General features: G+C 39.1%; 1 protein-coding gene across 1 annotated transcript; it reads left to right on the plus strand.

Moving 5' to 3' along the window:
- Positions 1 to 27,111: 27,111 nt before the first annotated feature.
- Positions 27,112 to 136,557, plus strand: pcdh7b (protocadherin 7b). Its single transcript, XM_079470134.1, is given in 5 exon segments — positions 27,112 to 30,983; positions 80,321 to 80,473; positions 80,475 to 80,537; positions 131,702 to 131,720; positions 132,774 to 136,557. Coding segments are annotated over 5 exon segments (3,738 nt in total). The 5' UTR covers positions 27,112 to 27,905; the 3' UTR covers positions 133,199 to 136,557.
- The last annotated feature ends 151,801 nt before the right edge of the window (positions 136,558 to 288,358 follow it).

Genomic DNA, 288,358 nt, shown 5'->3' on the forward strand with positions numbered 1-288,358 from the left:
CACCCACACCAGAGAAAAAAAAGAATGGTCATCCTCTGAGTAAAGACGTCCTCCCTCCATCAAAGCGATAGGGCCATAATCCTGCCTAAAGCGCTAAATCCTCTGTATACTGACATAATGCCCTTTAAGCTCACTAATTCCTATCTCTCTCTCCCTCTCTTTCCTCTTCCTCTCCCTCTCTTTAGTCCTACATTAACACAAAAACATTGCACTAAAGTCATCAATCTAAGCGGTTGCTAGGTAACCTCTGGGGCAGCCTGATCAGTTTTCATTAAAGCTATAGTCAGTAATGACTTCACTGTGCAGTTTATTGCACAATATGAAAACAAAAACAAGTGCTTAAAGATCAGCAATTCTGTAAACATGATACTCAAGCTGCATGGGAATTGCATATGAATCAGAACGATTGACATAAAAATCTGAGACTAATCAAAGAGCATCACTACATTCTGAAATATCTTGTCCAATAGCCAGTCAGCGGTGGTCTCTAACCAATCACACGCTGCTCAAAATTAGCGATAGTTCACTCAAAAAATGAAAATTCTGTCATCATTCATTTACCCTCTTGTTCCTCGAAATACAGTCATACAGGTTTGAAATGATAGGAAGGTGAGTAAATGATGGGATAATTTTCGGTTTTGGGTGATGAGCAGGCATGAACAGTCCTCCGGTGTTCTGAATAGGCAAAGAAAGCCTATTTTTTTATGCTCTGCATAATTCAGAACTAGTAAGTTAGAGGAATAGGCTTCAGGTGCATTTGTGTGTGTATCTGTGTGTGTATTACAGCTTCATCCCTCCCCTGCTGTAGGGCAGATGGTTTCTACGGCAATCCAAGGCTTGAGTTATGACTCCCATATGGTCATTGTGCAGGCTGCCATAACTCTGTAGCCACTATGAGAAAGTGTGTGTGTGTCCACAGACAGCACAGAGATATTGAGAAAAAGAGATATAGCAAGAAAGAGAGTCTTTATGTTTGTCAGAAAATGAAAGGAAAAGATAGAGAGAGAGAGTAATGACACATGTGTGTGGATTGTGTGTTTGGTCAAGATGGCTTGTCTGTATTAGTGTGTGCAATGGCTCAAACAAAGACCAAAATTAAACCATGATGTGTTTACATGGACAAGACATAGAAAAAGAACAAAATATATTTGGAAGAATGTTTGTAACCGAACAACAGCGGTACTCATTTACTTATATTGTATGGACATAAAACCAACTCTGTTGATCGGTTATGAATATTCTTAAAACTATCGTCTTGTGTTCTGCAGAAGAAAGTTGTACAGGTTTGAAATGACAAGAGCGTGAGTAAATGCAAAACATTTTTTATTTTTGGGTAGAACTAACCCTTTAATGAGAATGATGTGTTCTGCTGACTTTCAAAGTGGCACTGGCAAACAATATCTACAAAAAAGAAAACTTCATAGTAACAAGAGTGTTTTTGGTTTTGGGTCAGTATGCCTCACCAAACAACCACCCAAAGCACCCAACCAGCTCCAATGCATAAGGGTAAACCCACACAGAACACCTTAGCAACCACATAGCAACACCGTGGCAACCATTTATAACAGGCATTTTTTCATGGGTACATGACACCCACATCTCACATATAAATTGTAAAAATCCATTTATTTGTTGTTTGACACATTCCATCTGCGATCTTTTGCAATGTCATGATCATAATGAAAATATTCACCAATCACAAGCACGATTGGTGTTTATTTTTTATCTACACTTGATACATGTTTGGCATCCTGGCTAAATGATTAAGAGAGAAAATACACTCATGTTGTTGTTATGAGGATGAGTGCTTCAAACTGAACTGAAGTTAAGTTGAGCGTCACAGCCTTATTAAAAATGTCAATCACGTACGGCCTCTAAAACTAATGCCTGCATAAGTGCACTACACACAGAACTCTGTCCCTCATTTTAACATACATTAGCTTTATTTCAAGGTCTCTTCTCTCAGATGCTCACCTCTCACACACAGTATGTTCTGGGATAAAATGTTCATAAAACATTGATTGTAGATGTTTTTCCAACAATTATTAATCGGAATAATTCCTCTTTTTATAACCTCTCTCTCACTGAGTGTCTCTCTTTCTCTCTCTCTCTCTCTCTCTCTCTCTCTCTCACACACCATCGGTATCCATCCATCCATCTATCATCTATCATCTATCATCTATCCATCTATCCATCTATCCATCTATCCATCTATCCATCCATCCATCCATCCATCCATCCATCCATCTATCATCTATCATCTATCATCTATCATCTATCATCTATCCATCTATCCATCTATCCATCTATCTATAGGAAGTAAAACTTTTAAGACCTAAAAATATGTTTGAGAGATAAGAGGACTGTGTGCTTAATCCAACCCACACTGACACTTACACACACTTCTTTCCCTTTGCAGCATAAGATAAGTCCATGTCTGTGGAAATAGCAAATGAGGGTCAGAAATGAAAGCATTATAAACTAGGGATGCTCCGATCCACCTTTTTTGCTTCCGATACCGATTCCGATACCTGAGATTCAGTATTGGCCGATACCGAGTACCGATCCGATACTAAGGTAAAAAATGTAAAGTGCACAATTACTTAATAAACTATGTGCATTGCAGTACAAGACATCAGGCTCGACTTAACATAAATTTCCTGACCCCGTAAAACAAAATAACAAACTAATGATTCAAAAATTTTGTAAATAGTTTATTAAACCAGCACCGGTGCAAAACAAATGAAAAATAAAACAAAACTGTTCACTATCTTTGGACCAAAGACATTCAAAATTAAGGTGCAAATTAAGCAGCTGAATATAACAACAGCTTCACTAGCTTTATAAACGGGTATAAATAAATAGAAACAAAATCTCTTAATAATTTTTAAGAAAGTGCAAAAATAAATAGAAACAAAATCTCTTAATAATTTTTAAGAAAGTGCAAAAATAATTTAAAAATCAATTCGCAATAAAGCAGCTGAAATTGAGCAAAAAAAGTAATAGCTTTACTGCTTTAGATATTCAAAATAACATGAATCAGATCTTTTGAATGCTTTAGTCACTAAAGCAAAGTCCACTTAACTAAACTAAAGTTTAGAGAAAATAAAATTTAACATCCAACACAGAAACAGATGAATAAAACGCTAGCTTCCCTAGCTGAGTAAAACTGCACATGTTTGTTGCATTTAACGTGGCATTTTGTGGCACAAAATTCTCATCCAACCAGTGTGCGGTTAAACTTAAAAGCGACACGGGGGACACGTCGCAGCTCCAGATATCTGTTGTAAAACTCACCGCATTGACATCTTTAATTTTTTCGGATATGTGTTTGCAGACTTTTCGGTACAGTTCAGGTAGAGATAAATATCAGATAAATATTTACGCTTCGGCGTGTCGTACTGCGGCTCCAGGTGGTTTATAAGGAGTCTGAAGCCATTATACGCAACGACGGACAGCGGTTGCCCATCCATAACAATGAAAGCGGTGGAACTTATTGGCGTAGCTGTTGTAAAATAACTCCAAATGACAGATATTTTGGCTCGCTCCATGCTGTTCGCTGCTATATGTTCACTTGTTCACGTGCACTACGTACAGAGCACGTTGCTAGCGTATGATGTCGCACGTTGCTAGCGTATGCTGGCACGTTGCTAGCGTATGATGTCGCACGTTGCGCAATGCACAGCCGCCCACGAGAGAGTTTAAGCGCCGGTGTCTCCATGAACTTTTACATCGTCTAGCAAAAATTTTATGTCAGATCGGGTATCGGTGACAAATTGCACCGATACCCGATCTAGAATTTTATTACGTATCGACGCCGATACCCGATACGAATATCGGATCGGAGCATCCCTATTATAAACACATCACAGGGTGATGAACGGAGACCATAGAGGTTTAGGCCATGGTTTTAATTTACCCCAACATTTAAATTCTCAAACTCAAATGTGGTGATTTAAGCAGTGTATAATGACCACATCTGTCAACGCCCTACAAAGACCAAAAACAGTGAGCATTATCTTAAAGGTTAACCATACAGTTAATTCACTATATGTTTTCAGATTTTTATTAGTAAGTCGTCCTTCGTCATGTGACAGTCTTGTGGAATGCTTCATTAAGTCAAGTCAAGTCAGCTTTATTTATATAGCGCTTTTTACAATTTCCATAGTTACAAAGCGTCTGTACAAGAAAACATAGACTATAAGCAAAACATATAAGGTTATGCAAGTCAAAACACAGGTCAACTATCAGACAGACTATAAATTCCTATATGCAGTGTTAATTAAATAAACCTATAAAATGACTTTAAAGCAACCATGTCGGTGTAAACATTTCTCTTTGTGTTTATATGTCACCAGTCTCTATGGCCGGGTTTCACAGACAAGGCTTAAGGCTAGTCCCAGACCAAAATGAACGTTTGACCTGTCTTAACTGAATATAACTTGCCCTGAAATATCTTCAAATATATCAGTGACATTGTTTTGTCTCAAGATGCACACCGGTAATGAACACTGCCAAAAATGATTCTGGAGAGTGTTAAAAACAACCCATTAAAAGAATGAATAAATTGGAATCATTACTTAACTATAGCAGATTTAATAAACAAGAATGGTTACAATTTACCCGCAATACCTTTTTGTTTAGAGTAACAATGGCAACTGAATATTTTTTAAGTTGAACTTAAAGATATTATCTATAGTACAATTTATAAAAATGAATACAATCTACCTATTTGTAAAGATTCATAGTTGACAACATTAAAATACTGAGTAACATGTAGTCTATGAAATATTAGCCCTGGAACAGTGCGAATGCATCAATTTCGAGGCGGGAATCAAGGGATTCAAATCATCATCTTCCGTTATACTGGTGGAACACGAAAGTGTCGAGCTACAGGTACGTTTTGTTCAACGTGTTGATATCATTATGAATGCAAATGTTTACTCTTTTAACTGTAATATAGCGAAAGATCTGTAATTGGTGCACTTCTGTGTTGTATTGTCAGCACCTGCCTGACAGGACGGCACGAGTGAGAGTGACGTGCTAGAAATAGACAGACGGTCTGAAGAGAGACACAGCTGGAATTTTAATAATATTTTATTCTGTTGATGTAGGTTCTGTTTTACATGGTGTCCAGTCGCGACAGGACCCCGCAACACACTATAAAAGGTATGTTTCCGTGTTTTCGTTTTGTCCCTCATAAGCTGCTTCAAAGAAGCCACTTTTTAAAAAGTATTTTCATTTTATCTTTACATCATGAAAGTGTTTCACTTTACAATTGTATATATGAATCTTTAACCAGTTTATCAGCTACCTATCATACAACTAACACAAATCATCCATCAAGTGCCCTTAACTCGTATCTATATATCTGCAAGTCTGTCTGTCACTCTCGTCATCCATCTATACACTTAAACCTGCTGAAGAATGAAATAAAAGCAAAGCATGTTCTTTGAGGGATGAGTCCATCATCTGAGGCAAGGTCTCATGCTGTGTTAATACAAGCATCTCTTGTGGGTCACTGTTTGAGGATGAACCTTTAAAAGCCTCATTCTTCTGGACAAACTGTAGAACAGCATTCAGATGTGCGTACTGCATGTGCAGTGTTCATTATTGTAAAATGCAACATTTTGATTATTCAATTATTTCTCCAACTAAAAAGAATTAAACAGGGTTCTAAGGATTTGCTTCGGAAGAATTTCATGTAATCTGCCACAGACGCATGCGTTCAATTAAAGCCATTTGCTGAGATCGGCAAAGCTTAAGCTAATGACTTGTTAGTTAGTTTCTGTTAAATGATGAGGAAAATGTGCATATGACTACTTGTTTCACAGAGGGTTTCGAGTGTTCTAGTGTCTTTGTGCAACGTTTCTTAGCTACATTACCACCTCAATAGTTTGGGTTTTTTGAAAGCCCCTCAGTACAATTCTCAGTCAGAGGTCAAATTTGAATATCTCTTTAAAGCGACCAAACAGAAGTATAAAATTGCTGTTCAAAGGTGCACTGACCTGGACAATGTCAAATCGTGAGTGGCAAGACTTTGGAGAAAAAAACTTCAAATGAATAGCATGTGATTGAAATTCCATGCATGCCGTTTATTACTTGAAAGGTGACTTGTCCCCTGAATCGTGGCTAGCGGCTTGTTCTGACTGTGTCATTTCAAACTCAAGGAGCTACTCAATAGCCCCTCGTAATCTGGTCGATTTTAATGAAAGCGGGGAACTAAGTGAAGGGATTAAAATATTGTTAGTGCCAGCACAATGGCAGCTCTTTACAGTATATATTGAACTCTAAAAGTCAGAACTCTTATTGCCTGCAGGGTTGCAGAGGGCAGAAATGTCATGCTGGTTGGCTTTCTACTTCATACTGGGACAAGGAGAAAAAAACACTGATTGGATCGCCATTTCCCATTTCTATATCTAGATTATACTTTTGTTTAGCAGGAGCGTGCCTATTCCCTGGCTCATTTAAGGAATGTAATACAGGATGAAGTTAATTTGGGTAGAAAAGGCACGTTCTTCGCAAGATTATCGCCTTTTCTAGCTCATCCTTTCTGTCTATCATTTACCTCTCGCTGTCCAGCAGTCGTGTTACATCCGCATGTGAAACAAGCAATGGTCCTTATTTTGTCTTTGACCTCTGCCGTTTAGGCCTTGTGGAATTACTGAATGCCAAAAGCCGCTCTGACATAAACAGACTCTTAAACCTCGTTCACAATCATTTGAATCATTTTTCACTAAGTGCTGTATTGACTACTTTCACTCTACAGGGTAAGCGCTACACAGCTCCCAGCATGCATTGCAAGCCCAACTCGGATAATTTGGCCTGGCTGTGCCGATCAATAATGTCAGCTGGAAATAGGGTGGACAACAGATCACACCCCAGGCTGAGAGTGGTAGCACCAGAGGGAAGGATAGGGAGAGCAAAGAGGAAAAGAAGTGAGATCAGCAGGTGAGGCGCTTTGGAAGTGCTGAGTGATTTGTTCAGATATACTGCGAGGTACCGAGGACATGAGGAGAGGACTGGGAGAGACAGAGGACCTGCAGGGAGACTGTGGAGAGACATACACTTGCATCTTTCAAACACACACCCATAAGAAAGCAGGTTAGGGAGAAAGAGAGCAATACTGGCTATGGGCCTTATTTAATAGATACCATGTTTGCTGTTACACAAATGGAAAGGAGGCATGCATGAGGCACATTAGGGATTGCAATATGGTCACATTTGAATATACTAAACTTGTTTAATTCATTCCTATAATCATTTTGTAGCTTTTAAAGTGGCCGTAACATAATACATAACTCATGTTAATCTTGAGTACTTTCAGAATAGTATCGCTCCCTTCACATATCCGCAGAGTCTTTAGTTTGATCACATTTATAAACGACAGATGCATCGGTACGATAATTTCTGAAAACATGTGACACGTGTGGGGGGGATGAAAACAAAGCATGTGCTATCACGTTGCCAAGAAAACACAGACATCAGTTTCACTTACCACGTGCGGTTCAAGTCCAGAATCTTTTAGCACTTGGACCGCCTCTCCATCTATCATTTTCAAACTATCTCCAAATCCAGCGTTATATCCAACGTTTATATAACATTCATCACCCAAATGCAGCGAACAAACAACACAGCTGAACTTCACGAACATAGTGCTCTCTCTCTCTCCTGCACATAAGTGTAAGTGACTGCTCTCCATGGCTGATGCATGAGCGTGCCACACACTTTTCTGGAAGAATTGTCCAATAAGGGACAATTCTTCATGTCCGAAACCTGTACGAACTTTGACAAGTGGACCATGTTAAGCATGAGAATACAACACGTTTAACATTATAAAGAAGTCAGAATGCATGAAAAACACTGTTGCACCACCCCTTTACGGCTAATATGTGCACTTGAGCTGACATACAAAATGTATCGTTTTTCTCTTTTGGGAACAAATATTAAAGCTGGAATTCATAATCTTGTTTTGGTTCAAAATAAACCCAGGTTAAAAAAGTGAACTAACACACTTACATGTACTGAAAGTGCTCACACTAATTTATTACTTTTTAACATAAACTTGAGATCTAAGTGTACTTAACTGTGCTATTTTGAGACACCATGAATTGATGTAGAAAACAATATATTTTTAGCATATTAAGTAAAAAAATAAAGTGTTACATTTTTAAGTACATTAGTGGAAGTGGATCTTTTACCTGAAAAAAAAAAAAAAATTAGTGAGCAAGTACAGTTGAAGTCAAAAGTTTACATACCCCTTTGCAAAATCTGGAAAATGCTGAAATTTTTTGGGGGAAAGAGGAATTTTGAAAATGAACATTCATTTTTAATTCAGTCCTGCCCTGAGTTATTTTACCCATGTCAAAAGTTTACATCCCCTGATTATTAATACTATATGATGTCACCTGCACAATTAATGGCAGTTTTTATGTTTTGTCATATTTGTTTAAGGGTTTCTGGTTTGTCCTGAGATATTAAACTTTCCACTGATCTTCAGAACAATTATCCAGGTCCTCCAGAATCTTTGCGTTTTTAGAATGTCTGTATATTTTACTCATGTCCAGCAGTAACTGTTTGATGTTGAGATTCATTCGTTTACATTGATGATAGTCAAGAGACTCATACACAACTATTACAATAGATAGTTCTACAATACTCATGAAGGCAACACGATTCATTTAAAGTCCGGTGGGACTCTGAAAATATTTTTTGGTGTAAATTGTTTATATTTAATTTCCCGAGAAATATGTATTTGTATAGCTCCTGAAAGACATTACTAAATGAAAAAGGAATTAAACAATTTACACCAAACACATCTCAACATCATACAGAAATGCTGAAAAAGCAAGATTCTGGAGGACCTAGATAATTGTTCTGAAGATCATTGGACAGTTTAATGACTCAGGACAAACAAGAAACCCTTAAACAACTATGAGAAAACATAAAAACTGTCATTGATTCATCATACAGTATTAATAATCAGGGGATGTAAACTTTTTACAAATTCTTCTATTACTCTTTGGTGGGAACTTCATGTAAACATTTATTTCGTAAAACTGCAGGACTAATTTAAAAATGTTCATTTTCAAAAATCCTCCTTTTTTTCCAATTTTCCATCATTTTCCAGATTCTGCAAAGGTGTATGTAAACTTTTGTATATTAAAATTTAACCTGATTTACAACTGTAAATTATTATGATGTACAAATAGCCACATAGGGTCCAATTAGAGTTTCAAACAGAGCGGGCGACACAGAGGAAAAGTTATGTTTAGAAGCATTAACGAATCAAAAAGTATCAAATATATTTATACATTTCTAAGTGTATCATTTTTACACCAATACATTTGAATGCTTTGAACTGCTTGTTGGTGAAGTGTATTTTTACAATATATTGACAATGATCATACCCAACGTACACAAACAATACAACCAATGGAAACTTCTCATCGTGTTCAATTAAATACGGCATTATGTCAATACAAAATTCCCACACTGTCTCACCAACATATAGTAGCACTTAAGACATGAGAAGTGGAGAGAGACGTGCACACACACAGTCACTTAGCAACTACTCAATATTTTCGGCTGGCAGATAAGCAGACTCCTGATGTTCCTTCATGAGGGACTGTGTGTTCCCTGATCAGTTAGTGATTAGAGGGAAGCTCAGCAAATGAGTGCTGTGAATCAAGCAAGTTAGTGGGTGAAGTCTGAACCGTAAGTCACATCACATGTTGAAATCACAGGCGAGATTACTTTAATTAGAATTATCTCTGGAGACAGGTAGGCGGCTATAAACTTAGGCCATGATTGACAGCACAGATTGATCAGGCTCTTTCCTAGCGTTCCTTTAGAACCTAGTGCCTTTCACCAATGTTTTTTATATTAGTTCTGCCAACTACTATGTTGCAGTCCAGAGTGATGCAAGCCGTCTGTTCTTTTTCTTGTATGACATATCGCTTTTTGCTCCCTGAATTCTTAGCAAGTCGCTTTGGATAAAAGCGTCTGCTAAATGACAACATGTCCAAATGTTTTCTTACAATGTTTTTCATTTTAATCTTAATCCTCTGTTTCTAATGTCAGAATGGGGTTGATTTTTAAACTTGGTAAATACAAGGGGAGGGTTTCATCTCAAACATCACACTGTTGGTCTCGAACAAAATAAAACAGATTATTAGAGTACCATTGGCAAACTCTAAATTTTAGTCATATAAAGTAAATTACTAACAGTACACCAATGTATGCTATTTAACTACACATTCTATTGTTTTAAAGCAGCGAATGAAAAGAGATTGATAAAAACCTCAGGAAAAAACATCCTTAAAACCAAAATTTCTCAAATCTTAATCCCAGGATCACACCCCAAATTTGATTTAATCCAGACGAATTGAAGAAATGCCTCGTGAAGGATTTTGTCTGCAACGCACACAACTCTAACAAAAATATATTTTCATGTGTTTCTGTCATTCTGCTATTAGATGCATAGCTCAGCTTCTGGGTGGTATTTGTCTAAAAAAACAGCCAAGGATAAAATGAGTTATTATTTGCATACTTGAACAAATACAACCAAACACATTGGACAAGTGAGGCACTCAAACATTGACAGAGATATTATGCTTTGAATGTGAAATGACATCTCTGGCAAATGAATTCTTCAAATTCTACAACAGACTGACTCCAAATTAAATTACCTGAAAAGTGTAAACGCGAGTTGAGTTTAATGAAGAGGACTCTATGCTTAATCCACCAGCATATCAATAATGCTTGCAAGGCTTGCAAACGTCAACACAATATACTTTTTTCCTTCAGCCAATATCATTGTGAATGATCCTGATCAACGTCTTTTTCTCACCATGCAGAAGTATGAACTTCTCAGTTTGTAATAATGCAAGGTTGCGTTTTTTCAATAGAGACACCTATGAGTATGAATACTATTTTAAGCTGGAACTCTTGTTATCCTCCTACCTTTTTTTACACAAAGGATGTAACTGTTAACGGTAATCACAACGGAAGTGTCACATACAACGCTGCTCTTTTAGATATTCTTTTATTCTTTATTTTGTAAGAAAACTAAAATCTTAAAGAGAAGAACTGTTTATTAATGTATTTATTCAGTCAATATCTTACATTTCGACCGTGTTTGGAAAGGGAAATACAAATTTTAAAACATGAAAAATTACCAGAGTTCACAAAACAACAAACAAATACAGTAGGTTTTGACCCCTTTCTTTTTTGATCTCTGCATTTGCGTTCTATTTCATGTTCTGCCAGCTTAAGAGCTACCCATAACACAGGGCATGGTTCACATTAAACATCTGTACATTGCTCTCGACACCAGAGTACACTGAACAATATTCTTCAACCCACAGCATGCAAATAAATGGCGAGAATGTAGCTTTATCTTTCACGCATGTTTTAAGATGTTTGAGGAATCATCCACTGCTACCTCAACAGATGGTGTTAAAATCAGATTTGCAAAGCCAAATAAAGCCTAACACCAGCAAAGATTTGTGAATTACATGCAGTGAAATGACTGTCAATGACAAATCATGATAAAACATGTTTAATACAAATAAAAGCACGTTCTAATCGTATTAATCACACTGCATCAAACTGATCACTAGTACGGAGCGCTGACTGACACGGTGTGTGAAATAACGTGTATGTTTATGTCATTTTATGGACATTCATTAAAAGAGGCGTTTAGTCAAATATGCGATTGCAGCATTTGTTACAAACGTAACCGGAAAAAACGATACACTGCATTGAAAAGCACTTCCCATGTTCAATTTCTCGGTGATAAAGGTCCCCTGCCATTTCACTGTTTTGATTTCTGCATATTCTGTACGTTATATTTTCTTAGTTTGTTATAAAGCTTCATGGAGCAGAGTTTTTTCTCTGTGCTTGATTGAAATGCGAATAGATGGTCCTTTGCTTTGCTTCGCCGTCCTGGAGAACATAAGGATAAATTAGCTTTTACAGGACAATATGTGTTTTGACTATCTTTGTAATTCTTTGAGTGATGCAATAAAAAAAACATTTGGAACCTGTTTTCACCTTCGTTTAGCTATCATTACAGCGTTATTTATTTAACCCTAACTACTGAAATAATCGGATTTATTTGCTGCCAACATTGTAAAAAATCTGTTGTTATGTGACCTTTCTTTGTACAAGAAAAACATTGTTCATATTTGCTCCAAATTCACATTTGCTCATTTGCACTGGGTGCAGTAAGATTATTTAGCTGTCAGTTCTTTCCTTTCAAATCTTTGGAAAATGTTCAATATAGACCACTTCAGAATACATGAAAAAAGCTGGTCCAACTCTGGTCCAGAAGAACTTCCTGTTTCAGTTTTAAACACCATACAAAGGTTTAAACAAAAAACAACCAACCTGCAAAATGTTTATAATCAAATCCAACTGTTAAACAAATATTTTTAAGATTTACCTTTATATGTAAGATGGAAAATATGAAACCTGGAAGTGCTCCTGGACCGGTGTTTACATCTTGCAAAGTGTTTTGTAAAATAGTTGATTGAATTTAAAATTAGTTTATCCCGCTGTCGGTGGATATATGCTTAAGGCTTTATGTTCACATTTGACGTTTTATTTAAGCTGCCCACGTCTGTTTTACATCATAACCCTATGGAGTAAATCATGTTTTCAAGCCTTTTTAAGCGCCACCACCGATATTTCTTTCTGCAGCTCAGATCGCGCATCACAGGCAGTTTCTGCCAATCTCATATTAATCTTGAGTGCCTATACAGTAGTATTGCATCGTATCTTCGAAGAGTTTTTAGTTTATAAAAGAGAGATACATCTGTACGATTATTTCCGAAAAAACACGAACTGCTAGAGGTGGGACTAGTGGGGAGAGTGGGATGGAACTACAGCAATAGCAAGCAACACATGACCACATTAATCCCTTCATGGTTTCTGATATGCGCAAGTACACATGACAAACCAGTCCTGTATTTACAAACCATACACACTGCTTTCTTTAAGTAAAAGTACCCACAAAAGAAGTGTCACATAAAGCGAATGAGAAACGCTGCGTCACATTTTTGAACACCAAACACATTGTTTTCTATAAGCATACCTGTTTCCCCCGGGGCCGTTCACGAAGGCGCTCTGGTCCCCGCGGGTCGCTCACAACTGCTTTCAGGGGTGAGACCCGCAATCGCGTCCCTAGGTTTCACAGGTGAAATAACAAAACGGGAGATGGGTTTGAGAAAAGTAAGGGTTGACTGGTATGTCCATAAGCAAACGGACTCCTAACAAATGCATCACTTTATATACAGTATATGCTAAAGTACACAGTATAATTCCGTCGCATGTTTTCAAACAATACACATTGCTTTCTATTAGTGAACGGACAAACGTTTCACAGTGACATTTTACCTACTTTAAGTTGCCACAGGTCTCTGAGGTCTTGCTTAAAAAAAACAGTACATACAATGTCTATATCTGGGGCTTTGCCTCATTCAGTGTGGAGGATTTCCATTGAAAACAAAATAAATCCATTGCTCTCTTTTATTCCGTGTGGCTGGGAACAGGGTTCTGTGCAGCCAACAACAGAACAGTTAGTTTGCTTGCTACGGTTTGCTTACTTTTGCCATGGTGTCGGAACTAATTCACGTATGTCACTTGCGGAAAACAAAAATGGCGGCAGCGCAATGTGTGCACACGTTCAGAAGAAAAGGAGGGGGGGTAGGATTATAATAAGAACGGCTACCTACATCAGAAGGGGACCGAAATCTGAACGGCACGTTTTCTCAGAAGCTTGCAGAGATAGGCTCTCATAAAGTTACTGCTTTGTAATTTTTTGTGTTTTCTGAGTTGGTAGATGCACCAGAGACTCGATTACAGCACTTAAACATGGAAAAATTCAGATTTTCAGGAAATGGCCCCTTTAAATGTGTGATTGGCTATTGCAAAGACGCTCTCTGTTGTAAATCAAGTAGAATTCCGTTATGCTGCTTATGAAGCCTGTCTGAATCTGTTTGTCAAAGATGCGTTTGTGTACAAATGCTGCCTCTGGAGTCATTGGCTGCTGCTATTTGTAACTTCAGCTCGGTAAGCGTTTTAGTTTTTTTACTAAAAAAGCACCATTGTCAACTTTTTCTTGTTAAATTTGAACATAGCCTAAGTCGCCCTTGTGCTTGGTTTTGTTGTATCAGTGTGTTAACCCTGTTGGTGTTTTGTGTGAAAATGACCATGAATTGCAACATTTTAGATACAACTGCCAACTTTATAATGTTCGAAATGTTTGTTGGCATGTGTTGGGGCGGTGTGAATCAGCCTTTAGAGGGAGCTGTCAATTTGCAGATGGTTTTATGTGTGTGTGACTGACAGCGACATGAGTTTGTCAGTAAAAGGTCAGGAATTTTATACAGTGATAGGAAGGTGAGAAAAATAGAGAAAGCTTGTGTGTGTATGTTTGCACTCTTGTGTGCTAAAGAGCTTAGAGTGTCACTCCCCAATGCCATGTTAGAAAGTGTGTGGACGAGGGGAATGGAAAGATTTGAGCTAGTATTTTACACCTTACGACATTTTGACAGGGCGAGTGCTCACTCTGTGGAGTGGGTTGTGAGGAGTGGGGCCTTTTTTGAAGTTTCACACCTGTGATAGGAGAGAAAGAGGGAGAGGTGGGGGGAATAGAATCATCTCCAGGCCCTTCTCAACATCTTTGCACATTCTCTGTGCTCTCTCTCTCTCTCTCTCTCTCTCTCTTTCTCTCCTCGATTTCTGACAGTTGTCTTGGACTGAGAGAGAAATCTCCCCCCTGTGGTTCTCCACAAAAATACAAAGACGTGTACTGTCACAAACCACACATTTCTTTTTCACGCTTAGTCTTTTCCACGCACAGATACTTTCTTTTCGATGCATTATGCTCTCCGTTCCATCTCTTTCTTACTCATCTTCACAGCAGTGTTTACTTTCTAACACACAACAGTTTTCCACTTTTGAAGAAGTTGCAAGTTACAGTTTAAAATCCTCACCACTGCATTAGGAGAAAGTGAAAAAGTTACCACACTGTTGCCTTCAAATATGCTTTTATATTGTATTGACACACCATATGTTGTTTAATTCTCATTGTTATATTTTCAGAAAGGCAGCTCAAACATACATTTTAGTCTGGGACAAAGCCTTGTCTGTGAAACCAGGCTTATGTATCATAGTCTCTTCTCATTGATGGGGCAGATTAAGCAACATTTGGGGCTTTGTAAAAAATGTCATTGCCAACCTCAGCATCTGCGTATCAAGGGAGAATTAGAACATCGTGTTGGTTCTTTTGCATAGGTTTACAGTGGGAGGGAAAAATGTTTGATAGGGGAGGAGAGTACTGAGTCACAAAGAAGAAGAGGTAGAAGACCCCGAAGAGGTAATAGGAACGAGAATAAGAGAGAGAGAGGATTAGACTAAAATGACAGAAAATACGGAGGGAGATGAAAACGAAAGGAGACAGAATGGTAGGAGAAGACAGAAGAAGTAGAAGGAGCAATGGGAGCTGTTTTCCAGTTCTTGTCCGTCTTCTCTTTGATGCATCATTAATGTGGGGGTTGGTGAGAACTGTGAGTCAGGGACAGAGCTTGCTCTGCGTTGAGTGACATGGGATAGGACGAGGATGCTTTGCTGATTTCACAGTTGGAATAATATACTACATAGATTACTGACCACAAACAATAAATGTGGCTCAAAGTGTAGGATTACCAAGCCTGCCTGGTATACTGTATCTAATAGTATTAACAGAGTAGCACGTTGAACATGTTTGTTGGTTTCTGTTTTAACTGATCAGAAAGTGAAAACTGACATTGTTGTTTGTGCCTTCTGGGTACATGGTAGTTTTCTGACAGGGCTGATGAAAACACCCCCCTTGAAGATAGGACAGTTATGACAGACCTAGAGAGAATTTAATATTTTGATGAGTCAAAGACAGCGCCCTTTTTTGTGGCATCAGGGTTGGGATGTTGTAATGGAAAAAAACTTCTAAAAAATGTTCTGTTGTCCAGTCCAGTCCAAAATCTTGTTAAGGTGCTTATAGCAGCTTTTCTTCTCAATAAGACTTGTCCGAATTGCTTAAAGAGTAAATATTTTGTGTTTGTTAAGGTCCTACTTTGATTTATGGAGTGTCCAACAACAAGTTTACATACAGAGGTGTAACAACACTTTCAATTTCTAATAATAGGCAGTTATTATAACGTTACTTCTTGACTGACTCTTAAATGATTTGTTTTCGGCAATTCACCTCTGTCTAATCACCTCCTTTCTGTCAGCCTACTCTGATCTGATTGGTCAGATGGTCCAGTCCGCTGTGATTGGTCTAGAGCGTACAGACTGTGGCAAATTAAACCTAGGTTGGCATTACACAGAGTGACGCAAATCCGACCCAGAGCTAAAAATAGAACGACAGACGACTCGTTTCGATTCTGAGTCGTCTCCTTTTTTCTCAAGCCAATTACTTTGTTATTGTTCATTTTGGGCTTTACAACTTGGCAGACTGCTTACATTCAAACACAGCAACATTACACACTGCCTAAAGTGTAATTTTAAGGACATTGTAATAGTAACTCTTTAATTGATTTAAGTCAAGCCAATGAAGAAATCCAAATAATCTTTTTTCACATTACTACAGCTATGAAGTTTAGTGATGGAAGTGATTGTCTCTTTGCATTCTTTTAACCCTCATATGGTCCTCGTTTCCTCTTTACACTACTGGTATTAGGGTCAGTATGACCCCAACAATTGAAGAAGTAATTGTAAAAATATATGCAAATGTATTAATACAAATGATGTATAATTTATTTTCTTTACTTCTCATCTACATTAATGGTGTGTTTTGGGAGATATTAAGTACTTTTGAACCTATTTACCACAAAATTCCTCAACTACACCATTAGCTTGAATGTGAAATATTAAATTTTTTAAACGATTATCCAAATTTAATAAAAATAAATCTGGATATTGATCTAGGTCTTAGGTGAAGAATTCTGCCATCTGCTGATTTGAGATAAACCTAAAAGGATTACAGTAATAAAATAAATAGTTTCAGGTCCGTAGCCAGCCAGTTGAAAGGGGAGGTTCTTTTTTTCAAAAAGTGGACCTTTTTGCAGTTTTTCTCCTCATTTTGTATTTAATTATGAGGTTCAAATACTTCATTTTGGTGACCTTTATGCACTAATTTGTGCTGGATTTGCTTGTCTGCTGGTATTTTAACGAACACGCTTTTTGATGCACCTAAAATCTTTATTGCATTGTTGTCAAATTGCTTCCTCATGTAACACTTTTGTCAGTCCATAAGTTTAAAGACCACACTAACAACAGAATAGATTTAATTAACTTTACTGAAATATTAATAATAATTCTTCTCATCATAATTTCTTGACTCTCTGTCAATGCCTCTTTGCTATGTTTTATTATTATAATTACGCTACGTTTATATGGCTATTATATTGTAGACCAGGGGTCCCCAAATGTTTTTCTGTAAGGGCCACATAATTCTCCCTGTCTTTAATGGGGGGCCGGGTCGGTTTGTAACAGAAAATTACATGGGCCGGAGGTACTACTTGAATTATTGTGGAGATTTAATTTTGATTTGAAATGTATTTATTATGCCTCCTAATGGTATAATAGTTTATTGCTACTCAAATTCAAACCATTTTCTTATGCATATTAATTAACCTTTCTCTTTCCAAACCAACCGCTTGGCCATTTTTGTCTAAATTTTCTGATGGTTCGCACGTCAGTTCCATCGCAATGGTACTTTATGAATTTAACAAATAATTAGGCTATGTGAGTAACTTAGAGAAATTTGGGTCTGAAAGCCAATATTTTGATACTCACTCACGGCTCTACTAGAGCAAGCTCCTGATTGGTTAACGCGGCGCGAATTTTTGCCAAAGTTCAGATTTTTCAACAGTAGGTCATCGCGTCTTTGCGTTGACTTAACATGTAAATAACTCGCGCTTAATGCTTCATTCGCGTTTGGTGTGAACACACTATAAGGCATTGTTCAGAGGGCCGGTCCAAATCTGTGGGCGGGCCACATTCATATATATATATAACCCCTCCCCCCGCATCATTCAGAGGCGATGCTTCTTCACGTTGCTTTGAAAAGTGTATTGCGAGAATTCTCTCTGTCTGCGCACGCACACACATGCGTCCTGCAACAATAATCATATTAATTTGAAACAGCAACCCAGAAATTTGTCACAAGCATTGATTAAAACAATGATGACAATAATCACATGAAAAAAACGACTTAAATTCTGGACCTTTGGCATTGAGGGGGGGTTCGTTCGAACCACCCGAACCTCCCTGCCTACGGGCTTGAGTTTTGACCGGTGGAGGGCCATAGAAAGACATTTATTTCACTGGATGCGGCCAACTGCTGGTATCACGACTTTTGTGATACATTTTGTGAATTTATGTATATATAAATGTTAGAAAAGAGATAATAAATATTATCTAAAAATAAATATTCTTTCAAATAGTAATTTTTTTTTAATTTTGAAATGTAACCTTTGTAACTTGTGCTGCTGAATATCTCCCTTGCCCCTGGAGGTGTGGTTGCCTGTGCATGTGTGTGAGCTTGTATAAATGGTTTACGAAACCTTTATGTATATAAAAACCTAAACACACTTCCTGTGTCCTCGTAAACTAAATTGGGAAAAAAACATACTTACTGATGATATTTTTAAAATAATAAATGGCAAAAGTTTTCTGTAATGGTAAGGTTTAGGGTTAGGGTTGGGGAATAGAATATACAGTTTGAACAGTATAAAAATCATTACGTCTACGGAGAGTCCTCATAAACCATATATACAAGTATGTGTGTGTGTGTGTGTGTATGCGCGTGAACATGTCTTTTCTACATTGCATATGTGCTCTAGTACCAGGCCTGTGTGTACATTTTCAGATTTATGCTGGATTCATTGAATATTTTACAAATAACAAAAAAAATCGCATTTGCCATTCATTTTCAACTGGGGTCATATTGACCACAAATACCCGATTAGTAAAAAAATACACACCTTTAAAACAACCATTTTAAGCCCATTTTTTCATTTGAATATAGATAGGAAATGTAGAAAAGTCACAAAAGCTTATTCCACTGAGATGAAGGGAACAAATTTTCTGAATAAGGAAAACTTGATTGGGGTCATATTGACTCCCAGGAGAGATTGGGGGTTAAAAATGGTTACGGAGGACAATGATAAACAGGAGCATGTTTTAAGACGTTGATAATGAAAGATGACATCCTCTCAAGGAATTGGTGAATATCCAGGGAGAGCATGACTTCACATTTGAAATTGGCAGATGTTTTTGTATTGTCCTCATGGCCATGAACACTCCCATGAAGAGAAAAACCACTCATAAAAAAACCTATAGTTTAGTCAAGTCCTATATATACTGTAAATTGAATGAAAAAAAGAATTCACACTAAACTAAAAATGTACTTACCTTCATACCATGCCAGATGTATTTTAGTTAATTTCTTCTGCTGAGCACAAAGTTTTTGCGATTGTTTTTTAGCGATTGTTTTGGTTGTGGTTGTAAATCCACTGATGTTGTATTACTAGTATTCATCCTCTACAACATTAGGAAAATTAGACCTTTCCTATCAGAGCACTCTACGCAAGTCCTAGTCCAGGCTCTTGTCCTGTCCAAACTGGATTATTGAAATGCGCTTCTGGCTGGACTTCCTGCTTGCACAATCAAACCTCTCCAGATGATCCAGAATGCGGCGGCAAGAGTGGTCTTCAATGAACCGAAGAGAGCGCATGTAACTCCGCTCTTCATCAGGTTACACTGGCTCCCTGTTGCCGCCCGCATAAAGTTCAAAGCTATGCTCCTGGCCTACAAGACCAACACCGGCTCTGCACCATCGTATCTCCACTCGCTAATGCAGATCTATGTTCCTGCCAGCTCACTGCGGTCTGCAAAGGAACAACGACTAGTGGTACCATCCCAAAAAGGAAAAAAGTCACTCTCCCGTACCTTCTCTGGATCTGTTCCACATTGGTGGAATGATCTACCAGCTGCTATAAGATCAGCAGACTCGGTTGCCATCTTTAAAAAACGCCTAAAAACGCATCTCTTCCGTCAACACGTCGCTGATTGATTTTTCCTAATTCTCTTCCCTTTCCTTCTTTATAAAAAAAACCTTACTAACCTTACTATTCTTAGCTTTTTATGCTGTGCTAGGCTTTAATGGACTAGTTTGATGCACATATATTTTGTTGCCTATGTTGTTATAATTGCTTTCAATGTTTCCTCATCTGTAAGTCGCTTTGAAAAAAAAGCGTCTGCTAAATGACTAAATGTAAATGTAAATGTAGTATGATAGAAGTTAATTGGATAATATTTTATCTCTTGGGTCTAACTTGATATTGTAATGCATGTGACATCTTAGAAATGGTTGATGATGGCTTTATATGACCACGGGTTAGTTTGAATTGTTTGTATTGTATACAGTAGTAGCATGCATGTATATCTTCAGTTAGTGTAGAAGACCAGAATATGAAATCAGCTCCCAGTACAGACCCTTTTAGATGACACTGATGTGCAGTTCAAACTAGACACATGCTTCTGTTAATGAGATGCATGTGTCTAGTCTGAACTGCACATCAGGCATGGCTAGATCACCAGCACTGATTGATGGGAACTAGAAAAAAGATACACCAGGGAAGCAGTTGTCAAGAATAGTGATAAGTACTAAGAAGTATGACTACATCAGGATAATCTGACAGTTGAGGTCACAAAGGCAGCCAAAACACCTGCAAACAGAGGCTGAGGGATAGAAAACTGATTACCACCATACTGAGATAGTTTAGGAAATTATGTTTGTTCGTTTTGTGCGTTGAAGAACAATTTAACCCTCAGAGACCCATCCATTTGTAGTGATGATATTTTTCCTTAGTTTGTTTAATGCTGTAATACAATAAAAAAACTCTAATGTGTTGGGTTGAATAGTCCTCTTACACTCCCTTAAGATTTCTGATCCTTGGATATTTCTGCGCATTACTCTCTTTCAAGTTTACTGAAATGCATATATAAATGGAGGCTTAAAGTATTTGTTTTGACCTTTATAAAGGCCTTTCCAGTAAGCTGGAAGGCTGAAACTTTTGTATGTTTATCTCACCAGCCTTCTGACACTCTCTAAAGGGATAGGCCTAGTTTTTGCACCTCACTGACCCTCTGGTATAATACCTGAAAATGTATGTATAGACCCCTACAGCACAGTTTTTCCTGACCTTTATAAAGTGCTTTGCTAGCTAAACGCTGAAACTTCTGTTCATCTTGGAGCATAACTCTTCTTAAGTTTCAATAGGCTAAATTGAAGGTTGCTTGAAATATTTATCAAAGATTATTGACTTGGCTCTGTTTTCAGAACCTTTCGAACATTTAGGTATATTTTCAATTCTTATTCAATGAAGTTAACAGTTGGGGAATGTACCGGTAGTAATTTTTTTATATTATTCTCAGTCAATTTAAAGCAGCTAGTCATTTTATCTCACGCAGTGGCGATGTTTAACTTTGACATGCTGGAAAATTCATATCATAATTATGACACATTTAAAAAGCTGTTATTATTGAATTTCTTTAAACAACTTTAAGCGATTTTACAACAGTGATTTCCTGATGGTTAACTGATAACTTGCTGGCAACTGAACAATGCGCATGTCAAATCTTTCTTTCTTAGTTTTCTGCTCAGAGCATCAGAAATACACTTGCTGCTGTGAACTTCCCACAAGTCTTATAGTTTTACCCGTGCCGTGCTGGTGATTGTGTGACTTTGACACATTGATGTTCTTTAAGCCACCCTCTCGTTCGTACGCACTCTCATTCTCTCTCACACATTCTTTCTATCGCTCACCCCCTCCCTCATATTCATTCTCACCCACCCGCTCTACATCACACTTCATGTGACTAGTCATGCCTCTCATTATGAATAAGATTCTTGTATGAAATCCATATCTGTGCCATATTTACTTAATAGTAAAACTTTGAATCAGTCAAACTGGAGCTGAATGTAATTCAGTTTTACTTGCATAACTTAAACACACACACATACAAATATTTTCTTTTCTTTTATTTTAAATTCGTGATGAGATTTCATAAGCATTTGCACATTTAGAAGGCCCTGTTTATGCAATGCAACCTAGACAGAAACACAAGTAAAACAAATTAGTTAAACAGCAGGGATAGTTTCGTTTCATACATTGCTTTGTGTGACTAAACCATGACATACAGTATCAGCTGACATGACACAAATTACTCCAATGACTGAGTCATTCAGATGAGCAATGTGTTTTACAAATCAGTGAACAAAGCACTCACATGAGTCAGTGCCAAAGAACAAATCATACACATCATTTGTGTTCGGCCATGTTGAGATCTTCTGCACAAAAGACATCAGTTAGATTAATGAACATTTCCATAAAGCTATATTTTCTGTAATTTCAATTGTACCGTGGAAGAACAGCGTGTACTGTATGTATGGCTGGCGTTTAAATCTCTCTATTCCTTTACTGGGACTAACCTGATTATCAGACAAACTTTGTGTTTCCCTTTTGGATTTTTGTCAGTTGTTTGTCACAATAATGAGCAATAATGCTTATTTATATGTATTTCTCTAATGGTTTTTATAATCTGTTTTTAAGACTTTAGATGTTTATTAGATGTTAACACAATGTTATATTAATCCAGCACATCATGCTTAAGTCAAATTGGTATAGTACTATGCCCTGTAGAGTCCAGATATTGTTCAGCTGTAGCGCACCTTACTAAGCACTAACAGAATAAAGGCTAAAATTATGTCATTCTCAGGGTTAAAAACAGTTCCTTGTCTTTCACACAGATAAAGGGTCATACAGCTGTTTTATATAGACCGATAACTAGTCCAGCTACTTCACACCCACTCAGCTGTCCCACAGAGCTGGTCAGAAGTATCACCTCTTTGGCAAACAAAAGCACAGTGGTAGTTTTAGTAGTTTCCTTTTGATGGCCTGCAGAGAATAAGACGGTATTGCCATTAATACCAAGTCCAAGTTAGCAGCAGGTGTAAGTTACTGCCCACACATTCTCCTCCCAAAACTGCAGTCAACAAAAGGAGAACTATCCAAAAGAGTATGGGTGTGTTTGTTGCTGGGAGGATTGTTTTGGTTGCTCGGCACAGCACATGACAGATCCAAGATAAGAATGATGCTTTCATGTGTAACGATGCTTAACTAATTAATTTCCAATTTAGTTGTTTAAAGATGAGACCATTTTGAAGTGACCACAAGATGGTATCTGCCTCACCAAAGCGATGATGTGAAGCAAATGCTTTTCCTTTTTGGCTGCCTTTTTCTTTTGTTGAACTTTGAATAGTCTAGAAGAAACGCTTGAATAGTTGTTACAAAGATGCTGATGACAAGTTGTCGAGCGATTATGGAAATTATGTCTGCTCTCATTGCGGTTTTGTTCCCCTCTGCGTGCATTGTGAAAACATTAATCAACCAGAATACATGGCTGGAATCACATGCTTCCACCTGTGTCACTCTAGATCAGCTCTTTAGTCTTCAGGAGGAGAAGATAAACTTTCCCGGAACAGTTTCCATCACATTTGTAAAAGTCGCAGTGACACCTTTCAGCAGCACCTCTGCAATGTAATGTGTGGAAACAGAGTTATTCTTGTGATATGTTCTCACTCTCGCTCTCACTTTCAGATTTGGCACTTTATTATCCATCATACACAGATACGATTCTGTTTCTGATATGATTCTGTTTCTAGGTTCGGTATTTATGCTTTACTGTAATTACCTGAGACATAATTAGATATGATTTATTTGTTATTTAAAAGAGTTGAATTCTTCCTTTTCTCACAGCTTCCACATAGATATCCCATGATTCCAACTGAAGAGAGTATTTTTCTAGAACGTACAGGTAAATTCACCAGCCGAAATTAGCCTTTCTTTTAGTTTTCTTACATTTTTAATGTTGTATTCTTAGTTGTATTGTACTTTTGGTTCTGGCTCATAGGTTTTTTTTCTGGGCCGATTTTCGACATATTGACCGTTTAAACCTCAACAGTGTTTTTATTATTTAATGAAAGAAGTCTTAACATTTTTCATCATTAATTCTATTGTGTATACATGGCCTGATATTGATTTACTATTATATGACTGAGCAGAAAAATCAAGCCTTAAGCCTTGGTCAGACTTGACTTTGAGTATTTGAAGATCGTTCGGAGGGTGATACGAAAATGGGCGGAGCGATTCCTCCATTTTTCACATTTCTGTACAGAGAGGTAACGCTTTGACATTTTGATCTTCTATTGGTCTCACATACTGATGTGACGCGAATTAGCAGGTCAGAGTTCACCAAACTTGAACTTGGCTGCGAAATGCAAAATATCGTTAGTCGGGCTTGCGTATCTGGTCTGTCGCATTCAAGCGTATGAATGGAAGTCAATGGAGAGAATAGTCAAGTGTGACTGCGGATTTAGGAAGAGGTTTGTTTGCAGAGGCGCTGATTCAATTCTCCTGCAATTTTTAAGGCTGAATTAATTATCCATCACTACCCCGTAAAATGTCTGTGCTTGTCAGATTGACTTGCAGCCCCCGTACATAAAAAACTTAAATTTGCTTGTGTTTAGCAAATTCGATTTTAGACAGATTGCTTCAACCTATTCTAAAAGTTTGCGAAAGTTTAGCAGCTGATGCACCTATCTATTTGGCCTAATTGGAAATATTTGAGTCACTTGAATACAAGGAAAAGTTGCTTTAAAAAGTAACGTATTGAAAACTATATTTAAATGTATGGTTCAGCCAAAAATGAAAACTCTGTCAATCTGTTTATTTTACTTTCATAACAATTAAAGCATGGACATACAGAAGAAAAGAAACATAATTCCCCCACACTACCCCAATCCCCCCCAAAAAATAATTTAAAACAATAAGTAATTGCGTCTTGAAAACATTAACGCATGAAAGTCATCACCTTTGTACATATTTAAATAAAAAATCAAGACACTACAAGTATAAATTATGTACAAAAAGTGCGCATGTCTGTACTCTATAATTGAATAAAAATCAAGTCACGATCACATAATGATCATAATGACATCTTAATGATCAGATTGACCGGCAACAGAAGAAGAGTTTGCATAATCAAAAATATAACTAATAAAAGGGTCCAAGGTTTCAGCATTGCAGCCCATTCACTTTTATTGCATATGGACACAAAACTAATGCAAGTGAATGGGTGCCAGTTAACAACATTCTTCAAAATATCTTCTTTTGTGTTTTGCGGTCAGAGGTCAGGTTTGAGACGACAAGAGGGAGAGTAAATGATGACATATTCATTTTCTGTAAACTTTGACTAACTCCAAGTATTACATCTTATTATATCTTAACTTATTGCATGCTGAATACTTCTGTCATTTTAGTTTGGCTGTAGGCGTATTGCTATCATAATATAACTTATACTGATTTGAAATGGTTTCTCAATGTATTTGTTGTTGCTTTGCATGTTTTCAGTTTTTAATAAGCTAAAACATATACTAATATTGTGAATGATTTCATATCAGTTGTAACCCAAGCCTATTTTAACCTGAAACACCCACCAGAGAGGATCCCAAATAAATGACTTTATATTAAAAAGTTGACCTCTTCACTCCCGTGCACTGGCTCCACACTAAAAAGGGTAACACCCTCTAGTGGCTTTTGAAAGCACTCATTTCAAATGTCATTAACGCCCTAATGAGTGACGGTACTTTTAAATGAGAAACGGACTGCAGGGAATAGGAGTGAAAATGGTGCCCGAATTTCCCTCGCACATTGAAAGGGAGAAGATAAAAACTATAATCCACGCATATATATGCGGTGAATCCCGCTCTGTACATGCTACACACATCCAATCCAACATATACAGACTGCAATAGCCAACTTGTCTGTAATTAGAGACGACGACAGAGGGCGCTGTGTAGCGACAATTGGCTCGCATTACGACTAGCGGGGGGCTTCCTTCATGCAGGCGAGATAGCTCAAACTCGCATACCCTCATTGCACACAAGGGGTAGAGTCAGCTCAGCCCTCTCAGTCACAATTTAGCTGGGCAAAAACCGCACACTTACACCCGTGCTATAAAAAACAGCCCCTCCACGTTTGAAAGTAAAGTGAGCACATAAGGATACATGCCTCGAATAAGTTACTGTTCAAATTCATTGCGTCTTAAATGTGTTGCGAGACTAAACGAAGGTGTGAGGATACTACCTAAAACCGCTGAATATCTGGGGAATGTACAATGTGCATCTAGTGGTCTCCATCAGACTTCTGGTCACGGAGGAGAGTCACCGCACTCACTTCTTTACACCAGTGAGTCAACCGAGCGTCGCTGTCCGTGGTGCCTTTTCTGCGCAAAAAGCCCATAACAGATGGAGCACCGTGAGTGTGAAGTAGTAGAGGAGTACCTACACCGCATACTTACTCGTGCGAGGAAAACATCTCACCACACGCATTTATATTCTTACCGACCGGGAAAGCCACAAGGGGCACCGAAACCGAGACGATTTTTGGATTGAATAATGAATGGACTACTGTTGGGAAGCGCGAACCAAGGAGGAGTGTAAACAGGGGAAAAAAAGATTGTACATGTTTTATTCGACCGCATAATGACACCTCGATCCTAGCAAATGTATTGTAGATTTTGACATCGATGCTTTATTTCGGATGGTGGTGCTCATATGCAGACACGTTACCGTTATTAAGCAAATAAATGACCCATTTGAACGCTACCACGAATAAATAAAAGCCACTAAGAAATGAATATGCTATCATGATTTTAGCTTTAAAAACTGTATCTGGGCTACTGAAATAATAACCCCCTCGAGCTATACGGTATACTCCGCGTCTCCAAACGGATCGGTCGCCAAATGGTTATTTAAGGACATTAAACAATTTAAATCATATTTAGCAATCAACGTGGAAAAAACAAGAGTAGACCCTCAAGCACTAAAACTAAGCGATCAAGTTGAGCTTTGTTTGTCGCACAGGGAGCGCAGCACGAAAGGGGTGGAGAGAGAGAGAGATAGCGAGAGAGACTCGCGCGCAGAGTGCCGCAGATAGACACGCGCTTCTGCTGCAGGTGAGAGGCGCGCGCTGGGCAGAGGGACTGGAATTTTAATGACCATTCCCAGCATCTGTGCCGGGATTATAACTCCTTTTCGTTTAGTCCGGTGTTTTACTTTAACATTTAACGGCACCGTGGCACTGCGGAGATTTTTTCCCACTCTCCAATGCAAGTGAGAGAACTATTAGACGTTGAGTGGACTGGAGAAATCCGTGCGCTTCTGTGTACCGACAAGGCACGCGGAGAGGACACATCATTTATGGTTTATACCCGCGGAACAACGAGCGAAGAAGTTCGGCATTTTTAGTTTTTGTTTCGTGCGGTGCGATATCATCTGTGGGAGAGAGAGTTGGGATCTGGGAAAGCTGGATTAAAACGCGTTTCGTTGATTTCGCAATGGATTGAATATCTGGCTTTGCTGCTTTTAATGAAAAGACTTTCGGCGATGTCAAGTCGTGCCAAAGACGGAGTAGTCCCAGCAAGTCATTTCTGGCATGTTGATTTCAAGCTAAACATTTAATGAATCCCGTGAGAGAAAAGGACATTTTTTAATGTCGTGTACGTTTTTGAAGGACGGCCAGATGGAAAAAGCGGAACCTTAGACGGAAAACGACGAGATATATGCGCTGTTCCTGACTTTGGTTTGCCCACCACAAAGAGCTTTCCGGTCGTGAAAATACATGCACCGAGAAACAGGCGATTTAACCCAAGCAAGAAGGGTTTATTTGTTAGCAAACTAAAAACTGTTCAACGAAATTAATTTAGCTTAAAAAGACCCGAGAGGAAGAATGAGGACTACAGGACTTGTGGACTGTTTAAGCTACTGCTTTCTTATTTTGCAGCTGCTGAGTCAGCCCGCAGCCAAGCAAGTGCTCCGGTACCGCCTGGCTGAAGAGGGTCCTGCCGACATCCGTGTCGGCAATGTAGCCGCGGACCTCGGCATAACTGCCGGTATGGATGTGACTTTTACCCTCGAGTCCGGCTCCGAATTCTTTAAAATCGACAACATGACCGGTGACCTGAGCACGAACGAGCGGCGGATAGACCGCGAGAAGCTGCCGCAGTGTCAGATGATTTTTGATGAGAACGAGTGTTTTATAGATTTTGAAGTGTCCGTGATCGGACCCGCGCAAAGCTGGGTTGATCTCTTTGAAGGGAAAGTGATTATTTTAGATATAAACGACAACACGCCGTCCTTTCCCTCTCCTGTTCTCCCTCTGTCAGTGGAGGAGAACAGACCGATTGGCACACTTTATCTCCTGCCCACGGCCACCGACAGAGATTTCGGTAGGAACGGAATAGAGCGATACGAGTTAATTCAGGACAACGGCGATGTCAGACGAATCGGTACTTCAGGCACAGGTGTTGACACTCACGCCGGCAAGCGGAGATTTGACGAGGGCGCGAGCCGAAGCAGCGTGTTTGAACTTCAAGTTGCTGACACCACAGACGGCGAGAAGCAGCCGCAGCTTATTATCAAAGGCGCTCTGGATAGAGAGCAGCGCGACTCTTATGAGCTGACTTTGCGCGTAAGAGACGGGGGCGACCCCCCACGCTCCTCACAAGCCATTCTTAGAGTAATGATCACAGATGTTAATGATAACACCCCTCGTTTTGAGAAAAGCGTCTATGAGGCAGACCTGCCAGAAAACAGCTCCCCAGGTGCACCCATTCTCCAGCTCAAAGCGGGCGATACTGATGTTGGGGTCAATGGACAGATTGAATACGTTTTCGGGGCAGCCACAGAGTCGGTGAGACGGTTGCTGCGGCTGGACGAGAGCACTGGCTGGCTCAGCGTTTTGCATCGAATCGACCGTGAAGATGTGAGCCAGCTCCGCTTTACGGTCATGGCACGTGACCGTGGTCAGCCCCCTAAGACTGACAAGGCGACGGTGGTCATTAACATAAAAGATGAAAATGACAACGTTCCTAACATAGACATAAGAAAAATAGGACGCATTTATGTTAAAGACGGTGTGGCGAATGTGGCAGAGGACGTGATTGTTGACACCCCCATTGCTCTGGTCCAGGTCTCTGACCGAGATAAAGGACAGAATGGTATAGTGACGTGCACCGTAGTGGGTGATGTTCCCTTTCAGCTCAAACCAGCTAGTGAAGTCGAGGGTGAAATGAATAAAAAGAAGTACTTTCTCCATACGTCAGCACCTCTTGATTATGAAGCAGTGCAGGAGTATAATGTGGTCATTGTTGCCGTTGACTCCGGGAGCCCTAGTCTCTCTAGCAACAATTCACTAATAGTGAAAGTGGGGGACATGAACGACAATCCACCAGTTTTTAGCAAAAGCACAGTGGAAGTTTCCTTTCCCGAGAACAATGCGCCTGGTGAGCGTGTGGTCACAGTCGTGGCCTTAGATGCAGACAGCGGCAAGAACGCAGAGATCTCATACTCCCTAGACTCCTCTGTGAGTGGAATATTTTCCATTGATGCCGACACTGGTGACATCCGTGTCAACACCATACTTGACAGGGAACAGACGGAGAGGTACGAGTTCAAAGTTATCGGCAAAGACAAGGGCATGCCTGTTCTGCAGGGCTCAGCCACCGTGGTCGTCCTTGTGGCGGATAAAAATGACAATGAACCAAAGTTCATGCAGGACGTCTTCACTTTCTATGTAAAGGAAAACCTGCAACCCAACAGTCCCGTTGGCATGGTAACGGTCATGGATTCTGATAAAGGGCAAAATGCAGACATGAGTCTTCACATTGAGGAAGAAGAGGATATTTTCTCCATTGACAACAATACAGGCACCATTTACTCCACCATGGCGTTTGACCGGGAGCAGAAAACCACATATTCGTTCCGTGTCAAAGCTGTTGATGGAGGTGATCCGCCCCAGTCTGCTACGGCCACTGTGTCTCTTTTTGTGATGGATGAAAACGATAATCCTCCCACTGTTACTTTTCCTATGAATAACTCCTATACGCTTCTCCCCCCTTCTAGCAATGTGAGAACGGTGGTCAGGACTGTCTCGGCAACCGATACTGACACAGGAGTCAATGCTGACCTTAGCTACAGCATAGTAGGCGGCAATCCATTTAAGTTGTTCGAAATTGATGCGGCAACTGGCGTGATCTCATTAGTTGGCAAACTAGAACAGAAACATTTTGGCCTGCACCGTCTGGTCGTGCAAGTAAATGACAGCGGAGTTCCATCACAAAGCACCACCACACTGGTGCACATCTATGTCAATGAAACGCTCTCCAACTCGACCATCGTGGAGGGGCAGATCGCCAGAAGCCTTGGCACGCCACTCAATGCCGACATCGCCGGTGACCCCAACTATGATTTAGGAAAGCAACGCCTGAGCATCGCCATCGGTGTGGTGTCGGGCATCATGACAGTCATACTTATTATCCTTGTGGTAGTTCTGGCCCGCTACTGCAGACCCAAGAACAAGAACGGCTATGAGGCAGGAAAGAAAGACCATGAGGACTTTTTCACACCTCAGCAACATGACAAAGGAAAGAAACCCAAGAAAGACAAGAATAAGAAAAAGTCAAAACAACCTCTATACAGCAGCATTGTCACAGTTGAAGCATCTAAGCCGAATGGCCAGCGCTACGACGGCGTTAATGAGAAACTCTCAGACAGTCCAGGAATGGGGCTCTACAGGTCGGTCAACGGCGGCCCCGGGAGCCCTGATCTGGCCCGGCATTACAAATCCAGCTCACCTCTGCCCACTGTTCAGCTGCACCCACAGTCACCCACGGCGGGGAAAAAGCATCAAGCCGTTCAGGACTTGCCACCGGCTAACACATTTGTGGGCACTGGAGATAACATATCCATCGGATCAGACCACTGTTCTGAGTACAGTAGCCAAACCATCAACAAGTACAACAAACAAGTAAGTGACATATCTTACTATTAAATCATATTTGAATATTCAAGCTTTATCAACAACATTTATTCACCAACATTGTTCAGCCTACTAGAAGTATTATCATGCTGGAATGTTGTATTTTAATGTATTGTACATTTTTACCTGATGCCACTGCATCCCTGTATCGACCTGTTTTATTTTAGAGTGTCATTTAGATGTAACCCTAAAAGCGAAACAAAGGCATTTTCGGTCAGGCATATCTCATTCGCCAGACCACCTGAGGTGCAGAAGCCACGCTGCGGACACGTTGGCACGTCTTTTAGAGCGTAGTTGCTGGACAGATGTGGGTGTTAATGTGAATGACCTTTGACTGTATGTGTGTCTAAAGATCCAATGGGATCACACGTGGCTCGGGTTCACAGCTATTCCATCTCAGCAGTAGGCTTGCAGCTGGAGATTGACCCAAGCTCTTTATCAAAACATGGGAGGACGGGGTGAGATGGAGTGAGACGAAGCAGAAAGGGGGAAAGATTGAAAAAGGTGGAATGTTAGTTGCGGTGTCATGTTTAAATTTGCTTTGCCGGACAGACTGGGAACATCTGGGCAGGAGGTCGTATTTAACATTCCTGTGTCTGGACCTATCTAGCAGTGAAAACTGGCCAGATCACTCATTCTCTCTTATCTCACACTGTCTTATCTTTATTTTTTACCCCATACAGCTTTAACTCTCCTGTTTGCGTAGGCCATTATTTAAAGCTTAAAATGCCCTTTGTTACGGTAGGCATGGAACGGCTTTTAAATTTTCAGGGCACATGCGTGAAATAATCAATCCGTATCATTATTGTCTCCTGGCCTAAAGAGCGCTTGGTTACTAGCTGAGGTTAATACAAAATGAAGTCAGTCCTTTCATTGTCCAGATTTGCCAGGAAAAGAACACTTGCCCTGTCGTTTCATGTGTTTTCTAAGGTGGTTAATGCATTATTGATTCCTATCTAACATGGTGTAAGTAGTGCCGTCCCTTGCATTCCAGAACAATGCCCTTTAAACACATGCCGCAAGATAGCCCCCTCCTCTCTCTCTCTCTCTCTCTCTCTCTCTCTCTCTCTCTCAGACACACACCTTCATTACTTTGAGATTACATCTCTCTGATTAAACCATTTATATACTCTTTCTCTTTTTTGCTTAACAAAAACTGTATTTTTTATTTGGCTTTGCATTTATAAATCCAGTACCACAAGTGCAGCAACACAAAAAGTGCAAAATAATGTTCATATGGAAAATGATACAAAATAATTATACAAAAATAATTGCTAACATTTAAGGAAAATGAAATAAGATGCCAATACCAATAAAACACTAGGAGACCTCAAACTGTATCACTCTCTTCCCCTATCAGTGTTTCTTCAAATTCAGGCTCCTCGCATAGCTTATTTTCTACCTTTCATCTCTCCTCCTCTCTCTCTCTTCTGCCCCCTTGAACAGCCTTCTGATGTGCTGTATTTAGGCGTCTGCACTTCTTTGTGAAAGGAATACTATTGCCTATGTTTCTTTTGGACATCTCATGCATATTTAAACAGCTTCCATTTGCTGCCCCTGCACATGTATTGTGTGTCCGAGTACTCTGCTTAGATAATTATTTATTTGCTTTTTATTTGAGAGCTCTAGTGCTTTCTCCATCCATTTGGTTGTCTATTCAGATGCAGGCTGTTTCTTTAGGGCGCTGAGCTAAAGAGTTCTTCAATATTACCAGTCTGCAATTACAGCGTCTTTGGCAAGAGGCGAGATCAAGCCCAGTGTCATTACGTATATCCCTGCTGACAATTTACTAGCAGCCCTATAGATTTTTTTTTCGAGCATTATCAGGAGTAACCAAGATCGCATTAACCCAAGGTTTGCATAGTTTAATGGTCTATATCAAATATGCTATAAGTAATAGTCATTGGAATTTTGTTTTTGAGCCATGATTTCTACTTTCTGCTGGCAACAGAACAAGAGTCTTTTTGTTGAAATCTGTGATTTAATGTAACCTTCTGATTTTAAGTAACATTTTGTAGCTTCTTTCGCTCAGTGGCTGTCATTCATCGTGGAGGGAAAATGTGACACTTTTAGTGGACGCCAGCCACTTAATTGAGTCACAGATGAGTGTTCCGCTTCTGTGAGGTGGGGTGGACGTTTAAGCAGAGAAGTGTCATTTATTCAATGTAACTGTTTAATATAAGGGTTTGGTAAAAATAATTATATGAAGTGGATTTCTGCTTTGAAATGGTAAACAACACTTATGGACATAAGCATCTGTTTTTAGTCTGTTGAAATGTAAATTAGTCAAATAGATTAGAACTAAACGAGATATTTACAACTTTTGTGTGACTTTGTATAGGATGGATTTGCTATTATTAAATAAGTAATTGTGTCAATATTAGGATTGAGTATTGAGTATAGGCCTCTTCCCATATACTCGTACATATACGTATACACACACACACACATGTAGCTTTTAAATTAATGATGGAGAACATGAAGTAGTGTTAATAAGAATGTCATGTTGCTGAATTGAAAAAGCTTGTTTCTCCCGTTTCTGGACACGTTAAAATATTTCTTCACAGCACAATTCCCTCCGGGGAAGTCAGCCATGAAAACTACCTGTGTTTTTCTCCTCGTGAAAAGGCCCGACTCTTTTTGATCGTGTTTGATTTCACTCCTTGCCGTCTGACATCTGAGATGGTCTCTCTCTTTCCTCTTCCTCTCTTTTTTTCTGTCTAGTGGAGGAAAGGCTAAAAGAGACAGAGACTAGAAAGAGGGCCCTGTTAACAGGCTAGAGAAAGGTCTCTACTGTTCTCTGTTAGTGTGTGTGTGAGTGTTGAGAGGGATCGAGTGCAGTGGCCTCGTAAATGTGTGGTCTGGTTTCATGTTACTTACATCCCCCTAATCTCCTTACGCACAGAAACACACACACACAGCAGGAAAGTACACCACGCCGTCCGTCCCAGACAGGTAACCGGACGACAACGGTGTTTCTATGTCCCGTTGCACATGAGACATTCAAGCTGTCGTTAATTTGACTTAATGCAGGTGGGTAATGCCGTCCTTCCTGCTTGCCAGAAAGGTAATATATCAAGGCCCTTTAGCACTCTCAACACCTTGTGTCCTTCATCCACATTCCCTCCAAACTTGTTTGCTTATTTGCATTGATGGGACTGTTTTCTGCTGTTAGTTGACTGTACATTCACTCGGTGTAAACACAAATAATGAGTCTGATGGGAGAATGTCTTCCTTTACCGTCTGCAACTTTTGGAGATCTGCACTCGAAGGTGAAATTTACTGGAAAGGCTATATCTGGAATTGTTAATGGGCTCAAGCAATGCATACAGCAATACAGTCTGGATTCATTCTTTAATCATTTCCATAATCTCTCTCTTTCGCTAGATGAGAGGCGACGAAACGCATTGAAAAACATGAGTGTCATTTACCGATGAAATGGATTCTGGCCAATTTTGTACAAATAGGCCTGGAGTTATAACAGCCTTTTTACATTGAGCCAAGATCAACATTTGAATCAAATATCTGCCTGTGGCTGGTGTTTGTGTTTTGATTTGCATGTACTTACCTAGCTTTGTCCGGGAGTGTTTCGTAGATGACCATGTGTGTGTAAGTGGTTTGGAGGTCGGGTTTTGGTCAGTGCAGCATCGCCTGTCGTGGTTCGTTCCGTCTTGCATGTGCTTTACATACATCATGACCAAAACATCACCCACTTCGGACACGTGCAGCACAACAACTTGCCATGCAAATGGTGGTCACATCTACTGTGTTTATGTGTTTGTGCTTTTGCACTCAGCTCGTGGTTTTGCTAGAAAGCTTATTTTCATTGAACACAAAACATGACCTATAACCTATTTCTTTCATTATTTAGTCACCCTCATGTCCTTTGAAACCAATTTCTTTCTTCTGCAGAACACAAAAGAAGATATTTTGAAGAGCGTTGGAAAAAAAACAACATCGGACCACATTGACTATGGCCCCCAGTCTATGGACGCAAAATCACTTAGACATTTCTCAAAATAACTTCTATTATGTTCCACTGAAGAAAGAGTCATATCACTGCCGTTCTTCTGAAACCTCATATCTCCATACAGTACTGTATTTTGTGTTTTTTTGCCACAACCATTATTATAAGTCACACCTTACTTTTGTCAGGTTTTGCAAATATTTAATCAATATAAAGTAATATTTCCTTGCATACTTTGACAATGTTAAGTAAATTTGAGGTTGAGTTTTTGGAAGGACAGGGATTATATACAGGTTTTTAATGACACAAGGGTTAATAAATGATGACTGATTGTTTTTGAGTGAACTAGTTTTAGTGAGTTTTAAATTATTGTTTAAAATGACATTACAAACATTCTCAACAATTTAAGTGGCCGGATGGTTGAGAATCGCTTTAAAACAAATGAAGCAATCAGGCTATATTTACATGCAGTGATATATTCTGGTCATCACAATACAGGAGCGTTAAATTAACTACAAGCCATCGTGGTCACGTCACATTAAATTACACGCCATGCGGTGGCACAGAATTGGTTGCGTGTGGGTAATGGAGACCCGCACAGAATTAGATCAGCTGTAGACTTGATTGCTGTGTTATTAGGCAGAGCTTGTCAGTTAAATGCCAGCATTGAATCGCCAGCACTGACCAAATCTGTTACAGGTACAGATCTGATTGAAGACGACACATGTGACCGTAATGTAGAAGCTCTCGCCGAGAGAGAGAGATACAATGAGAAAGACTTTTGATATCAATTTAAGGATGAAATGCAGATCTCATTTCACATATTACCATATGCATATAATTAACCTGTTTTTACTAGATCATCATTAAATAAAGTCTGCTTTGAAATATAGAGGCCAACTCTTCATTTGCATATGCAGGCCAGTGTTTAATTTGTGCCTAGTGTCTTGTATTGACATGGCCGTATGTAAAACAGTAATGTAAATGACCTTTGAAACTTTAGCCAGAATATAAAAGGTGTTTCTGATACTCTGCCGGGCCAGACTAACAGAGAAAACAGTTCAAAATACAGTTGCATTTTTTTCTTTTTTTGGAGTGCATTTGTAGCGATTGCACTTGACCTTTTGCAAGTAGTGCAATGTCCCTTTGATTTTTTTCCCTCCATCTGTTACTGTAAGTAATCTATCCTTTCAGTTGCCCGTTGACAGCTTGATGTAGCTCAAGTGCGCCAGGAGTCTCTCTCCCTCCCCTTCTCTTCCATTGCCTCTCTTCTTCTTTCCTCTTCTCTTTATTCTCGATTCTCTCTTGTAGTGGTTTGGTCTATTTAACAGTGGTCCCTGAATAGTGAAGATTGAAGCTAAGGAGACACACTCGTAACGTTCATCATGCTAAAATGATGAAAGCGACGATTGCAGGTCGAAAAAAATGCGTCAGGGGCCAGACCGAAGGAAAAAGCGAGATCATCTCTTGATTGGTTGCCGCTGTGCTGATTGTAAGTGCCAGTGTCATCGCCGTGTGTGCTTAACACCCGTCTGTACTTCAATTTCGTTGGTGTCCAAACTCGCAGAGTGCACTAGATTATAACCCCTAAAGCAGACGCACACACGTGCTTCTCAGCTGTATCATTTCCTGCAGTTCACCTAAGTGTAATATTGCAGATTTTTGTCCTAAACCCTGCATTTTCTATCTGTCATTTGCGTGTTGGTGTGTCTGTCAGTGTGAGTGTGTGTTTACTAAAGCAATAGTTCACTTGAGGCTTACAGTGATTTTTACCCCATTTTCTTATGCTGTGGAGAAATAAGTGTGACGCGTAGCCTGGAGTGGCTTATTGCTTTTATAAAATGGTGTCAACAGCAATATGATAGACATGGAACATTGATCGTTGTCATAAGGATAGTGAAACCTCTTATTTTCTTGGTTAATAATTGTGGAGACCCTTTATGTTTGTCAAACGTGATAGGCACATTGTCAGAACATAGCCTGTTTACTTTCGAAGACTGAATTTAATTTAATAATAATTCATCATTTCATCATTTTTATCATTTACATTTTTAATTTTAATGATTTTATTTTTGCTTTCAGTAAAATAGCTTTAAGGTCTCTGCTGTGCTATGTTTTATACCATTTATATTTTAGCATTTAAATGTGTTTTTTCAAAATCACAAAAGTATATAGGCCTAATTAAAACAAAAAATATAATAAATATTAAGAATAATACAGATTTAACACTAAAATATTTCCATCTAATCTGAATTTAGAGCTGGATCTATTTATGTTCCGTGGCGTGCTTGTGAAGGTAATATCACCTCCACACCGTCCGGATGTGAGCATGTGTTTGTGTGACACCACGTGTGCACATCTGTCTGTTTGTCTGCTCTCGTGTTATTGTTTCCGCAGCTCCGGCCCTGTCTGTGTTTGCGTAAGAGATGCTTGTAACAAGCACAGCCACTTAGCATTGTTACAGGCTAACTCAGGGGAATAGTTGACTGTCAACACAAAGAAGGCAAACAGAGATCAGACTAAGTTCAGAACGGCTCTTTTGGTTTGAAAGTGACATTGTTGTGTTTTCATTGTGCCGTGTTAATGTTTGTGGCCTGGGGCCTCTCTCACAAAGCTACATGGTTGAGTTTAGTTTAAGCAAACTGTGTTTTTTCGCTCATGATAAGGAAGATTGTTTTTTAGCACTGTTCATCACCATGGTGACTTGGGCTACACGGCCAACCTGATTCAGATGAAAGTCACTCACTTTTTTGAGGAACTGTAAATACATTGAGCTTTTAACATTATTGTTTTAAAATGTGTTTTAAATGGATATCAAGTTCCTAGTTTTAAAGTCTAAAATAAACTAGGCTATACATTTTCACTGTGGCCACTTTGACAATACATTTGCTGTTTAATATGATTTTAAAATGTAATCTCGGAAAATGCTAAGTTTACAGCTAAGTTTGTGAAAGCACAATGTTGAAAGGGATAATGTTTATTCGCGTGGGGGTCCCAATCAGTTATACTTCGCAGCTTTCTTAACAGACCAGTAAAAACCAAAATGGGCGTCAACCTTGAAAAAACTGCAACAGAAGCAAACTCAACTAAATGTTTATTTCCTCAATATGTCCTGAGTAAAGGAAAGAGTTTTGACTTATTTTTTGTGTGTTCCGAGTGTGTTTTTATACTTTTCTAGTATCATTCATTTAAATGGGAAGCTTTTTATATCTTGTAGTCTATGTTATACATTTTGTACCCCTCTGTCATTGTATCCATCGTTTTTATTGTTAATAAACAAATCACATCCATCCCCCTTACTTTTGAAAAGCTTGCTACGCCCCTGATGTGAAGTATTCCCAAGTGAAACAGGATATTAAATATGACAGGAGGTTAAAGGAGAGAATTGAAAAGAAATTTGTGATGTCTGCTGAAAAGGAACAATGTTTCAGAAGATGAGTGAGTTAGTACATTTGATGAAAGATTATGAAGATGTACTTTGTTTCTTTGCAGTAATGTCCCCAGATAAATCACTCAAAATAAGACCACGGATGTGTATTAATGATGTAAATGGCGTCTGTCTTGATTTCATGTTGGCTTTCATCATTTACAGGAACTCTATTATGTTCATTATAGTTTTTTATACCATGCTGTTCTGCGGAGTGATAGTGTTTGCCTTTCTTAGAAAGTGATAAACCACTAAACATGAAAGTCTAATTTGTTTATTGGTGTTTGTCTGTGTTAGTTGTTGTTGAAATGTACTAAAATAATACACACCAAAATGACTGACAACTTGATACTCCAAAGAAATATATGTCTGTGTATACAGCTTTGACTACAGTAGTAAAACCTATCAAACTATTTAAAGTTATAAAAAAGATTCAGAATTCGTCCAAATCATGTTTTATAATGAATGTATCAAGATGGTGTGAGCAATAGGTTTAGGGATGGGATATGAAGTCTTTGTGATTTCTCCAGTAATATAGTAAAAGAAACCTGTGTTGTGTTCGAGGACATCTAAAAGCGAGTAATATCATTTTCCAAATCCAGGTAGTTTTATCAAGTGAGACCCAGATCTTTCACGCAGGCACAAAACCGGACTTGTATACCTGCGAGCAGTCTGTAGCCAAGCGTTTGTTTGCCTTCTTAACATTTGCTCTGCCCCAACGTAAAGCACACGGGTGAGGCCTGAAATATTAAGTGAGTTTTGATCTCTTGACTGCATAAATGGAGATTAAACACCAGGGCCGGTATAAATAATGCACAAAGTCTTACATATTTGTGTAAAGGAAACTGCTTCTCATCACCAAGACCTCATTGGTATGGAAAAGAGATGCGACTGAAGCCGAACTGATTCGAACGGAATGGAATACGCGCTGGAAAGGACTAGGCTCTGCCAATAGGGATCCATTTCTTTTGTCACAGTGTCATTCCTCGAGCCACAAAAAGAGATTACAGCCATATGTGTGCGTGCGTGTCCAGTCTGTTCCCAAATGAGATTATGTGTATGTGTGGGGCAGGAGAGGGAAGGTTCAGCGGCCATCCATCAAGTTGCAGGGGGGCTGTGTGTCACTGCATCTCTTGAGCCAGAGCAAGGCCAAGGTGTGGGTGTGTAAGTGTGTGTTTGTGTGCCCCAGAGAGAAAATCTGCTGCAACAAGGCCTCTACGGTTCAGCCATTCCATCACAAGAACACCGTCACTTAGCTACATTGTGAGTTAAAGGTTTTTGTGCGCATGTGTGTGCATGCATTCGATTCTCGGCAAATCTAAAAAAAACTCCGACCCAGAAAGTGTACAAAATTAAAGAAAACAATAGATATTTTGGTGACTGAGGATTTTAAAGGATGTTTTCCATATTTTTGTCTGAGTTCACATTTTCATTACGAAACATTATCCAGGATGTTCACAGGTAGCGAAAGTATTCATTATCACATGCCACCTCACCCGGCTAGCCAGGAAGCATTATATCGATGAAAGGCCACCAAAAAGAGACCAGGCTATTAGTGCTGGCCAATAAATCTTGTCAGTGCACGGATTGCAGGGCGGCCCTTGAAAAATGAAGGTCACGCTCAGGAGTTTATGAGAGGCTGTTATGAAATCAGCTGAATTATGGAGTCCCTTGGGCCTTTTCAGTCATGTTAATTTCAGCCACCGCGATCCCGTGTCCTCCCTCTCTTGCCGTAGCGTGAAATAAAATGGGTGATTAGGTGAATTATATTGTGATTTACGGTAGGCTATGCCATGGAAGTGTGCTTGTTCAGTCTGTGAATGATGATCGGGTGCCAAAGTGTGTTCATGTGTTAGAATCTTATCAGACTTCAGGATGGGAAAATCCAATGAAATGGTGCAATATATTAAACTTATTAAAGTTGGAACACCATGGTTATTTACACATTTGTGTGACAAAGAGAAGAGTGGTCGATTCAAGGAACCGAGAAAGCAGAACAAGTTTTAACCACTGGCTTTAGTCATGAGGTGTTGATGACTTGGCTCATCAATATTAATCAGGTTTTGCTGATGTTGTGTAACCTTAATGTACCGTTTACTTACTTTTTTTGGAACGCCTTCACATAAGTACAGAGTTATTATAAAATTCAGGTTCCTACTAAAGTTGAACGTTCTTCTATGTTCAGGATGGCTTAAAGGGATAGTTCACCCTAAAATCCACCATTTACTCAACTTCTTCCACAGAACACAAAAGAAGATACAGTATTTTAAAGAATGGTGAATACCAAACCACGGTGGTGCCCATTGACGTCTACTGTATGGAGACAAAACCAATGCAAGTCATTGTGTACCGCTGTTGTTTGTTTACCAACATTCTTCAAAACATCTTCTTTTGTGTAATTTAAATGACAAGAAGGTAAGTAAATCACATTTGTTTTATTTCAAGGTGAACTATTACTTTAAAGTTTATTGTCAGACCACCATTGTGTTTAATATTTTTACATTATATTTTATTATTTTATATAAATATTGTAAGTTTATATCAGATTGAAGTATTTATATATATTTCAGTCCCCGCTGACTGATAAAATTGAGTTTATACTGACAAAATGTCTATATGTCGGGGGAGTGAGGGATGTGACAGAGAAACATATGAGAGGCAAGCAAACTCCTCTCTAATAAAGTATTTTATTGGCTGAAAACAATTCCTCCGCAAGTATTGGGTCTATGGTCATTTAATTTTTACCAGCTAGCAGATTTATAGAGTCTACCTGAGCTCTCTACAGAGACACTACCCTGAATTAAAACCTTAGGGGACCGAAATATATATAGAGACATCGTCCCATTGCTCCCTACAATCCCATCTTTTCTTCCCACACTGCCTATATTTTCTCAAGCCAGTTTCTGTAATCACTAGGTTGTGTTCGTCCGGTCATTCAACCTCTGTGATCTCAAATTTTCACACAGACACAACACCAGCAGCCCCGCCAATATAATAACTGGTCCAGAGAGCCAACTGTCTTCAGTTGCCCTTGTTTTTTACAAGGGATGGTGGGGTGATAATCAAAGCTTCCTCTGTGACTCTTCTACAACCAATTTACTTCAGAGGTGGGGGGTCACTGCAACACTTGGACATTATAGTCCGTCATGAATTACAGGCCAGGCCTTGAATTGTGGGAATGCCCGGAGAGGAAGAAAATACATCAGGCTTTTCACATGTGCCAGAAAATAGCTCATGTTTGTTATCGGCCTATTAGCCAGCTGCTAAATGAAATCCGTCATGGACGACAAAAAAAATAATCCATTAGAGTAACAAATACATAACAAAAAATATTCTGTTATATTGCGCAGGGAGGGAAGATATTAAGCAGAAAAGAAGTCCCACAGAAACTGTGGCTTTTCTTTAATCAATTCATTTTTAATCAGCCATTATTCAATTCCATTTAGATGTATTACAAAGCTATAAAAGATGAAAGTTAACTATTAAAGCAAGGTATATGATTTCTTTTTTCTACACTGTGTGGCTCACCGTACATCTCAGGAATGCACATGTAGTGTGTAATATATGACATTGTAATGGGCTACTCCCAAAAACCTCAAGCTAGTTGTTAAACCTCTAGCCCTCTTGCTCAAGTATGGTGAAAGAATTGGAGCAGTCTTTAAGAGGACCCTCATTTTCATATGTCACGTGATCCGTGTGTGAGGGGAGATTATGAGCCTGTGCTGCTACACAAGAGCCAACACCCCCGTACTTATAGTGTGCCTGAAAGATTTACAGTGTGCTTGCTTATTCTCCAAAGCCTTGTGAAAAGACTTTTCGCTCCTTTTCAGTTGAATGGAGGAGACAACATCACCATCAGCAACCTTTTTAACAGCACCGCACGTTATCTGCACTTGCATGATCTGGCTCGGTGGGATCTTCGCTTTAGGCTGATGTTTATGTGCCAACCTTGAATTAATGGCTTATATTCAGTCTGCCAGCTTACCTAAAAGACCACCTAGAGATAGTATGTATGTATTTAGATGTATGTACATACGTGTCTGTTAGTATATACATACATACATTTAGATTGATATCTATATCTATCAATATATCTATAATTATATATATATATATGTATTACTTTAATCATTTATCCCCCAAACAAAGAGGATGCTTACCCGACGAACCCATTAAAACCTCAGACCTCCTTTCCTCTATTCATATTCTTGACTGCTCCCTCTCTCTTGCATAAGGTGTGGGAAATGTCCTATTGGGCAATTCAACTGTGCTGAAATAGTGGGATTATAACACCTAGTCCTATTAAGCGAATATGTATGTATGTACCGTATATGTATATATATATACAGTACACGCATGCACACACATACATATATACATACATATAGTACATACATACTTTATATAGAGGCTAGGTGAAAAGGACAATAAAAAATTATGCTTTCACATAATGATCTTTTGTTGTCAAACACTACATATTGTGAGAATGTTGCTATTATCATCAACCTTGGTGGCCATGTGAGCACAACGGTAGCAAATGGCTGGCTGACATTTGTGGCAAAAGTTTTCTGTTTTTTCACATAGTATGTTGACCTTTAAGGGGGCCCTTCTCAGGAGTGCTTTGTAGGACCACTGGTAATTTGTGTCTTCAGTTTTTGGAGATCAGTCAATTCAGAGGATTCAATTAGCCGTGAGAGAGGGTCACTAGCTTTTACAGCGCGGACACATAACTCAACAAAGCACTTGCAGACCTGGCTAGGTTTGGAGTTCTTGGCACACAAGGCCATCTCTGCTAGCCAGCATTGTTTTTCTTTCTTTTATACTGCTATTATCACAAAGAGACAGAAGAAGAGAGCAACAGAAGAAAGTTTCAAGGACCATACATCTCTACGGTGTCCTGGAAACGCTTCAAACGCAGCGTTAAACAAGCCCATGTAACACGTTGTGCCGGAGACTCAACAATCATAAATCTGAGGCTGCAGAGCCATGCCTAACTTTAGCTATGGACTATATTCTCACAGCCTGACCACCATACTTGATAATAACAAATGATATCTGCGGCTTCAAAGAGATCCTTGTGCAAAAGCATGAAATGATGCTAAAATGTAAATGGTTAAAGCTTTGATGTTTCAAATGGTAGATAACCATTCCAATGAATGAACCCAGGTAAAGCATGTATGGACCAGGTTATTATAGGGAGATATAATATTGCTTAGTTCTCAGTTACAGCCGTAGGTAAATAAAGTCAGTTCAGGCAGATGAAGAATTGGTTTGTGTACATATGTGGTAAATATTTATGAGAGCGTAAAACATACCCGTCTATCTGTATGTTTCTAAATAGATTCAACCGAATCTTATCAACCCCCCTATACACACACATTGTGTCTGTAAACACAGACAAACAAACTAATGAAAGGCCAATAATTTACATTTGAAAAAAATCTGATGCAACAGTTGGGCACAAACCCACTCAATATGCTTTCATCAAGTCTGTGCTGTTAAAACTCCTTCTCGATTTGTTCCGTTTTTCATCTTTCCTAAGAGCCAGGACATTCCCTTGTTTCTCTCTTTCCAGTCTGTCAAAAAGTTTGGCTAGTGGAGAGAGGCTGAGCCGTAGGGACATGAAAGGATGGGCTGAGTGTGGATTTGAATACGAGCACTCTGGGTTTGGATGGATGTGGAGCAAACAGTGTCTAGATGTGAACTGCTCCTGCAAATGGAGAGAGAGAATAGATGCTAAATGCCCACTTGATTTTACATAATGTTCTTTAAAGTCCAGATTCAAGAACGGAGTTGCATTGATATGCAGGCCGGGGCACTCTCTAATGTAAAAAAAATGGTTCGCTCCTGCTGGCTCCCATTAAGGGGATGAAGTTACATTGTAATGTGAAAATTGTAGTATGAATGTCACATTAAATGCTGAGATTTTAGAAGTCTGAATGTACTGTATTTGTATGTTAATATACCGCAAATCAATATTTGCTGGACAATGTAGTTTATTGTTGTGAAGGTATGTTGTTGACCTTTCAGTTTGAACCTTTCTGAGATGAGATCTAGAAAAAAACATTGTTTATTATTAAAATCTTAATGTGAACATTTCTGAGCATGTGTGACTCAAGAGTTTATGAATTAAAAAAAATCAGTTTACGATTGATACCGAGATGAATGCTTGGCCAGTCTGTGTAGAATTATTACCTGACATCTCAAGTCAATAAATATAAATGCACTTGGTGCCCTACATCAAGGAGCTCAATAATACTGTCTCCATATAGTGACATCACAGCAGCCCCCATTCTCCCCCCCGCAGCTAAAACTAGCTCTGCCTCCACTGTGTGTGTTAGTGTATGTTTGTGTGTTCGTGTTTTCGGGCAGCCGGTACGCCGAAATCACATCTCGACACAGGCCGCGTTATTCAATGCATGTCAACAAGGATAGCGGCTTCCACCAAAATATCTTTGGCAGCCGCATGCAACTGCCACGAATGTGTATGTGTGAGCTTGAGTGTGTCTCTGTGTCTGTCTTAAGCAGATGTACTAAAGAACTGACAGATTTGAAAAACAGGCAAACAGGAGGTGCTGCAAGCGTCCTTGGGGCCTCTGTGTTTTCAATCCGGGTGTGAATACAAGAGGAAGAAGTGTAAATAATACAAATAAAACTGTAGGAGAAACGTTCAAACTTTTATATCTTATTCTCCTGTATTCCCAGTTTGGCTCTGTCTTTCTGTCTCTCTCTCTTGGGGTGTTGGGAATTTTAGACCAGCTTTAGTCTAATGACACTTTAATCAAGGAAGTCTTTATGTCTCTCTTTTTAGTTATGTTTGACAAAATTTGTATAATGATGCATGAAGGCTCTCTCCAAATTTCAGTTGCAGGGAACTTTTCGCTCTCATTTTTCAAAAATATTTTCGTGCGCTCAATCTGTCTGTTTGCGTCTGTGTCCCATCATTAGTCTTATCCTGTTATGTTCCATCCTTTATTAACTAGTCAAATTAAATAATTTGTCCCATTAAACAGACAGAAGGTCTTTGGAGAGAGCTCATCTCATGCGCAGTGCACAGTTCAAACTGTTCAGCTTTTAGGATGTACGTCCCAAAGGAATGAAATATCACAAATTAGATCTGTTTAATATATATCTCAATTGTTCCACGTAGACCGCAATAAGATGAAATAGGAACCAAATGAAAGCTTTTGTTCGAGTCTCCTGCTCCTCGTATTGCTCTCCTGAGATCCTACAATGGTAATCTCCGATAGAGTTTCAGAGGATATGTCAACAATTTTACAAAGTGTACAAAGATTTTCAGAAGTCAGAGATTCTCCCAAGACCTAAAATCAGTATCGGATCTATGTTATCCACATACATTTAATCTCTGTGTTTTTATTAAGTCTCTATGACTTCACCGGTTTACAGACGTAAACAGTCTTAGCTGAGCTACTTTTTAACATCTTTGTAGTAAACAGTAAATATCTGCAAAGGCTAAGGGGTGAAATATAAAGAAAGCGAGTGAGAGAGACCAGCCGCATATTTTCAGTCATGCATTTTTAATGTCGACTCGGCTCTTTCTTAATTAAAACCGATGCATCAGAATATACTTTAGAATCGTATTAGTGGGACTGTTCATAATGCATAATCTCCCGTGAAGTGTCTCCGAGATGTTTTGAGAGCAGCGGGGTTCTAAGCAGAGCTCTCTTTGAAAGCAAAGCAGATAACTAGCTGAGGAAGGCCTGCTGGGGTTGCATAATCATCGCCTGGACCTTAGAGAGATTAAGATATTGAGGATGTGTGTTTGGACGGGGTTTGATCATGATAAATGCAACTTCAGAAACTGGGTGAATGAGAATCGTCCCTTTGAGAATGTGGCGAAATCAACTTAATGTTCTTCGTAAGGATACATGCTTGCTACAAACCCACACACAGACATACGGGCAGATTGTGCTTGCGCATTGGCATGCATTCTTACACACACACAAATGCCAGCTGTCAGATTTAACTTAAGCGGAACGCACACACACATACGCATATTTGTCCTCAAATTAATTAGTGGCAGGTGAGAAATGAGTGAGCTGTTTCTATCCTGAGCTCAGGCGTCTCTGCGGATTTGCTATCTGGTCTATATCTGGCTCATAGGTCGCTGGTTCAGGCCAGCTAGAATGAACGAAGCCCCCCTGAGCCCTTTGCAACTGGCCTCCAGATGGATATATGTACATTTCCATTTAGGTCCGGCCCAATTCCCCTCTCCTCCACTCTCAATCTCTCACATAAAAGTCTGACGATGGTGAGGTAAATGACAGTGACATTTGCTTGGATTCCCTGGTGTTTCTGCTCTGTTGTCTTTCCACCCTGCATTCTTTATAGCCCATTTTTCATTTTTACTTGCTGCTCGTGCCGGTCCTTCCTCTCTCCGTTTTTGCCTTCAGTCAGCCTTTCTATGTGTACAGTATTTTGTCCATTCCAGTCCAGTATTTGTTGAATTTTAACAGGAACAAACCTCGGGAATTATGGAAAGTCCCCAAAAAGCAATGTGAGGCAGAGAGACTGCAAAGACGGATACAAAATCTGGCTTCTTCCATCAATTTTGAACTGACCCCGTAAGGTAAACTTAAATCTAAACTTGTTTTATACAGTATTCAAGATCTGCAAACATTGCATCTACACATAAGTGATTATTTTAGGTAAACACATACGTATACTGTAAATAGTACATTCAGAACTGAAAATAATTTTGGGGTGGTCTCTTTATTTTTATATATTTCCCTTCTTCCAACATCTTTTCAATCTCCCGCTCTCTTTCTGTGGTCCTTAAATCTCATAAGAGATCTAGTGAGGCTAGATGTGTTGTAAGCTTACACATACAGTAGCTGAGATCACTTTTCTGAAAAGATTCTTCTTTTCGCTTTCAGCCTTACATATACAATAGCGTACAGTAGAATGCCCTTTTAAAGACACTATGCATGTAGTGTATACAGTATACATGTACTTGGAATTAAATAAGACCGGCATTTGATCGCTGTAGCAGCTGCAAGGGAAATGTTCTCACTTTAATATATTCATATATTATCAGTTTAGAAAAGAGGGGTCAGGGTGTGTGTTGGCTGTTTAAGTGTATGTGTAATTGTGGAGTTTAATTGAATGTATATGTATGACTAATCGAGATCAACCTACATGAAGTCTGGTGATGTAAAACGTGTAGTGAGAGAACGTACATACTGTATGTGTGCCAACACGCAACAATTTGTGGATATAGGATGTAGGTGGTTAAATATATTACAGTGGTGGTAAATTCTGTGTCCCCTAATGTAAATACTGTATTATTATTTGTTTTAATAATTGTCATTACAAATTATGTTGATCACAAATATTATTTTATATTCATAGTATTTGTTATGTCCTGCTTTAAGGACAGCATGCACTCGATCTGGCATGGACTCCATTGGTTCGTGCAAAATCTGATGATCTTTGTTACCCCAGTATGATTTGAGAATGTTCCAAAGAGCATCTGGTGTGCATCAGTGTATTCAAGGAAATCTGACCTTTCGTTCAAAGGCGTCAACATGGTCACAAATGTGCTTTTACTTAACTGATAGAATTGAGGCTGTGCAGAATAAAGTACTATTTCTTCATCATTTATGTCACCTCAAGTTTTCTGTATCCTAAATGTTTTTATATATTAGTTTTAATGCAAAGAAAAATCTTTTCAGTGTGGTTTTAAACCTTTGGATGGCACAGTCATTTGTTGTTTATGTAGATCCCACAGCTCTCATTCATGGTCCCCTTTTATCCATCAAGCTCCCGAGAGTGCCTGTCTGCTTTTATGGGTCCTCGTAATCGCCTGTTAATTTCAGGCACCTGCCTGTACGCCACGCTTTATCAGGATGCTCCTAATGACCACAGAGATCAATTTTATTAACACTTGTCATCATATTTTATGCATATATAAACAAACTAGATTTGTGGATCTCAGAGGGACGTTTACATTAAACACTCGGCAGTCTTAACCTTCCATTCTCACCGACCGACAGATTTGTGCTTGTTTTTGTAGGCATTTGGACCGATGTTTCCAAACCTTAGGAGATGGTTTATACAATTATTTGATAGTAGAAGCTTTCAAAAATTAGTAAAGTAGATGTTTCATAATACGAAGGGTGACATTTCAACATCATTGGATGTGTAATGCTTTATTGTGTGAAGCAGGCGGATAGAAAATGCGACAGCAGTTCGGCCCAACACGCTCCAAGCAATTGTTATTTTTGGTTTCTGCGAGTGCTGCGAGATAACGGCAGATGCGTCAGTCTGTTTGATGCAGATGTGTGAACCGAACGTAAGCACTTCCTTCTGCCACCACCCTCCCAGCTTTGTCCGTCTTAGCATTGTGTTAATTCATTTCTCTTTTCTTCCCCCGCCCTATTATTTTCTTTCCCATAAGCTGCTTGTCAGATTCATCCGAAGAAAATCATGCATCTGTTCCTTCTCGCTCTTCCAGATATAGAACAAATCCCAATTGTCAAACCCAGGTCCAGTTTAAACCAGACATGTGAACCCGGGCTAGATCTGACCTGAGCAAATCACTGTAAAAGTAGCTCAGGAGGAGTCGGATGAGGTATGCAGGGCTCTCAGGCAGAAACTGTGAGATTGGAGAAATGATAAAAGACCACAGGCCCGGGGAGCAGTTGTGTACTTTGGATAACCGAACATCTGCAGGGTGCAGACTTTTTTTTCAAAAGGTTTCTTTCACATCGGTTCCTCCCCACAACCGCCTTCTGCTGGTGGGCATAATCCAAGCGGGCCCGTTGATATTTTTTAGATATCAAATTAGGAATACAAAACAGCCTTCTAACTGGACGATTACAGTGTTTGTTCTGGGAAATTTATTAGGGGATAGTATTATTTTTGTACCCTATAAGAATGTAAATTGTGGGTTGTTTTTCGTGCGGAACATCAACTAGAACGAAAAAGTTGAGTTAGAGAGGACTTTTTTGTTTAAAGGGTAGAAAATTTAAGGTATTGTCTTGTGTTTAATATCTTGACTTATTATGTTCCAGAGTGTTGTTTTCTATTCGCATATATGTGATATAACTACCAAGTGACAATACATGCATTCTTGAAAATAAAGGTGCTTAAAAGGTTCTTCACAGTAATGTCATAAAAGGACCATTTTTGGTTACACAAAGAACCATTCAGTCTAAGGTTCTTTAAAGAACCATCTCTATCTCATAACTATTTATCATACTTTAATCCGAAATACCTTTTTTGCCACAAAGAACCTTTTTTGAAACAGAAAAGTTATTCAGATGTTAAAGGTTCTTTGTGGAACCAAAAAGATTTCTATGGCATCAAAGTACCTTTTGAAGAACCTTTCTTTAAGAGTGTGGTGTATTGTGTAGCCTTATATTTTGTACTTCTGTGCTTTTTGTGGTGCTGTAGTTAAAAAGTTCAGTAGACAACAAACTACAGTAGATTAATAATGTGAGCAAAACGGAGAATAAGGGAAAAATATCTAAAGCTGCTTGTCTAAATCCATAAATCCCCCTGCAGGAGAAAGATCAGCACCCATTTGCATCAAGGCATCACAGACTTTATAGAAACTGAAGAATACAGGCTCGCAAAAGAATGAAAAAAGATCTTCCTGTAAGTGCGTTCTCAGCATTTGCTAATTTCAAACAAAGTCTTGTAGAAAACAGACGAACACACAATGTACATTCATTAAACAGCATTTCTTATGAATGTATTGCTAAACAAAAATAAAACAATCATTTGCATTAATCCTCTTGAGGATTTTACTGTAGCAATGGAATTAGTACTTGGGCTTTTTTTGATTTACTAGATGAAAGAAGACTAGATGTTTTCTTTTTGCAAACAGAATTTGGAATTAGAAAAAAACAAACATTTGTACATTGTATAGGAGTAGAGATAAAGGTCAAATAAATGGGTTAAAGGTTGTTTAAGTATCAGTGGGTCTGAGAAAAGCATACTATGCAAGTATAAATAAAATCTGAAAGTATTGGGCAACCTCACTTTATAGTGTAGTCAACACGCTGGGTGTAAGTGAATGCAGTGTGTCTTTGGTATTATGACAGTTCATTGCGAAGAGCCATTTTGATATAAAATATACAGTTTTCTGTTGAAACCTATTGTATCCATTTGTTGTCCCAAATTTTGGTATTGGCATGCCAAAACTGTCTTTTAATGTTGCTGACGTCACTGTCAGTCCCACTTAGTGTGGGAAAGCCATTTTTAATCTGTTTATTTGACTCCCTCAGCAGTCTGTTTTTCCGCTGAAGATTTCATTAGAATAATGTAGTGCTGGACTTGAACTCCAACGCAGTCCAACACTTCAGTATGTGGTATTATGCGTCCAAATCACAGAGTTCACTTTTTGTGTTGGTGAGAAAATCTGCAGAAATATCTAAATCGTTTTTAAGATGTTCATTTTTTCATAATAAGCAGTCAAGTATTGCATACGTAAGCATAATGTTCACAGCTATAATTCAGATACGTTTTGTTTGTCTATGTGTGTGTAAATGAATACTAAGCTTAAAGGGATAAACATGCAAATTATATCATTATTTAATCATCCTCTATCATTTCAAACCTGTATGACTTCCATTCGTCTGCAGAACACAAATGAAGATATTTTGAAGAATGTTGGTAACCGAACAACTTTGCTTATGTGTCCGTACAGTCAAAATGAATGGGTGATTTGATACATTTTTGGGTGAACTTTCCCTTTACTACTGTGTCCCCAGTCCACTGGCAACCTAAAGAGAGCAAATGAGAGGAAATCCCAGATGCCCGCTGGAGATAAATGATATGGAGGTGTCAAGGGACTGCCGTACAGTACCTGTCATAGCCTACAGCTCGTACTCAGAGCCTGGCCAGATCTGTAATCTAGCCTAGGGATCGAAAGCGGGCCTCTGTGGGTGTTGATAGAGGGAAAACCTGTGAACAACAGCCGCTCCCTAAGCCTCGGGCTTTCCCTTTTCCTCTTTCTTCCCTCCTTTCTTTGATCATTGTTCAGTCTGTATGATGGCACTGTACTTCTTGTAGACAGGTAACATGCAGGAACACAGGAGCATATGGTGCCGCTGAATGAACAACAGAGAAATGTACCGCCACACACACTATTGACACAGAAGGTTTTCAGAATCAAGTGTTGCTCTCTCATAAGGAATAAACAGGATATTTACCCCACAGATTTAGGTTAGGTAGACTCCTCCACACACACACACCCAGAGCAACCAGCTACACCCACGTTTTTCAGACCAAACGGACTTAATAAAATAACTAAAACCAAATAGGGCACAAATCGGCTCTCAAAATTTCATCTCACGCTCTGTTTTTTAGCACAGCGAATGAACAACTTAAGTTGCTTTTACATGCAGAAATGTGGACGGCTCAGCACTCTTCTCAACGATTTCTTGTTTAACGAGAACATTTTATAACGAAACATTATTCAGTTAGACAGGAGGGAGGCGGATGGTGATAGTCTTCTGAGGGAAAATCTCACCATGTGGTCTGGAGCTTGCCTGGGTTTTCTGCTGGTGAAACTTCAAAGGAACAGCGGAACTTTCATTCCGGGTTCTTTGGTTGAGAGGGTTTATGTGAGATAGGAAGTATAAGAAAGAAGGGGATATTTGTGTCCTGTGGCCTTAAATATACATTAGGTCTTGTTTCACTTAAAGATTGGTTTGTTTGGCAGGTAGCCGTCATTTACCTGCAGGGTGCAGCTGTAAAGTTCAGGTTTAGCTATAATTGTTGAGATTGAAGATTGACAGTGACATTAAACTCTTGGAACAGTCTTTGTGAAATGTAATTAAAGTCTGAAAAGCTTCGGTAGTGACGCGATTGAAAATGTTGCTTAAAATGTCACACGAGAACATTTTGTAAATAGCAGGCAACAACCTAGAGAGGTTTTTAAGGGATTATGAAGTGTTTGAAGGAATGCTGTATGTAGACCCAGGAGAGTTTAATGCGATTCTCGTAACTTTGTAACGTTACTCTATTTACTTATGACATATTATCCTCTTGTGCAGTGTTTTGCAAAAACAGAAATAATGCATTCTGCCTCGTTTTTATATCTGTTCATATCTTTCCATTATTTATTTTCAGTTTTTCTTTCTTTCTCTCGCTCTGTTTCTCTATTTGTACTGCCGGGCGCCTAGCAGTTTCATAACGTCCCCAGAATAAATTACAGTTAATTACATCCATTCCCTCAATCTCCCTCAGTTTGACATAGACGACTGGACCGAACCAGAACACACTTACATACACAACCTACTAGTTGTCAAATATAGATGCACATTAGCTGAAATTGTTGAGCGTATAAACACAAAAGGATCTATAGGAAGGAATGCAAAGCTGTGCATGCTTGAAAAATCCATAGAAAGCAATAGAATGTACATGTCTGGAACAGTGAAAGCTTATCTCGAAGAAACATACTTTTTGTCTTTTGGGAACAGAGTGTTAAAACAAAGAATTCCATCAGAGTCAGACTTGTGTTTCACACCTTGATTTCTGAGGGATGTTAGGAGAGATGAAAGCTTATCGTGAGAGGTAGCAGCTCTTACTGGTATGTCTGGAAAAGAACAAAACAGCGTATCGTGTATATACAGAGCGTGCTTCAAATTCTCACTGTTGAGATGGCAATTTATCTGCAGGTGAAATATGTTTTTTTCATGACAGTATTTTTATTTGAATGTACAAATAAAACCCAGTTTGAATTACATCTAAACACACATCTCTTTTTTACCTAATGATACCAAATACACAAGAATTGTTTTCATAGAAATTACGTGCGGCGTGTTGGTTTCTGCATAAATCATATGCAATCTTTAGCACTGTATTAGTGTTATTTTCTGTCCCTAATCAAAGTCATTCCTTATCATTCAAACTATCTTATATCAAAGGCTAGTTTTGAGCTATGAGGTTTGAAATGAAATATTAAACAGATGTTTTACATAGTATAAAACATAGTAATTTTAAGTTTATCTTTTATCTCTCTCAGATATGCGCTGAAACATTAATGGCTTACGATGTACTTAGTTTGGCAGCGCTGCTTAGAGATTGTTGGCGGGACAAAAGAAACTTCTTAAACGTGAACATGTTGCTAATGTAAGTTTAATTGTTAATGAGGTACTGAATCATCCAGAAGGAATTCCATTGTTTGGACATCATGAGCTGTTTTTAAAGGGGTCTTGGAAGTGAGAAAGACTTATGAGGGAAGTGCTGCCAAAGATCCAGCTCCAGCTGAAAGCCGACATCCTTCAGAGACTACGTTTCTGGGTTACAGATCGCTTATTTCGATAAAGTTTCCATGATGTGTAATGAATGATGAAAACATTGTAGCCAACATCTACAGGTGTTTTAATGAAGAACATATGGAAAAGACTCTTCCCTAAACAATAAAATCATTTTCAAGGCACCTTCTTATGTTTGGAAACTTGGCAACCTCAGTAGAAAATATATTCACAGGACATCGACCTGAAGTGCGCCATATTGTGAAAAGGTCACAATGCATTGGTGCATGATAAATGATTAACCTTTAAACTATCAATTTCTAGACAAATGTCTCATAAGTATTTAGTAAATAGTTAGTGATTGTTTGATATTCTCATGATCATTTTTCATATAACGTTATGATTCTAGGAAATACCCCTCAGAGCAGAACTGTGTGCAACAGCATAATTTCATAAAGTGTGACCGCTCTAGCTCCTTGCATCTTGCTTCTTCTATTCCTCATCTCTCTGGGGCAAATCGACCCCCGCAGTCCTTCTGCACCCCCGTTTGCGGTAAAGGTAAATCGAGGTCTGGCTTCATTCATACAGATGCACTGTGCCAACTTTGATGTGGAAGCTCCGTTCGGGCTTTGATCCACCTCGACTTGGCTTAAATTAAACTACCTGAGCGCCTCTGGCAGGACGCAGAACTAGCTTGGGGCTAAAGCAGAGGCTAGAGGAAAGACCTTGACCCGGAGACAAACACCAGCCAGCACATGCTGAATAACTCATTCTTGGACCAGAATTCATTTTATAGACATCTACAGTAAAATCCTTATGGAGTGTGTTAGGATTGGTTGTTTGCTTTCTAAAATGTGAACGCAGAATGTTGCTTTCAGTCTGCTTTAGTTTCTCCGACCTTCATTTTCTCTTTTTTATCATCGGTCAGCTGAACTGTCAGCTCAGCAAAAGGCCATCATGACTGAAAGTATTGACTTTCACAATATTGTAAGTAAATGTGTGGTCACACAAGGCTTACAAAATGCAAAATTACTTTAGACATCATTGAGTATAGACAACAGGATTTAATGTCATTTAGTGCTGTGGTGCCCAGATTTTTTATTAGGGCTGTCACAATATCATATTGTTTTCCATGCGGTTACTGAATTCAAAGAATTCACAATAATAATAATAGCTCTTGGATTTGTTTAAAAGTTTGTTTAAAAATAAGGTGTTCACTTTTCATTAAATGTTAAGCCGCCACGGTATCCGGTTTTCCCAACACAGTTATCATGGCAAAGGAATTCACAATGACAGCATGATAATTTGTTTAGAAAAGATATAAACAATACTATAGGTCAATCAGATGTTCACTACACGGTCATCACGGCTAAATAATTCCAATATTATCACGGTATCTTTATTTTTCTTGGTTTATTCTTATTATGGCCAATGAATTACACTCAAAATACGAGTTTGTAACCATTGTGACTTTTAAGGAAACAAAGTGTTGAATTATTGAATTGAATCATTTATAATACTATTCTGTGTGTGTAAAATAAAAACAGTATCAATAATTGTGGTTATTAATATCCCAGTAATTGACAATACTGGTAATTGTGTAGTATATTTAACAACATTTTATTGACTATTATTTCTAATAATTCACTGAAATAACTATAAAGAGTAATACAAAATCAAAATGTAAACAAACTAAATGACGGCATGGTAAACAGCTTTCTCACAACAGTTTTATTGTGACCTTCGTTTAACAAAAAAGAAAAATCTGTTGGCTTGAAAAAACCAACCCCTGGGACATACAAATGCCCAAATCTGAGGAAACGCCCATAAGTGGAAATAATTGAAACCCAGTCATCCAGCTTTAGTGTGACCGCACCTTTACCCTGTCTTGTCAGCAAGCCACACCTGTGCTAATTTAAGACCAGCTGAACCAAATCCAAATCTGATGTGCAAACACAAACAATTCATACTGATGTTTGGGTTCCCTTTCGTCCCCAACAGACAGGAAACTCCCAAACATAAAGCCTGGCATGTTGCATCACACAATGGCTGTAACGTGCATCAAACGCAGCGACATTATGTTATGACAGCATGGTTTTCTAAGGAATGTGTTGTTATTGTTGTCTTTATCTCTTTTCTTCCCCTTGTTTCTTTAATCTACACTGAGAGTCAGGTGAGATCTGGTGAGGTCAGAAGGAGTGTGAGAAATAGAAGGTTTTCAGGAGCAGTCCCCCGAGACGTTTCCCCTCCAGCTCGGGTCGATGTTGTTCCAGTGAACTGATAAAACAGTGTGTGAAGTATATGCCTTTGGGTCAGTTTGTGTGTGCGTATGCGTGCGTCCTTGGCTGGATGTTCGGATGACTAATCCGTCTGAAGAAGATGACGAGGGGAGAATGAAAGATAAAGACGCTAAACTCGGTCTTCATTTCAAACTTTTTCTACTTTGGGGAGAAAACAAACACCTCAGAAGTTTCTGTGGATTTAACCTGTCTGGCACGGCTTGCGCTGCATGGACATGCCCTTGGTTTAGACCCATGAATGTTTAGTCTTAAGTGAGGCGTAGGGGATTTTGCAGGATAATACTGTATGGAATCCTTGACTTTGATTCTAGACTTGTCAAATGTGAGGATAGCGTAAGACCCGTTGAGATCTCATTGTTGAAAGATCACAGGTTTCTGTTTTGCAAGGTGAAAATCCTTATTGTCTCATTCAGGCAAACAAGTGGCATTCGCTCTCTATCTAATCTCATAGTGGCAAAAAGATATTCATCGTATTTGTGATTCTTTTCACAAATATGATCAAATTCACATTCCTGGTTTGCCAAGTTTCTTTATTCCGAATGTTTTGAATGAGATATCTAGTGAGGGAAGGCGGGTTCAGGCAAGGGGTGTTGTGTATTTGAGTCACTAGTTTGGGTGTGTTTCACTGTGGGATGTTACAATGAACAAAAGAGGAGGAAGAAACTGTGTGAGAGAAATGCTTCCTATTCAGAGCTCCTGATGGAGTAACATTTTGAAGTAACCAAGTCGGATGAGTTAAGGAGAGACATAGAGAGAGAGAGAGAGAGAGAGAGCAACTCCATGGCACAAAGCTCCAGTGTCTAGAGACCTCTAGCAAGCGTTTATGTGTGTTTCCATGCATGTGTGTGTGTGTGTGTATGTGTGTGCACGCTTGTCTGCAGCATACTGATGTGCCGAGCGGAGCGCAGGATGAAGAAGGAGGAGAGAGAAAATGTGTTGCCCCAGGGCAGTATCTCTCCGTCAATTCTTTGCGTGCACGAAGGCAGGACACAGTGGTGTTTTTTTATTGTTCTTTGTAAAATTATGAGCGTGATTAACCTCTTTTTGTACACTGAATGGAGGGGCGTCGTTTCTCGTGTGCATGTGTGTACGTACACACACATGCTGTGGCACGTGTGCCAGTTGTAACTGGGTGTAAAATGATTTGCAGAAAACACATTTACACAAGAGTATTTCGGTTTTGCAGAAAACTTATTTGGCACTGTAGGACCGAATGCTGAATGAACAGGGTAGAGAAAAACAAGGGGTGGGGGATACGAATCGATTTGGAGCTGTGTGTCGGTGTGTGTAGCAGAGGTTTTGTTGCTATGGAGTGATATGAAACACTGCAGGACCACACAAACCACAGCTTGAACCCCCCCACACACACTTTTAACTCAATTTTTTTCCTCCTATTGTCTTGAGACCCCAAACACAAACAAAAAGAGCAAGATAAAGGAACATTTGGATTGCAGTGAAGATTCAAAAAGCCTGATATATAGTGTTTTTATTTCATATTTCAGGCATTTTATTGTTCTGCGGATGTCTGGGAGGTATAATAGCGCGTCATTGATTTATACCGTCTCTCTGTTCTCTGTTTCAGCATCTTGCTCTATATTAGACCGTCTATAGATAATCTTTACCCGATCTGCAGTCTTCACTTGCATTTTACACTAGGGTTCATCACTCAAATGGCAGTGCTATTGAGATCAGGGTGCAGGATAAAATGGGGTTGTTGTTTTTTTTGCAAATCTTTTTGGATGAGAATGTTGTGTGCATGGTTTCACCAATCATTTGTATCTGATACACAATTCAACACGAATCTAATAAGTAGAATTGACTGGTGAGTGTACTTGAAGTATAGCAGAAAATTTGACTTAAACATTTTCAGTGTTTCTTGGTATGGAAAAAACAAGCTTATCCTCCCTAATCTGCATAGCATGCTTCTGTTTTAAAGCCCAGTGATTGTTTTCAGAAAACTCCGTTTTTTTGTGTGTGTTTGGTTTAATCCATCTGACCCATATTGCATATACATGTTTGATATGGCAAAAATTTGATTTCTTGCTAAATCAGCAAAAGGAAACAGGTGAGTTTCCACCAGATTGGCTTGATGAATACAACGAATTACGTTCCTTGGAAATTCCTAAGCGGATTTGTCTTGGGTAACGCGTGCGTGTGCAGGAAATGACTCGGTTGCAATAGCAAAATGATAACAGATATAAATCAGAGTGGTTTAATGATTGATTTAACCTTCCTTTCTATCCTTTTCAATGTTTATTCTTCTTTATACGATGGTTAGTTCTGCTCCTCTTATTTCATTGGACGAACAGTGTTTCCATAGCGCTAATATTGCATCTGGAACGGTCCGCTGTTTGCATCACTCTTGTCTGTGATTCCCGTGTGATTTTTTGGACATGTTGTCAGAGTCTGTGTGTTGCTTGACGATACTCTGTGTGTTTTGGAAATCTTTGCATTTGCATATTTGTAAAAAAAACATTTATGTTGTAAAGCAGCTAATATTAAGTATGACAGCACTCTTGCTCATCTTTCAATCTTTTCAGTTCTCCCTCCATTTAGGTGTGTCTTGTTTTGCCGACATCAACATCCCAAATTGTTCCACCTGTTTCACACCGCACACTTACGTAACGGTGCTGAGTGTGCGCATGTGATTTTGTCAACGTGCGCGAGTTTGTAAATGTATTCTCTCTCTCTCTCACACAGCTCCCTCTCCACTCTTTATTAATTCATTGTCCGAATCTGGATCCTCATGACAGTAATGGTGCTATTAACCAGCCCTTCTGCTGAGCTAGCACCTCTCTCTCTCTCTCTCTCTCTCTCTCTCTCTCTCTCTCTCTCTGTCTGCATTCTCATTCTGTCTGCAGGTATTACAGGAAGAAATCAGATTTTGGGTTTGCAAATAAGAATATGATGGACTGACGCGCTTGGATGAAGATTGTATAGGCGTGCAGGTATAGGGGATGATATGTTGTCTGTGGTAGGGGTGGAGCTCTGTTCCCTGCTGAGACTGGTTTGAAACATTAACACTGCCAGAACATTCTCCGGGGCTTATGCATTATGCCTTTAGGAACTGATACATTATACATACACAAACACATATGTTCACCTATACCTAAAACACCCCTAGAGCTATGTGTGTGGAAAAAGAGATGGAGAGAGAACAGGGCTGATGGTTAGAAAAAGACAGATTTGTGAATGTGTAAATACATATAGGTCTTTTAGCCCCTTCACACGCTACACATATCTACTTCACACGTCCTACAGACTCCTTTTGACAGGAAGTTTTTTTTAATATATATTTTTATATTATTATATGACTCACAATCAGCTCTGCAATATCAGGTACTGGCAGCAGCAGTCATAGGTTATAGTTTCATAGCTCTTTTTCCATTTGAATACGGTTAGAGAGATTAGAAAAGTTAATTTAAGGCAGACACAGCGAGCTTAGCTGTATTTCTTTGACTGGGAGAAATACTGTCATTTAACTGAAATGAGATGAGTTTAGAATATCAATCATATCCTCGCTCCCTCTCTTGCTTTTCTCTCTTTCCATGCCCTTTTTATTCAGAGGACCTCCATTTTCCCTCTATATCCTTATGGTTGGTAAAAACTGCCATTTAGTTTTGAGTTAAAGGAGAATATTTGTTCTTACTCAGTCCAGAATATGATGTCATATTTTGTTTAGGCAGACGTAATTCATTTATTAGCTGCATATTCTAATGGTCAGTTTTCTGCCATTTAGAGCAGCTAGAATTCAGTATGTGTGTGTGAGTGAATATATTTGTGTGTGTTTTGTGCCTGGAAACCAGGAAAGCTGGTTATTTTCCTTCGGCAGAGGAGATGAATCATATTCCTACTGTCATCACAGCAGTCAAATATCAAAGTCCGCTTAACATCAATCATTTCCTGGAGTGGGCAGGAGAGCTGCCACATCACAGCCAATCGGAAGGTTGGTTTCATGCAGCTATGGATTAACCTCCGCCCACCATCACTCTGTGGCTGCGGTAAATATGTTTGTGTGTTTTGAGCAAGTCTACTTCTCAGTGTGGCTGTGTTGTGTTGTGGCTTCTTTTGTTTTCCCTGTGCTATATGCGCACGTGTTTGTGAGGTCCCTAACAACACGCACACATTTAGATGCACACTTGCGTTGATTAATATTCTGTTCGGCACTTGCATTGCCCCAAAGCGACTTAGAGGCTGTGGAGGAATGGAGTCTACAGTATGAAATGAGATCATGTAACCGTGTAGCTGTATATATAAATGCATGTCTGTTTGTTCAGGTTTTACCTGGCCAAATGTCCCCGCAAGGATAGATAAACCTAAAGTCACCTACTTTAAAGTGATAGTTCACCCCAAAATAAAATGCAGTCATCATTTACTCACCCTCTTGTGATTTCAAACATGTATGACACAACACAACAGAAGATATTTTGAACAAATTCGTTAGCTGGTTTCCATTCACTTGCATTGGTTTTGTGTCCATACAACAGAAGTGAATGGGGGTCAATGCTGTTCGGTTACCAACTATAATATCTTCTTTTGTCATACAGGTTTTAAATTACAGGAGGGTGAGCAAATGATGACAGAATTTACATTTTTGGGTCAACTATCACAACGTCCCCATGATGAAATGCTTGATAAACATACAAAATAATGTTCTAGTGAAAATCAAGAAATGCAAAAAGAGTCTTATTCGTGTTAACTATGCTTCGATTTGCTTGAATACCAAAGCTTAGGATCTTATAATACTTTGTCTACCATTTTTTTCTTCTCAAGAATATTTAATCTCCTCGGCTATGTTATCAACAATATTTTACTCTTGCATCCAGCTTCTATTGGATACATGTTAAAACAGAGACAGATGCTTAAGCCCTCATATTTTAACCAAAACCATAACGTTTATCCATAAACATTAAAAGGGTTCCCCTTTCTTCAGTATCTTCTTCATCTTATTCCTAATAATTTCAAACCTTTCCCATTTCCTGTCACCTACTCACTTGTTTCCACTGTTTTTGCTCCCTCATGGCCTCTATGTTTTTTAGTAGTCGATAATGAGTATTGCTCCATTGGCTGAATGGATTAGCCGTCTTTCCCTCAGGGTACAGGGTTGTTTGTTTGAAGGCACTGTGGTGTCAAATGAAACAGCTATGCCACACAAACACACGCACATACACTCACATACCCATCCTCTTAGCTTATGTCTCACATATTCTGTAATTCCTTTGAATAGGTTCCATTTCTTTCTGAAAGATTTGGCCACTGATTGTTGCATGGGCTTACTGCAGAAGCTTTGAAAGACATCGGTGTATGAGGCTTGTTGTAGTGTTTGGGTCAAAGCAATCAATACGTACACACACATGCTCAGACACAAACACACACACACATCATTTCCCAATCAATAGCATTAAAAGAAGTATCTCGTCTGTGCCTCATTCCAGAGAGGCTTGGCTTTCTCCGCCTCATGCTTTATTTAAGGGCTCTAATTATGCAGCCCCGTATTCTTTATGTTCCCTTTTTTGTTTGCGAGATTGTTTTCCGTCTCTCTCGTTCTCTTCTTCTTTTTGCATGCAAAATATCCTTCTGATTCTGTTTTGGATTTGGCAATGATGCGTAATGATCAAAGATTAAACGGGGACATCAGTGAATGTCTGCTTAATCAGTTTTGGAGTTACACACACCCACACACACATTCACACGTTTGAAGCCACAATAGCCAGGACCTCCTAGAGATGCAATTACTCGGGTAACTCCGGTAATTATATCTACTATACACTATCCCTATCCAAAACCTATGGACATAAAAGAAATGACCGTATACTGTAAGCCATTTAAAAACAGGATCATTTTATATGTACTATATATTTCAATAAATATAGCCACAAAAACATACACATACAGTTTGACGATTCACATACACACATACAGTATGTTCAGTATGAACTAAATATATTTTCCCCACTACGCATTATCATGCCATATTTGAGGTGAAAATTACTCCGTCGGAAATCCCCAGCAACACAATACATTGTTTTGGTCCGGCACGCAACCTTCGATTTAATTGATTTTGCCCATTTCAGGCCTTATTTTGGAAGAAATACTCCGTTAATACAAATTCTTCACTTTCCTTCATAGTTCAGTGCTAGACTCAGTAAGGGCGACTTTTATATTTCATTTTCTGCCTGAATCACAACAAACATTTCAGCACTAGTTTCCACTCATTTAAGTCAAAGTGTAGCCCGGTGACACAAACCATGTCAGCCTTGTCAGAGGTTATTTAACGTTTGCTTTGATTTGTTTGTCGTCATGGAAATCTTAAGCGTGGCACACTATGGGCTAGCGTTAGCCGCGATTACATCTAATGTTTTTCTGCCTGCCATACACTGATAAACAGAGTGTCAGGTGGAGTAAGTGCAGAAAAATCCAATCTAAATACATCGGACCGCACACACCAGCCCAGAAACCCTGAAAGCGTTTCAGTACAGAGACGCAGTTTGACAATTACAGCATTTGGAAATTTACATAATGTGTTCGCATATGTGCCCTTTCTGCCAACATGTTTGCCTCCATTATGGCTTTTGTTTATTATGCAGTGATTGTGTGTACAAGTGCATGTTTTGAATGAACGTTTGTTTGTGTCAGTATGTTGATGCACTTAAGTGATGCGTTCGCGTTGATGTATTAGTATCAGGAAAAATGTGAATTATGAAACAAATAGTTCAAATCCTCAATGCTGATTTGCCTATCCCCCACAAATCTTGTACAGTACTGTTTAACAGATTATTATTTGTGTTGCAAAGCACCCAGCGATATTTAATTTGTAGCAGGCATAGATTAAGGGCATTGTTAGTGTGGTGGCTCTCACGGTATTCACAATAATTGTAGCACTGTCTCTTATATTATCTGGTATGCTTTAGGTTGTTTTGTATTTTCGAATGCATAGGTTGAGCATCGGTGTTGTTTCTGTATCAATGCACAAAACAGAGCTAATGAAGCGAGTATTGACATGAGAAGAGACCAACAGCAAGAAATATGGCTGGTTACAGTCACATAAACCAAAGCGACAACCTCCATATATAACAAGAAAAGTGAGTGAGAGAGAGAGTTCGGGACAAGAGGGAGCAGTATGTGTTTACAAAAGGAGGGGCTTCAGAGTCTCTGCAGGGCTTTCAGGCGACATCCTCAGTTGACCCAGCTTTGGGTGTTGTTTGTAATGAAGGTTGGGAAGGATAAGGATTTTGGCATGAAAACTGGTTCCAGATCAGTCAAAATCAGCAGAAATGTCCTATTTGTGTCACACAGCGGCCTTTGATGGACATTTAAATGTGATTATTAATGTAGCTTTTATCCACATTCGGTTTTTGCAGCTGGAAAACAATCTGATCGCATATACGAGCTGGTTTCTAGACCAGCCATCTTATGCTGCAGTGGATGAGATAAGGAAAACGTCTGCTATTTTTTTCTTAATACAATTTTAATTCGGCTCAAAGGAAGTGATGAGAGGCCAACGAAAGGTCCTCATATCCAATTAAACTTTGCTAATCCGACAGATCTAACCGAGGACAGGCAGAGAAACACACACATTTACGTATATGAATATACACAGTCTACACAGGTAGTTTCTGTCGTGCTTGTCATTAGCAAGAGGGATGCTGTAGATTGGGATGTTTTTCTGTTTTCAGGTTAGGTTACATCTGTGAGAGAAACCATTAGAGAAATATTCACACAGATACCATGAAAGAAAAACGGAGGACCCTGAGTTCTCACTGAAACAAAAAACAATTCTGCAACACCACATTTAAATTTAAAAGGGACAGTTCACCCTCAAGTTGTTCCAAATCTGGATAAATGTCCTTGTTCCGATGAACAGATAGAAATATATTTGGAAGAATGCTTGTAACCAAACAGTTCTTGGCCACTGACTACCGTAGTAGGAAAAATGGCTTTATACATTTCTCGGTTCTGTTGAACACAAAAGAAGATATTTTGAAGAATGTTAGACAGTTCTAGGGCACTTTTGACTACTATTGTAGACAATAGTGTACAAGAACTGTTCAGTTGCAAGCACTACTATATTTCAGATAATTTTCTCTGTGTTCATCAGAACAAAGAAATTGATATAGATTTGGAACAACTCGAGGGTGAGTGAACGATGACAGATTTTTTTTGGGGGGGAAAACTGTCCCTTGAATTCTAACAATAGCAACAGGTTTGTGTGAAGGTTATGGTGAGGGGCAAACTTGCTGGGATAACAGTAAAAGTTTCTGACATAACAATTGTAGTATAAAATAAGAAAATGTACATGTGAGGTTAACAGGGAGATTTGTCCAGGAAGAGGGAAGCGCTCTTCGAGATGAACATTTTCTTCATCTGTCGTTCTTTTAGTTATGAAAAATCTTACAGCTGGTCTATTATTTATTCATGTGGGCTCTGCTGAGGATTTTCTCTCTCCTCATTCCCTCCCCCCCATTCTTCGGCGTGTGTTTTAAGCAGAGTCGCTGAACTCAAATTAGCAGTCTCTTGTTAATTCCTTTTGAAATAAGAGGAGAGTGTGTGTGTGTGTGTGTGGCGCCAGACCAAACTGGGGTTAAAGTTAAAGTTAATATAAATGTAAAATACATGTAAAAAAGAAACAGGGAGTTTGCCATTTGAGTTTCTAATTGCCGTAGCTCATAACATGGCCTGCAGGTGACACGACCAGCTGTAAGCGAGCTTACTGCGGATTAGTCAGGGACTCACTTCCTGAGGATCAAGGGCTATTTCCTTTTCACTGGCCTTCTATATTTTGATGGTTTAAAGTGTAATAATCAGATATAATGTGGTAAAGAAAGCTGGGGTTGGACCCAGCTGCTGGTGTATGGTTTGCATATGCTGTAGTGGTTAACCCGTCGTAGAAACCCTGTAACCTGGGAACAAGTTTGTCTGGGCGCAGCCAGTTGATGTTATTCAAATTCTGTGTGGAAAGTGTTGGGAGTAACAAAATAAAAGTAGCAAAGCTAAAAAATCAAGCCTGTGCAAGTCTCGGCTAGCAGATTAAATATTATTAAATCATAAATTACTGTTATTTCATGTATATTTATTTATTTCTATATATGAACATATAATGGCCATCCATTGCTCTAATGTAGTTTGGAGCTTGTATTCTAGAAAACACTTTTACTACAGTGTTTTAAAGGTTTTTTAAACCATCCCAGTTGTATATGACTTAATAAAATATCCTGGCGCGACCTAGCGTTCTGATGTCATTGAAAGGGGGCCATGTTTTCCATTTTAAAAGTAATTCATATGACTCAAGAGCAGAGCCGGCCCTCCCTATAAGCGAACTAAGCGGCTACTTAGGGCCTCACCGCCACTAGGGGGCCCCCACAATCACATTAAATTACAGCTTTTTTGTTATATATTCACGACACACATTCATTTTCTCAGTGCGCACTTCTTTTTCAGTGGTGTGTGTCAAAATTTGTGAAATTACTGACTAAACGCAACATTGCAATATCAAAATAAGTGAGGCGACCAATCAAATGAAATGAGGCCGGAGTTACTGGTTACAAAGCCGAGCAGTGACCAATCAAATCAAGAAGACGGAGCTACTGTCACGTCTTTAGCTGGAGTTCAGCAAGGCGCAGTTTTAAAGGTGAAAGAGTGCTTTGCAACACGACAGTGACTAAAACAGTCAATATTTGAGAACTGTATAGTGTTTAACGTTAGAAATGTTGGACATCTGACAGTATTCGTCGATGCATACAACAAAATGCTGATTTAAATGAAAAATATGTAATTTACGTGATTCTTGTAATTTATAATTGCCTGTTTAATCAGCATTTTATTTGGGATAAGGTTAAGAATAATTGTGTGCATTAATTGAATGGTTATCAAGTAAATACACTAAATAAAATCAATAAAAGCGGATTAAATCATCATCAAGGGCCGTGTGTTTTTAAAAGGGTGTTTTATAGGTTTTGGTTAAAATAAAATGAAGATAAAAATCAAATAGTTAAATGCATTGACCAATGAATTCCAAAAGCTTTGTATGGTCTGTGCTTGAAATTTAAAGGGACAGTTTACCTAAAATTGGAAGTCATGGAATTATCAAATTTTTGGACAATCACTACAATTGTAATGCATGGTTTGTGTGTTTTTGCTTTCATGACATTTCTACATCTACTACAACTAATAGAAGTGGTGGTGTTAGGTTTAAAGTGTGCGTGCAATTAATCAAACATATTGACAATAGTCGATTGTTCTGGGGGCACAGGGGGCACCCCCAAATAAAATTCTGCTTAGGGCCCCCAATGGCTTGGGCCGGCCCTGCTCCAGAGGGTTAATGAATTTCTTCTGAAGTGATGTGTCAGAACAATATTCATATTTCAGATTTTTCAAACTATAACAGCCTAATTGGCTCCCGGTAAACTATTTATTTAACTGTAGTTGTACATAGCTTCCCCAACACTGCTTACATTAATTTGTGCAAACATCAGTCTTTTCATGTTTCTGTCATTGAAAATCTGTTTGTACACACATCAGCATATGCTGTTTTCACTACACGTAAACACAATGTCCCTTCAGCACTTTGGCCTAGTTTCGTATAACTGACAAGTATCCTCCTTCATAAGGACGTAAAGCAGACATCATGATGTATACAGTGCAATCCACATCTGCAAGGTCGTTTCTGACACTGTTACTATTAAAATTTAATCAGTGATGTACAACAGGTACAGTACCTCAGCAGATATTTATTTAAGCCAACATGCTGATACTTGATCCGGTAATATTTTAAACAGTTGTCAGTTTAATTTGATAAACAATAACAACAGTGTTTCAAGGAGACTGTTGCGACCTGCGATCCTGGATGTTATTCGGCATTCCAAAGTAGAACACTGGCACCGGTTTTGTTATTTTTTATGTACGGTAAGATGTCATGGAGCTTTGGACCTTGTTCATTATCAAAATATTGATCGAACCCTGAAACAGTTTGGACTCACTTGTAATGTTCTGACATGTGTGGGTTACAGTATGTGTGTGTGTTAAGCCGAATAAATCATTATCTGCTGTATACTTTTAAACACTTTCTTATGATTGGCCTGTTTTTTATTGAAGCATTTGAGGATTTCGCTCCACTTCTGGCTCACATTTCTCTCCTAATTTCTTTCATGTGTTAGCAACTGCCAAGTTGAATTTCTTGCAAGCGCACTCTTACATTGCCAGTAATATCAGATTTTGAATCTGATTCTAATCAGACTCACACATACCATCATGTTCCAAGTTGAAATATAAAAATGTTATTTTTCTTCATAAATGTATTTGACAAAGACTTGTAAAACTGCCTAGTGAATTTCACCTGTGTGCTTTGCTTGGAGAACATGTAGGCTATGCGATTCAAGAGCTTCTTTTCTTGGATATTCAGGCCAGTCACGACTGGTAACATTAAGATTGCTGTTAACACCTATATTCTATGGCTCATTAAAGTAAATGAAAAAGTGCCGTCTTTACTGTGCCAGTTTGAGGGTGTGTGTCTTTGTTGAAGAAAAATAGAGTTAAGTGTGTGCGTGTGACTAAACGTCTGTAAATTTGAATTCTGTGAATTTTAAGGAACCTGCTCTTCAAGTTCAAGTGTTTTGAAACACACAGGCACAGCCAAATATTTTTAAACCGCAAGTAGGCGATTCAATTGTTTTGTCAACATTTGCATAAGCAGTCAATAGTATTTGTGTATAAACTTAATATAGGGCCCTTGAGGATATTATAAAATGCTATAAACATATTACGAATAAAAATGTACAACTATATTTTGTTTTGCAAACCTTTTTTTTGTTTTGCAATTAAAAACACAGATTAGACTGTTTTTAGGTAAACTAAGCAGAATGTCCAAGCTGATCTGTCCTTATATGGTGAAGGTGAATGCACTTTCATTTTAAAGGAAAAAACATTTTTGGTATATTATTCTATTGACTAAAGGTGAGCTTCACCTATAGAGTTCAGTATAACATCTGATATCCACAAGAGACCAGTTTCTCTCATAATGTCTTCCTCGATCAATAAGCATAAAACATAATCGCCTAGCCACCGGCCTGTACTTTACTCCAGCTGCACAAATCTTAACATCTGTGTTCGTTCACATTGTGACACGTGTCCCTTCTAACACTGAATTTATTGTGATTACCAGCTGGAACATTTTTCATTTCATCCTCTTTCCATTTATCCACGTCCATATCTCTCATTGCCAGCTCCTTTTGTCATTTCATCAAGCTAGTTGTCCTGGTCATTAACCTCAGGCCGGTCACATTTTCTCTGGACCACAGAGTATCCTGATACAAAGGGTTTTGAAGACTTGACAGAGGTCAGATCTGACCTATGGATGAACGCAACCTGGAATTTTTGGTTTCTATCTAGATTGTAGCATCAAAAGTGTTCTGTAAGGGTGCAAGAGTTTGGTTCATTTGAAAACGCTCCCTCTGTGTCATTTGTCTTTCCCCCATCATCCCAGTATCGCGTGTGTGTGTTATTTGTTTAGCTGGCCCCAGGGATGTTTTTTTACTTTGCTAATAATACGCTTGACTCTGCATGCCCCTCAGGCAAGGAGCTATTGAGTCAAGTGACAATGTGGAAGCCACACGTTTACCTCTCAAACAAATACAGTTACCCAGTAAGCTATCTTGTAACATGTTTCATGTTGTTTACCTTGAGAAAGGTGCCGATCCCAAATCAGCACAGAATGACAGCTCCCTCTACGAGCGACGACTCCAAAGCCAAGCAAAAATGCATGCCCGAGTTTTCAATTAGAGTAAAAAGCAAGAGTTCTAAGGTGAATTCTAATCTTAGTGACTTAGATCTCGGATGGAAAGAGAAAGTGAGTAGAAAGAGGGTTGGAGTGTGAGTGGAAGGCAGGAGATGTGTAGTGTACTCGATTAAGTTCCACGGGCACTTGGGGGTTTTTCATTTTTACATGGGGATTAGGATCTGTATCTTCATCATTGCCGTGGCGATGATAGTGCCTGATAGCACCTCCCTTTGAAGAAAGGCTGATGTGCCGAGCTATCTTTAGAGAAAGTAAATCGCATAGCTCACAGACGGCGGTTTGAAAGCGAAGAAGACATGCGAGGAGTGGATATGAAAGTTTTTGGGTCTTTGTGGCCAGTGGAATTGTTGATAAAGCTCGATCCGTCTGAAGCTTCACGCATCTTAACTACTATATGTGAACTTTAGAATAAATGTGCGGTTGTTTGCAATTCTTTCAGCAGTACGCTTACATCAGTTATATAATAGGTTTCAGACAAAGTTAGGCCAGTTTGTTTGTTTTTCTAAAAAAGCCTGTATGCATACAAGCATCTTCTCTTTCCATGTTTTGTTATCGCTTCCAATTCCTCTCCACTTAACGCTCCATGCCAGCTGGTAAGAGATGTTCTGCTCCAAGCCATTCTAGAAGACACTGAGACTCTGACTTTCAACATCTCCTCTCTCTAGAAAAAATCCCAGCCTGCTTTGCAGTGCATCCCTCGTACATGCAAACTTGGATATGAAAGCAGCATTACAAAATGACACTTCACTTTTAATTCATTGGTAGAAGTGCATGATGCCTGGTGATTGTAAAGAGAGATCATCTCTCAATACAGCTCCCGGAGAAAATTGACCTTGTCCGTACAAAGAAGGCGCTTCATCACTCGCTCTCCAATTATATTACTTTTTGTTATGTTTTTCGATACGCCTCAGGGCCGAGATGGCCCGAACCCAGATTTGTTTCTGTATTCATTCGTCTGTCATGCAAAGTGAGCATCAATGGCACTCTATCATCTTTTTGTTCATTTATTATTAGAATTATTTTTTATTTTCAATAAAAATGGGTTCATCTCAGGGTTTGGTCTTTAAAAGGGAATGGAATAATAGCCTTCATTTCCTAAGCACCGTTTTCCTGCGATGTGCAATAGAGTTTTCGTTTTTTTTTCTTTTGATGGGACAATTGAAATTAGCAACAGTGACAGAATCGGAGGTGTTTCTTATGAATATGTGCATATTTTGGCAAAAAAGGGGACCGTGTGGACACAGGTGCGAACGTGCATGCTAAATCACACATCCGAGGGCTGTTTGTGTTCAAGCGTGAGCATGAATTAGTTTGTATTATGTTGTTGCATCAGTAGTCTGATCACTTCTTCACTAGCCCTGGATGTAATGGCCATCACAGTGTGAATACCAGGCTAATCTCGCACGGCCCCGGGCCCTCTCTTTCTCTCCGAGCTTCTGTTTGTTCAAACATTAGAGGATAATTACTTCTCTGGAATAATTGTTTTCTTAATCGCAGCTATCATAATTGTCTTCTGGACCAGGGCTGAGACTCACAAATGGCTTGTTCTATCTAAACTGGGGAGGGAGTGTGTTGATGAAGGACGCGGCAATGACAATGGGCCCGTGTGCATGCGCATGTGTGTACGTATGTTTGAGGGTGACACGAAGGGGATTTTTTTGAGTAATGTGTCCAAGGCCCCTGGAAATGGAGTTTTGCTTTACTGTCACATTGACATTGATTTATTTGTGATAAACGCCTTCTTTTGATGCAGCGCGCTGAAAGGTGTTCAGCCACACAGGAAATGAAGTACATAAAAGGGTTAAGGGATGAAATGAAAACAGAATGGAATAAATTCAAACGTATGGAGTGTGTGTGTCTAAATTAAATGTTAACAGGTTTCATTTGGGGTTAGGTTTAAAAAAATGTTTTCGTTTTTGCAGTCATTGTAAACTGCTAAAATGGGTGATGTTGTTAAATATATAAGATACGTGACAAGAAAATGAATTTATTGGCGGTCACGTGTAGTTACTTACCAAAATGTAAATATAGTGCATTTCAAATGTGCATTGCTGCAAAGATTTAACACAAAAACAGGATATAAGAAAAAAAGTGAAAATTGTATATCAAAATTATGATTTTTCAACAGGAATATTATAAAACTCTTACATGAAAAACTTGCCAACAGATACGGTGCCGAAGAAAACAAGTATGATATGCACATATAATAGAGTTTTTAGGTTCTAATACATTATTGTCATACCAACTAGCAGTCATAAATGTTCCTATGCGATGAAATCTTAAGAAATCTTACGACAGCTACTGTACGCTGTGTTCAGCCACTGAAAGCCTGTTGGCTAAATGACACTAATTGTCTTCCTTGCATTACCACTTGACTTAGATGAAGGTTAAATACTTTCTTTGAATCAGGAAAAAAACTCATTTTTCGCAAGTCCTAAAACGATAAAGCCATCTTACTGTAATACATAACCTGACATCTCGACAGCTTCTCTGTTTGCAGATGTATTTAATAAACTCGTACTTATGATCTAGATAACACAGCACGCCAGCCAACATCTCTCACCGCTTTGTTAAGGCAGTCATGTGTCAGTCATAATCCCTCTGGAGTGTGAACACATATTCTGTTTTGCCATTTCTCTCCTCAGTCTGTGTGGAATTTTTATTTGGCTGGCGGATACTTGCTCGGGAAAGACTCCATGGTCCGATTTCACTGTTCTGGAAACCGCATGGTCCGAGTTAGGGTACCCAGCCCACCCTGAGGGTTGTTTACACCCGTGCTTTCGCTGACTCTTAGGCCTCTGTCACCCCGACTGCCGTAGCTCCTAAGATTAAGACTGTCACTCGATGACATTAGTGGGTCAGTTGTCAGATTGACTGTTCGCACTCGGAGTGAGTTCCGGGCTCTCCGTGTTCTGCGATGCCATTGGCCGATGATTGACAGTTGAAGGGACACGCAAGAAGGCGGAAGATAGTGTCCTCTGAGCTGAAGGAGAGAGCTTGAAATTGTCTGTTATGTGATCGTGTAAGTCAATTCCAGACTGTAAGTTAGATGTCGTGTGTGTTTGTGTTTATTTGTTGCCGTGTGCATTTCGGAGTTGAAATGGAGTTCAACTTTCCACCATTATCATGTTAGGAAAGGCACCTGAAAGCATTTTTGTTAGTTTGATGGTTACCTGAGAACATAATTCATTTCTGCTTGCGATGATAATGGATTTGCAATGATGAGGTTAGATATTCTGCACAGGAACAGGAAACAGCATATCCCTTTCACATTTGACAGGGAAATATTGGGGATGAGATGAAAAAAAGCAAAGCACAGAGCCATTTTGAGAACAAAAAGCACACTAACAAATGCATCCATAATTTTTTGTGGAGGAGAAAAAATATCTGTTGTAAAATATATGTCTGGCTTCTTTATCATTAAACTCTTAGCCCACTAAAAATAAACACTGGTGAGACGCATGTTTGAGTTCTTGAGTTTCAAGCTGTACCCTGGAGGTTTTGTTCCTTCTAATGGAGTGAGGGTCAGAGGTCAACTAAGCTTTTGAAGCTGTCAGATCATCCCTTCAGAATATGGCTGCAGTGTTCAAGCCTAATCCTCCGCTTAAAGAGCAATTAAAAGTTTAGCCAGGATTTGACAAAAAGAGCACAGAGAAATGTTTTGAGATTTCCATCTGTCTGAGTTAGTTTGCTTCATATTTTCAGCCTCTCTCAGGAATGTTAATGTGATTTCTTAAATGTAAAATGAAAACAGGCGTATAAGGGTGGAGAAAATATTGTTTTAACTGGCAGGGCTGTGCTCCAAAACACTTAGGCATTCATTAAGAGCCCAACAGCTAACTCAGACATGATCTTTATTTATTTGCGAGGGCAATAAGATGGTTACTATGACCTCTTGAGAACAGCATCACAGCACTTTTTCGAGTTTTAGGAGCCCACAGTGATCAATTGTGGTTGACACAAAAGCAGCAAAGGGGGAATAATGTTTGCCACAGAAAAGGCTGTGAAGATACTGAGGCAGCATTGTACCTACATTTTAGAAAGTGAGAACTTTTAAAAAGACATTCCAATTGTTATACTTTTCTTTTCTATAAAGAAGAGTTTTTGAGAATTTCTGATGGCCATCCTGTTCCAGAAGGCGTTTTTTTACTACGAGCGTATGAATGCTGTTAAACAAGGGCAGCTAATTTCAGTACAGTCACTAACATCCTCAGTGTTTTGTTTGGCAAAGGCCTGAACATCTGGAACATTTGGCATGAGGAAAGGCAAAGTTGGCCTGAGAGGAAATGGACTCGAACGTCAAGAAGGGAAGCATCGCTGTGCCATCTTAGAGAGTGTGAGGTGGATGACAAGAAAAATTGATAGATGAAGGAATGATCAGGCCAGGTGAGATAGGTACGCCTGAGTGTCTTTGAAAATAATTATATTCAAAGCCAGCCAGCTGACATCTGCCAAGATGTACTGTGAAGGCTTTATCTGAAGAACTTCAGTGGGAGGGGAAAAGAGAGAAAAACAACTCTGGGAGCTTTATGTTTCTTTTTTTAAAAGAATGTTCTTGAAGTGCTGATCAGTCCAGCTTGAGGCTTGTTCATGGGGCAGCGGATAGGTTAAAAGTGATTATAGAGCCGGTTGTAGAAAGCTGTGGAGATGTGGACTGCAATCAAAGGACAAGCTCAAAGTGGATAAACTGTTCAATGTTTGCTGCGCCTCAGTTTGGATGTGTTCAAGGTTTCTTTTTGAGCCATGCTCGGGATGTAAAATACAATTTTAATCCAATATATTTTCATGATTCATCTCTTTCTCTTGGTTGGAAAGTTTCCTGGTTAATGTGACATGGAAGACAATTTTATCCAAAACTAGGAAACTGTAATCTACACCGGCATAATATTTATTAACCCTTATGCATCAAAGTTGCATCAGGTTTACCATTTCTAAATTCCTTTGTTCGGTTGCTTACCAACGTTTTTCAAAATATCTTCTTTTGTTATCTGCAGAAGAAAGTAAGTCATACAGGTTGGTGAGTAAATTATGACAGAGTTTACATTTTTGGGTGACATATCACAGATACTTCTTTTTACGTCTCCTGCATCTCTGAAAATTCCCCTAAAAAAACGATATAAAAATATATCTCTTAAAATTTGAAAACGCAACCTCTACGCAATAGCATTTTACCCTGCTTCCCTGCCTTTTGTATTCTTCCACCAGTTTGACCTATTCATAAGCATTTGCAGATTGATTTGTGAACTCTGTAAGCGCTGAGGTCTTCTTGTAAAACCAGCCTTTTGACTTCTTGGATTGGTTGACTGAGATTCAACAGCGTTGGGTAAGATATAAAAAGTGCTCTGCACAGAGGGAGGAGGTCCAGCAGTTAAAAATGCCCTGGAAGATTTCAATGCCTGCAGTGCAGTGTGTTAATAAATGGCTTGCCAGAGAGGCCTCAGACCTGGCTAAACTCCAGAGGGTCTCAGGAGGTCTGGAGCCCATCTGGAGGTCCTCACAGGCAGGAAGGCTGAAAAGAAATGAAGCTTGACCAGCTCCAGTCATCCCTTAAGACAAAGCAGACACCTGAGACTCCCCAAGCTACAGGATAAACAAAACTCCCTGACCTTCTCACCAGGGGCTCTGTTAGTCTTTCAAACACACATATGCATTCCTTTCTTAACATGTTGAACTACTTTTCAAACATGATTTAGTGCATAAGATGTTTGGAACCATTTTTATTGTTAAGATTTTGAAACATCCTGTCATTCCTGAAAGGTGTCCAGGTAGGGCTGTAGGGGATTGTGCGTGCATAAATATTCTAGTAACTATGCTTTTGCTACTTTAATTATTTAAATACTTGAATAATTTAAAGTAATGGTTTATTTTTGCCGTTTTACTTAATTTGTTAGTAAGACAATATTTTTCTGTCTACATACTGTATGTATCCTAATAATAATAACTTTTGAAGACTTGTTTGACTTTGCTAAGTAACTGACTGGTCTTACAATGAAAGATATGGGTGTACACTTTAAACATTTTGGTGGGTTTCAACCCATCATTGGGTAAAAGATTGACAATCCAACTGTTGGGTTAAATTAACCCAGAAAATGTTTATATTTGACCCAAAAATGGGTTAAAACAACCCAGCATTTGAGTTGAAATAACCCCCAAAAAATGTAATGTATGTAACATTTCCATTGAAGAAAAATAATCCATTGAAGATTTTTCAGAACCGATGTTCTGTTGTTTCCAGGGGTATCAGTGATTCAAAATGCAGATTACTTACTCTTGACAGCCTTAGAATCACAGCTTTAGAATCAGTTTTGGTTGGTTGTCCAATTCAACCACGTATGAGAATGAGATCATTCCAGTGCTGATTTACAAGTGATTTTGTCTTACAGTTGGGCGCTCCACCCTTGTGCTATTTTGTACAGTGCTAGCTTGATCAGATAGCAGTTTGTAGTTCACCCTCAGGGTGCTTATGAAAATTTCAACAGGGGTTAATTACAGGTTTTACCACCAGGTCATCGTCTTCAGTCACTTTTGGATGATTTCTACTCTTCTTTTAGATGTCTCCACCACACCAGGTGCTGGAAATGGCAGATATTTTGCTACTTGGGGGTTTAGCTGGGGACATTTTTATGGTTTTAAACAATAAATGCATATTTTTAATGAAATATGCATAACGTTTGACATCCATTTCATAGATTAAAGATAGGAATCGTTTAGGTGAAGTGGAAATCACTCCCTGGACTCCCTGCCCCAACTCTTAAATCCCCCCACCCACCCCATTTCCAGCACTGGGCACACCACCAAGCCCATAAATGTTGCTGTTAACCATCGTATCTCATCTTTTGTTAGTTCTTTCCGTCCCTTTTCCCTCACTTCATCTTCTCCTTTCCTCTCCTTTCTGCTCGATTGCAAAAAGACACACAAGGCTTTAGAGTTTGTGTTCTTTTTCATTGCCTAAACCACCGCTCTTCATGGGTCATGGATATAGGTCATTCCATTGCCCACAAAGAACACCACACACACCTCTTCTGCTCGGATACTACAGAAAGCATAGTATAAAAGCATAAGAAAATTAGAGTGTTTACAGAATAGGGCTATTTTTCAAAGTAATTCAAATGTATTGGTTATTCTTTTGGGTGTTTGAAATAGTATCCCCAGCACTGCTAAGAAAAATAAAATTACAAGCACTCTTGTCGAATTAGCATTTCAGTAGTGCAGCAACGTCCTAAACTGCAGTTTCCATCGCTGCACATTTAATATTTAGTTTGTATTGCTTCAGATATTCCTTTCAATTTATCACAGCGTTGCAAGAGAAGCAATAGCCCACAGCCCTGAAAGGAAGAGAAATATCAGACCGTGTGAAGTTATTGATGAAAGTTCAGCCGGTTCAGTTTCGGCACACAAAGTAGGACATAACATCAGATGTGCTCACCTACAAGCTGATGGAAAGTTTGATTACTCTACCGTACCCCATTACTGTAGCTCTGGCCCACTGTTCATGTTTAGATATGTCTCTGGATTGTATATCACCGTCTGCAACATTTAATCAAACCTGGCCACAACCAGGCCTTTATTATCAGAGAGGGCTAAGATAAAGTGTCTGTTTCTATTGGGAATGAAAGCCATGTGTCACAAGCGCACCTCTCATCAGGGGGTCCTTTTTCAATCTGATTTCCAACCAGGCCTATGCAAAATGAATTAAAAAGGGAAGATGGAATGAATGTTCTGACATGTGTGGTGAATTAGTGAAATAATCCCTTCATAACACAGGAAACTGTCTGTTCAACTCCGTCTGTCCGTACATCAACATCTTTGCATGCCTAATCACTTTCCCATCTCAGCGCGTCTTTCTTGCATGACATTCATTGACTCATTTATATAATATAAAATGGTATTTCCGCCAAGTACAATGCCACACTCCACCGATTTATCTAAAGTTCAGTTCATTTGTGGGTAATTTAAACCTCAGCTCTTCAGCATGGGACTTAGATTGCTGTCACACTTAGCTGCAGTCATTTCATTCTAGGAAGAGAGAGAGAGAGAAAATGGGTTTTTGATACATACAACATGATTTTGATCCGTTATTTCATCACAATAGCAAGACCCCCTCTGGGCTTCCATTTAATTATGCAAAAAATGTTTGACTATTCGTTGTGAAATTTTTAGCACATTCATATTTATTTCAATTCATTTGTTCAATGCTGATTGTAATTACATGGAAACATGATTTATTGCCAAGATTTCGATATACAAAGATATGAAGGATGAGAGAACGAGGGAAATAAATAACTAAATGAATGCAGCATAGGAAATTAATTAAATAAAAATTGAAACCTGGATCCTGAATGTGTTATGTGATGGCAAAATGATGGAATAACAAAACTCTAAAAATAAAATTAATAGACTTTACTAAATGTTTACAAAACATTACACATTTTGTAAAAGTCTATTAAAAAAAAATGATATTTTTGGAGTTTTGGTGTGCCGACTTTTCATCAATTTTTCTGATGTGTTTTGTTTAAGCACCCATTTCAAGTTTATGCGTGTGCTTTTTTGTATTTTGTTATTTTGTTTGATTTTGACAGGCCATCGTTGGATGATGGTGGAGAGGTAGAGTGGAGGAGAGGTCAGAGAGAGATATTAAAAGTAAAATGAATGAGATATGGAGATGTGCACATATGTCCACAAGCAAATTCTTGTATTTTGAAGATGTCTTTGTTATTATTTTACTAAATAACGTAAAAAGAAAAATGGTCATGAATTTTTTTTATTTGGTATGCCCACCCTTTGTTTTGATGCGCACATCAAGCACTTGCTTTCAACACACCATTGAAATTGTCCAAGACATTTAACCTTTTGTACAAAATGTTCAGTTTCTCAAGATTTCCATGGATGGCTCCTACTATACGCATTTTCATTATCAATGCAAAGATGCAGAACTCCAAAGAATAGGTATTTTTGTCCGTAAAAGGGTGTGTGTGTGTGTGTCCCTACAACAGTCTCAAACTGCCGTGCGCTCCTTTAAGTTGAAAGGCAGTTCCTGCTAACCTGACAGAATACAAATGCCAAGATTATGGCGACGTGTCAAATTAAAGGAACAATTTGGAGTAATGATGAGTGTTAGGCTACTCAGTCAGAAAGGCAGTGAGTTGGAAAGGAAAGAGAAGTGAAGTGAATGATGGTGCTCCGTCTTGTTTAATATTCCTGAAAGAAAATGTGCAGTGACAGGAAGTGGGGCAGTGGGGAGACGGCCAGAGGCGAACGCTTAGAAAGGCCGCTGCTTTGTTAGTGTCTATTTAATGCATCGGCCAACCTCCCGCTGCAGAGTTCAGAATAACAAAAAGCTACTCGGTTTTTAGATGATGTTTATATTTATTAAATAAGAGTGCTTGATTCCGGTTGGTCAATTGCGGCATTAAGCGTTCAAATATTTTTGCATGACTGCTAAATTCTACCGTACTGTGCTATTTTCATGGCTCTGGTATTGTTCTGTAAAAAATCTATATTTCAACTCCGTTTATTTGGTGGGTAGCTGTATATTAGGTGGAATAATGTACAATCGGAAGAATATTACCTAAATGAAACCCTGTCAGGATGACACATTATGGTCCTGATCACCCTTATGACCTTTTCACCCTTGACTGTACATTAGAGAATCTTTACAATACACATGAACATTACATTCGACTTATTGTGAACTATGGTGATTATTGATTTTGCCAAACACAGGCTGAACATCAACAAACAAAACTGTCCTAATGATCAGTGCAGGATTATTTGAATAAGTAATAGGCTGCTGAATGAAAGGCACAGAGAATGATGGGAGGGAGTGGAGATCAATTCTCCTCTTATTGTCCTCTGTTCTTTTCCCCCTCTGCTTTCACTTAACCAGACTGGAAGAGTCAATGGTTTAATTACAAGGCTCCAATGCTAGTTAAATTATGAAAATTTAATTTACACCTTTCAGCGCTCTTATTCTCTCTCTCCTGCTCTTTCTTTCTCCTTTCCATTTTCTCTTGCTCGCCCAGCCACTCATTTAGCTCAGAGCCCATATGTATCCAGTAGCACAGTGTACACTGGGACAGGATCATGCATTTCATTAGGATTTGAAGGGTAGAATGGTTATGAACTTTCTTAATCCAGGTTTCCTGTACTGTAGCAGTATTTTAATTAGAACAGCCTATTTATTTACCATTTAAAGCATCCTAAGGGGTGTTTTGCCCATCTGGCATTGACCCTAGCCATTTAAACACCCTGATCAGTGCCGAGATCAAGACATTTGCCCAACTAAAACAGTTTAACCCAAACAGCTTTTACCAGTCTAAGATGTAGCTCTTGTTCATGCAAGTTGGTCTCTCAGTCCAACCAGCTTAGAGTGCCTGAAACCCCTTTAAAACCAGAAGTCTAAGACTAGGCTGTCTTAAAGGGACAGTTCACCCAGAATTAAAAATGTGTAACCAAACAGTTCTTGACCACAATTGACTACAGTAGTAGGAAACATGACAATGGTAATCAAAAGTGCCCCAGAACTGTTTGCTTTCATACATTCTTCAAAATTATTTTGTGTTCAACAGAACAATGAAATGCATAAAGCTATTTTTTTCTTCTACGGTAGTAAACGGTGGCCAAGAACTGTTGGGTTACAAGTATTGTTCCAAATATCTTTCTCTGTGTACATCAGAAGAATGATATTTATACATATTTGAAACAACTCGAGGGTGAATCAGCTTTGAATAAAAATATTGCGGTCAACCGTTTCTTTAAGCTGATTTCAGCAGGATGGCTTCATGAATATATGGCTCAGTTTTAATAAACGGAACTACATTCAGTAGACTTGATGTCCTTAGTTTAATTTGTCTCCTTACTTTTTCTTTTTTGCCAGATGTCAGCAGAAACTAAAATCATTTATCACCCTTCCCGGCCCGCTGTCACTCATCTCTTCCTATCTCGCTCTTTTCCGATTTTTCAAGAAGTGGAGGAAATGAAAATCAGAGCGTCAAAGCCAAACTCACACAAGATCCTGTGTAGCAGTTTATTACTCGCGTGTGTCTCCTTTCACCTATTCGCTCTTTAGTTACAGTACTTTGAAAAGTGTGTGTATGTGTGCTCTTGTTTATAAGCCCGTAGCTATGTGTTCCATTCTATCTCCCTTCGGGACCGTACATGCTCCTCTTGTCCTGTTTTTGCTATAAAGTAAACCACACAAGGAGACTTTGACGTCCTTCAGACCTCCGCTGCTAAAATTAAACCGCAATGCCAAGCGTGGCATCTGTACTTACTCCTGTGGGCTTTGAACTTACTATCCTAACATTTCATTTTTTCATGTGGGAATACATTAAACAAGTGTTGTGCTGCTCATTAGTATTGTTGTGTTTATTTTTGCAGAACTGCTTTCAGGCTACATGTATTTACTACATAGAGGGAGCAATTAATCCAGTTACTGTTTATATCCTTTTTTACATAGAGGGGAGTGCGGTATCTAACTAGAGCTTCAGAGAATTAGCTTAACTGAGAATTATCGCACCCATTTCCAAAATAAAATAAAATATAAATCTACCCATCAATCCCCCCTCGACCACTTCCGTCCAGTGACCCCCAGCAATCTCTTCTCTTGTAGCCGTTCCGCCGAGTGACCTTCTCGGTGGTGAGCCAGCCCCAGGACCCGCACCAGGGCTCGCTGCAGAGCTGCTACGACAGCGGTCTGGAGGAGTCGGAGACGCCCAGCAGCAAGAGTTCATCAGGCCCCAGACTAGGTGCCCTTCCTCTACCTGAAGACGCCTATGAGAGGACTACGCCCGATGGCAGTGTCGGTGAGGCAGAGCATATGGAAAATGGTAGGGGCAAACACAAAAAAAGATGAGTCAGAGATAAGCTAAACAGCTAAAAAAGAAAGAGACACAGTAATCAATCAACAAGATAGGAAAATTCTCACAAAACGCCACACACTCACACACAAGCACGCTTACACTGCTGTTGTACCTTGGCAAAGGTAGACTTCTGAATAGACGTGAATTTCTAGGTTGTCTTTTCTAGAATTTATTGTGAGCTTTTTATACACACTAAAAATGCTAAGTTCCTTCAAACCATAGTTGGGTCAAATGTAGAAAAAACTCTAGGGTTGGTATAAATGAACAAAGAGAATGATTTGACCAAACCATGGGCTGAAACAGTCTAGCATTTTTTAAAGTGTACATTGTTCTTTCTTATTTTTTTAAAGTAATTGTCTCAGTTTGTGATTAAAGTTTGTGATTGTGGCATTGAGTTACATTGGCATGTCAACCCTTGTAGGCTGCTTGACTAGATTTACTTGTAGCGTTTGATGAGGGTAAGGCTACATCATTGCAGACAGACCATTTTATGCACTTTATTTTTCATCGTCCCAACAGATAGATCGAATGAATCAAATCAACCTGATCTCACAGGAATTCGTAACTTCTTTACGAGGTGGCTTATTCTTATGAATTCATAAATTTCAATTCCTAATCTGCCCCTAAACCTGACGTCACTGGTGGGAAAGAAAATTGTATAAAAATATATGAATAAGATCTTAGGAATTCATACGAGTTAGAAATTAGCAACATCGTAAAATACTTTTTTGCCATGAGATTTTGTTGAATCGTTTTTTCACATTTTTATTTTATAATCAGTAGTGGATTGCAAACATATAATATTCAACATGTGGATTTGGCCATGTTTTACTATCATCCCCTATCTGATAAGCTACCGTCCCTATCTTGGTCTTTATATTGTAGGGGTTTAACAGGCAAAAAGGCTGCGATTGTAAGTGCGTGTATCTCGTTTCATGTGGCTGGATTGCGTATCCCATGTAGAACCTCTCTGTGGTCAACAGTTACCTCTATTGTTAATGAGCGGCCAAGCAATCTCTTTCAATGGAGCCAGTGTTCTCATGCAGGTATTCAGTAGCAGTTGTCGAGCATTGAAGGCTGTCTTGTCTACATTCGATACTTTATCAGCAACAGGTGCTTATTGTGTGTGGTCAGTGTGCTAGTTTACGTGGAATGTCTGTTCTCCTGGCCCATCAGAGAACGTTTTAGAAAGACGGGAGGGAATGTATTGCCTAGAGTCAAGATATCAGGGCCTTTGACATGTATGGAACAGAAATGCCCTTTGTATTGTATTACCTTTTTGAGAGTGGTCAAACCCCAGACATTGTTTAAAAAATGTTTGTCTGATGTCTGGCTCTTGGTGGCGATATTGGAGGAGACTTGAAAATGGGATTTTTGACTCTGCCATTTAGAGAACATTGGCCTAAATGTAGATTAAATGGGTTTGGTGGAAGGGAAATTGTTTTAGCCCACTCACTGCGTAGGATTTGAAGCTTTTTCTCAGCACGATTTAAAACGCTTACATTAAGACAATGGTGGGGAAAATTAGCCCCAATTAAAGCCTGGGTTTAATTCAGCCTGAGCTTAAAGTAATTGGTCACAAGGAGCTCAATGCAAGGCTGATTCGATCAAAACTCTGGGTTGTTAAAGCCATCAGTCAGATCCCCAAAAGGAGAAAAAAGGTGACTTAGGTTTTCCTTGAAAAAAATTATTCAGATTCATTTAGCATTCAAATTTTTTGTAAGGTTAGGAAAGCTAATGGTCTATGTGTTCATTGAATTTATTCAGTGAGTAACAGCAGAATAATTATACCTCAAATAATAGATTTCCAGCAAGTCTCATGAACATCTAGTTGAATTAATACACAAAGGAATTCTCAGATGTTTTATTCGTAATCTGACCATTCCTCCACTCATTTTGAGTTTCTTCAACTCTTCCTCTACTATTCTATCTTGTAGGACCTTCCAAGGGCAAATGCAAACAAACAGATTAATTACATTAGGATAAATCAAAGAGATGCCTCACCCTGCAGTCATTAGGAGTATGTGGATGAGGGAGAGATGTTGGAAAAACCGAATAGTCAGGAGACTATTTTCTGTTTAGAATCATGCACCAATACAATAGCTTATGCATTCAATGCAGTTAGAAGTAGAATCTCAAAGAAATTCAAAGCTGATGTGCTCTGCTGAGCCCATACATTATCGAACATCACACACAGAGACCCGTGCACACTGAAATACACAGTCGGTCACAGTAACTGCTTGCAAGCAAAGTCGCGTTCAATGTCTCTTTCATGACAGAAATGTCCTGTGTGTGTGTTTGGGGTCTATAATTGGCTTAGGCATGCTGTGGGTTAGTTCCGCTTTGACAGAGTCTTTTGGGTCGGCGTTAGGTTCGTTTAACGCTCCCTCAGGGGACTAAGACAACATCCATGAACACATTTTAGTGATCATACTTCTTCAGGAGATATTATTTGGTTGTCAGTGTCTCAATTCAAAGCTTAATTTTATATCCTACAAAGAGAGATTTAGATATAAACGTTTATTTATAGACACAAAGTGTCGTGTCAGCTGAAAGGTTCGATATTAAAAATGCTAGATTTTAGCGTAGTTAAAGCTCGAGCTTGATACATAGTGCAGCGTTGCTAGTAACAAGGTCATCTCGCTCCGTCTGTGGTCGAAGGAGACAGCAGAGAACGTTGCACATATTTTCCATGTTGAAAGGGAAACATTCTCGATGTCCTTCTCATGGAAAGCACTTCATTAAATCTGTTAAATGGCGGTTATCGCCCCTCACCGCGCTGCTTCTCTAATGCCGTATTAGAGCTCTGATAACCTGGAGTCAATTAAAATAAGGACAAGAGATCATGCACACACGCGCGCGGGCGCACACACACACCCCTGCAGTTAACAGATGGGCAAAATGCCATCAATTGAAAGAAAGAATCAGTGAAGGTCTGTAATTGTGGTCATAATGCTGGGGATCCTGGCGAGTGTTTTGTTTGGTGTGTGTTTGTTTGTTTTGGGATTAAGGTCAGGGCAGGAGTTGGGTGTCCCCCTAATGAAGAGGCCCTGCTGTGAAGATGGGCTTTTCACAACAGGCACTCTCTCTCTATCTGTTTGCCAATCTCTCTGTCTTTCGCATGCATAAACAAATGCAGTAAAAAGGTTGAGGAAAAGTTCTCTCAGTGTAAACATATCGCTTATCGACAGTAAGTAATGATGAGACATTTCCTTTCTTAATATGCACATGTATATGTTTGTGAAAGGGAGTGAGAGAGATGCATTATTGACTTCTGGGGAAACTCGTTCTTCGTCTTCTTCGTTGTCAATCGATGATCGTCCAGTCAATGCATTTGCTCTTCTACCCATTACTGATCTATTCCCCCCTCTTACTAACCTGGAGTGAACCATATACATCTCCTATCTACTTTTACTGATTTTAAAAATGTATAAATTATAGAATAGTAACACACATGAGCTATGACTTAAAAAAATAGACGGAAAAAAAAAAGAGACCATTTCAAAACTGTCATTTACTCAGAATTTTTTATATATTGTGGCAACTCCGGTCCAGTGTCTGTTGAATCAAAACCTCACGAGTAATATAAAGTCATCTAACGGCAATGTGAAAGACTGACAGAATGACAAGAAAGAAAACTGTGATAAAATCGAGAATATCACATCAAAAAGGAAAACTAAATTCTTAAATATGACTGTTGTATTGCTTAAAAGTGAATATAAACTTGTTTTCTTTGCAGTATTTGAGGTCTGAAAAAATACAGAGCATCTTTTCTGTTATTTTGACCTGTTTCTACAGCTTTTATATTCTGCAAATAAATGCAAATAGAAACAGTATATTTATTTGATATTTGGGAGAAACATTGTTGGTAGTTCAAAGAATAAAACACAGAAGGATCATTTTATCCATAAATAGTCAATTTAAAAAAAATGAAAATAATTTAAAAGTTATCTCTTATACGCGGCTGTATAAGTATTATTATTTTTTATATATGAAGGACACTCCACTACAAAGCAATCGTCATAGATAAGACAACCTTCTTGTAGAGTAACACATTGCAAAATAACTGACCACTGTTTGAACCCCGAAGCGATCTGTCTGTGTGGAGTCTGCTTGTTAGGCGTTAAGTATTTTTGTAATCTTATCATGACTACGATCAGATACCGGGTGTATAATGTGTCTCTCTGCAACAATAGCGATCAAGACAGCCCTTCTGCTTATAACCTCATATAATCAACAGCTGATCCTAGATCTGTAGATGCGAAATCAATTTCAGCTAACCTAGAGATCATGCAATAAAAATAGCAGTTTAGATTTGAGAAGGGTAGATTAAAGATGGAAAGGAATTGTATTGCAGGCTTCAGTTTCAGTGTTTCACATTGACAGACGCATATGTTATAGCATTGCAGTAATACTTGATATTCACACTGTGGCGTGTGAATGGTGCTGAATGTTGATGTATCGTTAAAGGTTAAATTGGAGAATTAGACGGAGTTAAAAAGGAAGAGGTGACGGAGATTCTTTTCAAGGTATGATGAAATAGGCCTGTAGTTGTTAGCGCTTACAGCATAAAATCACGGCTTTAATATTCAGGCAAAACACACACACAGATAATGTGTATAGCGTAAATGCACTGTAAGTTGTGTTGGATAAAAGCTTCTGCCAAAGTGTGTAGTAAAGCAGGCCGTTGAATGCTTTTTTATAGGTTTAACTCGTTCATCTGAGCGAGACGCCACAACCATTTAAAGCATCTTTACAAGTTATTTAATTCAGATACTAAACTAAACATGCTTGTATTACTGGAAATTGCATTTGTTAACGCTACAAGTGCTGATTTTTGCTTGTACCTCTCAAGTTTGTCTTAGCAACTTGGCCATTAGTAAACACAGAAATAAATAAATAAATAAAAGAGAGTAAACTCAATTCATTAGAGAAGCCCGATACAGAGGGCCAGATGGCAATGCCAGCCGCTTTTAATTAAAGCTATTCATATTTCAGGAGCGTGGTACAGCCTCAATCCAATAACCTTTTTTTCACCAGAACTAAAGCGGCCTGATAATTGTGAGGAGAAAGATCACCAAAACAATGACAAGTAAAAAACATCACAGCCACCTTCACTTTATTGGTGCTTATTATTATTACTCTTTTTTTAAAAGGTTACACAAAAAATAAGTAGATCAAGGACATATTCAGTGGTTTTTGTTCAATCTGTGGCTGTTTGGGAACAGGTCGCTAGGGGGGTGTGTTATACAAATTTCCTGTTGTCAAGCCTGAAGCTCAAGGTCATTTGTTATAGTCACAAAGTGCTAAAGAGTTAATAGAGCTCTTCTTTATCAGAAAATTGGAATCAGGTGTAGGATTATAGGCAGGTTGCTACACTTGAAAGGTGGAGCGAGGGAGTGTACGCGTGCATGCATTGTTAGATGTGTTTGGCGGTTGATCTCTGATCTTTTCCATTCTCACAAAAACAAACTCGCATTCATTCTGTGTTCACAGATCATTAACAAGGATTATTAATACCCCAAACATCTATGAATTTGTTAACATTATTCAAACATTCTCTGTTTGCTTAAGGGGATTTATAAAAAGACAGGTCTTTCTGGTTTCTTAGTGGTTTGATTTGTACAGTATGCCTGTGATGTGTTTCACGTCACCCAGCGGTTCACTTAACTGGTGTGAACTTGTACGAACCGCTACAGAATGTTTTTATTCAGATTGGATGACTGCTAGCAAGTTTGAATGGTCCAGTGTGTCGTTTTTTTGGAGGATCTATTGACTGAAATGCTGTATGATGAAGAGTGATGTTTATCTACATACACCGCGGTTCCCCTTGCATGGAATTCATCATGCTGTTCCTAAATGGAAAAACTGCTCAACAAAGCGAGTTCTGTAAATACGTTATCTCCTTCGACAAATAAGTGAAAAGGTGACCACATCTTAGTTCTGTTTCAGCCTCCGTGGTGATTCAAAAGGGAGGTGTGGAGTAAGCCGTTGGTTGCAATTCACAACCTCACCACTAGATGCTGCTACATTTCACACACTGGACTTTTAAGATTTGGGATTTTAGGGAAGTGTCAAAAATTGTTTTAGCATTGTGCCCTACTTGACATCTCTAGTGTCTGCTGTTATACACAAGCACTATTCTATTGCGTTTCCTGCCAAGTGTTTGTGCGTCACCTGGCTTTTGTAATCAGAACAAAAGCCGGAACAAAACGCTGAACATTGTAAACGCTTTGCAAGTATGCAGGAATTGCCTTATTCTCAAACTGAAACATTGTTGCTGCTTTGTTCCAACAGCAATCCAAACGTCTATAATGTTGCAACTCAGGAATGTCTGTCTCATTATCTCAAATAATCCTAACTGTTAAGTTCAAAGGGCGAGGGAGTTTAACAAGACAGTTAAGAACGTGTTTTACAGAGAGACAAAGCGTTCACACACGCAATAACAACATTGAGTCAAACTTGTTCGTGCTAATTCACTTTATGACCATTCATTTGGTTGAGTTGATTAAAAGCCAGAGTCCTTTTAAGAATGAAGCCTTTGCCCTCTGGAGAACCAAACCAAATCGTGTCATGTTACCAATGATGTGTTCCTTCAATGGATTGGGAATTATAAATTATCATATTAGTCCACCACATGTCTGCGTTTGCACCGTGAATAGCTTTTAAAATGCATCCGCAAGCATATTACGCTTTTATGTTTTTGGAACTTGTTAATGTACATTAATTGACAGAGCTAACCTTTGGCTTTTCAGCATTTTTTACTTTCCATGTCATTTTTGGAATTCCCAAATTCCTCTGACTGGAAATATCTCGAGGGAATAATGAGTCAGACGGCCGCTGAGTGTGTTGAACGACTCCCAGGATAAACCCGAGCCGCATATTCAGTATTCCAAGCCCTGTCAGCGGGTTGAAGGAATAGCACAATAGCTTCACAACACAGCAGCTTTAGTGCTTTGAAATGATCTTGGCTGCATGTGAAATGCGCAGGATTCCATTGCTCATTATAAAATGATGCCATTTTTTCATGTCGCGAGGTACTTTGAACCTATAGAAAGCTGCAGGAATGAAATAGAATATATGTTTGAAAAAAAGTCTTAATGGTTCATATCAGCTGTCAAATGTATTATCATCAATATTTAGAGTATAGCACTGCATTCATTCAAATAAGTATGATTTTGTTTACATTGTGTGTCCAAAAACACTGCTAGTTGCTAGGTTCCAAGAACATTTAGACAATTGTTGAAGGCTGTTTCTTTGAGGCAACGTGTTTTAATTAGTCCAAGGCTGTATTAGCAGAGATGGCCGCGAGACCTTTCAAATAATTGAGACCCTCGGCATCACTTTGCGGCAAGACTTTGAAGTACCTGCAATCAGGTATCGCATCAGCTTAATTAGGGAGTTGGAAATTAAGCACGATAAAACAAGAAAGAAGGGAGAGAGAGAAAGGGGGTGAGATTGGCCGTTGTTGTCTGCCAACCTTATCACATGACCACTGTTTGCACCAATCAGACAACGGAACCCGTTCGGCATCTGCGTTGCGCAAAATATGATAGATCGCCTTTTGCGGTGACATAGAGATTAACAGTGGCGGTCAAGGTGCTTTCACTATCTGCTCATATTGGCCCTCATATTTCTTCTCTCCCTGCAAAATGTGATCCATTCTGAAAGGTTTTCCAGCAGCCCCTTTGGCATTGTCCTAGTCTAAATCTGCCCCTGTTTTGAGATGTATGAAGAGACTTCAACGCTGCGGGAATAAGAGCTCAAGGCACAAGAGGAGGAAGATGCATCCCTTTTCACCGGCAGCAAAGCCACTGAGGCCTGTGGCTGTTTTTCCCGTGCCTCTCTCCTTTATTGTTTCTTTTCTCCTTTTTGTCCTATTTAATAAGAAACAGGCTAGTATTTTGAACAGAGATTCCATGTAGGTGAGACAGAATGTTTTGAGTGTGAAGCAAAGAGTCATTTTGGGGTTTCGTGTTTTTGCATGTGTCAATTGGTGGCATTTAGACGAGGTTCACCTCAAAGCTCTTACTGTGTCTCCATTCCGCACCTCTCGGCATGAGCTGTGACCTTTCACAACCGTCACTGCGGCATTGAGAATACAAACAGTGACAGTGTTGCAAACTATAACCCAGGGTCAGAAATTGACCTGGGTTCGGGGAAAAAAACCACTTAATGTGACAAAAATGGCCCATTTAAAAAATGTGTTGGACAAAAATGACTTTTTAACGCATTCTTCTTTTATATGTTGTGCTTTATATTTTAAAGGCCTTTATTTTATTATTTTATTCTAGGGGCATATTATTTACAGTAGTTTTGGTTTCCGTTCAGTGAACATTAGAGAACTGTATAATATAACACCAGGACTTGCCAAATACTTAATTTTTAAGCAAAGCATTCATGCATTATGATAGATTTTATTTAAACTGTTTTCTCAGTTAATTGATTCAATTTTAGTATTTCACTTTGTTTTAAATGGGTAGAGAAATGCTGTGCTAACGTTAGCTTTAAGAGAATGGCGTGAATTACCCCACATGCAAATGGACCAAATTCAAATATTACCCCTTTAGGTACATTTACATTTAGTCATTTAGCAGACGCTTTTATCCAAAGCTACTTACAAAGAATTCGTGCAGCAGTAAGCGATATGTCATAAAAGAACAATAGTACGATAAGTGCTAATACAAAGTTACAAGTTACAACAAAAGCTAGACGACTACCGGTTGAGATAAGAAAGAGGGTTAGTGTACTTTTTATTTTTTTATTTTTTATTTTCTTCTTCATTTGTCTGTCAAGTATTCACAGGTAAAACAGATGATATCTTTTTATTTGCTTTGACATCCTCATTTTATTTCTAAAAATAAACACGGGGAAAGATTCAAATGAACGTTTCTGTCTTCAAGTCATACATTACTACAGTATTTCTTTTTTATGGAGCTGAATGTTTTCTAAGCGGATGCCTTGATGTCTAGAAATTGCATGTCAATTGAAAGAAAGTGCAAGGTCAGGGAAAGAAAGGAATTGTAGTGGCAGCAAGACAAATAAAATAAACACTTGACGGTTCGGCAAATAATTTTTGGCACTTCTTTTCATTGGGTGCTTGTTGTGAGGTGAATATGCATTGGCACATAATTATTAAAATGTCATGTAAAATATGGCTGGGGCCTGACAATTTTCATTCAAGTCTCACCATCCACTGTGCGTTTCCCACTGCATTGGTTTAACCTTTTTCCGGCTAACACAAGCATAACATGGACATGTGGCCACTAAACGAGGAACCTCATGGAGAGCTGGGCGACGACGTGAAAAAGCTTTACCCTGCCGTGTCAAAACAGTAGATACAACTTTCATCTTACTCAAGCATGTTACTCCCACATACCAAAGTACACAATAGGGCCGATTCGGCAAACAAAAGAACAAAAATGTTAGAGGAACAAAGAGTCAAGACTTTGAAAGCAGATGAGTGAGCCCTGAAGGAAAAGAAGATTGTTTTCCATTATGTAAGGAGAAGCCGACATAAAACACTCTAAGATGCAGACAATTACCTCAGGATCACATGACTCTAACTGAAAATACAAATGAAATGGAATTCTAACCCTTTCCGGAAAAAGGGATTAACAAAAACAAGAGAGACACACCTGGTAAGGGTCCCAGCATGCAAACAAAAGGTGTGTGTTTGTGTGTATTTCAGGGTTTTGTGTGTTGCTCAGAGGAAATAGTGACTAACCAATACAAGACAGGGCTGAGGGGGGAGTTTAAGAGCGCCTAAGGCTGTCTGACTTGAGCTGTGGTCTTCTAGTTGTTAGTGTTTTATATTCTCAATATCAATAGCATTTTTTGTCTCAGAGGAGATCAGTAGGTCAATTGGTAGAGCGATGGATATAAAACACAAAGTTAAGGGTTGAATTCCCAGGGAGCACGCATACCTTGAATGAACTGAGTTGCTTTGAATACAATTTTAAAATACGTTTATGTATTACATAAATATTATATTTTGTATCCTGTTGTCCCTGCACATTCCTGTCACTTTCAGTGTTCCTTTTAAACTCAAACATGAATGATTGATGCTCCGTTCATTTCCTTCTCATTCTTTCCTCTTTTTGCTCAATGTTTGATCCTTCATGCATAGGCTTTCTTGAGCTCAATCTTTGCTGATCTGAAGGGGGGGCGAGGGGCTATGAGGGGGACTGGATTGACATAATGATAAAAACACCCACGACGATTTAGTGCCACAGTGCAAGGATGATCTGACAAAACCAGAGAGATGTTTTAATCCGTAGGATGGGCTCCTCAAATCCACTCACAATACCCACAAACAATACACCCACCCTTGAGGATGCATACACACAAACACAAGCAGAAACCAAGCGACAAATTGGAATTGAATTCTGCATAAGGCTCAGAACAAGTAGGCCATGGCAAGAAATAGTTGTGTCCGATTTATCAGTGGAAACTAGAATGAAATGATTTCCCCCCCACACAAAACCCCGTTCTCTGTTCACATCCCTTTGTTCACATCCTCGGCCTTTGGTTTTTGATGGTTGGAGAGAAAGGATGGACAGAATTCAGCATTATGTTTAGGCATCAAACATCCTCCTCTGCTGTTTTGTTTAAGCTTTGTTCTCTCTCCCGCTCCATATCGTTTTGTTTTTATCTCTTTTATATGTTGTAATGATGGTGGTGGATAAATATGCCTCGGTCCATGTTATACAGGGAAGCTTAGTTTTTTTAGACTCTTTGCATAAGGGTGAGGATGTTTTGCTAACAGGTGCAATGCTTGCAGCCTCATTTGTCTCATTTGAGTGCACGGGGGTGATTTATTTGATATCACAGGTTCCCTTTGGAGGAAACCGCTAGCTCTGCTGTTACTGAACAATATGGCTGACAATGCCTGTGTATATATATATATATATATATATATATATATATATATATATATACATATAAAAAATATTGGTCTGCCTTCCTTGCAAGGCTTACCATTAGTGTTGAAGGCAATGCATTAGAAAGAAATGTTTTGCAGTAATCACATTCTTTTCTGCAGTGATGTAAAGACTGTAGTCACAAATCACATTATAATTACTGCAAACATTTGCATAAAAATGTAAAACTGTTTGGGCATAGGTATAATTGCAGCAGTTGTGTGTGGTATGTACATGCTATGCATATATTATACAGTAAGAGATTATATACAGGGCAGTTATGCTTTTCTGTGTTTAGTAGGAAGCATTTTAGAAAGAAAGTAATTTCACTCTAAAAGAAAATGGTGCTATAAGGCACTAAACATGGTTCTTTGCTCATAATCATAGGGGAACCACTTTAAGTGCTATATTGCCATATTTTGGGGCATCAAGAAGTTCTTTGGGGTGACCGAGGTGCTGTATAGCACCGTTATAGCACCATTTCCATATAAAGAACCTGTTAAGTCCCTGTATGGTTCTTCAGTGGTTCTATATAGCACCTCAGTCATCCCAAAGAACTGCTGAAGAACCACTGAAGAAAGTGGTTCCCCTATGATTATGAGGCAAGAACCACTTTTAGTGCTATACAGTACTATTTGTATATATGTATATACAAATGTATGTGTATATCTTATTTCTGGTTGATTACATTTTTATATTAATAATTGGGTTTTTCCTCAACATGAGCTTCCTTTTTGGACCAGAACCTGATTTATTTATTTATAAAAACTAATACATTTTTACTTTAATTCAATTATTTATGTAAAGGTCACATTAAGAGTGTCTAGAAAGCCATCTTTATGTATTATTGCTGTCTCTCCCATGTCTCTTAGTGTTCATTCTTATATGGCAATCTAGGAAAAAAACATATGGATTAAATTGTATTAAAAATAACTAAAATATGTTTGAATTGATGTGTGAAAAATGATAATGAAACAAATAAAACATAAATCTCTTCACTATTTAGAGATTTTTTCTGTTATGCATGTTTACTTGCACTTTACTGAACTAGTGAAAATCTTTTTTTTCTTGACTTTTTTTAAACACAGGACCAAGTGTATGCCTACAGTTGAGGATACACCCAGTTGCGTTTTAGTCCCTATGTATGCATGGTCAGACTATAAAAGTTTATAATGCAGAGCTTTATAAAGAAATTAAAGACACAAGTCAAATGTAAGGTTGGCAAAACCGCTTGATCGATCCGAGATCAATAAAGGGGTGTTTTAAAGGGTTTTAGTGTCGCAAACAACATACTTAATTCTGCCTCAGATGTTAGGACCAGTACTTCAGTGTCATAATGTTTTTCAGATGTTCATGGTCACCGCCATTAACTGGCCAATTGCCTTCTCTCGACTAGATTTGGGTAAATATTTTTCTCTCATTGTAAGCAGACGTCAGGTTGGAAGAAGCGGGCTAAAAGCTTTCGGCTGGAGACGTTAAACAATGCTAAAACAACACAGAGACACTTTCACATGCCCGTCAAAGTGACATGCCTTCACGCTGCAGGTAAACTTCTGCTGAGTTTAGACGATGTCATTCTGTTGAAATCCCGTATACTATATGGATCTAATTCACTCTGAATGAAGTAATAGATGGTTCACAGAGCTTTGCTCTAGGGGGTGAGGCGGAGAAGAAATGGGCCACGTTTTAGAGTAGTTGAAGAAAGAAATAGTAATATGAATGATGAGAGAATCTATTACCCCTGTGTTGTGCATGCCAGTGAAGCATTCATCAATTTAACTCCTACAGTATGAACACAGGCTTGCCCACCTTACCTTGCTGTTCCTGCGACTTCCAAATAACCTCTAAAGCCGCTGTTTTTTATCATAAGTAAAAATGAAAAATGGTGCCGTTTTAATACCCGCCTCTTATATATATTAATAAAATTGGTCAGCAGATAATCCGCCATGACCAGATGGTTTTGGGGTCGGAAATTACATTTTCCTGATGGTCTATACTTGTCTTTTTCCTTCGTTTCCCTCACCGTTCCTTATTAATTTGATTTTGTTTTATGTGCGTTAAGCTTGGATTACCTTTGCTTATCCAACACTAGCTCTTAAAGCCGCCGCCTTGTTTCGATGTAATTTTGGGCCCTATATATAATCTGCACACAGAAATTAATCCCACCCCTTTACTTGGCAAAGAAAGAGCTGATGGAGAGGCATCGCTGAATTGGGAACATAAAGCTTTACAAACATAAATTGTTTTCAAACTGACAGCCACTAAGTGTCTTTGTGAAACTCTAATAATAGACATACTTTATGTTGGATTAACAGTGATGCATGTGACATTTTACAAAAGTCTTTTTTTAGTTTTTACTTTTTTTACAGGTCCTAGACTCTGTGCGTGGTGATTTGGAGAGAAAGAGGTTTAGTGTTTGTGAGCTTCTGTAATTTGTATTCAGGTTAGTGTATGGTTTGTTTAAAGGGTGGAATTTTCATTATTTTCTCTAAACACATAGCCACGGACCTTAAGCTACCTCCACATTTCTCATAAAATAACTGCGATGGCAAACTGCCAGAAGCAAAGAGAATCTACAAGATGGCTGCGGGTTGAATGGACGACGCATGTTAATTTGAAACTACATTTGTTTAGCTTCAGTCACATGCTGTGATTTATCTGCATTTACTCTGTGGCGCAATCTACGAATGTCAAATGTACAGGTACAGATGCCAAGTCTATACTAAAATAATAAAAATGTAGCAACAAGTCCGGTCTTTTTAGCTAGAAAAATGTTGGTATTTTTAGAACAGTAGTGCAAACAGTTTTTCTAAAATGAGTTTTTCTAAATGGGTCCGACTGTTACTGTTTTTGAATCATCCGTATGTGGTAAATGACTGTAAGATTCCCACTGGAATCCTGCATCCGAATTTCTGTAGATCTTCTCTCTCTTCTACATTTTTATATCCACAAAAAGTGACAACAACCGCCGTGCAAAGTGACACAACTCGAAACAACATCTCCCAGATGCATTTCCATGTTTTTCTTCTCGTTTCCATTCGCGGAAGGTTAATTATTGCATCCTTTCTCCACTCTCCCCCGGTAGCTCAGGTGGTGTCTTCAGTCTTGTAATCATCTGTTTATGGCGCTTTCTTAATATCGTTCCTCCAGTAATCAGTTGGCCTACCAGTCCCGCAGAAGCGCTATTCCTCCAGCCTGCCATTATTTAATTGCAAATCGTCAGGAGTCGGTAGGTTGGGGATATGGATGTGTCAAAAGCTTCGGAAACGGGAGTTTTCTCGACATCCAATTAACGAATGCTCATTTATCACGGAGAGGCATCGCGAGGGGCCCACTGCCACACATGTTAATAATAGTATCATAAGCAAGTTCAAAACTCACATGCTGTCTGGGCCGGGGTCTCAGCAGGTCACTATGAAGCGTTCATTAGAGGGAGAGGGTGGACACCGAGAGAGAGAGAGAGAGAGAGAGAGAGAGAGAGAGAGAGAGAGAGAGAGAGAGAGAGAGAGAGAGAGAGAGAGAGAGAGAGAGAGAGAGAGAGAGAGATGAGAATAAATACTGAGAGATGAGAATAGATAGGGTGTCTGATTTAAAAAGAGGATGTGGATATCCTGTGCAGTTGTATATGGAATGCCCAAAGAGACACTGTTATTTTTCTTTAATATATCAGCTGTTTCCCCTAAAAAGAAATAGAAACATTTGTTATCATGCGTTTTTAGTTTGTATGTGTTATTTGCTTCTACACAGTTTCAGGAGAAACATCTGAAATGTTGATACTTACATTAAATGAAACATAACCGAGAACCCAACGAAACCTCCTGAGCTTTGAAAAAAAAACATGTTACTGGTTGTGCTGTGTTTCACATGTGACCAACCTTTAGCAGGTTAGTTCACAGTCTGATAATGTCCTTTTGACCATTGCCATTTTCCTACAACAAGGCACTTAACCCCTGTCTGCTCCAGTACAGCAACCCCTGCTCTTCACTCTTTGTCTGTGTCAGATTTCATTAGTTATACACAACACCAAGAATTCCAGGAAAAAAAGAGCTCAATTAACTTAACAAAGGATTTGAAGGAATAGCACACTCGAAAAATAAGCATTTACTCACCCCCATGTCATTCTAGCCGTGTTATTATCTAATTTGCATTATGTGAAACTCAAAAAGAGATTTGAAAATAGGATTTTAGATTTATCATCCACTTTCCTTGAATTGAAAAATAGCTTGAAAATTCTTATTTGAAAAGATAATATGGGGCCGTGACAAAATGACGTGACATTTTGCGGTGTACTGTTTCTTTCCATAATCCATAGTCTTAGGCTTGGGCTTTCCTTTAGCTCAGTGGTTAGAGCATGGAGCTAGCAACGCCAATGTCATGAGTTTGATCCCAGGGATTGCACATACTCTGAAACAGATGTGTAGTATCATACAATGTAAGTCGCTTTGGATAAAAGCGTCTGCCAAATGCATAAATGTAAATGTTAACTGCGTGTATGTCTAAACACAGCAACCATGTTGTGATGAGCATACGAATGATAAGGGTGGCCTGTGTGTGTGTGTATCAGGGGAAATATATGGTGCCGTTTGTTGCTGTTAGCGTCCTTGGCTTCAGGCTCGAAAAGATTTTACCCATCCCTTTCTCCTGTCTCCCTCGGTTTTCTCTTTCCCTCCATCTATCTCTCTCTTTCTGTCTCTCCTCAAGGTCCCAGGCAGTCACAAATAATTCATTTTCAGCTACAAAACAAGAAACGGTGAAAACAAAGAGGTGAGGGCATTTCAGATAACCAATCTTGGATATGCAATACCGTAAAAGCAGCCGGATCGACTTAAACCAAGACAAATGCCTTTGACCGTCACACGCTAGTAATCTAATGACCCGCTGGTCCAGATTTACCTGATTGACATGCATCGCTTTTCTGTTCGTAATTCACAATTTCATATCCAGAGATCTATTTTAAACATATTTTAAAAGCATGACCCTTTCCAAACCATTCTGCTCTTGACTTTTTGTACATTTGCACACATTGATATACACACATACCCAAACATTTCCCCCAGGGGTGAAGGGGTGTTATTGGATCACAGGCCGTTCCTGTAAATGGAGATCTGTGTGTTTACATCAGTAAGTGGATTATGGCCAAACAGTTTTCCTCACATCAGTATGTTAACCTATGCAGCATAAGATGGTTTTTACACACATGAGCGCTCGCACAAAGAGAAGAGCAGAAAGCATATAAATATATACTGCAGGCAGACACCATGCTCTCCGTAATAGTGTTAGTGTCGATCCGAACATATTATTCACTTGCCATGGCTGGTTCGTAGATACCATAGATCACATGTAGACGTTTTGCACAGCATTTCACGCCACACTTTGCTGTGATCAGTTCTGAGCTTGGTCATTTTAATCTAAGTATATAGCTTCACATGTCAAACAACTGTTTTGAGTCTACTGTTTCAGTTTTGCTGTCTTTACAATAGGATCATGTGTTGTGTATTGAGACCCTTGTTATCTTAATGTAATATATTCCACATCACATTAAAATGAACGATCTTGTGCTAATGAAACGCAGTAACTAATTGATCAAGTTAGAAATGAGCTGAGAGGAGAGAGAGAGAGAGAGAGAGAGAGAGAAAGACTTTAAGGGTTTAAGATGGCTTCCGCAGAAACGAGACGGGACGCAAGCTCTCTGTTTTTTATCGGGGGGATTACACAAGCTGACGGTCCGTTCTGTTGGCTAATGTTGTAGTCGGAGGGCCTGTCGTGATACGAGAATATTTCGAAAGGATTCTCACGTAATTACGGCCACTGTGAGGCAGACGCTCTGTGAGGCTGAATTTATGACACATTTCTAAACACGACAAGATGTTGTTTACGTCTGTTTGAGCGTTTGTATGAACGTGTATATGCAGTGTATATGCTGAAAACCCAGTGACAACCATAAAGGGTGATTAATAATAATGATTTATGGCAAAAAATGTAAATAGCAAAATATGGAGAGACCAGGTTTCAGAAGGACAGCAGCAAAATAAAGTCACATAATAGATCTCTTCGAACAAAGCATTCATGTTGAAATAAATGTGTCATGATTTTGTCTTTCGTTGACCATCGTCACAATATTGTGTTTCCAATACATTATTGAGTGTATAAAATTGAAAATGTTTAACTTGAACGTTGTGTTTATAGAGATCTAATGATTGAGCAAATTTTGAGCAATACATACAGTATATATATATATATATATATATATATATATGGCTATCAATGTAATGGTGTAGGGCATATAATCAATCATTTGGTCAAAGAACAGTAACATATTGATTTAATATATTTTTATTTTCAAAAATCAATATATTCATTGTGTTAATTTGCCAATCAGCCAATCAATGTTGTAATTACTAATTTATTATATTTTAAACAATTGACATCCTTATTGTAGATGTTCATAAAAATATTTTTGAAACCTTTATAAAAGCATTTACTCTCCGCATACTAAGATAATCCTCTCTTAACATATCGGCGTGTTGCGTTACACTGCTTTTAATTTTGAAGGGTATCCGTGTCCTTTAAAGTAGAGATAATGACTAATAGCAGTATGCCAGGCCTGTTTGATTGACAGCCCATGGTAATTGAGCTTGATAGTGCGCCCCCTACTGACCCCCTGTGAATGACACGTCCTGAACCCGGGGTCGAGTTCCCAAAGTCAAGGGCCTGCATTACCATACCACGCTGTCAAAGAGAAAGATAGAGGGAGAGGAGAGCAGTGAATGGCTCTCCTTCTCAAAGGTGTTTAATTATCTCCACTCAGGACCGTGCCCCACCTGCTCCTTCATGCCAGCTGACACAACAAACAACTGCCAACAGATGACCGACAGATTAACCAGAGCACACCTGTAGAAAAGCCAGGCGAGATTCTCCTTTTCTTTTTCGCTCTGCAACACGGCTGTTACAGCGATGTTAGGGATCTTCAGCAAGCTGCAATTATTAACATGAGTCAATGCCACCCTGACCTCTCCGGTCCCCGGCTGGGGTTTGCGTCAAATAACCCTTTAGTCACGCGTGGCTGCGGCAGATAGCATAAAGAGTCATCGGGCGCGCCGGCCATGACGCCTAATCAAAACGCTCTTTGTGTCGGCTTTAATCTGGCTCTCGCTAGACTAGCCGAGCTGTCCGCTCTTCCTTCCTCGCCTCCCCGTCTCCCAAATGAATCAACACTGTTTGGGGAAAAAAACGGAATAGAGCTGCCGACGAGAATTATACAACGCGCAGGCTTCGATGACAGCTGGAAGGTCGACCTTGTTTCCTTAAGCTCAATGTCAGAGGGAGAGGCCACTGCTTCCATCACTACACCATCTTGTTGACAGGGAGGAGAAATATAGTTCTTTTTAACATACGAATGTCTGTTAAAGCAATGTTGCCAGATATTAATTTTATATTGAGATGTGCGTTGATATTTTACGGCAGAAGGTGGAGCGGGTTGAAGTATGAAACTTAAAGTGATAGTTCTCCCAAATAACCCTCTTGTCATTTCAAACCTTTATGACTTTATTTCTTCTGCAGAACAGAAAAGATGTTTTAAAGACAGTCAGTAACCGAACAGCACCCCATTGACTTATATTGTACGGACACAAAACCAGTGCAAGTCAGTGGGGTTCTGTTAACAGCATTTTTCAATATATCTTCTTTAATGTTCTGCAGAAGAAAGTAAGTCATACAGATTTAAAATGACAAGAGGGTGAGTAAAGGATGTCAGAATTTTTTACTTTTGGGGGATCTATCACTTTGAAATCTATTAAGAATTACAAATGTCAATAATATAATTGACGGACTTGCAACCTTTAAGTAACTCTACTATTTTCGTTCTTACTAATGGACTAGAAAAAAATATGCACTTTTTCTTAATAGCACCAATAGTTCTGTCATACAGACAGTTGTTTTACAGTGAACATCACTTATTTGTACTATTATGTTTTTGACGCTTGATTTTTTAAATATTTGTATACCGTTTTTTTGATATTACACAATTTTTTTTAGAAAAACCACAAAGATTTTTGACATTTGATATTTTTATATTATATATAAATATATAGTATATACACCATTATTTTTTGCCTTTACTTCTCTGTATTTACTGTTGAAATTGGAAAAGCCCCTTCATTTGAATAAAATTGTAGAACTTATACACGTATTTCCTGAAATCCCATGATTGTGTCTGTTCTGATGTAAATAAGATAAACACAGTTGTTGTTTACTAAAACTGTTTTCCCTCCAAGAAAAAAGTGGTTTATTTCTAGTATTTCAAGATGCCTGGATTAGCGAGGTCAGGCTTGTCTGTCTAGCGCAGTTGGCTTGTCTGATGGCTTACTTTAGCAGATGGATCCACAGAAAGTTCTGCTGAGCCAGGCACTAATGTCCACCTAAAGCTTCTAGGCAGCTTTCAGCACTTACTCAATGTCTAAACCACTCTGCTGAAGCAGCTCAAGAATAGACCTCTCTCTTTATCTCTCTCTGTCTTTCTCTCTGTCTCATCTCTTAATCTTTTTGATCAGTTCTTTCTTTTTCAAATACTCTTTATAATTTAATTTTTCACTGCTTTTCTCTTTCAGTCTCATTCTCTCTCGCACGCACACGCACGCACACGCACGCACGCACGCACACACACACACACACACACACACACACACACACACACACACACACTGTCCCTGCAGGGAGGGCTGCGAGATGCTGACAGTATTGTCTTATGTGAGATGACACTGGCTCTATAACTCCCAGCGCACAACTGTAAACAGACGATGAGAGAGAGGCAGAGATTTACACATTTGATCCCCTATTATTTGGATTCATCTGCATGTATGGAGAGCTGCGTGACATTTGTTCTATAACTTGCTGCACACAGTTGGGCTTCGGTCCCGTTGTGTCTCATTTGTCACGGGTGGATTGAGCCCTGCCCTGTTTTGGAATTTCCATGCTTGTGTACGCAGGTGTGATGATAGATATTGTGTAAGACAGCGGTAGGGGGGATATGTTTGCCTTAGGGTGGGCCAGTGGCTTTTGTAGACCATTTGGCAAGGAGCGGGCCTGTGTGCTTTACTGGTACGATAAAGAGCTGTCTCTACACATCACTGCAGAATGTGTGATGAGAAAGAGAGAGAAACATACAGATAGATATGGCCGAAAGAACACTCGCAGATTAGAGTGAAAACAGATCGCCTGCTTTCTCCCCTCCTTCAATGTTTTTTTGTCCCTCATGAGGAATTCCTAATTTCATGAAGAATGAGTCTGTTTAATCTATTTCTCCTTGGTATTCCGGCCCTGTCTCTGTCTCCGGCAAGTCAATAGATTTCAATGTCAATTTAGGCTTTGAGCTGCAGCTCATTTTAAACCAATCAGCCTTCCCATTTATGAGAAGAGTACAGCAAGCCGATATTAATATCTCAAGTCAGTTCAGCCTCAAACTGTTCAACTCAGGTAATGGGATCTAGCAGTAGCACTCACAGCAGGACCCATTTAGGATGGAAGCAGAAAAGTTTATCAGTATTTCCTGTCTTTTTTTCAATCTGGATATCTACAAGGGATTGTTTCCATTTTAGGTATGTGTAATCAATTGTAGAAAGCGTCACATGTGCTCTTTTCTGAAGGTGAAACAGTAAAAGCAAAAAAACTGTTAAAGTTTTCAGCTCTGTGGTGTCCCCTGTTGTTGTCTTTAGGAATTGCATGTTTTTTTCTTTTGTACCCTATTTTGTTAGGGCATAAAACATGAGAAGTTATATTTTCCTTCATTATTTGTTTAATCCCAACCACCTTCCCACAATGTATCACCTCTCTCTCTCTCTCTCTCTCTCTCTCTCTCTCTCTCTCTCTCCCACACACAGATACTTAACACACACTAACACCCGTTTGTAAATTGCGATCTTCTTGCCAGCACAGGACGCAGAGGTAGGTATTAGTTATCCAGGTAGGTGGGCTCTTGCCCAGTCGCCAGATAGGGACCACATGCTGGGCCAATGCCCTGCTGTCAGCAGCCCCCCAGGGCTCCCACAGGCTGTCCGCGGAAGGCGCAATAGTTGTGGCCTGTTTAAATCAATGAGGCCTTTCCTGTTGAAAAGGTTAGAAGCGAGCGTTAGCGTGCCGAGAAAGCAACACGTGGTGCTTGTCAGGTGTGTTCGTGTGAGTGGCCTTAAATGCCCTGTTTTATAACGGACATGATTGGCGTCACTCGTGTCTTTTAACGGAGAGGACGTGTTTGAACTTGTAGTTGAGTGCTGGTACTTTTGGCACAAAAACAAGACGTTTAAGCTCTACTTAATGAGTTTTGTTATGTCCTTGTGCCTTTATGTCTATCTCCGGGGGCTACTGCAGGGTACTAAGGATGCGTTAAACCTGGTGGCCCACTTCTCATCATGGAGAGAGAGTCCACTTACTTTATTTAGCTGATCTCCATGGAGACCAGCCGGACAGAAGCAAAGTCAGACCAGACACAGTTCTTCTCTCTTATTGCTCCTCTAATCTTCACGCCGCTTCCTGTCACATTAATTCACACATGGATTTTTGTGCATTATGGATCAGATTTTGTACGTATACTTTTTTGCACTGCAATTGAAACATCATGATTTGCACCTTTTTTCGTACTGTACACTGCAATGGTTTTGAAATAATTGTAATGATTGAAACCAGCCTTCCCTGTACTCGGTAGCCTCATTGTTCATCATATAATTAATTTGGCTTCATAATCATATTTTGCCCGTCCGTCATATTTCGAGGCTCATTTAATCTGCCTATAAAACTGAAGGAGAAGACAACAATCTTATCTTTGAACACTTTTAATTATTTCATCTTAGGTGGTTTTCGTTTTCTTCCCCTCTTATTAAAAGTGAGTCCACTGAAATAAGAGAATAAAAGCCCTCATAAATCACAGGGATATTCACGAGGCGACAAAATTTTATTTAATAGTTTCTGATGAACTGACAAGTCTTTCCATACCTGCTTCCAGTTCTGCAGCTACCTTGGTTGCCGTGGCAACACCTTACATCTACCGTTATCATGCTTACATTGTGTGATGCAGACGTACTTAATGCATTGTCTGATTTAATTTTAGACATAAACAAGTAAGTTGTTTCTTCCTGGAAGACGTACCTGAGCTTCTTCTGTACCGTGTTTCGGGCATGGAAATGAGTGACAGAATGTTTTTTAGAACAGACGTTTTACACTGTTTAAATAAAAACCCATTCCTGCAAATCGCTAGGTGTCCCGTACCACAGAAGAAAGCTCTGCGAAATGTGTGTAAAACCAAGGCGAAAATTAGCTGTAATATTAGTTATAATGAAGTGTTGAGTTTTAGTTTCTATGTTCATTACTTTTGCCTTTTGATATAGATTTTGGAATTGTGATGAGAACATTAACTTGCCTCCGTCTTCTTAGACTTCTCAAATCTTTAAACCAAAGTCTCATGTTTCCTTGCTCATCTTTTGCTCTCTGCGTCCTGTTGCTTTCTTTGTATTTGGCCTCTTCCTTTCCAAAACATAGATGATGTTAATTACAGAAGGACCCGCTTGCAGACTCTTCTGCTAGGATCGCACCCCCGAGATGAGTCCTTAGGACTCCTTTAGGGGATTAATGTGCCGCAGTGGCTGTTTGCATGCATTTATGTGAGTCAATGTGTCAGCAAATGCGCCTGCTTTCGATGAGATGTGTGTTTTCCTGCGGGCAGCTCTTTCATGTTTACTGCACCTAACTGAGGCATTACATCTGAAACCTGCCAAGCAGGTTTTTTTTTAAGTAGGTTCACCTCAGTTTTCAAAAAGATCCTGTCTAGCTCCCACTGTGTAGATATGATAGAAACCTGTATGACTTTCTTTCTTCTGCCGAACACAATAGACATTTTAAAGAATGTTGGTAATTGGCAATGCCATTGACTTTCATTGTGTGGACACAAAACCACTGAGACATTTCTCAACATATCTTCAGGTGACTGTTTTGATTTTTTTTTTTAAATTGCGTCTTTCTCAGAGCTGAATCCTCAGGTGACAGCTAGTTCCAAACAAAATGCTCCTCCCTCTCTATGGGAGCTCCTTCTGGGATGGAGAGTCTCAGACAGGAGGTGGGGAGGAAGGGATTTGACTGTGGAAAGAGTGATCTCATTAGCCTTTGGTGTGTTGTGCTGCACATTGCAAGGACACCTAACACCTCTTGTGATGGTGACTAATGAGGAGACTTTCTATGTGTGTGTTTTATTCAAGAATATGTCACAGGTGTTGTGCACGTGGTACATGTAGGATAGCATGGAATTTACTGTAACACTCATTTCGGGCATGTATCGCTTGTGAAAGCTCACGTAAAAGATTACAACACAATTGAAATCCTGTGCTGTACCGGCATACATTGGTAAGACTTTAAAAAGCCATAATTTCATATACATTATAATATCATAGAAATTAACGCTTTGTATTTTCTATTTTAAAACTCTGCTATCGTGACACCGGTCCAAATTATCCTGTTGTTTACATTACATGCACTGAGACACCGACTGCTAAACAAACATAGATGTTTCAGTTTTACTTACCGGCTGTGGTTCAGCCTCCAAAACGGTCACTTTTATCGTCGGCACCACTCCGTCATTCAGTTGCAAGCGACTTGAAAATCCAGAATAAAACTGGTACTTGTTTGAGAAATAATAGTCTACGAAATGACGTTCACAAACAAAAACATTTTCACAACTCTGTTACTGTCCGGAAAATACTGTTCATTCACGGGCGTGCTCTTTCAGGAGAATGGCCAATAAAACCTTACGATCCTTGTTTTGAAACAGGGATCCAGACTTATAAAAAAACTTTCCAAAACAGGTTGTAGTGCTGGTGGACAGTATCGAGCACAGAAAAACTACCTCATGCGTCCAACTCGAATTTTAAATGGATGTGATAGCATGTTACTCCCTTTTACAAGTGTTTGACTGGTCAACTTAACTTTGTTGAGTAAAATGCAAAACCCTATAATATTGGACCTATTGTTGAGTTTATGCAATATAAACAATTTAATTCAACACGACTGAGGGGGATTTTCAGTTCCCAGCATGCTTTGCGTAAGACTGCAGTTAGGCAGTACTTTTCGAAAGTTAGTCTTATTTTAAGTGTTTTTCAGTAAAGATAAAGACTCTTTGTGCTTAATGTTCATTTATCTTTGAGGTTTAAAAGAGTTGTATTTTTGAGTTTTAGGGTTACCATTGTTTAGAAGAGTGGTGTATGTGTTTAGGATATGAGAGGTTAAAGCGAAGCTATGATGTTTATTGCATCATTTAATGAGCATTAACGGTGCTAATGCCAGTACAGAGAAATTGTATTTTGACTTTGTATAAGTCTGTATATAAGTGATGTATGACAACAAAAAGGACCATTGAGAAGGATAAATATTGATGGTATTAATGGTACAATCTGAGGTTTGGATTAACTTCAAAAAGTTTTGTCAACTTTACTTAAATGTCTTTTTGTGTATACAACTAAATTGTTATTTTTAGAAACTACTTTTCTATGCAAACCAACAAATATGTGCAGATATACTCACAAATGTTCTTACTCTGTGGCTTTTCGTGTAAGGTTAGGGTTGTAAGTGGCTAAGACAGTCATAAAACCAACAAAAGAGACTGTTCAAATACAGGTAAAAGAAGTGTTTGTGCCGGGTGACCTCATCTTAACACCGAGCATCTGGAACACCTTGTGTTCGTAACAGTCTTCAAAGAAGCCATTGAAATACAAGCCAGGTGAGATTTTTTTTACAGCGATTGAAAACTCCATAAGGTTAAGGGATTGTGAGCGGAATAATGAATGCTATTGACAGATGTCTGTAAATCAAGTCTCTTATGGTCTCTAGCAAAGCTCAGGTCACAGGTGTTGTTTGAGTGGACCGGCCGTGTGGATAGACAGCTTTGAAAGCACAACAGCGGCTAGAACTGGATGACAGCAATTAAGATATGGTGGGCATCCTTAATGACACTGTCTCGTATCGATTTTTCTCTTTGGACTATATAGCTGCAGTTGTCATTACAGCGATGCTCAAACTCATCTGTGGCCTGGGTTGAAGGCCAGCTGAATAGTACATATTAGTGTCGTTAGGTATGTCGCGACCTGAGGGATGATGATATCATATATAGTCTGTTCTTTAAGTGAAGTTTGTAATTTATGGGACGGTTGAAGACTTATATTCCTATACCAGCAGAAAAAAAGAGTTAAAATAAAAAGCTAGTGTTTGAGATCTATAGCTGTATTGACATTACCAAAACATCATTATTTTATAAAAAATATTTACAGCTAAATCATATATATATATATATATATATATATATATATATATATAAATATGATTTAGCTGTAAATATTTTTTTTATTATTATTTATATTTTATTATAGATTTATTATTATTATTATATTATATATTTTGTATTATTATTATTATTTATTTTAATATAGTTATTTACAGTAGTATATTGAGCTTTTTGCTAAAAGAAGAAATGATATGCTTACTTCTTGAAGAAATTTTGACAAGTCTCCATAATAAATATTATAGATTACCGTTACATCATATTAGATGAATTCCATCATATTCCTGTCAACTATTTAGAAATATATTTTTAGTACCCAAAACATGGATGGTGAAAAATGTTGAGAGTCATTATTGGATCTAATCTGCTTTTCCACTGGCCACCGTATTTATCGAGAGAAGGGCTGGAACTGACAAAGAGACAGAATGAGACACGGATGAATGGAAACAGGGCCTTTGATTTTATAGCTTTTCTGTTTTGACTTGACAAGGCTGCTTTGGTCAAAATACCATTCCCGCTAGGATGAGGCTTGACTGGTTGAGCTCTGCTTTTCCTCTCGATCTGCCTCCAACCATCCCTGGGATCATCGATCAATACCTTCGGATTACAGGGGTGATTATGGACTACAATGGTCTCCGATATTGGTAATCTTCCTATGTTGCTTTTTTTTGGGAAACGGATAAATACATGGCAATTTGAGAACAAAGTATCGTCACTCTGCTTTCTGTACCCCGCACACAACAATAGAACACAATGCTCTCTGGAATTAATATTTAATGGTTTTGACTGGTCGTCTGCAGTAAGAGTATCATGCTGTTTTGTCTTTTTTAGCCCCACTTCCTCTCGCTTTTATGTTTAGAGATGGAAACGGATGATGCGAAATTCGAGGAGAGAAAGAGGGACTGAGTCACAGTTTATCTCTGAAAGAGGGGGAAATGGAATCTTATATTCCGCAGTTTTATATCAACATTTCATTTCCTGCTGTTCTGACATCGCGAGAGACAAAGAAGGCAGAGATGTTTGGATTGAGCTTCTGTCTTTAGGCTCCGGTGTCACAAGGGTTTAATGGTTGACCTCCAGAGATAGTTGAAGATGAGGGAATTGAGACGGAGTGCTAGAAGGACCCCTCGCATAAAGTCATTGACGTCGATCACCTCTCCCCTGATCTTTAATTAAGAGAAGATGCTTTAGTTTTGATGTTGCAGTGTCTGTGTTTTCATGTCATTAGGGGAACGTTTAGCCAGGAGGCAGAATGTGTTCTCTGTTGTTCAGTTCCCTGAGGGCTGCAAAGAAATCTGAGAAAAATAATGCAATAAGGACCACCTCAGGCACTCAGGGATTTAAGAGACTTACCTACCTTTATTTTGATGATAACAATAATTAGAAATGTGTTTATCACCCACATCATCATTATGCATTATGCAGTCAATAAGCTTTTAAGATAGCTAAATAATCAATCATGGGTCATCTGGACATTTAGAAATGCTGATGGGCTACTTTGTAAATTGTGCAGCTTGTTTACAAAAATGAATACACATTAAATCTTGATTTATTTTTTATTTTCATGCAATATAAAAAAATCCTCATTTTTATTGTGTGAATATCCAGTTATGCTATAACTAGATGTGGGGCACAGCTAAATAGAGTGCTTAGTTTAAAAAGTATTTTTTACAACAATGAAATAAATGCTAGTTTAACAATTATGTATGTATTTACATTTATCTATACATTTTTGCTCTACCAGCTGAGCTACAGTAAACGCTTTTGTCCAAAGCGACTTCAAAATTTGATCGTATTTAACATTTTCATGTTATAATTATAACATTTTCATGGCAATTTGGAAAGTCAGGTCAGACTCACATCTACATTTAATGTAAGAAAACATATTTCTGTCATGAAAACTCTCGTAGGGCTTGGCATGGTAGTGTACATGACATGACATAAAAATGCATTTGGTCTTGGCGGAATAGATCTGCTACGCTGCTGCGGCGGAGCAAGTACGAAGACTTGCTACTGCCAATACATCCACAGCATGCTACTGTGTGTATATAAGGAATGCTGCTGTTTCACATTTAACAAATGAATAAATCGCCATAGTTTAAGTGATCACCTGTAGCAGATCTATATACAGTATGTGGAGCTGGGGAAGGAGGAGGGTTTCTGAATCGCGCAGGCTGCTACAACAAACACTAGCCAATATTTAAACGTAGAGCAGCAAGCTCATCACTGCTGATACGGAGGGAACCGATCAGCTTCACCGTGTCAGATTGTTTTAGACTTTAGGACTGCGCCATCTAGAGTTTCATGCAAGAACTTACTCTCTTACCCAAATTTGTGTTTAAAGCTAGGTTTTATTTTATGTTAAATAAAATAAAACATGAATTCAATGATTTATGTTAAATATGCCTGGATGTCCCTAAACTATCTACACCTGAATGAAGGCATATCTGAGATTATTGTTTTCGATTAATCAGATTAAACCTTGGCCTTCTGTCTTCCAGTGTGAAACCAATAGTGAATAACTTTGGGGTCTATTTCGATAGTTGGAAAAACAGGTACTATAGTCAAAACCATTCTTCTGGAGAGTCTTAGCAAAAGCAAAACCGTTTCTTTCCTATAAGGACTTTGAAAGGGTAATTCATGCGTTTATTTCAACAAGGCTTGATTACTTTAACTCCCTTTACATTGGCATTGACCAAGCATCTCTAAATCGACTTCATATGGGGCAAAATGTTGCTGCTAGGCTATTACTGGGGTGCGTAATTGAGAGCACATTACCACAGTACTAATTTCTTTGCGTTGGCTTCCATTTTAAAGTCCTGATGCTGGTTTTTAAAGCTCTAAATGGGTTAGCTCCTGTGTATTTGTCTGAATTATTATCTGTTCATAATACTATAAGGTCTCTTAGGTCTGGTAACCAGAGACTATTGAACATTCGTCGGGCTAAACGGTAATCGAGAGGTGACCGAGCATTTCCTGTTGCAGCTCCAAAACTCTGGAACAGCCTACCGGTCGCTATTAGAACTGCCTCTACAGTAAATGAGTTTACAGCCAAACTCAAAACTCACCTCTTTGCACTGGCTTTTAATTGTATTTAATTGTATTATAATGGGTATAGTGACGTGTGCTGTGATCTATGTTATGCGGTGTGTAGATGCTGTTTCTATTTCTTTGATTGTCCAGCACCTTGGTCAACAATTGTTGTTTTTATTGGTGCTATATAAATAAATCTGAGTTATGTGGAGAATAAATACCTGTAAAACATTGTTGCCAACTTCCAAAACCTTGGATCTCCATGGAAAATGGAAAATCCCCTTTACATATTGTAAACTCTATACATGTCAGATAAACCCAGCGACAAACACAAAGTGTGACAAATAATTATGTATTATGGCAAAAAATTTAAACCACAAAATATAGAGATACAAGGACATCAGCGATATCTCATTGTTATCATTGTCTGTAAAACATAAAAAAAGAAAAGTGTACTTCAAAGTGTACTGTATTCATGAGGAGCGCTCTAAATTCATTGCAGTTTGTATCTGTGCAAAAGGGACTTTTATTATTTCTGGTGCATCTCACAGTTGTAGGGCACGATTGTGCAACCTTTTGATTGACAGCGCTGGAGCGCCGACGGATAGGTGTGTTCCCTTGTTAATGGTGTCCGTTTTGTTCCACAGCGCAGTGTGTGAGGAGCATGCACCATCCGAGACAGCCAGCAGAACAGAGAGAGAGAAAAGGGGCGTAAAGAACTGCTACACGTACATGCACACAGAGCCATACGAGAGGGAGAAGGTTAGAGAGAGAAATAAAGACAGAAAGAAAGAGAGAGAGAGAGATACCTCGGGAACAGAAAACTGAATCAGAAAGGTAACCATGTGCAGCGGTTCCGTGCGCCGCAGCCGAATCTTTCTCAACACAGATTCAACAGAGCAGAGCGGGGACAGGGGAAAAAATACGAGAGTGAGTCAATGAATGAAGAAAGATTTGGAACAAAGTAACAAAGAAATGAAGAGAGTGTTAGACTTTTAAACTCGTAAAATGTGACCAGTAAAACTCCACTAAGCAGGTAGACGCACTCACACCTTCTGCTAGTTCGCACACACACATTCTGCGGTAAATGAAATGGCTCAGATTTGCGGTAGGTTGTGTGAGCACCACGGAACGTCACAGCACATAACTGCAGTGCAGACTGTGGAGGAGGTCAGCAGTGCCGCTCCAACTTCAGTACAGTATGTGGACTTGAAAGACGATTTGCCTTTCGAACAAGTTATCAACCAGGGCTGGCCTTCTTAAATGATTCCTTAAGAGTGGTAGCGATATATTCTTAAGAACGACGTAGTGATATGAAGGTTTCGGGAAACCCAGCCCAGAACTGTTCCCATCACAGGAAGTGCAACGTTTATTAAAGGACATTCTTAGCATTACCCACAGACCAGATGGCATTTCAGAAAACATGCAGAGCACTCTCACCATGAAACTTCTTTATATTTTCTTCACACCAAAACATTTTTGGAAAAAAAATTCTAAACTTAACGAAGACCTTGAATACAAGACACTCCGTCAATCGCTCCCTTACAAAGACACAAGTGCTTGTTACATTCTTTCATCTTTTTGCACCCCGGCGAGGAGACGTGCGTGTGACTCAAACATGGCGTGTGTGAGTTGCGCCTGCTTCTGAGAACCTTTTGTGCATTAATTAGGCTCAGCGTGTGATCAGGCTTTGTTTTGGCATCAGGAGTCACGAACATTTGAGTCATAGAGGTTGTATAGATTGTGGCGATCAGGGATGGATAAAAAAAAGTTCTGTCGTCTCTCGGGTTTAATTGGCAAGATTAATTAGGTCTGTATGAAAGTAATTATTCAAGGGGTATTGACATTTGTTTGTGCTTTAGTACAGTAATTGGGCAAGTTGGAGACAAATTGCCCTTTCGAGACCTCCAAAGACTGACCAAAGTGCAACTTTTGGATTTACCAGTGAAGTAAAGTTTGCTTGTGAGGACAACACGATGCGGAGCATCCGCCTCGGCAGACGAGTGCGCAAATGTGCATTAAAGCATGCGTTAAAAGAAAAGCATACAGAACCAGCGAACCTAAATGTTTTTGTGACCCCGTGGCCACCCTTAAACTCAAAGCGTTCTCTGCTCAGCCGGCGCCTGCACTAGCAACAAAAGAGGTTCATTTCCCTCTGGGTCTGTACGCGATTTAACGCGCTACGTGTCAGGCAGCATTCTTCTGTGTCACTTCTCTCCTAATGCTAATTCACCCATTTGCTCTCAGAATTACTTAGTCAAACTTATTGCTCGAGACAGACCTGTTCATTCCAATTCATTTCATTCTATGGGGAGAGAGGTGAAAGTGCACAGAGGGAGAGAGAAGGAGAGAGATAACTCACCCAGTCAATCTCCGGGCTCTTTGTCAGCATGCACAGTCAGTTAGAGTTGATGCAGTATTCATGGGGCAGAAAGGAAAAATTGGGGCGGTGGAGGGCGGGTGGGGGTTGAGACACTGAATTACATTGAGTAAAAGAAAAATGAGATATTTAATATTCAGAAACGTCCAGAGCTTAAACCCCCACCACATTCCTTTGCTTAGATGCAGCAGGGGAGCTGCAAGCTAACTGTTGCGTGATAAGGTTTTATGTAAACGAGAGGGCGATGTGCTAGGCATTTGCCACAAAATGGAGTCAATCAACTGAACAGGGGTAGTAATGCTAGCTTTCAGCAAGACGGAATAGTGAGATGAAAGACTGAAACAAATCGGTAAAGTTTGACTCTGTGGGGGGTGAGATCACTTGACAGAAGACAGACTGAGGAGAGAGGTGGGGTCTGGATGGACATAATTGTAGGAAATGGAACTGAGGGTCATACAGTGTAGAAGACCCCATTACCTCAGGCCAACTGGAGCAGAGACAGCATTGTAATTCAGAGGGCAAAACAGGCCCTCATAAATAAATAAAGAGACAAAACTGTCTCCATTATTGCGCTTGAGAGATTTTACATCTCAGACGTGCTTTTGTCCACCCTGAGCCTAGCACTAGTTAAACCTTGTTAGAAATACAAACGATAAGGTGTGAAAAAGTGATGTCTCTTATCATTTTTCTGCTTGTGAAATACTTGAATATATAAACAGAAGAAACTCAGGCGTTTTGGTGGATGCCCGCTGTGGGGTCCTTCTGTCAGTGTGAAATATTGCTGATTGGAGCACACATGCGGTGGGATGGAGGGAGAAATCGTAGTGGGGGTCCGAAAGTCATTTGACTCTGTTCTTCTGAGGAAAGGGCTGACTCACAATACTGGTATTAGATTTATAAGGGAGCTGTACACTGCAAACGCATGTTATGATGCAGTGCATTTGTCCTCTTTTTTTTTATTATATAAGCATCCTTAAGACAAAAACAAACAAGCAAAGTAATATAACTTAAATTCTTTTGGCAATGAACCTTGATAAATATTGTTTGATTTAACCTCGATAAATATAGTTTGATATACAATATGTTAATATTTATGAAATTGTTAAAATATTGCACATCAAAATGCAAAAATTGTAAATGTCAATTAAAATGTATTTTTGATTTATATTGAAAACAGGTCACATTTTTTATAAAAAAACAAATCTATTGCACTTCATTAGAACTCTGTGCAGTACAATGTAGAAATACAATTTTAAAAGCCCATGCTGTATTTATGTGTGGTATATCTGTTCATGATGTGACAAATGTTATAATAAATCAAATTCCATCAAAAGCAGAAAATCGCACACACAGAAATGACAAACTTCCACCCCCCATCCACCTTCAGAGACAATCATTCCATATTTTCATTGATTTTGCCACAAGTTACACCTGTGATCAGCCCCCAAATGGCCATGATCGGCTCACACCTGCTGCATCCTCTTTGGGCCCCAGTTCTCACATTTTGGCCAATCATGTTGTCCGATCGATAACGCTCCATGATGAATGATAAGGTGATGCGATCACATGCCCTCATCGCGTTATAAAGATCAATAAAAACAATAACTACGCTCCATTCATGATCTCGTCATGCTTAGTCCTCCATCTGCACCTGCTCATGGAGCTTTTCCATCAAAGCGCTATTACGCCTGGATGGTGGAAGAGAAAGCGAGGGGGAAAAAGGTAGAGGGAGTAAAGGGGTGAGTGAGAGAGAAATGCAATTTCACCCCCGACTACGGCAAGCCATAGACGGAAACAGTTTACAGATGAAAGTAATTTCATTTCATTTGCTCTCCATAAAAAGAGGGGCAACGCTGATATATTCTCACAGACAGATGCACAGCAGCGCAGCTGAGACAGAAATAGCTTCTCCTATTGGCGGATGGGAGTCGGTGGCCTTCCTCGGTCTAACAATAAAAGCAGGATGCTCTCCGACGCGGCACGATTCAGAATGGGATGGTATTTAGGAGAGATAGCAAATTTATAAAGTATTCACCTGCAGTTGCAGTCAAATATTGACTTTTTGAGGGAATTGTGTTGGTTGTATCCTTCAGGAATCAGGAAGCACTGTGAAGAACTGCTCTTAGACAACACGGGGCTGTGGTATTAAAGTATGCCCGTTTGCAGGATTACACTTCTGTCACCTTTACACCGGCTGACACGTGGCTGCATGTGATGAGGTCATATAGAAATGACCTGTGCGGTCGCCAGTTTGAATGTTCGGTGCTGCTCTGCACAGAGTAACTTTAAAGCTGCTTCCTGTTTGAAATGGAGGCGTATGGTTTTATCCAAAGCGGAACGAATTTAATAAGTGAATTGCGGAAAAATGTTTGTCACCGTACAGGAAGGGTACAAAAAAAGGAAATTAACCTGCCACCCAATCTCTCTCTTTCACTCTCTCTCCTTCGGTGGTGACAAAACTCGCTCACTCACACACTACCAACAGTCAGGTAATTTCCTGAGAAAAGAAGCTGCTGGGGTATTTGTAGCCATCATTGATCGAAGCTGGATGTAATACCCATGATGCATTGCAGTTTAAATTAGGAGGGAGTGTGGGAGCATTTCACAGCGTTAGAGAAAGTAAGAGACTGCGAGGAGTTTTCAAGGACAACGCAGCATGTTTTCCATACAATCAGCAAGACATGGATGAAAGAAAGCTTTTCTTTTTCTATTTTTGTGTGATCAAGAAACAAGAAATTGAATTAGCAATTCAGATTCAGATATGCAGTCTGCTATGTGATTTGCATTTTTAAAAATGCTATATTGATTTCCAGGAATAAAAAAGAACAGGAATGCTGCTATACAATATTATGGTAAAAACAAGCTTCTCTTAACTGTTTAACTGTTTTTCTTGAATGAAACCTTACTGAGAATATACTTGGCCAAGACACACAGCCAAATTTAAAACTAAAAGTCGATTATTATTGAGAAACATTTACTTATTGATAGAGCGTTACCATACATTACATTTACATTACATTTAGTCATTTAGCAGACGCTTTTTTCCAAAGCGACTTCCAAAGAATTCAGGGAGCAATAAGCGATATGTCATAAAAGAGCAATGGTACGATCGGTGCTAATACAAAGTTACTAGTTTCATCAAAAGCTAGACCACTACCTGTTGAGAGAAGAGAGGGGGTTAGTGTACATGTTAGTGTACAAGTATTCACAGAAGATGTCATACTCTCCTATGACATTTTTTGTGGCTTTATCCTGGATTAAGGGCTCTTGTAGCAGTCATCTTTTTTTTGTCATACAGTGTACAATAAAGATATATTATATGATAATTGTCGCTGACATTTTTAACACCGCTGATATTTTGAGTGCTGATGACTATTATGTCAGCCAGATTTATGGACCTGGCCTTTGTGATACAACTAAGGTATATTCGGCCAGATTGTGAACCAATTTACCTTCATTCAGATCAGTTATATTCTGTCAAAGGAGAAATGACAGTGGTAAGCCAGAGGCAGGTTTTAATTTGTGTATATTTGTCGGGTGGTCTGTGATTTTCATGGAGACATACAGTTTTAAAACAGTTTTAATTCCTACATCTGAACTATAATTCATGTTGCGAACAGAACTTAATATTATAATTTAGGGAGTTACAAAATGCAATGAATAATGGAATGATCTATTGCCGTAAATGTATTTTAATAATGCATTTTATTGTAGTGCATGAAGAATTTCCAGAAACAGATGATATTAGTCATCCATGTTTTTATGTAGATTTGTTATATTAGATTTTATAAACTCTGTTTTATTTTATTTGTCATGATAAAAGAACACTTACTATAACTTTCCAGAATATTCTTATAAACTCAATATGCTGTATAATAAATTCCATATTATATGGGGAAATTAAAATGTGTTTGTTTTGTCGCTAAACTAATTCAAGTTCATATATAATATAATTCTATATAATATATGTAATTCTGGGCACAGAGGACAAAAATCTGTTGGTTTTAGATGTCGACTTCACCAGCAACAAAGGGCAGATTCCTTTAAATAGTAAAGGTTAGAAAAGGCTATTCTCTCAGAGCGCTGTGTGTGTTTATGTGTGTGTGGAAGAGTGCTTTATGATGGACGGCTATAGTTCAGTCCTTGAGGGTGAGGCGACAAGGATTTATCTATGTTGTGTCTGATAGGCGGCATGTGAAGCGGGCGCTAATGTGGCATATTTATGGAGCAACTCTGTTCCATTATCATCTGTAGGGGAGGCCACAGGGCAAAATCTGCTGTTCCCTTAGTAAACATCAACTGTGGGAAAAGATACAGAATATGCCTCACAAATGCAAGCAAATTTGTACATCTAGTCATGTTTTGAGACAAATATTAGTCAACCAAGCGTTTTTTAAAAGTGGAGAAGATTGTTGCATAGAATCGTTGTGACTCAAAAGTGTTTGTTGTATGTATTATGTTAAATTTGTTTTGGCCATACAGTTCTTTGAGCGGCTGGGCCTGTAAAGCAAACCCCACACATAGAGAACTTTAGCAAACGTTTCCTCAAACAGTGAGTAACATTGACAGAACATTTTCCGAGTGCTCTCTCTTGAAAAAGTACATACGCGCACCTGTCACATCTGTGGCGCAAAGCCGTCAATAAATCTCGCCGCTAATGCGCGCAGGAAATCTCAAGCTTGTCCAATATTAATGATAGCTTGCTTAGCTTTGCTGTACTGCACACCTCTTTCAGACACTCTAAGTTGAAAAAGCTTTCTCAGCTAATGGTGCAGTAATACCAAATAAAGTCCTTTCAGTCTCCTACTTTTACCATACTTTGCTGTAAGACATTTTTTAAGTCCGTTATAACCAGCGGTGAGCGAAAGTGAAATGAAAGCAAATAATAGTAGCATGGGGCAAGAAAAAGCTCGGCGGTTGCTTACCGCTAAGTAAAACCGCCTACTGTAACTGGGAAAAAAGTACATTTAGAGGCCAGGAACAAGCATAGTTCTGTGAATTTCAGAGAGTCGGAATAATAATGTGCTGCTGGATGGAGTGAAAGTACAAATGCAGATAACTCAGAACATAACTATACTATAGGCACCGGTTTTCTGGGTCACGTTTGCCGTCTTAATCTCTCCACGTCCTGTATCTGGCTTTCATCAAGTCAGCATTTCCAATTGAGAACGTTTTCCTTTTCTTCACGAGCAGAGAAATTGTTATAATGATCACATACTTGCACACGAGCCCTATTAATATTTTATTTGCCTAGAAAGATCACACAGTGGAAAATAAGGCATTCTTACTCGCAGTTTATGTTTGTGTGAAGGTGTTTTAGACTCACTGATACACACCGAATCCCGAATAATCTTGCGCAGGCATAAATATTTTTTTTCATTTTAGCAATTTCTTGCATGTCCGGGGTCAGCCGTCACATGGAATCGCACCGGCCCGTGTCATTTGACTCTGAAAAGACAGCCAAGTGATTCATCATCGGCTGGCTATGGAGTCACTTTTCATCATTCCTTTAATAATACTAATGCACTCGCACCCCCTTCGACAGAGTGTACGACAATACAAGCCTGTAATGCCGTACAATGGATTAGCTGAGCTCTTGAGGGAGGAGAGTAAATTAAGTGAGCGTCTTATCCTCCATTTCTTATGTAGCAAATATATATAATGAACATACTTAGGTGATGGAGAAAATTAAATGCTAATGAAGAAAGGAAGTGAAATGTTAAGATATGTTCCAGGCCTTCAGCTGGAGCTTTTTTCACACCGTCCTCATTTGTATTCTAGAGACCCTCTTCTGATTGCTATTACCTTCTCATTGCTACAGCAATGCAGGTGTGAAGTTGAAATGCCTCCTAGTTAATGGATTTTACTGCTTCTGTATTAGGTGGGATATGTTGCACCCGCACCCTGATGGTACATTAGAAAAGCCTTCATCTATGGCATTATGTTGGTATCCAAATCCACTAACGCATTAAGTGGAAAGAATTTGCAGTTTTGCTTGTGAGTGCAGGGAAGAAAATGAACGTAACTAATGCTGACGCTGTGACTATGTAAAGGATGCGAGAGTCTTTCGCACCTCCCCCCGCGGCTTGCGGTCAACTCTGGGTCCGTGTGGCGCGGGGTCATGTTTAGACGCTAGCGTGGACATAGCTTTCAGTCAAGTGTGAGAGAGTTTAGCGAGAATGTTTTAGAGGGTGACCGAGATAGGCCTGTCCTAAATATACACTCTCCATGGCCCAGGGTGAATTATACACTGGCAGCCTGGGCTGTGTTGTAAATGTCAGTGAATGCAACAGACCAGGAGACAGCTTGAGCAGTCATGTATAAAACGCCATATACCCTCCACACAGCCCTGCTGCAGTAGCACTATGGCGGTCGCAAGAATCAAGAATTCTTTATGCTTTCATTTATACAGATTTACATCTCATTCATAATTTCTGTCAAAATATGATAATGACATCAGTTATATTATAACACATTTTATTGAAATAGGTGCAGTGATTGGTTAATTGTCCTAAAAGGCACAATTTACTGTAGAAACAGCTGACTCCTGAAACTTAAAGGGACAGTTAATTCTGTCCTCATTTACTCACTCTGGAGTTGTTCCAAACCCGTAAACATTTCTTCGTTCTGATGAACACAGAGATTGATATTTGGAAGAATGCTTGGAACAAAACAGTTCTTGGCCACCATTGAGTACCGTAGGATAAACAAATACAATGGTAGTCAAAAGCCACACAATGGTTTGCCTTCCTATATTCTTAAAATTATCTTCTATTGTGTTCAAAAGAACAAAGACATTTATAAAGCCATTTTTCCTACCATCCAAGAACTGTTTGCGTACAAGCATTCTTATAAATATATTTCTCTGTGTTCATCAGAACAAACACATTTATACAGATTTGGAATAACTTGAGAGTAAATGATGACAGAATTTTTATTTTTGGGTGAACTGTTCCTTTAACATGCAGCACGTGGCTTTTCTTGCAACGGTTCAACACCCATACTGATAAAATGACGTGTTGAAAGCCCTGTAAATAGCTTTGGATAAAGCATCTACGTAATTCGTGAATTTATAATTCAGAACACCTGTTCATCATATTTTTTGTAGCATAGCAACGTCTTGTAGTGAAAGGGTTGCCCTTAATGAATTTGCTTAATAGAATAATGGTTTGTGCCCTAATGTTTTATTATTCCATTTTTAAAGCAACAAGGAACTCGAGTTGGGCTGCACATAACAAAACCCTTTAGCCCAGACTACGTGCTCACATACCTCATTCATTAAATATAGCCTACCCATCAAACAGTGTAAGATTTCCCAATTCATTTTGTTACTTTTCATTAATATGGTTGCTAATCCAAGTTACACAGTTGAAGACTGCTTGTAGTTGCTATGGCATTGTGACAAAAACTGGTTGCTATGGTAAAAGGTTTTTATAATAACCCAATAATTCCGTTTCAAGACATTATGATGTTGAGCTTTGCACATCAAGCAATTTCAGAATTTTGATACAGCTCAGATTTTAGATGGTTCTGTGGAAGTTTTAGCTTGAGCGCGTGCGACAGGGCATCAATCTCTCTGTGTGCATACTTTTTTCCCCCTGTGGACCGTGTTGATCGTGCAATATTACAGCGAAGAGTAAGTCTTATTAAATTGCCTCACACATTACCAGCCTCTCTATGCAGCTCACTCGCTGCACGTGGAATATGGAGGGAAATGTAGCGCTTATTCGATTTTCAGGTGGTGCGTCAGCAATGTTAAAATCTATCGCTTTTTATAATGACAGCCTGACGTTAGTTTCAGAGCGTTTTACGGGCACTATTTCACTTTAATTTTGTATCCTGTCCAACTTTAAATTCCAGGACTTTTATTGATGAAGAGTCAATTAATGTGCTGTACGTTTACGATGATCTGCAAGAGTGTTGCTATTAGGCTTTTAAGTCAAATATTTCTCCCAGCGTTGGTTTCTGTGAATCCTTCTGCTCACAGCCAGCAAATGTTTCACATTGAACGGTTACAATTACATCTGTGTGATGATTAATTCACATTGGCTTACGCAACAAGTTGCAACCGTAGACGTTCAATGGAGGTTAGCTTATTTGTAGACGTGTTGAACTTTCTCACGCTCGCTGAAGTCTCTTTTCGCTGGCTTAGCCTTTAGAAAGCCTCACTCTGTGGAATTCATCAAGTGCTTGCCGATGTTGTTTGTTATGCTGGCATGACAAGTGATGCTGGGTGCAGGCCGGGAACGGGACAGATTTCCATATGACCTTGCCTAATACAATTGTATGCACGAGAACTCGCGAATAGTTTATTGCCGGGGGATGATCGACTTTGTTGACTTTTTCTCATTCGCGCAGATTTAAAAGAGTGTGATGGCTAAAAGTCAGACATCTTAAATCTGCTTTGTGTGTGCGTGTGTGAGAAACCAGAAAAAATAGACTGCATTTCTCTTAAGGTGTTCCTTCCTGTGGTGCAGGGATGTTGAGCCAAGTAAGAGATGAGCCTCCTTAAACACATTCTCTCGCCGATGCCTACTGTAACCTGTCTGTCAGCAGCACACTGTGATGTTCGGCTTTATCAGAGACAGCACACTGGAAGATGAGCTTTTTCTCAACAGTTTTATCATCGTTACAGTGTGTGAAGCCGGCGCTGTCGAGACAACCTGATGGCATGAAAGTTTGATGCAGAAAATATCCTGTAGGTGTTGAATTTTTAATGACATGATAGCAGACGGAATTATCAGTTCCCCCTCTGCTACCCTCTTTCAATGTTACCAGTAGCGGCCCCTCCAGCCTCACATCTAAGCACGGAAGATGTTGTCACCTCGCAGCTACAGTAATTCTCCCTCTTTCTCTCTCTCTGCTATTTTCGTCTCTCTCTTTTCTTAAGGTTGTCCTATATAGTGAAGAAATTGTATGGAAACATACATCCTACACGTTTGTGCACAGAGTCAATTTCACTCTTGTCATGATTCAGAAATTCCCCCAGTGAGAGGTCGAACGTGGTATTTTTCTTGCCAGTGCAGGCTTCTTGGCATTCACAAACAAATCCTGGTATCGGTTCTCAGTCCACCCGTAGCTGATTGATATTTAGAGATGTTTGTGGGACCCAAACTGTTTGAACTGCAGCGTTCATAACAGACTCATCAGCCCCCTGGATCAATAAGGATAAATATTTCCCACAACCCAACTGCTTGAGAATCAGTGGTGCTTGGTGGGAATGGGCAAAAATCAATCGCTAGTAAAGGAAGAGAGAGAGAGAGAGAGAGAGGGTTAGAGAGAGTGCAGGTAGGAAGGATAGAGAGAAACTTTCAAGCATGGTAAATAAACTTTCTTTCTGCAGCAAACATGCTATGTATTTCCAATTCAGAATTCACATAAGATCATATAGGTGGAGAATATAGGGTTTAAAAGACTTTATATTGTTGCTCTCTCCTCTCTCTCTGTGTGTGATTTAATTAAATCACGTTGCCAGTAGGAATTAGATGGTCGTTACAGACACGCAAGTTTAACCCCCCTTGTGAGTGCATTTAATAAAGCATGCTCATTTTTCTGATGAGCTTGGGTGTGAAAAGACTAGAGAATGGTTTAATAATGCACGCACATGTTTAAAACTGTTAGCTTAGCTGACGCTTAAAAAGCTGCCCCACCCTTGCGAAGACAGCTTCCAGATATAAAATGACAGGTATGAGCGGCACACACCAATTTTTATTTTAGGCTTTTCTTAAGGGACTCCGTTGCGCATTTCGTGCTCCAGGCAAAGTTAGACATTAAAATCATTTAACAATGAAATAAACCAAATTCTGAAATGATTTTGCCACACAATTTATGTATACTAAAGTAGTACCTGTATTTTTAGAAATATTCATAATTAATAAAGTAAAATGTTGCTTTGGTATGTTAGGTGTATAAACTGAAGCTCAAGTTTAAGAGGAATTTAAGGAGGCTTTGCAAAACATTACACACAACATACGTTATGTGCATATGAAGACGTAGCCTTGCATAATACTACTGCACAACAGGTTTAAAAACTATTATTAACAGTCAATTCATGCTTTATTTCATGCAAGCTTTTTAGTTGTTGTATGCACTTTTATTTGTGGTATATTAGAATAAAACCCATATTCCTTGCTTTTTGCCAAACAATTTTGTCCTATGGAGGGTTTCAACAAAAACAAATGTCTTGAGGCCCAAATTTAACTTCTGCTAGACCACTGCAAAGATTTAGTATTTGTTGAGTAGTTTGAATTTAATTCAATACGATTTATGTGGAATCAAATCTGAATATACATTTATGATAATATGAATTAAATATAAAATAAATTGTTATATTACAACCAAATACAGACCGGAAGTTATCTCCGTCCCGGGTATGTTCGTCAATAAATACCATATAATTATAATTTTTTGTCCACTTTATAGCATACACCTCATATATTCATGGTATCATCCGAGGGGGCATTATAATGTGCAAAATAATCACAACATCACTTTTGGCCACTGCTATATAAATGGCAGATGGCTCGTCTGCGTGTGTACACAGTGTCATTCTCTCACTCACAGGTCCTCAGGTACAGCTATTGATCTTTTAGTTCCAGCTCAGGAGAGTCCAGCAGTGACAATGCACTGTGACACAGCCTTAATTCAGCTCAAGCTGCCTGTGGTACAGGCAAGAGACACACTAGGACACATCGTCACGCTTAAAGTTGTTTCTGATAACACGGCATGACTCTAAGCATAATATGGACTGCCGCAGAACAATATCGCTCACATCTGAGGGTCAGAAACATTGAGAAGTTACAAATAAATGAGCCTCTAGAAGAATTGACTGTGGTATTGATATGGAAATGTGAAATGGTGTAGGTTAGAATTTAGGTTTTGAATGAGGATTTGGTCTTTCTAGTCCTTTCTTTGTAGGATTTGAATAATACTTGGCCTCGCGGTTATTGTATTATAAATTGCACATTTGAAACAGAGCTCACATGGAGCTTTTTGAGATGACAAAATGGCTGACTGCAGGATAAAGGCACTAAAAACAGCGCTTTCTTTGTACCGGCTGAATCATGGGACCAGATCATTGAATTAAAATCTTTAATCTGAGCGAAACCGCTCGTACTGCATTAAGCCATTTTGTTATTACTTTGAAGCTAAGTTAGTAAATGACCTTAATGTGCCACCTCTTCGGCTCCATCGAATATAAAAGCAGATCTTTATTTTGCACAAAGGGCCCTTCAAACAGAAACGACGTCGAGAGGTTTCAAGTTTTCAGGTGCTAATATGGGAACATGAAATGAGGCACGGCAATGTTTTAGCAATTATCCATTCTCACGCTTGCTGCCGAGCAGGCGAAAAGAATATGTTGTCCCTCATATCGTCAGGGGCCATAAGCATGTCCCCATTTTGTCTTTTCAGATAATCGTATCACAGCAGAAATATGCAATGCAAGGTGCTTGCAGTCTATGGCCCGTTCGCTCATCCTTAATGAAACCCTTTCCGAGGCAGAGTCTGTCAAGGTCTAGAACTTTCTCAGAAAGTTCACTCCACTTTTGATGAGGTGCTAGTACGAGAACTAAGAGGACGTCTCACCAAGACCTCACGGCTTAACCCCGCGGAAATATGAACCTCATTCATTTTGCGAATTAGAGCTCAATTCGAGCGGGCCTGAAGGGCCAAAAGGCTCTAGTGTTTAGGATCTGGAGCAGCCAGCCAGACCCTCTCTACCACCGGTTTACTTAATTAGCCTCTTACGCCCCTTGGCATGCTGGGAATTAAATGTGGTGACTCAATCTGGTGCTTTTCCATGTGAAATATATGCAGGGTCCACAGCTCTGGCGAAGCGGTGCAGTGTGTGGCCACTTAGGTCATCTAACGGAGAGCATATGAGTCTGTTTCCGCAGGGACGGTGAGGTGTGTGTTGTTGTTGTTTAGATGCGCAATGCAAATTCCACATTGTACATGAGTATCCTGCATGATTTGAAGTGATGATACAGCCCGGCTTCTCATTGAAATTTGTTTGCATTTTGTGACCATGGACAAATCGATCACAAATAGCATTAAGTATAAAGACCCTTTTTTAAAATCAGTTGTTATTTCGTTCAAAAGTGGAAGCAAAGACTGTGTCCGTGTCCAATCTCAGAGGAACGGTTGTTACAGTAAAGAGAGTTTGGTAGTCTGGTAGTCTGTTTTTCATTTGAATATTTATTGTCTCTCTCGCTCTCTGTATGTATATAAAATATGTATAGAGAGAAAGACGGACAGAGTTAGTCACTCTGTTCCGTTCCCTTGGTGGTAAGTGGAGCAAAGCACAAACCAGTAGGTTTGTGGGATTTAATTGAAATTGTATTTTGACAAATACGCATTTAATGGTGTAAAATAGGCTATTGTGTGTGTGCGTCTGGTAGTGTGCGATAAGGCATCCAGTTCTGAGCCAATGAGACGCAGTCTAAAGACCAACAGTGAGGGGAAGACACACTGTCGCAAACATATACACACACACACATGCACGTGAGATTTTAATCCCCATCTGCCTTTTACTTTCTATATATCTGTCTCTCTTTCAACACACAGTCAATAGTAGCTCAAGCCCTACCATTTTCTAATATATATACATGTTACAATTTTTTCTGTCTGTCCACCTCCTGAATGCTTCTCACCCTATGACTTATACCTTTGTCATGGAAATTGTGTAATATATGTGACAGCGCTTGCTGTGCATTTGACCACTGAAATGTTTGACTTCAGAATGTTGCTGTCACTCCGGACTTTTTTTTATCTTCACTATGTGTGATTGTACTTTTTGGTACTGTGAATTCTGCTTTTCCAATTTAGAAAGCGAGATTGAGAAACTTCTGATTGTGTATGCATGTGAGCGGACTTTTTATGACAGATAGATGAGAAGTGGTGAAAATGAGGGCAACATTTCTGAAACTCGTGACGCTTTCTGATGAGAGAGAGGACGGAGATGGCGAGAGAGTGAGTTGCATTAAGTAATTGGCATTGAGATAGTCGGCTGAATGAAATTATGCTAGTTAATCTCTCCTCAATTAATCATAGCTGGAGAGCCCAAACTCTAGACTAATTATTTCCCCAAGTGCTTTTCAGCATCGTGAAGAGCCACCTATACCTGCTCTGTGGCCGTGGCTCGGTAGATTTAAAGTGACTGTGGGTTTTTCTCAGTGTGGTTTTGTATTATGATGTAGATTGGATTGAAAACCCCAGAACCACGCTTTATCGCTCAGAGGTTGCTCTTTTGTAGCTGAGGAGACTTCAAGCTTCAACTTTGTCTCAAATGTATAAAAGAGATCAACTCTTTAGAAATTACAGTATTACTGGCAGCAGTTTTCCAGTAACTTACTGTAGATTTCCATTTATGTAATTTACTGGCAACAGTTTGTTCAAAGATAAATTATTATTAAACATTAACAAGTTGTTATCCTTACAGAGAAAACAATAAAATAACAGCCTCATGCAAAGCATTCTGGGAACCAAAATTGAAAAAATACAAAAAGGTGTATGTGGATTTCCGGTTCCCAGAATGCTTTGCATTAGGTTGTTATTTTATCGTTTTCTCTGTTAAGATAAAGACTTGTTAATGTTTAATATTAATTTATCTTTGAACAAACTGTTGCCAATAAATTACATAAATATAAATCTACAGTAAGTTACTGGCATCTCGCTGCATAACTACAGCAAAGACGTTTACAGTGTAGGAACATGTAGGAGTACAGGACTAGAACCTTAATGTTAAGGGTATAGCTGGATAATTTGTTATGAAGAATTTTATGAAGACTATCAATATAATGTATTGTCGATCTCCGTCCGAAACCGCCTATGTGCAGATTCGCTGTTTTTCGGAAAATGGAATAAAGACTTTACTGATAAAATACACTGTTGTTAAACTTGACAAGCACTTTTGTATTCTTTTTATTGGTTACATTTTTGCAGAGGCGCAAATTCAAACTGACCCATTCACATGCTCCCTCAGATTTTTTAACAGTCAGTTTTGCATGCAACCTCCAAATGACGAGTTTATTTAAAAGTTAATAAATCAGTTGCACGATTCTATAGGACGACACTATATCAGTAATGAGCCGCCGTTTTGATCACGCACAGGAGCTTAACATTTATCAATCCGGAGACAGAAGCAACAGCACTGGCTAAAGATACCCGCGTCCTCGAAACAAGACTTTCAGACTCGTTCTATGCTAGTGTGCGCCGCCGTTTAGGCAAAGCATTTGTCAACCACTTTCATTGTGAGAACTGGACCCACGGACTGGTCTTTTGATTTATAAGTGCCGCTGCCCAGACCGATCCGTGTATGTCACAAACTACTGTGAGAACAGATTGCTCCATATGCTTTCAAATGGCTGAAAGTGTCGAACACACCTCTAGCCAATTGGCATACAGGTAGCATCGTTTAAAGTGAATAACTTTTATGTTACAGTTCAGTTTCATGTTGCAAAGACTGACAATACTCTTAAGAAAATATATTTTCCTCTAAATTAACTATAATATATTATATCATTTAATATAGATTTGGAAATACATAGAGTGTATATGCTATAATGTATAGTATAATATTTTAAACCAGATTTAAAATTGTGATTTAATTGTGTTTCTTTGTATCTGAGTATATGAAGAAGCCATTGTTAGAATCTTTCAAATGTTAGGGAAGACATTTACCTATATCAGCAATACAGCAAATTTTGTTTAACAGATTTAATATAGAATTTATTGCACTGTGAAAATGATTTGCTGCATTAAGTTCTTACGTGCAAGCAACTTTCAACTCATTATTTTGATGATGGTGGTGAGTTGACATAACTTGAAATTTAGTTGATCTAACTTAAAAAATAAGTTGAAAGTCTTTAAGTTAGATTTTTATGTGTTTAAATTATTTGAAAACATATTAAATGCCTACCAAATATGATTGAATGTACATTTTAAACATTGATTTTTATATTTAGTATACTAATATAAAGAAGATATTTTTTCTTCCATCGTAATTTTGTATGGTGAAATGGAGGATATGGGTCAAGATAGAGAAAGAAAAGGAAGAGAGAAAAATAAATGCACACATCTCTCATCCGCATCTCATTGTGTCATGTCGAACATGGTTCTTCGGCTGTTGTGTTACTGTACACTCTGTTGTGCCGGCTTACTGATGCAGTTCCTCTGAAAGCATATGCAGCCCAACACTGAGGTTACTGAAGCAAACCAGGTCAAAACAGCCTCAGCCTCCTGAAGCGCTACCGGCTCATTCTCAGCCGTCACATTAGCTCGACCGAAGCACTCGTGAGCTGACTGCAGCGTTACCTCCACTAATGCTATTAGAGGACATTATGTTGTCACTTTGCTGGGAATTTCCAGGAGAAAGCGCTAAAAAGTAACTTTGTGTAACTAAATTATTCCTTTTTCCCCCTTCTGCACGTAAGCTAGGTCACATCATGGTGGCTCTGTTAGCTCAGCGGGTGGTGTGTACTAAGGTGTGAATTTGTTGTGTTTGTATATGTAGCTTGAGTGTGTGTGTGGAAATGTGATGTTGGGTGATAAATGTGAGGGCTCGACTCTGAGTGTTCACGCTGTGCGAAGAAATAGAGAAAGACAGAGAGAACATTAGATCAGCGGCGCTAATAAGTCAGCAAGGACAGTCCAGCATTATTTCATACAATGGAGAGAGCTCTTACCACAAGAAAAAAGAGAGTTTTTCTTGTTTTTCTTCTGTATTTTCCTGCAGATGGCTTTATGAGCCAGACTCACAAGGACTGACCAAATTTAACATTTACATGAATGATTTCTGCCACAATGTTGAATTGGCATTGTTTAGATCTCTAAATCTGGACTATATTTTTGACTTCCGGTCTGGTTCCTGTTTGGTTGTAATATAACAATTAATTTTGTATTAATTTATATTTAATTGTATTTAATGAAATTAAAACTACTTAAAAGTTGTTGATTCCTTGGGGAGGTCTACCGGAAGTTATGTTCGGGCCAAAAAAAACTTGTCGCAGTGTGGATAGTAAAATGTTCAGACGCATGAAGCCCATGTCGTGTCCCCAGTGTGTTCATGCGGTAGATGCCGGCTGTCTGCTAGATAATCTGTTGGATTGTGTTGAATGATTTTCCAGACTGTCCTCTCGGCTGTTCTTTGTTTTCCAGACACACACAGAGTGGCTGGACAGTGGGGTCAGCAGCGCTCACTGGCAGTTATGTTTTGGCAGGGCTTCCCATCCGGAAAACAGACCAAAAGACCAGCATGTAGTTCAGCCGGTCTCCGAGGAACAAGGCTTAACTTGCAGGCGATGAAAACACTGACACATGCAGACGCAGAGTGTAAAAATATAGAAGGACTAATGCTTTCACGCACAAGTACATTCGCACACGCCAGAAAAGCGAGGCATTAAGCTTTAAACAGCAGGACAAAATACACACACCCAAACACATTGATGACAAAATCCTCATATCCCTGTCAATTAGCCGAGCCTCTGGCCCACTTACAGCTTTCCAGAAGCCTGCCACCAGCTTCACAACAGCAAAGCTCCAACTGCGCCAGGGAATCCACTTTTGTCCACACGTAATTAACTCGCAGAATAGCTCTGAGAGCCATATCTTCCGCACACCCCCCTCTCGATCTCTCGTTTTCAAACCCTCCTTGGGAGAAGAGTGGATGTTTCTTTTGAGTTATTCAAAAGAACTGGCTGTGGAAAATGGCAGGCATTATACTCTGAGCCCCCGTCGGCAGAAAAGCCCTCTATGCAGAATGACAGTTAGCGTGCCACAGAGCTGTTTCCGGCTTCTGTGCAGCCCAGCTTCGCTCGGCCCGCCTTGGGCCAGGGGCCCGAGTACGGCCTGTTTTGTTTAGCCCCTGCTTTTGAGGCTCAAAACAGAGTTTTTAAAGTGGCTTGGGGTCAAATTTAATGGCAGGGGGTTTTAGGGAGACTTTGAAAGGAAGACTTTTCAGGCCCATTCAAAAGTGTTTTTTTCGAGAGTGCTTTTTGCCTCGTATGACTTTGTAGAAGATTTCAGTTTGACGCATTCACTCCGACGCATTCACTCCTGGAAGATGTTCATTTAAATGAAACAAGTTGGACGTGAAGTCATTCCGCCAGCGATTGAATTCACCCGGATGCGTGTTTGACCTGTGACTGCCACGTCTAAATGCTTTGAATTATTGCGGCTTCAGAGCGTGTCTCTGAGTGACATCTTAAACGCTCTCCATCTTACCTCTATAATGAGCTGGAGGAGAGACAGAGATTGTGCAAATCGCAATTACATGCCGTTACATTACATTAGCCTAAAATCAGACAATGTTCTGTTTCGTCTGAAATTAGATTATCCGTTCTTAGAAGTGAATAAAATATAGGCACATAAACTACAAAATGACAGAATCCACAGTTTATAGATCGTCTAGAACAGCTGGGAAAGAACGCTGAATAGAAAAGTCTTATTCCTCATATCCGCCACTTAGTAGTTTCACTTGAGCGTGTCAAAAAAAAAACGAATCGATTTGCAGACAATACGATCTAATACAAAAATCCCATGCTTCTTCCCTTTGAAGACAATTTTTACAGGCTCAGGCAAAACCATATCCAATTTTACATCGGAGGTCGTCAATGACCATTCTTGTGTAATTTCACTGTATAATAATGGTGGTTTGTCCCAGTTTAGTGCTGGAATACTCAAACAGAAGAATAGCCCGGAGCAACAGGCTGTATGGGAGCGGCTAATGAACAACAGCTCTCTCACGCGCGCTGTTCCTTTTGTTGTTTCTCACTGGAGGAAACAGTTGCAGAAGACAGCAGAGTAAGCGATACATGAAAGGCCTAGCTTATGGCCTTGAGGGGGCCGAACAGTGCGAGGACCAGACACTGGAATCTGTTGAGACATTGTACAGTAGCAGTCAAAAAGCTCATTGACATGACATGTTCATCAATGTTTACACACTTTTAATAGCATAACAGTAGTCCATCTGTTTACATAACAGCAAAACGTATTTTAATAATAAGCCACCCAGTATTTAAATAGTACATTTGAAATGAATTTACAGCAAATGTTGAAAACATATTTAATATCTATATTTTCATTTAAGCAGCATTTCTAGATGCATTGTGGCCATTCCGGCCCAATGTCTGTTGAATTTCAACTAAATCAAACCTCGGAGTGACAAAAAGTTATCCAACACCAATGTGAAAGACAGCATGATGAGATGCATTAAAACTGTGATAAGAATTCGGTCATAAGGTATGACATAAAAAGTAATTTTTGAACTTTTCCAAAATACATGTACAGTACAAAATGGAAGATGTTTTTTGCAGTATTTGAGCTTTGAAAAAATACAGAGCATCTTTTCTGTTGATTTGACCTGTTTCTCCAGTTTTCATTTTTTTGCAAATAAATGCAAACAGAACCAATATTTTAATTTGAAATTTGGTAAAAATATTGTTAGCAGTCCCCAGAATGAAACAAAAATGACCATTTTATCTAAATACATACCTGTAAATAGTAAATGTAATATATTTATAAATAGTGAATACATATATATATAAAATATTTTATTACAAAAATATTTTTAATATATTATGTAATAAATATAAATACAGTTGCCTAATTTCATCAGTTGAAAAATTTGAATAAATACTTTAAGTTGCTTGACTGTGGTTAAACTGCTTTAATAATGAATAAGAAGTAGCTTTTCACAGTTGAACACAACAATTGAACACTGAAGTAACACTACATTAAATATTAGAGCCAAATAGAATGCTGTAGGAAACAATAGAGAGATGTCGAAAAAACTTTGTATCTGAGAGACAATAATAGAAAGAGACGAGACAATGAGATGCTCAGGAAGACCTTAATCAAACAGCCATTCTCCCGACAGAGAGTCATGAAAGACAATAATAAGATATTTCCATATATAGATGTAAAACTCACTGTTCCAAAAGCAGGTAAAAATACAACGCCTCTGATCTTCAAGTTTCCCTGACAGTCGCGCACGTGTATAACCTGTAACAGTGCCTAATTCCTCTGCGAACACATTAACTGTCATAAAAGATTTATCCAGCCATTTTGTAATCCCCGTCTGAAGCATTAACATTGCTCTGGCATATCGACTTCCTGCAGATCTGAGCCTGCACACTCATCTTTGTTATTAGTGCTATTGAGGTACTGTTGCTTGACTGAGTGCTCAGTGGTGCATGGCGGAGCATTGTGTGGCAAACCTACTTCCACACCTCTCCTTAGACGCCTGGGCGGCAATCCAGCCTTGCCGGCTTGTAAAAGCGCACAGGAAGCAGCATTGAACTGTCCGTGTGGTCAGCATCCCAATGCCTCAGTCAGATCCAGCTAACTCTTACTTGCCCACAATGCAACCACACAGATGCCACTGTAACTAACAGGAGCTCTGCAGATGTTTAAGTCTGGTCAGACGGACATGTTTGAGGTTTGGTTGAGGCCGGTGAATGGTCCAACTGGGATGTTAAACTGGTTTGTGGCAAATGAACAGTTTTCATTGTGTGTTATATTTGAGACTGTTATGCGATTAGTGATTCCCAGATGGAAATGATATTGCTGAAAGGTTGCTCTTTCATCGCTTGCAGGTCTGAATCAAGTTCTTAGTTGTTTCATTTAGGTATCAACTTCGCCTCAGTTGTTTCTCCTAAAATCAAACAAATGTTTATGAATTAAAATACTGCAAATGTTATGTGGATAACATAGCTCAGATAAATTAGTTTAGGAAGAATTTGATGTGAAACAATTGAGTTCATACTAGGGCTGTCAAATTATTAATCACGATTAATGCATCCAGAATAAAATAATTGTACAAATAATTTAAATTATATATAAATGTTTATTCATTTTTATATTTGTATTTTATATAAATTTGTATACATATATATACATATGTATATACCTGTATATATATTCAGTATATGCATGTGCGTGTATGTTTTTTAATACAACATTAATATGCACATTTATGCACATTATACAGACATATATTATGAAAACGCAAAAGTTTTATTCCGGATGCGATTACTCGCGACAATCATTTGACAGCCCTAGGTTCATACTGGAAAACCAAACTTTTGGTATCAGATCTCGGATTTGTCCTGAAACAGGAGATTTTTGTGAGATAATCAGGGCCCAGGAGTTATTAATTTAGCTCTTTAGTCTCTCTATTTAATCTCATTTCTGATATTAAAGAAAAGTGTTTGGCTAGAATGTAAAAGTTAAGCAATAGTTAATGTTATTTGTATTATTTGTAGAAATGTATAAACTTAGCTCTTCAGATACAGGACAGATGTGTGTGATTATTTTTGTTGCTTCCATCCCAGGCCGTGTCTGTCTAGATCTTAAATCATGCCATGTTGATTCTCTGATAACTGCAACACATCATCCTTTTTTTGTATGATTCATTTTTCAAAATTGATTAATATAACACTGTTAAGAAACCGAACAGTGATTCTACCCTATTCTTTCTTTGCAGGAGAAAAAGAACATTAAAAGTAAGCTATGGTTAAAACCCATTTTGCTCTTTAACCAAAGGCAGCATGCTTTCTGTTAGATTTGCGCTCACCCTCTTTTGCTTGTGTCATACTTCACATTTGGTCATTAACCGACCATTTCTAACACTGCAGCTTTTATTCTCCGGCATCCCAGAATCTTAGGAATCTTAACATCTAGCGTGCGCTTGAGTGGCCAGTCGCGTCTGTGTGCACTTCAGATAAATGTACTCCTTTATTTTTTGCATCTTATGGTATGTTCGACATTTAGAAGCATAAACAGAAAACAATTGTTCAGAAATATTTCTGAATATAATAAATCTTAAAAAAGATCTCAAGGTGGTTTTGTGACGCTGAATCTCAGATGATTTATTTACAATGCCTCAGTAAGGAAAATGCTAAGATCACTTTTATTTCTATTTTTTGCATGCATGCATTAAAGATTTAAGGAGAATATAAGTGCAATCTTACAGGCATTTCAAGAGTTTGTTGCTGTTAGGTAAACTCCAGGTGCTTTCTCAAGCCAAGAAGGGGATAAAAACACTTTTCCTCTCCTGAAACAATAATGGTAGTCATCGCAGTTTTTGTAGAGTCAGCTTGTTAGCTGAAACACACACATTTGCACACTTGAACACAATGCACAAAAATACATCAGCTGAACACGCAGCCATTAGAGATGGATTCAGGCCATTAGTTTAGGAGTCAGAAGTCACAGGACAGTAGAATTGCCCCACGTTTTCAAAGCATGGTGTTGTTTTTAGAGCTCACATTATTTATTTTGTTTATGTTTTAGCTTTCAGTGTTGTTCGTGTATGTTTCCATTTTGTGTACTGTGGTATGTGTTATACATGAAGTTACATAGATTAGAAAAACATGTGTGCTTGCAACACAAGCCCACTATAATTATTACTTGATGCTTAAATGATGCTTCCAATTTCATGAAACACATATCACAAATAATTTTTATGTTTCAATACTTGATTTTATGTTCTCCAGCTATTTAAAGCTGAGCATCATTAGTAATATTATCCATGTTCTTTCTCTCTGTTTAAGCAGACTCTCGGCCCCTGCCTGACGTAGCTATGACGGGTAAATGCACCCGGGAGTGTGACGAATACGGCCACTCGGATTCCTGCTGGATGCCCGTGCGCACCTCACCTGAACGCAGACCCAAGGCCACCCCTCCCAAACTCTCCACCTTCATGACCTCCCCCGGAGGCAGCGTCGCTGACCAGCCCGGAAGCCAGGAGACGCTGGCCGTCGCCAACGGCGACCCCTCGCACCTGCTGGGCGACCGCAACCGCAATCTATTTCACAAGAAGATGGCCTCCTCTTCCTCATCCTACGATGCGTTTAGCTCGGCCGGATTTTCCGCCGGCGAAGAAACGTCTCGCCCGATAGAGGAGATTCCGCTGGCGCCCACAGGCGAATACAAGCCGACGCAATGCGGAACTCTCACCAGGCGAGAGGTTTACCTGTAAACATCACACAGCGGCTAACAGGGGACAACAACAGTGACTCAGCATGGTCAGAGATGCTGTTAGCAAAACAAACCCTGATGCAAAGCAACATGGATTTTCTTCTAACCGCTTGCACTTAATGAGAGCTAGTGCGACGCCACCTTAAAAGTAAACTTGTTCTTTAAGTAAAAAACGCGGAATTACATGTTGTAAATGTGTGTGAGAAGGATGAGATGAAGAGGGGGGAAGTGGCGAAGGTGGAGAGACGGGAATGCTGCTTTGCTGCTAGCGTTTCGGGCCCCGTAGACTTCCCCAAAGTGCTGCCTGGTTTCTGTAGACCTCTTTATAAACATGCATGCATTATCCCTCGAGAGTGTGTGCCCATTGAAACGGATCTGGACTATACATTTTTCTACCATTGCTGTGGACTGAAACCGATAAGGTTCTGTCTTTTAATCTTTTTGTTTTTGTGAGTGTTTTTATGTGGATGTATTATGTCGATATGCAATCAGTCCAATTACTGAACTGTCCACTCTGGACAAACCGATCACATTAACCAAGACAAAAAAAAGACGGGCCAATGAAGGACGAAAATCATCCCATGATGATGAGTGTTGGCTTTAATAGAAGAGTGTTTGTGGTCGGGCATCATGATCATTGACTTTAGCCTTTTACGAGGGTTTTGTAGATACTGAAATGGCGCAAGTGAACAGCGATTGCGCTGTAAACTGCAAACTTACAGCGCAGGAAGCAAGTTTACCTGTGTGCCTAACTTCGCATACTGTACACAAAAAGGAACACACACACAAACACACACAAATTCAGTAATGCACGCTTTTCTCATGTCGGTGAGGTATTGTACATATATATACTGTAAACGTACTTCGGACACATGCATTGAAACCATAAGCGATATGTTTTCATCTCGCTCATCCGTCCTTTCTCAGTATACCTCTGGAAATAGAGAAAGGTTCTTTACGTCCTTGAGATTGTGAGTTATTTGCCTGAATGCCATGGATATGTGTAATTGTGGTTGTTCTGTTCACCTTTCTCTCTAAGTGTGTGAAACTATGCTAAGTTCTTTATTTTTTGGTGTCGAAATGGCCTCGCAGGTCCTTGCAAACACACTCGAAATAGATCCACGTGTTGTAAATACACATGATCCCATAAAGCCACAGGAACACTATTTGGATATGCTGCTGGGGTGATTTAGTCTAATAATACTGCCCTGCTGAAAGCTTGGGCTGGCCCTGTGTAACATTCTCGAAGAACGAATGTTAAATAGAGCAATAAACTCATTCAACAGATTCACTCGATCCCTCACATTTCAAAAGAGTTACCAACACGTGTCATTCGTACCAGTCGGAGTGAACTACTTGTACAATCATAGAAAAACTTCAGCGATAGCTACAGGAGCGATGGCAATGCAACGCATGTCGCCGCTGTATAACCAAAGTATTGGGAACAAGGTGACGTATGATGTCTCGAACAACTTGGAAAGGTCATGCAAAGCTCCTGGTTGGGTTACGTGTCGCTTTAATTACTTTCAAAACACATTTCGGTGCAATGTGAAGAAGTGGGAAGGAAATTTGTGAAGTATGAAACCACATGCACACATTTACATGCATCATGGGCCAATCCCTAACAATGTTTGAAGAACACATTTGCAAGAAAAGGAGGCATCTTGCTTTTAAAACCAGTGGTAAATTATTCAGATGCAATTGATATTTTTTTGTATGTTAATGATTCCTTCAGTTTGAATGGACTGCCTTTCATGCAGGTTCCGAATCTGTAGTCTGTATGTACTACTCGTGTTTAAAAGAAGTGCTATGATGCTTACAAACTGTATACATAGATATGTACTTTTTATTGCACGTTTAAAGGGAATCTACACTTACTAAGAAGAAAAAAGTTGGAAAAAAATCTAACTATCATACCCTGTGAACATGGAAGTCCATTGCTTGCATTTGTTACAGCCATTGTAATATGACTGTGTATATTGATTTGATGAGAATGAAAAAGAAACACATACATTAGTGATTCACTCATTGGTTTTAGTGTCATTTCATTTGTTTCCTTTACAGCAGCTGTACTTTATCCGTCGGTTCTGTAATGTTTATATAATTTCCCAAAGAACACAGTCGTACCTTTCTTTATATAGAAAGTGATTTGTCAAACTCAATTCCACAATTCAAGAGGATTCTCACTTACCTTAGATCTCTGTTGTATGTCTGTGTTCAAATATACGCCTGCTCACGATGAAGCCCTCTTCAGAACTCATCCGTCATAGCTTTCCCTTTTCGTCCCTGTGCCACTTTGTATATGTAGTGCTTCTGTAAAAAAAAGACAAAAAAAAATCAGAACTATAGAGTGAATGCAAAATATGCAACTGTGCCTTTTTATACCTTTATTGGTATGACACGTTGGTTTTAACCAGTATGAAACCAATTGTATTGAGATGCTTTCTAAAAGTGGAGAAAGAGTACTTTATGCTGAAACTACAGTCCTGGCAATTTTACTATGATAGACTTTCCAATAACAAAAGCTTTTCTCTTGTGGCTTCTTTAAGTAAGCTCAGTCAAACTTTGTCAAGTATATCTACGAGTAACAACTGTCAATGTCATAGGTGATACCCTGGTATATCCATCCATTTCAAAGTTAGCATGGTCACACGTCCAAACTGCGATTTATACAGTAAGGATGACTTTAGTCTTCAAGGAGAATATAGGTAAAGATTGCAATGCAGGAAAACACAATATTAAGTCTATTAGGGATCAAGCATAAACGCTTTGTGACACACAGTTTTCCTAGTATAAAGAGCTAGAAGAAAGCACCAAAGGTTTGCCAATGGGACACGCACCTCAGAGGGATGCAAGATATGTGCAGTAAATATCAGCTCCTTACATACGAGTACTATACTGTATCTACACATTTGCATCTACATATTTGGAAACTCTGCATCCTTAATTCCCAAGCAAATGAGACATTTTATTGAATAAGGTAAAATGCAGCGTTTCATACTCATCTGCCCTCTGAGGTGTGTTTTCCTCAAGCATTCAACTTAGAAGATATCAGACTTAAGTTGTAGCGCTTAGGTCATAGGACACGTCACAGATAATGAAAAAAGAAATCGTGATTTTAATCATACTCTATTTGTCCTTTGACTTGGATGTTGATGTAGAATTGAGGATTGAGTTTAATCATTGTTTTATTAGGAGTCACTATGCACGCAGCTTAGCTGAACATGGCAAATGTACTGAGCGCAAGCCCACCTCTATTTATGATCTATTTTACATATTTTTTGCTTTTGTACAGGTATTTCTGTAAATAAATTGCTTGTCATTTTTGTCTCTGCAGAAATTAAAATATACCATGATACAACAGTTGAATGGGTTGAGTTTTTCTTCTGTGTACACTGAATAAATGTTTTGCATACATGTTAAAAAGGTTTGTTTGTCTATAAATACTCACCAGAAATACATTTAAGTGAATGATTGGACTGCGTCTGAATACACAGCCACAGTTTACATTTACAGTTTACAGTAAAATGCAGTAAATGATTAATCTGCCCTAATAATATGCCTGTAAATGAAGTCTTAATGCAAAAACAGATTACTACCACTCAAGGATCTGCAACTCTCGGGACTCTCTTCAAAATCTTCTCTGCTCTCCTCTGTCCGCCTGCTCCCGCACCTTCATCGGAGTTAACAGCTGCTGATTTTGCATCGTTCTTCGTAAAGAAAACTACTGCCATCAGCAGCCAGTTCTCTACGCCACCACCCGTCGAACCCGCCCACATCCCTGACACGTGTGTGCTCCCCACCTTTTCTCCTCTGTCTGAAGCTGATGTCTCCAAGGTCATTGGTTCCAACCACCCTACCACCTGCCCACTGGATCCCATCCCCACCCATCTCCTCCAAGCCATCTCTCCAATGGTTGTGCCTGCTCTGACCCACATCATCAACTCTTCGCTCACCACCGGGACATTTCCCACAGCGTTCAAAGAGGCCCGCATCACACCGTTTCTAAAGAAACCCACCTTGGAACCTACACTGCTAGAAAACTACAGGCCTGTCTCCCTTCTTCCCTTCATCACCAAAGCCCTGGAGCGAGTTGTGTTCAACCAGCTCTCCTCCTTTCTCATGCAAAACAACCTCCTGGACAGCAACCAGTCTGGGTTCAAGACCGGTCATTCCACAGAGACTGTACTGCTCTCAGTCAGCGAAGCCCTGAGACTGGCAAAAGCATCATCCATGTAATCTGTGCTCATCCTACTGGATCTGTCTGCTGCCTTTGACACTGTCAATCATCACATCCTCCTGGCTTCTCTCAGTGCTATGGGTGTCTCTGGAATGGCGTTGTAATGGTTTGAGTCCTACCTCTCGGGTAGGTCATTCAGAGTATCCTGGAGAGATGAGGTCTCCGCGTCCCAACAGCTCAACACGGGGTGCCACAGGGCTCAGTGCTTGGACCGCTACTCTTCTCCATTTACATGACATCCCTCGGCTCAGTCATTCAGAAGCATGGCTTCTCCTATCACTGCTATGCCGACGACACACAACTCTATTTGTCATTTCAACCGGACGATCCGACGGTCGCTGCTTGCATCGCGGCATGCCTGAGTGACATCTCGCTTTGGATGAAGGATAATCACCTGCAGCTAAACCTTGCAAAAACGGAACTGCTTGTGATCCCAGCCAACCCAAAGATTCACCACAACCTTGCCATTCAACTAGGCTCATCAACGATTACACCGTCCAGCACAGCCAGAAACCTGGGAGTGGTAATCGATGATCGGCTTAACCTCACAAGTCATGTTGCCAGCACCACCCGGTCCTGTAGATTCATCCTCTACAACATTAGGAAAATTAGACCTTTCCTATCGGAGCACTCTACGCAAGTCCTGTCCAGGCTCTTGTCCTGTCCAAACTGGATTATTGCAATGCGCTTCTGGCTAGACTTCCTGCTTGCACAATCAAACCTCTCCAGATGATCCAGAATGCGGCGGCAAGAGTGGTCTTCAATGAACCGAAGAGAGCGCATGTAACTCCGCTCTTCATCAGGTTACACTGGCTCCCTGTTGCCGCCCGCATAAAGTTCAAAGCTATGCTCCTGGCCTACAAGACCAACACCGGATCTGCACCATCGTATCTCTACTCGCTAATGCAGATCTATGTTCCTGCCAGATCACTGCGGTCTGCAAAGGAACAACGACTAGTGGTACCATCCCAAAAAGGAAAAAGTCACTCTCCCGTACCTTCTCTGGATCTGTTCCACATTGGTGGAAGGATCTACCAGCTGCTACAAGATCAGCAGACTCGGTTGCCATCTTTAAAAAACGCCTAAAAACGCATCGCTTCCGTCAACACGTCGCTGATTGATTTTTCCTAATGCTCTTCCCTTTCCTTCTTTAAAAAAAATAAAAATAAATAACTCTTACTAACCTCACTATTCTTAGCACTATTCTTAGATTCCTCATCTGTAAGTCGCTTTGGATAAAAGCGTCTGCTAAATGACTAAATGTAAATGTCTTTAGCTTTTATTGAAGTTGGCTTGTGAGATTCAACACAGACCTCACCATCTGTTGGCAGTATCCAATAGAGTTCGGAAGTGATCACTTTTTTTCAATGCTGATAACATTTTCGCTTCTCTCAAAACAGACTCACTGAGAGTCAATCAATCAGACATAAGCATAGCACAGTTAAGTTTTAACGGGAAATTCCTAAACAACATTAAAATACTGCATTTCTCAAAGCCACGGTTCTGCTTCATAAAGCAAACAGATCTGTGCTATATAATGCAATTTAAAAGAATAGTTCACCCGAAAATGGAAATTCTGTCTCTCACCCTCGGGTTGTTCCAAACCTGTATACATTTAGTTGTTAGACAATATTTGGAAGAATATCAGAAACCCATTGAACGCCATAGTAGGGAAAATAAATACTATAGGAGTCAATGGGGGATGAGATCTGTTTGGTTACTGACATTTTCTTCCGAATATCTTTCATTGTGTTCCGCAGAACAAATAAATGTATACAGATTTGGAACAACCTGAGGGTGAGTACACGATGATAGAATTTTTGGGTGAATAATCCAAGCTGTTAAATGTAAATTGTATTCACACTTTTTCAGATGACTGCTTTATTGGGATTATTGTATCTCTTGTCTAGTCTACAGTGATAATTATATGGCACGATATATCTATCCATTTGGTTTCTTTTTTCGTGAAAGCTGTGCAAAATGTGAAACATTCATCTAAAGTATTTCATCTAATTGCGTATTTTTCTCTATGAAAAGTCAAGATGAAACAAAATCAAAACTAATTGCGTTTATGCTATGTTTATGGGAAGCTTTCCAAATGAATTGTTAATTCTGTGAATGAAACAGCGTTGGCATGAAAAACGTGAAATGCCTTAAATAAAACAAAGACATAATATTATTTGACAAGAACACTAAAACAGTTAAATTAATCACACCTATTAGTGGCACTACATTCTGTATGTACTGTATTGTAAAAAGCTTTATTTATTTTGGTATATGCTTCTTAGTTACGTAAAAGGACACAACTCTTATGATGTGTTTAAAAAGTACATTATTTACCCTCTGCCCTAGAGAGTTTGATGACTTTTACTTTGGCAGAAGAATGCTTAAACTCTCCAGGGTCCTCCTCTGTTCCCTGTTCAGCCTCATGAAGTCTAGTAGCTAGTGTGATGGATGAAGCACTCACAGCGGACTGACCCTGGATCAGTAACTCTCAGCTGCGGCAGAAGTCCAACATGACCCTTAAGGTATGAGAGCAGGGCCATTACACCCAAAAAACTCCCTAACTTCTTTTGACCTCAATAATATAAACTTGTCCCTAACCTTTTGACCGTGTTTGACCATGATTTATATAATGCTGCAAATACGGACATACTGTACATCAAAATGTTTCTTTATTCAATGTTTCAACACCCAGTGTGGAAACATTGAATAAAAGAAACATTTTGACGACCTACACCTATAGACCTTTATATATCACTGAGGGTATACTTTAGCTTTACAAACCATTAGTAACTGCATTCATGAAATGTAAGCTCAGTTCCGCATTCATTCCAACCACCTACAGTCTAGACATTTGCCTATTAAGGAAGCATCCTAACTGACATGAACCCTTATAAAATACTTCTTTGCACCACTGTATATATACTTTATATATAGTTAAAAGAGAACAGGACACTATATTTATCAACTATATACAAACAATATAGTAGTGTGCTACTATATATTTGTATTGATTCTGTACTATTGTTGCAGTGCATTTTGGGATTGCCTTCTCTTCTTGCCTTGAAATTTGGCGAAAACTGTGATTAGCTAAATGAGAGCATTACCTTAATAGTAAATGGGACTGCAGAGAGTTTGATGCAGTGTGTAAAGACGATTGTCCCCCATAACATGTCAATAGCATCCGATATATCTTCATCGAGATCAGATTTTAGGGTGTGGTAAAAGGGCCAAATGAAAAGAAATGGAGATCCAGATATAGAGCTCAAGAGAGTCGATACACAGCTAGGGTAATTAATAACATCATTGATCAGCTCTCGCTGCTGTTCTACTCAAGATGGTGTTTTGAAATGAATTTCCCTGTCATATTTAGCTCTGCCTTTGTCAACCACTGATCGAGAATTATATAAACCGCTGAGGTATATGCCCGGTCAATGCAGCGTTATGTTTACCTGATTTATGATTTTCTAATATTCTTCTCTATATGCCAGAGAAATTCAATCATAGGCTGTTAGCACTTTGTAAAATTGATTTTTTTTGGGGTATTTGTGTGTCCTAATTTTTCTCCCTTTCAGTATGAAGTGAAGAAATTAAATCACCATTTCAAGTGCTGCAGAAGATCCAACATCACTGATGAGAAAATCCTGCAATAACTTTTCATGTAATTGAAACTGTAGATTATATTAGCATTTATTTGTAGTACAGCAGTAATATTATTGCGGTATGTTATGTTGCATTTGAAGAAGTATTCAAAAGAAGGCATACTTGACATAAATATTACATACTCAAAAGACTCCATTACATCAAAATGTATTCCTAGAATATAGAGCCTTGCATTTCTTTGCCAGAAATCAAAATGCTACATTTTCGTGATTTCAGAGAGTTAAGAGTTTTATAATCCAGTTGCAGACTAATATTGGAGCTGTACTGTACAAAATTCAGTGTGTGTTCTAAAACAACACACACGACTACATTAAATACAATAAAAGAAGAGGTACTGCCGGTACTGTGCTGTTTTCTGCTGCCGAAAAAAGGAAAAGTCATAATTTGTCAATATAAAACCTAAACAACATTTAAATTGCATACATTTTATTAGACATGTTTGCCAGTGACAATTTTCAGAGAGCTCTCAAAAGTGTGAAATTGACTTTTCTCTGCTGTTGACATCACAGCTTAAAAACAGTCACCAGAAAAACATTAGTGGTAATTATTATTTTTGTATTTATGCCCAGTGGCTATAATGCTGTTTCATGTCATGTATTAATGCTGTATCATGGAGTTAAAGTTCTGGACCTTCCGAATTGATGTCTGTAACCTCTTCCTTCCCTAGCCAACCCACTTATTGCCAGCTTGAGTGCTTGCTCTCATTAAACCAATACAATAACATACCAAATACTATGAAATGAAAACATTTATTTTACAAGAGACTCACTTTTTTTACATCATCAAAAATTCCAACAGTTGTTATCGTGGTATCATGCTTTTATTGTGTTTTCTTGTGTTAGTCAGCTTTATTTTTTATTTTTTAATGTTTTTATTTATTATTATTTTGTAGATTATTTTTTAATCTTATTGATATTAATTGGAATGCAAAATAAAAAAACATGATTTTTAAAAATAGCTAAAAACTGAGTTAACTTCAAATAAACATTTTACCAAAATAAATAATTTCACCAGTGGTTTCAGAACTTTGGACCCCTTGTATTTATTTTTTCACTGCATCAGCCGATAAATAAAAGACAGCATCTAGTTGTAACTCACAATGTATCATAAACAGCAGACTGTGTCAAGAAGAATGTTAAGAGATATTCGATACGCTATCAAAACGATAGAAAAATACAAGCGTCTTAGTTTGCAGTACACTTGCACTGTCTTCTACCCATCCCAACTGAGGGTGTTGTCATTCAATTATAATGAAACAACGGGTGGGCAACCATTTCTCAGTTTTGAAGTGGCAGTTACTTTGAGATGATGGTAGTAGGCATATCTATGTATCCAGATAGCCATCATTGAAGCATCTGAAATGTGCTATTTTATAATAAGGCCTTATGTCAGTAGTCATTGGGGCCCTTGGGCATTTACTCACAGTTTGTCCAACGGGGATCAAATGAGATTGGCTACATTAAGCATTTAGTCAAGGTTTGGAGAACGTTTTCAATGCCGCAGTCTATATATAAGTCATGTACACAGCCTGACCTTGCTGGCAATTTAATGTGAAGATGGAATTCCAAATGTCATGCGTTTTCTCGCTCTCGCTCTCCGCATGTCTGTGTGGGGGGAAATATGATGAATTCAGTCCACAGTTTGATCCGAAGCTACAGCTGAGCTTAAGAGATTCGAGAGCGTGGCTGAATCTCAAGAAGGGAAAGTGCTTGGACTCTACCACATAGGTAACACAAAATCACTCTGAAAATGCATACTTACGTGTTAAACAATGTCAAAAGTGTGTCAAATGAGCAGGGTGTCTATATACATTAGGTGAACAATACCTGGATTTCATAATGCAATGGGCAATGATCTGAGCAAGAAGCTTTGCCACACCATATCAATACAGGAACCATTTACTTACACAAAAACACAGAAGTCCCTTGTTGCAACAAACAAAACTCGTTCTTTATCTTAATCTAGCTGCACAACACATTTAATTCCCTAACTAGCATCTCCTACACACACATTGTGGAGAAAGCTGTTATTCTTCATTCAGTGGTTTTGAAAACTGGTGTCCCCACCCCACACAAAGAGCAACAATAAATTCTGACTAGGGGTTAAATAGCATACAAAATAACACCCCAATCTGAATGTTTCAAAACATCCCCTCCTGCATTTAAAGGCATCTCTATAAAGCGTGCAAATGTATGGCCATGTAAAGCGGTTATGAATAATGCAGCGTGTGTGTGTGTGGTGATGGGCTGAAGAGATGAATGGTCTTAAGGGAACAGGGCTTAGACTGACTGCCTCTTACCACTTTATCCCCTTAATTACACCATGGGATCCGATATATGGATCAATTCATTCAAGTGGCTCTGGATTTGGCTGATTGGGGATTTTAGAGAGCCATGAAGTTGATAATATGAGCGCTCTCGATTCCCAGAAGCGATGCGGAAACGAACAGATGCGAGCGGCACACAAACACACATACACATGCAGACACACACTGAGAAACAAACAACATACTGAGCAGTGAACTGTGTGGGCTGTAGATTGACATGATAACTCTTGATCTTAAGTAGACTTTCAAAATTGCCATCAGCATATGCCAAATGTAAAATATTGAAAACCGAGAGCTAAAATAATACTGTTTTGTAACAGTCTACACTTTTCATTCATTCAGTCTATCTATGTATTATTTCCTAAAGATAAATAAATTAAATAGAATATGGCAATACGGGACACTTCACTGTAGCCTACTACAGTATATATGTATTTGGTTTGATGTCTTTTGTTGTTCCTAATCTGCCTTTTAATCTCAGTTGTGTTCGTCTCTTGTTTGTCCCTTTAGTTTAGTGTTGGTCTCTAGGGAAGTTTGCCTTCTGCTCTCCACATGCACATTCTCCCTCTGCTTAAACCTCTGCTAACACTTCGAATGGGAAAAGTCCACTGGGCTGTCATTGGTAAATCAGCCATGTGATTTACAGACATACTTTAAATACTGTATATCCAAGCAATAATCAGACATATGCACTCACGTACTGTAAATGAAAACATGCACATATTTACACTAGAGAGATTCATTGGATAATAAATGCACCAGGGGAATTCGGTTTATATAACCCATGATCATATTTAATATTTCCAGCTCCATTTTAGTCCACCTTGAAAATACTTTCCTTTTTGTAGGGTTTTCCTTGTAGTATTAAACAATGCTTTATTCTAAGTATTATACCAATCATGTCGTGAATCAGAATGGCTATTTCCTTAACATCAGTCTGAATTCATATTTCTTTCCTTAATATGTCTCAGATAAAGCCTATCAAGGTCTCAAACTGTGCTTAGATTTGCCAACATATCAAGTCTGCAATAAAAAGGCAGTGATTTCAATATCAACTCCAACAGTTCTCATCAAATTCTTAGAAAACCAAATTATCTGTCTGTTAAATTATGAAAGAGCAACATTTTTCTCTGGCATACCACACTACAGAAACCCACTTTAATAATAACAAAATTTATTTAACACTGACTGCCTGAAGCGACAAGATTTATTCCTCACCCTGTTTGGTGTTGGTCTCAATGGTTACATTCCGGCCCTGAATTTACTGTGAGATTATGATTTCTGTCAATCAGGGCTGGCAACATATCAGTTGCAGAGAAGCATCCAAAATCTAAATGTACTCATCATTTTGTTGATCCAAACAATATATAAGCTTCTTATAGATTCTATTTGACTGTCATATATAATCCACACGCACACACACAACCTAACACTATTAACTCTGACAAACACACACCATACAAGTGTCTGAATAAACATGGGTGTTGACAGCTCCCTCTCTACTTTCCCTTGTGTTAGCACTACTGCACATCCCAAAAAGGGACACACACACACATTCAGGATTAACAACAATAACTATATAACAATAAAATAAACAAGAGGAATGTGAGGTGATACAAGGTCTTGCAATGCCTCATAAATAGAACACCCTACTTTAGGATTGAAACAGAAATACAAAATGGAAGGTAGCTGAAAACATGGCATCACAACATGCCACAATAAACAGCACAGGTTGTGTACACCCATCCTAATAATGATTGCTTTTCAATCTATTACATTTAGCGATTTGTAAAAAACAAAAATGACAGTGTAATTTGGATTTAGAGAACAAAAGTTCACTTTGCTTAGTATTTACTGCATTCATTTGACACTTTTCATTCTTTTCTTAACTGACTCAAAACAATAATGATTTACATAATCAGATTCGTCTATTAATGGAAGCCCTTCAGCTAGAAGTTACAGTGATGATTGTTCTTATAAAAGAGGCATATGATTATGTAGTTTGTGCTTTTTGATTAAAGTGACTTATAATAATTACTGGGTCAGTCCCTCTGGAACTAGGGTTAAATGAAAAATAATAATCTAATTTTGTGGGTGAGTAAATCATCACAAGATGTCTCATTTACTGGGGTTGAATGTTTGCTTTAGGAGCTCCATTAGTTACTCAATAGGATTGCGATTACACCTGCGTGAGACACAACAATTCTTGACCAGATCCTTAACCATTATGCTTAAAACGTAATTTAAAATTAAACATTGATGTGTGAATCTGACATCAGAGGCAGGAAGACAGAGTGAGGGAGACATAGAGACAAAGAGAGAGGTGTATATTGCTCACCGTCAGCACTTCTATCCAACTTAAAGGTTTATTTGTCATCTGCATCGGCATTTTCATGAGTCTAAAAGGTCAGCAGTCTATCATCTGCTGTTATATGCCCTCCTCCGTATCGACACCACTGACCATCCAAAGCCTATTGGACTCAAACAGAATCTTCCTTATGGAACTGAAACATGAGGTCCGTACTGTTCAATAATTCACTTCCTATGTATTGAGTTGTGACATACTAGACACAGCATGTCATTGAAAACATGAAATATAATACTGTGTATTAAATTTATTGAGATGATTTTAAGTCTGTGATGACGCTGCAATATTCACACATTTAAGCTCTGCTGTCAGGACAGTTTCCGTTCTGTGCTTCTCGACCTGAAATCAATTATCAGTTTGTCAATAATTTGTCAATCCTCTCTTGTAGTTATATATTGTGGCCATTGTCATGTGTCTTCACTCAATAAACTTTGTGTGTGTGTTGTGTACTGTATTATTTTTTTCCAAAGCCTCCTGCACAAAACAGATAAACAGTGACGGCCATTTATGCACATCACTTTATTATTTAACATTTGTATTGTAGGCTATTGTATTGTATTAATATATTTTATTATAGCTTATTATATTATTATTTTCCTTTTTTGCCAGTCACGTTAATCATTTAAAAGACAACACTATACAGTGTGTAGAAGTCTACAACAATTCGTTGACATTCATGCATCTCCAAATTTGAAAAGTTATGCAATACATGCCCAAAATGCGCAATGGTGTGTTAAGAGATGTGTTGAGTTCTTCTTCTTTTCCGTTCTGAGCAGACCGAACATCATATGACATAAATTACCGCAAAAGAGAACAGTAGCCTACTGTACAATACACAAGAAACAGTACTCTCACGGTACTTTGATGTCATTCACCTTACTCTTTACTGCGCCCATGAAATCAAACACAAGTAGTCAAGTCAAGTCAGCTTTATTTACATAGCGCTTTTTACAATTTTCATTGTTACAAAGCAGCTGTACAAGAAAACATTGACTATAAGCAAAACATATAAGGTTATCAAAGTACTTGTGCCTTTTTTCATAACTTCAGATCAGTAGAATGCTACGGATTTATTTCCTGTTCAATTTAAAACCATCGCATCACCGTAGAGTCCTCAGATCTCTTCTCCTTCAGCGACGACTCGATCTTCGTTTCCCGAGACTGACTGCTTCGCCGTCGAGAGAGCACCTTCAGCGGATTCGACCGTGATCATGCACGAGATCATGCCACTGGCGGCCCCCACACCGTCTCTTTCGGGTCCTCACAAAGGCTGTGAACGAACTGGGTCTAGAGTGGTCTCCCCCAGAGGAACCCGCTCGCCGCCTGGACGAATGGTTCTTGCCGGGGCGCCGTCAGGCCCCTGGTCAAAGAACTTCACTGTTCTTTCCGGAAGTTCACGGCGAACTCACCAAGTCATGTCATGCCCCCTACTCGGCCCGTCTTCGACCTTCCTCCTCCGCTCTCACCTCCGTGGACGGCGCAGAGGAAAAAGGGTATGAGAAACTTCCCCCCCCCTCGATGAGTCGGCTTCGGCACTACACTCCATGGCAGTGCTCCAGGTGTACCAGGCCAAACTCCTCCAAGGAATGAATGAGTCCAACCCTAACCCTGCGCTCCTCAGAGAGCTACGCGCCACCAAGGCCATGGCCCAAGTGATAGGAAGATCCATGGCCAGTCTAGTAGTGCTCGAGCGCCATCTGTGGCTGACGCTTACGGAGATCAAGGAGGCAGACAAATTCCCCTTCCTAGACGCTCCAATTTCCACTACCGGCCTCTTCGGACCGGCGGTGGAGGGATTCGCGGAATGCTTGACGGCTGCGCAGAAGTCTTCGCAGGCCATGAAACACTTTCTGCCGAAAAGACCCGGATCTAGACCGGTGGCGACTCACCCCAAGCCAGCTCCGACGCAACAGCCAGTGAGAACCCTTGCTGCTCAGAAGGCTCCGGGAGCGGACGGACATCAGCGCTCCCGATCGGGACGGTGCTAACCGCATCCCCCACGACAGGGTCCCCGGCCTAAGATCACGCTGGACCGTGCGCCTCAGGCTCCCTCCTGAGACCGATGCAAGGAAGAGGAAGGCTACAGGGCCCGCTCCAGCTGGCCCTCCTTCAAAGACCGCTCTCACGTCTGCCCAGTCACCCCGTTCAGTTCCGGGTGCCGCAAAGTGTTGATAATGTGCAAGGTTGTAAGTGCGGGGCCTGTTCCAATGCCCACACAACACACCGCAAAATGTTTAATAAAACACAAACATTGTCAAAAAAAGAGCAATCTTCCTCTTCCATTGTCCTTGGGAGCCAAGCCCCCAAAAGGCGGTGTACCTCCCCATTGCACCCAACCCCTTGCCACGCGGGCCAAGGCCTGGCGAGCCATCCCCAGTGTGTCAGATTGGGTTCTGGGTATAATATCTCGAGGATATTCACTCCAGTTTGCTCGTCGACCCCCGCGCTTCCGCGGAGTCGTCCCCACCCGAGTACAGAACTCAAAATCACACGTTCTGCGCACGGAGTTGAGGAACTTACTGGTTCCTCCAGACCAAACCGAGTCAGGCTTCTACAGCCGCTACTTCCTCGTACCAAAGAAGGACGGCGGCCTCCGCCCCATCCTCGATCTCAGACATCTGAATAGCGCCCTTATGAAACGGCGTTTCAGAATGATCACGATGAAGTAGATCCTTGTTCTAGCCCAGTCAGAGGACGAGCTACGGTCCCACATATCCCTCCTCCTCAGCCATCTAGAATGCCTGGGACTCCGGATCAATCTTGCCCAGAGTGCACTGTTCCCCAGCCAACATATTTCGTTCCTGGGGGCAGTCTTCGACTCAAATCGCATGACAGCCAGAATTACGCCAGAACGAGCTCTGGCTATTCGACTGCTTGCGGCCTCATTCACACCCGGGGTTTCACGCCCCCTCAAGGCTTTTCAGAAAATGCTGGGCCTTATGGCCTCTGCATCTCAGGAGCTGAGTCTGGGCATCCTCCGGATGCGCCCCCTCCAGTACTGGCTGAAGCCGAGAGTTCCTCCACACTCTTGGTGTCTCGGACTTCTACGTGTGTTGGTGAACCAAGCCTGCGTAACCGCCCTAGCCTCGTGGAAAGATCCCCTTTGGCTAGACCAGGGTGTGCCCCTGGGCTCCACGTGCAGCCTGAAAGTGGTCACGACAGATGCCTCCAACACGGGTTGGGGGGCTCTGTGCGACGGCGAACCTGCCTTCGGCCACTGGTCGAACCAGGAAAGAAGCCTCCACATCAACTACCTGGAAATGCAGGCAGTATGGTTTGCTCTTCGCTACTTCCTGCCGGTACTAAAGGACGGCCACGTCTTAGTCCGATCAGACAGCATGACGGTGGTATCTTACATAAATCACCAGGGAGGCCTCTCCTCAAGACGCCTTTTTTCCCTGGTATTACGCCTCTTGGAATGGGCCCAGTCCAATCTGCGCTCACTGAGGGCAACTCACGTTCCAGGAAGACTGAACCGGGGGGCAGATATGCTATCTCGGAGCAATGTTCCTTCGGACGAATGGACGCTCCACCCCATGTCGGTTCAGCAAATCTGGAAAATCTTCGGCAAGGCAGAAGTCGACCTTTTCGCCTCAGAAGACAATACTCACTGCCCAACGTACTTTTCGAAGGGCAGGGACGCCTTGGCCCACACCTGGCCCAACCGCCTCCTCTATGCTTTTCCCCCGATCGCGCTCTTACAGCAGACGATCAGGAGGATCAGAGATCAAGCGCACCGAGTGCTATTGGTAGCCCCTCTGTGGAAGAACCAGCCTTGGGTCGCAGATCTCTCTCAGCTGCTAGTAGCAGCCCCGTGGCCCATTCCCCTGAGGCGGGACCTCCTCTCTCAGGCAGGGAACACGATATGGCACCCCCAGCCAGCGCTGTGGGCTCTGCATCTTTGGCCTCTCGATGGGAGTCTACAACCCTCCCCGAGAGCGTCTTGAACACAATATCCCAGGCTAGAGCCCCATCTACTAGACGTCTCTATGCTCTCAAATTGACCCAGTGTCCTGTGACATATCACTGATACTATCATTTTTACAAGAGTTGCTGGATAGGGGCCGTGCCCCTTCCACACTCAAAGTTTATGTGGCAGCCATTTCAGCCTCACATACCCACATTGCGGGAAAAAGAGTGGGCATGAATGACCTCATCGTTAGTTTCTTGAAGGGATCCAGGCGGTTACACCCCCCTCGCCCCCCTACAGTTCCTACTTGGGTTCTGCCCACAGTCCTTTGGGCTCTAAAGAGTTCGCCCTTTGAGCCTCTGCAATCTGTGGACCTCCGTTCTTTAACGCTAAAAACCACTCTGCTTCTCGCTCTAGCATCGGTCAAGCGTGTGGGCGACCTACAGGCGCTCTCTGTGAGCCCCTCCTGTCTTGAATTTGGGCCTAACGACTCCAAGGTCGTCCTCAAACCAAGGCATGGCTATGCCCAGTCAGAGCAGTAAAAATCTACATTGAGCAATCCACCCCATTCAGACGGTCGGAACAGCTTTTTGTGTGCTTCGGTGACCGCACCAGAGGGTCTCCGGTCTCGAAGCATAGGCTGTCAAAATGGATAGTCGAGGCTATACCGCTGGCATACTCTTCCTTGGGCCTTCAATGTCCCACAAGAGCCCATTCTACTAGAGGCATTGCCTCTTCCTGGGCCTGGTCTAGTGGTGTCTCTATAGAGGACATATGTGCGGCGGCCTGCTGGGCTTCGCTGTCCACTTTTACCAGATTCTACAGTTTGGACGTTCCGGCCCTTCAGGCCTGGGTCTTTTCTGCTTTAGATTAGGCCGCTGGACCCAGGCTCTATAGCCACTCCAGCGGCTAATACTTTTTTGGGACGATTACCCGACTAGGCCACCTACTAGCTTGGCCTTCTCCGCCTTCGCAGGGATTCTCTGTTCTACCCGTCTCCGAGCCAACGCTCCGAGACTTACTGTGTTTTCGTTCCATCTGTAGCACGGCGTGATTATACTGGTTCCCCATAGCGTCCTGCTACGCAGTACGAGTGAAGTATCGATAGGCAACGTACTTGGTTACTTACGTAACCTCGGTTCCCTGAGATACGGGAACGAGTACTGCGTTCCTTGCCGTGCTGCGAGCTGCATTGTCGTCGCTTCAGTCGAAGTAACCTGAGGACTCTACGGCGATGCGTCTGCTTATATAGCCATAAGCACCGCCCATTCTGGCGGGTGCCATCGCCATTGGTCCGGCAGCTCCGCTACAATTGGTTTAAAGTTTTACTTTTTTCCAAACAATCACTGTGCAGTTTTCACTGCGCTGTTGAATTGCTTCAGTCATCGGAGAAAAAGGAGTTTTCCCCATAGCGTCCTGCTATGCAGTACTCGTTCCCGTATCTCAGGGAACCGAGGTTACGTTAGTAACCGAGTACGTTTTCTAGTCTAGTGGCAGGATCATGACAGGGCCACGTGTTGTTTGTGGAGAGAAACATATTATTGTCAGTCATGACATAATATGCTTTCTCTCTCTAGTTTCGTCGCTGGCCCTGCCCCTCTAGTTTCCTCGTTAGCTTCCCCTCAGTGTTTCATGACCCACACCTGTCCCTTAATTATCCTTTGTTTGTTTCCCTACTTAATGCCCTCATGTCTATTGTCTTGTGCTCGTTCGTTGTACTTCTTTCATGCCTTCTGCTTGATACCGTGTCTTGGATTAGCTGTTTAATATAGTCTAGTCTGTGTGAGTGTTCTGTTTAGTCTAGTGTTTTTTGTAGTTGAAGTTCTTGTCAAGTGTTCAGTTTTTTTCTGTTCAGTATTTTGTGTTGTTATCGTGTACTCGGTTCTTGTTTTGTTACTCCCACGTGGGTTTTTATTTTGTCTTTTATTATTAAAGTTTTCTTGTTAACCCCTTCGTTACTGCCTGCCATTGGGTTCGTCCTACCACGACCGTGACACAATTTCAAGCAGTGGAATTTGCAGCACTAGGTAAGAACGTGGCTGTAGTTTATTGTTCATGCTGGGTGTCATTAAAAACAAATCAAGCATGCTTGCTCTTGACATGAAAATAATTGCCAATATGACACAAGTGTGTCTACTGGCGATCGTGTGTAAATGATCAAGAGTGTTTTGTATGTGGTTTAAAGGCTGTACATGAAAGATGTCAAATGCAAATCTGTAAATTGTAAATCTTGTATGGTTACGGATGGCAGGGAATTTATTTACATGTGCTTTAATAGAAGGGAACCCGGTGCATGTATGGCTTAATGTGTCATAGCCTTACACTACTAGCATAACTGTTGGAGTTTTTAACTAGCATCATTAGAAACTCATCAAATAATTTCAATTCTTAAGAAAAACCTAAATGTAATACTCATTTTAACCTAAGGCCGCCATGTTCTTTTTCGATGACGTAAACTGGTTGCATGCACAGCTAGGCAGCCAAACTAAACAACACTCAGTTCTTCAGTAAATATAAGGTTCTGAAGTATAATAAAATGCTAAAATAGGAAAGAAAATAAAGACATTTATTAAGACCGTGTATTTTCATACATTTTCAAGTCAAGACTTGACTCATACATTTTAATATTGTTTGTCAGAAGCAATACAAACATGCATATTAATGACTTAAATAATTTTGAATTTATCATATAACAGATATTTTAGACATTATACAATGCATTTTATCCAGATTAAAAAATGTTCCTAACGTTATTGTCTTCTCTCTCTCTCGGTTGTTAGCTGACGGGGCTAATATTCACGTGTGCTCTGATACAGAATTAATTACCAAACCGCAAGCATCGTATGGTGTTTCTCAGTATATTCTCATAATGTATAAAGTATACGATTATGGTGGATGCTGATGTCTTAAATAGTCCTAAATGCGGTAGTCTGAGTTTTGGCCCTTTGTGTCTTTGTGCCCCCTGGGCACTTGCCAAATTGCCCATATGGGCAATTATATGTTGTATGACATATCGCTTATTGCTCCCTGAATTCTCTGTAAGTCGCTTTGGATAAAAGCGCCTGCTAAATGACTAAATGTAAATATATGGTTAATCCGCCACTGCATACATCGCTCTATACCCAAGGATCCTTTTAAAAGAAAAAAAGGTCGTAAAACTTGGTTCTCTATGCGTACAGTTTAGTAATTGTTTACCTATAGTTCAGGTATCTTGAGTGTTTTCCTCCACTAAGGAAAGGGTTAGGATTATGTTTGGGGCGGGCTTTAGAGATAGGGACCAATCACAGAGCAGCATCCTAAGTGAATGAACCAATCAGAAGTCAAACTTTTACGGGTGTTACAGTGGTTACAGTTTTTGAATGTTCTTATGGCGCTACTAAATACACATTTGAAGAAACACACCTCAATACCATGATGCATTCTCAAGCTCACCTTTATTTGTGTGTAGAGGAGTTCGAATAAGAGAAAAATATCATAAAAATGGTAATGGCCGTATTCATTGGCATTCCTAATCCTGTCTATTCATAGCGACACCACCCCATTCTGCTGCTTTCTCCTTTGACATTTATGTTTTCAATTAGTCATTCACTAGAAGGTTCATTCCCTCCCTTTGTTTTTGTCTCTCACTCACTTAAATACAACCTTGTCAACCGTGGTCTCTCAAAAGCCTTTAACACATCAGAAATATTCCATGCTGCAACAGAACTTCGTGACCCCATGGGAATGCTTTTAGGTCTTGGGTTTGCACACCATCTTTCTGCATATGAAAATAAATCAACACGCATTATTAAATGCTTTAATTATGTGTGGTTTACATTTACATTTATTCATTTGGCAGACGCTTTTATCCAAAGCGACTTACAAGTAGTTTTATACAGTGGCACATTACTGCAGAGCAATCAGGGTTAAGGTGCCTTGCTCAAGGGCCCTTCAGTCATGACCTGCTGGCACTGAGATTAGAACCGGTTTAGAATGGTGTTTAGGGTAAATGAAACTACAATTGGATATCTGCTTAGTTCCCTATTAGAAAAACAAAAGGACTTTATTAGAGTTCCTGGTACCTGGGCTGGTTCTATACATCATTGTATAAGGGATGTCAATTCGTTTTATTTGGTCAAGAAGTTACAGTAAATAAACCCTCATTCTCATATTTTACTGGGGTTGTTCCTGGGTCAAAATTGGTCTTCTGTTGTGGCTGACGAATACTGTCATCCACACACGGTTAAGCGTACCCTACCCTTGAAATGCGATTCCAATACTGACAATAAATCCAGTTTAAATGCAAAAAACTACTTTTGGTTTGTCATATGTTTTGTCATTATATTGTTTTTAGTTTTACAATATTTCCAAGTTATATAATGGGTATGAAATTATGTGTCTCACATCCTCCTTTCTAAGCCCTTTCGCCAGAAGCTTTATTTTTTCCACTGTCCTTCATTGATTTTTATTTGCCAGACTTCTTATATTATTATATTAGAAGGACACTAGAACAAGTTACAGTTCTTATTTTCACCACATACAATTAAATTAGGAGCCATCTAACAGCAACTTCTGATTTGTTCTGGTTTCACCTCTGTCCTATCTAAACTAAATAATTTTATAGGTCATTTATACACATTTTCATATAAATAAACCGTAAATACTGTCAATTATTTAGACTTAATCTTACTGACGGACATAAGCACAATTTAGCAGATGCACTGTTTGTGAATCACAGCAGTTAGGACATTGCAAAAGTTAACGTGGAAAACACCTCATCGCTAGATAGGATTTGTTTTGTTTGTTAATTTCAGCTGTACAAGCGGAACCCTTGTCAGAGAAAATGAATCCTGATTCTGATCAGTTCATCCAGGGCTAATTCAGGTAAAATATTCCCTGCAAGCTCCACATGAAACATGGATTCGGTCTTCTGACTTTTTGTCATTGTGTCAGTAGCTTTTGATTAATGTACCGGGAGGGGAACAGTTCAAAAACCGGCATGTTCTGCTTTAGGCCTATTCGGCGCTGCACAGACCGATCGGCATATGATATCAAACTTCTGCAAGATAAAAAAGTAATACAATGCATCTGCATCTACTTCACATCATATGCCGATCGGTCTGCGCAACACCGATTGAAGTCAAACACAGAGAGTGCACGGGCTCTCCGTTCGTTCTTTCCTGCAGTCATCTAACTAACATTGCTCATATCACATTCAGAGGCTGTTTACATGAGACCATTTTCAACTTAAAACGCAAAACAATTTATGCGGTTTTTTTTACATGGATTTACATGGAAACTGCATTTCAGGGGACTGAAAACGCGAACTTTTGAAAGGGGTCTCAAAGTCAGCGTTTTTGATTACATGTAAACTGCAGGACAGAACTTTCTGAAAGCTATGATGTCACACGCATGCATATTACACGCTCAGTCGCACGAGTATAGCTAAAAGAATATGGTGTGCTTGCTGCGCGACTATGTATTGACGTTTTCCCAGCAAAATGTGGATTTGCTGCACCAATAAGACCAGTGGAAACACACTATTTACATTCACCAGACCTTAAAAACACATATATCGACCAATGTTTTTTAAAAAGCACTTTTGGTTTGTAACCGTGCATGTGTATGTGCAAAGGCACGTTCTCTTTGCACAACAACAATGCCATATGACCTGGCGTGCATACCACAGCGTTTTTATCCATTTTCCTGGATCCGTGTAAATGCGATAACGCTGTCAGGTGCACGTGAAACCTTTCAAAACGCAAAGGAAAAAATGTTTTTCATTTTAATTTATAGGAAATACTCTCCTGATGAGAGTGGGGCTGGAGGTTTTGCCCCAAAAGTGAGATTAATTTCAGAGCCCACTGTGTGTAGACCCCTGTGGTCTGTAATAGCTAGCTTTCGAGTGTGGACTGTATATAGAGACAATGTGCCATCCTGCATAAACTGCTAAGACTAGTCTTACAAGTCAGTCACCATATTTATTACTTCTAGACTGTTCATAACTTCAAATCAGTTACAGTTATCAAATATGAAAAGACGGATTAGTCCTAATTTCAGTCAGTGAGAATAGTTATTAAGACACAGTCTTGATTTAGGGCTATGTTTATGGCCAAATGTCATAGATTCAAGCTGGATATTTAAGCGCCATTGAAAATAACTACTGAGTTTTATGATTTTGGAACAGGTTCAAAGTCCCCTCTTCGTATCAAAGCACTACGGTGGCTGACACAGAACAAATATATTGTTGTGACGCTTTCTCTTCTTTCCCGAAGTAGATTTAGCCATGGATTTCCTACTTATACTATGCCTAATAGTAGGTATTGTTTTTGTGTTGGAATAGTAGGTACTTTTAAGTGCATGTGTGTAGATAGAATTAGTTATTTCTGAGGAAATCGAAACATAACGCTTTATTATGTAAGGTCTTTAAACACCTCTGAAGACATAGTGATGTATATTATATCGAATTTTTGTCAATTGTTCCTCAGAAAATTACACGGCACAATTAAACAAAAATATGTAAAGGATAATACATATGTAAGATTCATATTTAAGATTCTGACCTTTTGACATTGAACATGACATCTTATTGGTACAAAATGTCAGATTTCTTTGCTTACTTAGAAGATGCTTGTGGTGAGGAAGGCGGGACGAGAGCCGTGACGCGGGGCCGGTGGCGTGAGTGATCAGTGCAAGCAGCTGTGCGCGCACCGGTCCCGCATCTTATCACGGAGGAGATTGGGAGCTTAAAAGGATGTTCGGCAGGACTGTTGACGAGAGAGGACCGGGCCCGAAACTGTGTTTAGTTTGTGTATGTTTTATGGCCGGCAGTCTACCGTGAGGTGGCTGTCGGTCAGTTACTTCAGTGTTTGTTTATTTAATTAAAGTTTTCGTGTTCAAATGTTCGCCGGTTCCCGCCTCCTTCCTTCCCTTCTTACGAACTTTGTTACAATGCTGTTATAGAAATTCAGATGTTTTGCCCAAATAGTTATGCTTATATCTAAATACTTATTTGAAAAATAGCTTTAAAGCTTAAAAATACAAAACAAGCAGTCTACCAGAAATAGGCACATCCAATATGATCTACATTTCTTTTGTCACATGTAATTCATTTTAGTTTACAGTAGAAAAGGATTTTAGAATTCTGTACTTATGACTCTTTAACTGCTTATCTCATTCGTGTGGGTTTAAATCGCATTGGTAACTAAAAGAGCAAAACAATAAATGGTTAAAAGGGAGATGGAAAAGAGAAAGAACACATGTATTCTCATATTCTAACTTTTCTACCCACAAGACTTTGTATATCCAGTCACGTCTAACCCCCCCCCTCCCAAACACAAGAATGGCCAATCGGTTCCCATTAAGATTCAGCTCATCGAGGCCAAAGTGCTGTTTCAATGAGCTGAAAGCAAATAAGCACAGCAAGTGATGAATGGTTTGTACACATGTCCATGTCCTCTTCATACAACCTGTGCTACATCAATTTATTTTGCAGACTCATCAATACGAGTCTGCTTTTAAGAGAAACTGAAGAGAAATAAGAGTGGAAAGCCGCTGCGTTCTTGACAGGGGATGTCAGATTGCAACATTGCCCCATTTTAATGACATGAACTGTGAGAGATGTCAGCGACTGATAAAGAGCCCACATTTCAAGTCAAGTAAAACTAATAATGCAACACAAATTCAGCTCCACCCAGTGCAATCCTCTTCTAATATTATGGATGCTTTGCTGGCAACCAATAATGCAAAACTGCACAACATTAGGCGGATTTGTTGAATATCCATTTTGAATGCTAAATCAATATATTTCAACACATACAAATGTTATCTTGGATATAGCAGCCATGTTTACAATAGCATACTAACAATCTTCTTTTTGCAGTATGTAATATGTATTTTATAAAAAATGCACTTTAATGAATAGTTTTTAACTCAATAGGATTGCAAACACTAGACACAACATATTTATCTTTTACTTACACAAAAGCTAGGTTTTTTTTAAATATGGACAGTACCAAATGTTGACTTATAAATTAACCAACATTGGGTTGTTTTGCAACAGCTAAGCATGTTGGGGTAAGACAACTAGGCGTATGTTCATTTAACCCAACCGTTGGTTTGTTCATATTTAACCCAATCATGGGATGAAAACAAACTGATATAAGATACGTTTAATTGTGAGAAACCGCGTTCAGTATAGTAGTATCATTCTAAATACTCACAATGACATTCGATTTGAAACACTTTGATTTAGTCACATAGTCATGGGCTGGACGCCTACATCACATGACCCTTTCCAGGTTAGGTGTGCTTCTCTAACAACCTCATTTGTGGCTAATGAGGCCAATGCCATAGTGTCTGTATCTATGTGATGTGCAATGGTAGATTATAGCACAGGGTGATTTGGGAATATGTAAATAATTAGGATTTATGTCATGCCCACTATAATCTTCTCAGCTCTGTCTTTGTATTCTTTTTGCGTGTTAAAGTGAGCAAGATCAGAGCAGAATACCTTAGAGAAAGAAGTCTTGCACCCTTGACTTTGGCTACAACTCCATCCATCTGCCATCTGTTCTGTCCTTCACCTCTCCACATTGATTCATGCAAAATGCTTCTCCTCCCCTTCTCTCTTTCCCACCCCAGGCAAAATTAGTTTGGCGGTCACTGAATTTAATCACAAAGTGTCCCATGCACTATCTTGTTGTCATTGTCTAATGTAAATAGCCCGCTTGGCAGGGTGGCGTGAAGACCTTAGGTCCCTAATGAGTTTAGAACATATGTATACTTTGAACTAACTTTTCTCAGTTACCTCATAAATATATAAACCGTATAGTAGAGTGTGTTTGCGGGCATAGGAAACATTTACTTATTGTTTTCATTTGTTTATTTGGTTTTGCTGGAGTCCCTTTCAATCATCAGATTTAGAGTTGATCTCTCTGCCTCACCAAACCTAATACTTTTATCTCCTCCAGTCTGTTTTTCTCTATCAGTTTTCTTATTCCTAAATTGTATATTTAGACTTGCTTTCATGCTCTGCAGTGGTGTATAATATTGCAGTCCAAGCATTTCAACTTCTTTTTCTGACAGACTGTGGTCCATAGACCTACTTTATTAAAGTTGAAAGAAAATCGTGTGAGCGTGCGAAAAATGATTTATCTGCCATTTCAGTGATAATCTCACATAGACTGAAATGTTTAATGTCATAAGGGGTTTGTGTCTTCTCTGTTCTCTCTCCCAGGTCACCTAATTCGGATTATGTCCCCTCAACCCCATCGGATACAGCTATAATACGAACTCTGGACATGTATTTACGGAGTCATTATTTACATTAGTTCTTCTGTCACTTAGGTTCATGTTTGTCAGAAAAATGGGGCAAATGGAGAAATTAGTTCACCTTCCACAGTATGGCACTTTAATAAACTTCCTGTTCCTGTATTTTATTTAAGGAGGTTGTATCAACACGTATAACCAAAGCTCTGCGTGATAACAAATGCATCACAATGAAATCCTATTCATTAGAATGATCTTCAAGTCTCATCATATGTGCCGAGGCATCATCCTCAAAATGATCTGCTAATTCTTCAGTAAAGAAGCCAAATTAAAATAGCATGAAACACGTTTCCTGAACTAAAGACGCAAAATCTTTATATCTGTGATGCCAGCTGTGTTTTTAATTCTTATGTGAAACGATAAAGCGGGAACAAGACCGAGAGAGGCGGAGAGAAACATATAATTTCTCTCTCAGTGATGTGTTTGAATGGGAAATGGAAGCGTAATTGATGCATGAAGGCGCTGTTGATGCTGCAGAAATGGGGAGAAATAAGTAGGGGAGCGCGAAAAGAAAAAGAGAGAGAGAGAGAGGGGGGGGGAAGAGAGGACCTTAAGCCGTTCTCGCAGACGTTTGAATGCTCCATGGTATTATTCATTAAGACAACTGAAACACAGGAGAAATCTGTGAGTGTATCTTCACTCCGAGCTTGCCATATGTCTAGTGTCAATATGCCTTCATGGTTGCCCGAGTGGAAAATAGCTAGAAGGCCGCCAAATGCACTTTGAGAAGACTGGAGTGTTTAGATAAATAATCTTCAACAGGAATGTGGAACTTGAAGGAAAGAAAGGAAGTTTGCGGTCTGCCAATTTACAATTCTTAGTTTTAATTAAAGAACAACAATATGTTTGGTTTGTTGGATAGAAAGCCTTGTTTACTGTTAATCCTCTAATGCATAAAGTACGATACCATAGTGTTGGATCAACATATTCTGCTTTGTGGAGCTAAACTGCAAATAGTTTCCAGGTTTTACTAAGGCGAAGCTGTTCAATAGTGCCAATGACTAAAAAAATAGTGGGCAAAGGCATGTATTTCAGATTCAGACTTAATTAATGGTAAAACTGGGAGTCCAATCTCAACAGCATGCTGAAAACAAGGGTTTCTGAGATGTGTTACGGATTTCATTACAAATCAAGCTCATTTTCGATGTGAATGTTTAATTAGCATTTCACACAACACAATGTTAACTGTTGATGTCACGTCAAAGAGTTTTGACAGTTCATATTGATTCATCGTAGATTCAGCCTGTTTTCTACCCAAGTAAAGATCATTATTTTGTTTGTTAGTCTCGGATAATGAAATCAAAACTCTGACTACCTTCTGTTTACCATACGGTGGGGTCATAATCTTGGAGCATTTATATCGATGAAAGCGCAAGGTGAGGTTTGCATTTCCTCAGAGCTTATTCGCTACCAGACAATTGACCCTTTAATGAATCCCAAGGGATGCTGTTGTTGATCGGGTTTGCGTCGTTGCATGGACTCCTGGTGTGTGAGTGTGTGAGAGCGAGTGACTGTTCCATTAACACAGTGACTTTAATAGTTCCCTGTGGAGCCCAATAGAGGTATGTTTACCAAATGTGTCTACGGGCCTTGTAAAATTGATGCATTCAGAAGTAAATGGAAAGGTGTGTGTGGATTAACATTTCCAGAACACATTTTCATATGTTAATGTGACCATCTTTTCATAGATAATGTCTTTGGTGACACTGTTGAGAGACAACAGGGCGCAGTCAAACTTTCAACAATTGCCTGGTGTTTAGGTTGTCAATAGAGATGTTGGTGAATTGAATGTAAGTGAATTTTCACATCTGCTGCTTTTATAAGACACGTAAAACAGGTGAAAAAAGAATTGACAAATGCTTTTGCGTTCTAATTAAGTCTCAGGAAGTCTTTGCAGCGCTGTAGATATACTGTAATATACTTTTAAAATAAAAAAATGCCATAATCGTGTACCACTTAATATGCACACCTTAACACTATGAAACTTTAATGGAAAGCTAAGACTGCACAAAATCAAATCATTGAAATATCGCAAATGTGCATAACAATAGTTTGCATAAAATGGTCAGATTTGTTTTTGTGATATTCAGATATCTAAGTTAACCCAGAGGCTTGGGGACCATCCCATCCTTTGGACTCCATTGATTTCCATTGAGCTGTTGTGAGAGAAAATTGTGCTCAATTAAACATGCTTTAACGTTGTTTAGTGACATATTCAGCATCCATTTGCCACTCTCCTATTGACTCTTTTGACCTGATAGTTGAATCAAAACTTGTTTTGTCATTTTGTTTGTTATATGAAACCAGGCTCGATGCAATTCGACAAAAGACAACAGAACGCATTCGAAGCTATTAAAATTTGGTCCACACTGGATGCGGTGCGCTGTGACAATCCCATATTAGAAGAAGCCGTGCGTCGTATCAGTTTCCAGTTAACTATTAAGAGACTACCATATTATACAGTAGATGAACTGGCTCTTTGAGCAGTTTGGCAGCTTGTAGCTCTGCTAATGGCTTGAATTTTGGGTGGGGCTACTTCCTTTTGACCACACGATTGGGTCAGAACAGTAATTGTTTTTAGAAATTCACCAAAATGGAGGAATCACACACTACACCGTAAATCTCTGTATGAACAAATTACCTACTTTAATCTTGACCGTGACATTTGATTCAGACAAACTCTGACTTATGTCATGTGACTACTGTATTCTAAAACCAACAAAATGTTTAGTTTGTAAAAAATAGTCATTATGCGTCTGAGACTGCTTTTGAATGACACCAACAATTTTAAAATGATGGATAAAGAACTGGCACTTAATGATTTCGACGTTCCTTTCTGAGCACTTTGTTTATAAGTGCTCTTATACTGAATAGATATCAACATCTCAGGAACACTAAACTCATTATTAATTGTTTTGCAATCCCAGCTGCTGAATACTAATGGTAGCTTAATTCAGTCATTTGTGCAATTTACAAAGCACAAGTCAAACAAAACATAATGGAAATGCTGAAATTAGAATAACAAAATGTCCATATGAAAATGAGCCCATAGAAATAGTCAAGGTGAGCATGATGTTATGGTTCACTACTCTTGAATAACATTTGAGGAGAATAGTATGATATGACCACCCTCGATTTTCCTCAACGTCTAATTACTAATGATGAAGAAAAGAAGGAAACGTGGACAATCAAAATTTGTGCTCCTGATGGTTTTGCCCTGTTATATACTGTGAGTGACCCACTTACCTTGCTGAGTAGAATTGGTTTGGTATGAGAGACAGCTAAGGGTGAATCTACCTCGAATGGCACTGCATATAATGGCACCGTAATTGGAGAGTTCATTGAAATGTTAGATGAAGAAGTTTAGTTCAAAGAATCCCCATATAAAATACATTCACTATCATCTTAAATAGCCTATATGCTACAAAAATCAATCCTTTTTAATTCTTTATTGTGTCTTTGTGGAACATATAAGGCATGGAAATGGGATCAGTGAATAATATCATTGATCACTTGAATCAATGAATTTATCACAGATATAAACCATAGATTAATGAGAAATTCTTTTTTGTGAAAATTCTTTTGGAATTTATCATATTTTGTTCCCAAGAAAAAAACATTTCTGGATCAGGATGACATGTGAGTAAATAATGACTTTTAATGAATGTTTTTGTATTTGATTTAGGCTGAAGTAATTGTAGTAAAGCTTTCAAACTTCTGCGTTCAATGAATAAGCTATTAGTTAATTAACATAACACTATTCTATTCAGTTTTAGCCCGCAGGAAGGTAAACAAGGATAAAGCTTACAGGAGCTGCTGAAGAACCTCTAATAAGAGATACTTTGATAATAAATAGACTTAACTAACAGAAATTACAAAGTGCAATTTTATTTTCATTTCAGAGGGATATGACATGACTCTTCTGTAGACTTGTTAATTCTGTGCTAAATTTTGTGAAAATCTGCAGAATTTTCGTGAAACAGTTTTAAATGCGTTTACATTTGTACAGAAATTTAAATATGTGGTAATGTGTTAAAATAGTTTAAAAAAAGTTTAAAAATACTATCTGTCTAGGCATTTGACTGCAGGTGACAGTGGTTTGGTTCTGCTCATAATTTAAAGAGGTCAAGTACTGAATTCATTTGAACCAACAGAAAATATGCATGTAATTTTGTTTGAAAAATATTAATTTCTATGGTGAGCCGAGCTGTGACCGACGACAGCAAGAAACGCCAGCCAGCCGCACATGGCGCTCCGCCCTAGAATCTCCCGTTCTAACACACACAGGCCTTCACGGTTGCTCGCGATACTCATCTTTTCACATGAGATGTAACTACTAGAAAAAAAATCCAAACTGGCAGGTCGTGCGGTCATAAAGAGCCCCCCTGCAACACTTTCATTGTTTTCTGATCTTCCCTGAAATATTCATCTGACTCTGTCTTGAGTTCCAACGCTTATTCATTTGATGAATTCTGTATTTCAGGTACATTTTTATTGGATTTCTAACATTTGGATTGGATTTATAAAACACCCATAATACAGCTTGTTGTTGTTATTATGATGAATCACACAATTAAATGAGGCATTTGAATGTTGTTCTGTATCTCCAGGAAACTTCCTGTCCTGTGCACACACAGCCAGCCCTAATCACAACTGATAACTCAAACAGAGCTGTCTATTTCGGTTGCATGTCACAATGCAGAAATAATCTGATCCTTTTTTGCCTGTATTAAGGAGATTACCCAGCAGTATTAAAGCCATTAGAGTCTATGTGGTGTGACGAGCTCTAAGAGGCTAATTTGGCTAATTGGGTTGTCAGTGACACAGCCTCTCCATCTGATGGCATGTCCTGCTGGTTAGTGGACACCGTAGGGAAAGGCTCACGGCGAGGGGGGGTGATCACAGAACACCTGACTGTCTCACAAAAAGCTAAATGAACTGCCATTAGGCTGAATCTAAATATTCAGTAGGTGGGTTTGTGGGTGGGTGGGGTGGATTGCATTAGACCAAAAGGCCATGAATAAAAAAACAATAAAAGGGGGATCATCAAGGGGTGGTTTTCTAGAACCTAATTAAATTCAGTTCCAGACTAATGCACATGCGGTGATATTTTATAACTGGACTTTATAAAGCAGATAATTCTGGATCTAAAATCGAGATTTTGTAAAATGATTGTAAATGCACGCCTGTGGTCGCACAGTCTCCTTTTCTGCCAAGTTGCTATGTTGCTTGGCAAACACAAACACAGTTAGGATATTAAAGAGTAATGCTTGGCAGAAGAATTGTTTATTCCAATACATATTGATAGTGTTTATTGGAAATCGGTTTCTGCTATAGCAAAAGACTGCAATGTTCAATAAATCTGAGAAAGTACAGTGTTTAAAGAAAAACAATTGTTATTATTAATTTACATTTAAATCAACTAATTTTCATAAATGTAAAAATATTTAATGTAACTGAATCAATCTTTGCTATATTAGGTCACACCAACAAGTCATTTTTGAGGGTTAGATCAGGTAAGAATAAATGGTAGATGCCTGTTACCTTCTTACGTAGAATATTATTAATATCCACATATTAAAGGGATTCTTCACAGAAAATGAAAATTCTGGCATCATTCACTCACCCTCTGTCATTTCAAACCTGTATGACCTTCTTTTTTCCCACAGAACACAACAATATTTTGAAGTAAAAAAAAGCATAGTCATACATGTTTGAAATGACAAAAGAGTTGGATTGTTATTTTTGGGTGAATTGTACCTCTAATGTTGATTTATATTTTACTCAAATGTGTCCACTACATTTTGTGAGAGTTTATCCTGTTTCTTATAAATGTAGTTTCTTAACAACGAGGATGGCCAGAAAACAGAAAATTTCAGTTTTACCTTTGCCTTAGAGGTGCGAAATAGTATGAGGCTATACATATTTCACAATAACTTATTCAGGTGCAAAAGGTCAGGAAAGAAACAAACTGTTCCTACAACAAGCGATGTGGCCTTTAGACACCAACATATTAATCTCTGCATCAATAAGAAAGAAATTCATATTATATTTCAGGCACATTTATTTCATGTTCGGTTAAAACAAAAACGAGAAAAGTGAGGGCAGAGAAGAAAAAAGAATGTAATTACAAAAGTCAGCCAAGCCTAACAAACAGGGCTACAAGCCAGTCCTAGCATTGCTCCTGAGCGATTCCATTTGTCACTTTCATTATTCATACTCAGCTGTAAACAGGGCTGAATGAGTTTTTGCCATTCTGAAACTGCAGGTAATTTGGCCCAAGCTAGAAGAGCTGCACTAAATGAGGAGGCAAATGAGAGGTGGATATGTGTTCACATGGTTAATTGAGAGTGAGGGAGAGAGCACAAAGAATCCTGGGTAATGTGAGTAAATTAGTGTTCCAGGATGGACCACTGCACAGCTGGGTATGACTGGAACACAGCAATATGGAGAGAAAAGGTGAATGTGGGAATCGCCTTAAATTTAATCTTCCTTCATTACCTCAAAAAAGAAAATACTACATTGGCTGAACTGCATTTGAAAATGTAAAAATTGAGACACAAAATTGGGTGAAATGCATGTGGGCTTTACCGTGTTGGCTGTTTTTTGGGCACCTGGCACATTGACTTTGAGTAGTAATTGCATTAATCAGTCACATCTGAGTCAAGCAAGCAAATGCGTCATAAAGAGCCTGTAATGTGAATCATAATGATCACAAATGTGTTCATTTAGAAACATTGCACCAGGGAGTACCGAAATAATACAATGGGTGATTGGTCAGGTCACACATCCCCACGCAGAGAGAGAGAGAGGGAGATGAAGGTTAAAGCTATAAAGGAGAAGCGGATCGCGCTGAGGCTTTGGGGCTCTGAAAGTTCTCGAATCACCCCTTGCTATCACGCTCCACACAGGAATCCATCAGTGCAGACCAAATTCTTAATGAAAAGGAAAATGAAGAGAGGAGAGAAAGCGATCAAAACAATAGAACCTGGCTTTACACCTCCCTTCAGGCTCAGGTTGAATACATCATTCATTATTCTGTCATAATACTTATATGAAGCTATTAACCCGAACCCATTCTGTTTCGTCGTGTGTATAAATATGCGTTTTCAACCTCGGATGCCTTACAAAGTCTGATGTTTCGAGCCATGGTGATTTCAAAATGACAATTAGGTCTTCATTGTGAAGTCTTGTTTTTGGGGGTTCTAGAACCACCGCTGGGTGATGCGTTCGGAGGGCCCGTCATTCAGAGTCAAAGCGTCATTATTTAGTGGCTCTTCTGTCACCGGGCGGCTTCTGTCACCCACGTCCAGATTGAGCCTAATTGCTTCCTGTCTGCCTGGCCTGCCGCTAAGGGCTTTTCCAAAAAAAAAGTCAAAGTTGATGTGTGACGAGATTTGTTGTTGTGGACGTTAACCAGCACCTTGGAAATGACTGTAATCCGAGTTGCCACTGCAATGACCTGATTAAGCCCTGAACAATACCACTGCCATGACTTTCTCTCTCCGCGCAGCACTTCCTTTGGCCGGAGGACGGCTGATGATATATAATATCTCTTGGCAGCGGAGTTAATTATAACATAGCTTCATGCATCGCTCCAGAGGCTTGCTGTCGGAGAGGCCTTTCTACCGGAGGACCACTATAATCCTAGCTGTCAGATTCCGATCGTCATTTTAGTGTGCAAGCGTATTGTAAGGGAGGTGTGTGTCTTCTATCTTTCATTGGTCTATTATTCACAGTGGTTTATGTTTGCTGAGAAGATGCTGCATAAGAATGTGCGATGTTGCAAAGTTTAATTAGCTGCTGGTGAGTGACAATTAAACTGACATTTTTAGTGTCTGTATTGTTTTTGTTTTTGCAAATGTTGTTGACATCTTGTGTCAAGTGTAACAGCAAACTCATTCAGCAATTATTATGTAAAGTGTATTAAATACAAACATTTGGCAGGTCCCTGGTGTCATTACAAAAACAAACGATATGAAATCATGTGATTCTTAAAGTGAAAGTTCACAGAAAAAATGAACATTCTGTCATTACTTACTCAACCTTGTCACTTCAGACGTGTAAACGAGGCGGTACTCAATGACTTGCACAATCAATGTTGTGTCTATACAATAGAAGTGAATGGGTACCGTCATTGTTCAGTTAACAACATTGTTCAAAATCTTCTTTTGCGTTCTCAAAGAAAGTCATACAGTTTTGAAATGACAAAAGGGCTTGTAAATGATGACAGAATTGTATTTTTTGGATGAGCTTTCCCTTTAAGTGGCCGTGTTTCTGTTATATGAAACTATGTTTGGTCATTCTAAAGACCCCAAACTTCTTAAATCAATGTTAACGTGGACTACCATTATGCTTAAACTTATGTTATTGATGCAGTCAAAATAATTGGTCATTAAGTCTTTGTGTAAAACCCGCTGCTGAAGGCTTTGCAGTCCCTCATGTCAATCAAGTCCATGGGCTCTAGAGGAAAAGAATGAAATCAAATCTGTTCTTCATATGTCTTTCATTTATCTGACAAACGCCATCACTCCAGTGAAGTCGAACTTTAATTTAATACAGACATCTGTTCACTCAAAATCCCTCTCGTATGTACTTGTATGTGTGTGTGTGATGTTCCATGTTTATCAGACTCGAGTGTGAATGACGGTGGAAATGACATGGAAATGGTTCCACTGAAATGATGATGGTGCAAAGTGGTGTCTGAATCACCAAGGTGATTAAAACATAATCTGATTATTTACTTTTGGGCCAAAACTTCAATGCTTAGCCGGCATCCATTGAGTTGTGGATCAATAGACCATGATGTCCTGGTCCACAAAACATAGAACCCAAACCACATGTGTAACTTTTTGTGAAATTATTTGGTCCCTAGAAGTATTTATTTACATTTCATAATTCGTTTCGAAAGGGGGCCGCTTGGAGTCTCGGGATCAGCGGCCTGTACCCCTGTTGTCAGTACACCTGACTTGCTTTTCTTTCCTGGGCTGCATTGAATATTTTTTTATAAATGTATATTTACAAGTTTGTTTTTCTGTAAGAAAGAAGGTGTTTATGATAACCTTCATACACTTCCCAGGATTCCTGGCCAGACCGTCTCTGATTCTTGATTAAAAGGAATTCCTCTTCCTCTGCAACAGCGGGGCAGACATCCTGCGTGGAGTTTTGAGAGTCTTGGCGGATGAACCACTCAGATGGTATGTCTGGGCATTTAGCACTCCACACAGAGAGAGCCAGTGGGAGAACATAGAATGATGGAGAGAAGAACGGAGGGCAACGTGGTGTGTGGTTAGATTGAAGGATGAGGGAACGGGACGTGTAAGGAATAAATGCATGTGTAGTTTAGTACAGTTTTAGAGAGCGAGTGTGATGTTTATGGGCTCCTGTAGTCAGCATGCATTTAAGTGTCAATTTGTTGAAGCAGGACAACGATTGTGTGTGCGTACGCGTAGAAGCAGCAGATTGTCTGGCCGCTAAAGAGGCATGCGGGCCCGCAGAGTCTGCCTCAGGTCAACCATAGCCAGAAGCAGATGAGCAGGTAGTCAGTTTAGCTGCCAGTAACCAGTAACCGGCATTCAACAATGTGGCCCGCCAAGCAGAGAGATGGGACGGAACAGGCCACGTGCTGAGTGCCAAGCTGTCCAGTAGATCCGCACACGGGCCTGACCGGTTTCAGCGGGGCGGCACCACCCCAACAGTGCGAAACCGGATAGATAGAGAACGTCCTTCAACGGGATGCTTGGGTGTCCTGAGCAGGCCTTCATACATCTGTTCTGAATGCAAATCCGCAGTATCCCTTAAATTATGCCAAAGTATTGTTCACATATTCACGGCATCCCTTCTTCTCTGACATTACACCATATGCTCTCTTTCACTCATTTTTCTCTTTCATTTACTTTGATATTGACGTCTTCAAGATTGGCCTTCTACGCATGTGAATATATCCTGAATTGTTTCGTTGAAGAGGTGATTTTAATTTAGTGCTGTGCAAAATTGCAGTGTTGCTGTACACAACTAACTGACCAAATATTGCCGGAAGTGTTGGTTACCCGATATTAATTTCTCGTGCATGGAATTACTGTACTAAAGCAAACTGCAAGTCATGCTTACGGCCAAATAAATAGAATATTCGAGGCAACAAAGATTCTGTGTGATATTGCTTTTATACAATGATTGTATATTCAGGAGAATACATTTATTTTTTGGTCAGTAAATGTAAATTTGGTCAGTTAATTTGTATATTTTATTTCCTGCTATAGACCGTGTTAAAGCAACAACATAAACGTTACTGCATAAAACATGCGTTTGTGGACTGCCCTTAACTTCCAGTACACTTTCACAAATAATAGTGCCTTTAGATTATTTCTGATAACAAGCAAAAGAAAACGAGAAAAAACATTACTTGGCTAAACTTGTCTCTCCAATATTTTGAATATAGACTTCGATACCAAGCTCAACAGTCCATTACGGTTTCTTTTCTCATTCTTTCCGATTATGCTCCTCTCGCTCTCCTTGGTTGATGCTTGGGCAATTCTTTCAGGATCTCACTTGTCTTGACAACCACAGGACCCTTTAGACAAATCGTTTATTTAAAACAATAATTCCACAATAAAATAATACTATAAATGAAATAGTTATTTAAAATGAAATATAAATAGTTGTATTAGACTAGCCAGAGAAATCAGAAAACATACCGGAAGTTAACTGCAGTCCAGAAGTGCACGTCCGATGACACGATCTACTGTAGATTAAATATAGTGCAGCAAGTCAAAGTATCATGTGTTAAAGGCGGGGTGTTTGTATTTTGAATTATGCTTTTTAGACAAATTCGGGCCGAGTACCAAAACAAACTTGCCAATAAGCAGTTAGGTGCACAGGGCACAGGACGGACATTAGTCGAGCCGAGCGCTGACGAAAGCGAAAGGTTTGGGTAGGGTGTGTTTGTTTTGGTGATTTGAACATCAACAACGGTTAAGAGAAATCGGACACCCCACCTTTAACTGTTTAGAAGCAAAACAGAGGTTCTATCGAATCCCAGTTTTAATTTGGAAGTGTTCCTAAACAAATCCCAAACTATCCAAAAGCAGTTGTTCGCACCAGGCAAAATCAAACGATTCTTTCTCCCTGCTTTCATTCCAAAGACTTTCAGAGTGAATGCCGATCACAGACAAAGCAGAAGCTCCTACAGCTTTACTAAGAAACAGCACTCTTAAAATCCCGCTTGCCCAGTTAAATTACAGGACTGGAACCAAGTGTTGTGTAATTACGTTTATTTGATTAACAATCAACGGACGATAAATAAAAACCTACAAGTTGATGTAGTTTTGAATGGAGTCTTCAGAACGCCTCCGGACCTGCATCAGAACTGCACCAGCTGAGCGGAGGCTCTGCGTGGCTGCATCTCTCTGGCTCGTACTCATTCTCTGACAGATGTCTGAGTTTGGGAAGAATGACAGCTCTTGAGATAGGAGATGTCTGGATGCCACTATGAAACTGCACATATGGCTACCGTGCAGAAAACACGGGCAGGGGGCTGCAGAGAGAGAGAGAGAGAGAGGGAGAAATTGAGAGAGGGAGAGAAGGAGAGAGAGATAGAGAATGGGAAAAAAGAGGTGGTGTTATTCTCTCGCTTCAATGATTCCACCATCTGATTGTGATGTAGACCACATTTGACAGAAATGGAAAGCACTGACATTATGGAATTGTTTCTACTACAGTCTCAGAATGAACAACTGAGTTGTGTAAAATATATACACCTCACGATATACTGATCGTACTTCTTGAGTGGGTGAAGTCATGCAAAAAGACAGATCATTTTCTTTGCATCTACATCACAATACATCTTTACAGTTGTTTTGACACTGAAAAGCAAAATGCTTCCAAACTTGTTTATATCCCCAGTGATTAATTTAAGAACATGATTCATTATGGGCTTTGATGAGCTAATACTTTGATTCACAACTCAACATGCTCAATAATGAATGTGCGTCTTGTATCTGATCCACTGTATCTACACTTTAATTTCTCAGCACTGTAACTATATTAATATACTAAATAAACGCAATATTAACATAGCATTAAAACATTAATTGAGCAAACTCATAAAAACTATAATACAAACAAGAAAAATGTGTAGCGTTTTAATTTAGTTATGTATATTTGCAGCGTAATACAATAATGTTAACCCCCTACACAGGATGATCTAAGAATGACATATTAGGTCATTAAAGATGAGGTATCATGCTATGTCATGCATTCTGACTTCTTTACACTGTTAAACGTGCTGGCTTCTCATGCTTAACATGGTCAACTTGTTAAAAACGAGTTGGATGTATGATTTCTGTACTTGATACACTGCCCCCAAATTGTTTCTTAAAGTTTTTTTTAAATTCTGGACCTATTCCTTTTATTTTCAAATATCCCGGAAAGCACGGCAAGGCGAAAGAGCCCTCCCACGAGCCAACCGACGAGCGCAACCTCACCACTAGATGCCGCAAAATGTGAAACACTGGACCTTTAATCAATTATTATTTTGTATTTTATTATATATTGTATGGTATGTACTTTCTAATTTGATATAAAGTTGATGCCAAGAGCATCAATGTAAATTTGACTATTTACTTCACTGATCGGATGTAAGCTTATATAATTAGAAAGATTGATTGAGGTGCAATTACATATAATAACTGTGAGCTTGTAATAAGAGAAATGTGCTTAAGTGGTAGAATGTAGGTGTTGTACAATTTCTGCCTCTGAGGGACTGTGTCTGATTCTTTTGACCTTTCAAAGGACACACAGAGAGAAAGAGAGGAAACCTTCACCCTTTTAGCCCGTTACCTTGGCTACCGGCCAAATAGCCAATCACCACTCAGTGTTTTGTTTCCCACCCTCCTTCCAGTATAATTTTCGCCACCCAAGCACTTCCTGTGGGTGTCTGACATGCAGAAATGCTAGATTGACAAGTGTGTGGAGATGTTTTGGTAGACAGCCAACATTCTACACATATGGAACAACATGCTGTAAAAAACGTTCACACGTTTTTTGGCCATAACTGGCTGTGAGTACATGAACACACATATGAGGTCTACACACACAAACTTCCCATCGTTTTTCAACTGACCTATTGGTATTTTTTGCTCTTTACTCAAAACCACACCCCTAAACCAAACCTTACAGAAACCTTTTACCATTAGTTATTATGAAATAAGTATCACTTTGTACTGTACTGTATGTTATTTAACCAATTTCGTTCCTACAATGGTGACTGCACCTTTCCACATGTATACTTAGTATTATTACAGCCTACTCAGATTTCTACCAATAATCAGCTTTTGCTTCGGGATTTGTTATTAAAGCAGGTCTTTTAACTCTGTTCGTACAGTGGGGATATGTAAAATTGTCTGATAAGAACAATGAAACGAAATAGCTTTTTTAAACCACGTTGATGCGTTCAAAAGAGTTTGAATTCCATTAAAACATCGATGCCCATATTCTGTATCACTGGTAGAGATCTAAACCATGGTTTGTTGCACTTGTCAGAAGCTAGGCTATACGACATTAATTACTTGGCGAAAACCAGCAGAATCTCAGCAGAATATATCCTCTTGAGTTTGCATGAAACAACATCTGAAAAACAAAACAAAAATTTAAGAGACAATGCATAGGAGACAATGCATAAAAGATAATGCATAATTTCAGGCTACTTTAGCTCTATTGGGATGCATATGACATTAGAGTGCATCAGGCAAAACAAATGATTCTTCTCACATCAGTGGCTCTGTTTAGCAGTATGCCATATGACAGCAGTCGGTGACTCTGGTATTTTTCTGGTAGCCTAAACAACCGTACCACGCTTTTGCAAAAACAACAGCAAAATTAATGCAGTGAACAGTTATTGGTTTGTTTGCATTGAATTTGCAGAAATAGTATGGTGAGTGGTGAGCTGGAGATTTGTTTTGGATATATTTATTTTTCTGTTGGCCTCTTGATGGATGAGCTCAGTCAAATGGATTCTTGCTATTGGAAAAATGTTATACTGTTGTATTTAATGTTTGTTTATACCAATCTTTTGGATTATAAAGTATTTGGTCATTCAGAAGATTTACTTTTAAATATGGGCCGACCAGTAGCCACAGGTCCAATTGTACACATTCTAGTAGTCGCTTTGTACTGTAATGCTGGTTTTAAACCCATATTGCTTAAAAACATCTTAATATTAGATCAAGATTCAATTATTCATTTCAAACTTCAATGTTAATGTCATATTTTTTGTAATAACTATTGGAGGAAACACAAGGAGAGCAGACAATAAATACACATGTGCAATGAAACATTGTGAGGGCACTAAACATCATATACGTACCGTGTGCCCTCTCATTTTCTCAAGTGGGCTTCAAGTGGTGCTCTGGTAAACATGTGAGAGGGAGAAAATAGGAGCAAGTAAGTGCTGGAGTTGGATGGGATGATGAGATATTTCAGGGTATGTAAGAGGGAAAAAATAATGGAGAGAGAATCAGTGGGAGTGAAAAAAAAGTGTTTAAAATTGTTAAATCTGAGAGAAATGTAAGAAAGAGGTTGTATACTGTTCTCCCTATGTATTATGCACTTCCAGTACCTTAACACCGTTCAACAGCAAGCCAAACTCGAAATTCACGAGCCAGGGCAATGAGCGCCTTGCTCCTTTATTGACTTCAAACAGGTGAAATTGACGAGTGAAAACTAAACAGAAAAAAATAGAAAGATACTTAGTCTCTCGTACAGCCAGTCGCTATAGCCTACTAAGCTATCTTAAACTATTCATACGACACGTTAACAATGTTAAAATTACCCATTCACATATTCAATTTATAGGTTAACATTAACATCAGAATAGCATTACTAGCATAATTTACAGACATTACGCTAGCATTCCAACGTGACGGATAACATGAATTCAATGACGAATGAATCAACAAAGTTCACTGACTTTGCATCTATATAAAGAATGCTGATTAACTAATGACAGAAAAAAAGTACTACACTTACAGCCAATGCTGTCGTGGGCGTGAGAAAAATCAATCGACGAACTCTGAGATTCACAATACTTCTAGCCTACTTCTTCTACTACTACAAGTTGCAGAATGTAAACACGCAACGTGCCATAGTATCAAAATAAAAGTTCCCTGGTTATAACACTGATGTGTCAAATGTAATCCATTGTACGCACAAATTAACTTTAATTTATTTAGGATTTTGGTTTATAAAAAATGTTTGAGGACAGAACAGGTTGCCAGGTTAGAAAGGGAAAAGCATCGCATGAACAAGAGAAAGGGAGTGTGTAAGCAAAAAAAAGTAATTAGTGGCTCTGTAATCATGCAGGGCAGACAGTGAACCATGTCCCATCAACAGGTAACAAATGGGCATGGCATTCATAAGATGGATAGAGAGGAAGTCCCCTCCAGGAGAGAGAAGATTAATCATGAGTAAAGGAGATGGTGGAGAAATTATGTTTTATTGCATAGAAAGGTTGGGTCAAGTCATTTAACACGTGTTGCTTGTGAAGATTTTGGTGATAATTTAACACAAGGGTTCTAAACGTTTTTTTGTCCGTTATACAGTTTTGGGTTACAGAAATCATTCCTACTGTTGTGACAGTACATTATGTAAGAGCTCACTGACCTCCTTGTAAAAGTGGAAAACTAATCTTACAAGAAAAACAACACATTTGACCGGACTATAATTGAAACATGGATGCCATCTCTAGTGTCATATCTAGCTTGGTACAGAATTGAATCTTGAGCAAACCAGGTTTGCAAAGCAGTGCTACCAAATGGGACCAGCAGTTGTAAGGATCTCTGTGACACTTGTACACAGCAGTAAACCAGATTTCCCCCATGAATGCACAGAAGAGGATATGTTGAGTTTATCTTTATGCCTGCGTCAAGTTTTAGCCTAGATTTCACATCATTTTGAAGGGATAATTCACCCAAAAATGTTAATTCTGTCAGCATTTACTCACCCTCGAGTTGTTCCAAACCATGTTTGAATGTCTTTTGATTTGATGTACACAGAGAATGACATTTGGAAAAATTCTTGTAACCAAACAGTTCTTGGACCCCATTGATTACCAGTAGGAAACATTTATTTATATTTTTTTGTTGAAAAATTGAGGGCAGCAAACAAATCTTTGGCACTTTTGACATTTTCCCTACTATGTTAATCAATGGTGACCAATAACATTTTGGTTACAAGCATTCTTACTTTTTTGGTTGAACAAACAGAAAAATTTGTGAGTAATTCATGACAAAATGTTTAATTTTGAGTGAACTATCCCTTTAAGAGGGGTCTAGCCTGTGGTTAAAGAACAATTTTTAAGGGATCCTTTTTTATTAAATATGCACAAAGAGTCACTCAGGTAACCTCATGGTTGAAGGCTATCAGTGGGATATAATTTGTTTCCTTTAAATTCTTTGCAGATGATCTTAAGGAGAATGTTCTTTGTTTGTTGCAATTTGGCGTTATACAGAATATCTGCTGTTTGGATAAAAACCTCCTTCCTTTCTTAAAACAATCCAGTCATACCCCCCATCTTAAGCCAGGAAACTGAAATGATAAAAAAAGCTAAACACAAGCGAATCTCTTCTGAGTGACAAATACAGCCGCCAGCACCACACAGCCCCCAACTGCTCTATTCATTTTCATTCAGATTCTCAAGTCACAAACATAGTCCTTTAGTGCCTGTTTTCTCTGTATAAGAATGGCAGTCATGCCTGTGTGCATTCGATAAGTCCATTTTCTGCCGCCAACTTTTCCGTCTGCCACAGCTGATTTCTCAAATGATTGGCCAGCGGTGGCAAGACAGCAGGGGTAAATGGGAAAAGATGAGGTTTTCATGGAATGCCGGGCACCCCCTCCCTCGCGTTTTTCTCATAAATAACGGTGTCTGATTAAAATACTGTGAAAGGGAGCAGAGTCATTCAAAGTTCATAGATTTCAACCTCCAGCCACTGTGTGTGCTAGTTTGAACAGGTCAGAACCCAAGCCATTTGGGGCTAAACACACAAATATACACTGTCCTTCTTGCACGTATTCATAAACACACACCAAGGCAATGTTACAGAGATTTATTTTATCTGTAAATTTATCCGTAGAAAACTCAGTATTCTAATGAAATATATTCACACGCATGCATGCGAACAAACACACTCACACTCACATTCCGAGCATCATTTGGAATTATTTGTTTATTCATGTCCAACAGTGTCTTTATCCTCGAACAGTGAGCATGCTAAGAAATTTGGTGATGTTTGGTAACGGATCATTTGATTTACAAGGCATTGAGTGTTTGCACATTAGATGAGTTCACACAAAAAACATTGATATATATAGTGTATATATACTGCATAATTATACCATGGTCTGTCTGAATACTCGATTCTGATTGGCTGGAAGGTGTCCATTCAAACCATTTAATGCACAGGTAGTTTCAGTCAGTTTGATCACAATTCAAAATTACATATTAAAAGAATTTAATCATATAACACAGACGCACAGATCAGACTTTTATTGTGCTGCCAGTGCTCGCAGAAACAGCACCACTGAAAATGTATGCCATATGGACAGTACGGTCGATCTGTGAAATTCATTCATAAGTAACTTTATTAAATCCATTACAGAATCACTTTATTCTTCAGCAATGAGGATAAAGCATCGCTGATTTTGACCTGGACGTCCGCAGCTTCACTAGGCAGAGATGTGCTCTACGTCTCATTTAAAGCAGATGGAGTGCTAGAACTTATGAGCAGTAACTGACAATTTTCACCAGATATTTTGAAAAATGGTGAAAACCGTTGGTCCCCATTGACTTGCATTGGTTTTGTAAAAGTGACTTATTTGTCAGTTATGGTGAGCCATACCTGAAATGTAACCTCTGCATTTAACCCATCCAAAGAGTAGTGAACACACGCACAGCAAGTCGTGAAGACACGTACATCCGGAGCAGTGGGCAGCTATAGAAAATCATACAGGTCAAAAATAATAAGGGTAGCATCGCGACTCGAAAGCTTCAAATTACTGCCCTTCCGCTCTGTTTTTTTTAAACTGTAGTATCGTAGTGGTGTAACTAATGTTGCATATGCACATTAATGTTCATTTGAACACTTTCATCTGTGTTTTTGCAGCGTTTCTCTCCTAAATGAATTGGACGATAATAATTCAGTGAGTCATTCATCAAGACCCTTGCTTCCTTGAATAAATCAGCTATTTTGAAAGAGTTGGTTGAATGATTCACTGACACAAAAAAATTGCAGTCACATTTAAAGAAAGCCTAACATTCGCACATTGATTGAATGTAAAACAAAAAATGAGTAGTCACTACAGTAAACATTGCTAAAATTTTAATCTTAGCACTGTAAAAAATAAAGTATACTACAGCATTTGCTCAAACTTTTCCAATTATTACAGTCAATACTACACATTGTAGTGTGCAGTATAATACAGTTCACTAAATACAACATCTTTCATTAAGATCTGTGTATTAAGGAATTTGTTTATTTTGTAGATTTTAATTATGAACATGACACAGCACCGCAGTATTCCATCTGGTGACATTGATAGGTTGAACATAGACCATCTAACATCCAGTTCCATGCACTGAACATATACACTTCAATAATATTAAACCGATAACCCTCAGTTGACTAATTCATCGGTTCAGCCTCTATTAAAATGGATTCAAATCCACTCTTTAATTTCCTCTCGTCATGCAAACAAAATAGCAGTTTGAGCCTCATTACACACCATCGCGACTCAATGATCCAAAATCAACATGCGCACACGTACACACGCGAACATGAATCTGAATTAGAGCCAGTAGCAATTTTGACATGTGAATGGACATCCCTGTCAAATCAACACATAGCAGTTAAGCAGATTCAGATATCCTCTGAGGACCCTGCGATCAATTAGCAGTGAAAATAAATGCATCCAGTGAAACACAGTTGGGGATAATGTCCTTTTCTCCAAGTAAATTCAATACGTTTCATCACGTCCTCATTTAATGGGCTGGAATCGTTCGGAGAGGAGCTAATGTAATGGAAAGGAAGCATGTGAGGGGAGAGTGAAAGAGGAGGGGGTGTATAAGATTGTACTTTCCGGTAATCCTTGCACTCCTGGCTCCAAAGGTACGGCATGTGCTCTATATGGGGAAATATGAGAAGGTGTTATTACTTTGCTAGTGCTGACAAATGCTGTAAGTCAACTAAATGGTCAATTAAAGCAATGCTGTATATGCACACTCAGTTGATTTAAGCTGATTAAGGGACCACTTGCACTTTTTATTATAGGGGCGACTCCATATGTCTTTTGTTATCGTTCTCTTTTTTTTATACGGCCGTGCACAGCCAGCATTCGGTAGCCTTCACAAACCTGTGTAAAGATATTGGCTAACCTTTAGTATGTTTATAATAACTATGAGGGGAAACTGTAGCATAATGCAAACAGAATCTGAATTGTGTTTTTGATTCCCTCACATTATAATAGCTCGCTCCGTGTTTAGCTAGCAGCCTTGTGGACGGTCAGTAAATCTATGCAGTGCTCATTCAGAAATAAATAAAGAAGGGAAAAATGCTCTCATGCACACCGTTAAATAAAAGGCTTCTGGGAATTATAATCAACGCTATGAGAGACAGCCTGGTGATGAAGCATAAATCCATAGAGCCGGCAGCCGACGGCACAATATCTAATACATGGCGATATCGCTCATGCGGTGCGTATTGCATGTTTGTGTGACTGTGTTTGTGTATGTGTGGATGGTAGATAATATGAAGCTCGGTGTACATGACAGCATGACATTTCCTTTTCATTTCACGCGGACGCTTAAGCCAGTGTTATTGGTGAAATCTCCCTTGCAACTGATATTGTTTGACTGCATCCAGTGTCAAGTGACATCAACCACAATAGTGCTTTATGAAAGCGTACACTGTTTGAGCCTAAAGTGGTACAGTTTGATGCGATCTCTTGTGACACAACTGTCACAGTATGTACAGAAACATGAGGTAATGTTACGTCACACCAACAACTCTCCCATTAAGCTACGAGTGGTCATGTGGATGTTATTACTGTTACTGTATATTATATTCCATCATATTAGAAGCATGGGTATATGTATATGTATATGTAGATGTTTGTTTGAGTGCGTAACAGCAAATTTAAGCAGTTCTGCCAAAGTCTCTAGTGTTGGTCATTCTAGTTTTGCTGAGGTGGCTGCTATAAAAACAAGCTTTGCTCAACGCAGACTTGAGTAAGCACTACATTACTTTGGCAGTAAAGCCTTCAGAATGTGGAACAAGAGCCCAATTAGCAAATTGTAGTCGGTAAGTGTTCACATACAGCGTACGTGTTCTCTAATAAACCGACTATTTAGTAATATTAAGTGGATCGAAGCCGGGTTGCATTATTTAGCTCTGTCTGTTGTTATGGCTGTTAGATTATCGCAATAAAAAAGAATACCTTGATTAACTATCAATCCTAAACCCTGTTATCTAACAGAAGAATATTTGACAAACAAGACATATGTTGCAACGTTTAAGCAAGAAATAATCAGCAAGCATCATTTTATGTATGGTAATTCATAGATGCATTTTTGTTACATTAAACAACTGTTATAAAATCTGATTGGATGAGAGGCGTTCCAACAGAAGACGAGAAGAACACAAATGGTATTCTAGTATTTGGTCACCATTGAAATGACACTACGACAAAGTTATTGCTTTCCGCAGATAAAATAACATGACATTCACACATCCTTGGTCTCTCTCTCACACTCTCGTCTCTTTCTCTATATTCCTCTTATGCCTCCTCAAGCAGAGAAGTAATCACAACATGATATAAGATAACTAAAGACAGCCTTACTTTATTATTCTATTCAGTAAAATATACTGTATGTCCAGAGGGCATATTGTGTAGTGTTTAAGTCGGCATAAGACGGAAGTTGCTAGGTGTGAATTGTGGTGTATAACTGAGTGTGACTACTTCTGGAATGAGACCATTTTTGAGGCAGGCTTGTTGTAATTCTTCCAAATTCCAAAAATACAATAAATTCTTGAAGCCTGGCCAATGGACAGTCAATATATTCTTCCCTCAGAGTACTCCTCAAATCTTTAATATTATCTTTAAATTGTGAGTTATAATATAGCCTATAATATATTTAAAGGCAAATGTTTGTTTTCTAAGCTTTATCGAGAGATTTTAGAAAAACTCGTTTACAAACAATCATTCTTTTGCAATTATGTTTGATAATGTGCTAGTGGCAGAGAAATGATACAAAAGACCTTTAATCTTCACAAATATGTTTTGATATTCAGGCTAGATCATTTCTCTCAAAAAGGTTTAACAACTAAATCAGTATAGTTTAATCTCTAGTTTGTACTCAAAAGAAAAACGTTTCATTTTTTAATGAGAAGTTTCTTCATACATTTATACAAAATGTTTGTCAAAGGGATCCCATGCCTTTAAACATTCAAAACTGTTTATTCTTGATAACTTTGAACAACATAAATGATTTTTGTAAAATCATAAAATTCGTCTAGTAGCATAATTGGAGAAAAGTCTAGTTTGAATTAATGAATGAATGCATGCATTAGACATTGCTTTATCTTTTTTCTTATGGACACATCACTTAAAACCATTGATTTAGCGATCACACATTTATTCTGTCTTATTCGTCACTTTTGTCAGGCTTTCAAAATGGTAATTCCCATGAATTTTATTCCGAATCTATACTGCAGTGCCATGGTCAACTGAATGTAAAATGCAGTATTTTGCTTGAACTAAAAGACCTTGCATAGAAACATGGCTGATTCACACCAATTCTGCTTCAAAGCCACACTTCTTTCCTGCTCTCTCTTTGTTGGATGCTGCCTATGTTTCCCAGGCTACTGGAGCATACTGCATCTTTCCTGTTGAGCCTCTGTTGGACACAAAATACATGAATACAGCGGAGTGCCTTAAACTTCCAGCCAAGCATTTCAAAATACAGAAATCAAAATCCTGACTGCCCCTCATGCTGGTTTTAAAGAGAGCTTTGCTAGAACAGTGATTTAGGCCAGAGGAGTCCAAAAAGCCCTCTAGTACATGCTTTCAGCAAGATGAATGGATGGATGGTAATGATGAAAATCAGCTTTTTCAAAGATTCAACCAAAGTGTGTAAAATAAAAGGTTGCACTTTTCAGACATAGTCCAAATTTGATTTAACTTGACTTTTGTGAAAGACAAGACTTGCTCAGCATTTTGATTAGTCAATATTGCAAATCAGGCTATTGAATCCTTCAAAAGATATTATTCTGCCGGGTGCCAAGTACCCCCCACAGTTTTTTGCATGCTTTAAAACTCTCAGATCACTGCAGTTGTGAAACGATGCATTTTGACTGCACATACATCCACATAGAAATGCAACCTTAATGATTTCCTATTGTACACAACTGATTCTACACATGCACTTTTATGTTATATGAGGAGCTTTAACTCCTCTATCACCTGTGTACCCATCTCATCTGAGTCCAATTTAAAGTTTTTTGATCTTTATATGCACAGGATGGGGGGGAATTATTTGTCAAAGTGAATGTCATCTAATTTAGCCTCGCCTTAGCCAGCGTGCTGATAGGATCGCGCCGACTGAATCGAGCTAGGGTTTACCGTCCAAATATATTGTACGGCGGGTAGCCTTAAGATCTCAATCTAAAAAGAGCCCCCTCACCGAACCCCCACCTTTACATTTTATTACATGCAGATCCGTTTGACTTATGCACTTCAGCCCTGGCTGGCAGCCACATGCCAATTTATAACACGATGGCTCGACCTCCTCCGTGCATACCAAGCAATGTCAATTAGTTGTATTGGCATACAGTATGAGTGTGGCTCCTCCCTCTTCTCCTTTTTCTCACCAATGAAGGAAAATAAATAAAGCCTAAAGCTGCCACACCGAAGGTGCGGGGTATGACTCATGCAGATAACATGGCACCATGTGAGACATTGTGAGAAGATCACAACATTAAGGATTTTCAGAAGAAACGCAATTATCCTGTTTTTCGAGCCCAACTTTTCACTTTTGTTTATAAAAAGAAGTCGAGAGTGAAAGAGCACAAAAAAAGACAAAGAAAAGCTAGCATGAAAAACATTTTCTCCAGTTGTGGAAATGTCACCAGTAAGCGTTACTGCATTTTTATGGTAATGTGATTTAATGAAAGCCCATCACCTATTTTTACATTGTCTATTTCTGCTGGCGCGAAAATGTCAGCAATTTTTTTTCCCAGCCACAACGCGCCATAGCTTGGCTCCCGATCAGCTCCTGCACTAGAACAGATGCATTTAAATATCAGTCTATTAGTTAAATGGATCGTCCTCACATGCAGCTGTCAGTTCTCTGAGGCATCTGGGCCAGGCTCTTAACAGTGTGCCAAACGTACCTCTCTCACACTCTCTATCTATCTCTTCCACAATGTGGAAAAACATTTTGTTCCAGAATGCTAGAACCATACCATAACATATTATAATGTAACCACTATGCATAATGTATTGTCACCTCTGAGCATGAGAGGAAAGCTTGCTGTTTCTCGGTATCCTCTTATGTGTTCTGCAGAAGAAAGAAAGTCATACAGGTTGGTGATGACAAGAAGATAAGTAAATGATGACAGAATTTTGTGGGGGAATCTATCGCTTTAATACAAGCAAATCGCGTGAGATGTCAAGACTTTATAGACACATTTATTTCAATTAAATCTATTAACCAAACTAGCAAAATGCGGAATTATTTTGGTTATTTAACACATTTTAAAAATAGCTATTTTACCGAAAAGCAAGGTGAAAGTCTTTGTAAGTCGGAAAAGGACTATTCAGCATTTCATTCACATGCCATGTGAATTTGTAAAAAGGTGGATTATGCAGTCATTTACATCTTATTGACAATTAATGTGGTTACAACCTCTTCAGTACTTCCATATTCATTTGAAGCCTTGCATTAGTAGTTATCCAATTGACTGATTTTCCATAAATGTACTGAAGTACTGTAGATGATCCGGTCTACCCTTTCTCTCTTGAAGAGCTTGTACAACAGCTCTCGATGCACAAAAACCCACCAACGGTCGAACACGGTTCTCCAGCCAGCACAACTCTGCCAGAGCTGACAGCGGCGCTAATCGTGGAGAGCACGACCCCTATGGTCAACAAGTGCAATCCTTGGAAGAGGAATTGGTGTAATTAACGGCGCTGTTTGCTGTGTAGTAGGCGAAAGTGGCATGGTGGCCACAGCGCTCTCGAACCGGAGAGAGGAGGGCTGGTTGGATAAGGACAAGTAGAAAAGGTCAAAAGTATAAATATATCCAACAGTGTGCCATAGGTGGATGATGGGGTTCCGGTGTTTAGGAGGGGGTTGGTTGTCAGTCAATGAGGCTGTTGAGCCTTCGTTAACTGTGAGGGATATTAGATATTACAGATTTTTGTTGCAGTGGTACGAAGAGCTTTCTGCCAAAGCTGTCACCTCTCCTTCACCATTGCCTTGTCACTCAAAGCTGTTGAGTTGATATAATTGGTCGTGTCTTGTCAAGAATGGGAGATGTGCCTGAATGGATGCCAGACAACAAATGAAAGACTGCAGTTATGTCCTCAGAGTGATACAGTGATGTCACCAGTAAAGTAAGCTGGTTAAGATCAATGTCCTGTCTGTGGCTATTCTTTAACATAAGTATTTGTCGATGACAGCACAAAATGATGGATTTCTCAGTAAAACATGATATTCAATAAGAAAAAATGTGGGAAGTTTAACTATTAAGGTAAAATTGCTGGTATGCATGATGCTGATATGTATTATAATTTAATATTATTATACTTAATTTGGACATTTTAACACGTAAGAGCATTAAAGGGATAGTCCAGCCAAAAATGAAAATTCTGTCATCATTTACTCACCCTCAAGTTGTTTGAAACATGTATGCATTTCTTTGTTCTGATGAACCCAAAGAAAGATATTCTGGGTTCTGGGACATCATTGACTTCCATAGTAGGATAAACTATTGTGTATTTTTTTGTTCTGTTGAATACAAATGAGATATTTTGAAGAATTTAGGAAAGTAAACTGTTCTAGGGCACCTTTGACTACAATTCATTTTTTTCCTAGTATGGTTGTCAATGATGTCCCAGAAATGTCAGTTGCCAACATTATTTTTCAAATATCTTTCTTTGTGTTTAACAGAACAAAGAATTCATTTATACAGGTATGGGACAACATCCCTTTGAAATCAATATGTTTAACGTCCCCGTTCATGTTAGCGATTTCATTTTCATGACCATGTCAAGCCAGTTAATAAGAAAGGGGTGGTTGCATCATAAAAGTCTAATCATAGATCTGTGTGTTACCCATGAATATAAATAATCAAATTGAATCAAGGTTTAACAGTCCGTGTGGTCCTTGATGTCAGTGCCATGACCTGTCAGAGATGTGTTCCGCTCCCATGGTGATATCTCATCCATGAACACATTTATACTCCAAGCATGGAAAACACATTTCAGAATAATGAAGAATTAGGATTTAATAAATATCCTCGACATTCTGCTTCCTGACAGAAATACAACTGCACTGAATAAATAACAGGTAAGCATTGGAGACTGACAAACCGTATAACCAGATGCTATGTATTCAAGAACGGGGCTGAGAGGTTAAACATTTGTAAAACGAGAATTTTATCAGTTTTCCATCCATCCACAAATCTACAGAATGTTTTTATGCTAACGTTTGTCTGCTTTTGTACATGCCTGACTGAGAAATACTTGTGTTTGGTTAAATGCCCCTGTAAGAGGGATATTTCATTAAATTTACAAAAGGTAAAATTTTTTGTTATCCTTCTAGCAAGTCTAAAAAAACATAATTTTTAAAATATAAAAGGCAATATTTGGTATGCCTTATTATTAAAATCAAAATGTGTTGTGGTCATTAGTATTCTTTTATATAGGACTAACCTACACTTAATAAACACAATTATTTAACTTTTTAAACTGAATATGTATTCATCTATAAACTGTAGTAATCTTGTACCTTTATAATTATACGTGACCGTGCGAATGGGCCTAGATGATGAAGAGTGTCAAACGCAACAGCCAGCTTCTTAAAATATTCTTTATTTGTGACCACGCCACACAAAAGTAACGCAGCATTAAAGTCTGTGGAGTTTCCCTTTTCGTGAAAGAGGATGAACAATTTTTAAAGAAAACAATGAAAACCCAAAAGTAGTTCACAAAAATATCACTTCACAAATAAAATAACATTAAATTTCTCTTGGAATATAAAGTAAAGAAATAACCCCAAATAAACAACGGCAGTGACTTGTATACCTTTAAATAAAACAAAACACAAATGTTCAAATAAAAGAATAAGCCACTCACATTTCTTTAATCAACCATTAAAGAACAGACTTAAAACAACATCACTGCTCAAACACACTTTACACAGAGTACATGTTTTGTATAGTTATCAAATGAATTGCACTCACTCTGTAATGCTAGCGCAATCCCCGTAACCGGAAACAGTTGCTGACTTCCGCGCACAATCACGTATCACTCTCCCCTCTAACATGTTTTAGAAATAGAAGAATATAAGAGAAACAATTATAGTATACAACACTTTTAACACTGCTCACATACTACAACAGTTCTAGCGTGCAAAAAACTCTGTAAACACTCACGCGCAATCACCTACACTGTGGCCCGTATACTCCACTTGGCGATCTACCACACGCACGTGATCACGGTGATCGGGAAATCAGAAGACTGTTAATGAAACTTACTTTTGCAAAACTGTTTTTTTCTTAATATCCGCCTACAGATCGCAAGTTCTCTGTTCCTCGCCAAAAGCCTGGCTATACTAACGGCACATGTCTCTCTCGCTCGCTGTCTTTTTCGTACACTGCAATCATACCTGCGCGCAAGAGCGCCCCCCCACAGCAACGGAGGATATGATATTGTTGCCCCGGTTACATATACAAGAATCAAACACAACTCAAAACAGAATGAGCAAGTGGTCTTGAGTTGGCTAACCTGGTACGTGCTTATACTGTTAATCTTATAGCTTTCACACATCCATCAAATCTGAACATTTTCGGTAATCTTACAGCTTTTCATTCTGGAAAAATGCCAGGGCTGACTTACTGGTATTTCGACAACGGGTGCTCTTCCCTGAAAAGAAAACTATCGTTAAATTCCTGGAAAGAGCTTTACGTGTAAACGTGGCTATTACAGTATAATTCACTCATTCAACAGTTTTGTTTTCAAAAACACATTGTTCTCAGCCTAAACACCAGTAGTCTAGTGACCTTTCCTTTTTTGGAGTCTCCTCCAATTCCTTTCTTCACACTTTTCACAATGGTCCGTTTGTCTCATGTGAATCGTAAACCTAGTCTTATTATTTTTCACACTCCTGCATGCACTGACCTGTCTCTTGGCTTTTTTTTCTTACATTCTTACAGTTAGCTTGTCCATCCACCTGCAGATCTATTTTTTTCCCTCGCAGCATGTTTGGTCTGACATTTGGAGTAGTAGCACATAACATTTTTTCGAGTCATTCTTTCGATTACATTTTTATTCACAGCGATCAAACTGAAGACAAACGATCATGACACGTGCCATCCTGACTGTTACTCTAACTCTGGCTCATCAGGACTGCCCTGATTTTAGTGGGACATCTGCTCACATGGTATTGGTATTGGTGTGTGTGTTTCTAAACACGTGTAGTTACAAAATTAAGATCTGTGTGTGTACAGTATGTGCAGCTCTCAAGGGGCTAAGGGGGGCAGCTGACAGGTCTCTTGAGGGAGATTTCTCGTTCCCTTTCATTGCTTCTCCTCCAACAAAAGGGCTGCACACAAACCCACTTCTGACATTTGCCCCTATTAGGACCAAATCGTATGTCTATGTGTGTGAGACATAGAGGTGTATGTGTTTTTCACACATACATTATCTATTTGCAGAAAAAGAATGTTCCATTTTCTGCTATATTGGCATTCTGTAATTATATAATTAAATCCTGTTAATGTATGACTGCAAACAAGAACGTGCTAGTGTGGGTTTGTATGCTTTTTAGCATGGAGTTTCATTATCTGTTTAAATCCCTTTCAGTATCAAGTCTCTCACTTCCAGGTCAGTTCTCATGTCACCTGCCTACCATGACACACACACACACACACAGAGCAAGTCACTAATCACATACTAATGGACTTGCTACCTGTGTGTCACTTGTCTCAAACTATTAGGCAGCGGGCTGTGGCAGGGCTTTAGTTTTCTGTTTAGAGAGAGATAGTTTTTTCCACACATACTGTCTGCCCAACACAGATTCTCTGGGGTCACACAGATTAACGTGACAGACAGTGAGATACAGAAAGGCCAAATGCCACTGTGACAATTTTGTGCTTGTAATATTTTACACAAGTCACACAGTTGGCTTGACATGTTTTGATAATTCACCACGGGGTAAGATTCTGAAAGTTTCGTTTTACAGCAATACCACGATCCACAGCTAAGTAAAGACATTCTTCCTTTACACGGCTTAAGGAATCTTTTGGACTTCTAACATTCTCTGCACTGATTTTAATGGTACATTTTTGAAAAGCTATTGAACAGTTTAAATGCAAAATGTTTAAAATGGAGTTGACATTTAAAATTCTGCATTTGTTCAGTAATACTGTAGATTTTGTTAGTCTTATAGATACATTTTGTAAAAGCATTAGTGGGAACCATTCATTTTATTTTTAGATGTGGGTAGTTGACAAATATACAGCACATGTGAGATAGCAAAAATATTGTTAATGTTATGTTAAAAGGAACCTTGTGTCATGATCCTGTCCTTGTCAATAGCTTCCTAGCTCTGTGGACAGAATCAGTATCATGCCTTTTGTGTTTGTTTTGTGTGGAGACAAGCTTCCTTTGTTTTGACTTTGCGTCATGTGTCCTCGGTGACGTCTATTTGGGCCTGCCCACTTATTCCCCGCTCATGCTTGTCCCATTAGTGTTTCATCCCCCTCTGCGGCCCACGTTATCTGCCCGTTAGTTTCCTGTTAGTGTTCATTCCCTTCACCTCCCTGTCACCTGCCCTGTATCATCATATGTAATATCTCAATTAGGGCCCTGGCATAACATTATCGTCTAACCCAATCTACTATATAAGTTTACTGAGGTAAATTGACAGATTTTTGTTGAAACGTTTACATACTAGACAAATAACTGTTTGATCATGCTTTGGTAGTGTTGATAGGTAGGCCTTTGTTCATTGGTGTTTATCCATGAGCAAACTCATCCCGTCAGCGCACAAATCATGTCTTTCAGGATTATTGCTTGAATGGTCATATACACATATAATTATGTTAAAATGTCTGTCGAGTTTTTTTTAAAGACAATCGGGTATGAAATAAACAAACTTCATTTCAAGTTTTTGGGAGAAACTTTTCTTGACCTGTATCACTGAAGCCGTGCTTTACCGTAAGTCTTAAAGTGCCAGAAGCCTAACAGTGAACCACTGTCAGCCACAACAGCAGTTATTTGGCCACTGGCTGTCTGTGTTTACTTAAAAATATATTAATTCAATGTTTTATTTATATTAGGTTAATCATTATCCATTATAGGTATTTAGTATTTCTATTCATATAAATAGTTTTAGTATTTAAGGTTTAAAGCAAAAAAATATTACAAATATTTACACAATTTACATGAATAATAGAAACAATTCCTAGAGGGACTGACTGTTAATTTCATGTATTGTCGCCCAGCTCATAAATGTGAAAGCACTAATGCATTTCAAACATTACCATATGCTTTTTTCAAAATTAAGTATTTACAGCTAAAAAAATTTGACATTCATATTTGTGGAAATAAAAAGATAAAATGTAATAGTTACATATTATTATTTTCTGTTTGATAATATATTGCATAAATGTGTTCATGCAACGCATATTTTCCCCGAGAATACGTTTTAAATTATGTGATTAATTTGTTTTTGCAAATGAACTATATTGCATAAAAAATTATGCAAAGCACATTTTCCTTGAAAAGAATACCCCTTACAACCACATTCCCTACCTAATTCCCTACATTAGCCCCTACTGCAGTGGTTCTCGTTGTCCTTTAAAATGTGGCCCGTGGCAGCGCTGTTCAACAAATAACATCCTAGCATTGCGAGGGCAGACCGCTCCTGCTTTCAAGTTACTCTCACTGGACTTTGACGTCAGATGCTGATCCGTCTGCCCGGCGCAGCATAACGTAAATTACCTTTAATGAGGCATGACAACTTTTTTAATTATTATAAAAAGTAGGCTGTTATCATGACTAAACAAAATAGTACACACATTTATGACTCAATTAATTATAATGTATATAATTGAATGCAACCTATCGCGAGACTAATCGGCCTAATCAGGCTAACTTATTAGCTATACTCACAGAACTTTTTTAACTATTGGCTAATTTATGTGATGGCGACCAAACGAAGAAAGGTGGATGATGAAAACAGGACTTTTAACCCTACGTAGGAATCTGACTTTGCTTTCATTGAATTATAACAAGGCAAACCAATGTGTCTCATCTGCCAAAAGACGATGGCTGTATTAAAACGGGCTAATCTGCAACGGCACCACGAACAGCTTCACCCCGAATTCAAGGATGCGTATCCCACTGACAGTTATCTCAGAAAACTGAAAATTAAGACTTTGCGAGATAGCTTTCACTCCCAACAATCCCTGTTTTGCAGTCATGTTAAATGCAGTGACAATGTTACTGAGGCATCGTTCAGAATCGCCTGGAATATTGCAAAAGCAAAGAAACCAGCTACTGAAGGAGAATTTCTGAAAAATACACTCGTTAACTGCGCGGAATCACTGTTTTCGGATTTCAAGAACAAGCATGACATAATTAGACAAATTTCAAAGCTACAGTTGTCTGATTCAACAGTAACTAGGCGAGTCGAAGACATTACAGATGATCTCTTTTCATAGCTTTTAAAAGACATTGAAAGTGCAGAGTATTTTAGTTTGGCATTGGATGAATCCACTGACAACACGGACATCGCGCAGCTTCTGTTCTGGGTACGTTTTCTCAAAGAGGAGAAATTTGCAGAAGAAATGTTGACTTTGCTACCATTAAAAGGCCAAACGCGAGGAGAGGACAATTACTCTGCGCTAAAATATTTTTTTTCATGGTCCAGGCAAAAGCATTAACCTTAAACTTGTTTCTGTTACTACCGATGGAGCTCCTTCAATGGTCGGAAAGGAGAAAGGGTTGATTGCCTTGCTCAGAAAGGATCCTGAAATCTCTGCATTATTTTCATATCATTGCATTCTGCATCAGGAGCAATTATGCAGCAAACTAAGAGGCGGAGCACTCAAAGAGACAATGGACAGTGCGGTAAGGATAGTGAACTTTATTCTTGCACACGCACTGAAACATAGACAGTTCTGATCGCTCGTGGAAGAGTGCGAGAGTGCATACGGTGACTTGACAATGCATGCGGATGTCCGATGGCTTAGTCGTGGAAAGGTGTTATGCCGTTTCATGCAATTGCGTCCTGCTGTGCGCATGTTTTTGGAAGAGAAGGGTCAACATAATTTACTGTCTCTCTTAAATGATGACACATTCATTGAAAACGCTGCATTTTTGACAGACATAACGTGCCATTTGAATTCACTTAATCTCAAACTTCAAGGGAGGCAAACAATTCTGCCGATGATGTTCAATGATGTATCCGCATTTGAAACAAAACTTGACTTATTCGCTCAACAACTTATGGAAGACGACTTGACACACTTTCCCGTTCTGCAGTCCGTTGCAAGACCATTGTCAGCCGCTGCTTACTGCGCATACCTCACTGAACTAAAAGAGCAGTTTTCCCGGCGATTCACGGACATTAAGGCCATGAAACCAGTGCTGGCATTTACGGAAAATCCGTTTGCTTGTGACGTACTTTCTACTTCAGTGTAAGTCAGAGATCTACAGTTCGGAGTCGAACGGGCTGTGTTTGAGGTGCAGCTAATTGAGTTGCAGCACAATACCATTCTCAAAGAAAGGCACAAGGAAGAAAGCGCCAACGCATTCTGGATATCTTTCGTTCCCAAGGACACGTATCCTGCACTAATTCAGTGTGCTAAGAAAATCCTGACCTGCTTTGGATCTACATATGTTTGTGAGAGCTCCTTCTCTACCATGGGCATAATTAAAACAAAGCACCGCTCCAGTCTAACTGATAGACATCTGACAGATTATCTGAGAGCAGCTACAAGTGAACAGGAACCAAATCTCAAAGTACTTGTGAAACATATGCAGACTCAAATGTCTCACTAGTCAAATCCACAATGGCATCTTTTTCACCATACTGGGATAACACTTACTGTACACAGTGTGTGGAATATAATTTGCATTTTATGTGTTTGAAAGTTTTGTGCAGTATTTTATAAATTAGTAATCATTAATGTAAACATCAGTCATGTTTTTGTGCTTATTGATAAGGCTAAGAATGCATGTGTAAATATAGTTTTCTCATACTCTTTTACAATGCAATTCTGTCCTTCATCTCCAAAACCTGGTTTAAATGAATAAACATGTTCAAATCGTATTAATATGAGCCAGTGGCCCTCTGTATCCCATGTGGTTGAAATGTGGCCCTCCAGGCCCGTGAAGTTGAGTACCTCTGCCCTACTGTTTCAGGCTCAGCCCCTGATGGTTTTATATCCTAGATATGCCCCTGGTGTTAGGCTATTACAACGTATTAAGCCATACATATCTCTATACCCTCGGTTCTTTTTAATAATATATAAAAAAATCTAAATTTTTCTTGTCACTGTTAGGACTCTGTCCTTCCTGTCTCGAGCTTTCAAGCTCCCTGGGCAGAGTCATGACATTGCCACGTCTTTCGGGTTTCTGTTGTGTTATGTGTGGAGACACGTGGCTTTATGTTGTTACTTAATGCCACGTGTCTTCCTGTTATGTCTCTCAGCCCCACCCTCCTATCTCCTGTAATTTCATTAGGGTTTCATTCCCATCGTCTGTTTTGTAATTCACCTCGTTAGGGTTTCATTCCCATCAGCTGTCACCACTCTCCCCATGTAATCACTCCTCGTTAGTGTCTCCCTTTATATGGTCTCAGTTTTTCTCTGTTCAGTGTTGGTGCATTGTCTTTGTCTTTGTCTTATATCTATTATCTATATCTATTGTACAACACTGATGTCTTGCGTGCACGGTGTTATCCCCTGTTATTGGATTACCTGGTTCCTGTTTACAGTTTGTGAACTTATTATTTATCTTTCCTAAAGATTCTTGTTTTGTTTTTATCCCCCTCGTGGGAGGTGTTTGTTTCCAGTGTTTGGTTGAAAGTGTTTTCTTTGTGCTCAGGACCTGCCCTTCCGCAGGCGTCAGGACCTGCCCTTCCGCAGGCGTCAGGACCTGCCCTTCCGCAGGCGTCAGGACCTGCCTCTCCGCAGGCGTCAGGACCTGCCTCTCCGCAGGCGTCAGGACCTGCCCTTCCGCAGGCGTCAGGACCTGCCCTTCCGCAGGCTTCAGGACCTGCCCTTCCGCAGGCCTCAGGACCTGCCCTTCCGCAGGCATCAGGACCTGCCCTTCCGCAGGCATCAGGACCTGCCCTTCCGCAGGCATCAGGACCTGCCCTTCCGCAGGCATCAGGACCTGCCCTTCCGCAGGCATCAGGACCTGCCCTTCCGCAGGCATCAGGACCTGCCCTTCCGCAGGCATCAGGACCTGCCCATCAGCAGGCGTCCAGACCTGCCCATCAGCAGGCGTCCAGACCTGCCCTTCCACAGGCGGACTTCCAGCCGGTGCCTCAGCCAGTTCTCCGGCCGGCATCACCTCAAACTTTTTTCCCCCTTGGACACACACCTCTCCCTAGCCCCTTCAAGTCCCCGCCGGTCTCGTCCGGTTGCTTCAAGTCCCCGCCGGTCTCGTCCGGTTGCTTCAAGTCCCCGCCGGTCTCGTCCGGTTGCTTCAAGTCCCCGCCGGTCTCGTCCGGTTGCTTCAAGTCCCCGCCGGTCTCGTCCGGTTGCTTCAAGTCCCCGCCGGTCTCGTCCGGTTGCTTCAAGTCCCCGCCGGTCTCGTCCGGTTGCTTCAAGTCCCCGCCGGTCTCGTCCGGTTGCTTCAAGTCCCCGCCGGTCTCGTCCGGTTGCTTCAAGTCCCCGCCGGTCTCGTCCGGTTGTTTCAAGTCTCCTCAACCTGTCCCACCCTTTTCTGGTGTTCCCAAGGTTTGGCCTCCCATTCCCCCACCCCCCCTCCCATGTTTGTTGTTTTTGTTGACCCACCCGAACCCCTTCATAGCCTCCCTTATGTTCCCTTTAGTTTGTTCTGTGTTGTGCTTGTGGTGTTTGTCTTTGTGCTTTTGTGTTTTGGCCCGCTGAAGTTTCTCCCTTGAGACGCCATGGGGCGTTTCTGGGGGCGGGGGTAATGTTAGGACTCTGTCCTTCCTGTCTCGAGCTTTCAAGCTCCCTGGGCAGAGTCATGACATTGCCACGTCTTTCGGGTTTCTGTTGTGTTATGTGTGGAGACACGTGGCTTTATGTTGTTACTTAATGCCACGTGTCTTCCTGTTATGTCTCTCAGCCCCACCCTCCTATCTCCTGTAATTTCATTAGGGTTTCATTCCCATCGTCTGTTTTGTAATTCACCTCGTTAGGGTTTCATTCCCATCAGCTGTCACCACTCTCCCCATGTAATCACTCCTCGTTAGTGTCTCCCTTTATATGGTCTCAGTTTTTCTCTGTTCAGTGTTGGTGCATTGTCTTTGTCTTTGTCTTATATCTATTATCTATATCTATTGTACAACACTGATGTCTTGCGTGCACGGTGTTATCCCCTGTTATTGGATTACCTGGTTCCTGTTTACAGTTTGTGAACTTATTATTTATCTTTCCTAAAGATTCTTGTTTTGTTTTTATCCCCCTCGTGGGAGGTGTTTGTTTCCAGTGTTTGGTTGAAAGTGTTTTCTTTGTGCTGGTTTTCCCCATTGCGGGTGTTTTATTTAATAAACATTTACATTTACCCTTCGTCTGCCTGCATCTGGGTTCTGTCCAAACCATTTCGTGACAGTCACACTATAGGACACCTTTACAATACATTTGTTAACTACCCACATATATGTTTGGTATTATTGCTTAAAAATGAAATTCATTGAAGCACAGCAACTTGACATTTTTGTGTGAATTTTTACTGAGCTACAGTTGGTAGAACACAGCATTTGCAAGGCAAAGGTCATGGATTTGATTTCCAGGGTAGAAACATACTGTTGAATACCTTAATAAATGCAATGCAAGTCGATTTGGATAAAGGTGTCTGCCAAATGCATAAATGTAATGTAAATTTTGATAATTTTGATCTTTGTCTATATTTATATTAAGAAGTTTATTTTTATGGGTATACTGTATGTTAACAAGATCACACAAATCAGGGTTTAAAAGGGCATCTTCATTTTCCAGACCGCCTATAAAATGAACAGAAAACAAAACCGCTCATAAATATTTAGCTCGACCACTTGAAATTCTAACAACTGAAGTAGGAAATTGCCATGAATCCTTATTAAAGAGATGAATCCCCTTCGAATTCTAGTAAAAAAATAAATAAAAAACCTTAAAAGGGCAAAAAATCCCCAGAGTCCACATTTGGAACAACCTTTCCTTCATTTGGTCCATTTAGCCAGATGAAAAAAGAGGGACAGAAAAAAGATATTCTTTCCCTGCCTTACATTGAGGGAAGCAGCACAATTATTCAGCCGAGTCTAATAACTCAGACCCTTTCCCTTCCATCACCATGCCTTAATGCTCTCTCCATTTTCACTCTAAAATGACTACTAAGAGGTAAAATGGTCTGCCTCCGCATTCTTTCCTTTCATTTTTCCTTCTTTTCAATAGCTTTGGCCATTCTCTGTGTAAGTAATCATGTTCCACACCATCCTCTGAGATAGATGCATTTGTAGTGAATGGGAAACGGACATTAGGGGACTATGAAAGTACAGATCAATATTTCTATTAATCAGCAAATGCTGGTTAATCTACAGTATTTGTATATGTGCACAAACAGATGTCGAGCACAATAGATGTGTGTTACTGAATGTTTACTTTATCTGTAAGTTATGCAAAAAAAAGACGTTTTTATTCTTCTGCAGTATAATTGATGTCATTGATTCTTCACTGAATATGCAGTGCGGAAATACCTCCAACCTATTATCATCGCTTACTTTTATTTTTCACACACAACTTTCCAAACCGTTACTGCGAGTAGAGGAATAAGAATATGTTAAGACGATTACAGTTGACCAATTTATTTTTATAAAAAGGGCAAGAGTGGGATTTTGTTGCTTTGACCTGCTGTCTATGTTATCTGTAAGGTTGGATCTTCTCACCTGTGAATGTATCTTTTCATTTCCCTGAATGACAAAGCTGTTTCACCCAGGCACAGACCTTGTTAGTGGGATACAAGGGAGCAGATGGGCACCAGGCTTTTTACAGGGCTGGACTAAATTGACTGTGATTCCAGGCGCTTTGCTTCTCGAGAGAAATGAATCTGAACTGTTTGTTTGGTGGTTCTTTCGCACTTTGTGCCCTAGGCTTCCCTGGGAAAGAGGGTCCCTATCACAGGCATGTTGATGAATTTGTTTTCTACATTCAAGGTCAATTGAAGTGCCGTCAAAGCCCCATGAACTTTGGAACCCCGATGAAAGCATTTAAAGTCAACTGTAAACCGGTTCTAGCGAAATGTTGCGTGTCTATAGCAAGCCATATTTAGATGAAAGTCTCTTTCATATAATGTATAGTATACACTTGAGAGCAATTGAAATTTTATTACTCAATCTATTCTGAAGAGATTTAATGAGAAAAAATGAATGAAAATGACAGAAATAAAATCCTGTATAGGTCTCTCAGATTAGAAGGCATCGGTTTAGGATTTAGGGTTCCACAAACTTCAAATGAATCCACTCAAGAAACAAGCGCACCACATGGCCACGAATGAATCCAGCTACACTGACAGAAATCCAACTGATGATCATACTAATCCTGCAGGAATAATACAAAGCGGAGGGAAAATGGAAAATGAAAACAATAAATTTCTAGTTAATTTGGCTACTCTGCTAAATTCAACTCCATTGTGTTTGGTCTCAGGAGTACAACAACTTTTAGAAGTTCTCTGTATGAAGCTCCATTTGTTGAAATTTGCCAACTCCGGTTTAAAAGTGTAAAGGTGAACTCGGGTATCCCATCTGCAACCACAGGATATCTTAGCTTTTCTCCTGTTTTGGCCTTTGTATGCTTTAGCAACTGGAGTTAACAAGTAGCAGAACAATCGGCACACTGCTGTGAGATAAACGGAAAAGGAATTTATTCCTGATGTAGTCAATTTGCTTTCACCCTTCTCCTGACACGCATGAATCCCCGAGCACACCTTTATTGCCTTTGGCAATTCTTCATCCCTGGAATATTAATCCATGGTTTGCTTCTGACAGAAATCTGAATCAATTTTTATTTTATTTTTACCCACATAAAGGAAAAGAACGAGATGACACCACAATAATCAGAAACTCTATAGATTCCCAAGAAATGTGAAATCTTCAGTTATGATCTAAGGTTTAGCTCATCATCTAAAGTTGAAAGCACTTTCTTCAGAAGGGTACAATTAGAAAAACCGAACATACAAGGTCGGTAATTTCGCAATTTTCCTTCTTGGATTGGCGAAAAGCATAGAAAGCACTGAGATACAGTGACAGCAGGGAAGTGAACTCAGCCAGCAATGACAGCCAAAAGATTTCTGACAAAACACTGCTGGAGTTGAATGGAAAGAAAGCCTCCAAAATAGCCCTCTTTCATTATTAGAGACTTTCAGTAAAATCTTGACATCCGAAAGTGAAAGGTGAGGCTGATGAAAAGAAAAGACTTTAAAAAAGGACGAGATTTAGATGTATTTGAGGCCTATCGGGGCGTACACAGAAAGTAAGCCTAAAATGGAGTGTTCCTTTAAAAATGCATATGTTTTGAGGCATATGCAAGAAGACGTCCTTGCTTTTCCTCTCCATCATGTTAATTTTGTAATGACTAGTAACAAACTTATGTATGCCAATACAACTATTTACATTTGTGTGCGCATGCCTAGCGTGTCTGAATGGTCATGCGACATGTGTTTTTGGTAGTGTAAACGCATGTGGAAATGGCAGTATAAACGAGAATAGATTTTTAAACGCATTTTTCGTACGACGGGGTAATGGAAACACCACCTAAGGTGTCCCTGGCCCACCAAAGATTGTATTGGTTTATTCATCTATTTGGATTACAAGGACAGTTGGGGTCCTCCCACAGCCATTCTTGTTCCCATGATGTAAGTTACGCACATCATCATATAATGTACAGAAATACAGCACACAAAGAAAAACTGAAAAAGATGACACCAAGCAGGCTACGATCTCTCATCAGATTTCAAAACGGGATTTCTTCCTCTCAGAAGTGTCACACAGGAGAAGTGGCCGATCATTTGACATCTGTGTTGAATGCACCTGCAGAAAGCCTTCAATTTCAAGGAGGTACTGGACCTGGGGGACTACGATAAAAAATTCGAAGGCATTTTTGTTCCCTTGGAAATTATTTTGCTTTTTAGTACAGTGTACCAAAAAAACAAAAACAGAGTGGAAAGCATATAAACACAGAAGCTTATTTGAGAGATATAAACAGCTGATCAACTCAGTTTACTTACTCAGATGATAACATTTTATCATTCAGATCATTTATTTATTTATGTCAATGTGTGATTCTAACCACAAACTTTGTCACTGCTTGAAGGAGAATACCAATTACTCACATGAATATGAAATATGCATACTGTATATTTACAACACAGGGGACACGCAAAATCAGATTTAGCATGATGAAATTAACATGTCAAAGCTCAAGGTTAGAACTGATTAAAAACTGTGAGCCATTCCCTGTAGGATACACTACAATCATTTGCTTGTGAAGATCAAAAACTTCAAACATGTGGTTAATGATGTAAATAGAAAGCAGTGGCGGGGAAAGACTAGAAAAAATGTTTGTTTTAGTCACTTTATTCTTTTAATAAATAATAGTGTAGATAATTTTATTTGTTCTCTAGAGAAAGGGCTTCTTTCTGTATTTCGTTTATATTTCTATTTATTTTTCCTTGGGGAACAAAACGTATATATTTGATGTACAACAATAAATCACACTTGATGTGGTTTTTGTTACTCTTAAAATACAATCAGTTGTTTCAACTATAAAAGCGTCTTCAGTCTCCAGCAATACCTTTCAAAACTCAATCATAGCCGTTTGAATCCACAATATGCAAAGGGCCACTAAATCACAATAAACCCAGCCAAGAATTTGTCTACCTAGAGAAAATGTGGGCACTGCAGAGCTCTCTTACCGCTTTTCTCACAAAGAACAGATGTGCTTTTCTGGCACTGCTCATCCTAAATACATCTGCTATCACCGTAGTCTACACTTACTTAACAGGGACTTTGGCACACTGTGTCCATCAGCAAAGCACATAGCTGGTGCACAAGGTACGTTATTAGAGACTAATCTCAGTCCTTGTCAGAGCTGCAGACTAGCAGTTGGCATACGTGCTATGACACATCGAGCATCCCCATCATTTCCTGTTCTCTCTCAATTATCCTTTAAATAATAGTGCCAAAAGTAAAATGAAAAAGATGGGCCACGGAAAATGTCAAAGAATGAAACGGACATTTTTATCATTTATTCTGACTTTAGCGAAATTGCAGTGAAAATAATAATTGAGTCTTTAGTGCACTTATTTCCAAATCGAAAATAATAATAAATGTGTTTTTTTCCTTTCTAATGGTGTCACTGTTATTGTGTGTGTCTTGCAACCATGAGTCTCATTTGCAGAGTAAAGACAAACCGCCCACAGTCCGTTATTTACTTTTCGTAGTTTGTAATATTAATGATAACCGAGTAAGTTTTGCTTGGGTAACTTTGAAATGTTTCCTGTAAACTAGACATCTAGAACTGTAAATATTGTTTTGTGTTTGTCACAGTATTCATTAACATGTTTATTATGACGTTATCATACTAACAGTGGTATAGTGCGTGTCATGTCAAATGTCTTTTATCAGAATGTAATTGTGGTGAGGAAGGCGGCACGAGAGCCGTGACGCGGGGCCGGTGGCGTGAGTGATCAGTGCAAGCAGCTGTGCGCGCACCGGTCCCGCATCTTATCACGGAGGAGATTGGGAGCTTAAAAGGATGTTCGGCAGGACTGTTGACGAGAGAGGACCGAGCCCGGACATATGTTTAGTTTATGTATGTTTTATGGCCGGCAGTCTACCGTGAGGTGGCTGCCGGTTACTTCCGTGTTTATTGTTTATTTAATTAAAGTTTTAGTGTTTGAATGTTCGCCGGTTCCCGCCTCCTTCCTTCCCTTCTATGGAACTTTATTACAGTAATAATTTGCTTCTAGAACAAGCTTACTTTTCTGCTGACATCATAACTTTGAATATGCCCCCCTCAACAACCTGACTCAATTCTAACAGACACCTTTTACAATCCAATCAGTTCATGTCCATTTTTTTCTTATCAATTCAATTTAGAATTAGTGGATGACAATGGGTTATCCATTGACATTAGTTAAACAAATTGTCTTAAAAGACTTCAGGTAACTTATACTCAGATGTTTAGATGAGGACTGGCAAACAATTTTCTCGGTTCAAAGCATTCTCGCCCGCTTACGAGAATGTTTCTCGGCAGCCTCTCACAACGGATGCAGTTGTGTAGGAGGAAAACTTCAATGGCTGTGAGCGCGTTGAAAACTGTGCATGTTATTTTCCTCCTAAACTGCGGCAGATGAAAGGCGCCGAGTGGCTGACAAAGGCCTAATTTAGCGAGTAACATGAAAACCTTGCGCTCCAACCCCCCTACACAATCGATCAACCACGTATGGTGCCTTCTCAAAAAAGAGTAAAAGTGTGAATGTAACAGGCTGGATATTAAGGCAAGGCAGATTGCCAAGAAACATGGCTGATGTTGAGTCTCTACAGTACAATAGACCAAAGAGGAGAGAGCGAGAGAAACCACTATGGAATCGATGAATCCTCTGATGTATTGAAACTGCCTCTCAATATTCTTAATGTTCAATGCAAAAAAAAACATAAACATTAAAGACTGTATTATGGAATTGGCAAAATATGTACTTTGCTCCTTGTAATCCATCCCTCACATAAACCTGTTGACATAAGTACAAAGTGAAACATGATCTAGCTGATTTTCTGCTTGTACAGTATTTAGTCAACTTGAATCCATTTCAACCACATCAATGTTAACATTATACACATACATACTGTATATATGATATGATATATAAGATACATGCATATAGCCAAATATGTGCACACAACCATACAGGTGCAACGTGCTTTTACGTATTGAGTAACAGTATGTTAACCACAGGATAGAACACAGAATGATTGTAATTAAAATGTTGGCAAAATTGTATTAACCCAAACAAAGTCAAATACCCTGCAGACAAAATATGTAGCTTTGCATACAGTATACTACATATACTGTATGCATGTACTATATTATGTTTGTATTTATACACTGTAAAAGTGTGATGTCTGCGGCATTGAAGCGTTTGGTCAAGTACGTGATTGTGTGTGCTTAGCAGTTAGTTGAAGTAAAACAGTGGAATGTATAAAATGATAAATAAGGTCTTGCATGCATAGATGTGACACAATTTATGACACACTGGCTCCTCATAAAGGGCTTCATTTGATATGTAGATTAATGACAGTTTGGCTCCGGTATCATCAGGCATTCTTTGTCACAAGCTGACCTTAGACTTTGGCCAAAATCCAGCTCTGCCTGCCTGTGTGTTTGTGTGTACATGCATGTGTGTGTGTGTGTGTGTGTGTGTGTGAGCTTGTGTTCCTATGATGGATGTTTGGACCAGAACAGCTGCTTAGGCCACTGCCAGGCTCAGGGTCAACAGTTTTGGTTGACAGCCCTGGACAAAGAGATAGATAGAGACAGCATTTCCCTGGCAAGGAACACTCTTTGGTGAGTTATAGTTCCGGCGTGTTTGTTACAAGTCTGGTTGTATTTATAAGGGCCAAATCATTTTGTATTTATTTATTATTATTAAAAGTAGTAGTAATAATAGTAATGATGATGATAACAAATATTAAACAATAAGACATGTAAATAATACATATCAAAATTGTATACATTTTGTATTATATAAAATAACATCATAAAATATAATACACACAGCTGTCGGCAGCAGCAGTCCCTGTTCATTGAATGTGCTTAATGGCTTTCATGATTCATTTCACCAAAAGAACATTTTTTTTTTTACTTTTCTTATATTTTATAATCACACAAGCACATGGGGAAATGAGAATAAGCTGAGTGTTTAAATAAATAAACCCTTTAATCAAAATAACATTGATTTTTACATGAAATTTCATATTGTGCTATTTGCTTGTGAGTGGAAAATGAAGCTAGAAGGTACATGTACAGCAATGCTCTGCAATTGTGACCTAATTTAAAAGAATGGTGAAGTCGTCAGATTGACTTGCATTTCTGAAATGCCATTCAAATACTGCTCCCCACCTTTCCCTTCAAAATTACAAACGTAACATGTGATAGATCATTAAAAAAAAATTTCGCACTGAAGTGAGGGGTGTGGAGTTGCCCCCAAAATCAAGGCATATGCCACTGACAGCGTGTAAAATCTATCTAGCCACTATCCCAGCTTTAATGTAGCAGCTGGCAATATCTAAATATCAGAAATAATGAAATGTCAAGGGGGAGGAACTGCCAAAAGCAGAGAGATTCTGCAGGGGACAGGACACGTAGACCCGCAGGCTTTATGAGACTGTAGTGTGTGTGTGTGTGTGTGTCAAATGGTGCCTCTAGAGACTCACGTTATAGGCATTATGTTTGTGCTCATATCTGTACACAATGAAATGTTCCTGTTATCCTATAGGGACCTGCACAAGAAAAACGTTTTATGTGGAGTGTTGAATCTATTTTGCCTTGTGTCAGTGTTGAGATGCGATAAGGAGTGTGTTTGGAACTGGATAAAGCAGAAAAACAGTGGTATGATGCGTCAAGGCTTGGGTGCATTTATTATTATTTTATTTGAAAATCTTGTATGACTTTTGTAATAAATCATAAAGAGTAATGGAAAGAGTAATGTCCATAACCGTCTTTCAGTTTTCAAACATGTTACGCAGTACACAAGTAAATTCTCCTTCTATTGCATTAAAGAGCATTACCATAATAATATAAAATCCCAGTCTTTAAATATCTGGCCTTTATAAATTACCATAAACAAGAACACTTAACCTCACCATGATATGAGCACATGGCAATTCCATGTCAAGAGAGCTTAACACATAAATATTGAACAGCGTAAATCAGCAAATGCATTCTCAACGCCGGTTTTCTGCTCATATTACCGAATTTCTCTCTTCCTCACAATAGAAACAAAATAACAATTCAAACACTGTCTCGGTTATCCCTGCTGTCCTTCTGAAACTTCGAATATCTGTATTTCGTAAAAAAATTTGTTGCCAGAAATCATTAGTCACACTTCATGTTTGTCACTGGGTTAAGAAACAATCGAACCAATAAATAGTATTAAAAAGTGATTATCCACTTTGACAACACAATATTTTGTCATTTAAAAAGTGCAGTGTTTTTTTCTCCATTTCCTGAAAAACTACTGATTTGAACATAAAGTACGAGGTTTCAAAAGGACAGCAATGATATGTATCTGATCCTTCAAAGGTTTTGTGTTTTATTGTAAAACATGGACCCATTGATAACTGCTAACATTATTGCTATTCTATTAAGGTAAGAATTAGTTTTTTAAACTTTATAGTCAATGTTATCATCCTTGTTGTGAATGTTGAGTGTTAAGTTTCATGGATGAGACGATTACTTTTGAGTGCCATTTTGAAATTCCACAGCATGGAAAAATAAAATGTTAATATGAAACAATCTCTTTAAACTCGAAATGGTTTGATGCCAAAGTGCCTCGATTATATGATTTTAAAAAGTGTTTAACAAATGTTTAAAGAAGCAGGTGTGTGCAACAATCTTCTCTTTTGATGATTGTACACCTACAGAACACATGCTAGAGTTGCTCTTTTGTTTCTTTAAAGTACACTTCATAGTCACTTGTCGGCGATATCAATTAGAAACCTCCACATATCCCATTGAATGAAACAGAGCACTTTGCTGTCCTCACCGCATTAGCACGGTAGCAAATTTCGCACAAAATATGAACTTGGCGTAAACATAGCTCCCCGTGCCAAAGAACCATCCAAAGTAAAGCAGATAAAGACAAATAGTTACTACAAGTGCACTCCATTCACAGGATATTAAGTGTTGGAGCAGCTCTAGAGAAAGCTGATGCTAAGGGGACCCGATTATTCATTCACTGCTTCATCAGAACCGTGTCTTTTAGCAATGGTAAATAATGTAGCGGCTTGGGATAGCTCACCGAGCCAGGCCAGCACTCAACTGATTCATGTGCGCTTTTGAAAGTCTTTTCATGCCAGCGGTTCCTCACCTATTCACTCACGTTGCCGCTTTTTTCATGCTACAGCAAATACATAAAACCCTCAACGGTAATTAATGGTTGTGAGAGCTGGAGGCCACATAGAGAAGGAGAGGTAAATATAGATGATGTAGGAGTGATCTTAATCCATGTTAATTTCTTTTAGAGATTTGATTTAATTAAAAGTCAGGAGCCGAGCCAGGAAAATAAGCATTTATGAGGAAAACGCATCGTCAGTTGCTCTTTACCCCAGAGTGATGTGCTGAAAGTGTAATAACTGTGCATGTGGAAATACTAAAAAGCTTGTTGTTTGCATATCCTTATACTACAGTGTACGTCTATTTTATAGTGTCTGTGCTATGCAAATTATGACGTTGTAGCCACTATAATATAAAATCGCTAATGAGTAATAAAAGTAGATACAGTAGGTGGTGTTGGAATGCTCCATTATACAATGTAACCACACGGGATATATTAACAGTATGCATTCAATACATCATTTTATTTAAAGCATTTAATTACTTTGTGAGTTTCCTGGGAATCAAATTTGTGACTTTGGTGTGTCAAGTGTTGTGCTTTAGTTGTACTACAGGAAATGTGGTGATAACTTGATAAGAATATTAAACAGTATGTTATAAGGTTCACGGGTCATTAAAATAGAGTTGCTTAGGTATTTCAAAAAAATACAAGTGCATTTATCATTTCAGAGCCCATTTGGAAAATGTACGGGTATGTTGCTGTGAGCGTGTGTGTAGCTTTAAGGGAGTTTGATAAGTTTGCTTTGCACTTGGAGACATGCTGACAAAACCCTTTTAACAGCAGTGTAAGTGACACTATTGAGATGAGAGAACTGAAAAGGAGAAAGGCACTGATAGAATAAGAGTGAGTGAGTGAGAGACACAGAGAGAGAGAGAGAGAGAGAGAGAGAGAGGAAAATAAACGTGAACATGTTTCAGGAAAGTTTTCCCTCCGTTTCATCTTTTGGTTTTGCTGATATCAGCATGGATTTGAATATGTTTGTTCCCTGCATGCCATCGTGTTCTCTCTCTCTGTACTCTGTGCAGTTCTCTGTGCGATGCTGAAGAGAGAGCAGCTGTGGAGTCTGCCAAGGTCGCCGGGACGTCTGAGTAATGACATTCCCCTGAAATGTTACCTCAATGCTAAAACTCACACTCAGCAGGAACAGATCAGGCCACAGGAAGACAATGCCTAAGCCTGCCTGTGTGTGTCCGTATTAGTGTTTGTGTGTGTGTTTGCATGTCTGATTATACAAAATATAAATGTGAAAGTCAATGCACCTAATTATGCAAGAGGATGACGCGCCTAATTGCTTACGAAAGTCACGAGGAAATGTAACATTTTCGTCCTCTGCAAAATGATATATAAAACAGTTACAATAGTTCGAAGGGAGCATTTTTCTTTCCATTGATACATTTCCCATTGATAGAGGATGTGTAGAAGCATAATTAAATGTGTTTTCCTGTTTTTCCAATAGTCTAATTTTTGCAAAATCTGGTCATCCTTTCATTGTATATATTTATATGTACAGCCACATAATAAATACAGAAAAACAATACTTTTTGTATGTATTTGTTTTCGTTCTGTGAACTACTAACAATATTTCTCAGAAATTTCAAAATGTAATGTTTTTGTATATTTGCAAAAAATAAAACCTGGAGAAACTGGTCCAAATAAAAGAGATGCAATGAAAACAAGTGCATTCACTTTTAAGCAATAGAACAGTTATTTATTCATGTAGCTGTAATGGGTGCCCAGGGCTATGATCGAACTCAGGTCTTGATGTTAACTGAAGTGAGTCTTTACCACGGAGCTAATGACCGGCAGGAAGCTTAGATGATTTGAGGAAAAGGGCGTTATCAATATCCCAAAAAGTATAACAAAACAGGAGCCGAGCTTTCACCAAACAGCACAAAAACCAATAGGCAGGTGACATCCAAAACCAAAAACTTAGCCTTTAGGCGATGTTACCACATCCTTAGAAGGTTCAAGATGAACACAACTGAATAAAAAAGGCAAGCATAAATAGACCCAAACACAGTAACACAATGAACTGTAGCAGATGAGGCCTCCTAGAGGCTGAGAGAGGCATCACTATGCAGAAGTGGTGATGCCAACTAATGGTTAGGAGTGTCATTACACGTTAGAGCCCTCTTACAGCACCCTATTAAGGAAAAGTTTCAAAATAATTTTTTATGCGATAACTAAGGTTTTCATGTGACTTGCTGTCAGTCTTTTACATTGCTGTTGAATGACTTTGTCACTTCTGAGTTTTGATTTTGTTGAAATTCAATAGACAGTGGACTGAAATGGTCACAATACATCTGCTATAGAACTGCTGACTGAATGAAAATTGGTTATGGTCTTTTAATATTTTCCACAGCTATATCTGTGTACTCTTTAGGCATACACAAGCACGTGGTCTCAAAGCTTACTGACTCAGAATAAAAGTCACAAAACTCTAGATTTGATTTCACAGGGCCGTAAAGCCTAAACGAAATGTGAGACAAGTAAAAGAGAGAGGAGATCCCGTTTCAGTCAGAGATCAAAGCAGCAGCGATAATACCATGATAACTTTCCTTGGGTTAACAATAATCTTCTTGCTAAAACGGCTGTCTACGTAATTGTTCTCTAGAGGTTTGGAGACGGCTCCTTTGTGCCTCTAAGCTGTGTGTGGTGCCCCTTCTCCATCCACCCTCAGCAACCATGTTCACTAATAATGATGCCTTCACACTTCAAACTGGTCAAGTGTGTACACTCGGCTCCCTTGAATGCAGCACACACATATACTCAAAAGAAGTGTATATGGGGCCATAGTTTTGTAATTCCTCGGACCGTTTGTGACTGAAAAACCCATTGGAAACACATGTTTTTAGAGTGGTCTATAGTTCCTTGCATGTTTTTCCTTTACATCACATCATATAACTATATCAGAATCTCTACCAGTTGTCAAATTTCCCCACGTGATCAGAAAAACTGTCAAAACTAGACCTCTCTCTTCAAAATAGCTTCTGCTGAAGATCAGCGCTGACGTTTTCCTGGGCAAAAGGTCCTTACACTGGAGAATCCTTTTTGCCTTTAACGCCACAAGTTTTCGCTTGCTTAATGTCAACTCTCCTTGTGTGCATTCAGCAGCGAAACTGTGAGAAAAGGTTAAGCAAGAGTTAGTGGAAAGTGGGAAGGGTGGGGGAAGCAATGCTGAAGACACATAGAAAAAGAATTATATACTGTATGTGTGTGTGTGTGTGTGTGTTTATAAGAGCTTTTGTTGGAGTGTTTGTTTTTTTGTATTCAGCTGAAGTCTATGTCTTTGTGGAAAAGGTTAAGAGGGCATGGGCCTTCAGGTTGGTTTGTTATCTCCTCTCTTGTTTGGGATCCCTGCTGGTCTTATTGCCCTGAGAGGCCAGCTCATGATAACACTTCGCCAGTAAGTTATTTCCAATGTGAATCTGTGAATTTTTATATTTAAGAATGAGAGAAATACAGGTGGGATGTCCTTCAGGCTTCAGTATTGATCGATATAAATTATTATATTTAAATCAAATGTATGCCTTTGTGTCTGAGATATTTAGCTATAATTATGAATTGCATACATTAAAACATACGTTAATGGCGTGGAAAGTGTTTTTTTAATGCTTTAGAAAACTGAGTTGAGCCAAGTACCAAAACAAACTTGTTGCCAATCAGCAGCAAGGAGCGTGTCTATAAGCACTCAGTGCAAAGGACGAACATTAGCCGAGCCGCGGGAGGACAGAAAGAGAAAAAACAAAAGAGGCAATCGTCTGAGGAACAAAAGAAGGCTTTGGATCAGTCAAGAAAAAGGACCTGTGTAAATACCGGATCAGATTTCCAGTACTGGAGAGAACTCAAGTAGCTGGAAGGCCTTTTATTGGATGCCAAGGTTGCTTTGATTCTTCTCGAAAGGTGAGTAACATTGTTGTTTTTTGTTTCACAGAACTAATATATGCTAGGTGGCTTTTGCTTGAATATGTTTGTGTGTCATGTTCGCTTGTTTGTCCATCTGCAATCAAGGAGCTATCAATATAGGGGCAAGACCCTTTTGGGGTGGGGTGTGTTTGTTTTAGTGATTTGAAACATCAACATCGGCTACCAGGCATCACCTTTCCCTGCCTTTAAAAGACACAAATACCTTGGAAGAATTATTCAGATTCTATTTAATTAATAATAAGCTGGTAAAATCCAACATGGAGTTTTGTTCTCGGGGTATTTTGAAAGTACAAACACTTACATTCTAAATGAATTATATTTGTGTAAAACGTTTGCTATTCACAATTTTCGGTAGAAGAAAGCATCTGTCAAATGGACACATTTGCATTTCAGTATATTAGTACAGGCTCTGTACTGGAGCTTGGTTCTTGTGTATCACAATAAAAAAGGGATGTTTAATTGGACAGAGATCAGATTTGGTCTGGCCATTGCAAAATCTATTCTTTATTAGCTTGTATTAGCATCTGGTTTCAGGTGTGGAATCATTGTGCTGCTTAATGTTCTTTCTCTGAAGCTGAGCAGATGGTTTAGCAGACAAAAAAATGATGCTTTGATGGTATTTGCACTTTAACAAGATATCCAGTCCTTGTTGATAAAAAACTGTTTCGAGGCAGCATTTTTGTGTTTTTTAGCAGTGGAAATTGTTTGGATCTTACACTGACATCACTTTGAATTTTTGCAACATCTTACCACAAAATTCTTTGCTCACATGCTTGGCAGCTGATTGACTAGTAGTTACTGTATGTGCAAACTTTTTGAGTAATGGCATTTCTGTAGCATCTCTCACAGGTCTTTTGATTTGCTCAGAGAGTTAATGACAACCTTTGCTAGGCAACATCTAGGAGGTTTGTTGTAGCTTCCACTTCCTGAGAATTGAATCACGAATCCTACTGGGACATCCAAACGCTGTGATATTGTTTTGTACCCTTTTCCAAGTCATTTGTTTTACTTTATCTCTATGAAGTTCCTTGATCTTTATTCTTCATTTTCACAGCTGTACTTCAGATTCACAACCTAAATAATGATCCTGTAGCTTTGGGGTTTCAGTAGCTAGTGCAGTGATTCAGGGTTTTGATTCTTTTGTGTGTGTCTATGTAAAACTGTAACACAGTAATATACTGTACATAAATAAGCTTTTATATGTTAACATGAAGCGTACTTTTACCATTTTTACGCATCCTTCAATAAAAACGTTTTATTTTACTTCTGTGAAAATGATGACATTATATTTTATCGTAAACATTCAAACTAAAATGTACGGGCCACTGTTTAAACCAGAAAATTACAGACGAGTTAAATCGATATTTCAGTCATGTGAAAACTGGATAAGAATTGGTCAAGTATCTGAATAGGATTCACATCCATAAAGAGAGGGAGAGAAAATGGCAGAATGATCTTTGATCTCAGAGATTTGTAAATCTATTATTGGCTGTCACCTAATTGCCCTCTAAAGGTGTGGTGGGAAATCCTGCCTCAGTAACGGGGAATGGAAAGAGGACGGGTGGTCCACACTACAGGGGTAAATCTCCTGCATATGTCTCTTTTTATCTTTTGAACCTCTAGAGAGCAATTTGCACAGCTATGTAGACCACAAAAAAACAGCAGGAGTCCTAGATGTGAAATTCCACCTAAGCTGTGCCCTGGGAGGGGAAAAAGACAGGCTTGGCTACAGTTGATGTTGTTGATGATCATGGAGAGGTAGACATCTTTGAATTTAGCCTATGTGTAGCATTCCCACGCCCTTTTTTCAAATACGTGGGTTACTGTTAGAATGTTTTTGGCTTGATGGGGCTGGCTGCAGTTCTTAATCAGGCTATTATTAGCAGTTACATTTGCTGAAGAAAGGACATTTGTTAGAGGCTAAATAAGAGATGTGTACAGAGCTTGACACAATCTTGCAGCAAGGAGCTAATGTGTAAGGTTACTGGGTTACAGCTTCAAAGGTATCCAAATACAAGATTAATTGAACATCGTCTAGGTGGAGTAGATACAGATGTTCCAATTGACCTTGTTCACACCCAACAGGGGAGACAATAACGCACTAAGGAAAGGAATATGCATGAAACTCTGAGAGAAAAAAAGTCTATACATTTAACAGGCTCTTATTCTGGCTCATAGCTGATGTCATTGAGCTAGTCGGCTTAATGTTAGTCAACAGACTAAAGTCAATTTGTTTGCAAATGCAAGCCGTGCCTCAGTCTAAGTTTTAACACACACAAAAGCAGTCATAAGTAGCACAGGTACATTTGTAGCAATAGCCAAAAATACATGGTATGGATCAAAATTATCAAATTTTTTAAATAGATCAAGATATTTTGTACATGTCCTGCAGTTAATATATCAAAGCTTTGTTTTTGTGAGTGGATGCAGCAAAATCGCAAACAAAAATCAACACATCTACACAAGCTCGCTGCTGGAAAGCGTATTTATTCAGCGTGACCCTTATGACTGGTTTTGTGGTCCAGGGTCACATATGTCATAGAATGATGATCTATCATAAAACAAAACATTCATTTTAAACCTTAATATATTTGCAAACTGCCACCTTTTCAATGCAAAAACATATTTTTTACATTTAGTGAACATTTAAATGCAAACTATCATAGACGGAACAGCGAGCACGGAATTTCGACTAACATTCATGTATAACAGAGGATTATCAGCTCTTGTATGTGATGTGGCAGTAGAGACGGGTCAATGGGTTTTTGGTTCTGTCCAAAGGCACAAATGACGTCATCTTACACTTAAATGGTAACAAACAAAGGACACTCAGGTATAAAACTTGTATCCTAGCAAAAACAAGAGGCTAAGATGTCAGTCAAAGAATTAGGTCCAAACACAGGGTTGTTTATTTAGAAGAGCAGGTTAAAGGGGACGGAAGATGGGGGCTCTAGATAAATCTGTCTCCATCTGGCTTGACGCAATGTCCTTGTAGCTGAGAAAGATTTGAACCAGACTTTTAAAGAGAACAAGTTGACAGGTGCCAGAGTCAGGCGGAGCTACGCCAAAAACAAGAAAAGAAAAAAATGAAAAAGAGATATGTATTGGAAGATGTTACAGCTGGTCCCTTCCAGACACCTGCTAGAGTTTCCTTGACAAGAGCTGGAGAATTGAATGTAGGGAAAGAGAGTAAGACATTGGAAGGGGAGAGAAAGCAGTGTGTCAGCTCTTTGGGGATACCTGTCGCCCGTGGTGACCTGAACCCGTGCTGGGCAGAACAGGCTGTGTCCTCTCAGCATTTTAGCATCCCGCTGTTACATGGTCCAAAATGCCAGATCAACGGCCCCCACCACTCCTTCCCTGGCACATCCTCAGGACCTCCCAAATGCTCTATTCTTAATGCCCTTCAGACATATAATCTATGCATACTGTATTTCTATTGTTAGTGCAAGACACCCCAATTTAGCCGCTCTGTTGGCATCTAAGATTGATGTTGCTGACATGGCAAATTATATTAAGAGGCACTTAAAAGAATGTCATGCTAAATACTCTGCATAGACTTTTTTCTCCTATATTCTAATATAATAACTTTCCATACTATTCTAGTTTTATTGTGATTTTTTATACCATAAATACGTCACTCGCCTGTAATTCTATGAAAGGCTGTTGTATTTCTGATATTACTATGAGGATGTACTTTGAACATAATGACAGACTTTGCTTTATGTGTAATATTATATATAAATCTAGACCTACATTGCTATCCACAATACAAGCGTTATACAGTATCTGCAATAACAATATGTGAGGTGGTCCATCCATTCAGGAATACAACAGTGTTATCGTGGTGTATAAGTGGATTGAAGCAGCAGCAGTTTCCCTGCCATTATAAATAAGAAAACAATCGGAATAACTGGAGCCAGGAGGTGTGTAAATGAATAGAGCTCTCTGTGAGGGTTTAAATATAACAAGACTGCGCTGCAGGAGAGAGAGCGCTGTAACTCTCACAGCGTGACTGGACACACAGGTGGGGTCCGGTCTTTCTGCACACTTGTTAACTTGCCGAAGCATACCGACTTGTTTGGTCACTGGTATATAAACCCCTGCCGTATGCAAGATCTGTGTTGTTATGCACATTCCATTGTTTATAACAGACGCATTAGACACATTGGAGTCTAAAATAATTAATTAAATAATCTAACAAATGTATGAAAATAGTAAATATTCAATTTTAAATAAAAAACAGTATTACAATAAATTGGTTACAAAATGAAGATCAGGAAGTACACTTTAAAATGCTGGGTTATAATTTGACAGCCCTGATTATTTTATGAAATAATCAATAAACCAAGTTTTACTACTTTGGCTGTTGCATAGAGCAAGAGTTCAGTGAAATAATAATGCTGGTGTATATTTTTTAAGCGGAATAAAATACAGACATGATGCACCATTAAATCAATCTTTTATTCAAAAGGACAAACCATACAGAGGAGTAGCCATCTGTTATGTGAGAGGTCCTGATGGCATGACCTTGCTTCAGAGACGCTTTCAAATAATATCTCGGTTTGGTCCGTTCACTCAATCACACATGTGCTTGAATTGTTTTGGAGGTTATGTTTCACTGCAGGGCAGATGCTGAGGCAGAGGCTCCGATACTGTGGAGAGGAGTGGTGTCAAGTAGGTGAAGAGTTCTAATTACAACACCAGGGAGGACCGTAGCCTGACTTGACCTATGGGTTAGGTTTGATTCCATCTGTCATAAACTCTGCCATCACATCTGGAGTCAGAGCAGTTTGACCTGAACCAAAGCGAAAATGAATTTGATCGCTGGCTTGAGAGTTGAAGAGTGTTTAGTGCATTTGAAGAGTTAAATTGAAAGTGTTAATGTTGCACAAGAAGAGATGATAGCCTTTTACAATATAATATTGGAACAAAAAAAAGTATTTTTTGAAAAGCAATGCACAAAACGAATCCATTTGTTTGATAAGACAATACATTACCATTACATTATAGCCTTAAAATGAAAACAATTAAAGTTACCATAAAGTAAAACTATTAAAAAAGAAAGTTTTCCCAATATTGCTTTAAGTGTCGATTTGTTTTGTTTGTTCTCTGTATTTCCCAATAAAGTTGCTTTGTAGGAAATACATCTAAAATGATCTGATATCACAACGAAAATTGAACTATGAAATATTAATATGTGGCCACAATGAAGTACAGTTAATATAATTGCAAAACAACTCACTTAATTAGAAAAACTGGTCAAAGTTTTGATTCTGTTAAATCTACAGCGTAACCAAACAGCATTGTTTCCCAAAATTATTTACAACAATTAACATTAATTCAATAAACAAATTCATTTGTTGCCAACCTTCATTTGCAAATAGAGTCCCTGACATGTAAACAATGTTTTCTACTGTTGCTGCACATTATTATATTATATTGTTACACACATAAGCTGCTGCTGTGAACAGGTGTTTCACGTGATAGCTGTTAAAATATTGTGTATTTTAACACAGCTGGAATACTCTATTGACACACCAGCCCATTGATCCAGTACAATTATTTTCATAAATGTCTTAATAAAACTGAGTATTTGAATATAGGCTATAGAATGGAAAGAACCTTCAGGACGGTGTCAAGTTGCGTGCTATTGTATTTATGTCGAAGGGGATACAAGGGCAACAGAAAGCACATAGAAAAGCAGAGTTTGTACCCCACTGCATTAAAAAAGTTGAGGAAAAAGTACAGAGTAGATGATATTAAAATGTAATAGTGTTTACAGTCGTTCGATCTGGTGACCAGTCTCAACCTGTAAAAGGTTAAGAGCAGCTTCTACTGTATATTTATACATCCTTTAGACTGCATTTGCAATGCATGCTGAGATCTAAAAGGGCATCCAACATTTCTTGTAAACGCTAAGGAGACTGCTGCCTGCCCCTGGATGTAATTTAACTCACAGTGCAACCTTCAAAGCCATCCTGACATCCGACAGATGAAAGGCTTTGACAGCAGGGATCATCATTTCATTAGCTTGCAGCATGACCGGCTACAATATAAATATTGAGATTCAAAGGCCATTCACTCATGCTTGAAAGCAAGACAGAGAAAGAGAGTGAGGGAGAAAAACAGAGAGCGTGTTTTGGTGGATGTGGTTGTTGTGGTCCGAGGGAGTGTAATTTCAAATCCGCATACGGAGGAATGTTTTTCAGGTCAGTCAGGCTGAGTGATGACATTTGGTCTTGACCAACCCATTCCTTCCTAATGCTTAAGGATGACGTCCACAACTGAACTGCTCTGCTTCTCATTCACATCTCTTGGTTTTGAAGACCATTTTATGCATGCTGGAGAACGCCTGGTCGAGCTACTACTATTTATCTAAATCAGTTAGCATATCAAATACCTGATGTCAGTGGTCATTTGCATAACTTCTTGTCTTGAGTTTCTTACTAAGGCACATGTATAGGAGGGCAGAAGAAATGTGCAGTGCATGCAGGATGGAGGCCAAGAGTGCAACGAGAGCATAAGCCTTATTTGATGTTAATTTCTGAGCATTTTCTGCAGTCCAGGCAACCTTTTAGCTTCTTGTTCAAAGCACTTAGTATCTCGGATGAGATCAGAGACCACAGTGTTGGAATTGATTAAATGATTCTGGTCATTCGAGCTATCAGGTTGCAAATAGGCACTAGTTGAATTGAAATTTTTTTTTACAGGATAGTTCACCCAAAAATTCTTTCATCATTTACAGGATAGTTCCAAACCTGCAAAGATTTCTTAAGTCTGGTAAACACAATGGAAGATATTTTGAATAATTTAAATAACACACATATCGCATCCCCCATTGACTTCCATAGTATTTATTTTCCCTTCTTTGGAGTAAATGGACATTCTTCCAAATATTGATCATAGTTTTCTTTTTTGTAGTGGAAACGTGGACATTAAACACATTTTGCACACCTAGCACATAACTTGAGATGAGAAAAAAAGGGAAAATTTTAATTTATCTAACCAAAAGGTAAAAGGTGCCAATTTTATAAACATCAAACTTTTCTTTTGAGTGGGAGTCGCCTAAATTGGTTAGAGAGCTACTCAGGCTCAGTCCAAAAAAAAAACATTATTACTAACACACACCTTAGGGACCTGCCCCCCTAAAAATACAATTAGATTAAAAACAAATCATATACTATATTAACATTTTACTGAGCATTCTGACTCATCATGTTTGCTGTGCAATGTCTTTTTGAGTGCATACATTTCTTATATTTGTAGATTACAGCATAATTAACTCGGAAGGAGTGCTTCCCATTCCTTTCCTTTTTGTTCATCTCTCTCACTTGGATCACCATTTTCACCATAATCCTGTCACTCGGCTCCCACTGTTTAAGGCTGACATTTTAATTTACGCTTGGCATGCTGCTCTATGGGCCCTGAAGGCTCCCGTACAGGCTACCACAATGAGCTCGCGCCATGATAAAAAGCAGGTGGCACCATTACTGTTGTGATTCGCAGGTGATGATGCAAGGCTTCAGAAGTCAATCTGAAGTCTGTCCGCTAGGCTCACAGCTGTTTCCAATGAGATAGCTTCCCCGGTCTCCCCCAGTGACCATCAACTAATCCCTGTTTGGAGCATTCCCCCAGCATAAAACATCTTTGCAGCTTAATTTCAAATAGACACATTCTCCTGCAGCCCTGCCAGCATTTTATTACTATTAAATCACATATTTGCGAACAACCATGAGGATTTCTGAGCATTTCGGTCATTTTGAATACTTTATTTCATTCTGGCAGAACTTCCAATCAGCTCCAGTGACAGACTAAGCTGTGGATGTCAGTGATACATTCTCTTGGCAATCAGCTAATGGCTTTAATGGCCGGAACGTGCGGCAGAAACAGAAACAGTGATGAGGCCCCTGATTAAGAGAGCTGTGCTTCACGGAGCCGCAAAGGACCAGAACAGTAACAGGACCCCCATTTCCTTCCCATATGGCGTTGGGCAAGACTTCATAATTTACACTAATAAATACAAGAAAAAGAAAACCCAAGAAGGTCTGCTAGGATTTAATTTTTCTTTATATACAAACTATGCATTATGTGTAATAACAGCTGCAGCTAACATGATAATGTTAAAGTCTTGATCATGTCTGAGCCTGTCATGAGTTTTATTTCAAATCTGAGGATGAAAACTTTAAACATTTTCTTTGAGATGAGATTTCCAAAAAAGGCCATGTCTAATAGCCCAAAACTGCTCCATTAATATTTTTTTAGCATTAGGTAAGTAGGGATTTTATTACATATAATAGGCAATCGGAGTGTTTATTCTGAAATGTAACATATTTATCGCCCATTCTATAGATTCCAATCTACATGTAAATTTGAATCCGTTTCTATTATAGAACTAAAATGTTTTCTAAGATGCGCAGAGCATGAAAGGTCTGTTATTCCTAGCTTAGCATGAAGCCAAATGTACAATTTACCAGCGTAGCGCTACTGATATTGTTCAAAGCTCTCTTTAGATCCCCAAATCGAACAAATTATTACCTTTATTGTGCTACTTTATGGCAAAATCTAAGACTGCGTGCCAGGCTGATTTTTGGCCTTTATAAAGTATCATCTAAAAACAATAATGGCAACTTGCAGCATTCTCCTATGTTGCTTTGGGCTTTGGGGCCATTCCAGCAGGAAAGAGAACTGCTGACTTCGGAACTGCCCTTAATTTGCTGAGTGTTTGCTCACAACACAAAATAATTCAACACACAAATGTACACGCACACACACAAACATGGCAGATGGCGTCGGACATTGTGTTGAGTTTCACAGGGACGTGCAAAGTCATTTGCCTTAGTAAAGGTCAATCCTCCCCTTATGACCAATTATCAAGGATTTTGCCTCAGCTAAGACAAATAGCAACACCAACTACTGCAAGCCCACCTGTCGGGGAACTGGGTCTTATTTATTCTAATATACTTGTGGTGTGTTGAGAAAGAAAAAATAACGAAAACGAGATATATGCACACACACACACACACATCTCATTTTGGATCTAGCCTCCATGTCTTTCACAACGCAGCACAATTCTATTTAGGAACTGCTGGAGTTGTCATTCAAATCTGATGAAGGTGGCAATTATGGATTCCATCAGTGTGGTGCTACTCTATCTCTGGACCTGTGATAGGCAGAGCTCTCTAGGTTCGATGCCTGTGTTTCCTTGTGCCCCTAAATGTGGCAATTGCATCTTTTCTGTTCCTCTTGTCCAGACTTGTGTTAGTAATTCTGAGCCAATTTCAGCGGCTGTACTTCTACGTATGACAGCTTGGCAGAGCGGTCTGACAATGTGTTTGTTGAGCTGAAAACATGTTTTGAGATAACACACGTTCGCGTGCCATCTTTCATATCCATGATGGAATGATGAGGTATGCACAGGACAAATCTAATTGATGCTAACCCTGGATATTACCCATGAGGGATTTTGCAGTTTTGATATTCAGATCCAATATTAGGTTTTGTTGTTTGGGCAATTTTTATCCAATGTCAACAGAGCATTATAGGTTTACTTAACAAATGTTTTTTTATCAGATGATTAAGATATTTAAATGTGAACATCAGTTCAAAATGCAAGCCATATGAATGTATTGATTATTATACTGTTCTTGTCTATTGTAAATGTTAACAATCAAATGAAAAAGCATTTAGCATAGTTGTTTATGCGTGTAGCATTGGTGTTCCCTTTCTTTCATTCTCTCTGCGTTGTGTCGACAGAATGGGGTTTGACTTGAGCACCTATCATCACTGACTGACTTGAGCACCTATCATCACTGACCGATATCCGGGTATAAAAGGAAGACGGTGTGCTGCATTCATTCACCGTTTGGTCTTCGGAGCCTTCGCATCTGATGCTGACTACTCCATATATTGCTGGATTCTTACTACGTGGTGCAGCAGATTGTCCCTTCTGGTCAGTGACTTCCCCTGGGCATCTCGGCAGTACCAGAGGTGTTCTAAAAGAGCATATTTCTTCAGCGCGGCATGTCATGCTGTGCTCGTGGGTGCAACACGACGTCTGCCTCAAGTGCTTGGGTCTCCAGCACGCTGAAGCAGCGTTCGTGGATACGTCATGTCGCACTGCGGGCGGATGGCACCAGACGTTCACACCCCGTTTCGCTTGTTCCATTCCTCGGCCTTACTTCCCTTGATGGGGCAGCTAGGGGCTACGTCGCCATGCCCCAGGAGGATTGGGCTGTCGCAGTGCATTTATGCCCGCAGACAGCCACCACCTGGAGAGGTCGACCAAGGCTCCCCTACAGGGCGTGTAAGTTTTCGGCATCCCTGGTGTCGAAGGCTTACACTGCCACAGCATGCAAATTTCATTCGCCAATTTCATTGGCCTTTGCAAGTCAGTCAGAGATGATAACGTCTCGTTCCCTCCATCAGGGACGTTTTTACGCACGTTTGCATACTATGTGTACTTAATTTTTAAAGAGGAATTTAGATAAAGCTTACAGGCACTATGTAACCAGTTTATGTGCTGAAATGCATACTGTTGATGGCATGAACATGATCAAATGCATGCATCGATTGTAAAAGCATCAATCTGCTTACCTAATGTGCATAAAAATATTTTCTTTTTTGAAAAATTCTTCCTGTATCTGTTACACTGTAAAACTTTTCCCTGTAAATTTACAGTAAAATACTGGCAGCTGGGTTGCCAGCCACATTCTGTTTTTTTACAGAACCACAACTGTAAACAATATTTACAGTGTTGTACTGTAGTTGCCAGATACAGTATCATGCTGTAATTGTATTTTTTTTACAGTGTGCTGTAAATATTTACACTTTTAATTTACATTCTTTCAGCTGGGTTGCCAGCAAATTACTGTATTTTTACAGAACTATGACTGTATTAAGTATTATACTGTTATGCCATTTAATTTGACATATTACAAGGTGTTATATATTGCAATCAATTTTTTTCTACACAGAATATCTTTTTCCTTAAATCAAGAATTAAATTTATTTTACTTCCATATCAGTAGTCTCAAATGGAAATAGAAAACAATAGTCTTAGAATATAAAATGTTTATTTCTGATGCAAAGGCCAGAGAAATCCCATTTAAACACATTTTGGCTGAAATGTCAGCTGTACGAAATAAATTGACAGAACCGTTTACAATTAGCAGAACATTATAAATCAAGGTCATGCTACTATTTTTGTATTGCAATTAACAGTACATCATTAACAATGCCTTACTTCCTTTTAGTCCAATTACAGTGGAAAGTGGAAGTGTCTAAACAAAGTTCCATTTAAAGTCTGTAAATTCTCAGAAGAGAGGAAACCTGTGGGTGCACAGTAGTGTCCTTTTTTTGCACAACTTGGCCAGTCTTCTTTTAAGTCACTTTCCCCTTTTTGGCTTTTGATCCACGCTCCGGGTTGATGTCAAGAAAGCGTCTACAAGACAGAACAGAAACAAATTATTATGATGATTATGCCTATTTCTAGATATCTCGGTCTCTCTCGTTCTCAATCAGATGTCTTTCAAGAAATTGTCTGGATAATGTTATCACTCCAAAAGTAACAAGCTGCATGTGGTCAATTCCTGACCTGCAGTGAGGCAACAGGTTTCCAAGTGTCTTGTAAACAGCAAGAATTATGTGCTTTTTTGCCAGATCCAAGTGGGTTTGCCAAATGAAAAGCGTCTTGATACAAGATTAAAGCAAGTTAATCTGTATCATCCTTTAACAGCACATTGTCATCGACATAACTGCCATCCCATACATAACAGAGGACACCGTTTGCTTTAATTTCAGATCATGAATTTTTATGTTGTTCTATAAGTGATTTACAGCAGAACAAAGCTTCTAAACTTTGCATAGTGGGAATGTATTTAGCAAAGCTTTCCTTGCCAGATTAATTTTTACCGAGGCAGATGGGGACAGGTTCAACATACTTGAAATTGGCTTTTAAGAAAGACTTTCTCCTCTTATCAGTGTGTAGTGCATGGGTATTACACATCTGAAAAAGATCATCAGTTTTAGAACAACATAAGAATTCTCGATGTTGTAGACATAATGTCTACATCATTCTTGATATCATTTTCAGAAATTCCAAGTGTAGTTAATTTTTCACTTACCCTAGCAAATGAGACTGGCTAATATCATAGATGTCCTGCAGCCCCTCAATTACCGACTGAATTACAGATGATGGGAAAATGTGCTATGCCTGCAATTTGAGATAAATATTCTATAAAAACAGCATTTCATTTGCATTATCTGGCAATAGTGCAATACCCAACTGATCTTCACCATCATCACAATCAATAAACGAATCAGACATTGCATTTGAGTCTTCAGTCACATTGCATACCTCACCATGTTGCCTCTGTACTGAAAAGTTCAAATGTAGTAAATTATAAAGAAGCCTATCTGCCAAGGAGTTGCAGTGATACCTGGATATATGTGAGGTCAGTGTTGAATCAAAAGAATAGCTTTTATTACATTTAAATGGGCAAGACACTCTGATGCCTTCTTTGATAGAGACTTCAGGTGTAACATGAAGTTTTCCAAATCACTACATCTTATCTGACAGACACCAATGTCACAGACTAAAGTTAAAGCATTACCTATTAATTGCTCAGCAGATGTATTTGTGTCCCTCTTTTTGTGATCCCTGATCGAGCCTTAAAAGCAGCAAACTTTTTGAATCTTCTGGGGAAACCAGGAACACCACATTTATAATTAGCATTAGGAGCATGACTATGTATTTTCATGTGATGGCAGTATGATAAGATCGATTCAAATGGACCATCACAGAACTGACACCACATCATTGTTGTGAACAAGTAAATTATAACTTTAAGGCTAAGAACTTATATTAGCACTCAGTGGATCGTCATCAGATGACTCAGCCTGAAATTAAAAATGAATCGAAAATCAAACGCAGGTCGTGCGAATGGCATGATACATGTTTACCTTTCAAAATATTTCTCAAAGTTCATTGGTGAATAATTGAGAACAGATTGAACTATTCACTCGTGTTTTAACCTACGTGTAGGCCTAACGTTACATGGCTAAGCTAAGTTGAATCACATCGCGCCGAAAGACAGCAACTTATCTTGGGCGTTATAATTTCGATATCTTATGTTCAATCGTCAAAAGGATTAAAACAGGATTAACACACCGATCCAAAATAGTATTGATTAATGTAACACTTTTGTTCCCAAAATCTGTCCACTCGTGCTAACAGTTCAGAAATCAAATCGAATAAAACAACTGTCTTACCGTGTCAATGCTCAGTCAAAGAATTATCCATCTGCTGCAACTTCATTTCTCCTCGACACAGACTAAATGTATTTCCCCAATCTTCTTGCGGCATTATCCTCTCATTTTCACCGGTAGTCTCTCAAAGTTGTAATGTCACAGGCAGCTATAGATTAAAAGGCGAACTCGCTGCTCAAATAAGAAAAAAGAATCACGACGAAACGACTAGCATGTCTTCATACAGTAGCCTATGTAGCGTTAAGCTTATGTTGTTCATATGAATATCCCACTTACAAATTAAGTGCTTCAGCGGCAACAGATGTGTGCTCACATTTAAAAAAATTGAGCGCGAAGGAAATCAATCCCACAATGCAAAGCATTCACAGCCTGATACTGTATTACGAATTTTGCGTGCTGAAAACTGAATAATACTGTACATTTACAGCCATTCTGTTAAATATACAGTCTCAAACTGTTTTATATAAATACAGTACAATACTGTTAGAAATTGCCTGTAAATTTACAGAAAAGTTTTACAGTGTAGTAAGTGAAAAGTCATATTTCCTATTTGCCTATTGCATCCATTTTATGCTACCAAAATCATTCACACATTGCATCTTAACTAAGATTTCTAAGCAACTATTTAATACAGACTTCCCAGGAGGACTTGAATGCACAAAGTGACTTGACTTCACCAGATGTCTTTTCCTAATCACTCCACCTGGTTTCCTAGGAACTATTCTGCACATTCTCCAATTTACTATTTACAATTATGAAATCACATCCAAAACTCAGACTTACCACTGCTCTAGGCCCGGTTGCATAAACTGCTTAGACTAGTTTTACATAATCTCATTTCCTTTTTCTTCTTCAAGACTCGTCAAAAATTCGGTTAAATGAAAAGGTAGATTGGTATTAATGAAATCTGAAAAGTAAGACTGATTGGTCCTAAATAATTGCTGGTCAGTGACACTAGTGCTTAAGACGCAGTCCTAATTTGATGGCTAAATTTATTCAACTAGCACCTAATCTTCACTTTCACCTTGGGTTATTTCTTAGTCTTATACGACACACAACTCACAGTGCCTTATTTAAAATATTCACCTGGTTTCCTGTTATATTAACTTAATCAATATTTTTGTGTTTCGATTTACATTTATTAATAGGTCAACAATAGGTTACTAACATATTTTACCAATTCCTCAGAGTATCCAGCCATCAATCATTGGAAATCAGCCATTTTTAACAGCTTTGCATAACATTGTTACAAAATATATGCAGTCTATTGGTTCTGTTGTGTGAGTGATAGCTTAAAGGTGATGTGCATATTTTTTGTTTTCTCTAATCCCATCTTAATATGAAAAGCAAGTTATTCACAAATAGATTCCTGACCAAAATGTAAGCGCGCAGTGAAAATCAGCACTGAAAAGGCATGGCTACACCCGTTTTTGCGACTGACCTTATTGCATAGATGTATGCATTGGTAGGAGTTTCCTCTTTTGACTCTTCAGGAGAGAATTAAAATTAATCAATCAATGTGATTTCCTAAGACTTGTCATTGTTGTTTTTGCGGCTTTATTTAAGCATCTTAAACCCTGCACTAATTTGCGCTGTTGTTGGTAGATTGAATTGGTCATCATGGGAAAGAGATGTAATAACCTGTGTTTTCGGCCTTTTAGTAAATCACCCAAAGAAATGTCCACTCTTAGCCGTGGTGTTTTATTCACGCTATTTTTCCCTGGCCCTAAATCTCTTTAAAGGATTATACTTGAACCCCATCCAAATTACACTTACACCAATGCTGTTCATACTTTGTCTGTAGAACAGACATACACTTATAGTTAGCATCCTCAAATGGATGTCCCAAGAGAAGAACAAAGGGGCCACATGAGTTGTTTTCAGCTCTCCACTATTGATGAGCAGATAAATGTCACACTGATATGTGCACTATAGGAAAGCCGCATTGGCTTAGAACAGACTGCCAATAGTAACCTTTGTTGTCCTCATCTATGGCTCTCACCGACTGCCTAATGCGAGGAATAATTGAGCTAGGACTATTGGGCCGAACTGGCTGTGTGTGTGTGTGTGCATGTGTACAGCTACTGTGCTTCACAATCCTTTGGGAACAAATTTGTTCCCGGAAGTGAGCCAAATCTTTTATATTTTTCTTTTTGGGGACATTTTGAATATCCTTATTAATTCAAATGCTGAGTAAATAAAGTAAATAATGTTTTTGTTTCTAAAGGTATTCTGGTCGGGTGGGGCTAAGGGTTAATGTAGGGTAAATGTAATTGGCTTTATATAAAAACAACAGTCCCCATTCAGTTGTGTAAGTAAACGGTTGTGTGTGTGCAAGTCCAGCAGCATATGCGTGTGCCAATAAGCAGCCAATGTGTGTGTCTAACAAAATAACACTCTAAAGCCATTGGATCACAGTCCAGCATATGTTAGTTCATTGAGAGGCAATTAGATTGTTTGTATAATCTCTTTAAAATGTCTGGTTAATCTGAGATGTCTGGTCGCTTGGTGAGCAATGGTTTTTTGGGGGCTCATGTCTTTACAACATGGATTTACATATGATCCAATGACAAAATGCTCATCAAAACTCATTATTCCTTCTTTAGAAGATGAATCGCTATGGGCCGGTTTCCCGAACAAGGATTAGTTTAAACCAGGACTAGGCCTTAGTTAAAATAGGATATTTAAATTATGTTTAAAAACATACTTTACAAAAAACATCACTGGTGTGCATCTTGAGACAAAACAATCGCACTGATATATTTTAAGATATGCTATTGTAAATTATTTTCGTTAAAGACACCTCTAACATTTCAGTTAGTCTGGGACTAGCCTTAAACCCTGTCCGGGAAACTGCCCCTAAATGTGTCTTAATGGACCAGAGTTTTACTGTGTTTTTGAAGAGGAGAGTGAAGAGAGACAAAGAAATTGTACATATGTGACCCTGGATCACAAACCTAGTCTTGGGGAGCATGGAATTCTTTTTTGTAAAAAACAAAAATACATAGTATGGGTCAAAATTATGGATTTTTTATATAATCATTATGATATAAAGTAAAGATCATATTCCACAAATATATTTTGCACATTCCCTACCCTAAATACATAAAACTTTATTTTTGTGAGTGGATGGCCTGCTACAGTGCATCGGATTAACAACTTCAAAGGCAATATTTTGACCCTCAGATTCCAGAGACGTAAAGGGCTGTATTTCTGCCAGATATTGTCCTATCCTAACAACCCATACATCAGAAGAAAGCTTAATTATTCAGCTTTACGGCGATGTAACAATCTCAAATCTTTAAAAAGGACCCATTAGACAGGTTTTGTTGTCCAGGGTAACATATGGGGAAAGAAGTCGTGGGAAACTTTTGTTGTTCATTGCAGTGAGAGAAGCACAGCAAATACATGCCAGGATGAAAGAAAAGAGAGGAGAACGAAGGAACTCATCCCTGGCGTTTTTCAGCCCAGCATTTGGAGATTTGTGGGAGTTAAGATCTTTGACCCCTCACGCATACTTTGAGCCTAAGGGCTTATATGACTGATGCACTGTTCCTGACCAGAACCAGATGAATGCTTTCTGCGGGGAAAAAAAGAACAGGGCTATCTTCTGAAAAGAAGAGAAGGTGAAAAATCTGTGGAATTGCCTCCCCTTTGTACATGTCACTCTGCCTTCTGTACAACACTCAAGCACTCACACAGAGCAAGATAGTGAGTGAGATAGAGAGAGAGAGAGCAGAAGAGGATGGGTCATAATTCTTTGTTTCATACTCACTATGATTTTCAGAGAGAACTGTGCGTTTCCTGTTGGAATAAGGTCTCGTGTGGGGAGGATTCTCTGACTTTCTCTAAATTTATATTTTAAGTGCAAAACACATATTTTACATATTTACAGGAATTATACAGAGCCGTACAAAAAACATGCTCAAATTAGTAAAGAAACAAAGAATGAAAAATACAGTTTGCAAATAAGGATCAATTATGATATCAAGGAATACAAAATACAAATTAATTTGTATTAACACATGGCTTATCAGAGATTGTGAGAACGCAACCGAAGCAGGAGAGACAGAGGTGAGACTCTTTTTTCAAAGAATCTAAATGAATTGGACCGAAGCAACCAACTTACACAAAGCAATTCCTCTAAACCTGGGCAGAGTAGACACAAATAAAATAACCTTAACAAATGTGGCCTGGTGAGTGTCTACACGGCTAATTCACTTATGGGGAACGTCATGAAAAACAGATTTGACTTAATTAAGCCTGTTTCCTGCAGCGGAGAGTGCAATATTCCATTACGGCGTGACCTGATTAAAGTTAATATGGCAGCTGATCTGTATTTCCCTACACAAACACACCACACAAACACAGGGCCTTTAGGGTAAACTCAAACTGAAAGTGTATTTAAACTTTAGTTTTTTTGACCTTGTTGTTTTATAATTAACTTTTTGAGCTTGGTTTCATGGAAACTAGATTAGTTGGCGATTTAAATGGATGGAGATTAATGTCCTTCCAGCACATTCCTAAAATTGATGTCACTCTCATTTACTGTTTCTTTACACCCAAGACAAGCTTGAACGCAGAATATACAGAGAACATGCTGTAATAAACCATTTATGCAGAGATAGCAAACCTACACACATCCTTTACTTAAGTACATTTTACTTGAGAAAACGAGTTAGGCAGCTCTTCAACTTTTACCAGAGTACTTTTAAACATGAGTGTCTGTACTTCTACTTAAGTAAAAAGTAGCCAATACTACCTGTTTTAAAGTCAAAGTCAAGATTACAAAATATAATAAAACAAAGAAAATAATCAAACAAGGCAAATGCATTAATTTAGAGAGTTAGAAAACAAGACCAATATGTCCAGAAACCACTTCAAAGCGGAAATCAGGAAATTGGAGAATATTTGTTAAAAAAGTGCCCACTATAATTATCGGAAAGCAATGCAATGAGCAGGTATTTTGCAATCGCACATGCCACCATAGCAACACGTTTTTTAAACACCCTGTTGTGATGACCCAAGAGTTGAACTATGGTAGCTGAGAAGGCCATTCTTTTTTTTTAAGAAGAAGAATTTTCTGAGCCTGATGAAATCGGTATAAACTCACCTAAAGGATTATTAGGAATACCATACTAATACTGTGTTTGACCCCCTTTCACCTTCAGAACTGCCTTAATTCTATGTGGCATTGATTCAACAAGGTGCTGAAAGCATTCGTTATAAATGTTGGCCCATATTGATAGGATAGCATCTTGCAGATGATGGAGATTTGTGGGATGCACATCCAGGGCACGAAGCTCCAGTTCCACCACATCCCAAAGATGCTCTATTGGGTTGAGATCTGGTGACTGCGGCGGCCATTTTAGTACAGTGAACTCTTTGTCATGTTCAAGAAACCAATTTGAAATGATTCGAGCTTTGTGACATGGTGCATTATCCTGCTGGAAGTTTCCATCAGAGGATGGGTACATGGTGGTCATAAAGCGATGGACATGGTCAGAAACAATGCTCAGGGAGTCTGTGGCATTTAAACAATGCCCAATTGGCATTAAGGGGCCTAAAGTGTGCCAAGAAAACATCCCCCACACTATTACACCACCACCAGCCTGCACATTGGTAACAAGGCATGGTGGATCCATGTTCTCATTCTGTTTACGCCAAATTCTGACTCTACCATCTGAATGTCTCAACAGAAATCCAGACTCATCAGACCAGGCAAAATTTTTCCAGTCTTTAACTGTCCAATTTAGGTGAGCTCGTGCAAATTATTTTTGTACAAAAACCTATTTGTAGTGGAGATGAGTGATACCCGGTGGGATCTTCTGCTGTTGTAGCCCATCCGCCTCAAGGTTGTGGCTTCAAAAATGCTTTGCTGCATACCTCGGTTGTAACGTGTGGATATTTCAGTCAAAGTTGCTCTTCTATCAGCTTGAATCAGTCGGCCCATTCTCCTCTGACCTCTAGCATCAACAAGACATTTCCACCCACAGGACTGCCGCATACTGGATGTTTTTCCCTTTTCAGACCATTCTTTGTAAACCCCTGAAATGGTTGTGCGTGAGAATTGAAGTACAGTGTTACTTCCCATATCTGCATTTATGTACACAAAAATAATAAAATCGTATCTAATTAAAGCGATAGTTCACCCAGAAATGAAAAATCTGCCATCATTTACTCACCAGCTTGTCAGTTCAAACCTGTTTTACTTTTTTCTCCTGGAGAACATAAAATGAGACAATTTGTAAGTGAACAACGGCGATACCCATATGTCCAGAAACACGCCTACAAAACTAATTCGCTGCTGCCTGCTCTTTGGAAATTACCGACTCAAGTTTGGTATCTCTTAGAATTACTGCTTTCGGGTTCATCTACTCACCCCAATGTCATAACAGCTGTAAACCAATAGAGTGCGTAAAACAAGCCTGTTTCTTCTTTGCCAGGGTCAGAAATGATGACGGATGTTTCATTTTTGGATGAACTATCCTTTAAATAAATGTTCAACAATGGCGTAGTCTGAGAGCAACTTGTGCTCTTTAAATTTCTTTAAAAATAACAAATTATTTTAAATGAAGACATCTTTCCCACACATTTATCACCAATAGCTTAAAACTGTTGCTGGACATGCACAGATTTGACTGTCATTGCAATATTTATCAAGTCCAAGCCAACATCTCTTATTTGGCATAAAAAATGTGTTCACAGTTTTTTGAGTGTGTGAAATAAACACATCACAGTTACTGCTACCTAAAAATGTGAGTTTTTATGAGACATTATATGAGCTTTTTATATAATTTAAGAACGGAATTCTTCAGCCATGTCACTCACAAAGTTATGTGCAAAATCCAATCACAATGTATCTCTATTACAAATGATTATCTATGTCTATGCTAGGGGCACACACTTGTTATTCATAAATGATGTGTGGGCGGACTAATAATAGCTAATCATAACGTCCCATGTCACATAAAATCTGGGCAATTTATATACATGAATCCTCAAGAGTCTTCTATAAATAAAGGGCCCCCTCGCTGTCTCTCCTCCCTCCCTCTCTTAATCTCTGTCTTACCCTGTCTGACGTGCAGGACACAGGAAACGGTTACCATCAATGAGTCACAACCCTTTCTGAACCCTGTCTAATTATCAGTTGCGAAACTGATAGTCACCATCTTTGTAATTATTTTCTGCATTTATTCTGATTAGAGATGGCTTGGCATGTGGGCATCTGAGTTTGAGATAAGCCTCGCAGAGATGCATCAGCTATAACACATACAGGAAAAATTAAATGTTCCCATCTGTGCGATACAAAAGCAATTAAAGTGCCTGTATTAGAAAGGAATAATGATATCATCGGCTGCTATCTGTCTCTGTTTGTCTGCCCACATACAAGCATGGATATATGTAAATATTCTGAATCATTTTCCCAATCTGTTTTTTCTGTTTGTCAATAAAATCACATTAGTACACATTTCCAACCATTGGCCAACTTTCATATCATAATTCTACATTTAGTCAGGCTTCTGAGTCATTCAGAAATATTAAAGTGATCACAAACAAAATAAATCTCAAACATCTACACGTACAACGCAATATTCATTTGTGATTCAATTTGGGATTTTTCACAAATTTAGGTGTCACTTTATATAAAACCAGAATTCTGCTTCACTTTGGGTACAAGCTAGTAGAAAAACAAATATTTCTAACTATGTTCTTAGTGGTTTCTATGTCACCATGGGAAGTTGATACCAAGGCCAATTAGAGTGTATCAGCAATAGGCCTTGTTCTTGTTCTAGGATCTTGTTCCCTACACTCATCTCTCGCTATCATGTTTTAATCTCCATGTCTTATCTTTAAACCTCTATTTGTTTTTTCACCCAAAACCTCAAATTCTCCTTTTTACGTCCTCTCTCTCTCTTTCTCTCTCTCTCTCTCTCTCTCTCTCTCTCTCTCTCTCTCTCTCTCTCTCTCTCTCTCTCTCTCTCTCTCTCTCTCTCTCTCTCTCTCTCTCTCTCTCTCTCTCTCTCTCTCTCTCTCTCTCTCTCTCTCTCTCTCTCTCTCTCTCTCTCTTCTTAGAGTTCCTAACTCCACCAGTCTCTGGGCAGTAGTTCTGTCTATCCATGTTTTGAAATGGGCTAAATGGATTGTGTTTGGGTGCATTCTGCTTCACCAGTGGATCTGAGCGGATGGATGAGTTTTGGCATGACCAGAAGAGACCCAACATAGATACGCATGACATGTTTGCATGTATGTGTGCACCTTTGAATGTGAACTTCAATGTTTGTGTGCATTTAGACCATGAATGTAATGCTAGTATATCCCCTATTGACTTAAAGATCCAATGTGTAGTTTTTTGGAGGATCTATTGACAGAAATGCTAATAATATACATAACTACACTGTTAAGACTTTTTATTGTGTTTTTGCAGCACTGTTGCCAGTGACTTACTGTAAGTGCCCCTTTACAGTAGCTTAAGTGTATATGTACCTTACAAAAATATGACTTTACTGCTATTTATTTTTGACATTATAATATCCATACTGTAATGTCGGTGTACAGTACAATACCCATACCACAATTTGGCTTCACGGTATTATAAATCTACAGGAACTTTACTGCAATTATAGTATTGTAAAATGCCCTCCTTCATAATAATTTAACAATAATTGTATTTCATATTGTTTTACAATATGTCCCACTAGCAGTACAATATCTCTATGATAAGTTTATATGAATACTGTTACAATTTATAAATTCAAAATAAATTCCATGTACAACAGTAATATTTTATTCAGTACATTTTTATTAGTTACATCCATTAATAATGTCTTTTTGAACAATGTGATACACCAGTGCGTGATGACAACTGTTGAAATCATAACAATATAACTAAGTTTCTGTAAGAATAATCTAACAATAGGTTAAACACTGTAAATGCAGCCAATAGTTTGGTCAAAATCTATTATAAAAAAACACACCATAATGATGTTAATAAACCTACAGGCACAAAGCTTACAAGATCGATTCTAGGATGTTTTTTGCAAACCCAGAAAGTAAATCCTCTCAGATATTGCTAGTCATTTATTTTGGAGATAAACTGTTTAAAAGAGCTATTACAGCTTTCAAAATACAGATTTGTACCTCTTCTAGACGTAGGCTACCTCATCAACAGAAGAATGGCAATGACGGCAACCTGGTTGTTGTATATTCCTCTGCTTTCACAGTCCAAGTCACAGAGCAGGCCCAGGGTTTAGATGTCTTTGGGCACAACATTACATGGTTATAGTTATAATGTGACTTTTTTAATATTAGAATTATTGTTGGGGATTGCCCCACTGAAGAAATATTATACTGAATGCAAGTTTGGGATATTACTTACCGTCACAGAACTCTGGTCAGGCAGTGGAGTCATCAGATGATTCTTTGCCTTTATTATGCAGCATATTGACCACATACACATACACTTGTGAGCATATGAAAAAAAATAATACAATTTGAACACTACTAGTATAGTATTCTATTTAATTCAATATGAATTAGAAACAGCGCTTTTTACAATGTGCATTGTTCCAAATAAGCTTTACAGGAGAAAATGAGAAAAACTGAAAAACAAAAAAAGGGAAATCACAGCACAGTACATGGTGTTTATAGAACAAGCTAAATTATTCTAGTAAATAATATCTAATAAATGCAGTCTCCCGGCATATTTTACATTAAGTGAATGCTTATATATAATATAGTATAAATATTACATCATATAAATGTACAGCAGCAAAACACTAAGAAATCACATTGTGCTAGTGATATGGACCTGTAATAATCACAAACGCTAGTTTATTTTATTATACACGTATGAAGCAGCAGATAACTACGGTGGCCCACTAGTGCACAGCAAAAATAATTTAAATTTAAAAAGCAAATATAAGTTCACAACACAACGGAATAAAGCCACAACACAACGGAATAAAGCCACAACACAACAGAATAAAGCCACAACACAATGAAATAAAGCCACAAAACAACGGAATCCAGTCACAACACAACTGAAATTCTCCTGACCCCTTGAGGAACAATCTCATATGAACTTATTTGATACTTGTTACACAGGGCTTTGAATGCTTGATTTTGATTGGCTAGTCATGACATTCTAATGTCTTGGCAGCTGTGGAGTTTCTGCGCTGCTGCTGTCTCTCATAGTGAAAATTAGTTGTCTCTGGGCGGTCTTTCAAGGTCCCCTAACCTGCCTGAAATGTATGTATATTTTAATAAATGGCGGTGGCACATTTATTTATAATTGTATACATTATTTAACCTTTGGAAGTACCGAATGTGCTCCTAAAAATATAGGACAATTATAAGAACACTGGGGCCCACTAGTGGTCGGGAGCATTTCCGTTGTGTGGTGGCTTTATTCCATTGTGTTGTGACTCGATTCATTTGGGTTGTGGCTTTATTCCGTTGTGTTGTGGCTTTATTCCGTTGTGTTGTGAACCTGAAAAAATTGCTATTTTGTTTTGCTGTGCACTAGTGGGCCACCGTAGATTACCGATATAAAGTTCATAAACATTAGCCGCTATGCTAACAGATTTAAACTGATCATGACAACATGATTAAAGGAAATCATGTTTGGAGCGTCGCACACAAACCCTGATACCACGTAGCAATGTCTGAATTATTTTGTGGTTGTCATAAACATATAAGCATGATTAATTATCACATTAATCTATCTCATGGTTAACAGCTACAGAGTACAAGAGCCAGTTGTGAATTAAGAAGCACTTGCCGAGGGGAGACTGCGTTGGGCATGGTACATGAACTCTGAGCCTGGGGATCGCCTGGGGCCAAACTATTTTTTTAAAAGTCTTTATTAACTGACTGCAGATTTGAACTTTAAAATCATAAATGCTCGCCTAAAAAATTCTTAAAACTACATTTTGTTACAAAATAACAGTAATATTTTAAACTTTTGGCAGTTTCACCGCACCACTGCTGCTGCTGCGCAGTGCATGTTAAACTTGGGAAATATTTCTCCTCCGCAGCAACGTTAATATTTAATTGAAATTTTAACTAAGCAAAACTAAACGTGCCCCAGACGTTTACAGAAAACAAGTATTTTAGTAGTTCTTACCTTCTGTTCTCCGCTCACTCCCACAGGTGTTGCTCTCAGTCAGACCAACGGTCGTGCTCAGGCAAGGATCGGCAGCTCCGCGGGTATTTACACTAAAACACGCTTTCGTACTAGTCCCTTTCGCTTTAGTTATCCTTTTCCTGTTTCTTAAACAATTTTCAATTACACTTTTAAAATGTTTCAATATGCAAAATTTTAAGTGACACATTTTTATATCTTCACTGATAAAAAGTCAGTATTCAAATACAGTAGCACTACCGCTGTCGTGTCAACAGTTGAGTACTGTAAATTCCCAAAATACACTATGTCACTGTCAATTACAATGTTACGTCATAAAAATACCCGCAATGCATTTCAAAGTAATTACTAGTAAAATAAGAACAGAATTTTGTAGTAAGTTACTATGAAAATTACAGCATAGTCTAACAGTGTATGTCTTCAGAGGTGTATAAAGACCTTAATGAAGTGTTGTTTTCATTATCTTAGAATGGCCAATTTATTCTACATACTCCACATGTGCATTTGTGAGCTGTTGGTGGCAATTCACAACCTCGCCACCTGATGCCGCAAAATTCCATACACTGGACCTTTAACAGTGTGTAAAGCTATGCTAAGCAGATTTGTTATGGATTAAATTAGGATTATATGGACTCTGTTTTCCATCATATAAAGCAATCCTGCCATTTGTCATCTTTCATTTAAAAAAAAGTGTGAAGTAGTCCCATTTGGAAACACATTCCCAGTGTCTGTGGAAGCTCCCCGTGTCAGTAGTTGGGAGGCATGTTGCTTGGTGAAGTGTGGATAAAATTGTCAGGCATGTCTTGTGGCAATGTTTCATTAAACTTCACTAAAGCGTTTGTAGTTCCATGCTTGAAAAATCCTCATTTTCTCATATATTAAAATCTGCTTGCATATAATAACGAAATTAATAAAGTTGAGGTGAGAAGTAGATTAATTTTTAGTGGACAGTCATTGCAGAGTGAGAACAGAGAACATTACTGTATAGAAGCGGATGATGGAATAAGTCTGTCAGGACTTTGAAACCACAGCTAGTTTTCCCCGAAACATTCATGTAATCCTATTATAAGTCAGGCATTAGCACACTGTATTTTGAAAGTATTTAAATAAATATTTTCAAGCAAATCCAAAATATCCTCCGCCTGTAGCTAAAATCATAAATACAGGTCAAATCATAACCACTATCATTACAGTATGTGCGGGGTCGTGATTTATATAAAAAATCATGACTTTACTGTGATTTACTGTGTATATATAAATAATATCTATAATAAAATTGAAGGAAGATAAAATGTATATGTTTATTTACATTAACATTTATGTTGCACAACAGTGTGCAAACTGAATTTATTGTGAGAATGCTAATGCTGAATGAAAATATTTTGTTTGTTAATCTGTGTGGAATGATTTAGCAATTTTGTCTACACGTCACATAGTGAATGAAGGTTTGCCGAAATCTTCCACATTATGAGCCCAGAAAAAGTCAAATTGTGCTCAATATCCGCTAATTAGGGCCTGATGTGTGAACATATAGTTACGTCTGTCCAGATTCTCATTATTTAGACATTTGCAGTTTTTTTTTCTTTGATACTCTAAAGTATTCCCTCGTTATGAAATTATACTTTCTTATTTCTTAATAGCAAAAAAAATATTTGTGGTGAAATTCTTAAATGCATTATAAATTAGATCATGTAAACATTATCTACTAGGAAAAAGATCCCCAAACACTAAATAGACTAAACTTTACTTGCAGCTGTTTGTAGGAAGGTTTAGATTGCTTCATTTGTTAATGCATAAATGCTTGTGCCATTTAAGCAAAACTGTTGTAATTCACTTTATAAGGAATGGACAACTGTACCCTTCTACTTAGTGTTATTACGAAAAGACAGATGTAAACGAGTACTAATTGTTGGTGCACAGTAGGCCTATAAAACATGACAACAAAGTAGTTCTCAAAACCAGAACAGGAAACTAACAGTCTCTTTATCTAATGTATTTTCTGGCATAACAGAATAATATATGTGTTTGAATTTTACACACACAATTGATTTTCCATGGTTTCCAGTTTAAATAGCATAAGGTTCTGTTTGCACTACGTGTAAATATAATTTTATAGTTTTATTTAACACGGAATATACGAATTCATAGTCGGTCTGATATTTGTACTGTGTTTTGACTTGCATAACCTTATATGTTTTGCTTATAGTCAATATGTTTTCTTGTACAGCTGCTTTGTAACAATGAAAATTGTAAAAAGCGCTATACAAGTAAAGTTGACTTGACTTGAAAATAACAGCATTTCTTAGCAATATGCTATTTACACTAACCAAAATAACTGTATTTTCTTTGTATTTAGGAGAAATAGTAGATACTAGTGGTACTTATAAATAGTGGCAGATATGAACTGAACAGTATTGTTGTGCATTCAACATTATGCAATAATAACAGAGTGTAAATCATTATATTTATAAAACATATTAAAATGATGGCAATTTATTGAGATTTTAAAACCCTTACCTTACCCTAAACCTAAAGTTTATGAATCAAAATGCCTTTTTTAAGTCTCAAATCAATTTGAGTGAAAAACTACCTTTTTGATATGTAATGTGATAGAAAAAGCAGGATTTGAACCCAGTCTCAAGTGCCAAAGCTATACATACTTAACACTAGAGTCGCTGTTTGTAAATATACACTCCGTTACATTAAAACTAAAGCTAGAATCCATCCTATGATAAAATACTATGCTGAATCTAAACTGTGGTATAATATGTTTAAAAGAGGTTTTGACTAAATTAAATATTCAAAATAATAGGCACTACAATTTGAGTTTCATTCATTTAGCTTTGCTCCTGGGCTCAATGCATTCCCGACTTAAAGAAAGCCCTTTGTGTATGTGTGTGTATATGTTCCTCATGCCCATGCATGTATATCACTATGTGTATGCTTGTGCCATTTAATTACATGCTGTGCCCGGCTTTAGAGCCATGACTGATGGAAAACCATTATATTCCTGTTCATTAGGCCCAACCACGCTCCGCTCCCCTCCCAAAATCTATCACCATTTTCCCTCTCCCCGTCTCCCTCCCTGTCTCTCAAACACATGCAGTCATAACCTCTTTTTATCCTTCTCTCCCTCTCTCTCTCTCTCTCTCTCTCTCTCTTCCACAGTCACTCCTACAAGCCCTGCAGTGCTGATCGGGACTTTTAGTGCTAATCTGTAATGTGCCCCATATATTTAAAATTTCTGCTGAAGCAAGTGTCTCGGCCAATTTATGTAAGGGTGAGATTTTTTTATATGCAAATGGGGGGAGGGGATGCAGGGAAGTATTGTTGGCTGAAGAAGAGCATGCATATAGTATGTGGAGAGAAGTGTAAAGACTAAATCTGGTAGAGGTTTGCCCACGCTGGTTCAATATTCAATATACGGTAGGGTGTGCAGAAATGTGAACATTTGTAAATTGATGGATCGATGATCATGTGAGCAAAAGCTCGAATGAAGGAGTTTGAGGCATTTTTACACTTTAGACATAAATGAATAGGAGAATAAAAGAAAGCACAAAAGATGGCCATATGTCCGTGAATTAGTGAGGCAGGACATGAGCTCATATAGATATAATTACACAGGTCAGTGAGTGAATGAATTTGCAAGTGCAGGAGTTTTTGAGCGAAAGAATAAATGAGGAAGCGAACGAGCACGCAAGCAAATAAGTCATGAAACGAGTAAATGAAATAAAGATGATCTTCCGACAGTTAAGTTTTAAACCATGCAGTGTGAGTCAGAATGTTGCTGGACACGACATTACTCTAGTGTCCTTGTACATACCCCGGTCTATCTGTTATTCTCCAGAGCGAAAACACAGTTTTGACACGATCAGAACTTTTACCAGATGCTGTGGCTGCGCTGTAGGCATTCTCATCCGCCCAGAAATGCTACGGCAGATGGCCACGTTTCCAGCCAGAGAGGAGAAGCATCTGCAGACATACGTAGAGACCGAAAAACTAGGCACTAGGATTAGTGTGTATTGGATGTGTATGGAGAAGTGTGATGAAACGCTGATCGTGTAAATGTAATTATTTGTCACCTTGGTGAATAACCTGCACAATTAGCATGTTTTATGAAAAATGTAATTATTACTTATGATGATCAATATTTGGCAACAAGCCAGTGTGCAAGAAATTACCTTGAGCATCTATTTTTGCTGATCTAACCCTTGCTCATTACTTTCGTCGGTATAGATTAATGTAGTTAGGTTCATTTAGTAATAATAAATAATATTTTTAACTCAAATAAAACCTTATTTTACATGAAGGCCTTTTTTAAGCTACCAGGTTTATTTATTTTTCAGTGTAGAAGCAGGACATTATTTTGATAACCTTTATTTTCATCAGGAAAAGCACATTGAGATTTTAAATATATGCCTCATGCAAAGCTTTCTGGGAACCAGAAATCTTCATCAAACTTTCTCAGTTTTTTTCTAGTTTTGTTTCACAGAATGCATTGCGTTGCGTGAGGCTGTTATTTTATAGCTTTTTATGTAAAGATAAAGTTAATGTTTAATGTTCATGAATTACATAAATCTTAATCTACAGTACTTTACTGGAAAACTGCTGCCAGTAATTATGTAATTTCTACAGAATTATGTTTACAGTGTAGGGAATGCCACCAACAACTAACACCCATAGAAACAACTAACACTCATAGAAGACCTGCAACGAAATCATAAACCTGCAGCAAAGGGCTGGATTTATGTTCTCGGAGCAGTTTAACACAGGGTGAAAATTATGTGTTTTAAAGTTCACCATGTCTTAAATCCTTTAATTCACTTCACATTATGTTTTAGCTGAGAATAATATCATGGTTAAAATGCTGTGGTAGGCACGCTGGTATATGAAAACATCAATAAAAGGAGACACAGAATGTACGTGTGTTTAAGTGTCGGTATAAACGGAGTTGCATGGAAAAAAACCAACTCATTTTTACCCCATGAAATCCTAATAAATCAATCTGTCAAATGAGATTATTATTTTTACCACTGTAATTCATCATTTTTTAAAAATGCTTTGTTTAAACAGCAGTCAGACCAGTTCTAACTTACACAGATGTATAAACCTTCATTTAGAAATGAACTTGCATTCAGCCCCTTAGGCACTGTGTTTAGAATGAGGAAAAATATTTTTTAGTAAAGAAACAATTTACCCTGTGTTATCTGCTAGGGATAACAAAGACCGTTTTTTTCTCTTTTGCTTTGGTGAAGAAGAGCAGGGTATATGATAATTATGTGTATTTTATTGTATACATGATTAAACAAATGTTGAAATGATATTAATATTTTTGCATTAATCCTGCTTTTAGGAACCTCTTTGACTTCGCGCTCTATATAAAAATCATTCCTCAATCAATACAATGAAAACATCTTAACAAGGCGAGTACCCAAAATAGCATCCAGCTCTAGTGTCCGTGGGAACCGACAACTGACCTGATGTCATAGCACGCCTCTCTTCTGTTAGGTGCCATGGCAACCCAAAGGCTTTGAGGCTGATAATAGCTGACAGTGTTTCAGTGTTGCCGGCAATCAAGAGGGTCCCTTCATGCAGAGGGCCAAAGGAAAGCCAGGATAACCAACCCTAAAGCTCTTCATCAAACATTGATGCAGCAGGGCTACATCAGACCATGGGGAGTGTGATAAGATAAGCTGATACTTTGAATTAAGTAGAAAGACAGAGATAATTGCAAAATGGAACCATTTATTCAGCTTGATTTGGATGGCAGGAGTCTGAATGCATTAATATAAAAGATTTTGACTTTATATACACAAATATTTACAGAAATGTGCCATGCCTATTATTCTAAATTGAGTGCAAATAAGCGGAGAGGCTCTGGGCGGCCAGCACGTCAGCGGCTGTTTCTTTATGCATGAGCAGAAATCAAGCCAAACGCTGAAGCAACACGGTGTCGTTTACGACGCTAAGCAGGGGGCAGCGGACGGCCGCGACGAGAACATGATGTAAGTTTGTACGTCTGATCCTTTCATTCTCACGTGGCCCATGCCAACACAGGTGCTGCCGTCAGCGTGCCAAGACATTGGATAATTGGCAATTGAAAATCAGGCAAGACAAAGAAGGGAAATTGCAGGACACAAAAGAAAAAGAGGACAGAGAAATATGTGTAAACCCAGGAAAATCACTGATAATTTGCCTTTTATCAACTTCAATAAGAATTTAATTTCTTTGGCAGTGCCGGCTCATAAGAGAATGACGGTGGAAATGGTGCTGTGGATCTGTGGAGAATAATTGGCTTTTAGCTGTGGAAGCAGAAGGGGGGTGGTGGGGGCAATAGAGAGCTTGGCTCCTGTATAGCTGTGAGCCTGAAATGTGCTTGTGCTGATGACAGGGAGAAATAATTATGAACGCAAGAGCCAAGATTCAAAACTGTAAATGCTGAATTTTGTGGGGTGTTTGCTTATCCGTATGTTTGTTTCTTTTTCAAAAACTTTTCGGAATTATCATGTTAGACTTTTGTATTTATATAATACAAAAGTCGTGTGTGTTTTGCATCGTTTAACTATGACATAGTATGTAAAATGTGTTAAATCTAAAAATTCCAACCCAACATCTATTGCTCAGATGTTGCTCTTTCATAGCTCAGGAGATCAGATGAGTTTATTTATTTAATTAAAGATGTAACCTCATGGGATTCTCCTAAAATTGCTAAATCAGAGGAATAACAATAGAAACAAATGAGTACAGGGCTATGGATGGTTTCAACGATAACAACATAAACAAATGTTAAATGGCCCGAACTTAACTTATTGTAGACCTCCGCAAAGAATCAATGACAACAGAATCCCTGCAGAGTAGATCATTTTATTACAATATACAGTACAGTATCAAACGTTTAATAATACTAAAATATAAACGATAAATAAATTGTTATGTCATATATACAATCTAAATGGTCAAATAAAGGTATTTACAGAGTTCATATTTGTTTTAAATTTTGAATTAACAGAAAATCTGAGCTCAGTTGATCTAAAATATTATGGAGACATTTTTGCCCTACAAAGGAAAAGTGCAGTAACTACACAAATGCCTTTAAAGTTTTCACATGAACCAGTCATTGCAACCAGTTACTGCAACTTTGACAGTCTTGTTTCTCCGAACAGGACAAAATTGAACTAGATGACTGATCACAAGACAGAACAGACGTCACAAAGCCCATTTTAAGCTAAATTTTGACCAAATGTGTAGTTACTGTGCTTTGCCTTTTTTGGGCAGATTTGTGAGAATTCTGTCTTTCAGAATACATTTTCAAGATGCAGGAGACTAAAGCAAAAGTCTTCATTTACTCTCCATTCAATATCATTAATGTGTAGAAGCAATCAATGAAATACTAAAAATAATAGCATTTCTCATCTGGGATATTTCTAGCAAAGTTGTGCTAAGCAGAGAACTATATTCTTTAGGAATATAAACATGTTTAACAGAGACTCAGAGAAAAGAAAATGTAAAAGTCTACCGCTTAAGCTCTATGGCACAGCTTGAAACTGACAAAGCTGAAAACCTTGTTTATATTCATCAGGTTCTCAGTTGCACTATATTTCGAATTGACAGACAGCAATGCAGAGAAAATATGAGCTGAAGCAGCAAGAAGTGGCAGTGAGACGTAATGTGTCAAACCTTGTGTGCAAGTGCCTTAAACCAGCATTATAGAATGAAGATGATGACTTTCAAAATAATTTTACTACATTGCATTGTAATTTACACACATTAAAACCATATTTAATGCACATATTAAGAAAACAGTAGAAGAACCCAACTTACTTTGATAAGCATTGTACACATGTTTTTATTCAATGTCCAAAAGGTAGTGGACAAACACATAAATATAAATATGTCTTGATGGTCTATATTTGATTGATTGAAAAATGTCAAAATATGTTGAAACAACTCTACATCCTTGCATAAGGCTTAAATCTATACCGAAACTCTAGGAAGCTGAAGGCTCTTTACAAAAGATGTTTGATTCTCTGGTTGCTTGAATGCAGGGAGGTCCAGTCAAATATTTACAATAGCTGAATGTCAGTGTACTAACCAGAGCTTTCTCTTTGTCCCCAGAACTCCTGGCATATGCCACTGTTGGCACTCAACCGCAACCACCCAGCACTTCCTTTGTGAGAGTTTTCCTCAACCCCTTTGACCCACAACCTCAAGTGTTTCACGAGCCACACTGAAAAATGCCCTCTCTTCTGGCTGAATTCCCACACAGTGCTCTCGCTGTCACAAACATCCCGCTGCCATTGCCAGCAACAGAACTCTAGAATGTCAGAATGATAAACATGGGCTCTTCGCTTCTGGGAAGCCTCTTCCTCATTGGCTCAGAGGTGTAAAGGCTCTCGGATGAAAGTCTACAGTGGTCAGTTGTGCGAATAAAATAAAATAGTACAGAAAAGTGCAGATGATTGTGCTTGAATAAGTATGACCTTAAAAATATTTGTCTTACTGAATGTTTGTGTGTTTGCCTTTTGTGTCTAAAACAGATGTTTTGAACAAGAAAACAAAGAGATCCTGTTTGAAAGCTGTACCTTTTCAATTGCAGGTGAATGCTTTGTTCAGTAACTATTTTCTTTTTTTTCATCATTCTGATTCATCGTTAATCATCATAAATGTTACTTCCGAGGTCACAGAGGTCACAAACAAGGCCTATCTATATGTGAACATGTTATTGTATGTTAGGACAACTAAAGAAAATGTTCTCTTAACATGAGAAAATTATGTTCAGATAGATTGTGTGTAACAGGAAAATATGCCGTATATAAATAGTGGCACCCATTTATCCATTCAGTTAGCACAAAGTAGCATATTAATCATTTCTCAGATTCATCCTCCTTTTGCTGAATTAAAACAAACCCATTAACAAGGATTAACTGCTATGAATGGAAATATTTGGGAGCATTCCCAAAACGCTCTATTTCTCCCTCCTCCTGTTGAGTGGAATCGCTGAAGAACCGGCTGCCGAGTTTCTAAAGCAAATAGATTGACACTGAATCACATTGAACTTCAAACGTGTGCCATTCTCATTTCTGCGTTTCAGTCTCAATCATCTCAGAGGCATGTCTTTTGATCGTCGTTTCTCGCTGTCCTGCCTCCTTTGTTCCTAGATCCAACAGTTTTCCTCATTTAGTCTTTTGTTTAGCGCAAGAGGGAAATATCATATTATTGACTAATTATTAGCTGTCAGGATTTAGTTGCTCCACCCATTGCAGCCATCACACTCCAAAAACCATCCCTCCAGCCCAAGCTCATCTTCCTCTTCTTACATGTTACAAAAGACTAATTACAGCCTAGAGGACAATCTTTCCCTGAACATGAACTCACATTGCTTTAACCTTTAGGGGAGTGAATGAGAAAAGAAAGTGCTAGAAAAAAATAGAAAATAGAGTTATGAGATGTGTTACTCACTAGCTGGTCTAATTGGTATAACTCAAAATCTGTGCTTTGCAAGTGTCTGCCCTGAAAATGTACACATTGATTTGAAACTTTTAGCTGGATTCAGAACATTGGCCTGTGACATCATAACAGACACCAATCACAATAGCCTGTATTCATTAAAGGGACGGTTCACCCACAAATTCAACCCTGTTGTCATTTCAAATCTGTATGACCGCACAACATTAAAACATTTTTTTTAAGAATGTTGGAACAACAACGGTACCCATTCACCATCTATTGTATGGACAAAAAACTGTAAAGCCAATGGGAACTGCCATTGTTTGTTCTTTTGTGTTTTGTAGTGTTTTGAAATGACAAGTGAAGGATGACAGAATATACATTTTTTGGAAGAAGTATCTCATGTGTAATGAATTGACTATGCAGAACATCATGAATCGTACATAATATAACAATAACACTTTTGTTAAAATTAAGTTTCATTACACAGTAGCCTTTGTGTATAGTAAGTCAACCCTCAATCTTTTGAGTTATTGAGTTGTAATATGTGATAAAGTGCACCTATCCTATGTTAGGTGGTTGAGAGGAAAGCAAAGCTGCGTGGTTCAGGCATGTGGCAGGAGCACACACGTCATATAAAGTACAGGTGAATATAAAAGCAACCAAGCAGCCAGTGGAGCACCACATGAGCGAACACAATCACAGACAGAAAGAGAGAGAGGTAAAGACATCTCTCGTTCTCCCCCTTCCCTCCTTTCCCATGAGCACTTTGGCGCAAAAATGGCAAATGATCACGCTCCTGTGAACACCATCTGCCACCACATCCACTTAAAGAATCGCTCTCCTTCGCTCACTCTCGCTCGCTTGTTCCATTTGTCTCATTTCCTCTCTCTCATCCTTTTTGTTACAGTTTTTAAACCGTCTGCTTTTTCCTGTTCGTCTCCCAGTTACAAAAACTATATTTTAACTCCCTGTATTTAATAATGTATTTCCTTGGTTTGAGGGCATGTGTTTTTGATTCCCTATACACTAGAATAGCACCGTTCATATCTTTTTTCCTTAAAAAACAAGCTCAATAGACTTTGTTCCAAATATGTGCAACGTGAGAAACAACGATTTTCACAGACTAGGAGACACCCAGGGAATTTTTTGTAATTCCCTAGATAGATAGCAAACAACAAACAAACCATCACATCTGAGCCAGTCCTCCATATTCACCAAACCTTATGCCTTTGAGTAATTACAAGTTTGTGCGAAAGTATTCGGCTTTAGCGTTCAACTTCATTTTGGCTAGAGATGCTGTGGCTGAACTTGTTAATCTAGTTGCTGCACAGTGCATCTCTCAACCAGGCTTGGCATCACACCTCCCTGGCTCAAATCCGTTGGCTTAGTTGTTATAGACCGGTTTTCAGTTGCAATATCAGAGTCCAAACACTGGAAGCATATGACAAATAAGCCACATGTCAGTGATCAGTGAAATTACTGATTCACAAAATGACAAAGAATACATTTCAATAGAATCAATAAATTATTAAGTACACATTTGATTTTACAGTAACAATACCGAAGAGTGGAATTAAAATAGTTAGGTTGGAAAAGCTGTATTTTTGTGGATGCTAAAGGAAACTTAACAGATGTTGTGTTACTCACAGTTCAAAGAGAGAAAGCTGAGGCCGATGACCAGTGATGCATAAATCATGCTGCCTAAAAACACAAACACACGCAGAAAACATGTCAAGAACTTGCGTATCGTTTTTGCGTTTAGTGAAGCCTATTGGCTATATTTCAAGCTATTGCATTAGAACCTTGCCCTTCGTATTCAGCAGGCAGTATGATGTAACACAAGCTTCTGAAAGTTTTATAAGCTCAAAAGTTCTTCTTTTGGATTTGGTAAAGCTAAAATAAATCATTTACAGTAATTATCCAACCAACAAAAGTAGTTTCAGGAGCCATTGGTTTGGACTGTACGAAGGGGTTGAATGATTTGTTTTGGATTTTTTGGAGAGTACAGATCGAATACTGATTTAAATCGAGCTCTTCAATTTAGACACAACAAAGCAGTTTGTAGCAACAACTATATCAGATGAAGCAGATGTACAAACAAATAACACCACTGAAATAAAAATATTTTGTTTACAAATAACATATGTGTAAATTGTTAAAAATGTATTTGCTATAACTTAAATCACAACTGTTCATTAAGAAACATTCATGCCAGATAGCGATAACTTTTCATTTGCCGACTATTTTAATATCATTCTTGGTTTACATCTTCTGTTTATGCAGACCTAAACACAAAATAGTTGTAGCAAATATGACGTCACCTGTAAAATAGTTGTATCAAACATATTTCCTATTAAAGAAACATTCAACATTATGGATTTCCATCAGGTTAAAGGATTCTCAGCCATTACAAACAGCTTTAAAGCATGAATAGAGAATATTTCTAAAGATGCAATAAACAGTGTAATGTGGAATATAATGTACTTTTCTTGCAGGAACACCAGACATGTGGGTGTATCTGCTCTCAGTTCTGATCATTAATAGAGCTGTCTGAGATGATGATAATACAAGGGGTTTCCATAGAGACCCTTCTGCCAAGAGACCATGGTGATAAAGAGACCCTCCATTGTGAGGAGCTATCAGGATGGGCAGCAGAGCAGATCAGTGCTGATTTTGCTGAGCTGGTGACTTTGTGTTTTTGTCATCTTGTGCACAAGGCTGCCAGAGCCGCTTAACATCTTCCACTTTGTCCAGAGACCTTAAACTGATGGTAAAGGAGGTCTGCATGCCTACCGGCACACTTCACCTATATCATATGGACTCTCTCTTTCCGACATACAAAACAAACGTCTTGGTTACGGATGTAACCTCAGGGAACGAGAGGTTGTGTCGAGTTGTGTCGAGACTGACAGAATGGGGTTTGACTTGAGAACCTATCATCTCCGATTGTACTTTTAAAATGCCAATGAACTTGGTGAATGGGATGGAACGCCAGTGCCCATTCATTCACCTTTTGGGCTGATGAACCTGAGAGGCATTCTTGTTCACTGCAGCAGACAGCAAAGCGTTGTGGCATGATGGACACAATGTCTCGTTCCCTCCATCAGGGAACTTAAGTGACATCCGTAACCAAGACGTTACCTCTCTGTCGGTCTCTCGACGTTATGTCCAGACTGACAGAATGGGGTTACTATAGCAAAACAGCTTAGCCGCATCACGACTTCCAGCGGAGCGACACTGACTGGCCTGGGCAATTCACAAGTGAGCACTGGGAAGCGCCCGAATCAGAGCTCCTTACACTCTGCGTGCGGTCCAATTAAAGACGAAGGCCGTGTACTGGACACAACACATTGAGATTTGGGTCTTCCTCCCCAGGGGGGAGCACCTGCAAGTTCACCGCTTGGTCCCTGAAAGGGTATGCAGGAACTTTGGGCACATAGCCAAGCCCACATGGGAGTCGCCCGGCCCGAGCTCTAGGCACTCGTTGGACAAAGAGAGTGCGTGCAGATCCCCTACCCTCTTGATGGAAGTGAGCGCCACTAGGAGAACCATCTTCATCATGAGATGAGGTAAAGCAGCTTCTCCTATAGGCTCGATTGGGGCCTTACCAGGACATAACCGCCACAAGTGTGTGATGTGCAGCTATGGTTGTGACATACTATGGTTGTGACATACATGTATTTTAGAAATAGTGAAACAATAAAATTGTAATCTTTGTATTCTTTCAGTTTTTCACATTGCTGTTTAATGACTTTATGTCGTACCACTGGACTGGAATGGCCAAAATACATGCATTAATGCTGATTGAAGGCAAAATATGTATTTCCTTTCATTTCTAATTCCATTTCTTTTTCTTACTGTTTTTTTCTCATTGTCCTTTTGATTTTTCTCTTTCTTTTCCTTACTTCCTTAACCAATTTTACAGCCGTCTCAATTCCCAATGACCCTCTGCCTCAAACAGACAAATCTTTATTAGGTTTCACCTGCTTGTCTTCACGCTGTGCTATGATTACAGCTGAAATCCTGAGAAGGAAACTGCCCTGTGCTCAGATTGATTAGTAGGCCTGGCAGCAGTCTGCTCATCATTGCTATAGCTGCAGTCTCAGCACTGTTAATTCTCCTGTGGTTCGACTGCTAACGGACAGTGCTTTAGTGGAGGCAAATAGAGAGGTCATCCCACACAGACACACTGATGTATACACAACAATTGCCTTAACCCTTTCATGTCTAGAGGTCACTACAGAGGATAGCTATTCCTGTGTTATAAAAGGGGACAGTTGTGCATCTACACTGTGGTCTTGTGACAAGCTGTTGTACTGTATGCGGAATAAGTTTTCCTCACCTCCTCACCCAGAGGTACTGGATGGGTAAAAAGGTCATCAGACCGGGGCCTTTGGAGGATGTTCCTAAGTCCAGGGAAGGGCCTTTAAAACAGATACAAAGGCTGAATAGGTCTAATAAATGTATGTGTTTAAGTTAACAATATTAGGTAAACATTTTGTTTATTTACGTGAACTACTAACAATATTTCTCTCAAATTTCAAATAAAAAGATTGTTCCTATTTGCAGAAAATAAAAACTGGAGAAACAGGTCAAAATAACAGAAAAGATGTTCTTTATTTTTTCAGACCTCAAATACTGCCAAGAAAACAAGTTTATTTTCACATTTAATACAACAGTAATCTTTGTATGTGTATTCAAAAAAATCAAATAGGATTTTTTTGATAACCTTCATTTTTGTCACAGTCTTCATGTGTGATTTTATATGTTTCACATTACTGTTGGATGACTTTGTCACTTCTGAGGTTTGATTTTATTGAAATTCAACAGACACTGAACTGAAATCACCAATACAACCAGATGCTGATTAAATACAAAAATTTAATGGTCTCTTAATTTATTTTACGGATGTATATGATTATTACTTATCATCTCTCAATTGTCTGTTGATATTTTCTACTATTTCTTGCTAATATTCTTGGTTTATGATCCTTCAGGACATTAAAGTAGAAGTATAGAATTATAAAAGTATGGATATTTATATTATCTACAAATACTTTCCTCAGTGTCTCAGTGGTTAGCGCATGGCGCTAGAAACGCCATTGTCATGGGTTTGATCCCAGGGATTGCACATACTTCGAAACAAATGCAATTGTGGTGATAATTCAAAATTCTAAATTGTGGTTACTACAAAACTAAACTAGTTACCATGTGAGATTTTTGCTGGTGTTACAGTTGGACAAAACGAAATTATTAGATAGTGTGTTGAGGACACCGGTCCCGCATATCTTACGGAGGAGATTGGGAGCTTAAAAGGACGACCGGCAGGACTGTTGACGAGAGAGGACCGGGCCCGGACATGTTACGTTTGTGGATATGTTTTATGGCCAGCAGTCTACCGTGAGGTGGCTGCCGGTCTTTAATTCCATGTTAATTGTTTGTTATTTTTAACTAAAGTTCCCGCCTCCTTCCTTCCTTATTACAGATAGCTACTTGAAATTTTTTCTCACTTCTATATGTATCCTTTTACATGTTGTTCTTTTTTTGTTCTTCCAACAAAAAACTATGCAAGTCGGTTTGAATTAGGAATGATCACACATGGCCTTCTTGCCCCCCCATCTTTAACAATCCTCTTAAGTTATGTTTATGATAACAAATCGCGTACAGCGTAGCATGAGCCTCATCTGAATAATTTTCGGTAACACCTGCAGAGTAGCTACAGGGGAAGGCTTACGAAAAGCTGAAATAGTGTAGATTAAATGCTTGCCTCATGGTCTCCTTTTGTTTAATATCTTCCTAGTGCACCAATGGTCCAAAAGTCAGTGCGTCACACAGAAATTCTTGATCTTTTCTAGTGGGTACACGGCATATCACATAGACTACACCACTGCATTAAAGAGTGGGGGTTATTTTCCCATGAAGTGCACTAGCCTCCGCCAACAAACTATGTGCACAAATGTACTATGTTCATGTTTGTGTACCCAAACAGTCAGTAACAGATGATTAAATTATGTGTTATACTCGTTGATGAGTCGCCCGGGTTTCAGTCAACTGAATGTTTAGCTTATCTGCCGCGCGCACTGCACAAAAAAGACTACTGAGAAAAGAACAGTTTCCCACTGAATGAAAGCTGTGCACCTTTTGTGGCTGTAGGATTATTAAGTCACTAAATTGTCACCGGTATGTATGCGACTATGTGTGACATGGGACCTGAAGGGCAAGGATCGATGGCTAATTATGGCCATTAATGTTAACATTATGCCAGGTTGGCAAAAAAGGAAAACAATGCATGGGATACGGCTTCGGTGTGTTAGTTGCAGTGTTTGACGCACTATGCAACAGGCTATTGTAAACAAGCTAACATTAACTAGCCAAGTAAAGTTTTATTTGCTAACATAGCAAATTCATGGAAAAGTACATCTGTAATCAACTTTTTGTGCCACAAATAATTTATTAATGAATCAACATCAACTACACTAAAAAAAAAAATCAGTTTTTTTCTACCGACACAAGTTTTTGGGTATACATATATATGTTTTTCACAATAGACGGTGCAATTTTTTATAATTTTGGGGGGACAACCCTCAGCTGGGAGCCTCCGTCCCCCCGGGATTTACGATCAGGGTCCGAGCAGACGTAAGGGAGAGGTCTGACCTTGTCAGAGCTATTCTAAGCTACAAAACATCCTTCATTATTCTCCGTAGGTAATGTGTATTACAAAACATTTTTCAAGGGAGAGAAAGAGAAGAAAATGCACGCATAAAACCTCTAATGAAAATGAATATGAATGATGTTGTCAAGCAAACAGCAGGCTGTAGTAATACAACTTGTTAGACCGCCAGGAACCTATAGGCCATACTTCTAATGGAAAACTTGGATTAAAGCCCAGATAAATAGAACAGGTCAAATGGAAACTCTTCTCCAGCGGGTCCAAGGAGAAAGATGTTTGCCTCAGTTGATGGTAGGTCAGATATAATCCTCAAAAGAAATTAAGGTATAAATGAAGATTAGAACAGTAAGTCATCCTAAGGTATAAATAGCGCCATTTGCTACAATTATTTAATATTACTTACAATATTTATGTATACAATTTGATAAAATTTGTGGCCCCTGATTTGGAATTCTGGATTTTGTAATATTTTAATTATAAATCATGCAAAGTTCACCATCACTATGTTCATAAAACAGCATTTTTTTTCCTTATTGCCTAAATTTAACCCAACCGATTGTATGTCCAGTGAACACAGTTCTAGTTTTGTGATGTTTGTGTATTGTGAAGCTGCCCTTTAGTTGTCACATCTGTTTGGGGACAGCCAATTGAGGAAATGTTAGAAACAAAACATCTGCGCTTAAGGCACATGCCTGGCTTCACGTCTCGGGAAATTATACTGCCTTCCTGCTCGCACTTTCTTGTTTTGCTGCTTTATTAAATCCCTTCGTATCTGAAACCTTTTAACCAGCACTGTGGGTTGACAACAGCCTTTTGGTACCCTGCAGAGTTGCTAGATGTTCAACTTATTGGTGAGAGACAACATCTAAGTAGGAAACTGCATAGAACAGCACATTTTCCAAATACCTTTAAGTTGCCATGTCTGCCTTAAAAGCCAAAGGGGAGAAGTCAGTGCTGCCAGTGACACTGTGAGATAGTGGAAATGAAGATACGAGGTAGACTGTGTTGAGCTGGCTGAAAAAATCAGAGAGTTGGAGGTTGGCGTATGGTTTTGAGATCATTATAATTAGACTAGATTATTATAAGGGGCTTTGTGATTTTCCAGTAATCCGGTAAGCTTTTGTACCTCATTTTAAGCAGCCTGTTAAAGAGCCTCGAGCTCTCTTTAGGACCACTGCTTGACGAAACCTCCAGGGAACATGAGGATGTCATGCCGCTCTAGGTTTGTCTGCCCAGGGCTAGCTAAAACTCATCAGTGATTCATCAGTGAAGAGCTTAGTTCTTTAAACTCTTATTTCAGGAGGTAAAGAATTCATTTTGGTCCGTCGCTGAAGGTGTTAGTGACATTGCCTTTGTTAGTACGTGGACCAGTTAGGTCCAGATCTGTATAAATGTCTCTGTTCTGATGAACATAGAGACAAATATTTGGAAGAATGCTTATAATATCGGACAGATTTTTTGCTACCATGGTAGTCAATGGGAGACAAAATCAGTTTGGTTATAAGCATTCTTCCAAATATCTTTCTCCATGTTCATCAGAACTAAGAAAAGTATACAGATTTGTAACAACTCGTAGGTGAGTAAATGATGAAAAAATTTTCATTTTGGGTGAACTATCCCTTTAAGCCTGCATCTTATTTCCCAAAATAAGAGGAGAGGTTTGATAGAAACTTTGCTCACTTGACTGGGGCCCTAAACATCCCTGTTTTGTCCACCTTTTGATGATCAAAAGTGAGGTCCAGATGTTACTGATTATTCCGGCCTGCTTGCACACTGCATTGCGATTGCCCAGGGCGATATTGATACATGCTCGGTGGGCTTGCACTCACATGTGAATATATAGCAGTTGGCTTTTGGAGGTAAGTTATCATGAAGTCTAAAAACTGAACTAGAACCGAATGAAGTTGTAAACACACACGGTAGCACAAGCCTTTTGCCCCCAAAGGCCTTTTGCCTAGAGGCACAGAGAGAAACAGCTGGATAGGACCTCAGGCACTGAGACAAAGTTGCATGTTTATGGGCTTATCTGCTTAATTCAGAATGATCCTCTGGGCAGATGTTTCTTCTCAGGGTTGGGCCAGTGCTGCAAACCACATCAATCTCAATTAGTCTAGTCTGAACACATGACGCATGCCGTAATGAGGTAGGCTAAAGTAATCAAACCCTACTACTGTCTGAATGTGAAATAGCACAGTAATAAATATGGCTTAGGCAATCACACCAAATGACTTTAGATTATATGCATTTTGTTACAGCTGTGGTGCCAATCTTCTGGTGCCACTCATTATAGCATAAATTAATAAATCAGATACATCAAATTAAGCCCCCACTTAATTCTTAAGCATAATCATTTTTGATGCTTAATAATTACAGACAGACCACTTCAGATTCACGAGTCACCTATTTCATATATTGACTTCTTTTGGAACACAAAACCACAGAGACGCTTGTCAAAATAACATATTATGTGTTCCACATGTTCAGATTTTGAACAACATGAGAGATTTATTAAATACATTAAGTTGCTGACTTACATTTGTAAGTATCAACTTTTGTATAACTCGCTAAATATATTTAAATAGATATATACATATAATAGTATTTCAGAATTCTCAGCACATATACTTTATATATCTACAGACATTTTAAATTTTTTAACATGGAGCAGACAAGTATACATGATAGAGGGCTTACTTTACCCTCACTGCTTAAATTGATGCTTAAAAGCAAAGCCTTTAAGAAATAAATCCAAGTTTGTCGTTGCAAATAATCACCTCTGTGTAAAGGGGAGCATGGTAATAAGTTTTTGTTAAGGAACGGTGAGATAGACATTCATCACATGCTGTCAAGCCATAGCATGAGTAATAAACCCATCAGTGAAGCAGTAGCATACACACCCCTTTACACATTCTACACACTATCTTTAACAACAGGCCAACAGACAACAGGCAAACATCTAGCTGTGTTTCAATATCCTAATAAATTTATCTGAATGTATATATGAAGGCAGGAAGGCTGGGGCTTACCCTTGTTTTTTATAAACGGGGCTGTAACGCTTTTTTACAATTCCAGAAAATTAATTATATTTCAAAGAGAGGTAGATAATGCTATGATTATGTTTTCGAAGATGAAATAATTGTAATTGTTTAATGTGAACAATTGTTTTGTTACTGTTATACATCAGGAAGGTTTGTGTGTGTTAATATACAGGTATAAAAGGAAGCAAGTCATATTGCTAGAGGAAAAATTTGGTGTGAAAGTATTTGATGTGAATGTGCGAAAGAGGAGAGGCTGATGTGTATGGCTATGACTTACCTGTATGCATGTGTAAAGGATTCATCATGCTTGGATGTTTTTATTCTTTAGGCATCAAGTCTGTTCATGCATTCCAAGCTAATGTCGTGACTAACACCGTGTCTACACCGGATATGGCGCGGTGTAGACACAGTGTAGGGTTATCCATTCTGCGGAGAAAACACATACAAGATTCAACTCACATTAAAGTTATTTATGTATGTTTTTAACTACAGTACAATCTCAAACATTGTCCAGTATGAAACGCACAGTCTGGAACACACATTCAAAACAAAGTCATAGATGCAAAAGGCGAGCAAGGGTGTGAGAGAATATTAAAGAGAGAGAGAGAAAAAAGAAAGAGAGAGAAATGAGGAAGATTGGGTGAGAAGCAGGCTGTAGGATTATTAAGTGTGTGCGAGGAGAGATTTAACAAATCTAGTGTCGACACACTGTGTAGCTTGGCCAAATTACCAAATAGTTTGTGGCCACCATTGACTACCATAGTAGGAATATATAATATCTTTCTCTGTCTTCATCAGCAAAGGAAGTTATACAGATTTGGAACACCTTGGGGGTAAGTAAATGAAGACATCATTTTAGGGTGAACTTTTCCTTTAATTCTTGCACATATAGTATTTAGAATTCTCACCAAATCACAGGTGTATGTTTTTTACAGGTATGCAACACTATTTTCTCACTAAAACTTTACATATGGACCTGACTTGATTTGTGTCTTTGGCAATTGGCTTAACTTTTGATGTTTCTGAGTTAGTAGCCATAAGGTTGTTTGATTGAACATATGTGTGAAAGTTGCACCTCTATTGACCTGTGCTGTCTGTGCATAGTGAATGTTCGCTGTGCTTGGCCCCATAATTGCTGCTTGCAGCTACATTATTAGTGACTCACATCTCAAATATCTGTCTTTCTCCCTCCCATGCACACACACACGCTCTCTTTCACTCCTTTTGTGAATCACAAACCACAAGAGAGTTTAACATTTATTCAAAAATCATACATCTCACAGTCTGTTCACACATTTATACACAAAAATACTTGCCGCTTAAACTTTGTGGTATTTTTATACAAGTTAAGTAAGAAGAAGAGTTGGAGGACAGAAGGGGTAGGTCGAGATCTTGCTGTAATAAGTAATGAGGGACGAATGTCGCTCTCCTTTCAAAAGGATATGCCATCTTGAGGAGGACAAAAAATCCCCCTTGGATGGAAGATAGATGCAGATGTCAGAGTGTGATAGATTATTTGTCAATCAAACGTCTAATTCAACCACATGGTCTGAGATAATCAATGATAACTGAAAAATTTACTTCATGAAAGATCTGCCTCTTTCTCCTGATTTGAGATCTTCAGGATGATGGAGAGAAGACTGGGACCATCTCTCATGTTTGACCTCTTCTTCAGTTTTACAAGTCTTCGTCTCAACGGAACGTCTGTCTGCTTTCTTCAAATAAAAATGTGTGACAAGTTTTTTGAGTAGGCAGGATATACAGTATATTATCCCTATCGTGAATGATGCTGTTTATTCTGTTGTTTTTCATATACTGGCTGTACAAACAATATATGTCAACAAAAGGAAAATGCATAATTTAAAACAACATTAGATACAATTATTTACAGGGATACTCCACCCAAATAGCTGAATTCTATCATGAATTACACCCCACCCAGTTTGTTCAGAATCTGTATAAATGTATTTGTTCTGCTGAACACAAAGAAACATATTTGGAAAAATGTTAGCAACTGACATTCGCTGGACATCATTGACTACCATAGCACGAAATATTTAAATGTTTAAAAATTAAAAATAAATGTTTTAAAGAAGTCAAAGGTGCCCTAAAACGTGTGCATTCTTAAGTGCTTCAAAATATTAAATTTTGTGTTTAACACAAACACTTTCCTACGGCAGTAAATGATGTCCCAGAAATGTCAGTTGCTAACATTTTCCCAAATTTATACAGCTTTGGAACAACTTGAGTGTGACTAAATGATAACCAAATTTTCATTTTTGGTTGGAGTATCCCTTTAATCTTAAGAAATAAATGTTTATATAATTGATACGTCTAGACCTGTGGCATATTGATAGGTGCCATAACTAAACCAGACTCAAAAAGCATAATTTATCTGTGACTACAGTGAATTCTAAAAATAAATATTTAATATACATTTTTATAAATTCGGATCAAGGTTCTGTGAGTCTTTTTGACATGCAAAGGCCGCATTGTGTGCCCACATCGTGATGAGCGCAGCTGGAATATAAGTCCAATATAGAAAATAACAGAACATGGCAGTAGTGCACATCCTGAGAAGTCATGATGAGATATGAGTCTGTCAGGCTTCATCGCTTCCTCTCTCTCTCTCTCTCTCTCTCTCTCTCTCTCTCTCTCTCTCTGACATGACAGTGAGGTAGGGCCCTTCCGTTGAGCTCTTCGTCACCCACATCACCCACGCTCCTTCCGTCTCGACCTGAACGCAGCGGGGCGATGCTGTCTACGCGTCTGGGCCCACACGAGTATATGATCAGTCACGTCTTAACATGTGCACAAACACACGCTCGCCCTGTCAGTGTAAATAATATGATCATCAGGTATACTCATACCAAACAAATAACCCCCCCCCTCACACGTTTTAGCATACAGATACAATTCCATGCTGCATATGCACGCCGTGACGGTCAGAAACAGTGACATGTTTATATGTAATTTGAACAGAATGCCATCAGTGATTATTTGTTACTGCAACGGTACGAAACATCAACGTGCATTTACATGGGTTATGCTGTATGATCAGGTCTCATGAGCAGGCAATGAGCCATCAGGTTATATTTGGCTACCATATGCATCAAGCTGTCTGTAACCATCCTGTGCGCTACTTTCCACTCTCCTGCAAAAGAAAATCTGAGAGGAAAAAGTTAGGGAACAAGCAATGTAAAACATGACTTTATATGTTACCAACTGACATTTCTTTAATGCAAAGGCTTGGCATTTTGGTGCATGGCTTGACATCATATGGCACATAAAGGTCAAGACATCATGATAGAATGTATATGAACTGGTGAGAGACCCGTATTTCATGATTCAATTAAAAAAATTTTTTGGTGTTAACTTAATAAATAAGTAACCTGGCTGCCCGAAAATTTTAAGTTCATCCAACTTAAAAAATTAGTTATGACTAAAGGTTTTCATGCAACTCGTTGTGTCAACCAATATTTTTAAGTTGAATTAATTCAAAATTTAAGGCAGTCAGGTTACTTTTTTGTACATTTCTTATTTTACAGTGTAGATCCATACTCTGTGAGAAGAATTGCCTACTTTATACAGTATGTCTATTTCTAAGACCTATAAAGAAGTTTAGGAGAAAAATAAAACTGAATGAAACATTAAGTGCATAAAGTCTCTAGAGCTTTGAAAGAGCTTTGAAAGAGCAACCTCCGAGCAATACATTTTTCCTCTGAGAAGGCAAGCGAGGTGTTGAGTAGGGTGATAACAGCGCTGTTAAGCGTGTTGCATTTTCTGTTATCTGTATATTTAGAGTTTATTTTCTGTCTATAGTTTGTGTGTGTGTGTGTTTCCAGGCTTTTCTCAGTTGGCTGGATATGTTGCGTGAGCACCCTGGGGTTTTCCTGCTGTTCAGATCACTCCTCGCTCACATTTGGCTCAAACAGTGATCTTACACCAAGGCTGGACCCTCATCCACACTATCTCCTTGCTGCCTAAAGCATGGACATTTATTGGCAAGTAAAAAAACACGCACATACATTGCACTGCAGCCAACAGCCTGGCACGAGTGTCTTAACGTGTCAGTGTCTCTCTCTCTCTCTCTCTCTCTGTCTCTCTCTCTCTTTCACATGCATACTGCAGCCTAAAGTGGAGAGAGACAGACAATGAGACAATGAAAGCCTGGTACACTAACTTGTGTGTGTGGGGGGGTGACAGAGGAACTTTTATTACAAAAAATGCTTCACTGAAATGATGACTGTTTCCTCAATATTGATAAACAACTTGACCCAGGAAACATATGAAACCAGCACATATTCTGACAAATGAGAACAAATCTTTAAAGCATATCAAAGAGGTCATGGGGTCAGTGCCTCAGACAACACACACACAGTCAGCTCATAGACCACTCACAGACCTTCTGAGGTGTAATGCACACAAATATCACTACAAATTCATGGCAAAGTTCATGGTCAAAATTAGTTGATGTGAGGACCAGAATTTAAAGGGATAGTTCACCCAAAAATGAAAATCCTGCCATCATTTACTCGCCCTCAGGTTGTTTCATAGAAATATATTTGGAAGAATGTTAGCAATGTTCAGTTCTGGAACAATATCCACTCCCATAGTAGATAAATGATGCATATGTATATATATATTTCGTTTTTTATTTTTTTATTTAGGAAAACAAACAGTTCTGGGGGTCCTTTGACTAACATTTATTTTTCCTACTAGTCATGTCCCTGAACTGAAAATTACTTATATTCTTCCTAATATATTTCACTGTGTTCATCAGAACAAAGTTGTTTATACAGGTATGAAATAGGGTTAACTATCCCTTCATGATTTATGGGTGAACTATCCTTTAAGGGTCTGGTAATTCAAGACTTCCCTTTAAAGGGATACTTCACCCAAAAATGTTAATTCTGTCATCATTTAATTATCATCTAGTTATATCTAGTTTAGTATACATTGTGTTCATACCTGCAGAACACAAACTATATTTTGAAGAAAGCTGCAAAACCCATTGACTTGAATTGGTTTTGTGTCCATACAATAGAAATAAATAGATACCGCCATTGTTCGGTTACCAACATTCTTCAAATAATCTTCTTTTGTGATCAGTAGAAGAAATAAAGTCGTGCAAGTATAAAATGACAAGAGGGTTAGTAAATGATGACAGAATTATAATTGTTTTGGTGAACTATGAAATCGGAATAGGATCATGCAAACAAGAATATATATGTAAGATATAACACCATCAGCATCAGAAAATGCATTTTTAGATACTTATTTATAGTTACTCAATATTTACTCAAGCAAAATGCAAGTTCTGTTCATGGCAGCTTGAAAATTTTTGACAGTTATAATTAGATTTGTTAAATTTTTTTTTAGATGTGATTTTTTTCCTTCCTGTTAGCATTGACAGGAGATAACAATTTTTGTTTCTCAACATCAAATCTATATTTGACCAAAATCATAGAAATAAAACGTAACTGCTGGGCAAAATACAACACTTTTATAGGGAACGCAATCAACATCTATGATTAGTTTGGTCATTAGGCCTGCTGCACATTTTGATGCGAGATAGCAAAGAGACTCCGTTTCACATGAAATAATTGAAAATATGTCAGGGTATGAGTAGAGTATCTCATTTATTAATCTCCTGTTTCAATTGTTTGCTGGATATAGCTCCTTGAATACACCAATGTCAGAATAAGTTTATTGCGTTCTCTGTGTTTTTGTAGAATAGGCCTCTTGGGTCAAATCCAAGAAGGTAATAGCAGAAACTCAACAGTATTGTTCTGTGAAGATATGGGGAGATTGTGTGGTCATTGTTAAGATTTGTGTTTTTGTCTCTCAAGGTATATGTGAAAATATCAAGTCAACGCATTTAATATAATAGACAAATTGCTTATATATTTATGGTGAGAAACATTTTTGACAAGAATATTAATGTAACTTGCAATGATTGAGTGTGTGATTTTCCTTCCCATCAACAGCAGCATACTGTACAGTACTCCTAGGTTTAAGCATGCACATTATGACATGAAAATCATAAAGTATATCAGTAGTTGACAGAAAAATGTGTCATTGCATGGTGTGATAGAAAACAAACAGTTAATAATATATTATATATATAAATATAGAGTGAGAGAGAGAGATTTATCTTAATTGTTAGTTTTTTTCTACATTTTTGCTGTCACACCATAGGACATCAACTACTGTACCCAAATACACATGTGCAAACTTTATTTTAGAAAGTACATATCCATACAACCTCATCTATCACAGCACATTTTAACTAAGCAATAGCAATAGCGTGATTTGCTTTTGATTTAATGCTATTAACATTTGCAGACAACGCTATCCAACAGCAATAAATGTCACATTACAAGTACAAGCTCATCTTTAATTAGTCAAATAATTTGCCTTTGGCACATTCAAACAAATCATTTTCAATGCAGTGATGACCCGGCTTAATTCTTAGAGATATTAAACAAATGCCGGTCTTTACATTTCCTTAAGAAATAAGATAATCACATTTAATATTTAATACACATCTCACTCTGAAATGAAGTCATGCATGACAATAATTATTTTTGTGAATATCATTAAATTGCCTTCTGTCTGAATACATAGTGCAGTAAAGAACTAAAAAGAAAACATGTTGTTGTATTATTGAGTTTGAAGGTGTGGCAGTAAGTTTAATTATGGCATCCTAGTGAGGTGGCACTCTTACATTTAACAGTAACTACATTTCGAACATACATGGTGCTTTCCTGATCTCCATGTGATCAGACATAAATAGAATAACGGGGCTTCATTATATGCCTGGTCTTGCTAAGATCGGGAGAAATGTGCCTCTTACAAATCTGTCAAATGGGAACAACATTAGTCTTTCAGATGGACTTACCTCCCTAGACCTGTTGAAAAGTAATGACTTGGAATAGACTGGAATAGCTTGATGAACATGTGCTTAGGCCTAAATTTACTTTGCATGATTTGTTAAGCTCATAAAGTATAGAGACATGCTCTACAAATTAAAGTTTTCTGGATCTGGGATGCTTTTTATGGCAGATTTAAAATGGCAGTGGTCTCAAAGGTAATACATGCAAATGCAACTATAAAAGTATTTCAGTGCGACCAAAAACTGTTTGTGCAAGGCTTGTAGTGAGAGCTCTTTTCAGCACCATGGACAGCGTCTGCTGTGTTGGTTTATGGACCGATGTAAATGAAAACCAAGACTGAATGTGAATGCCACAGTGGGGAGATGATAAAAGGAAACAAGAGCATAAAATAACAAAATACACTGAAATGTACAAGATTTGAGGAAAATTGGGAACATTGTTAACCTACATGTACCCAAGGTGGAACAGGTCTACGAGTGATCAAAAACCTGTGCATGTATGCACAGTCACCCCAAGACATTTTTCTAAAATATCCTGAAAAGGATGACTCCAATTATGGTACAAATGGCACCTTGAAGCACTTCCATCCAAACATCAAACCATACATCAGTCATTTAACTCACACGGCTTACAATAAAACACTAAATCACAATTCTAAACCATTCAAAGCACTGAGCTATGTTCATTTATGAAGGAAATTTCTCTTTGGATACAGTTGTATTTCAACACTATGTTGCCATCAATGCATGGCCTTCATTCGCTTCCTCAGATATTAACCAAACACCATTCCCAGAGCATACCAGTCTCCGCTACACATCCAATACTGGATGAATAGGACTATGAAGACACAGTTTATGGTGCACGTCAGTAAGCGTTACTCTCTGGAAATTTCGTTCAAAGGTCACATCCCACCATGAAAAATCAGAATGGTTAGGGAATAGGGCCTTGCAGACAAGGTTGCCTTTTCAACCCAAAAGATGCACCAGACTGATTTGTTGACCTTTTGAATGAGTTGCCTGCCCCTCTGCACAACTCCATCATGGAACTGTTTGCTGGTCATGGCCCATTGCTGAGCTGCTCGGCTATGTGACCTTGACAGGGAAGTTTCTGTGGGCTGAGAGTATGTGCTGGTGCACATACAATACTCCTTTGTCACAATAACTGTACAACTGCATATAACAGATTACCATTGTAGATTTTACACACAGAAAAAAAGCTAATTTACATGCAGCAACAATAATAAAGAATACAGGTGTGTCCTGTTACACATACAAAAAAGTATGAGCATATTAACCCGGTTCTGTCAACCTTGCACTGGTTACCTATAAAGAATCGCATTAACTTTAAAATCTTGCGTAAAAGCCCTGCATTGCCCATAAAGCCCTGCATGGTTTAGCTCCTCACTACTTGAGTGAACTTCTCACGTATTACAGTCCTTCACGTGCACTACGTTCTCAGGCGTCAGGCCAGGTAATACCTAGAATTTCAAAATCAAGTGCAGGCGGCAGATCCTTTTCCTATTTAGCATCTAAACTTTGGAATAGTCTTCCCCGCACTGTCCAGAAGGCAGACACGCTCTGTCAGTTTAAATCTAGACTAAAGACGCATCTTTTAAATCTTTCATACACTACACTATCATTATATATATATATATTCCGAAGATTTAGGCTGCACTAGTTAGATCAACCGGAACCAGGAACACTTCCAATAACAACTGATGCATTTGTTGCATCAAAGAGTGCAGAACAGTACTCTTCTCTCAGCCAGTCTTATCTCATTGTTCCAAGGTTACTAGAGCGGGCAGGACGCAGTCCAAGGTTACCAGAGTGGGCAGGGCACAATCCATACCCAGACCTGACAAATGCTGTGATGATAGAGCTGGACAAAGGACGTGGCGACTCTACAAAACTTGAGCCGCTATTAGATTATCAATGATAATCTTAAATCTATCCATCCATCCATTTTCTTCCGCTTATCCGGGACCGGGTCGCGGGGGCAGCAGTCTAAGCAGAGATGCCCAGACATCCCTCACCCTAGACACTTCCTCCAGCTCTTCCGGGGGGACACCGAGGCGTTCCCAGGCCAGCCGGGAGACATAGTCCCACCAGCGTGTCCTAGGTCTTCCCCGGGGTCTCCTCCCGGTCGGACGGGCCCGGAACACCTTCCGAGGAAGGCGTCCAGTAGGCATCCGTAACAGATGCCCAAGCCACCTCAGCTGACCCCTCTCGATGTGGAGGAGCAGCGGCTCTACTCCGAGCTCCTCGCGGGTGGCCGAGCTTCTCACCCTATCTCTAAGGGATCGCCCAGCCACCCTGCGGAGGAAGCTCATTTCAGCCGCCTGTATCCGGGATCTTGTCCTTTCGGTCATGACCCAAAGCTCATGACCATAGGTGAGAGTAGGAACGTAGATTGACCGGTAAATTGAGAGCTTCGCCTTGCGGCTCAGCTCTTTCTTCACCACGACGGACCGGTACATCGACCGCATTACTGCAGAAGCTGCACCGATCCGTCTGTCAATCTCCCGTTCCCTCCTCCCCTCACTCGTGAACAAGACCCCGAGATACTTAAACTCCTCCACTTGAGGAAGGAACTCTCCACCAACCTGAAGTGGGCAAGCCACCCTTTTCCGACTGAGGACCATGGCCTCGGATTTGGAGGTACTGATTTTCATTCCAGCCGCTTCACACTCTGCTGTAAACCGTCCCAGTGCATGCTGAAGGTCCTGGTTTGAAGGGGCCAACACGACGACATCATCCGCAAATAGCAGAGACGAGATCGTGTGGTCCCCAAACCTGACACCCTCCGGCCCCTGGCTGCGCCTAGAAATTCTGTCCATAAAAATTACGAACAGAACCGGTGACAAAGGGCAGCCCTGCCGGAGTCCGACATGCACTGGGAACAGGTCCGACTTACTGCCGGCAATGCGAACCAAGCTCCTGCTTCGGTCGTACAGGGACCTGACAGCCCTTAGCAAAGGACCACAGACCCCATACTCCCGAAGCACCCTCCACAGGATGCCGCGAGGGACACAGTCGAATGCTTTCTCCAAATCCACAAAACATGTGGATTGGTTGAGCAAACTCCCATGCACCCTCCAGCACCCTGTAGAGGGTGTAGAGCTGGTCCAGTGTTCCACGGCCTGGACGAAAACCACACTGTTCCTCCTGAATCCGAGGTTCTACTATCGGCCGTATTCTCCTCTCCAGTACCCTGGCATAGACTTTCCCGGGAAGGCTGAGAAGTGTGATCCCCCTGTAGTTGGAACACACCCTCCGGTCCCCCTTCTTAAAAAGAGGGACCACCACCCCGGTCTGCCATCCCAGAGGCACTGTCCCCGACCGCCACGCGATGCTGCAGAGGCGTGTCAGCCAAGACAGCCCCACAACATCCAGAGACTTGAGGTACTCAGGGCGAATCTCATCCACCCCCGGTGCCCTGCCACTGAGGAGTTTCTTGACTACCTCAGTGACTTCGGCTTGGGTGATGGACGAGTCCACCTCTGAGCCCTCAGCCTCTGCTTCCTCAATGGAGGACGTGACGGTGGGATTGAGGAGATCCTCGAAGTACTCCTTCCACCGACCGACGACATCCCCAGTTGAGGTCAACAGCCTCCCACCTCCACTGTAAACAGCGTTGGTAGGGCACTGTTTCCCTCTCCTGAGGCGCCGGACGGTTTGCCAGAATCTCTTCGAGGCCAGTCGATAGTCCTTCTCCATGGCCTCACCAAACTCCTCCCAGGCCCGAGTTTTTGCCTCCACAACCACCCGGGCAGCAGTCCGCTTGGCCTGCCGGTACCTGTCAGCTGCCTCAGGAGTCCCACAAGCCAACCAGGCCCGATAAGACTCCTTCTTCAGCTTGACGGTTTCCCTTACTTCCGGTGTCCACCACCGGGTTCGGGGATTCCCGCCTCGACAGGCACCGGAGACCTTACGGCCACAGCTCCGAGTGGCCGCTTCGACAATGGAGGCGGAAAACATGGTCCACTCGGACTCAATGTCTCCAGCCTCCCTCGGGATCTGGTTGAAGCTCTGCCGGAGGTGGGAGTTAAAGATCTCTCTGACAGGAGACTCCGCCAGGCGTTCCCAGCAGACCCTTACAGTACGTTTGGGTCTGCCGAGTCTGTCCAGCTTCCTCTCCTGCCATCGGATCCAACTCACCACCAGGTGGTGATCAGTTGACAGCTCCGCCCCTCTCTTAACCCGAGTGTCCAAAACATATGGTCGCAGGTCAGATGAAACGACCACAAAGTCGATCATCGACCTGCGGCCTAGGGTGTCCTGGTGCCACGTGCACTGATGGACACCCTTATGCTTGAACATGGTGTTCGTTATAGACAAACTGTGACTAGCACAGAAGTCCAATAACTGAACACCGCTCGGGTTCAGATCAGGGGGGCCGTTCCTCCCAATCACGCCCCTCCAGGTGTCACTGTCGTTGCCGACATGGGCGTTGAAGTCCCCCAGTAGGACGACCGAGTCCCCAGTCGGAGCACTTTCCAGCACCCCTCCCAGAGACTCCAAGAAGGTCGGGTACTCTGCACTGCCGTTCGGCCCATAGGCACAAACAACAGTGAGAGACCTAACCCCGACCCGTAGGCGCAGGGAAACGACCCTCTCGTTCACCGGGGTAAACTCCAACACATGGCGGGAGAGCTGGGGGGCTATAAGCAGACCCACACCAGCCCGCCGCCTCTCACCATGGGCAACTCCAGAGTGATGAAGTGTCCATCCTCTCTCGAGGAGTGTGGTTCCAGAGCCCAAGCCATGCGTAGAGGTGATCCCGACTATCTCTAGTCGGAACCTCTCAACCTCCCGCACCATCTCAGGCTCCTTCCCCGCCAGCGAGGTGACATTCCACGTCCCTAGAGCTAGCTTCCGTGTCCAGGGATCGGGCTGTCGAGGCACTCGTCTCCGACTGCCGCCCGATCCACAATGCACCGACCCCCTATGGTCCCTCCCGCACGTGGTGAGCCCACGGGAAGAAATCTAACTTTTTTTATTTTGCCTTGTTGTGCAAGCACTGTCGAGCTTGTGCAGAGGCTGCAGCTTTTGCCAGAGGGCAACTGGAATCCCCTGGTCATGCCTGGTTTCCCTCTGAGGTTTTTTCTCCTCCAATGGAGTTTTGCATACTGTTTTGCACTGTTTGCCTGGCCGGGGCCTGGCTGCTAGAATTTTATAGTCTTATTTAATTAACACTGCATATAGGAATTTATAGTCGGTCTGATATTTGACCTGTGTTTTGACTTGCATAACCTTTTATGTGTTTTGCTCATAGTCAATGTTTTCTTGTACAGCTGCTTTGTAACAATGAAAATTGTAAAAAGCGCTATGTAAATAACGCTGACTTGACTTGACTTGACTATTCTCAAGTATAAATAAATCGGCACGTCTCATTTGTTTGTGCATGTACATTTGTGAGAGATATATCTTGAGGATGTATTACTTATATATTGTGATAAATGCACTGTTTCTATTAATACTTGCTTCCGGGGACAATAATCCCTTTGCTGCAACTTTACTTACATAGTTATTTATTCTATCCAATATTCAGACATGTCAGCACAATTTGCTATAACCTGGTTTTAAGATTTGCCCTTAATAGCTCTGCAGACACACTTACAGTACATTTTAAAATAAATGTGTTGCACTGTTAGTGGTTTCATTTTAAAGATTTTTGCAAATCCCTGAAGTAATTATGTTCATTAGAGCTCTTAACAGAAAATGGGTGTACATTACATATAATTTATAATATAAACCGTGTTAGAATTTACTAGAATTTCAGAGACTATTTTAGAATTTACTAGGGATGTAACAATATTATTGACACATATCATGTTATCGAAATAGAAAAATTGTCTCAATATTATCGTTATCTTCCGGGGCTAAAGCTTTGCGACAGAGAATTGGCTCCTGCGATTGATTGCATCTAGCTGATCTTCCGGATAATTTTTTGAATGGGAGCCGACTGCGGGTGGGCATTCACGGACACAGCATCTTTGTATAAAGTTATTGTATGGCTTAGGTGCAAAAAGGTCTGCGACACGAGTTGTTTGTAATACTTTTTGACTGCTTTTAGGTCAATTTTTGCAATAAATACCTGTGACTGTACTTTTATTCTTGTTTTGTGTTTTACATGATTGAGTAGTGGTTAGGTTTAGGGTGGGGTTAGGTGCTCTAAAATATAAAAAACACAAATAATTATGAAATACTAAGAAATTGCACCCGTCTTTCCGGAGCATTTAGCTAACAGCCACACAGTTCCCTGCTCATCAAAAAAGGCCAGAGGGCTAACTGACTGAGCGTCAATATGCGACGAGTCGGGAGTGAGAACGTGTTGGTCTATTTACATTTATTTCCAGTAAATGAACACTGGAGAAACAGCTCAAAATAACAGTTAAGATACTTCAGACCTCAAATTCTGTAAATAAAAGAAGTTCATATTCACTTTTAAGCAACAGTAATATTTGTATTAAGTATTAAATATATGTATTAAGTTCAAATTTTAATTTATTTATTTGATGACCTCGATTTTTATCACAGATGTTATGTGTTTTATCATGCTGTCAGAGTTGATTTTATTAAAATTCAACAAACACTGGACTAGAATTAGCACAATGCTTCAAGAAATTTAAATTTGGAATGGTCTCTTATTTTTTTCCGTAGCTGTATTTGCATTAGTGAATATGACAAAAAAACGCACCTAGTTCTCCTAGCTCATATTTCTGTTTAAAGCTAATCAAGCTCAAATAAATGTAACCTGTAACATTTCTAAATTTCTTTCACTCTCTTCACATATGCACATGCATGTGCAAGCCTCTGCTAGGAAACAAGGGGACTCAAGAACAATATTAGACCAGTCTGTGGACCACCCAATTTCAATTACCAAAGAGAATTAAAACCTGAAAGGATTTCTAATTGATTCCTCTGTTTAAAAAAACAGCAGTCCCATAGGTTCCTCAGACAGAAATTTATCCTGAAATGAAATCTGTTGTTTGTGTATACAGTACATTGAGTGTACAGGAACTCATTTGTTTGTGCACGAATCTATGACACAAAGGTATTGTTTTCTGGGCATGGAAAGTTTCATCATGCTGTCACACGCCCATGTGTGACAACAGATATGACATACAAAGTCACGTGGACTGCAATTAAAGCCACTGAAGTTCTGAGGAAGAAGCACAGACGAACATGAACACACGCTCATGCACACTCACCGTCCGTACAGTGTTGACGGCCAGATAATAGTTATATGCACAGCTAAGGAGATTAATGAACGTGCTTTTTAAAAGTGCTTGCAGATCATTCTTATGCCATAAACAGCTTTAGAGGAAACCAAAGCGATAAATAGGAAATACATTTATTAATCTAAGCAGCTTAGTTCAGGTTGAACTCGTCCAGCAAATTAAGTTTGCTGGATTTCACAGGAAATAAACAGAGCAAGCTAGTGGAGATGAGGAAGTGTCAGCAAAAATATTGTATCATGATTTATTTTCTGCCTTCATGTGCAGATGATTTCCTTGCCTCCTCATTATCACAAGTACAAACTATTTTTAAGCTCACTCTTAGGGCATATCTGTGCAAGCTTAAAATGAGCATGGTGGTCTTTGAGTATTATTTATACTACATACGCAGAAGTGAAGATGATGAGAGACACATGGACAGACAAAACGGGGGTGTCGCACCAAAATAGTCTGACTGATGGCTCATAGCAAGTTTTACAGTTTGTTGAAGATGAGTGAAGATTCACACTCTATCCATGGGTGAGGTGATACCTCAGCACTGCTGAGACTTTAGCTTGAGTCAGTTTAGACTATTAGTGTGTGTAGCTGGATGAGAGAAAGTTGGAGCGTGAGTCGAGGTCAAGCCTTCGGGCTGCTCTCTCACCTGGTGAGACTACTAAAAGATGGACACCCTGCAATGGCTCTTCGTTCTTTACCAAAAACACACACACCTGCTCATAAGGTACTTACTCATCTACTGTCATATTTCACAGATATCTCTCCATCTGAAAGAGACTCAGATTTTTAAACCTTTCCCTACAGTATCTTGTAAAGAAACCTTTCATTTCGAGACTCCTCCTGTAGTGTCTTAAAAGGGAAGTGCAGTAAACACAACATTATCCAGTGATGTCTAACTTTTGAGTACAAAATCTAGATAATAAAAATATGTGATTATAGTGTATACGCTTACAACCAATGTTACAGCAATCTTTCTATCCGTTAGCATTTCTATTTTAAATTGACAAAAGTCACACAACTACCTTAGGAGGAGGGCGAGGCGTTGTCAAAGGGAGGTGGTCAGGGGTAGTCGAAAGGGCTAGGGAGGTGAATGTAGAGGGAGGAGCCAGGGGTGAGTGCAGAGCAGGAGGAGCCAGATGATGGATCGGAGACCAGTCAGGAAAAGGCCATAGGGTGGTGTCGAGGGAGGATCCATGATGGAGTGCTGATGAACAACACCCTGAGGACGAGCGAGGTGTCCAGGGTGGAGCCGCGTAGGCAGAGACCGGGTGACACCGAAGGTCCAATTGACAGAAGCGAAGCCGATGGCTCAGGCGGCGGAGGCGTGGACACAGAAGACCGTGGCGGAGCCAGAGCGACTGAAGATGGAGGTGGAGCCGAAGGAAAGGAGGAGCCTGACAGAGCCTGACAACTGTTCAAACACAAACAATATTTCATTTCAACTCTAAATACCACAGGCAGCCAACAATGATAACAACAACAACTTAAATAAAGCCATATGTAAAAAATTAATATGTTCAAAAATATTAACCACTGAATTGAACATGCTGCAATAAATGTTGGGACTTCTAAAAGCCCTCGTTTAATGTAAAATAGTTCATCCAGTCAACAAAAAATATTTTTAGATAATAGAACCACAGCCGCTGATTGGAAAAGACAGAGGCAGGTATGATTTATGTCGCTGATGTTGCCAGATCATCCTTGAAGTGTAATGCATTATGGGAACGGCTTGGCTGATAATAAGTGCTGTACGAATGAAAGTTTAAATCGATTAGCGCTTGGCCCGCACTCACATCCATCAAAACTCTGCTGATGCGTGCGTTCGCAATCAGGTCCTGTTTTTCGATAGAGGATTTGTAAATTAATCTCTCTAATAAAACCAACCATCAGTTGTGACATGCATGATTTAAAAAAAATCAAGTATGAACATAATCAAACTTTTACAAGAAGTCTGCAAAAAACACAAGTGACTTCACTAATGCAAACAAGTTAAATTATTTCTTTTTTTACTTTGCATGCCTCAACTTTCTCTTTTTAGAATAGTTTTAAGTTGATCTCAGTGTGTTCCTATGTTTGTTGCAAAATGTTGATCACGACACAAACATTTTTGAGTCAGCACACCAAGTAGTTATTTCCAAAGTGAGAATATCTTTCAAAGTGAATGAACTACTAGTCATATATCACTGACACAATTCCTGTGTGCAGGGTTTCCCTATATAAACACTGCTTCAAATAAAGTTTGTGTCACATCCTTTTCTGTTATGCTTGGTTGACATAACAATAAAGTTGAAAGACTGGGTATATAAGCTTTACAATGACTAGGTCAGTAAGCAATTCCCTCAAACTATAGAATGTGCAAAAGTCTAGCAGTTATACTTTAAAAACAGTGTGCATTTTAATTGCTTGGCCCTGTGTGTCTTTGCATTGTAAGCGTCTTCCCATAAATTGTTTCCTTTGTCAAAAGCATCTAATTATTGTATGTGGTGATCAACATTATGCTGCATTATGTGTTATGTGTATGACTCATACTTGTTCTGAATCCAGAACATTCATAAACGCAACAATATTCTTATACAATTTGCCTATTGCTTCTCAAATGATGTATGGTCATCTCATACATGTTTTCTAATTTGCTTAAATACAACATAAACGCCTCTTTTCTTAGCATATAGCTCTGGAATCTATTACAAATCCCAGAGATAGACAAGGCATTCGCACGGAAATTAACTGGAATCAGGAACTGTCCCCTTGACGTAATGTGACTCATTATCAAAATCCAATTAGCCTCAAACAGTGAGTGACAATAGAGAGAATTAATGTAAAGAGCTTTATTATGTGTGTATTAGGCCCTCTGTGACACACCAGTGGAAATGAAACTTCTTCTATCATTTTTTTGTCATTACTTTGTTAATTAGGGTGCACACGCTCTCTTTAGAGATGTTAATGGGTTCATCTCCCTTTTTCTAAACATTTCAGTTCCAGAAATATCTTTTAATATTTATCAGTGATCAGGAGTCCATCTTGAAGCTGAGAGAAAAAGAAAAAAAGTACGGTTGTATTAGATAAATGACAGAAAGATTTAATGAACATACGTGAAGGACGTTTAGTAAAAATATAATTGAAAACCATTGTGAGTCCACTTCCTTTTATTCAGCTATTTTTTTATATTTTGAACCAGATTATTAAAAGCGAGTTATTATAGGTTTTTCCACTAAAAATGAATCTTATCCTTGATGTTGTTTAAATCTCAGTAAAAATACAGTAGCTTATACACAATTCTCAGCCTCGGTACACACTACCCTCACTTCTAACATTGAACTCTCCTCTTTCATCCCACTGTCTGACACTGAAGTCACCCGACTTCTCTCTCGCCACCCCACCACCTGTCCGCTTGACCCAATCCCCTCCCATCTCCTTCAGGCCACATCCACCACACTCACACCTGCACTCACGCCCATCATAAACACCTCCCTGCTCACCGGCACTTTTCCATCCACATTCAAACAGGCCAAGGTCACGCCCCTACTCAAGTAACCCACATTGGACCCTACTATTACCGACAGTTACAGACCTGTCTCTCTCCTCCTTTTTATTGCGAAAACTCTTGAAAGGGCAGTTTTCAACCAAGTTTCCTCATACCTATCCCAGAACAATCTACTGGATGACAAGCAGTCTGGCTTCAAAACAAACCACTCCACTGAGACTGCACTGCTGTTGGTCACAGAAGCACTGCGGCTAGCTAAGGCGGAATCCAAATCCTCGGTCCTGATTCTGCTAGACCTATCTGCAGCGTTTGACATGGTCACTCACCAGATACTGCTAGCATCCTTAGGAATCTCAGGCTCCCCTCTCCGCTGTTTCCACTCCTACCTCTCCAGCAGATCATTCAAGGTGTCATGGAGGGGCTCGCTGTCCACTGCTCACCATATGATCACGGGGGTCCCTCAGAGATAGGTGCTTGAACCGCTGCATTTTTCCATCTACATGATCTCCTTAGGACCCATCATACGGACACACGGCTCGTTTAACCCAGACGATACCACTGTAGCAGCTCGCATAACAGCCTGCCCAGATGACATCTCAGCTTGGACGAAAGAACATCACCTGCAGCTGAACCCAGCCAAAACAGAACTACTTGTGTTTCCGGCACACCCTACGGTCCAACACGATCTCACTATCCAGCTTGGCAATTCTACTATCACTCCCTCCGGATCAGCCAGGAACCTCTGAGTCATATTTGAACAGCTGTCATTCAATGATCACTTTGCAAAGACAACGCGATCATGCCGATATGGCTCATTTAACATTCGCAAGGTTAGACCCAACCTCACTGAGCATGCAGCACAACTCCTTGCCCAGGCCCTGGTAATCTCAAGGTTTGACTACTGCAATGCTCTCCTTGCTGGTCTTCCTGCAAAGACTATCAAACCACTTCAGCTGGTTCAAAACGCAGCAGCACGCCTCATCTTCCACCAGCCCAAAAGGGCTCATGTGACACCCCTTTCATCTCTCTCCACTGGCTACCGGTTGAAGCCCGGGGTCAGTTGTGGCCTGGTGGTTAGATCGTTGGGCTTGTGATCAGAAGGTTGCCTGTTCTAATCTCAGTGCCAGCAGGTCATGACTGAAGTGCCCTTGAGCAAGGTACTTACCCCTCATTGCTCTGCAGTACTGTGCTGTAAAAAAAAACTACTTGTAAGTCGCTTTGGATAAAAGCGTCTGCCAAATGAATAAATGTAAATGTAGATTCAATTCATTGATGTTTGCATACAGGACTATCACTGAATCTGCGCAGGCATACTTTCAAACCCTACCTCACTCCTAAACCCCATCAAGAACCCTGCATTCAGCAAACGAGCGGCACCTTGTAATGCCTTCTCATAAGGGCAATAAATCCTTTTCCCGCTCATTCTCCTTCATAACTCCTTCCTGGTGGAACATTCTTCCCAATGCAGTCCGTTCAACCACATCTCTCACAACCTTCAAAAAACTACTAAAAACACAACTCTTCGGTGAATACTTGACAGACAAATGAAAAAAAAAACTATACTAACCCTCTTGTCTCAACAGGTAGCGGTCTAGCTTTTGTTGAAACTAGTAACTTTGTATTAGCTCCTATTGAACTATTGCTCTTTGTATGACATATCGCTTATTTCTCCCCAATCTCTTGGTAAGTCGCTTTGGATAAAAGCGTCTGCTAAATGACTAAATATAAATGTAAATTTACAATTGTTGTTTATCAAACAATTATGGTAATAAAAAACCTGTACTTATGGATCAGTGGTGTGCGGTGGATTTAAAAAATGAGGAGGCAGATTTCTACCCCTTGTAATTTTTGTTTATCTCTGCACTATTAACAAGTGCGTTTGTCAGAAAACCAGAGTCATTTCAGTGTTTATGTGTGAAAAAATTCCTTTTAATTACTACAAGTTCATTACAGTATGTACTTCTGATTTTTGTAGTTTTATATTTTCCCTGCTTTGGGAAAAGGTACATCAACACCACCTTCATCTTCCTCTAGTACTATATTTCCTATATAAGAATTACATCATTACAGGGCAAGACGGAATCTGCAGACTTTTTTTGTTAATTCTGCGCAGAATTTTTTTCTTAATCTGCGGCATTCTGCGGAATAGTTTTTATATTGTTTGAAATATGTTATAAGTTGAAAAAAGGTTTTAAAATAAATTTGATAAAAGATTTGAGAGAATGGGCCTTTAAACTTTACAAAATAAAAGCATTTACAAATCAGCTGTCAAAATTGCAATTAAACCTAAATAAAAACGGTATGAACATGTTTTATAAACACCATTATTGAATATAGACCTACTTGTTTATTTATATTATTTTAACATGCAGAATGACATATTTTTATAATGATGATCATACATGTAAACTGTGTTCACAGCTTTAAACTATGACGATCTCAGTCGTGTTTTTGACTACTTTAATGGATCTTTCAGTGATACTGTCTCAGCACATGAGATGAAGAAGAAAGGAATTTATGTGGAAAAAAACATAAGCGCTTTAACAAACTTGTTCGCTCATTGCATTATTGTGTGTGAGTTTGCGTCCGATTACGCAGCGCTTCTTAAACCCCAGTTTTATGTGTAGGATAAGCTTGCTTTTATCAACAAAAACATGTGATGCAATACGAACACGACAACCATATCGTGTGGACATTTATATAGACAGGCTGCTTCATTAGTGGTTTTTACTTTTGCTTTGCGTGAGGTAAAATTCGCTTGTTCTGTAGCCTATTTTAGAAACGATCACGATCTATAAGATTCACTTGAGAAGTAGACTGTGGATGTCTTTGGAATCGATCACGCCATAAAATCGTCAGATTGCAACACTAACAGTAGAGTACTTGATGCGAACTCTTCCGCGGAAATATCCGCGGGTACCCGCGGACGCGCATTCCGTCTGGCCCTGATCATTACCAATAGCATCAATTTAATTATTAGCAGTCCCAGAAATACTCAAAGCATTTAAGAGATCAAATCAAATAGATGTGACTTACTTTAAACTTGCTCTTATCCTGAGCAAACCTGATCACAAGCAAACGTTTTTGAACAAATCTGAACCACGTAATATTCTGTCAACAATCGATAACTCCTCTGCCTCCGCCATCTCCGACACGAATCCTAAAACAATTTAATTAACGTTCAATCTAATTTAGCGCCCGCAGTTTAAAATGAATGACGAAGACGAGCAGGAAGGCGGGATCTCGCTGATGAGTTAATCCAATCATAGCCCGTTGGAGGCATTGCCTGTGTGGTCTAAATGAACAATAAGAACTTGTACTGATAATGTTCCTGTCCGGATAATATAGCCTTTTCTCTTCAAGCTCTTGAAGTCTGATCAATGTCCATATCTCATGTGAAACGCTCTCAAAAACCTCTGCCAGCACATCTGGGTTAATTGGCTGCTGTTCCCTGGGCCCACGAAACGTGTGATTTATGTAGCATTAGCGAAAACATGAACTTTACTTGATCCTTATTTCAAACGATGCTCTGGCATGATATTACGCTTCTGAATAGTACATTAGACTGCTTTGCAATGTAACTTGCAATGTGATCTCTAATTCCAAGGGCGAAATATATAGGAAAGTGGGGAAGCGAAAAATTTTGTTCATAATTTGAAAATTGAAAAGATGAAGAGGCTGCATGTACAATGCAACATTATTAACTTGTTTAAGTAGTATATTAAATTCTGATACATATGTGTAAAGAGTTGTTTATCTCTTCCTGATCAATCATAATCTCTATCCCTATAATCAGACGTCCTTCCATAACTTCATTCTTTGGACAATTAAATTATATCTCAATTGAACCATATAGGGCACCGTCATTGTTCGTAATTGGTCTTTCCCCAGAGGAGCAGAAATGCCAACGGTGTCATGTTGGCCCAAAAGCATTCCTTCATTACTGAGTGCTGGAAGGTTAGGCTCCAGTGCTATACAGCTAATTAAAGCTAGTCTCTTCCTCTAACCGCTGAATTATAGATGACAAGCCGTCAGCAGATCTGGTTTATAATTACCAGCTTGGCAACAGGACTTGTTTCACCGCTCGTGTTTTGAGTGTCATTGTTGGAATTATTTTTGTCTTTGATGCACCAAACTTTGCATCCATCTCTCTTTCTCTTTTGAAAATCGTTTATGGAGCTGTAGACATACAACGCGTCTGTAGTCACTGTATTCCCAGCTGGCAAATCATTCTGCATTTGTAATTTCCGCTATTTGGACGAACATCTCTCTCCCTCTCTTCCTCTCTCTCTCTCTCTCTCTCTCTCTCTCTCTCTCTCTCTCTTTCTCTCTCTCTCTCTCTCTCTCTTTCATTTGGACAGCGAGATTGCTCTGGACGAGTGAGGAGAGACAGCAATCTGTCAAGGCCATAGGTTAGACTGTGCCATCTGCCATAGAGTGAGATTATGAGAGTTTGGCCGCCTGGCATTGTTTTGACTGTCTCAGCTCAATCCCAGATCTTCGACTATGCTTGTGACACGATGGAGGTGATGGCGGGGGTGAAAGAGAGAAGATGAGAGAGAGAAAAAGGAAGGGAGGGAAGCGATACCAACAAACTGAATGATGAATAGAAAGCAAATTGATATGGCGTATTGTGACCACCCACACGCTGGTTTTGAGGAGCCGATGTCCTACCCCAGTGAGAGGAAATTTGTGTTTTGTTGATATGTAGATAGAGGCTGGAGGGTTGTATAAGAGCATATCCAAGTGATAAACCTTATTCGTTTGCATTGACAATCATCTTTTTTTCTATGGTTTGGTATACAGTATGTTCCTGTTGCATTGACTTCTTGGTTTGTATGTTGTGCTTAAAGACTTGGGATCTTCTTCATCTTTAATAACATACCAGAAAATTGTTTAGTAATATTTGCACATTTTTCCGAATGACTGTGCACCATTGACCTCCGCAAATCTACGATGTACAGTATGTCTGGAAAATGTATGTCTAGTATTTACAGTCATCAATCGATGCCAACATTATTCTTCTGTGCCTAATACATTCTAATACGCCAGCCACCTAATAAGAATTGTGTGTAAAATATCAGCTTAATCATTAGAGAAACAAAGACAGACCGGTAGATTTAATCTCCTGCCTTAAAGGGTAAACAAACAATATTTGGTTGTATAAACAACAAACTTTGCCTCCCCAAAATAAAATTTTCCATAACACAAAGGTACCAGGAGAGCATGGAGGTATTTACAGCCTAGAAATGTTAGCTTAAGGCTAAATTCCAGTATCCGTGTGAAGCATTCGGATGCTACCCAAATCTTACAGTATTTTGTTTGCATACGTGTGCGTGTGCCTCAGACGGTATTGCCTCGGGCAAACTCGGAACTGCAGGTTGAGGTATCACTCTGTAGTCCCTAATAAGGAGCCTAATTCCACACTAAGCTCATTCCACATGCTGTTATCAACAAACTGATGCAATTTTAAACAGGGATGAGATGTACTTGCAGAAGGCTACTGTAGAATGGCTGCGTGGGGGAATCAAGCTCACACTTTAAGATTCAAAATATCCAACCCAATATGTCAGCTGAGCGTCAACACACTGAGGAGGGTTTCGCCCACATGCAAATTTTGTCTGATCTTATCAACGTCTGTGGGTTCAGTTTTAGCACACCTACCTATCTCCCATTAGGACAAAGTAGAACAACTCATATCGCGGGTAAAAAAACAGCGTATGTTAAAAAGAAGCATCCCAGTGAACGAAAAACAAGTTCTGGATTGGATGCAAACACCTTGCAGGCACATTCATACAATAGAGCAAGGGTCCCCAAACTTTTTTCTGCAAGGGCCACATAATTCTCCCTGTCTTTAATGGGGGGCCGGGTCAGTTTGTAACAGAAAATTACATGGGCCGGAGGTACTACTTGAATTATTGTGGAGATTTAATTATGATTTGAAATGTATTTATTATGCCTCCTAATGGTAGAATAGTTTATTTTGTTATGCACCGTACAGACAAATGATAACTTTTCAAGAGATAAAGCCTATTTAAAGAGCATTGTTTTTACTATCATAATGAATTTTTTTCATATTGAGTGCTACTCAAATTCAAAACATTTACTTATGCATATTAATTAACTTTTCTCTTTACCAACCGCTTGGCCATTTTGTCGTCTCTTACCAACCGCTCACGGCCCTACTAGAGCAAGCTCCTGATTGTTTAGCAAGTAGGTCATCGCGTCTTTGCATTGACTTAACATGTAAATCACTCGCGCGTTTGGTGTGAACACACTTCATTTGCACAGTAAGGCATTGTTCTAAGGGCCGGTCCAAAACTGTGGGCGGGCCACATTCAGCCCGCGGGCCGTAGTTTGGGGACCCCTGCAATAGAGGATAGAAAGAGAATGCTGACAAAAAAAGAGAGAGAGAGAGAGTGTTTGTTCTCCTGTAAACAAAACCAATAAGCTATTGTGATGTATACACTATCATAAGCCTTTCAATCCTGATACTTTAGAAACGCTCTCTCTCTCTCTCTCTCTCTCTCTCAGCTGAGCAGGTGTTAAATATGCTTCACCTGCCTCCTAAACAACCTGGTCAAATGGGGATCCATCCTCTTGCCATCCAGCATCCAATACTTCTCCCATACTGACAAACAAAGGGTGGGAGACCACTTGTTATTACCGATGAAGAAATCTGTAAAAATAAATTGGTAAAGGCCTCAAATCTCAAAGAGCACATATAGGCAGAATATATTGTACAGTAATGTCAAGGTCATAGGTTTGGATCCCAAAAACATACAGACTTATAAAATGTTTGCATTCAGTGGAATGTCATTTTTCTAAAAATGCAATAAATATCATAAAAAATGCCTGATGCCAATTGAAAATGATTTATGCACAATGACATCCAATAATTACATTATTATTTACAATACTACACTTAAAAATTGGCTAAAGCAATAGCAGGGGTTGAACCTAACAACGCCCATCAGCTATGGGTGTATTCACAACATAGCCCAGGATGGCTTAAATACACACACATGAATACATGCGGCCAGTGAAAAATAAAGCATTAAATCTGTGGATAACATCTTGAATGCCAGGCTCTATGGAGACATTCATATATGGACCCATGGGCCTCTAAATGGCATTACGGAGGAAGAACACCAGGGCAAACAATAGGCTGGTGAACAAACAGAAAAAGAGAGAGAGAGAGATGAGCAGTGGGAGTCTCTCTCTCCCACTGACATCTGGACCAAGGTAATAACATGTTACAAAACGTCAGCCCCAGCAAACCAGCCATTAACATCTGTCTTTTGGCATGTTAATGGTAGTCATTGGAGACACTTTTCAGTGGCCGGTCTCAAGGAGGTGTGCGTGCGTGCGTGCGTGTGTGTATGTGCATGTGGCACAGATGCCCGTACAATGAAATGGGTCTCACAAGTATTTTTAATGTTTATTGCATTGATGTACAGTGAGGTCCGAAAATCCTCATTAAAATCTGCCATTTAAAATCAAGCTTAAATGTGGGGGGGACGTTTTCAGATGTTGATCCATTATATGCAGTATATTACATTATGAGTGGCTACTAATATAATAAAAAGTAAAATATACACAAAAGGTCTGAAGTCTTTAATCCATTAAAGTGCAAAACATCAAGTTTGGCTCAAACTTGTCGACAGTACTTACTGTATGCATGTTGTCCACCCTGATCTACTGGGACAAAACGCAGAACATGTGAAAATGTATGAATTGTATAAATGAATACAAATTACCCACCAATTTACTTAAAATAGGAATTGATACGAGATGTGTTAAATGATATGATTTCTTGTTACTTTTCAGTCAAATTAGCATCTTTAGAAAGTTTCAAGATGATTTATGGATGTGATTAAATTAAATTGGGTCATATGGCACGAATACGTGTTTTTCTGTGTCTTTGGTGTGTTATAAGTTGCCCCCGCATGTATTAGACACGTAAAATTGCAAACATTTAAGTGTCGGAAACAAAATATTCATTCTATCTAATAGCGAATGCTCACCCAGACCTGCCTGAAACGCCTTGTGTAACCAAACGAAACGTCATTTCGTGGTATGATTTGGCTAAGACCGCCCAAATGTAAACGCAAGTAAGGTGGGCGTACTTGTAATTCTCATTGCATCATCGCTGCCGTGGCCATGTCGTGGAGATGCTGTGTGTTTCGTTATGAAAAGAAAGCGCCTTTGTTTGCCCTTTCAGAAGATGAGACAACTAAAAACAAATGGTTACATTTTATATACAATACTGTTCCAGAACAGTACAATCCGAAGAGCATGGCGGGACGAGAGCCGTGAGGAATAGGCGCGAGGCCACAGCGAGCTTGTTTCGCTCTAACACAACTCTGTATGATGTATATGGTTGTTTGTTTATAGTCTTTATAAGTCGTTTATAAAAGGTAAAACAGTTAGCTATAGTTTTTTACTATTTAACATAATGTTTTTTTTAAAAAACCTTACCAGTCCTTTACATCCTGCTCAAGTCGTGCTGGCAAAGTTAATGTATCGGCATGATCATCATAATTTTCCAGATCAGATTCGGGCTCGAATTGAGGAAGTACTGATGACATTTTATCACCTGCAGTACAATTGCTTTGGAACCTAATGTTCCGAATAAAGAAAGAGGCGATACATTTCCATCACATGCTTGCAGTATTCAAACAAACACTACGCACTGGTTATCTGGCCAATCATAGCACACCTCGCAATTATCTTTGTAAAAATCAGCTTGTTTCAGAGAGGCGGGCGAAGAGGAGATTTAAACATGCACGATATGTGGAATATAGAGCGTATTTAAACCTTAAATCGTGTATACACATTGAATTACATCTAAAACAAACGATAATATTTGTTTAAGCCGTGTCATATCACCCCTTTAGAATGCAAGTGTGCCTCCTGTCAAGTAAAAGATACAAAGTTGTTAGTTGCAAGGTAAAATCACACCAGAAATATACATTTCCTTGAATTAAAAACATTCAACCAGCTTGTTTGAATGATCTGATGTCTTTAAACTTTGCACTTAGAATTGTCTATGATTAAGATTAATGATTAAAAACATGCTGAAATGAGCAAATACAGAAACATTTATTTTCTAAGATATCTTTTGTGTGTGCACGCATTTACTATTAGCTGTATTACACTTTGAAAACGGTTCATTTGTATTTTGAACAGTCCTTTATGAAGGGCAACTTCAAAAAAGTCCTTTTAAACCTATCAGAGAGAAGTACAAAGTGTTCATAGATGTATAATCCCTTAATGTAAAACAAAGTCCTTTCATTTAAATACCTTCATTAAAAATGCATTTGGGGTAGATATAAAATTCTTGCGAATTAATAAAACCACAGCTCCAGATGTTGTTTGGTACGTTTAAACACTTAAATTTGGAAACACTGCTCATTGGTGGTGGACTGAATGCTTATTGATGATAATGTTGCCAGCGTTAGCTGATGGTGACTATAAACACTACTGTGCACGTTTAACTTGCCATAAAACTTTTATACAGTAAATACCGCTAAGTTACTTTTGCCAAAATGAAGCAAACTCTTTTCATGGACCAGCATATGGAGCCGGCATAAAGAATCTTCTTAACCACCCAGACACATGTAGAGACATTCAAAACACTGCTAGTTTAAACACAAAGCTATACATAAGCGGGCATGCAGCGGTTTGTGTAGATCATTGACGAGAAATACAAAAAGGTGATCTGCTTTGGAATGAATTCCATATTCAAATTTCTCATATTGGTGATATTTCATTCTCCTCAAGCAGCAAAAAAAACCTTCTTCATGGAGATTACAATCAAAGGAGTGTCATGTTCAATTTAGGGGCCGATTCATTCCTATTTCCCATTCTCCATTTCCCTTCATTTCATTCATGTATGTCACCCAGATGCAAGTTATTCACCACAAGATGATGATGAAGGTGAGACCTTAAGAATTTAAAATGTCATTTTCTGTAGAAACTGGATCTAATGAGGAACAAACCACAGAATCGCATTGTTACTGTGTCATCTGGGTCACGTGATCTGAGGGTTAATAACTGCAGGGTTGAAATGGGTGGGGATGAAAATCCAACAGCTTTTGGTGACTGTACATTATATATTGTGTCTTCATTCGTTAAAAAGTGAGAACTTAAATTCACCTTCTATTTCTGTATTTACATCTTTGTTTTGATATTATTCGTATTTAGTCTTCCTCAAGGAGGTGAAGTCAATCTGTATTTCACAGATGTAATTTGTGGTTTTAATCCCATCAAAATCTAACATGACTATTGTTTCTTCATATAGCCTCTGTAAAATAAAGAAACAATTTACCTCCCTAACTCCCTAAACCCGAACCGCTGAGAAATGTAATCTTTTGTCAGGAAAGAAATATTTGTGATTATGCTTTCACAACCTTCGTCAAATACCGTAAATAAAAAGCGTACCTTTCTTGCATAGTTTCTTTAACAGGTTTTGTGAAGCACACATCTAGATCACCTTGCAAAAAAAGGCCACATCAAGAAAACGTATCCTTCCATTTTAGTAATAACTAGATATCTCAATCCTATCGAAACAAATGTCTAAAATCACAGACACCTGTAATAACTGTGATTAAAATGCTGCTTGAAAAGTAATCCTGTCTGAATGAGGCTTATTTTGTTCTACAAAGATAACTTAATGCCACCATTGAGTGAGAAGGATTGTAACAGGATGTGGTTATCCAAAATGTCAGTTTGCAGTCAGTTTTGAGTGACAGGTCTAAATCATGTCCCATGTACAGCAACATTGGTGTCTATTTCCAGCGTCTCTGCCAGCTCCACTGATCCGTACAGTAAAAGCATGAGACAAAGCGTGCTATCACTACAAACATATGAAACTCACACTCCTCCACCAAAGGATAGAATGTGCTTTTCATCACACCCACAATGAAAATATCTCACGGATGCAAATGAGACACATCCACAAGGCACGGTTTGCCTGAGAGGTGGTTTACAAAACCATCCAAAACATTAAAACCAATTTGAAAGACATGTTAAATGATTTGGATTTTACTAAATAAACATGTCCCATTTCAAGAGCTCCTGTCCAGACAAGCTTACTCAATGGATAACCCCAGGAGGTCTTTTCTGGATTACGGATTGCACAGGTGAATAGACTGTAATAATGAGGACCTGGTAAAATGAATTAAAATAGTGAAGAAAATTAGTATGATTGACGATATGATTTGTTTAAGAGGAAAAGGATTCAAATGTGGCCATTCATAGAACAGTTATATGACCGTTTATGCAGAGATGGAGAGAGAAACAGAGAGAAGTAGAGATGGGGACTGAAAAAGAAATTGCTTTCTCAATCTATTCCGTCATTTGTTGGTATTGTTTGGTGACCCTGTCCCTGGCTTAACAAAATTCCCATAAAGTAAAAAACAGAACAGTAAAATGGATGTGGAAGACAAATAATCCTCATTCTCATCCACCCACTGTTACTGTATTTTGAGAGCATTTTAAGGTTCTTACTGTTTACTAAAAATGCAATTGAATTATGGAAAATCCAAAATAATAATATGAATACATTGACTGTATTCATCATGCAATACTGTTAAAATACTAGTCCAAATTAAAGATACACGTTTTCTCTTGTCATTATTCATTACAACTAAGTCACAACGACAGCAAAAAGAGTTCTATGTATTTCTATTTTGCCAAAACACCATTCCTCCATGTTTTCAGTCTATGGCAGTTTCTCCTTTCTCATGGAGAATAAAGTTCCTGTTGTGCTCCTGACGCCAGCTGTCATTCCCAATTCTGCCTCAATGGTAAAATCGAGCCGTTTCTCTGGACCTGAATCTGTCATGGGCTCAGACACCTCGCCTCCGCAAGCAGAGCATCTTTAGGTGACAGTAATGAGAACATGGCTCGGCTTCATTTTATGTTTGTGTGTATGTGTATGTGTGTGTTTTCTTATATTTTTTCCTTTCCTGGTTTTTGCATTACTTCCTTCTGTCTCGACCTCAGTGTTTATGGTGACTCTTGACAGAATTCTAAACATTTCGTTGAGTGTCGTTTCATTTGTCGGTTGACCGTTACTGGATATCTAATTTGCATTCTTTGACTTGACATGTACTTGATGACATAACACCCTGTGTTAGAGTCACCTGGACAGGAACTATGGAGTGCTGAGAATTTAACTCACAGTGACTGCTACCAAGTGTCATTCACCACCCAAGCCATGAAAGTGGCCAAGGGCCATGTTGCCAAATTTCAGAAATCACATTTTAGAAGTCAATTTGGAAATATATACTCAGTCAAGAATACCGCTCCTCCAAGGACAGAAATTTAACATGTAACATATTTAGAAAATACTGTAAGAAAAAAAGGCTATGCTTTTTTGTAAGTCGTGGCTGAAGGGAAATGTTAGTCATGAAGCATTTTTAGGTACAATCATTAAATGTCATCCTTCCATTATAAAACATGGTCCCTCCCTAACATCCAAACAGTAGCAGAACAGAATGCATGCAACATAAATAATATGCAGAGCAGGTGTACAAAAAGTAGCACAGCGAAGAAGTGAAAGCTGGGGGTTACTGTAAATAAACCACAGCTATTAACCAAACAACACACAGGAGCTCTTTGAGCAAGACGTGCAATATCATGAAAGGAGTGTTATTGCTGTTTGCACACTTTTAATTCAGCATTCATTCGATAAGTAGAGGTATACAGTATTTAGGACTGCATTGACAACTTTGAAGGTTAGATACCAGATCACTTGGGTGAGGACAACTATCAGACTATGCACTTTCCACTGTCGATCAATAAATAAATAAGAGATAAAGACTAGCCACTAGATGACCAAAATAAATTAATACATCCTTTAAAGAAGAAAAAAAAAAAGCATTTCTCTCTCTGTCTTTGTTACGGAAAATCCTGAAACTACATATTCAAGCAATCAGTCTTTGAAACAAGCAAGTACATGGCTACTGAAGCGTACCTATTGCAACAGAATTATACCTTTGCTCAATTTGCTGTTTCTTTGCTGGAGTTTCATCCAGTGAGCGTTTTGTTTAATTGGAAATGGAATCTTAATGAAGCATTGATAGAAAAAAGGCAATGAACCCAAACTCAAGAGCACCATGGGGTAATTGTCTCTTACTCAGAATAGGCCACCTTTTGTCAAAAACAAACGTTTTTTCTTAAAAAGAACAGTATTGGATTTGCTCCGCCACAACAAAATTGCTTACATGGGTTTGGAGCCTTCTGTGGTACATTGTAGACTATTGTGGACAAAAGACTAGAATGGTATGCTAAGAGGTTTTGCAAGGGACAATGAAAAGTCTGTTCAGCAAAATGAACAGTGAACGAAAGGTTGGCAACAGGCTATTAGGCTTTTCATACAATAGTACTAATTATACTGTATATATATATATATATATACATCAATGTAACCTATTATTTTCATTTCAGTTTTTAAATGTTTTCTTTGACCCAATTAAAACCCACCAGACATACAGAATTAAAGCATTAAAACAAACATTTTGCTTTTCTAAAAAGGAACTGCAATTCAGCACGGTTTCCAGCTTATTCCTACCAAGTTGGAACCTTGTTTATAATCAGTCCCCATAAAATCAGCAAAGTGATTTGGTTTCATTTACAACTTTAAATTACACATATCGGATACAAGAACATCTTAAGTGTCAAATATATGTATGCAACACATTCCTTGGTGTCATTTTAGAAAAGCCAAAAGTTTCCTAGAAGAAAGGCAAGGTGATTAACAAACAAGTATTTCACCTGCAATCTATCTGTTGAACAGTACGTTTGACTTTCAGCGTTGTGTAGGTGTGCCAGAGCTGTAATGAAAGTGTGAAGTAGCATGACCTTTACTTGTAATGATGTCATGTGGGCTTGTGCTGACGTCATATTGCCAGCATGGCTTTTCAATCAATTTTCAACACTCCTTCCCTAGCGAGACTATTTGCCTGATTTTGATTAAATTACCCTTGAATCGGCAGGCAACCCCCGAGACTTGTTTTCTGCACTCTTTCCCTGTCTGTCTGTCTCTCTTTCCTCTCCTGCTCGCTTGCTCTCCCCAACCTTTTTCATTTTGAGGTTTAACTTGACTCAATTCCAGATCGAGATTGTACCCTTGACCTCCCAGGCTGCCTCCATTAATAGCGTCTGCTGAAGCGTTTAATAGGTTTCAGAAGCTCTAAGTAGTCAGTGGGCAGACCTCTTTTGAGTAAATCATTGTTATTTTTGTCGGCCATTTTGTGTGCTACCTTGAGTTATTAAGCTCTTTTCATCTTGACTTGTAAACTGATCCCGGAGAAGAGCTTCGCTCGCTGACCCAGGACCAGCGAAAAAAGCTAAAAAACATTCATTCAATCAGGATTTTGGCACTCTGAGGTGTTAGTGATACTATCATGTTCAAGACTCTTTTTCAGAACACTGGGGGATCACCAAATAAAATGAAAATTCTGTCATTGTTTCCTCACGTCAAACCACATGAATTTCTTCTTTTGGTATGAAACAAAAGTTTCACTGAATGCACAGTGGAGCATTCAAATAGGTTTGAGTACATGAGTAAGGCTAACAGAATATTCGTTTTGTATGAACTAAGCCTTTTGCATGCTCCCGCAAGAAAAGGAAGAGCTTAAAACATGTTTTGTCTATGAGCAACATTAATATATTAAAATTGAATTCAAATTTTAAGATTTGCTTTTGGCTTATAAGACCTGTAGCTTCAAGGGTGTGACTGTTATGTTCAGAGACTACTTTGCTGGGGGCCATTTTGGGATAATTTCATTTCATTTGACAATTTCTTTTTTAAGCAAGCTGGTTTCCATGCATATCATTATAATGTAACAGATTGTTGGTTAATTGCAGTTGAATCTGGAGGCATTGCTGCTTCTGCAATCTTTTTTTTAAACCAAAGGAAAAGTTAGGGCACACTAGAGCCACATCCCCAAGCAATGCAGTTTGTATGTGATAATACCCCAAATAATTCTCAATACTCAAATTACACTAATATGAGTTATGACACTTTAAGGCTGGATTTAGAATATAGGTGGATTTGTGCAATTGTCATGCGACATAACTTCTTACAGAAGCAAATCCTGCTAGTCCCTTCTCTGGTACATCTGTCCTTGGGGGAAAGGGGCTTAAAAATTATGCACTTTAAGATCTTTGCCCAGAAATTGCTGGACTGTTTAGCACCCCCTTTGAAAGAAATCTCTCAGTCTGTCAAACATCCAGAGGCAATAGCATATATGACATCACATGACCAAAAAAGCTTTTCACCTGTAGTGCCCTCAAGCGAGACGACTTGGCTTCTGTCTTTTCTTGTGGGAATAAAGTGTGAATGACTCTGCGTTAAAATAAGATTTATGTATGAAGCTGTGCAAGGTGTTCACATATTTTAAATAAAACCATATCCTGCCTTACTGACCTTTAACGGCCTACTAAGGTAGAATTTCCTGACCATCATCTCATTTTATTCTGAGTGTGTTATTTTAATGTCTGATGTTAAGGCAAGCATGCTCCCAAAGGTAGCTTTTGGGAAATCATCCATAGGCAACAAGATTCTGCAAGAGGCAGATTTGGATGCAGTCGCTGCCGCAGCATATTACTCGCCTCACAAAGAGATGCAATTTTTTTAACAAGCCATGATACACAAACATAGCGCTAGCAAAACACCTTAGGTTGTAAGTCTCTGTCTCTTTCTCGTACAAAGCAAGGAGGAACAGCAGACGCCACCATCATTTGGTAGTGTTTATTTATGTATTTTTGCCGTACAACATCTCAGCAAAAATATGTTTCTATATGAGGACGTTAGCGTTGTATGCCAGAAATAATATTCAATTGTATACTGTATGCAAAAAATACTGTGGGCCTCAGAACACACTGTGAATTTAATTATTGAAGACTGTGAAGATTAATTGTGTTTTTTTTTATTAGGTTGGGAAAAGAGAACAAAAGAAAAAAACTAATTCAGGTTATTTTACAACATATCCAAGCTATCATATCCAGCGTTATTCAGTTAACATGCACATCAGTATACATAACTTTAACCTGCACCCTGACCTCAACTGTATCCTCTAGGTCGAAACTAGGATTATATCTCATTATAAGTGCAATACCACAGAGATGGAAGTCTGAACAACAATCTGCTTGTGTTGTCTTTCAACCTCCAACCCTCTTTTGCGCTCCTTGCATTTCTGTTGTGTTTACCAAATGGTTAGAGAGTGCAGATTAATAGCGGTCCAGAGGGCAAAAGGTAATGAAAACTGGAGTAGTTCCCCTCCCGAGACAAATGAGCATGTGCAGAATTAATTATGTCTTTCATAAAATAAAAAAGGAAGAGAGAAGAAGGAAGAAGAAGTAATGCACATAAAATGGGCTTAGGAGCTCAAAGAAGGGCACACTGTTATAAGCAACAATGACATTACGTATGGTACAGCATTAACAACAAAATAGCTGTTTAAATAATTTAGACTGCTTTGTGGAGAAGGTGAGTAATGTACTGTATATTAAACTGTATCAGACAGTCTGAAAATATTAAGATGCCAAAAGAAAAACGTAAAATACATTTAAAGACGCAAGTCGTTTAATTAATAAAAAAATAACGAATTAAAATACAAAACATAACTTCCTGGAACTCCTGGAATCACAAAGCTCCATGAATCACATGATGCTCGAAAATGTTGAACTTCAGTTGTCGCAACTCCTGCTCTCTTAATGGCTCTGTCTCTAACTAGGCCTGCAGTACTGTATGCTTAGCAATGCCATGTATGCTAGCAATGCCAAGGTCATGGGTTTAATCCCAGGGGATTGCACATAGTCAGAAACAAATGTATAATACAATGCAATGTAATTCGCTTCGGATAAAAAGCATTTGCCAAATGCATTAATGCATAGACATGACATGGTCGCACCTATCCATGTCCAATCAGCAACCAGAAGTGTTTTAATGACATATTTTGGAATCGACATACTAAACTGCCAATTTTATAGATATCGTAATCATTCTGATGACAACAAGTTATCATTGCTTCACCGTGCTCACCGTTTCTGCTTAAATGCATGAAATAATTTGCTAATATTGTATTCTGCATTTATTCACTGTATATCCTGCACTTGCTAATTGCACTTCTGGTTAGACCTAAACTACATTTCGTTACAGTGTACTTGTATATGTGTAATGACAATAAAGTTGAATCTAATCTAAATTCCTGATATTAGCCTGGTTTTGTAACGAAGAAATGTTTACTCTCTGTAAGGCTGCTTTGAAATGGTGTGCTTTGGAATAAGCACTTGAGAAATAAATGTAAATTGAATTGAATATGTTTTCATTAAAATATTTGCTAAACAGAAAGGAAAAGGTGTAAAAACAAAAGGAGGACCAGATTAAAATGCATACAGTATGAATAAAACATTGCAAATAAAGTTGCCCTGAAATCATTTAACATGAGATTAATGAAGATTTTTGATAAATAAGTGAGCGTTTGCATGACTGCTCTATAAACCTTATCATTGTTTTCAGCAACAGAGCAAAGCATTTCTAAGCAATCAAATGAAAACTTCCAAATGCAAAATATGCCCATATACCATTTTTGCATAACACAGTGTTTAGTAGCCACAAGTAGCTCTAGTGTTTTCAGTAAGTGAACTGCATAGTAATCGGAGGCTTTTTAAACATTATGAGTCAGATGTCATTATCTTGTTCCTACTTCTGGAGTTTTCTCTGTGTGAACCTCCATTACAGCAATCTAGCCTCACAGCGATCATAGTGATTTGTCTTCGACTCGCCATCAGCAATTTTGATTAAGGTTCATCTCAAACAAGGGCAGGTCAGAGGAATCCAGATGCACGGATGCATTTATTTTATGTGAACATTCACAAAAGCAACATTATCTTGGTTCAATTCCAAAAAGTTATTTTCAGAGCCACAATCAATCGAGATGTTTTGCTTTTTGAGAAATCGTTGCATCTCAACAGTCAGTGGCTGAATACGAACGAGAGTCTCTAAACAGATCGATAGCCGCCTTCCCTAATCACAAGCGTCCATGATTGAGATTTTTAGCCCCGGACGGCGCTGTGTGCCTTCCTTGTTCTTGCGTATATAAATTTGCTCAAGATTGCCTCATGCATGCCAATGGCTCCATTTGATTCTAAACAAACAGCCATCCAAACTGAGACCGTTCTCCCTCCAGGACTCAGAGTCAACCCCTCTTCTGTCAAACAACACAATTGATTCCAAAGCTGACCTGAGCAGAATGCAGGATCAATCCCTCAGAAGTTCTCTTGTATTGACTGCAGTAATAACTGAGAGAATGGATATTGGATGCGGTGAGAACATTGGTAAATGTCTAAAAGGAATGTCACTTGCCTTTGCTGAGTCTTTCTCTATCGTCTTTTTACTCGTACCATCCTGATAATGATTCTGTCTATTGCCTCTGAGAACAAGTATGCTTTGAATTTCTTTCAGCTCAGGTGCTAACAACACTAGCGAAGGTAATGGGTTTGATACTCAGGGGAAAAACATGCTGATAAATGTATTCTTAGTACAATAATGTGCTATAATTTCAAATCTTGTGAGTATTTTCACGTCTCGTATAGACAGTTTTAAATATCGTTTTATCCATTCACATTACATTTACATTGGACCAGTAGGCCAAAGTGCTTTACTGCATTCAAGGCCTTGTACATTTGATCACTTCATGGGTTCCCTGGGTATTAAACCCATCGCAATGGTTGAACAATGCAGGTTTTTCGATGACAAACAATATCGATATGAATTATTTTAAGTCTTTAATTACAAATCTGCAGAGAAGCGGCCTACCTTTCAAAAAGTTACAAAATTGAATATTTTATTGTTTTCACAGCCACGCTTGCGTCTTTGAAGATTTTTCACTTAGAACTAAAAAAGACAGTCCTGTCATATGCCATCATTTCATTGTCTGCCAGGGAGGGCGGTTAACAAGGGATGAAGCAAACAGAAACGTAAACCCCCTTTCTGCTGCCTCACAACCTTCACCTCTTTTAAGACTCATCCAGACACTTAATGGAAATGAATGCAACATTTCTCGGACATGAGAAGAGTGAACCAGCACATAAATGCATTTTTACAATGCAATGGATGGCTAGAGGGGGTGTTGTGCAAGTACTGGGCAGTTAACATAAACATCTCAAAAAAATGAATTTATTATAATCATGACAACCAAATCTTTAAAAATTACATTTAAGAATCACGCTACAACCCAAATAAACAGTGAATCCAGGCATGATATTCACTCAAAACACAAGCAAACAAATTCATACTGTCTTTTATCCTCATTCATAAATGCACATTACACAAATTCTGTTAATCCAATCTGCCATTCCCTTACACTGACATTGAGGAGGAGGACATCTGAAAGCCTCTGAGACCCAGAACTCTCCATCCATAGCAGAAGAGCGCTTCTGTTAAGCAGCCTCTCCATACCAGAGGATAATTCCTCCATAAGAGGTGGCAGATAGCAGCCGTTGGATCCCTTTCTCCCAAAGCTAGAACTTGGCACAATCCACTCTCCCTCACATCAATACAGGTTCCAAAACAGTCACA

The sequence above is a fragment of the Barbatula barbatula genome, assembly GCF_947034865.1.
Source record: "Barbatula barbatula genome assembly, chromosome: 1".
Taxonomy (NCBI): Eukaryota; Metazoa; Chordata; class Actinopteri; order Cypriniformes; family Nemacheilidae; genus Barbatula; species Barbatula barbatula.